At 47.7% G+C, this 280,679-nt stretch overlaps 10 protein-coding genes and 3 long non-coding RNA genes across 37 annotated transcripts in view; 6 read left to right on the forward strand and 7 right to left on the reverse strand.

Moving 5' to 3' along the window:
- The first annotated feature begins 35,739 nt into the window (after positions 1–35,739).
- LOC131497898 (uncharacterized) lies at positions 35,740–48,223 on the forward strand. Its single transcript, XR_009255209.1, has 4 exons — positions 35,740–35,907; positions 36,992–37,149; positions 46,402–46,625; positions 47,776–48,223. It is a non-coding gene; the product is annotated as an uncharacterized LOC131497898 (long non-coding RNA).
- Positions 48,224–48,768: 545 nt separating this feature from the next.
- WNT10A (Wnt family member 10A) lies at positions 48,769–60,975 on the reverse strand. The gene is made up of 4 exons (XM_058704575.1): positions 60,479–60,975; positions 59,180–59,442; positions 52,372–52,751; positions 48,769–49,946 (listed from the first exon to the last, which is right to left on the reverse strand). Exons 1-4 carry the CDS (start codon positions 60,586–60,588, stop codon positions 49,449–49,451), a joined length of 1,251 nt encoding a protein of 416 aa, XP_058560558.1. The 5' UTR covers positions 60,589–60,975; the 3' UTR covers positions 48,769–49,448.
- Positions 60,976–65,791: 4,816 nt separating this feature from the next.
- Positions 65,792–80,505, reverse strand: WNT6 (Wnt family member 6). The gene is made up of 4 exons (XM_058704594.1): positions 80,328–80,505; positions 70,369–70,589; positions 69,791–70,125; positions 65,792–68,183 (listed from the first exon to the last, which is right to left on the reverse strand). Exons 1-4 carry the CDS (start codon positions 80,405–80,407, stop codon positions 67,722–67,724), a joined length of 1,098 nt encoding a protein of 365 aa, XP_058560577.1. The 5' UTR covers positions 80,408–80,505; the 3' UTR covers positions 65,792–67,721.
- Positions 80,506–108,196: 27,691 nt separating this feature from the next.
- PRKAG3 (protein kinase AMP-activated non-catalytic subunit gamma 3) lies at positions 108,197–117,640 on the forward strand. 5 transcript variants are annotated; one of them, XM_058704641.1, is made up of 14 exons: positions 108,197–108,690; positions 109,283–109,322; positions 109,772–109,946; positions 110,296–110,699; positions 111,710–111,791; positions 112,282–112,340; positions 112,460–112,505; positions 112,720–112,774; positions 112,959–113,085; positions 113,219–113,384; positions 115,390–115,427; positions 115,601–115,747; positions 116,119–116,351; positions 116,925–117,640. In XM_058704641.1, the coding sequence occupies exons 3-13, from the start codon at positions 109,793–109,795 to the stop codon at positions 116,233–116,235; spliced, it is 1,395 nt and encodes a 464-aa protein (XP_058560624.1). In that variant the 5' UTR covers positions 108,197–108,690; positions 109,283–109,322; positions 109,772–109,792; the 3' UTR covers positions 116,236–116,351; positions 116,925–117,640. The 5 variants fall into 5 exon arrangements, with proteins under 5 accessions (XP_058560624.1, XP_058560613.1, XP_058560598.1 ...); XM_058704630.1 differs by having other exon boundaries at positions 109,791–109,946; XM_058704615.1 differs by lacking the exon at positions 108,197–108,690 and adding an exon at positions 108,837–108,905 and having other exon boundaries at positions 109,791–109,946.
- A 4,442-nt stretch (positions 117,641–122,082) lies between these two features.
- Positions 122,083–155,283, reverse strand: LOC131497926 (sterol 26-hydroxylase, mitochondrial). 2 transcript variants are annotated; one of them, XM_058704654.1, is made up of 9 exons: positions 154,683–155,283; positions 127,970–128,160; positions 124,721–124,920; positions 124,396–124,593; positions 124,057–124,229; positions 123,090–123,256; positions 122,852–122,933; positions 122,560–122,772; positions 122,083–122,404 (listed from the first exon to the last, which is right to left on the reverse strand). In XM_058704654.1, the coding sequence occupies exons 1-9, from the start codon at positions 154,944–154,946 to the stop codon at positions 122,285–122,287; spliced, it is 1,608 nt and encodes a 535-aa protein (XP_058560637.1). In that variant the 5' UTR covers positions 154,947–155,283; the 3' UTR covers positions 122,083–122,284. The 2 variants fall into 2 exon arrangements, with proteins under 2 accessions (XP_058560637.1, XP_058560646.1); XM_058704663.1 differs by lacking the exon at positions 154,683–155,283 and adding an exon at positions 148,738–148,797.
- Positions 155,284–163,317: 8,034 nt separating this feature from the next.
- Positions 163,318–170,715, forward strand: LOC131497941 (uncharacterized). The gene is made up of 2 exons (XR_009255224.1): positions 163,318–163,593; positions 168,573–170,715. It is a non-coding gene; the product is annotated as an uncharacterized LOC131497941 (long non-coding RNA).
- A 207-nt stretch (positions 170,716–170,922) lies between these two features.
- Positions 170,923–178,459, reverse strand: LOC131497932 (small ribosomal subunit protein eS6-like). The gene is given in 2 exon segments (XM_058704677.1): positions 170,923–171,478; positions 171,480–178,459. Coding segments are annotated over 2 exon segments (822 nt in total). The 5' UTR covers positions 172,179–178,459; the 3' UTR covers positions 170,923–171,355.
- A 5,144-nt stretch (positions 178,460–183,603) lies between these two features.
- LOC131497964 (uncharacterized) lies at positions 183,604–186,430 on the forward strand. Its single transcript, XR_009255236.1, has 2 exons — positions 183,604–183,793; positions 185,985–186,430. It is a non-coding gene; the product is annotated as an uncharacterized LOC131497964 (long non-coding RNA).
- Positions 183,949–221,891, reverse strand: TTLL4 (tubulin tyrosine ligase like 4). Of its 4 annotated transcripts, none has more exons than XM_058704700.1 (19): positions 221,650–221,888; positions 201,600–203,235; positions 200,404–200,513; positions 199,983–200,046; positions 194,461–194,582; positions 193,919–194,029; positions 193,484–193,560; positions 192,594–192,785; positions 192,418–192,500; positions 192,065–192,193; positions 190,286–190,408; positions 189,888–189,986; positions 189,432–189,566; positions 188,861–189,037; positions 187,324–187,417; positions 186,425–186,635; positions 186,214–186,284; positions 185,725–185,810; positions 183,949–185,247 (listed from the first exon to the last, which is right to left on the reverse strand). In XM_058704700.1, the coding sequence occupies exons 2-19, from the start codon at positions 203,135–203,137 to the stop codon at positions 184,989–184,991; spliced, it is 3,681 nt and encodes a 1,226-aa protein (XP_058560683.1). In that variant the 5' UTR covers positions 203,138–203,235; positions 221,650–221,888; the 3' UTR covers positions 183,949–184,988. The 4 variants fall into 4 exon arrangements, with proteins under 4 accessions (XP_058560683.1, XP_058560675.1, XP_058560693.1 ...); XM_058704692.1 differs by having other exon boundaries at positions 187,324–187,426; XM_058704710.1 differs by having other exon boundaries at positions 187,324–187,426; positions 188,861–189,007; positions 221,650–221,887.
- A 3,590-nt stretch (positions 221,892–225,481) lies between these two features.
- Positions 225,482–252,332, reverse strand: STK36 (serine/threonine kinase 36). Of its 6 annotated transcripts, none has more exons than XM_058704837.1 (27): positions 252,218–252,332; positions 251,453–251,627; positions 250,621–250,761; positions 250,433–250,510; positions 248,255–248,385; positions 247,775–248,024; positions 246,031–246,124; positions 245,564–245,733; positions 244,960–245,147; positions 244,087–244,186; positions 242,263–242,406; positions 237,813–237,992; positions 236,787–236,986; positions 236,293–236,398; positions 234,646–234,796; positions 234,327–234,454; positions 233,689–233,793; positions 233,243–233,341; positions 233,068–233,156; positions 232,721–232,784; positions 232,424–232,534; positions 230,726–230,800; positions 230,123–230,285; positions 229,764–229,911; positions 229,394–229,541; positions 228,084–228,830; positions 225,482–227,019 (listed from the first exon to the last, which is right to left on the reverse strand). In XM_058704837.1, the coding sequence occupies exons 2-27, from the start codon at positions 251,534–251,536 to the stop codon at positions 226,876–226,878; spliced, it is 4,038 nt and encodes a 1,345-aa protein (XP_058560820.1). In that variant the 5' UTR covers positions 251,537–251,627; positions 252,218–252,332; the 3' UTR covers positions 225,482–226,875. The 6 variants fall into 6 exon arrangements, with proteins under 6 accessions (XP_058560820.1, XP_058560802.1, XP_058560839.1 ...); XM_058704819.1 differs by lacking the exon at positions 252,218–252,332 and adding an exon at positions 252,034–252,132; XM_058704856.1 differs by lacking the exon at positions 252,218–252,332 and adding an exon at positions 252,008–252,115 and having other exon boundaries at positions 236,787–236,884.
- A 35-nt stretch (positions 252,333–252,367) lies between these two features.
- Positions 252,368–258,897, forward strand: RNF25 (ring finger protein 25). 2 transcript variants are annotated; one of them, XM_058704891.1, is made up of 10 exons: positions 252,368–252,516; positions 254,797–254,871; positions 255,115–255,217; positions 255,310–255,377; positions 255,470–255,539; positions 256,690–256,761; positions 256,859–256,996; positions 257,351–257,443; positions 257,933–258,067; positions 258,259–258,897. In XM_058704891.1, the coding sequence occupies exons 1-10, from the start codon at positions 252,476–252,478 to the stop codon at positions 258,835–258,837; spliced, it is 1,374 nt and encodes a 457-aa protein (XP_058560874.1). In that variant the 5' UTR covers positions 252,368–252,475; the 3' UTR covers positions 258,838–258,897. The 2 variants fall into 2 exon arrangements, with proteins under 2 accessions (XP_058560874.1, XP_058560880.1); XM_058704897.1 differs by having other exon boundaries at positions 257,354–257,443.
- Positions 258,898–259,361: 464 nt separating this feature from the next.
- Positions 259,362–263,216, reverse strand: LOC131498048 (mitochondrial chaperone BCS1). Of its 4 annotated transcripts, none has more exons than XM_058704905.1 (8): positions 263,117–263,216; positions 261,534–261,901; positions 261,290–261,429; positions 260,893–261,087; positions 260,567–260,630; positions 260,159–260,328; positions 259,814–259,931; positions 259,362–259,667 (listed from the first exon to the last, which is right to left on the reverse strand). In XM_058704905.1, exons 2-8 carry the CDS (start codon positions 261,851–261,853, stop codon positions 259,415–259,417), a joined length of 1,260 nt encoding a protein of 419 aa, XP_058560888.1. In that variant the 5' UTR covers positions 261,854–261,901; positions 263,117–263,216; the 3' UTR covers positions 259,362–259,414. The 4 variants fall into 4 exon arrangements, with proteins under 4 accessions (XP_058560888.1, XP_058560894.1, XP_058560897.1 ...); XM_058704911.1 differs by having other exon boundaries at positions 263,060–263,133; XM_058704914.1 differs by lacking the exon at positions 263,117–263,216 and adding an exon at positions 262,495–262,986.
- A 48-nt stretch (positions 263,217–263,264) lies between these two features.
- ZNF142 (zinc finger protein 142) overlaps positions 263,265–280,679 on the forward strand; it is a 17,584-nt gene continuing 169 nt past the window's right edge. The window contains exons 1-9 of one of the 8 annotated variants that reach the window (XM_058704757.1): positions 263,265–263,908; positions 265,464–265,776; positions 268,740–269,339; positions 270,688–270,882; positions 271,794–272,618; positions 274,524–274,701; positions 275,446–278,362; positions 278,908–279,013; positions 279,943–280,679. The exon at positions 279,943–280,679 is cut by the window's right edge and continues 169 nt beyond it. In XM_058704757.1, coding sequence (XP_058560740.1) covers positions 265,497–265,776; positions 268,740–269,339; positions 270,688–270,882; positions 271,794–272,618; positions 274,524–274,701; positions 275,446–278,362; positions 278,908–279,013; positions 279,943–280,412 — 5,571 coding nt within the window. In that variant the 5' untranslated portion in view covers positions 263,265–263,908; positions 265,464–265,496 and the 3' untranslated portion in view covers positions 280,413–280,679. Of the gene's footprint in view, positions 265,777–268,739; positions 269,340–270,687; positions 270,883–271,793; positions 272,619–274,523; positions 274,702–275,445; positions 278,363–278,907; positions 279,014–279,942 lie in introns of all 8 variants that reach the window. The other 7 variants (XM_058704767.1, XM_058704749.1, XM_058704739.1 and 4 more) reach the window with 7 other exon arrangements.

Genomic DNA, 280,679 nt, shown 5'->3' on the forward strand with positions numbered 1-280,679 from the left:
CCTCCTGTGTAGAGGGAGGCCCGAGCCCAAGAGGTTTGGCCCAACCTTCAGCCCAGCCCTGGGTCCAGGTTGAGATGGGTTTTCGTTGTTAAATTCTTCCTGCCATTCATGTCCGAGCTGTCCCCACTCTCAGCTGCAAGATATTAGGCTAGGTCCTGCCCATTGCTCTCTGGGTCTCTCTATTTCCTCCTCAGCACCCATAAAGCCTTGCCCTCTGGGCCTTACCTGCACATCCAGGCTGGTTCTGGGTCTGTTCTGTCTGCTTTATGGGACAGTGTCCACTCTTCTCCAGGCTTGCTCCCTGTGGCTTCCCAACACAGAAGTCTTCAGTGGGCCTTGGAGGTAGGTATGATGGGGAGAGAAGCCCTTGCTTAGGGATTCAGCAAAATCCTCAGAATTATCCCTGGAATCACCTCCATGTTCTTCATAGACCACCAAAATGACTTCCAGGGACTACCGCTGTCAGGGTTTGTGTGTATGAGTATGTGCGAATGTGGTTTGTTCCATATAGGCTGTTCCAGAATCACCTTGGGCTGCAGTTTCTGCCACCAGAGGCACTGGCTTTTCTCTGCTCTCCCACAGCCCCTGCTCACTCACACCTTCCTGGAGGCCTATGGTGTGGCTGTCTTATTTCCCTATCTCTTTACCACCATATGCACACAGACTTGTACCCCCTTCCTGACTCAGCACCCAGTGAGCACTTTCTCAGCAGAGTCTCTCCTGCTCCCTTACATCTGATCATTATACTTTTGCAGCCCAGATGACCTACCCAACCTCTTCTTCCCCTAGTTGCAAAAAAGCGTTCCCTCTTTTCAGCTTCTATAATTGGTCCCACTTCCTCCTATAAGGGCTTCTGAGTCAGCCTTTATTTGGCACCCAAGGAACAGTAGGCTCACCAGTAGTTAAGGACAGGTCCCACTGAGACTGAGTTGCCCTAGCAGAAACACGTGGATCTGAACGGCACGTGGATCCTCCCAGTTCTGCTCCCGGGAGTCCCTCATTGACGCAAGGCCTATTACTGGTGTCACGTAGGACAAGATCTTCTATGCAGCACCCACAGATGTTGCCATCATGGTACCTCCACTCCAGGCCCGGTTGTGACTTCCTATTGTCCTCTGGGTCAGAATCAAGAATTTTCTTCCCTGCTTCAGGGTCCCCAAAACAGATGCTTTAAAAGGTCTTACTCCCTTTCTCATTTTTCACCTTGTCCTGCCTCAGACCCTCTCTCTGGCTCACACACTTTCCACTCTCCTCCTTTGGCTATCCCTCTTGAATCTCTGAGCAACTACCCCTGGGCCAGAACCCTCCCTCAAACTACTACCTTGCCTTCTTCTGACAAACTCTTGAAAATCCACCTCTTTCAAGAAGCCTTTTTGGACTGATCGGAAGGGACCTAATGCTCTTCCTGAGGTCAATCTTTCTAAACTCTTTCCCCAACAGCAACTGCTACATAACAACTTGATTAATTAAAGGCTGAGCTCTGAGTCCTGAATCAAAGATATGCAAAATGAATATGGATGAAAAAGTTTTTAAGTTTATTTATCTTGAGAGAGAGAGAGAGAGAGAGCAGGGGAGGGGCAGAGAGAGAGGGAGAGAGAGGATCCCAAGCAGGCTCTGGGCTCCCGATGCAGAGCCTGACAGAGAGCTCAATCTCACAACTCAGAGATCAGGACCTGAGCCAAAACCAAGAGTCAGATGCTTAACTAACTGAGCCACTCAGGAGCCCCTATGGATGGAATTTTTAAAGGACAAGGAGACAAAATAATCAAAACAGATCCTAAAACAACAGCATTTCTGTTATTAAAAAAAAAAAAAACAACAACAACATTGGGATGCCTCGGTGGCTCAGTCAGTTAACCGTCTGACTCTTGATTTCAGCTCAGGTCCTGATCTTATGGTCATGAGTTTGAGCCCAGAGTCCAGCTCACTGACAGCTCAGAGCCTGGCTGGGATTCCCTCTCTTGCCCTCTCTCTCTCTGCCCCTCCCCACTCTCTTGCTCTCACTCTATCTCAAACTAAATAAATCAACTTAAAAACAAACATTTATGGAGGAGAGAAGGAGATTATGTCTCTACAGGGTGGAGGCCAAGGGGAATAGGTATAGTTAAAATAGAAAAACTTCAGGGAGAAGATGGGCTTTACAGAAGGGTGGTGACTTTCCCACCGCATCTGCAAGTGTACTTTTCTAGTTGGGTTATGTTTAGGGTCTATATTCTGTGATTGATTCAATTATCTGTATTAGTATCTGTATGTCACGTCTCCTCTGTCCATTTCTCATGGATGTGGGTGCTCCTCTGGGACAGTGCTGGCTGTATTAGACTCCCAGAGATGAGAACCCCGCCTCCCCCAGACCAGGCTCCTTGTCTGTCTCCATCACTCTGTAGATTTCCTAGAACAGTGCCCTGTCCAGATAAATGGTTATTCCTGCAGGCTCTTTAAGGCAAGAACTGCAGACCTCAAAACAAGAATTGGAGGGCTTAGACCAGGGTATTAGCCTGTGTAGGAACACAGCCTTACTGATGAGGATTACCACCAATTTCACCTGAGAGATGAGCCTTTCACTGACCCCCACCCCCGGGAAGATGAGCCCCATCTTTAAGGGAACATTTCCAGGCAATGCTGCTCAGACTCTTCTACCCTTTTATCTCCTTTTCTGAGAGGCCATAGTCCAGGAGGCAGGAGGTAGTTCTGGTCATTCAGCTCTCTGGACCTCCTTTCCTTCATATTAAAATGCAGGGATTCTATATATCTTACTTTTATTATTGGACAAAAAAATGAATATTAATGAAAGGAGATAACATCTTGGGGATTGGACTTAGAAATGATTCCTAAATCCTCTTCCAATTCTACAATTCTGACTCTAAATAAAACTCATCCTCTGAATCTGTTTCATTTTCTAGCTCCAGCACTGTCTGGTTCTCCCTAGTCTGTTTCTGCCTGACGGGCTCAGTCTTTGTGTGCACAGCATCCATGTGAGGCCTGCTTTTCTGCAGTTCAGCCCAGGAGATGAAGGGGAGATGCTCAGGCTCACAGGTCTCCCTCCTCACTCAGATCCCTCCAAACTTTAGTGGGGGCCCCTGAAAGGTTCTGAGACAAAGGGCAGGATGCCAAGGTAGTCCAGGGTCTCCCCAGTGAACATTAAGGCTGGAGGCCCCAGGACCTAAGGTCATTGCAACCTATGTCTCCAGGGGGCCCTTACAGAGAGGCTGATGGCAATAAAGTTTCTTAAAACAGCCAGGGTGGAGACTCAGCCTGGGCATCTGAATGCCTGGATCCTGCTGCCTCTGACTCCTTCACCGATCCAGTGTCCCCACCAGGGTCTCACCTCCTGAGGTGTGCAAAGGGGAAGGATATGCACCCTCCCAGCCCTCCTTCCCTCTCCTGAAGCTCTTAGTCCAGGAGAGCTCGTGTGGGGAGGAGTAAGGTCCGGGGAGGCAGCAGAGGGAGAAGACTTCCCCAGGCAACAGTGGGGAGTGGGAAAGGGGATGAGCAGAGAGGAAAGATCAACCTGACAAAGGAGGTGCCTCCAGCTGTCAGGAAGAAGACCCCACCTTCTCACCTCCTTCCCATTCCAGCAGGCCCCTTGTTAGGATCTAACTGAGGAGGCCCAAAACAGGTGTTTTAGAACAGAGAATAGGGTTGGAAAGCACAGCTGAGGAAGAAGTGCCCTGGGGCAGGGAGAGAAGGGACTGATGTCTAGATACTGGAGGCCCAAGATTGGGGTCAGGGGAGGATGTGGGTGAGCTGGGAGCTCCTTTTCCTTGCCATAAGCTCTGCTTCCTTCTTTCATAAAAGAAGGTCTCCCTTCCAGGTTACTGATGCCAGCCCGCCTCATCCTCTCACCCTCACCCCTCAATCTTCTCTCCCTAGCTCCCTGGCCCCTGCCTTCACCTCCTTTGTTGCCCCCTGAGCACAGCTCTGTGGGCCCAATCCTTCCAGCTCCCTCCAGCTTTATTTGTCAGCTCACCTTGTCCTGCCTCCACCAAGCCCTTTTCCCCCTCCTCCCTTTCATACCCACCCCAAGCATCACCCCCCACTCTATCTCCTCCCTGCCCCTGCTGGCACCCAGCATAGCACTCCAGATGTAGGAGCAGATCAAGAAGGGCGGGGGTGGTGGCTGTTGCTTTTCTGGGATATTCTTAGCCTGTCTGGGGGCTGGAGCTGGAATCAGTGTTTCCATCTCAACCAGGCAGGTGGCTGCAGGGAAGCTGCTGCTGTGGCTGGGTCTTCATCTAGCTCCATGTCCCTTTCCCTGTCCTTCTATGTCTCAAGTCCACTCTGCGAGCACAAGACCTCTGTGCCCTGGGGTAGGTGCTTCTGTCTGCCCTGGCCTAGCCCCAGTGAGGTCTGAAAACTCTGCTCTTGGAGACTCTTGGGGGGAAAGAGGGCCTTTGGGAACTCCAGATCAGATGTTCCCTTCATCTCTCTGCCCCAAGGTGTGCTTTCTTCTGCCCCAACAACCCCTGCTTGGTACTTGGTCCCTAGACTCTAGTCATGACCATGAAAGCCTTTGTTATCTCAAAACACAGGAAGCATCCAGGGGCCCTGAAGTTCTAGGAGCTGTCTCTTGAGTGAGTCAGAGCCTGGGGTCCAGGTCTCCTTTGGGATTGAATAAGGGGCTCACTGGCCAGATTCCTTTGTTAACAGACAGAGGGACCAGGGAGAGATCTGACTTGTTCATAAATAGCACAGAATATATTTGTCACCTTAAAAGAGACAGTGTAGGGATTCCTATGTGGGTTCTAGAGTCATAAAGGTCTGGATTCAAATACAGCCTCTCCACTTATGAGCTGGGAGACTTGGGACAATTTCTTAATTCTTTTGAGGTCTATAAAAGTAGACCATCACAGGGTTGTTGTAAGATTTTATTGAATCTCACAATGCTTGTATACTACACAGGCATGGTGGTTGGTGTTCATAAAATGTGAATTATTACAAATTACATTGCCACCATTATTTTTACAGAGCAGGAGAGGTTTACTTGAGTTGTACCATGACCACGTTTTGTTTTGTTTTTTCCTCATTAGAACATTCTTCATTGAGGCCAAGGCAGTATCATCATTTCTTTGGTTTGGTTTTTGACATCCAAGTTTACAGCTGTCCTTTCTTTTTGGCTATTGTGCTGGCAGCTACTGCGACTCAGACTGTCCCTGGGGGCTTGTTTGATTTGATTCCTGAGGTAATGAAGACCTGACAGCATATCAGTTCCCCTTCTCTGGTCCAATGCAGGCCTTGCTAATTTTGTGAACCTCTATACACCTGCTATGTTCCAGGCACCATACTGACCCCATAGTTTGACTGTGGCTTTGAGAAAATGTCCTGAAAAATTATAAAATCCAGGGACGTCTGGGTGGTTCAGTCAGTTGAGCATTGGTCTTTGGCTCAGGTCATGATCTCATGGTTTGTGACTTGGAACCCTGCTTCGGGCTTGCTGCTGTCAGCATGGAGCCCACTTTGGATCGATCCCCTGTCCCCCTCTTTCTGCCCCTCCCCCACTCATGCTCTTTGTCTTTATCAAAAATAAATAAATATTAAAAAAATATAAAATCCATATTAGCAAATACTACTTGAGAAACTATAACCTACGAGGTTATAGTATAACTAACTGGGCTGGGTGCTGGGAACAGGAAAAAGTGTGAGTTTGGGTTTCAGCCTTCAAAGAACATACAACAGAGATGATAGAGACGTGAGCATTAATAATAGTGGTAATTGATCAGTGTCCTATGATCAGTTACAGAGGATGGGATTGGATGATTTGGCTAATCCCGCCCATCTCCCTCCACCTTCCACGTTGCAGCTAATCCAGCTTGTCCTGAATCCTCAAGGTTAAGCAACTACTGGCAGGGAGTTAAAATCAATTTTTAAGTAAGGTCCAGCTCCTCTGCCTTGTCTTGGGTCTCTCCAATCCATGGCCTTCCCTGTCTGACTCTAAGCTGTGATGATGGTATACACCTTTTCCAAGGCAGAGCCAGGCCTCAGCAACTCCCTGGTCGCAGTGACACATTATTGCCCTCGGAGCAGGAGAGTTAATGAGTTACTGTGTGTGTGAAGAGCTCCTATGGGCCTGCTACCTGGTCCAACATCTTAGGAGCCACTTCTATTTATCTCCTATTTGTCCAGCATTAGGGGCAGGTGGGGGGTGGGCTTTGAAATAGGTTCATTAATTTATACTTTCATCTCCTTGATCTCAAAATATAAAGATAATCCTTTATTTTCACCTCCTCTGAGTAAAAAGGCAATTCTAATGTTATAAGCTTGAGCCCCATATATACTCACTTGTGATTTTTAGTGGGAAGCAGAGTAAGAAGGTTGTCCACTAGATTAATTAGTAGTTCCTAAACTACTCTACTCAGCAGAACCACCTCGGGGAACTTTGTGAAAATACTATTTCTGGACTCTGCTTCAGATCTGTGGAATCATAATTTCTTCAGGTGGGCTTAAGGTGGCATCACTATCAGAAATTATTATGACGGAAAAGAAAATGCTGGGAGACGACTAGATCCCACCTGTTCTTTCTGTTTTGCTCCCTATGGTTGCTGCTGGCCAAGCATCCTCTGATAAAAAAAAAAAACAGAAACAACAACAACAAAAGACCTTATTTGCCTTTGGGAAACCTGCTTCTTCCACACTCCTAATCCATGTGGTTTGCCTGCCTAGATCCAAGATAGACTCAAGCAGTTGGTGTCCTGGTCACAATGGATCAGGCACGGGCTGGGGACTAAAACCAGTCCAATGAGACTCAATTCTTGGAGCTTTTCTAGAACTACTGGGAATGAGGTGCTTTTATCCCCCTAAGCTGGTGGGAGGAAAGCCTTGAGGAGCCGGTGACTCTCTGGCCCCCATATGGAGAGAGGTCATCTGAACTAATACACAGGAAAATAGAGTCAACAGATGGAGGGAGACATTCCTGATGTAATTTTAGCTGCTGTATCCAGCTGGGCTTGATGCAGGTCTATGACCCATAAATGCCCCTCCTCCCCACTTTTTTCCTAATCTTAAGGTAATTTGAGTTGCAAATCTAATATCTGCCAGCTAAAAAAATCCTGCCTAACAAGCTTCCTTCTGGAAATGCGTTGGTAACATCAGAGAAATACATGTTTAGTCTTAATGGCTGAGGAGGGTAGTCTCTCACATCCAGCTGCCAGTGAAAGGCTGAATCTGGAAGAGGTACTGTTGACCCAACGTGGATTCTGACCCCAATGCCTATTTCCTACTACAGTCCTCGGACCTCCCTGTCCAAAGCAGAGCTGGTGATTGGAGCTCTTCATCATGGCCCTTCCTCAAAGTAAAAGCCCTGGGACAGGAAAGCCCTTTCCCTACAGCCCACACGACTGTCAAATCTTCTTTCTGGACTGCTGCCAGGTTGCATTCCTTAGGTATCAATTTTCTGCTGAAATAAGAAATTTGATGCTTCACCCTCCATCGTGGTTCTGAATCAAGTTTGCCTCCAACCAGTGTAAGAGGCAGCTGTGGTCACATAGAACCATTTGTTATCATCAGGGCCATTAGCACAGTGTCTCTGGAGGGCCAGGGAAGGGGTGGGCTTGAGCTTTAAGCTGCCCCAGGATTCTTGGCCAGAACTCCAGAACTTTGTCTGTCCTGCCTCTGGGGAGCTCTCTCAGGGGAGGGGCTGGGGCTCCAGTCAAACCAAAATTTTCAGTTACTATATGATTCACGTCTGTCTTTTTATTTATTTTTTCCTTTTTTTTTTCTTTTTTTTATTTTATTTTATTTTATTTTATTTTATTTATTTATTTTTTAATATATGAAATTTACTGTCAAATTGGTTTCCATACAACACCCAGTGCTCATCCCAAAAGGTGCCCTCCTCAATACCCATCACCCACCCTGCCCTCCCTCCCACCCCCCATCAACCCTCAGTTTGTTCTCAGTTTTTAACAGTCTCTTATGCTTTGGCTCTCTCCCACTCTAACCTCTTTTTTTTTTTTTTTCCCTTCCCCTCCCCCATGGGTTTCTGTTACGTTTCTCAGGATCCACATAAGAGTGAAACCATATGGTATCTGTCTTTCTCTGTATGGCTTATTTCACTTAGCATCACACTCTCCAGTTCCATCCACGTTGCTACAAAAGGCCATATTTCATTTTTTCTCATTGCCACGTAGTATTCCATTGTGTATATAAACCACAATTTCTTTATCCATTCATCAGTTGATGGACATTTAGGCTCTTTCCATAATTTGGCTATTGTTGAGAGTGCTGCTATAAACATTGGGGTACAAGTGCTCCTATGCATCAGTACTCCTGTATCCCTTGGATAAATTCCTAGCAGTGCTATTGCTGGGTCATAGGGTAGGTCTATTTTTAATTTTCTGAGGAACCTCCACACTGCTTTCCAGAGCGGCTGCACCAATTTGCATTCCCACCAACAGTGCAAGAGGGTTCCCGTCTCTCCACATCCTCTCCAGCATCTATAGTCTCCTGATTTCTTCATTTTGGCCACTCTGACTGGCGTGAGGTGGTATCTGAGTGTGGTTTTGATTTGTATTTCCCTGATGAGGAGCGACGTTGAACATCTTTTCATGTGCCTGTTGGCCATCCGGATGTCTTCTTTAGAGAAGTGTCTATTCATGTTTTCTGCCCATTTCTTCACTGGGTTATTTGTTTTTCGGGTGTGGAGTTTGATGAGCTCTTTATAGATTTTGGATACTAGCCCTTTGTCCGATGTGTTATTTGCAAATATCTTTTCCCATTCCGTTGGTTGCCTTTTAGTTTTGTTGGTTGTTTCCTTTGCTGTGCAGAAGCTTTTTATCTTCATAAGGTCCCAGTAATTCACTTTTGCTTTTAATTCCCTTGCCTTTGGGGATGTGCCGAGTAAGAGATTGCTACGGCTGAGGTCAGAGAGGTCTTTTCCTGCTTTCTCCTCTAAGGTTTTGATGGTTTCCTGTCTCACATTCAGGTCCTTTATCCATTTTGAGTTTATTTTTGTGAACACGTCTGTCTTTTTAAAAAATTTTTATTTATTTGTTTCAAGAGAGAGAGAGCGCGTGCTAGAGAAAGGGGCAGAGAAAGAGGAAGAGAGAGAATCCCAAGCAGGCTCAGTGCAGAGCCCGACTCGAGACTTGAACTCATGAACCATGAGATAGATCATCACCTGAGCCCAAGAGTCACCTGCTTAACTGACTGAGCCACCCAGGCATCCCTGTCTTTTTTTTTTTTTTTTTTAACTCCAAGGTTTTTTACTTTCAAATTGTGGATTATTCTTTAATGGGACAATATTTTCCTATCCCACTCTGTGGTCCAAAAGCACAATCTTGATGGTGATTCTATGAGACTTGGGCATTCATTCATAATTCATCTCTCCATTCATTCATTTATTCATTCGCTCAACACAAATTTGAGTACGCAAAATTTTTCTTCTTCTTCTTCTTCTTCTTCTTCTTCTTCTTCTTCTTCTTCTTCTTTTTGTTAAATTAAATCCAACTTGTAGCATGATCCTATTGGGTGGAAGGAAATTCAGTCTTAGTTGTCATGGGGACTCCATCCTACTCCCAAAGTTTATAAACCTTTCCAGAAAACAAAAGGTGTCTAGCACAGTCCTTTGGGGGAACACATTGTCCAAGCCCAAAGAGCATCTCAAAGTCTGTCATTTGTACCATTTCTAGGCTATGACTGAGGGTCAGAAATCTTTAAAATTGTTATGTGATAAGTGACACACAAAAAGTATAAAAAATAGGGAGGACTGGGTGGCTCTGTCAGTTAAGCGCTGGGCTCCCGTCATGATCTCACGGTTCATGAATTCAAGCCCCATGTGGGGCTCTGTGCTGACAGCATGGAGCCTGCTTTGGATTCTCCGTCTCCCTCTCTCTCTGCCCCTCCCCCACTCACACACACACATACACACACACTCTCTCTCTCTCTCTCTCGAAAATAAACATTTAAAAGAAATTGTAAGCAAAAAAAAATTTTTTTAGGTATAAAAGATAAAATAACATATCTACCCCCTAGTTCAAATAAAGTATTGCCTACACAGTTTAATCCCCTTATCTTCTCCTTCCCAATAGCCTCTTCCCTATCACCAACCACTCAAGAGAATAAACAACATTCTAAATTTGGTGTTTACCCTTTCCATATATTTTATTCTCTTACTACATGTGCAGGTCCTTGATTAAGCAAATGTGTGTGTGTTATTACTACATAACATTTACCACAAACTTACACATTTAGAGGCTTAAAACAACATCTATTTATTAGCTTACTTCTGTAGGATAGAAGTCCAGGCGGGCTTGGCTTGGTTTTCTACATACAATTTTATAAGGACTGAAATCAAGGGCGGTTTTCTTATCTGGAGTCTCTGGGCAAGAGTCCGCTTCAAGGCTGATTTAGGTTGTCAGCGGTACTTAGTAGTTACAGGACTGAAGTCCTCATTTCTCTGTGGGCTGTTAGCCCGAGGCTGTTCTGAGCTCCTGGAGGCTGCCCACAATCGTGCATCGAATCCTTATCACACCTGGAATGTCTCTTATTTCCACTTCCTTGACCAGCTGGAGAAAACATCCTGCTTCTGAAGGGTTCGTATGATTAGGTTAGTTCACCCAGATAATCCCCCTATTTTAAAGTCAACTGATTTAGTAACTTCAGTTGCATCTGCAAAAAATCCCCTGTGCCATATAACATAGTGTATAATGTAGTTACTCATGGGAGTAATGTGGAGAAGGAGGAACATGGAGGCATCTTCGAATCCTATATATCTATGTATCTATGTATTTTTCTATCTCTTGAAGGTCAGTTGTCGATATTTTAACATTATATAAGTGAAACCATACTATATTAATCTGAAACTTGCTTTTTTTTTTTTTTGCTTTATGTTAAGTTTGTAAGATTTATCCTTGTCGATGTTGGCCTTTGCCACTGCATAACATTTCACTGCATGAGTAAATTTTATTTATTCTCCTCGTGACTGCTTTTTAGGTTGTTTTCGATTGTTTATGATTACGAACAATGTTGTTATATTTTACATGTCTCTGGTGTACATGTACAGTCATTTCTCTAGGAATATACCCAGTAGTGAAATTGCTGGGGTATTGAGCATGCACATTTTCAACTTTGCTAACCATTATTAAATTGTTCTTTTAAGTAGTTGTAATTACTCACACCACCCCCCACCAGCAAGGTATGCAAGTTCCTGTAGTTCCACATTCTCATCAACTTGTGATATTGGCAGATTATGTGCAATAACTCATTGTGGTAATATATGAACTTTAGATATTCAACAAATACATATTTATGAAGTGGCACTACCTGCCAGGCAGTGAACAAATTAGACAAGATCTTTATCCCATAGAATTGCATCCCATGGAAATGGCAAATACACACACACACATACACACACACACACAGCTCAGTTGAGATCTCCACTTGGATGTATAGCATCTTGATGCGTCAAAAACCAGCTCCTGATACCCTCTCCCAAGCTACTCCTGCTGTCACCCGTATCTCTGTTAACAGCCTTTCTAGTCTACTAATTGCTTAGGGCAAAAGTTTTGGGATTATATTTGATTCCTCTTTTTATTTCATGCCCATATGTAATCCCCTAGCAAATCTTAATAGTTCCGTCTTCAAAATATCCAGAATTCCACTTCTCACAATCCCTCTGTCTCCACTTTGGCCCAAGCCACCATCATCTCTTGTTTGGTTTATCGCAACAGACTCCTAACTGGTCTTCCTACTTCTTCCTTCCCTACAGTTTGTTCTCAAAATGACAGCTACGGTGCTCCTGTTAAATGGAGGCCAGATCATGTTACTCCTCTGCTTAAGACCCTCTAATAACGGCTCCCTGCTTGTTCAGAGTAAAAGCCAAAGTCCTTGCTATGACCTACAAGGGCCTATGTTAAAGATGGCCACAAATTCCTTGCCACTCCTCTCGAGAGGTGTATTGGTGCCCACCACCACCCCTTGAATCTAGGTGGGCTCCATTACTACTCTATTAGAACATGGCAGAAAGTGCCACTATACCCATTTCGGGGGCCAGGCCTTAAAAGACTGGCAACTTCTATTTCCTGTCCCTCAAAACATTTGCTCTTGGCACTTTGAGCCACTATGCAGGAAATCCAACTACTCTGCTGGAGACACCACATGGGAAAACCCTGAGACTACAGAGAGAGGAAAAGGGGTCCAGCTTCCAGTCATCCCCACCAAGGCACCAGACATGACAGTGGAAACATTTTGGGACCCTATGGACTGACGCATCTGCTAGCTGAACACTGCTGAGTGACCTCAGTTGATGCCACATGGAACAGAAAAATCACTCAACTGAGTCCTGTCCAAATTCCTGACCTATAAGTTGTGAGATGTTTAAAAAATGGTTGCTGTTTTAAGCAAATTATTTGAGATAATTTCTTATGCAGAAACAGATAACCAAAGGAGCCTAACTAACCTTGCCCCTACCCATGATCTCTATGACCTCATCTGCTACCTTTCACCTCCTTTACTCCTGTCTAGTTCTAGCTGCCTCCTTGCAGTTCTTCAAATCTTCCAGAAAAGGCCTCTGCCCAGGACGTTTGCATGTGCTGTTCCCAATGTTTAATTCTTCCGTATACACTTAAATAAAGCTGGATCAAACTGTAACTACTGTTTTGTTTGTAATAGATAATACTCACCTTCTTATTAGAGTAAATATCTCACCAAAACACTTTTAATGGATGCACAGTGTTTGATTATGCAGGTATTTGTTTTACCAATGTTTCTTTTATTAAAAATTTTCTAATACAGAAAAAATGAAAGAATGCTACAGTGAAAATCCACATATTTGCCATCTACTGTCTATAATTACCCTTTTACTATATTTGCTTTATCACATATTAATCCTCTGTCCAACTTATTTTGTTAAATACACTTCAAAATAAGTAAGGCCAAGGCTTTTTGCTAGCTTTGTTCATTACAGTATTCCCAGCACCTAGAATAGTGCGTGGCAAACAGTAGGCATTCTATAAATATTTGGATCAATAAACTCAGGAAAACTACAAGAATTAACATACCTCAGTAAACCATCCAGTTATACAGACATAATGCGAGTCTCCAGTTAGATGTCACCCTCTCCAGGAAACCTTCCTTGAATGAGCCCTATCCCCTGTCAAGCTAGGCTGAGGATCCTTCCCTGTGCTCCTATAACATCTGGGACACAGAGTGCCCACCTTGTTGCATTTAAAGTATTATAATCATTTTGTACATCTATTTCCTCTACAGATGGTGAGCTTCTTGAAGGCAAGAACCACTTCTCATTTGCCTTTGTGCCCCAATGCCTAGTACAATGCCTTGCCTAGGAAATCATAAAATGGCCAGTACATATTGAATACTTACATTGGGGCATCTACTATTACATGTGTTACATGTATCATGCACTTTATATGTATCATGTTACTTAACTGGGTCAATAACCCTATGAGGTAGATAATGCTTTCATCATTCACATTTTACACAGAGAGAAATTGGGGAACAGAAAGTTTATTTGTCTGAAGTCAACAGCTAGTCATAAAATTGGGATTTGAACCCAGGCCATCTGGTTCTGGTGCTTGTCTTTATAACATTATGCTGCCTCCTACACAGAAGTAGCTCCCCTGTAAAACTTATTAAATGTAAGCCACAGGGGTTCTCACTTGGCCAGATCCTTCCAAAGTCCTGGGAGAGGCCCAATCATGTAGTCAGTTATATACCTTTTCTAACCCAAATTGGTTAAGACTGCTGTCTTGTGGCGACTGGGTGGCTCAGTTGGTTAATCGTCCAACTTCAGCTCAAGTTATGATCTAGCGGTTTGTGGGTTTGAGCCCCGCATGGGGCTCTGTGCTGACAGTTTGGAGCCTGGAGCCTGCTTCAGATTCTGTGTCTCCCCATCTCTCTACCCCTCCCCCGCTCCTGCTCTCTCTCTCAAAAATAAACATTAAAAATTAAAAAAGACTACTGTTTCTTTCCACTCCAACTTAGCTTCTATGTTCTCTTATGCAGAAGGTATTGAAACTCTCTGTTGGTTTGTGGGATCAAGCTAAATTTGGGACTCAGTGGCTCTGTTAGTTTCTTAGAACCGCTTTAAGAAATTACCACAAACTTGCTGGCTTAAAACAACAGATATTTCTCTTTTAGAGTTCAGAGTCCAGGTGTTGGCAGGTTTGATTCCTTCTGCAGACTCAGAGGGAGCATCCATTCCATGCCTCTTTCCTGGCTTCCAGTAGTTGCTGGCAATACTTGGCATTCCTTGGTTTGTAGACACTTCACTTTAATCTCTGCCTCTGTCTTCACATCAACTTCTCCTCTGGCTCTGAAGTCTCCCTCTACCATTCTCTTGTAAGGACACCTGTTACTGGATTAGGGGCCCATTCAAAATCCAGGATGATCCCATCTCAAGACCCTTAACTTAATTACAACCACAAAGACCCTTTTACTAAGTAAGGTCACATTTACAGGTCTTGGAGGTTTGGATATGGACAAATCGTTTGGTGGGGGAATACTGTTCAACCTATGCTGAACTACAGTTGTGCAATCTAAAGGCATCTCTCTGTATAGTTCATTATTAATTCATTCTGGTGTGAGACTGTCTTCCAGAACGATGATCAGTGCCCATTCACTATGCCAACAAATGCACAGGTCAGATCAGAGCTTACGTTGCAAAAAGGACATGTCCTATAGTACCTAGCACCAGAAGTGTGTAAGGAAGACAAACAAGGTTTGAAATGTGGGGACCCAGAAGTTTGCCTGTGGAAGATTCTTCCAATCAGGTGTGTAAAACTATAAATGGAGAATTCAGTTCTCAGACACCAAAATGGAACTTCCCTCTTGTCAGGAATGTATTTGACTATGTCCTGAAATCATATGGCTCATATATGAAAGAAACGTGGTAGCAGTTTTTCCAAATCAGACAACAATCTTAAAAACTGACGTGACAGTATCAGTTTTGAAGCCAGAGCCAATTCTTTAAAGCTATGAATAATAAAAAAATTATTTTAATCACCCATTCTAGAGGAAAGACTACATTCTTTCCAGTCTTTCTTAGACACTGATACTATAAAATTGTTGTCATGTAAACATGTGATCACAGAGTATCCAATCAAGAAATGTAGAACAAAAATATTATAGGATATTAAAATATTGTTAATTTTTCTAGATTTTGTGATATTTGTGTCAGCTTTTTAGAATTCATAATTTGTTATGATTTTATTCTAAATATTCACTTTCCTGCCTAATATTATACTCATAATTTTATAATCTTTTTCTTAAGAAGGACTCCAAGATTATATAACCTTTAGGCCCCACCAAAATCTATCCTTGCCCCTTTAAATAAGATAATGGCATTTTCACTCCTAGGTTTATACCCAAGAAATGCACATATGTTCATGATAAGACATATATTAAGCTTAGCAGGGATACTGAAATGGCCTTATACTGGAAACTACCCTAATGCCCATTATATTAGTTATCTCTTGCTGCATTAAAAAAATCACTCTAAAACTTAGTGGCTTAAAATGATAAACATTTATTAGCTCCCAGCCTCTTAGATCAGGAATTTGGGAGTGGCTTAGCTGGATGGTCCTGATTAAGGAAGGGTCTCTTCTGAGGTTACAATGAAGGTTGCAAAGAGGGAAATGCAGTCATTTGGAGACTTGAATAGGGCTGGAAGACCCACAGCCAAGCTCATTTAATGTGTCTGTTGGCAGGAGGCCTCAGTTCTTTGGGGGGTTGGTCTGAGGCCACACTGTAGGGGTGGGTGGGGAAAGGGGACACACGCATCTATCTGTTCTGGCCCTTACCTTGATTTTCCTCCTCAGCGATTTCTATTTACTGTGCATTGAGCCTTACTTGCTTATCTTCAATATTCGTAATTTTCCTTCTTTGAATCCTTTTTCTCTTTAAATTTCAATATTTAATGTTTTCTTCCTTTTCACCCTTCTCTTAAGGTATTATCTGCTTTGTTAATTCACTCAAGCATTTTTCCAATGCAGCCTTTCCTTCTGAAATTACTTTTTTCTTTCATTTCTAATTCTTTTCTGAGTCCTGTCACCTCATTTTAGAGTATCTCTAACTTTGATTTAGGTTGCCCTTTTATGTCTTGTATTATTTTTAACGTCTTTTATCTCCTTTCTAAATAGCTATGGTTACAGTTTTTATCTGCTCTGTGGGCATGTCTTCCTGGCATGCTTTCTTTGCCTGTAGGTAGTATTGTGGTTCTGCTTCTTATTTTCTTATAACTGTAATTGATTTGGGCCCAATACTTTTGTTGCTTATTTCTACGTGAAATTAATTTTCCTGAGCTTTTAGGAAAGTGGGGGTCAGAACAGCTCTTCTAGCTTCACAGAGTTCCCCTTCCTGTTATTTTCATGTAGTAATAAAGAATATGGGGAATGCCCAGATGGCTTGGGTGCCTAGGCGGCTCAGTCGGTTAAACGTCCCAACTTGTGATTTCGGCTCAGATCATGATCTTATGGTTCGTGGGTTCAAGTCCTGCATTGGGCTCTGTGCTGACAGCTCAGAGCCTGGAGACTGCTTCAGATTCTGTGTCTCCCTCTCTCTCTCTCTGCCCCTCCCCCATTCGCGCTCTCTCTCTGCCTTTCAAAAATGAATGTTTAAAAAAAATTTTTTTTTTAAATAAAGCATAGGAAGCATACTTTCTAAGATTTCTTGGCTCTCCTACCCTCCACATTTTTGTCTGATCCTTATCTTTTTATTTTATTTTAAGGAAAAAAAGAGAGTGCACAAGCTGGGAAGGGCAGAGAGAATCCCAAGCAGGCTCCACACTGTGAGTGCAGAGACCAACACGGGACTCAATCCCATGAGATTCCATGACTGTGACGTCATGATCTGAACCAAAATCAAGAGTTGGACGTTTAACCGACTGAGCCACCTAGGCGCCCCTTTATTTTTATTATATCTATCCTGCTCAGTGTTGCTTCTTCCCCCAGCAGTTTCTTCTTAATGTGGGATCTTATCCTGGCAGAGAGCCCTGATGACCAGTCTTGAGAGTTCACAAGGGCTAGAGTGCCCCCAATTATTTCAGACCTTGGCTCAAGCTGCTTGTACTCACCAACTAATAATTAGGCAAAAACCCTCCCAATTTCTGCTGCTTTCTCAATTTGACCCATGAACACCTAGTGCTTATTTTGGTGTCCTCCTCTTCTCAGTTCCATCAGAAGCCCACGACTTTCCTCTGCTTTCTTTTGCATATATGCCAATTCCATGAAGGTCTTATTGCCTTGTCGACACCCACTTGTATTTTGGGCTTCATGAGGATATCTTGCTACCTAATTTTGTTGTATATCCTATCATGTTTTTAGTTTTACTATCTAATTGTTCTGTTTGGGCTTTTGTTGTTGTTTTGTTTCTTTTTGTTTTGGTGGGTTTTTTGGTAGAGATTTAGAGTAAAACACTATGCCTCTGCTACAGCTATCTTCACAGAATTTCAGTTGTCAATATCTTCTTGTGAATGGTGGTTGGGCATATTATTCACGTTGTACAAATTTATTGAACTGTACCCTTCATATTTGTGTACTTACCTGTACATGTATTATATATCCATAGAAAGTCTACCCCTGTACTAGGGTTCTCCGGAGAAACAAATCTAATAGGATATGTGTGTATGCATATATACATAGTATGTGTATATAAATATGTATATATACATATGATATACATACACATACATAGAAACAGAGGGAGAGGGGAGAGATTTATCTTAAGGAACTGCTCATTTATCTTAAAGAAGAGTGATTATGAAGACTGGCAAGTCCAAAGTCTCCAGGGTAGACCAGCAGGCTGGAGACCTAGAGAAGAGCTGATATTACAGTTGCAGTCTGAAGGCTACCTTAAAATTAACCATACACCCCTTAAAAAGAATCTCAATATGAATTTATAGATGAGACTAAGAGAAGCTAAGTAACTTGCCCAAGATTGCAGCTACAGAAGAGTGGATTCAGAACTTAGCTCTCCCTGAGGCCAGAGTCCATGGTATTTTCCACTATACCAGGAAAAAGGTATTCCAATGGGGTCTAGTCCCATCTTCTCTAATACTTTGCAAATCCAAGATACTATCCTCCTCCATAAGGAGCTGCAATGGCTTCTGAATGTTCTGTTTTTGCTTTCCACACAGCAGTCAGAGTGATTATTTCAAGATGGAAATCTGATTCCATCATCTAGAACACTTCAATGGTGTGTTACTGTCTTAGTCCATTTGGGTTGCTGTAACAAAAATACTATTGACTAGTGGCTTAAACAACAAACATGTTATTTCTCACAGTTCTGGAGGGCGAAAAGTCCAAGATCAAGGTGCTGACAGATTCAGTGTCTGGTGAGAGCCCATTTCCTTATTCATAGAGGACCAAGTCTTCTCACTGTGTCTTCACATCATGGAAAGGGTGAGAGCTCACTAGAGTCTCTTTTGTAAGGGCACCAATCCTATTCCTGAGGGCTCTACCCTCATGACCTAATCACTTCCCAGAGGCCCTACCTCCTGATACCATTAGGAGTTAGGATTTCAACATATGAATTTTGGGGAAACAAAAAAATTCCAACCATAACAGTCTAAGAATATAGGTAAAACTTCTATATAAAGACCAAAAAGCTGTAAACAAGTTAGAAGTTTATCAGTTTGTCAGATATACTCTAACAGTCCAGGGCTAGTATGGCTACACCATGGTGATGGGGATACAGTTTTCCTCTATCTTGTTGCTTTGCTGTCCTCAGCATATGGTTTCCATCTCATGGTCTAGGATAGCTCCCCCAGTCCTGACCATCATGTCCATAGAGAAGAAAATAGGAGAAAATGGAGGCCTGCCCTTCTGCTCACAACCCATTGGTTAGATGTGGTCACATGGGCAAACCTATATGCAAAGAAATCTGGGAGATGATCTTCAACTGGATAGGCATGTACCAAGCCAAAATTCTGGGGTTCAAATATTAAAGAAATAGAGGGAAAATGGACATTGGGGGACAACTAGGACTTTATGTCATGTATGGTTTTCCATCAGTCTTATAATTACATGTCTCTTGGCTTTGCCTTGCCAGGCTATAGTCTCACCTCCCAGCACACCCCCGTCATTCTCCCTCCAACCACAATGACCTTCTAGTTTTTGAGTGTTCTGCCCACCCCCCCACACACACACCATCACCACCCTGGGCCTTTGCAGGAACTGCTCCTTCTGCCTGGACTGCCCTTCTCCCACATTGCCTAGTTAACCCCCACCCATTCTTCAGATGTTAGCGCAAATGTCACTTCCTCAGGCAGGCCTTCCCTGATCTCACTCTAACATAGGTACCCACTCTTACCTACCATGAACCCTTCCTCTATACTACTCAGCTGAGTTGTAATTGTGCACCTATTTGATATAAGTAGTATTCAACTAATTGCCACCCCGTTCTCTAGACTATAAATCAGTGAAGGCAAGGCCATTTCAATTTTGCTCACCATTGTATCCTCAGCACCTGGCAGGATACAGGGGAAAAAATATTTTTCTTGGAAAAAAAAAAAAGGACAAGTAAGTTACTGTGAGTCCTTAAAATTGTCTGAATGATATTGACAGGACAATTTCAGTTCTCAGACCACATGGCTTGATCTAGAGACTTATCACCTCTTCAGTCACACCAGCAAGTCTGGATTATCTGGATCCTCCTGTGGATAGAGAATGGGTTGTTCAAATTCCAGGTCATAGGTTTGATTCGAGCATCCCATGTGTTGCCATCTTGCCCCTCTGACTGCAAATAGATTCTACTAGGCTTTTAACTGTTTTGCTTTGATCAGGTTATATTAAAAAAGTAAACAGACAGGTTGAATCCTGCCAGATTGCATCCCTGTGCAGAAACCCCTACAGCTTTATCATGGGAATGACTGCCTGCTCTGAGGTCCAGAGTTCAGAATACCCAGAGGGAAGAAGCACCTGGGAGTTCCCACTGAAGTTAAAGTGAAGTAAACTGGAGAATTTCTGCGTATCACAGATTTAACTCCCTCTTCCACATTATTCCAGGTCTAAACACAAAGACCTCTGCAGACCTCAGAATTATGTGTCTGAATACTTTTGGCTACAAGTCACATTAGGTGTCTGAATGCTTGTAGCGTAAATTTGGCTGGCTTAAACTGTAAAGAGTTTCTCATCAAATATCACAAGAAGTCTGGAGGCAGGGAAGTCCAGGGTTCTTTATTCATTGGAACACTCCACAGAGGACTTGAATTGTTTCCATCCCCATTACATAAGAGTGGTTCTGCCCCTTTGCTGTTTTCATTGGACTATCATTCCAAACAGTACATAAACAGCTACCTTATTAGTTTTTAAAGAATGAATAGTATCTCATTTTAAAGAGATATCATAATTTAACCAACCCCCTCTTGATGAACATTTGTTTTCAGTCTTTTGATATTACCATGATGTGACACATATTTGTGCATAAGTTATTTCATGTGTGAGTGAATGCGTCTGAAGATAAATTCCTAGCAGTGAAATTGCTGGGTCACAAGATATATGCAGCATTTGTAATTTTGATATATGTTGCCAATCTGCCTTCCAAACAGGCTGTGCCAATTTATATCCCTTCGCCCTAATGTGCACAGCAGGGCTTTAAGTCTTTCTGACACCATAACTTAGAGTGGAAAAACCATGGTAGATGTCTGAATGGTTTCTGGGTAGAGAAACAGTAGGAGGGTTGCTTATCAACTCAGTCATTTTAACTGGTAGCAACATAAGCCTTGATCCTCCTTTCTAAAAATCGTTAATCCCTGTGGACGCCCCCACCCCACCATTGTGTGTCTAGGCCTAAGTGTCCTTGCGTAGTCCATATCTTAGAACTTAGCCCTGTAACTTGCCTGTTCTATCCACAAATGACTCCTCTCTAGTTGTCTTTTCTCCCCATCTCCACCTGGCCACGTCCTAGCCTTCTCCTCCATTAAACATTATCTGACACCTCCAGGCAGAATTAGTCACTCTACTCCACTCCTACAGAATTTTGTTCACACCTCAGGCATAGCATGAATCACCTATAACATAATTATTCACTTACCTGTCTCCCACTATGCTCCTCAAGGATAGAAACTTCACCTTCATCTTTCAACCAGCGCCCTCACACGTGGTGCCTGGCACATAAGTGGCTCACAGTAAAGGTTTGCGGAAATGAAGTGAGGCAAGGACACAGACGTGTAGTACCTGGTCACAAATGTAACACTATTTATCATTTTCCTTTGCTGATCGTGGTGATGAGAGGGTAAAAATATGGATGTTTCTGAATATTTTTATGTTTCTGGACTTCCTCCTTATTCTGGAATCTGTTCTGTTCTCTGCTCAGTGGCTAGAACAGTGCTTGGGAGAAAAGGCCCTTCATAAATAAATTGTGAAGGAACGGATATCTCTGATCAGAAAGAACGTCTACAGTGCAGCTGAGACTTTTTTTTTTGCTGTTTAATGTGGCCAGAAGTTTGCTGTTTAATGTGGAAGACTTTCTAAGTCTTTCCAAAAGCCTCAAGCTTGGCCCCTCATGTGTATTTAGGGTTGTATATCTGGGTTTTATTTCACATCGTTAATGCATGTAAAAGGGCTTAAAAACAGTGTTGGGTAATTAGTACACAATCAGTAAGAGCTGACTATGGTTCTTATTATCCTCACTACCCCAAGCATGCTCTCATCAGTTCACCCCCTGTGCTGGTCCCTTCATCTCTCTCCCAGCAGATAATCTGGACTCAATCCCTGGAAAATATTCCATTAAAAGCACAGGCTTCATGTCACCAGCTCTGTGATCTTGAACCAGTTAATGTCCCAGAGGCTCGTTTTCTTCATTTGGACAATAGGCATTATATTAATGTCTACCTCTCAGGTTGTTATGAAGATGAAATGAGACAATCATGGACCCTGCCTCACTCCATGCAGGCTTGGAGTAAGTGCTCAACTGTCTTCATCATCCTCGTCCCCGTCCTCAGTATTGTGGGCCTTTCATCTCTTCTTTCTGGAGGGACTCATTCCCACAGCTCTTCTGGTTGACTGGAAACCTTTAGCTGGTTCTGGAGTTGGGAGCATCACCAGAAGGCTTGTTTTGACCATGTGTGGATGAAGTTCCTGCTCTTCCCTCAATGCCCTCCTGTCTGAATATTTCTATTTCATTCCCATAAAAATATTTTGTTCGGACCCATTCCCAAGAGCTGGTAGTAGGCTGTGGGAACTTCAAATCAGAAGAATAAAGTTGCCCACTCTCTGTGACCATATCCCTGCCCATGGACAGTATTTGGCTGACACTACTAGGTGCCCCAATTTTGTCCTAATTTTCATAGATTCACTTGTACCTTTGCCCTGTAAACTTCTTCTGTGGACCTTTATCTAAGGCAGCAACTAGGCACTCTCCTTACTGATCCAACTTTGTGCATGTAACTCAGTTTTATGAAACAAAACAATATATGGGAGAGGAATACAGAGGTGTTACAAATTATAAGGATAATTGTAGATACTAGAAGATAACTAACATAGAAGACTGGTAAAGGTTGTCTCTATGGAAGGGGGAGGGGGAGATAATTGCAGAAGAGCCCACAGGGAGCATATGAGACCCTCATAATATTCTGTTTCTTAACTTGAGTTAGTGGGTACATGGAAGTTCATTGGGCTATTAATCTTTAAACTATACATATTCATGTAATACTCTTAAGTGTGCATGATGCATTTCCTAATTTTTTTGATAAAGAAAAACATCGTAAAGGAGAAAGGAAGAAAGAAAGAAAAAAGGAAGGAAAGAAGGAAGGATGGAGGGAGGGAGGGAGGGAGGAAACTGGATCTGTTAATAGGAAAGAACATGTCAATGTCAAATTCCCATTTTTGGCTAACATCATTCAGCATCTAAGAGGATATTCTCAACAATTACTTAATGAATCCGTTTATTTAATTTATGAACTATACATTAATTCATGCTCAAAAATCAAACATTTCTAAGCTTCTTTCCTCAGAGTATCTTCCAGACCAAAATTATCGATATCATGGTTTTAGGGGATAGAATTTCCTCTGGAATCTTCACCTTCTTGTAGTTGCTCCTACAACCACACATCACAGCAGAATAGAATCACTCTTTAGTTCTCTTGTTAAAATAAACTCTTCTCCCCCTCCCCCTGCCCCCCCCCCCCGTTAACTATCACCTTCAATACTCCCATCTCAAACAAAAGATACTCTTGCTGACAAGTAATACAAAATATCACTCTCTCAATACCAGGGTTGTTAATTTTTAATTGTTTTCAACTATATCTGTCAAACACCTTGCTGAAACAAATTATTATCCCCCCTGAACTGGCCATGGGGTAGAACGCATGGTATGTCCATAGCCCCCAGTTTCTGAAATATGCATCTCCATCCTGGGGTGCCTGGGTGGCTCAGTCGGTTAAGCATCCAACTCTTCATTTCGGCTCAGGTCATGATCTCATGGTTAGTGGGTTCGAGCCCTGCATTTGCCTCTGCCCTGGCAGCTTGAAGCCTGCCTGGGATTCTGTCTCTCTCCCTCTCCCCTGGTCATTCTCTCTCTCTCTCAAAATGAATAAACATAAAAAAATAGATTCCCATCCTCTCACCACTCTATGACCTTGTCCTCCACTCCACACAAACATAGCTATTAGATCACGATTGGGCACCTACCTTATAGACAGACAATCTAGAGGCTGGCTAGTGGCCTATGCATAGTTGTTAAATAAACAAATGAATGGATGACTATGATGTAGTCTGGCACAAGAGCTTTGCCCAAGAGAATCAACCATGTCTGAACTGAATCAATCAGATTCACTCTCCTGCGGAGCTGAAATTGAGATGCAGCAGTTGAAGCTGATGACAGGTTGAGAAACTGAACACACAAAGAGATAACCGGTCACAGAGGTTTTGAAGCCACCGGGAAGCAGAAGACATGAGTAAGCAAAACCAAGAACGAACAAACAATATTCAGAGAAGAGTTTGAAGAGTTTGGCTGCCAGCAGGAGGAGTAGGAGAATCAAAAAACCAAACCACACTAAACCAAACCAAGCTGGGTTTCCATAATGGCAAGAAACTGAAGCCCTTCTGATGTTGAAGGCATTACAATTATAACCCAGTCACAAATTTTACTTAGGGTCCTAAGTCATCTTGTAGTTCTCAAATTATGTCCTAGGCTGTACAAGGATGAGCTGTTCTTGGTTTCTTATGAAATATATGTTCATTGATCTTCCTGCCATATGTAATTTTAGAATAAAATGTCATTGGGGCTCCTAGGTGGCTCAGTTGGTTAAGCATCAGACTCGATTTTGGTTCAGGTCATCTTACAGTTCATGAGATGGAGACCCACGTTGGGCTCTGTGCTGACAGCTCAGAACCTGCTTGGGATTCTCTCTCCCCTTCTCTCTCTGCCGTGCTCCCTCTCTCTCTCTCAAAAATAAACTTTAAAAATAAATTTACATATATGTATATGTGTGTGTGTGTGTGTGTGTGTATGTATGTACATATATCACTCTATTCTCTTCTTGCTTGCATTTGCACGGTTTCCATGCTTGCATGAAAAAGTTGGATGTAATTCTTATCTTTGCTTCTCTATAAGTAAGGGGTTTGTCTGTTCTGGTTTCTTTCAGGATTTTTTCTTTATCTTTGAATTTCTGTAGTTGGAATAAAATATACTTAAATGTGGTTTTCTTTGTTATTCATCCTACTAGGTGTTCTCTGAGTTTCCTGGATCTATGGTTTAGTGTCTGACCTTACTTAATTTGGGGAAAATTCTCAGTCATTTCTTCAAATCTCTTCTGTTCCTTTCTCTTTCTTCTTCTGGTTTCCCCTTATGTGTACATTACACCTCCTGTAGTTGTCCTACAGTTTTGGAAAGTCTGTTCTGGCTTTTGTCAGTCCTTTTCTGTTTCCTTTTTAGTTTTGGAAGTTTGCAATGAAATATCCTTAAACTCAGAGATTCCTTCTTCAGCCATGAATGTCCAGTCTACCTATAAGCCCATCAAAGGCATTCATTTCTTTCTTTTTTTGAATTATTTTTTTAATTGAAGTATAACGAACATGGCATTCTTCATTCCTATTACAATGGTGTTTTGTTTTGTTTTGTTTTTTTTTTAACTCTCTAGTATTTCTTTTTGGTTCTTTCTTTGAATTTCCACTGTTTACATTGTCCCTCTGTTCTTTCATGCTGTCTGTTTTATCCATTAGATGTCTTACCATATTAATCATAGTTGTTTTTAATTCCCAATCTGATAATTCCAACATGCCATATCTGAGTCTGGTTCTGATACTTGCTCTGTGTTTTCCAACTGTGTTTTCTTCTTTCTACTATGTCTTGGGTGCCTGGGTGGCTCAGTCAGTTAAGTGTTCAACTCTTGGTTTCAGGTCAAGTCATGATCTCACTATTGTGGGATCAAGCCCTGCATTGGGCTCTATGCTGAGCATGGAGCCTGACTGGGATTCTCTCTTTCTCTCTCCCTCTCTCCCCCACTCACCTGCACATGTGCTCTCTCTCTCCCTCTCTCTCAAAATAAATTAATAAACATTAAAAAGGAGTCACGTTACTGGACTTCAAGCTATCTTACAAAGCTATGATCATCAAGACAGTATGGTACTGGCACAAAAACAGACACTCAGATCAATGGAACAGAATAGAAAACCCAGAAATGGGTCCATGAACAAATGGCCAACTAATCTTTGACAAAGCAGGAAAGAATATCCAATGGAATAAAGGGTCTCTTCAGCAAGTGGTGCTGGGAAAACTGGACCACTTTTTCACACCATACACAAAAATAAACTCAAAATAGATGAAAGACCTAAACATAAGACAGGAAGTCATCAAAATCCTCAAGGAGAAAGCAGGCAAAAACCTCTTTGACCCTCAGCCACAGCAACTTCTTACTCAACACATCTCTGGAGGCCAGGGAAACAGAAGCAAAAATGAACTATTGGGACCTCATCAAAATAAAAAGCTTCTGCACAGCGAAGGAAACAATCAGCACAACTAAAAGGCAACCGATGGAACGGGAGAAGATATTTGCAAACATATCAGATAAAGGGTTAGTATCCAAAATCTATAAAGAACTTATCAATCAACACCCAAAAAACAAATAATCTAGTGAAGAAATGGGCAAAAGATATGAATAGACACTTCTCCAAAGAAGACCTCCAGATGGCCAACCAACGCATGAAAAAATGCTCAACATCACTCATCATCAGGGAAATTCAAATCAAAACCACAATGAGGGGCGCCTGGGTGGCGCAGTCGGTTAAGTGTCCGACTTCAGCCAGGTCACGATCTCGCGGTCTGTGAGTTCGAGCCCCGCGTCAGGCTCTGGGCTGATGGCTTGGAGCCTGGAGCCTGTTTCCAATTCTGTGTGTCTCCCTCTCTCTCTGCCCCTTCCCCGTTCATGCTCTGTCTCTCTCTGTCCCAAAAATAAATTAAAAACGTTGAAAAAAAAATTTAAAAAAAAAAACAAAAAAAAAAACCACAATGAGATACCACCTTACACCTGTCAGAATGGCTAACATTAACAACTCAGGCAACAACAGATGTTGGCGAGGATGCAGAGAAAGATCTCTTTTGCACTGCTGGTGGAAATGCAAATTGGTGCAGCCACTCTGGAAAACAGTATGGAGGTTCCTCAAAAAATTAAAAATAGAACTACCCTACAACCCAACAATTGCACTACTAGGTATTTATCCAAGGGGTACATAGGTATGCTGTTTCGAAGGGGCACATGCACATCCAATGTTTATAGCAACACTATCAACAATAGCCAAAGTATGGAAAGAGCCGGCAAACGTCCATTGATGGATGAATGGATAGAGATGTAGCATATACATACAATGGAGTATTACTCAACAATCAGAATGAATGAAATCTTGCCATTCGCAACTACGTGGATGGAACTAGAGGGTATTATGCTAAGGGAAACTAGTCTGTCAGAGAAAGACAAATATCATATGACTTCATTCATTTGAGGACTTTAAGATACAAAACAGATGAACATAAGGGAAGGGAAGCAAAAATAATACAAAAGCAGGGAGGGGGACAAAAACATAAGAGACTCTTAAAAATGGAGAACAGACAGAGGGTTACTGGAGGGGCTGTGGGAGGAGGGATGGACTAAACGGGTAAGGGGCATTAAGGAATCTACTCCTGAAATCAGTGTTGCACTATATGCTAACTTGGATGTAAATTAAAACAATAAATTAAATAAAAAAATTTTAAAGAGTCACATTATTAAATATATATATGTCTTATGATTTTTTTTTTTTTTAATGGCCAGGCATGATGTACTGGGCTAAAGGAACCATTATAAACAGTTTTTAGGAATGTGGTAAATTATAGGGGGAGAGAAAGCATTCCACAGTCCTATGGTTAGGTCTCAGTCTTCTGGTGAGCTTACACCTCTGGACTGTGAACTTCACATGTGCTTCTCAGTCCCTCCTACTCCATATTAGGTGGGACAGGATGGCCAGAGGGAGCTGCGGTTAGGTATTTCCCTTCCCCCAGGTCAGTTAAGCTCTGATAAACCCTAGCAAGTTAGACTCCAGTTAAATAGTTTATCCAGAAGCCAACCTTGCTAAGACAAACAGAATGCTCTAGTGTATTTCAAAATGGTTCCTTTTCCTCCTCCCCCTGCCAGAAGCATGCAGAAATTTTTCTATTTATTCACTGTGAGATCTGGGTTGAATTACAGAAGATAAGGGGCCCTTGGGTGCCTCAGCCAGTTAGGCATGCAACTTCAGCTCAGGTCATGATCTCACGGCTCCTGAGTTTGAGGCCCGCATGGAGCTCTCTGCTGTCAGCACAGAGCTCACTTCAGATCCTCTGTTCCCCTCTCTCTCTGCCTCTCCCCCACTCTCTCCCTCTCCCAAAAATAAACATTTTTTTTAAATAATTTGAAAAAGTAAAGAATTACAGAAGGTAAAACTCACAAAAGCTTGGGGGGCCTCTGGATGACTGTGTTCCCCCTGGAGTTTCTAACTCTCAGAATTGGTCATACTCAGCTCTGAGCAAATCATAAGCTATAGCTTATTTGCCCTATGACCTCACTTCTCTTACAAATCAAAGACTTGTTAATTTTTCAGTTTGTTTAGCTCTTTATTTGTTGTTAGGACAGAGTGGTGACTTCTAAGTCCAGAAACCGGAAGTCTAATATTTTATTATTACTGATTTCCAGCTTATTTGTCAAATTTTAATCCTGCAAGATTTGCAAAGATTTCCTTTATGGTCCAATTTAACCAAGACTTGGAAGGATCAAACTGCTACCAAGTAACTTAACTGCATCCCAGAACAAAGTTCAAACATAATTAAAGTTAACAGAAAATAACCCAGCACCCAATAAAGTAAAATTCACAATGTTTGGCACCCAAAGATTACCTGGCTTACAAAGAAGCAGAAAAATGTTATCTAAAAGGAAGAAAAAAAATTAATTAAAACCAACCCAGAACTGATACAGATTTTAGGATTAGCAGACAAGGGCATTAAAACAGTTATAGTAACTATATTATATATGTTCAACAGTTAAGTGAACACATGGAAGAAAGTTTTAAAAGACCTAAATTGGGGTGCCTGCGTGGCTCAGTTGGTTAAGCGTCCAACTTCAGCTCGGGTCATGATCTCATGGCTCATGAGTTCAAGCCCCACATTGGGCTCTGTGCTGATAGCTCAGAGCCTGGAGCCTCCTTCAGATTCTGTGTCTCCCTCTCTCTGCCCCTACCCCGCTCACACTCTGTCTCTCTCTCTCCCTCAAGAATAATTTTTAAATTTTAAATAATTTAAAAATTTTTTTTAAATAAGTAAAAATAAAAGAACTAAATTAACCATCTACAAATGAAACTACAATGTGTGAGACAGAAAGATTAGGAACAGATTAGACATTGCAAAAGAAAAGATCAGTGAATTTGAAGACACAGAAAGTGATAAGTTTAAGATGTGTACTATAAACCTCACAGCAGCCACTAAATTAAGAACCACAGAGTTATAGCTAATAATCCAATGAAGCAAAGAGTGGACTAACAAAAAGTACTCAATCCAAAAGGTAGAAAAGGAGGAAAAGGGAGCAAAGAACAGATAGGACAAATAGAAAACAAATAGCAAGGTAATAATCAACCTAACCATATTTAAAAACCACATTAAATGTAACTGAATTAATTAGGGGCGCCCGGGCAGCTCAGTCAGTTAAGTGTCCGACTTCAGGTCAGGTCATGATCTCACGGTTTGTGAGTTTGAGCCCCGCGTCGGGCTCTGTGCTGACAGCTCAGAGCCTGATGCCTGCTTGGGATTCTGTGTCTCCCTCTCTCTCTGCCCCTCCCCTGCTCATGCTCTGTCTCTCTACGCCTTTCAATAATAAATAAACGTTAAAAAAAATTTTTTTTAATGTAACTGAATTTTTTTTTTTTTTCAACGTTTATTTATTTTTGGGACAGAGAGAGACAGAGCATGAACGGGGGAGGGGCAGAGAGAGGGAGACACAGAATCGGAAACAGGCTCCAGGCTCGGAGCCATCAGCCCAGAGCCTGACGCGGGGCTCGAACTCACGGACCGCGAGATCGTGACCTGGCTGAAGTCGGACGCCCAACCGACTGCGCCACCCAGGCGCCCCTAATGTAACTGAATTAATTAAACGGCAGAGATTGTCAATTTGGATTTTTAAAAAAAGATTCAACTATGTGTCTCCTAAAAAAAAAAGAAAAAGACACTTTCAACATAAAGACACAGATATTTTGATAAAAACTAAAAGGGTAGAAAAAGACATATCCATGCTACACTAAAAAAAAAAAAAAAAAAGCCAAAATTGTTACATTAATACCAAAGTAGATTCAGAGAAAAAATATAACCAGGAATATAGAAGGTCATTATATAATGACAAAGGGGTCAGTTCATCAGGAGAACACAAGAATCGTAAGTGTTTATGCACCTGAAAGCAGAGCTCCAAGATTCATGATGCAAAAACTAATAGGACTGCAAGGGGTAATCCGGAATTATATTCAGAGGTTTCAACATCCCCCTGTCAATAAGGGATAAACAAGTAGACAAAATTCATAAGGATACGGAAGGTATAAGCAACACTATCGACCACCTTGACCTAACTGACATTGATAGAACACTCAACAACTGCAGCATACATATTCTTTACAGTCAGATATGCAGGTCTGCAGCTTAGAAGAGCCTTCTATGTAGGAAAGAGACTTGAGAGTCATTAGCTTTAAGATGATAATCAGAGCCTTGAGAGTGGAGGCAAAGAGAGTGTGGAGGGTGAGAAGAGAGGATGAGTAAAGGAAGAAGAACCAGCAGGGCAACCTGAGGAGCAATCCAGACGTAGAAGCAGGAGAGTGGGTGTAATCAAGACCACTGAAGAGTGTTTCATGCAGGTACCAGCCCATACAGTCAAGCCTGTATTTACTCATTCAATAATTCTGAGCACCTGCTACATAGCAGGCACTGTGCCGGGGACACAATGGGGAGAGAAAAAGCAGACTTCGACTCTACTGTCCTGGAGTTCACAATCTAGTGGGGAAGACAATCAAACAAATCTCACCAACAAATCTGTAATAACAAAGATGGCTGTGAGAGCATACACCAAAGGAATGTGAGCTTCCTGAGGAAGTAACATTTGAGCAAGATCAAGACAGGCAGGCACTAGATAAAAAGCACAGGCAACAAAAGAAAAAATAGGTAAAGTGGACTTCATCAAAATTAAAATTGTTTGTGCTGCAAAGGACATCATCAAGAAAGTGTAAACATACCCTGAGCACAGGAGAAAATGTTTGCAAAACATGTATCTGAAAAAGGATTTCTAACTAGAATATATTAAGAACTCCTAAAACTCAATAATAAAAAGACAAATAATCCAATTTAAAAATGAGCAGAGGATTTGAATAGACATTATCCAAAGTCATACAAATGGCTAATAAGCATGTAAAAGTATGCTCCAGATCATTTCCATTAAGGAAATGCAAATCAAAACCATAACGAGATACCGCTTCACGCCCAAAGGGATAGTCATAATGATAACTTTTAAAGTGGAAAATAACCAGTGTTGGAGAATGTATTAGTTTGCTAAAGCTACCATAACAAAGTACCATAAACTGAGTCCTTAAACAATAGAGATTTACTATCGCATAGTTTTAGACGTGTTAAAATATAAACTAAAGCGCATTAAAATTTTTAAGAGCTGGGGTCCCTGGGTGGCTCAGTTGGTTGAGTGTCAGACTCTTGATTTTGGCCCAGGGTCGTGGGATCAAGCCCCACCTTGCGCTCCATGCTGAGAGTGGAACCTCCTTAAGATTCTCTGTCTCAAATTAAAAAAAAAAAAAAAAAAAAAAAGAGTTTATTTGAGCAAAAACTGATTTGAATCAGGCAGTATTCAATCTAGCAGACAGAAAGGACCTCTAAGGAGCTGTACAAAATGAAAGACTTTCATAGGCAGAAGACAGTAGAATAAGGAAGTTACAGCAGCAAAAAAGGAGCTTGGTTATTGCGAGGTTACTTTCCCTTAGGGGACAGCAGAGGTCTATCTAGTGCTGATCAGGTGATTCCTGATTGACTGGTTTAAGATTCCATTTCTGGGACAGTTGAAACTATAATTAAGTTAGCTCTCAGTTTGGCGATGTGGGACTTAGTATAAGTGACTCCACTGTGGGTCTGTTGTCTTGCTTTTAACAGAGGCTAGAAGTCCAAGATCAAGGTGTCAGCAGGGCCAGCTCCCTCCAAAGGGGCTAGAGAAGGATCTGTCCCAAGCCTCTGTCCCAGCTTCTGGTAGTTGCTTGGTTTGTGGCAGCCTACCTCCAGTCTTCACAGGGCATTCTCCTTGTGTGTAAGTCTCTGGGTCCAGATTTCTCCTTTTAATACAAGACACCAGTCATTTTGGATTAGAGGCACAACCTGCTCCAATATGACTTCATCTTAGCTAATTACATATGCAATGACCCTATTTCCAAGTAAGTTCACATTCTGAGGGACTCTGGGACATATGAATTTTGGAGGGACATAATTCAACCCATAACAGCAAGGATGTGGAGAAATTGGGACTCTCATACAGTGCTGGTGGGAATGTAAAATGGCGCAGCTACTCTGAAAAACAGTCTGGCGGTTTCTCAACATGTTAAACATAGAATTACCATATGATCTAGCAGTTCCACTCCTAGCTATATATCCAAGAAAATGAAAACATATGTCCATACAAAAAATTATATACAAATATTCACAGCAGCATAACTCATAAAAGGCAAAAAGTGGAAACAAACCAAATGTCCTTCAACTGATGAATGGATGAACAAAATGTAGGATTATCACACCACAGAACATTATTTGGCAATAAAACAAATGAAGTACTTAAACTTACACAATATTATACGTCAATTATATCTCAATAAAAACATAAATGAAGAACTGACACATGACTCAGCATGACAGCATAAATGAACCTTGAAAACGTTATGCTAAGTGAAAGAAGCCAGTCACAAGAGGTCACATAATGTACGATTCCATTTATAAGAAATGCAGGTTTGGCAATTTTGCAGATGCAGAAAGTAGACTGGTTGCCTAGGGCGGGGGAATTTGTGGAAGGTAGGGGGAGCTGGCTATTAATGGGTACAGGTTTCTTTCTAGGGTAATAAAAAGGTTCTGAAATTGATTGTGGTGATGGTTACACACTATGAATATACTAAGTTTAACTGTATACTTCCAGTGGGTGAATTTTATAGTATGTGAATTATAGCTTAACAGAGCTATTACTTAAAACTAATAATAGGGGCACCTGGGTGGCTCAGTCGGTTAAGCATCCAACTTCAGCTCAGGTCATGATCTCACTGTGAGTTCGAGCCCCACGTCAGGCTCTGTGCTAACAGCTCAGAGCCTGGAGCCTGCTTCAGATTCTGTGTCTCCCTCTCTCTCTGCCCCTCCCCTGCTCATGATCTGCCTCTCTCTGTCTCAAAAATAAATAAAAACATTAAAAATTTTTTAAAAATAGAAATAATAAATAGGAATAAATAAACTCCTTACCATGCAAGCAAAAGAGGGAGGGGGAGGAACATTCCAGTAAAAAACAATCACCAGAAGGTGAGCTCCAGAATGGCAGCAATTTTTGCCAGTTTTGTTCACTGCTGTAGTCCCAGCACCAAAACAATGTCTGGTAAATAGTAGGTCTGGTGTGTGTATACACACACACACACACACACACACACACACACACACACACATAGTATATAATATAATGTATTATATAGTAACCTGTGCAAAAGCCTTGTGGCTAGCTGTCTGTAGAGCATGTGGCTCTTGATCTTGGGTTATGAGTTGAAGCCCCAAGTTGGGGGTAGAGTTTACTTTAAAAAAAAAAAATTAGAAAAAAAAATCCTGGTATCTAGAAAAGAGCACTGGCCTCTGGAGAAAAGATTCAGTGTGTGTGACTGGACGGAAGAGGACGGGCAGACCGTGCAAGTTAGAGATTTGTATCTTAATCCTAAAAGCAACGGGGAGCCACTGAGGGATTTTTAAGTGGAGATGATCAGATTTGCATTTCAAAAGACCCCACCAATAGCAGGGGACAGTCAATTAAGGTAAGGACTGAAAAGTTGGATTTAGCAACAAAGAAGTTGTTGGTGACCTTGGACAAAATCAGTCCAGGTAGTGAGATGGAGTGACTAATTTTGGGAACTGGAAAGGAAGTAGAGCTAGCAAAATTATCCTACACTTGGTAAGACCTCTCCTTATTCTCAAGTCTCCAAGGAAACCGACCAAAAATATACTTGGCTTGGGAAATAACAAAAGACATGTTCGCATGAATATTCACACACAGCCGGTTCACCAGCTGATTCTGTTTCTGTTCAAGGATTCCACACTTCTCACCCTGACACAGACTGAGGACCTGTGGCCACAGCTCTTGGTTCTCTCTCACCAAATGCTGGCCTTTCGTTGCTGGGAGCGGCGGATGGAAGGCCACAGAGCAGGCTGCCATCATCTGAGATGTGGGGGCGCTTCGGAAACAGAACTTGTCCCCTTTTAGCTTCGCTGCACCTCTCACCTGAACTACGTACAACCCAGAACCCAAGGGCAAGCCAAGTAGATGCACTGAAGCCCTATTCACAGAAAACTAAAGGGAAAAGCTTTTGGAATAGGGCACTTGTCCATAGTGACCAGATGTCTGAACTGAGAACCAAAAAGACTGGGTTCTAATTCTCATTCTGCCAGTCACAGTAGCAACTTAACCTCTCCAGGCTTCCATCTGCTCATCTCAGAAATTACAAGAATAAACACATGCCTTGCCCTGATCAGAGTGATTAGGAGGAAATGACAACTGCACAAGGGTGTATCTAGATTTTGTGGGGCCTGAAGTTTTTATCATTTCATAGGACCCCTTTAAGAAAAAGAATATAAAATTTTAAGAACAAAATTAGGTACAGATGTGAATATTTATAATGAGAAATTACATCAAACTACAAATTTTAAAAAGGTAATGTAAAAAATTTTTCTTTTACTTTTTTTAAAATTACACATTTGTTATATTAATTGCCTGGCATGCCACTATCCATTTTTTGTCCACTACGTTTTTTGGCTACAAATTCTTTAATGGTTTCCTCAAACAAGTTTGTAATGTTTTCTATGAAGGAAGATGATTCAGTCTTTTTCTCTCACTGTTGATCAAAATTTGCTCTTTATTATTCCTAGTTCAAAAAGGTTCCTCCGTCATCCCCACTTATTATTTTAAAATCATTCTCAAGTTTGGGGAAATCTCCATCAAGTTTCTTTTCTTTATGAGCTATACGATTTCAAGGACTTCCGCATTTTCTTGTGCAGTGATTAATCTTTCATATCTCTTCATTCTTCTGGTGCTGGACACTCTAGGAACAAAGGACCTCTGGTCCCTTCAGGTCACCATGCTTGTGATTCAGCACAGTGGGGGTTAGAAGTATTCTAGAAGCCTCTACTACACTGGGAAGGTGAGCAATAACTTAACTATATACAGGAACCTAATATATGTGTCCTACTTAACTCAAATTAAGTGTATTCCCTACTCCAAAATGCCTAAAAATGCTCATGGCTACTTCAGTGCCCTCCTCCCCCGATAGGGAAGTCATAGGTGAAAAGAGACCACTAGTGGTCTTAACAGAGTTGGGTTAAAATGTCTTAGTTTGGGGACACCTGGGTGGCTCCGTCGGTTAAGCGTCTGACTCTTGATTTCGGCTTAGGTCATGATCTCACGTTTAGTGGGTTCAAGCCCCATGTGGGGCTCTGTGCTGACAGCGCGGAGCCTGCTTGGGATTCTGTCTCCCTCTCTCTCTGCTCCTCCACCACTCGCACTCTCTCTCCCCCGAAATAATAATAATAATAATAATAATAATAATAATAATGCCAGGTTTTACTACCTTTATAAAAACACGACCTCTTCCATGGCCATAGAGGGGGCCTGGGAGAGTGAGGATCCAGAAAATGAAGTTGCGTCAGCATTGCAAATCACCTAAGGCTACAAAGGGCTCTTTATACGGCTGAGTCGAGCCAAGAGGGAGGAAAGGTTACTCACGTTTGGAGGGAGGTTCAGCGGCCTGGCCAGCATGGCTCACAGCTCGTGGCCGGCCCAAAGCGTGCCCAGTGAAAAAAGCTGTGGCCACTGCCAGCCAAACCCCACGCAGAGGTCCCCGCCGACCCACTTGCCCCCTCCTGTGGCCCCCACTCGAGGTCCGGAGTGTCAGATGCTTCCAGCCCACCTTTAAGATCGGTAAATCTCCACCTCCGGTTTCAAAAGGAGCGCGCTCCCTCGGACCCGCCCCTCACTTCCGTCCTGAAAACCCTTTCATCCCACCAGGTCTCGCGATATCACGACTTCTCGCCTGTCCCGGCTAACCCCGGAGAGCAGCCCCCGCGGGACTCTTGGTGGTGACTTTCCCTGGTGGTGACTTTCTTGGGAAGTGTTTGGGATGAGAGCTCTTCACCTGGCACGTTTTCTAGCAGCATGGACCGGGCTGTTAAGGCGCACTTAGGTCCATCAGGCCCGAGGTTCGGATCAGGAGCGGAGGGGTGGGGATCCGCCTTCAACCTGACCCTGGTCCGGTTCTGTCGTATATGGGTGATAAGGACTCAAAAATATTAATGACTGCCGGACACTGGGCTCTATACACGTCATGTCTTTTAATTCCCACAATAACCCCAAGAGAAAGGCGTGGTTTTTACCCTGGTTGTACAGATGGGGAAACAGGCTCAAAAATGGAGGAGTCTGTTGAAAGTGGGAAAGGATGTGACCAGTCTGACTGTAAGGCCTCATTACGTGGTAAAGCAATTTGTCAGCAGACTCCTAGATACCTAGAGGACACTGTAGCTCAATGAAAAGTATTCCATCTTTGGGTTCACAAGACTCATGTTCATATGCAAATCCAGACACTTTCTATGCTGTGTGACCTTGAACAACTTGCTTAACCTTTCTGAGACTCAACTGATAGATAAGGATATTAATACTTTCACAGGATTATGAGGATTGGGTGTATATTCAGTGCCTACTCCAAAATAAGCATTCAATAAATGGAAGTTATAGCTATTAATAATTTTTTAACCCCTTATATGTTGTGCGGTGTTCAGTGTGTAGGAGGTACTTAATTTAATAAACCATAACTGAGTGAGTGAATGAATGGAGGGAGAAATGAAATAAGTCTGGCCAGATACCAGGTGGTCCCTGCCTCCAATCCCCTAATCTCTTACCCCACTTCCCTGATATGGCTACACCTCAGAGGGCTTGAAGTGGAAAATGACTGTTCATCCTCCTTTTCCCAAACAGTTGTGTGTATGTTAACTTGTTACCAAAGTAGCATACAGAAAAGTGCACAAATCTTAAGTGCACTTAAGTTCTTATGAAATGAACACACTGACTGTATAACCAGCTCCATGATGAAGAAGCAAAACATTACCAGCCCCCAGAATGCCCTTCATGTCTCTTTCTAATCATACTCCCACTATGGGATAACCACTATCTTGCCTTCTAATAGCTGAAATTAATTTTGCTTGCTTGCTTTTGCACAGGATGCACCTGGAATCACACAGTATGTGCTAATCTGTAACTTCCTGGATTTCCCTGTCTCCTTGATTCTAGTGGGAATCCAAGAAGAAGCCCAGTGGGGTTGCCTCCCAGGTGGTCAGGGCTACTCCCCAATGCCACCCACCTCAACATCATGGCTAGCCTGTCTACATGCTCACTGGCCCAGGGATTCCTGTGCCCATGGACTCCTGGCACACCTCTCCCTTTCTGAGGTAAGAAAGAATCTTCTGCTGCTTCTTCTCAGCTTTTCATAAGGGTTCCCATGATAGAGGTGTATGTCCCTGGTGACCCCTGCCTGTGCTCTTATACCCCAGATCTTTCCTTCTCCACCAGGAAGGCCCTGGGAGAGTAGAGGATGGGGATGTGCTGATTCACAAGGTGGTCATGCCCAGCTTCACACCATTCCAAGTAACACCTCTCCCCCTGCTTTGTTCAGTGTGCCCCTTCCCGCTCCATCGAAAACTCTTTCTCTCTCTGGGTGATGAACTCTCGGGGCCTCTGCTGTTCCTCCGAGCAGCCTAGCATCTGCCACATTCTCTCTCCCCACTAGACATGTTTGTTCATTCCTGAACCCCAATTGCGGGCATAGTTTTTGTCTTCTTCCAGAGGATTCCTGATGCCTTGCAGATTGAGGGATGTGGCTTAAGGGTCTTGGGCGTTCTGCCTCGAGGGGGCAGTGTCTCCTCACACCACAAGACAGCCTAGGCTTTAGCCCCGTCAAGAAGCCCCATTATACAGATATTATCATCAAACCCATGTTACATGTGAGGAGGGTAAGGCTCAGAGAAGTTTAAGGGATTTGTCCAAAACTATTTAGTTCATAAGTGACAACAGGTAGACCTCAGGAATGCCAGTGATGCAGGCCTAGAAGGCTTGGTATCTGCTAAAGGCTACCGTTCACTGAAACTAAAATGAGACACATGGATATTTTACAGATTTCATATCTTGTCCTCAAACAAATCCAGGAGAAAGGTTTTCTAATTTCCAGATGGCAGATACAGAAACTGAGGTCCAGAGAAATTAATTATTCTGCCTGAGGTCACAGGGATAGAGAAAGGCTAAACTAGATTCAGCCCCTCCCATCCCACACATGGACCTGAAAGCCTGGCTCTTTCCTCTGTGCTCTGGCACACTCATCAAAAGGATTCTGACAAGTGCAGATATGAGTGGCTACATGGGTAATATAGGACAGTGGGGACTAGGCATTTACCCAAAGAATACAAAAATGCTAATTCAAAGGGATACACGCACCCTGATGTTTATAACAGCATTATCGACAATAGCCCAACTATGAAAATAGCCCACGTGTTCATTGACTGATGAATGGATAAAGAAGATGGCGTGTATATACACAACAGAATATTACTGAGCTATAAAAAGGAATGAAATCTTGCCATTTGGAACAACATGGAAGGGGCTGGAGAGTTATTACGCTAAGTGAAATAAGTCAGTCAGAGAAAGACAAATACCATACGGTTTCACTCATATGTGGAATTTAAGGAAAAAAATGAGCAAAGGGGAAAAAAAGAAAGAGAGGGGCAAACCAAGAAACAGGCTCTTAACTGTAGGGAGCAAACTGATGGTTACCAAAGGGGAGGTGGGGGAGAGGGTGGGGGAAATTGGTGGGGATTAAGGAGTGCACTTGCTGTGGTGAAACTAATATTACGCTGTATGTTACCTAACTGGAATTTAAATAAAAATAAAAATAAAAAAAAGACAGTGGGGAAGCATTCCAGAGAGAGCAGAACACGGACCACCAAGGGACAAGTTTTGGTTCTCTATTAATGTGTAACAAACAGCCCGCCCCCAATTTAGTGGCTTAAAATAAAATTTTATTTTTATCTTTCACAGTCCTATGGGTTGACTCCACTCAGCTGGGCACTTCTCACTGGGGTCTGTCATGCATTTGCAGTCAGATTGAAGCTGGGGCTGGAGTCATCGGAAGGCTCATCTGGGCTGGATGTCCAAGACGGCTTTTTATTTTATTTATTTTTTTCTTTTCAAATTTGTTGCAATTCTAGTTAGTTAACATATAGTGCCATATTGGTTTCAAGAGTAGAATTCAGTGATTCATCCCTTACATACAATACCCAGGGTTCATCACAGCAAGTGCCCTCCTTAGTACCCATCACCCATCTAGCCCATCCCCCACCCACCTCCCTCCATCAACCCTCTGTTTGTTCTCTATTTTTAAGAGTCTCTTATGATTTGTTTCCCTGAAGCCCTCCATGATATGCCACAAGCCATCACCTCCAGTTTTTCTCCTTTGCACACCATGTTACACTGAAACAGCAGAGTCCCCTAATCAAGTTGATCCTAAGGCAAGACCTGACTGAGTTCTGGTTCCTTAGCCTGTCTTGGTTCCTGACTGTTTCCCGAGTCTGATTCTGGAGGCTTCATGTCAATTTTGTGTGTTTCCGGATATCATTCCAGGAAATTTATCTTCTACTTAAGTGAACCAGAGTCCATTTCTGTTGTCTGCAATTAAGAACCCTAGTCGGCACAAAGACCCATTGAAATCTTCAGCCAGAGGAAGTGACATGATCAGAGCAATTTATGGGCGAGAAAAATAGAAAAATCTGATAAAGATAGATTGAAGAGAGAAAAACAGGAATGAGAGAGGCCAGTTGGGAGGTCTTCATGACGTTTGGGGTGTATGATGAAGCACAATATTGCCAGTGCCAAAGAAGTGGGAGAAACAGCAGCTTTTGGCCACTGACTGAATATGGAAAAAAGAAGAGAAGGGAAAGTCCACGTTGACAGAGTTTTGAGTCTTAGCAACTAGGAAAACAATAATGTTACAAAGAGAAACAAGCAAGTCAGGGAAAACAGTTTGGAGGGGGAAATCTTCCATTCATTTATTCAACAACTATTAATTGCCTCCTCTATGCCAGGCACTGTTCTAGGCATTGGGAAGACAGCAGTGGGGAAAACAAAGTCTCAGTTCTAAATTAATAAATACATACATGAGATAATGAACCTGCTTTAATAAAGCTTCAGTTTGTGGTGCCACAGACCCACATCAGAACATATCTAACTGGCAGCCAGAACTTCAAGAAAAGTCCTAGGCTGGGCCTGAAGACAAATTGGTAGTCATTGTCATAGACGTTCATTCATTTATTCATTCACTTGTTAGAGTACCTACTATGTTCTCAGTACCATTCTTGCCATAGACATACAACAAAAAAAATAAAAGAGGGGCTCAGCTCTCGTGGAGTTTCCATTATAGAGTACAGAGGCAGACAGTAAACAAATACACAAATATGTCAGATATGTGATGTGTACTATGAAGAGAAATAAAGCAAGGGAAAAGGAAGAGGAAGTTTGCTGTTTTAGATAAGATAGGTTGTTCTGCAAAGTCCCCTCTTGTAAGGAGATATCTGAGTGAAGTCCTGAATGAAGAGAGGCAACATCCACATGGTTACTAGGGGAAACCTATTTCAGGCAGAGGGAATAGTAAGTGCAAAGGCCCTGAGGCAGGACAATTTGGTTTCCGCAAAGAACAGCCAGGAAAACAGTGTGGCTAAAGTAAATGGGTAAGGGCAAGAGTAGGAAAAGAGGTAAAGGTGGGAGTGGGAGTGGGAGCCAGATCCTGTAGGGCCTTGCAAGTCATTGCAAGTACTTTGGCTCTTGTTCTGAATGAGATAGAAAGACTTTGGAGAATTTTGAGCAGAGGAAGCACACGACATGACTAACACTTTAAAAGGATTGTTCTGGCTGCTATATATAGAGTAGACTGGGGGTGTGCAAGGGCAGAAGCAGGGAGACCAACTAGCAGACAACTGCAGTCATTCAAGGCAAGAGACCCGGGGTGGCTTGGACCAGGATGGTGATGAGGGAGGACATGACATGTGATCAGACTCTAGAAATAAACAGAAGGAGAACCGACAGGATTTTCTGATAGATTGCATGTGAGGTGTCAGAGAAATAAAGGAGTCCAATGTCTCCAGAGCTTTTAATAGGAGCAGCTAGGAGAGCAGTTGCCATTTACTGAATAGAGAGAATTGAGAATTATATCCAGAGCTTCAAGAAAGAGTAAAACTGTCCCCAGCTTTCCTGCCTGGAAGGAATAATTTGGCTCCCAAGCCATGATGGGGGCCCAAAGTAAAGCACTCCTGTGGGGGCAAGGGGCAGGGGTGCATTAGCCTAGCATAGGCTATCAAGGCTGAGATGGGAGAAGCTGAAGTCTGCAAGGGGAGTGGAGGGAGCAGCAGTAATGGCAGCGATTTACAAAGGGATTAAATAACCCTTCTAACAAGGGAGGAGGACATCACAGAAATAGGGAGAAAATGAAAATATTTAAATGTTTGTTTATTTTTGAGAGAGAGAGAGAGTAAGGGAGGGGCAGAGACAGAGGGAGACATAGAATTTGAAGCAGGCTCCAGGCTCTGAGCTGTCAGCACAGAGCCCGATGTGGGGCTTGAACCCATGAGACATGAGATCATGACCTGGGCCGAAGTCAGATAACCAACCGAGCCACCCAGGCACCCCAAAAAGGGAGAAAATTAGAATAAACCTTGTGGTGTTGGACTGGAATTGAAGGTATGGTGTGCACTCTTGGCTTTCTTCATAGAGAGATTGATTGATCTATCAATAAATAGAAGTGTGTGTGTGTGTGTGTGTGTGTGTGTGTGTGTGTATATATATTTCCTAGCACTGTCCACTGAGAGGCCCAAAAGCAGTGACACTCCAAGAACAATGAACACACCTAGCACCCAGATCTTGATTTCTAAATATCACTCTCCATTAAAAAGGAACAAAGGTGCCTTGGATAAATGGCTGGTTGCAGGGCTGGAGCAGAGAAAGTACAAGATGAGCCTGGAAGTAAGGAAGTGCTCAAAGAATTATGATAGAAGCCAGCTTGGCAGGTGGCCAAATCTGGGAAATTTTTGAGCATCAAAATAAATAACGATTCAACAAGTAGAACACTCACGCCTATAATAATGGGGCCAAAGATGCATACCCCTGATGTAATCATGAGGAAACAACAGATAAACCCAAATTGAGAGACATTCTGCAATATAATAGGTCTGCAGTCTTTTGAATTGTCCTGATCATGAAAGCAAAAGAAACCTTAGACACTGTCTCAGACTGAAGGAGTCTGGAAAGACATGATAACTGAACGTAATGAATAATTCTGGACCTGGATCCTTTCATCATTAGGCCAATTGATGAAAGTGCAATAAGGTCTGGGTATTAGACAATATGAATGTATCAATGTTAATTTCCTGATCATGAGCATTGCATTGTTATGTAGGAGAATGTCCTTTAAAAAAATCTATTCATTTTTTGAGAGAGAGAGCGTGGGTGGGCAAGGGACAGAGAGAGAGGGAGACACAGAATCTGAAGCAGATTCCATGCTCTGAGCTGTCAGCACAGAGCCCTACGGGAGGTGTGAATTCATGAACCTGTGAGATCATGACCTGAGCTGAAGTCAGACACTCAACCACTCAACCGACTGAGCCACCCAGGTGCCCCAAGAATGTCCTTTTTTTGTGAGACATATACACCAAGGTATATGGAGTGATGGGACATCATGTAAGCAACTTACTCCCAAGTGGTTCAAGGAAGGGGAAAGTTCTTTGTATATTGTAATTTTTCTTTTACATCAAATAAAAAGAAAAAAGACAAGGAAGGAGTGAATGAAATCCCTGAGGCAGTGGGGAGTGAGGGGGCGTGGTCAGCCAGTGCACAAAATAGAATATTTCTAAGGAGAGGGCAGTTAAAGATGTGTCATGTTGCAAAGAGATGGAAGAGGAGCAAGACTGAGAAAAAAAAAGTATTAAACTTACAAAATTGTTTCTATGTTATCAATCAGGGCAACAGCTGTTTACATATGCGGCATAATGGGAGCTAAATCAGTTATTCACGAGAATGCTGGCTGTGCCTATGGATTTCTACAACTTCTTGGCATCCTGGGCCTTGGGATTCAGAGGCTGGAAACCTGCTTTCACTACAAACCATCATGATTTTAAGAAGAAAATCCTAATGACATAATCATATTAGCTCTTGTCAGGAGAGCAGATCTCCCTAATTCCTAGTTTTAGAAGGTTCCTTTCTTAAGTTTAGTACATTCTCATTATATGCAATGCTCACATTTGGGGCCAAAAATATTCTGAATCTGGAATTATTATTGTGCCCAAGTAATACATGTTCATTATAAACAAAAATGTAGATAGAACAAATTTTAAACCACCTATAATCCCATCATCCAGAAATAGTTTCCATTAGCAATTTGCTGCTTATTTTAGACTTTTAAAATTCAAATCACATCTATAAATTTTTGTTGCACTAAAGGAAGGATCCTGCCCTGTGCTATTTTGTATCTTGCGCGCGCGCGCGCGCGCGCACACACACACACACACACACACACCATATAGAGCAAACATTGTCTCAGTCACTAAATATGCTTCAACCACCTCACTTTTAAGGACGCTGTGAAGAATTCCATTGAGCAGATGGGCGTTGATTTATGTAATCATGTTCCTATTTGAGGACTTTTGCATTGGGCGCAGAGAGACCGCGCCTCAGAACTTGCCCACGAAGCAGGGACGACTAGGGAGGATGAGAGGTTGGGGGATAGCTAAGTCACAGGGAACAAGGTTTCAAGTACACAGAGGAAAGGTCATCGAGGCCACGGCCGGCAGAATTCGAAGAGCTGAAGGAGTCAGGTTGTACCCCAGGACAAGGGTCGCCGAATGGGTGGACCTCGAGACCCGAAGAACTGAAGCGAGACCCGTGGTGGTGGCGGCGGCTGCGGGCGGCCCAGGCTCGAAAGCTAGTGCACCGCCGCTCCTCACCAACAGAGGGCGCTGGGGCCACAGCAGTACGCAGTGGGCGGGTGCCAGCTGCCGGCCAGATGTGGGGAGCTGGACCGCGGGAGACGCTAGCTCAACCCCAGCCCCTCCAGGCCTGCAGGCAGGGAGAGAGCGAAGACGAGATGCAGGGGGCGAGGGTGATGGCAGAATACGCCACCATCGCTGCTCTGCAGGGTCCTAGTTTGCCTTCCCTTGTAGGGCAGAAGTGAGGAGAGAGAAGCCTCCTGCTCAGAAGGGACTCTGATTCGCACAAAAGCAAAGTATGGGCTGGCAGCCACCCTGAGGCTGGCTCAGCAAAACAGAGCCAGGTCCACCGGGTGGGGCTCCGGGCCAGGGGAGACCCACGCGACTGTCTGCGGCGGGAAAGAGAGCCGGCCTTGAGGGCTTTGAGCTTCTGGAGTACCCAGCCCTCGAGTCCAGACGTCCAACACACACACCACACCACACCACACACAACCTCCCTGCACTCTTTCTGCCCGGGTGCGGTGTGCATTCAAGAAGAGAGAAATTGAGGCACAGCCGGACAGAGCACTAACTAGACCTGTCCCCCCCATGTTGCCTGCAGGGGAGAAGTTGGGCTAGAGGGCCACAGTTCGAAGTTCCAATTAAGGATCCTGGGCCGGGGACAACCCCAGGGACCCCGCCCCCTTGGCCTGCCAGCTGTCCCCACCCCGGCTGCTTCCCTGACTCCGGAGTAATCAGCTGCTGCGCACGGCTGTAATTGACGGTGCAGGCCCGGTCTGGCAGAGGGCCGGCGGGCGGCGCAGGGGCGGGCGAGGGGCTTAATTGCAGGGCTTCAGGTCGCAGTCTGGGCTGCAGCTTCGCTTGGGGTGGGGGGAGGAAAGGGACAAACACTAAGCTCGCAGAGCCTGGTCTCAGGGGGAAGCTAAAAGACCTTCCATTCGGTAGTAGGGGATCCCTTCCCCGGAAAGTGGGGATGGAGGGGCTTGAACCCTAGCGAGAGTTTCGGAGGAGGAGCTGGACGTCTCTGGAGAGCTAGGCAGAGGGGGGTAGATTCCAAACTCCCCACCCCAACCCCAAGGAGCCCTGGTTCATCCTGTCCGAGACTCCTCCCCTCGTTATGACCCTCCCTCCACCACCACACGCCGCTTCCCTTTCTGCCGCCCCCGTCACCCCCCCTTCTCGTATCCCCAGGGCGCTCCCACCCTGGGGAAGAATGTGCCCTCCTAGCGCACCCTTGCCATGGTAACGGCACACCCCCACCCCCGCGCACCGCAGCGGCCGGGCCTGGCCCGAAGGGCGGCGAGAAAAGGGGGAGTGGGCGCCTCCCAGCCCCGCGGACACACCTCGACTGCCCTGGTTGCCACAGTAACCGGGGAAGTTTCGAAGTGCGCAGGCGCAAAGTGGCACAGGGTTCTACTCCTGATCCTTCACCCCTCTAATCCACCAGCAGAGAACCCTGGCTCCTAGGAGAGACTGCCACTCATCCCCCTCCACCCCCGCGCAACTTCAAGGACAAAGTCTGGAGAGGGGTCATGGGGCGTCCCAGCTTCCACGCACTTCAAGCCTAGGGAGCAAACGTGGCCAGAGGGCCCAAAGAGTCTGAAACCTGAAAAGGGATCCCCCTGTCCCCAGCCCGTCCACCTCCCCAACAGAGCCTGAGGGGGGCGCTGGCAGCAGGAAGCCCGGAATGGCCCCGGAGGCGCACAGGCCCCACAGTGGAGCGGTGATTACAGGGACCTGTCCCTCCCGCCCCCGGCTCCCACTCTCATTAAGTCATTTTTTCCCCTGTTGGAAAGTCCCCGTGCCTTGAGCGCAGGGGTTGGGGCGACCGCAGGCAGCTGCCGGCAACCACATGAGAAGGGGGGGTGGTGGAGGGGAGGAAGGGGGCCGCGACTAGAGCCTGGCCAAACTCCAACGTGGAAGGCCCCCTGCCGGGGGCTAGCTGGGGGCGCATTGATCTGGGAGGAGGAGGGCTTGGAGAAGCTGACCTAGCTTCTCATCCTGGGTCTTCCTAGAGTTGTTAGGGCCTCTACCTCTGCCTCTTTCCTCTTATTTCAGCCCTGGGACCTTGGGTGACTGGAAAGCAGGATGCCTGGGTTCTGATCCCCACCCCGGTCTGGCTGCCTCTCCCTGACCCTTAGCCTGACCACTGCCTGCTGATCTGTTCACCACCCTCATTCTCTGTTAGTTCTCCCCCTCCCTCCAGCTGGGGCCATCCAGGCTCTATTAAACCATACTAGTTTTTCCTCCTGCAAGGAGGTGACCCAGGGTCCATCAAGGTGAAAGGTATTGGGGACCAGGACAGTTCCCTTCCCCTCTAATCTATGGTCCACCATCTGTTCTTATTCCAAAATTGCAACCCTGGTCCTCCCCCCCAAGCTATTTGGCAAATTCTTCCTCCCATCTACCTCCATCACCCCCGATTTCCAGTCAGCACATTGATTTCTGTCTCGCCCTTCAGCCAGGATGCCTAAGCCCCGTGCCCCTTGGGCCCTATTTTCCTGCCCTTCATCACCTCCACATCTCCCTTTAGGACCATTGCCAGATCCTACATCCCCCTTTTCAGTTGTGGGGTCCAGCTTTTGCCCTGAGACCCTAGCCAGCTTCTGGCCCAGAGGGACGATATGGAGTGGGTAACACCTTGTTTGTTCCTTCCCCAACTTTCACTCTCTTCCTTTACAGATCCTGCCAGCATATATCAGCTCACCAGGACTTGACTGAAACATGTCCTTCCCCCCACAACGTGGTGTCCAGCCCCTGCCCCACCCCACCACTCACTCCTCTCTGGAAGCAGCAGGCTCTGCAGTATTCCTGCTCCTACCTCATTACCCCAGCCCTGATCCTGTATCTCTCCAGTCTCTCCTCCCCCTGGCTCTGTGCTCCTTAAGCCTGGAAGGCACCGGAGGGTGAGGTCAAAGCTAATACGCAGTGGACACTGCTGGGGGTGGGAGTGCTCCCCACTCAGGCCTCTCTTCCTCACCCCCCTACCTCTTTTCTCCTCCTCCCTGGGATGGGAGGGAGCAAGGGGGCGGGGAACCCAGCCCCCACAGCTCCCTCCTGGGTGAACAAGAGGAAAGGAATGAGGCAGGTGTGTCGGGCTGCTCCCGCTTACCCCTCCTCTCCGGGGGACTCTAACCCGCCTGCCTGTGGGGCTGTCTTTTGGGGGTTGGGGAGAGAAACTCTGTCCTCCCCAGAAGCAGCGGAGCTGAGCATGTGTAAGGCCTGGCTGTCGTGGGCATGTCCAGGAGCTGCCGGGATGCAGGCAGTTGGAGGAGAGGAAGCTGAAGGCAAGCTAGTTGGGGCAAAACTCTCAACAGGGATACACCACCATGAGAGCGTCCTTTCCTTCTCACCCCTACCCTGAGGTAGGGAGACATGGGCTAAGGAAATATGGGGATTCGTGTAGGCTGGCAATCGGGAAAAGGAACAAGACTTCATCCTTGTCTGGTTCATCCAGAAGGGTGCCATTCTGGGTAAAATGAGGCAGGAAGCAGGATCCTCAACTTGGAGCAGCAGGAGGTCTGGATGAAGTAGGTGAAGTGTTCTTTCTCTGAGATCCCGACCACTCTGCCTCCATCTCTCCTTGAGGGTTTGGGACAAAGGAGGCCAAGGAAGGATGTCTCTTCGCCTCTGGCCTTACTTACATACCCCATCTCCCCTGCATGCACTCAGAGAGACCAGCATCCAGACAGTGAGTCTCCTGGCCCTCCCCCACCACCCTCCTCCCTGCCGCACCTTCTAGCCCCACCTGCTCCCTGGGGCGCTGGGCTGGCTGGGTTGAGCTGGGTCTTGCCCAGGATTACTCCTCGCAGAGTGCCTGTCTCTGCCGAAGGGTGCTGCTGGGCACCGCCACTCGTCCTGGCTTGTGGCAGAGGGCTCAGGCACAAGGTGGACAGCTAGAGCTCTGGAATTAAGAGCTCTGGAATTAAGAGCTCCGGATCCAGCTTCTTGTGAACATCCCCCTGGCCTCCATTCAGGCAGGTCCCATCTGGTTTGGAAGATGGCTGTAGTTTCCTAACTGGCCCCCTGTTGTTAACTCCTCCCCTCTTCATTCAGTTCCCCAGCACAGTGAGCCATGTGGGAATCAGACCATGACACTCACCTGTTCAAGACCCTCTGAAAGTTTCTCATTCCTCTGAAAATCCCAACTCCTTACGATGGCCCAGAGGGACATGTGATGTGACTCTTGCCTGCCCTCCCAACTCCTCTCCTGCTAACCTGCCCTTGATTGCTTCATCCGATCACACTGGCCTCTTGGCTGTTCCTCCTGAGGAGATCTCTCTCACCACCGACCTTTGGCATTCACATGGCCTCGGCCTGGAAAGCCCTTTCCCTCAATCTGTGCGGGGCTATCTTCGGCACACAGGTCTCAGCATGAGTAACATAACTCAGGGAGGCCTTCTCAGACCAATGACTTTATCTAAAGAGGCCACACTCCTACCTATGTGTCTTATTCATCAATACCTTGTACCTTATTCATCAATAAATGAATCAATGAAAAAGATGTGGGGTGTGAGTGTGTGTATACATGCAGCCATAACGAAGGAGGAGATCTTGCCATGTGCAACCATATGGATGGACCTTGTGGGTATTATGCTAAGTGTAATAAGTCTGACTAGAAAGACAAATACCCCATGAGTTCACTCTTATGCGGACTCTAAAACACAAAACGAATGAACGAACAAAAAGCAGGATCAGACCTATAAACACAGAGAACAAACTGATGGTTGCCTGAGGGGAGGTGGGTGAGGGGATGAACAAAACGGGTGAAGGGGAGTGGGAGATAATGGGCTTCCAGTTAATGAATGAATTACAGCACAGTCACAGCACTACAGTCACAGCACTACAAGGCACGGCATAGGGAATAGAGTCAATGGTATTGTAATAGCATTATATGGTGACAGATGTATAGAGATGTTGAATCACTAACGTTGTACACCTGAAAAGAACGTAACATTGCGTGTCAACTGTACTCAAATAGAAACAGGCTTTTAAAATGCAAACATAAAAAATAAAAACTAAAGGGACCCCACTCCCCACACATCACTCTACATCCAGCACCGTGCTTTATTTGCTTCGTGGTACAGAGCATTGTCTGAGATGACCTGGTTTGTATATTTACTTGTTTATTGTCCCTCTCTCCCAACCAGAATGTAAACTCCAAGAGGCCGGGTGCTGTGTCTCTCTTATTCACATCTGTCTCCCCCGCACCCATCATCCCCTGCAGAGTGCCAGGCCACAAAGAGTGCAAAATAAATATTTGTTAAATGAATGATGAGGGACAGAGGCCCTTGGGGGAGGGCATCCTAGGTCTCTACAGAATCACTTCAGCTCAGTTACGTCCATTTCTTCTTTTCTAATCATCTTTCCCCTGCCCTTCAGCTTCCAGGGTTAGAGGTGAAGGCACGAAAGGAGACAGGCCCAGAGGCTGCCTGGCTGACACTTGCCCTCCGGTGTGGGTGTCGGGCAATCCCCAGCCCAGCTGAGCCGTCTAAGCTTAGGGCAAGAAGGAGGGAGGCAAATCTGTCCTGGAGCCCCCAGAAGTGAGTGGTGGGGTCCAGGCAGGCCTGGACTCTCCCCTGATTGCAGACTTGACCCTCAGAGCCGGGAGGTTCCTATCGGATCAGATGGTCCAAACTCCTCTCCCAGGAGCCAGGGCGACGCTGCTGCCAGGCCAAGACAGCAAGCCACAGAGGGCCGGGCTCAGGCAGGGGAAGGAAGCCTTCCGCTCACTTGCAGACGCTGACCCACTCGGTGATGCGGCACTCCTCGCAGACCACGAAGCAGCACCAGTGGAAGCGGCAGTGGCAGCGCTCGCTGCGCGTCTGGCGCAGGATGTTGTGGCCGCGGCCGCAGCACATGCTACCGCAGCCGTCGGGGCCCGCGCTGCTCTTGTTGCACAGGCGGCCCACGGTGCCCGCCGAGTCCAGGCGCGGCTCGCGCTCGCAGAAGTCGGGCGACTTCTCGAAGTAGACCAGGTCGGCGGGGCTGGCGCGGCGCCGCGGCCCCGGGACGCCCGGGGCTGGCGAGGGGGCCCCCGCGGGGCCGGGCTCCAGCTGGCCACCGTTGCGGTTGTGCGGCCGGATGAGCGTGGCGCGGTGGAAGCGGCTGCGCAGCAGCGCCCCCACGGCGCGGAACTCCGGCGTCACCTGCCAGCACGTCTTGAGCTGGCAGCTGCCTGACGTGCCGTGGCACTTGCACTTCCGCCGCATGTTCTCCATCACCGCCTGCAGAGGGAGGCACGGCGAGGGGTGACGCCCGCGGTCGGCCCCACGGCCCTCCTCCCAGCGCAGGCACTGGCCTGCGAGAATCTCCTCGGAGACTTCTGAAACCGACTCCCATTGAACAGATGCAAAAGCTGAGGCCCCGAAGCGGGGCAGAGTGGGGAGGCGGGCGCACAGCTCCTGAGCCAGGCAGTCGGGAGAAGAACTCCGCCTGCTCTTCTCTGTTCTCCCATCCGCCTCCCACAAGGCCAGGTCCTGGGGGAATTCCCTCCTTCCTCCCCTCTTCTCCTTTCCCACCAGCTGCAGGGGGCCCTTGGGGCTGGAGGCTCTTGCTTCCTGAGGGGGGATCCCAGATCCTCAGGGAAATTCCCTCTCCTTCCATCCCTCAGGTGGGGGCCAGAAGCAGGGGGTTGCTGGCCCCACTGTATCCTATCCCCAAAGCCTCTGGCCTCGATCCAGGCTGTGAGTGGGGGCTGCGGGGAGGCTGAGAAAGCCCCTTTCCTTCTCTGGGCCCTGCAGCCCTTTGCAGGGAGCCTAAGGAGGGGACAGGAGCTGAGGAGTCTCCCCTTCATCCCATTATACCGGCTGGAGCTTATTCTGCCCACCGCTGAATGTCACAGTTCCTCCTAGGGAACAGTGAGCACCAACCGGGGCCAAAAGCTCTACCTGAATACAGAATGGGAGCAGCCCCCAGAGAGCCAGACCCTCAGCCCAATGAAAGCGAGAAGTTCCCAAGCATCCAAGGGAGGTAGTTACAGGGGTGTGGTATACCAACCCCCTGCCCAACTCTCAACCTGCCCTAGAATCTCCTCCCAAAGGACCCCTTGACATTATCCTCATTAGAGACACTGGAGACATCTTCCTTTCCCGGGACTCCATTCCAAAACACAGCTGCAGACAGGGAGACCAGTGATCTGGGGCCCTCACACCTGGGCGGTTAGGGCCAGAAGAGAGAGACCCTGCCCTCTGAGTGTTAAAGGGCTCCGCAGCTTGTAGGTGCAGCCTGTGGTGGCAGCACCATGGAGGAACGAGCCCAGGGCCTCGGCTGGCCAATGGCTCCAGAACATTCGCTTCCCACAGACAGCAGCCATTAATTAACCAGTTTAACGAGGAGTAGGAGGCACTGTTGGTATGGGCTGGGATAGCATGGGAGCTTGGGAAAAGAGCTGCACTAATAGGGCAGGGCTGGGTGGAAGCTGGATGTGACCTGAGGGTGGATATGCCTCAGTTTACTTCACCTCTAAGTCAGGATGGGAAGAGCTGAATCAGCTCCGAGTCTTTGTGGAAGGAGCTGGTGAAGCACAGGGCTGAGACGACAGGAGAAAGGGGAGTCAGGAGGCGCAGGTGCCGGGCCGGGTGAGGGGAAGCCAGAAACGAGGCCTGAGCAGGCCAGGCAGAACCGAGAGAAGGCATAGGGGCTGAACAGCCAGAAAAGGAGGGTGCTGGGCTACCACGAAGGCTAAGGAGGCATCTTAGTGGAGGCACGCACCCAGCACAGACGACCCTGCGGAGCAAAAGGCTCAGCTGCCTGGTGATGAATCCGCCTCTATCCCTTCCTTACCAGCTGCACCACCTTGGGCAAGCTTCTTCATCTCTCTGTACCTCACTTCCCATATCTGAACACAAGGCTGCTACTAGCACCCTCATAGGTAGTTGTAAAGATTAAAAAGGCTAATATGTGGTGTGGTGCTCCAGACGGTACCTAACACATAGTAAGCACTCAATAAATGCAAGCGATTGATTATTCCTTTCTTTCCTTTCTTCTTCTTCTTCTTCTTCTTCTTCTTCTTCTTCTTCTTCTTCTTCTTCTTTTTCTTTTTTTTTAATTTATGACCTTTGAGGGAGTACGAATATTCAAGGATAGGGAGAAAAAGGAGGAAGGTAACCATAACACAGGACCTCAGTGGCCCAGAGGAACCTCCCCTTGCAGGAATCCCTCATTCTGCACAGAAAGGCTGGGAGAACAGGTAGAGGGTCACAGCATAGGATAGCACAGAATCATGGAACATTAGAGCTGGGCCAGGGCAGGGGAGACTAGGGAGCTGGATGACCCAGTTCAACCTTCTTGCTTTATAGGGGAGGCCACAGAGAGGCAGAGCAAGGCCAAGGCCCCAGAGGCCCTGTCTGCAGCCCTGTCCCCCCCTCCATCCAGTGCTCACCACAAAAAAAAAAAAAAAAAAAAAAAAAAAAAAAAAAGGGAGCAGGCTGATCCAGGACAGGGTTTTTCTCATCCCTGGATCCCAGACTAGTCCAGTGCCTGGCACACAATAGGTATCCAATGCATGTTTGATGACTGGATTAGGCAGGGACAATGAGAGAGTTGCTGAGTAAGGGGGGAGCTCTGGGTCCCAGAGCAAGGCCTGGGGGGAAGGGAGGAGCCCTAGGCAGAGGGATCTGGAGCAGGCCCAGGCGGATGTGGGGCTCTCACCTGCCTCCCAACTCGGTTGTTGTGGAGCCTCATGCGCGCGTGGATGTCTCTGTGAGGCTCCCGGGAGTCCAGAAAGTCCTTGGAGAAGCGCTCCCCGAAGCCCACGTCGGGGCTACAGCCGCCCCACTCCCAGGAGTCCTGCAGGCCCGGGCTGGCAGGGGGCAGGGCTGGGTGTTCCGGGACCCCGTGGCTCAGGCCCTTACCGCGCTGCAGCGCGTCCAGCTGCAAGCGGTGCAGCTTCCGACGGAAGGCCTCCTCGTCCCCGCGCCGAGAGGCGTCGCAGCCGCAGGCCCTCAGTTTGCCCAGGGCGCAGGCATTGGACACCGCGTGCACTACGCCCGCTGCAGCGATGGCGTAGGCGAAGGCACTCTCTCGGAAACCTGAGGGTGGAGATCCAGGGAAAGGACTCTCAGGGGCCTCCACATTCATCCCTCTGCCCTCCCTGCCCAACCTTCTTACCACACAAAGGGGAAATGGAGGCGCAGTGTTGGGGGAAGGTCTGGGACAAGGACACAGATTCAAAGAGGGGCAGAAATCACATCAGAAGTTCTCCATGCAGGGTGGAGTGTGGGAGGTCTCCCCAGAGTCCTCTTTTGTACTTCACTCCCTGTTCCACTAACATCACCCTTAGCAAGCTCAGAATTCGTGTCTACCTCTCTCCTGTTGGGCATAAAGTATCTGGGAAACATTTCTTTTTCAGATCAGGGACTTCATCTGTTACCTCTCATGTGATATTTGCAATTTAAAAATAAGCCTGCGGAAAGAAGGCAAAATTTAAGCTAAAAAATAAATGACTAGAGATAGAATTCCAGGCCCCAGAAGATGTTCGTGGGCAGAAGGGTAACTAAGAGGAGGGTGTCCTCTGACAGCTCCCGGCCCCAAGATTGCCTGCCTGGTGCCACCCCCTTAGGCTGACTGCCAGATTCAAGAGGCAGAGGAAAGAGCCAGCAGAGTTTCCCCTTTTCCTGTCCACAGGACATCCCAGAAAATCTGCTCGGAGACGGGCGTTGCCCAGCCACGCTGCCTGCAGTGGGTCTAGGTCATCTGAAGAGGTTGTTTGAGGAATGCTGGAAATAAGCCCATTGCCCTGCAGGAGTGTTGAAAATTGAGAGGGAAGGGTGAGTTAAGGCAGACACCTTCTTTTTGGTGCTCTGGGGCACAAAGCCCCTGACGACCACTTGCAGGGGCCCAGGACTTGTCTACACTACTTTTCTCCTCGGTGTTCTCAGCCTGAGCCATCCTCTGGGAAGGTCTGGGCCTGTGGCAGGGGGAGGCCTACTTACAGAGGACGGTCTGCCTCCTGGCCCCACAGGCTGCTTCTTCCTTATTCTGCATCTGAGAGGGGACCAGCTAGCAGCATTTTACAAGTTTCTGACCAGCCTCTGGAACCCAGAGAATGTGGGCAGTGGGAGAAGAAGCCAAGAGCAATGAGAGCCTCCATATGAAGAGGAGAACTCACCTGTGCCATAGGCACCTGTTGTGGAAGCCCAGACCTGGCTGGAGATTGATGGCTTGCGGGAGGCCAGAGATTCAGAGGAAAAAAACTCTGGATCCTTCCACCCTAGTGCTGAAGCCTGGAAGGACATGATCTGGGAGTTCCCGTAGTCCTCAGAGAGCCAACCAGGACTGAACAGAGACCCTAGCCCAAACCTGCCCCTCACACTCACCCTCTGCATCATAGGGTCCTGTCCTCCTTGTCTAGCCAAAACAACGAAGACGACGACGACGACAACAACAACAACAACAACAAAACTTGACAAAACGTGTAGTAGTTAAAAGTATGAACTCTCAAGCAGCCAGATTGTCTGGGTTCAAATCCTGGCTCTTCCACTTACTAAACTGTTAATAGCTACCCAACTTTGACCAAGTGACTTGACCTCTGTGCTTCGGTTTTCTCATCTGCAAGACAAGATTGTTTTTATCTGCTTCATTTTTGTCCCAAGGATTAAATTAGTTAGTAAATTTAAAGTACTTAGAAGAGCACCTTATTCATAGTAAGTACTGCACAAACATTAGCCATTATTGAGAAGTTCTTCCTGTTGTCTGACTTCACTCACTACTGCCGTAATTTTAGGCCATTGCTTCTTGTTTTCCCCAGTCGGGACAGAGCCCAGAAGCTCAAGACCCATTTTAGAATAAATCACATGGGCCACTAGAAGCCCATGAAGCAGGCTGTCCCTGTCTATCTTCTCTCTCCAGCTTGTGGCATCTCCAGACCTTTTCCGTAAGGAGCCCAGCTATGAACAGACAGGAGGGGATGGGGATTGGGCTGGAGCCTTTTAAAGGGATGTTGGGAATTGGTGGGAGCCAAAGAGGAGTAGACACTGACATGGGATGTAGGGCCCAAGAGAAATGGCAGACCTAAGTCCCTGGGGAGCACACTCTGTGTTTATCCCTTGCCTTGTAGCTGTGGAACTCTGAGCGCTTCCCTTATTGCTAGGGGAGTCATTAGCCCACTCCTAGGACAAATGGCAATACTCAGACTTCCAGAAGCAGCCCAAGCCTCAGAAATCATCTCCCCCTCCAACACACACACACACACACACACACACACACACACACACACACACTGTGCAAAAGGGGGATGCCCAAGGTCACAGGAGTTACAGAGCAGAACCAGAGCAGGACCCAGGCCCAGCTCTCTCAGCTCCCAGGCCTGGGAACTGGCTGCTAAAGGACATTTGGCTCTAGGGAAGACATGTTCCTGAGTAAGAAACCCAGCCAGCCCAATTTCCAGTTTCCATGGCCCTATCTATGCACAGCACCAAGAAAGAGCAAGAAGCTGGTCTAGGGGGATGTGCTGGGCCAACCACCATCTTCCAGGCTCTTTACATTCAGAGGCAGGCCTGGAGGAATCTGGAAAAATGTAGTCTACAGTCTACATAGAACACCCCTACCTACTCAAGGCAGCTAAAGACACCATCCCATGGCCTCTGGCAGCTGTCACAGCCACGTTTAGTGGTGACCAAGCAGGGCTTGTGTGACCACCCTCTGCTCCAACATCCAAGATTCAGAGAAGTCCAGACTGTTGGGCCTCTGCCCCCAGCTCCCACTCAGGGCCCCAGTTTCGGTCCTGGCCCTGGCTGTCTGGGGCAGACGCAGGCACTGTGCCATCTGGCCAGCTGGAGGGGGAGAGGGGTGGGGCCATGGCCAGCTGGGCTGCCTGGAGCATGGAGGGAGGGGGGGGGGGTGCTTGTTAAGACGCACAATTAGCCATCCTGCCTTTGATCTGGGACAGGGACTGCCAGCATCTAAGTGGAGTCAGCTGCTCCTTCAGGCTGCAGCCAACGGCCAGGAAGGGGCTGGGGGAGGAGGTCTGGAGGGCAGGGGAGCATGGAGGAGAGAGGATTCAGGAGCCAGTGGGAACCAGGAGGGGTCAGAGAAGCTTGAGCCCCGCCTATTTGAGTCAAAGAGGGAGGGAAGGGGAGAGATCTGGTCACCATTCCCTCCATGCATATAATCTGTGCATGCTCATGTGCCTGGCCTGAGAGAGAGGAAGAGGTTGTGTGCATGTGGGAACACTTAGGGGTGACACTGAATGTGGCTACACGTTTGTACAAACAAAGGTAGGTATCTGTGTGTGTGTGTGTGTGTGTGTGTGTGTGTACATGTGAGTTTCATTTCTTGGACTACTCCATTGTGCCACTCACCTCTGGACACATGGTGGGAGCTTGGGAGGCAGTATGGTAGGGGGTTGAGTGCAATCTCTAAAGACAGCTGGCCTGCGTTTGAGTCCTGGCTCTATAGATCACTTACAAGCTGTGTGACTAATGGCAAGCTACCCAACCTCTCTTAGCTTCATTTGTAAAATGAAGATACTAATAAGACCTATCGCATGGGGATTGTTCGAGGATGTTAAAGTACAGATAAAGTGCTTTAGAACAGTGCCAGACAAACAGCAAGTACTTAATAAGTATTAGCGAATTCACTGGGTGCTATTAGAATAATGGAACTTTAGGTGATCCTGGGATATAATTGCCTGTGCCTCTTCTCCTCATCTGAGTGCCACCACGCACCCCACGCCTGGAGGCCTAGCCATAAAACCAAGACTCCTCAAGGATGAATGTAAAAGAGAGGTGGGAGAAGAAAGAACCAAAGCCTTGGAGAACAGAGGCCAGACTCTCAAACTGTGGGCTTCCATTGGGCTGAGAACCCTGCTTGCTATAGAGCCTCATGCCCCCTTTTTCCATCCATTCCAGATGGGTCTGGGCCCTGCCTTCCCAAGCTTGTCCACTCCAGGTGCTCAAGCACTCTTCTCTCCTTCACTGGAATTCCATCCCTTCAGCCCAACCCATTTTCAGGGAGATGTCAGGACAATTAGATGGCAGTAACAGTATTAAGGTGGCAGGTCCCAGGGACCACCTCCTCCCTGCAGTCTCTGAATTTTAAACATGGCAGAGTGCGCCTTGAAGAGAATCCCACTGGCAGTCTGGGTTGGAAGAGCGGTCAGCAACCAGTACTCCACTTGGGGGAAACAGGTCACCTGACCCCACATGGGACAATTCATAACTTGAAAAGAAGGGGAACTGGGGGAAGGACCCCATCCAGGGGAATGGCTGCCACCAAGAGTGGCCCCGTGGAATTCAAATTTAGGTAGTCCTCGAAATGATGGGCCAAGATGGACAGCGACATAACCCCAGAGGAGGGTGAACACAGATACCGAGAGAGGGCTGTAATGGTGGCCCCTGGAAAGAGAAAGTGGCAATTTCTTCCAGAAGCCTAGAGTCCCTTCCGAGGAGGGACAGGTAGAAAATGGGATGTCTCAATGCAGGAGCAAAAGCCACATAGGCAGGACCGTGTTCCAAGGCCAAAGGAAAGAGCCCAGCCCCCCTGCCAGAGCCGGCCGGCCGCAGCTGTCCCGCCCCTCACCACGCGCTGGGCGCTGCCCCGCCCTGGCTAGCCCCGGCAAGTCTCCCCCCCTCCACCCCTAACCTCTCCCCCTACCAGTCCCCCCAGCTCACCTCCCGCTTATTAAACTACAGGTGAACCCGGGAGCGCCTGGCACCGCGCCAACCCCGCTTGCTTCCACGGCTCTGAACTCACCCTTGAGCTTCAAAGACCCCACGTCCTCCACCAGGCCACACGGGCCTCAAGCGGGCGAAGTAATCAGGACGCGTGGGCGCGCTCTATCTAGAGGGGGCAGGAGGCCCAGAGGGGAACTGGGGACACCGTGGCCGGGAAGAGGGATGAAGAGCTTGTCTTGCCTTGCCTCATCTGGAGCGGCAGGGGTGAGAACCTCAGCGCCTATTCAAACCCCCGCGAGCAAAACCCAAAGCAAGGCCTCCGGTGTCCTCACCTCCCGGGCCAGGGTGCTGGAGGGAAAACGGGGCGTCGGGGAGCGCACGGGTGACCTAGAAACCCGGAGTGGGAGCAGGCGCGCGGCGGCGGCGAGCGCCGGCCGGGCCCAGCCCGGGCAGGAGAGAGGCACGGGCCTGTCACTTGGCGTGGGCGAGCGCGGGCCGACCGGGGAGGGGCGCCCCGCCGGGGGTCCCGGGCAGCCGCAGACTGACGGCTGGCGGGGCTCGGGTGCGGCAGGGCGGGCGGGGCGGGAGCGCGGGGCAGGGGCGGGCGGGGGTGCCCCTTGGAGAGCCGCGCGGCCCGGGCCGGGAGCCGTCTGCCGCGGCCCGCGGGGATTAGTTCGCGGCTGCATGCCGCCACACGCGTCGGGCTGGGCTCGGCCGGGTAGAAACAGCGCCCCGGGCGCGCGGGGGAGGGAGGTGGGGAGGGCGCGCGGGGGCGGGGCGGGCGGCCTGGGGCTGGGCTGGAGGAGGCGGCGGTGGCCCCTGACTTGGGGGCCCAGGGGATGCAAGTAGGGGTCCTGGTGAAAAGGGAAAGGCCCCGGCTTGCCGAGTTCTTTCCGGAATAGGGTGCTTTAGAGTCTGACTCTCCTAGAAGCCTCTGGACCCCAAGGGCACAGAATATAGGGGTACAACTCCTCCTCCACTGGGCAAGAAAATTGGGCAAGTCTCACAGTGCCAGGTCCCTACACTGTCCCACTCAAGCAGCTGAGAGGAGAGATGGATAACGCCTGTCTTCCCCCAAAAGGCCTGAGGCAAGGCCTAAGGTACCAGGGCAGGAGACGGGTGGGAACAGAAATGAGTGACAAGGCCTCCTGCCATCTCCAACCCTAAGGGTTGTCAGGGTAGGCCCTGGGTCACTCAGAAGTCACAGAGGGAGGACAGGGAGAAGCTGTGGCTTCTCTGGGCTGTGAGAGGAAGAGGGATTGGCAGGGCGGTCGGGCCTGCTGGGCAGGAGGCGGGCACACACCCAGTGCCTCTGATTCAGAGAAGGTTTTCGGGGGCGGTGAGAATGACACAGAGGCTGGTGGTGTACCTTGCCGGGAAGAGCTTCTGCAGAAGTACAGACATTTTACCTGCCCCAGCTTCCCTCACCTACCCCATTTGGCAAAAGTCCTCCGTACTGACTCTGGGTACTTTATCACGGGCTCTCCATCCCAAGTGCTGTTTACTAGAGGGTAGAGGGTAAACTGAGGAAGGTGACAGATACGGATATTTCCCAGGCTTGAGATATACAGTGTCAATGACCAGGCAGGATAACCCAGGAGTCAACTCTTGGGCACGGAACCTGCTACGGTCAGCCCACCCAGTGCAGGCTGGAGACACATCTTCCCCGTTTGGCTGGCCCCCATGGACTGTCCAAGACCAGAAAGAAGCAGAAGAGCAGCATGGTTGGTAGATGGGCACCTGGGGAGGTTGCCAGCTTGAGGCAGTGGGGATGGTTGGCAGATAGCTTTGGGGGTGGGGTGCTGAATGGGGTGGGCAGAAGGGCAAGGGCGAGGGGCAGCTACCTCTGCTGAAGATGGGACTCTCATAGGGGATCTTGTTTCGAGTCTCGAGACTAGAGCAGTTCCAGCGCTGGTCCCGGAACTGGTGCTGGCACTCGTGGATGGCGATCTGGATGCCCTGGATGGCTGAGGCGGCCACGTCGGGGTGCCGCACACACACTTCCATCTGCCGCCTACTCAGGCCCGGCAACGTTAGGCACACCGTGTTGGCATTGAGCACAGGCTCCGGGGGGAGGCGGAGGCCCAGAATGTCGTTGGGTGCAGACCTGCAGGTGTGGGGGTTGGGTGTGGGTGAGTGTTTTGGGGAGCTAGGAGGGCCCCATTCAACAAGTTACACTCAGTCCCAAAGGCCACAGTTCCTCTTCTCCAACGCCTGCTTCTGAAGGTTTGGCCCATCATGTATATTCCTAAAGCACTGTCCTGTCCTTGATCCTCTCATTTCCTCCAACGCCACCCAGCCAACCGCACACCCACACAGGTTCACGTGTAAATGGACACACATCCGAAATGCCTGCGTACACGGTATTTCATAAGTACATCCCCAGGCATAGATGCTCACATATGTAGCGATCCCCAGGAGACCACTCCCAAGACATGTTTCAGACAGTCACATTCACACAGACACACTGCTGCACACATGGAGATGGCCACCCAGACCCAGGAACACTTCCACGCATGCACGCTTCAGTCAGGCATAGTTATACACACGTACACAAAGACACTCACAAGCATACACACGTGTTCATCTTAACATACACTGATCCAGAAGCTCGCACATTCACACATATGTGGACACACAGACTGCTATTTAACAACATAGCTTGCAGGGCTCACAATATCACACACACACACACACACACACACACACACACACACACACACACTGAGAACCCTTCCAGCTGCAGTGTCACAGTGACCCCCACCTGAACTACTCCCTTCCAGCCCCCAACCCATGCCCCTGTCTGGGAGCGATCTCCAAGGAGGAGCAACGGCAGTCTGAGCTTACTCCTGGGGTAGGGGTGCATTCCCCTGGCGGCACTTGCTCCCCTCCACACACACACACCTCCTCTTCCAGTAGCCATCACTTTCCTGGGCACTGCCTTGCCTCCCTGGACTGCCCATACTCTGTCACCAGTTCAGCCCCCTCCTGTGAGGGAACTGTCTTTCATTGGGCACCAGCTTTTTCCTGAGACACTGTCCCTCCCTCCTTCCAGGGTCCCCTGCCCCAGCGGGAACGCCGGAGGCCCCCGTGGCTGGGGGTCCCAGCTCTCCAGGAGGGCGGGGCGTAAGGTGAGGGCTCACCTGGGCACGGCGGCAGCCAGCAGCAGTAAGAACAGGAGCGCGCAGAGCGCGGGCCGCGGCTGGGGCCGAGGTCGGAGCCGCAGCCAGGGGCAAGGGTGGGTGCTGCCCATGGCGCGCGGGCCGTGACGGGCCAGGAGTGGGGGGCTCACAGCCCGGCGGGACCGGCGAGCCAGGGGCGACGGCGCATGATCCGCGGGGGTCGGGGCGGCTGCGACACGGAGCTCCGACTCGGGTCACGGCTCCGAGAGCAGACGGCGCCCGCCTCCCCGCTCCATGGGGCAGCGCCCCCGGGCACCGCCCTCGGGGTGGGGGGGCGGGCGGGCGCACCGGGCACCTCCTGGCACAGGGGTCCGGGGAATTTCCCGAGGCCCCCCTGCGACAACTCCCGGTGCCTCTCGAGGGTAAGGGGGGCCCGGAGGTGCTGCGGGCTGGGGATGAGAGGCTGGGTGCCGGGGAGCCCCCCAGAGCAGCGCCACGAGCCTGTGCTTCCGAGGGCGTGCGAGAAGGGCGGGGGGGGGGGGGGGGCGGGTGGTGTTGAAGGGGGGACGGCGCTGTTTGTGCCCGGCCCCACCGCCCAGAGAGTGAGTGACTGTCCCGGCTCAGGGAACTCTACCGCCTCCCCTTTCCTCCCCCCCCCCCCCCCCCCCCCCCGCAGAGTGTCTCAGGGCTCTACCCCAGGTGACGTCACTACGGGGGGTGGAGGCGTGTATGGGTCCTGAGGCCACAGCGCCCTTCGGCTCCGGACTCGGGGTGGAAGCGGCGGGTGCAGAGGGCTGGGGAAGGAGAGGTGTTGGGGTCTGTGCGCGCGTGCATGTGGAGATGCCAGTGCCGGGCGCGCTGGTTTGTGTGAGAAGGTGTGTGTTACTGCGAAGTGTGTGTGTCTGGCTGAGACACAGCTGTCGGGGAGCGGTCCTCCCCAATATACACACCTGCAGGGACTGGAGGGGAGGGGCTGCCCCCCCCCCGCCCGCCTCTCCCACCTCAGGAGGGACTTCCCAGGCTTGGCTGGTGTAGCAGGTGGGGGGGGGGGTGTCCTGTAAAGGGGTTTGGCAGCCTCCGGATTTTGCTCTTCTTCCTTGTGTGACCTTAAACAGGTGCCTCGTGCTCACTGAGCCACCCTCTGCCCTTTCGTGAAATGAGGTTACTGAGGCTCACCTCATCTGATCAGTGAGCCAATGAAGGTCAAAGTGCTGGGACTCCAGTAAATGTCTGGGAGCAGAACTCCCTGGGGTGACACACCCTGGGAGAGGTATTAGAGAGCCTTCTAATCCCAAAAGTGTGTATTTTGTCCCCTTTTATTTCTTAAGAAAATGAGGCTCAGAGAGGGCCATGACTTACTCAAGGTCACACAGCAAATGAAGAGCTGGAATCCAACCCAGTCCTCTTGACTCTGAGCACAGCAGCAGTGGCCCCAACACTGAGCGCTGCTTGCCTGGGCCTTCCTGCAGATGCTCCAGATCTTGCCTGGCCCTTGCTACCTGTACTTGGTTCTCTGGGAGCCACCCAAAACCAGATTCCTGACTCAGGCCCACTCCTCTCTGGGATTCCTTCATGTCCTCTCGCTCCGGCTGAACACTACAGCCAGGCAAGGACCTGAGGAAACATCAGGCTGGGGACAGAGGCTCCAGCTTCTGTTTCTGGTTCTGACCTGGGCCCCGATAGTGAATCCTATTCCCACTGTGGCCTTAGCATCCTCCTCTGTACAATGGGCACAAGCCTCTCACTCTACTACACACATACCTCCCTCCCAACCTCATTGCCCTCTCCTGGTTTAAGGACAAACTACCGGGAGACTCTGGGCTCTGAGACCAAAGGGGCCCCGTTCCTGGAATTGCCCATCCCTGGGGAATTGGAGGAGAGGGGTGGGGCTTTCCCTGTCCCCAGACTGTCAGGTGGTGGGGGCAGCCAGAGCAACAGCAGGCTGACGGCATCCTCCCCCCTCCTTTCCCCCCATCTCTGCCGGCAGCCACCGCAGCTGTCAGGAATTAAGGGCTTGAGGCTGCTGGGGGTGGGGGTGGGGCAATGGGGGGAGCAGTCTGGCTGGACAGCAGGAAAACAGCCGGGGGCAGGAAGCAGTCTGCGTCAGCCAGAGCCTTGTTTGACCCCAGCCGCCCCCTGCCCTCCCCACTCTCCTTCACCATGCTGCAGGACAGGGACAGCTTGGGACTAGAGTTTGGGGAGGGTTTGGGGTATGGGGAACGATAGGGCAGGACCAGACTTGGCACTGGAAGGTAGGCAGGAGCCTGAGGTGGGAGAGGGCACCACAGGGACAAGCCAGGCTGTTGGGGAAACTGAGACCCAGAAACGATTAGGAAGAGGCCCAACCTGGGACAGGGAATGGCTTCATAATCCAGCTTGCAGACCTCCTTACTCCCCAGATACAGCTCACACTAGCCTTTCCAGGCTTGATGCCTCATCATAGGTATCCTCTGGGGTACGCCATTGTGGGGAATACTGATTCCCGGTCCAATGCAGCTGAATCAGCCTGTCGGGGGGAAGGCCTGGGGGTCTGCATTTCTAGCAGTATCCCAAGTGATTTTCATGAGGACCACATTTGGGAAATTCTGCTGACCTGCTTGAGGGGCTGATTTCTTTTTCCTTTGACCTGCCTCTGCCAAGGGGAGGTCTCTTTGCTCCCCCACCCTCTAACAGCTCAAGAAATACAGAGGTGTAAAAGAGAGGGAGAAGTCCCTTTCTTTGAAAATCCCAGGAGGCAAGTAATGATTCTCAAGCCTTGTTTGCACTGGGACGTAGTTCTGGCCTGATGTCATGAGTGTCTAAAAGTGCCCAAGCCTGGGGCACTTCTCAGTGCAGAGAGGAGAGGGCATATGTAGGCACAGGGGCCTTGGCATATGTGGAGATGAGGCCCAGAAAGAGTGTGTGACTGGAGCCCCAGTCCCAAATGACCCCTGCCATGGGCGAGCCCCTATCAGCAACCCCCAGACCCCACCCTGGCCCTGCCCTTGGCTCTGGCCCTCAGCCCAGCCCCAGCCCCCGCAGCCGCCAGCTGAGACCACAATTACAGGGGCCACTGGGGGTGGGGGGGGGCACCAGAGATGAAAGGCAGCTCAGAGAATGGTTCCAGCTGTGGCAACCCTGGAGGAGGTTACAGGGAAGGGAGGGCTAGAGGAGGCACCAGGGTGAGAACAGGTGGGACTCTCACAGCCCCAACCCGGACCAGGCCAAGCTCAGTCCTGATGTTCTGCAAGAGAACATCTTGGTGAAGAGGAGGGGAAAGCAGCCCCAGACGGAGAAGAGAGCTTTTTATCCCATCCTTCAGGCCTCAGGGACCAGTGCCCCTCAGCAAGATAAGGGGGGGATAACTGGCTGCTTTAGTCCCCCAAACTCCTAGTGTATTTGGTCATTGGAAGGAAGGGGAAATGAGCCCTTGGCCTTAGGCTGATCCTGGGCCTTCCAGCAGCTTCCCCACCCATCTGCCTGCATTCTCACTGTCCCTGATGTGGTCATGCACACATCTGGGGCGCCTCTGTGCTCTTCCCCCATGTCCCTGGTACCACATGTCCCCCACCACTCAGCCAGCAGGGAACCTTCATGGCTCAGACTGTGCCTGGGGCTGAGCAGCTGGGTAAGCAAGGGGGTTGGGGGGGGGGCGTATTTCTGAGCTCTGCTTCCAGCCTTCTTCCCAGGCAGCAGTGCAAGAGCACAGAGCCATCTCTGAGCTTAAAGATGACCAAAATAATGTTCAAAATGGTGCCTCTCAGGCCAAGGCTCTCACCCTTCACAGAAGGCGGTTCCCAGACTCCTGCTGAGCTTGGTCAGGGAAAATGGACCACCAACATGAGACCATCGGCTTGAAGATTGCAGTGCTCTCTTCCAGTGTACTAAAAAGCTATCAGGCACCCCCATTCCATGACGGGAGAACTGAGGCTTGGAGAAATTAATTGACTTGATCAAGGTCAAGCTGGCAAACTAGGCCTTTCCTCACTGTTATCATGTTACTTCCTCTGAATTCCTTTTCACCTGCTTGGGGTGGTGTCAGTTCATGCCACTGTCTTAGTTTCCTTCTCTGGCTCATGGGGGAGTCTAGCATCACCTACTCCACACCACGCACCAAGACCTGGCAATAGACACTGGGACGCAGGCGTCCGCCCCTAGGTCTGGGTCAGCCCAGAGGTCTGAGACAGTCTGGAACCCTAGAAGCTTGGCCCAAGCTGGTCTGTGGGTCTCCTTGCTTCCTTTCATCCTACCCTCTCCTGTCCAAGGCTCTCTGAGTTCCCCAGATGCTTGCAGGTCCTGTCTTTTGGTCCCTGTTAATAGGGAAGCTGGGCTCTGTGCACCCTCTTGTGGTCCCTGAGAGAAGTGCAGGAGATTTTTTTTTTTTTTTTTTTTAAGTATTGAACCCAGCTCTGGGGAAGGCAGAGCCCTGAAGATAACTGTAATTTAGGAAGCTTCATTTCTCCTCCATGCTGCCCATGATGCCAGTTTCACTCTCACCCTTGGTAAGTTGTCAAACCCCCTTGAGTAGAAGAGGTTCTGAGTCCAGATTCTCTGAAGTTCGGGCATTTGAAGGTTCCGAGTCCAACTTCCCTGAAGCTCGGGCGTTTGACCTAAAGGAGTCAGGATGAGGCAGGAAGGAAAATTCAGATGCCCTTTCCTTCCCACTGCAGCCTGATACCCCTCTCCATATATGCCTCACTCTGGGATCCCAAACGTGATTCTTGAGGGCTGAACCAGGCTAGGTCAAGAGGCAGATGCAGAGGCATTGTGGGGAGGGAGGACAGATACACTGAAAGCCATGATTAAGGTCTGTTACATCCAGGGTGAGTTCCCCTTCCTTCTGTTTCACTGAAAAACTCTCCTCTCCTCCCTGTGCCCCCAATACCTGTGGTCTTAGCTCAGGCTGCCAGTCCCAATCACGGTAGTACATCTTCCTGGACAGTTATTGCTTTGGGGGTGGGCAAGTGACCCCAGCTGACCAAATCAGGGTCTTCCTTAGGACTTTGGCTGGGAAAGCCATTCTTTTTTAGATCACCAGCTCTAAGAATGTGGGCATAGGGCTGACATATAGAGAAGGTCTATCTGCAGCAGGAGATAATGAAGGCAGTGTGAAAAGAAGGGCAGAGATAAGCTAGAAACCATAGATGTTGGGGGGCGGGTAGTGAGGGAAGAAGACAAGGGAGAAAGACCTATGACATCGTCTGGCCCTCTGGGTTCAGTTGTGCTTGAATTCAGTCTCACCCCTGCACTTCCCAGGTAATTAATTCCCTTTTAATTGTTTTTCATAGTTAATTCTCTTGACCTAAGCTAGTTTGAGTTGAGTATCTTCATTTGCAATCAAGGTCTGCCCAATACCTGCAAGGCATCAGTTCTCTATTCCCACTCTCACAGAAACTACCATTTATTAAATATAAGCCTGACATAAACTATTGTGCTACATGCTATGCTAAGTGCTTTTCATGTCTCAGAAGAATCCTCCCCATGGTTCTATGAGGATGTGAATGGTCCTGATAATGGTGCCACTCTCCCAGTGAGAGATGGTGTCCCTTTCCCCTTCCCTTGAATTTTCACTGGTTCTATGACTTGTGTCAACCAACAGGGAGTGACAGCAATGCTGTGTGACTTCCAAGGCTGGACTGTAAGGAGCTTCTGCCTTCACACTCAGCATGTCCATTTTGAAAGCCAGCCTAGGTAAGAAGTGTAACTAAACCAAGGCCCCCATGCTGTAAGGAAGCCCAAGCTAGCCACATGGAGAAGAGGAGACCCTGGAGGAGCTCTGAGGCACTACTTAGACATATGAGTCAAGCCTCTTAGACTGTTCAGCCTGGCCCAGCCACTGCAGAAGGCAGCCAGGTGACTGACCACAACCATTGGTCCCCGCCATAAGGAGCAGAGCCACCAAGCTGAACTCTGAAAAAAATCCTAACCTAAAGGATCAGGAGAAGTAATTATTTGGGGGTCCTTTGTTATGCAGCAATGGATAACTGAAACATGATGGTATTCCATTATATAGGCAAAGAAACTGAGGCTAACATGCCTATATTGCAAACTTCTTAACAGCAGCAGCAGCTTCAAACACAGAGTGCCTGAATCCAAAGCTCATGCTTTGCCTACACACCTAGGCAGTCATTCTCTCCTGCAGTATTTGGACTGTGGGAAAATTGGGGCTCTGAATCCTAGCCATTTGCCTATGCCCCCGCCCCATTCTCTCTGCGGGAAGATGGAGGCATGAGATCCAGCTCTGGAGAACCCAGAACCTCCAACCTTTCCTCCCTGTCCCTGCAGCCTCAACATCAGCTTTCTGAGAAAGAACCAGAAGGGAGGAAATGTGGTTGGGTGCCCGGAGAAACTTGGGACAACTTTGCATCCTCCCCCACTGAGTGTGATTAGAAATGCTGATCGGGGCAGTCTTTTCAATGAAGTTAGTTTTGGTGGTTAAAAAGCCTGATGTTACTAATAACATAATCTCATCACATTCTACAGTTTACAAAGTGCTTTAATCCTATGGGCTTGGGTGGCCCTAGAAGTCTACCCTCAAAGTCCCCAAGAATCACAGAAACAGAAGGGCAGATAAGGGTGTCACCCTCCCCAGAGAAGATGAGGGCTGGACTGAGAGCTGAGTACACTACCAGAGGCTTTGGTCTTCTTTTCCTAGACCTTTTCAGTCTGTCCCTTTAAAGAAGGACAGCTAGGTTTTTCTCAGCTTGCAGATCCAGGCCAGAGATGTTTGACAAGGGTGAACCAGAAGAATCGGCACTCTTCTCCACAGTTGCCAGGAGAACCTAATTCAGTAGGGGAGATAGGGACCTAAGGTGATAACCCCTGAGATGCTAGTTCTATCAAAACCATCTTCCTTTACACACTCCTTCGGAAGCCTGGCCCCATGGTGGCCCCCAGGAGGCCAGCTCCCTCCCAAACTGTGGGCCCAGTCCTATTGGTTTAAATATTTTTATTGATACTAAACTCACCCACCCACCCCATAGCCAGCAGTTCTAAGGCGTCCTGCGTCCAGAGGCCTCGAGTTTGGCTCCCCCATATGGGGGCCAAGAGCGAGAGGGACTACATAGCCTCCCCCGGGGGCCCTCCAGAGCGCTCCCCCGGGGTGGATGGCCTTCAGCGCCCCTCGCTTTCGTGGGCGGGCGTGTATCTCAAGCCCCGCCGCCTCACAGTTGGCGGAGGCCTGGGAGATGGACCTTCGCTGCGAGCAGCGGGGCAGCGCCCCCGCCGGAGTCCAGAGGTCCCGCAGATGCCGAGGGGCGCGCGGTTTGGAGAGCCGGACGGTGCGTCAGAGGCAGAGGCTGAGCTCCTTGCGCACGCGGCAGCGGTGGCACTGCACCACGCAGCACCAGTGGAAGCGACACAGGCAGTTCTCCTCGAGCTGCACGCTCTCCTGGCGGTGCCCGCGGCCGCAGCACAGCAGGTCACAGCCGCTGAGGTCCAGGGCACTGCTGTTGCAGGCGCGGCCGCGCGTGCCCGGCGAGCCGGTGCGCCGGTTGGGAGCGCAGAAGTCGGGCGAGTCCGCGGCGTAGAGCAGGTCGGCGCGGCCCGGCGGCTTAAGAGTGCGGACCGCGGGCAGCAGAGCCTTGCCGTCATTGGTTCCCATGACACGCGAGGCGCCGTGGAAGCGCTCGAGCAGCCGCGCGCCCACCTCCCGGAACGGGGGCAGCTTCTGCCAGCAGGTTCGCAGCGCGCACGAGCCCGACAGCCCATGGCACTTGCACTCGGTGCGCGTGTGGCTCCGTACGGCCTGCAGGGAGCAAAGGAGCCGGCGGATGCGGACAGATTGGGGGTACGGGGTGGGGGAAAGGCCCAGAGGACCGACAAAAAATTAGATGGGGAGGGTGAGGTGGCCGGAAGAGAGAAAAGAGCAGACCAAAACCAAAAAGGAGAGCGCAAGGTGGAGAGGAGGAAACCCAGGGAGCAACAGCTCCGAGAGAAGGAAAAATTACAAAGTTGGAAGAGTGAGAGGAGTTGGGGGGAGTGGGGCGCAGTGTGCAGCAGAGATCTCAGGACGCAAAGTCAGGGAATGGGAGAGAGAGAAAGCAGAACTGACGGCTGGGGTGAGAGTCTCCCTAGAGGCAGGGAGGGGTTGCAGCTGTCGTGCTCTATTCCTCCTGCCAACCTCCTTCTGCCAACAGGGCCCCCTCGTTGCTGCCCCTCTCGGCCCCAGACAGGGCTGAGCAGAGCCAGCCTCCTGGGCGTCTGACAGGTATGTGGGCCTGTCTGGACATTCCTCTCTGGGCCCCCTCTTACTCCCTGCCTGATGCCTCAGGGCTGAACCCTAGAGGACACAGGATGTGTGTGTGTGTGTGGGGGGGGGGTCTCTAGAGCATCTTAGAACTAAGGCATAGGTTTCAGGATGGCCGACGGTGAATGCATTACTGAGAACCAGAATCCAGAACCCCTGCCCCTTATTTGCAATTTGTGCCTGAAGCTGGGGTCTAAGAGTCACAACCCCACTAAGATTTATGGTGTCAGATGACTCAGCAATATCATCTGTGGAAGCTCAGAGTCCAGAGGCCAACCTGAAATGCAGACTTGTGCGCCCCCCTCCCCTTCCCAGGTTTCTTTCCTTCCTCACCCTCCCTCCTGGAAACATCTGGTGGAGAGCTAGGGGGCGGGGTGGGGTGGGGGGTGGGGACTCCTCGTTGAAGAGGGAAGAGGAGAGGCAGGGCCCAGTCTGGAGTTGATGGGCAGCCAGTTGGCAAATGCCCAGACTCAGTCACAGCTTTCCTGGCCTTTAGCTGACTCCCTCCTACCTTCACCAGCCTTGTCTTTCACACCTTTCCAAGTCTTCCTTGGCCACGTTCTGGCCCTTTTCCCTGGCCTCCCTCACTTCTCCCAACTCCTCCACCTCCAGACCTTTGCCCCAGCTTCTATCTTCTCTTTCATCCCCAGCTTTTGTCACCCTCCTCTGTCCCTGTGCTGGTAGCCAGATCTCTACCTATCCCAGCCTTTGCCTCACCTGTCGGGTCTCAGAGGTTTGTCTTCCCTACCTGAGGTCCTGAGTCCTCTTCTCTGGGTGTCCCCTCCCCATCCTGCCCACTAGACCACCAGCTCTAGGCCTTCCTAGGCCTCCCAAGGGACTCCCTCTTCTAGGCTGGCCACCTTGCCTCCCACATGCCCATCCACATGCCCCCAGCCAATCTTCCCAAGTGCGCCCTTTCTGCCCCACTGGCTCCCACACACATTAACATACTCCTGCACATACACGCCCTCATTCGCACCCCCATTTCCTCACACGTCTACAAACACGCTCCCGCACACCCCACCGTCACCCACGTCCACTCACACCTACCCACACCCACACATTCATACCCACACACTCTCTTACACACCCCTGCCCATACTCACCAGCCGGCCGGCCTCGTTGTTGTGCAGTTGCACCAACGCACGGATGTCTCCGCGTCCCCGCTTGTGCCGCGCGTCCATAAAGAGCCTCGACTTCTCGTCCCCGAAGTCCACGTCGTCGCCGCAGCCCCCCCACTCCCAGGCGGCGCTGCCGTCGGGGGAGCCGGCGGGGCCGGGGGGCCCAGGGGTGCCGGGCAGGCCCGGGGGACGCGGCGGGGCCCGCCCTCGGGGCGCCTGGCAGCCGCACTGCAGCAGCTCGCCCATGGAGCAGGCCTGCGTGACGGCGTGGCTGGCGCCCGCGGCCGTTATAGCGAACACGAAGGCCGTCTCCCGGATGTCTGCGGACCGGGCGCAGGGTGGGGGAAGTCAGCCGGCAGGACCGAGGCTGGGTCCCCGGGGGTGGCGGGGAGGGGGGAGGCGCTACGGTGGGCGAGGCAGCATGGCTGGGAGGCAGGGTCGGGACAGGGTACCCACAGACAGGCGGGAGAGGTGGGGCTCCCGCAGCCGCCCCCCCCAACCCCCCCTCTCCTCTGATCCCCGAAAAGAAAAAGCAGCCCCCCAGGTGCTCTTCCCACACTGACCCTGCTGCAGGATGCGCCCGAAGGCCTTGCTGTGGCTGGAGCAGTTCCAGCGGCGGAATCGGAACTGGAACTGGCACTCCCGCACCCCCAGCCGGGCGCCCCGGGCTAGCTCTGCCACCACCTCTGGCTCGGCCTGGCACAACTCAGCCTGCCGCCCTGCCAGCCGCCGCGCTTTCCTGCAGATGCTGGTAGGATCCATGACCAAGGGGCTGCCCACCGCCCTAGAAAGCAAAGAACAGCACGTCCAAGATATGACTCAAAGGGCTGGAGCGGGGGCGGGGAGGGAGGCCAGTCCCGCTCAGCCCACAGCTAGGCGCTGGGACGCGCCTCTTCTCTCCCCCAACCCCAACTGAGTGTGAGATTGTCCCATCTGGTTCTCTTACTGTCCCATGTCCCCTTTCACTAGAGTTGGGACCGAAATTGCTATAGAGCAAGGATTCAGCCTTATCCTTCTGTGCACATCTTCATTAATAAGTCCTTCTAGGAATTTGACTCAAGATGAGGGCACCCAGCACCAGGTGAGCCAAAAGAGAGACAAAGAACAGGCCTGACCCCAAAGGGTGACCCCCTCTCTAGCTCAGTTTCTCCTTCTGTAAAATGGGAAGGTTGGGCTTTGATCCCTAAGGTGGGCCCTTGCACGAGGATATCCTCTATCTCTCTGAACTGGAGAGTAGGAGGCAGTAGCTGGGGGACTGAGTCTCTGAAGCATTATGGTGAAGTAAGTGACACTACCCTTCTGTTCCAGGGTCTGTGACTTTTTCAGAGCAGGATGGCCGGGCAAGGCAGGCCAGGCCCTGACGTCACCGGTTGTGACCTAACTGGTTTGGGGAAGGGGAATGCCTGTTTGGCTTGGTGTGGGTAAAGACCGAATGGGAAGTTCCACACACTTCCAGAAATCCTTCCGTTCCCAGGCTTCATTCCACCTAAGGAGAGAGCTGTTATTTGGTTTCCATAGACCAGACCCCTGAAGGTTAAGGTTACTCGCAGATGAGTGGAACTCCTTGAATCAGATCGCTCTTATTTGATGACCGCTTAGCTGTGGTCCCTGTGCTGCAGGAATGAGTGGGCGGAGCACTTGGACCTGAGAGTAATTTGAGATCACACAAAAACCCTTCAGCAGAGGACAGAAAAAGACGCCGGGTGGGGAGAAGTAGCACCAGGAGATAGAAAATGTCGAGGAAAATGGTGGGAGATAGGTGCCAAAGGTCAAGGTGGCCTACTTTTCATTTTAGCCTTCATGCCCATCAGCCCCCCTGTCCCCATTTGCTCCACAAGAACAGGCTGCCCAAGCATGTTCTGGCCCCACAACAATGAGATGTAATGGGCTTGAACAGCAGCAAGAAGAATTTAGGTCTTAAGGTAGAACTTCTCAACTCTGGGGAGCGAGATGCTTAAAGAGGCCGTTGTAAGAAGATGTGTAAGTTCAGTTCTTTCTAAGGTAACCTACTCCCCCCCCCCCAACACACACACCCCACCCCATCAGATCATTGTCAGCCTCCCCACCCAAGTAGTCCTGGAGCCAAGATTCTTTTCTCAGTGAAGAGTTATAGTTCAGACTCCTTCCTCCATGCTTAGGACCTGACCATCACTGCATTCCAACTGCAGCCTGGAAAGGTCCAGCCCCAGCCCATTCCCAATCCTAGAAAAGTGGTGGATGGAGCAGTGGATAGTGTGTGCCATGGATAGGGCAGCACAAGGTGGTTCCCAGTGGCCCAGTGACCACCAAGAGTTTATCAGTCTCTTTCTCTCTCTCCGTGTATCATCGATCCTCCCCTCCCCCCATCCACTTATCCACCTCATTACAAAAAGGATTTGAGATGGCTTCCAGCCTGGTTATATAGGGTCAGTAGATAAGACTATGAGCACCTTGGGAGTTAGAACCGACGTTTTCTTTTGTTTCCGGTGGCAGATTTTTAGGTGCTTAATTCGTATTTCCCCCAATTTTTGTTATGAAAATGTGCAAATGATTACTATAATACTACAATATTACAAATGATTATTCTAATACTACAACGAACACCATTTAATCCATGTTTTTGAATGAATGAATGAATGAATGAATGAGGCTTCTAAGGAGAATGTCCTCATTTGAGTCCAGGCCCTTGTCCACATGAGATTCCATGACTGCTAATCAGCTTCCTCTCTCTCCACCCCTCCTCTGCCCACCCCCCACTGGATGCAGAGGCAGGGAAGCAGGCCTCCCCATGACTGTCCAGCTCCTTTCCTGCCACCTGATTGTCCAGGCCTCCACCTGGGAGTCTGGGGCTCTGCAAACTCTTCTTCCCCAAATCACCCCACCCCCCATGCCACTAAGCTCCCCAGTCTCTCTTCCCAGCCTTGCCCTCTGCTAACTCCCTAATTTCCCAAGGTTGACTGGTTTTATCCTCTCAAGGTTACTCTGACCCCATCCCTCTCCTCTCCCTCCTCCTGCCCTAGGGAAGCAAGAGAGGGTGGGGGTATGCAGGGAGAAAAGCAAAAACCTCCTGACCTTGTCTGCTTGCCAGGGGCTAGAGATAGGAGAGAAATCGGGAGGAGCAGGAAGGGTAGGGCCCTCCCCGAGGTGGGGCCAGCCCTTTGCAGGGTTGAGGGGCTGCCCCAGAGTCAGTTGCTGGTCCGGGTCTGGCTCCCCAGGCTGGCTTGCTGCCTGGGAACAAGGCTTGTTTACAAGCTGGTCAGGAGGAGGGATGGGCAGTAGTAGCAGCTAGAATCCCAAGGGACCAGCTTGCTCCCTGCCCTCCTGTCCTCGCTCCCATCCCCAAGTCACAGGAAAGGAAAGTCCAGAAGAGGAGTGGGGGGGGGGCAGGGCATCGGGCAAAACATCAAGCGTCACTTCTGCACCCTGGTCTCTGTCAACTCTGGGTGAGCTGAGCCACTGTGGGCAAGTCAGCTCTCTCTCCGCGCTTCAGAAACAGGAGAAGTTGCCCGAGAAGCTCCCTTGTCCCCTCCAAGTTAACACTGGACATAACATCAAGAAATAACTCCCCCATCTCCCCTCTTTCTTTACCCTCCTTTCTTCCCTTCTGCTTCCTTAGGGAATCAACTCTGCTTTTTTGGCCTCTGAGTCAGCATTGGCCTGGGGTCAGCCCAGAGAAGATGTACCCTTTTGGGAGCATCTGCTTGTTTGGGGGGCTAAGCACAGTGGTGTAGGAGTTATATAATACATAGCAGGTAGGATCTGAGATCCTAATCAAATAGCCATTCCTGGGCATAGAAAAAATGAGGCTAGTCCTAAAGGAAATCTTGCAGACAAGAAGGGACAGGCCTAAGGTTGGCCATTCTAACTGGCTTGGCAGATGCCAAAATCTCCCTCCCAGGGACCTTGGTTGGTAGAATCGATAGCCAAGTGGGGTGGCGTTAGGGACAGCCAGCTCCTACTGGCAACAACTGTAGCTCTAAGCCCTGGGGGCCCCAGGTTCTGGCCTAACCTACCTTTCCATCTCCAGATTCAGAGGGCCAAAGGGAATGCCAGAAACCATCTACTCCTACTCTACCCACTTCACCCCCGTTATACAGACGAAATCTGAGGAAAGAGGTGGCTGACCTTGGCCACTCAATGGAGGAATCCGTTCTTCAAGAAGTTTAGGTGAATGTTATTTTTTAAGTTTATTTGTTTATTTTGAGAAAGAGAGGGAGCATGTGGGTGTGCGGGGGAGGGGCTCTCAGCTCAGGGCCCCACAGAGGACTCGAACTCATGAACCAAACCTTGTGATCATGACCAGAGCCGAAATCGAGAATCAGACGCTCAACCAACTGAGCCACCCAGGCGCCTCTGGGTGAATCTCTTTAAAACCAAAGGGACAGGAGGGAATGACCACGTGGGGTTTCGGAAGAGCTGAGATGCCCTCGCATACCATCCTCCACACAGCCCTTCTGCCAAGCAGGGTTGGCTCACTGCATCCATCCCAGATTACACCTCCAGCTTTCTGGGCTCAGAGCTACCCCCTCCCAATTCTTAAGTCATCAAAATCACACCCGGCATCTTTCCGAGCTCACCTCAGATCCCTGTCGCCCCTGAGCCCAGCCCTCACTGACCACCCCTCCCCCCCATCACCTCAGGTGTCGCTCATCTGGGGGTGCTCATTATCCTGCCAGTGGCATAACTATTTTGTCGTGTCGCCCTGTCTTCTCTCTCCACTTAGGTGAAAGACACACTAAAGACAAAGATCTCACGCGGAAGCACGATGTCATTTGCGGCACACATGCAGAGTCTGGGGAGTCTGTGACTTGGGTTTCGATCTGGGATCCGCCATTTGCTTCTCCTAAGACATCAGCAAGTCCCTTGCATGTGAAGTGGGCACTTAATATTTGTTGAATGAATGAGACCTGACTTTCGCAACCTCAGTGTCCATGACTGTCAAATGGGAATCATGATACCTGACAACTTCCCTGGTACACATGAGAAGAGCCTGCCCAGACGGTGAGCTCTAGCAAAGTGCTTTTTGTCCTCCCATTCACACCCCCATTCATGTCTTGGGCCTGCACAGAGCAGGGCAAATGGTAGGAGTGCAGGCAGCTGTTTGTGGATTCACGAGAACACCCTTTCCTCCAGCTGTCTGCCCTGACTTCTCAGCTGGGATCTCTGTGTTCCTTCCTCCCTCACCGGCCCTGCCTGTGAACCAGAAGCACCCTCCGGGACCCTCCCCTTCCCCAGAGAGCACTCCTGAGTGGATTATCGAGGCCAAGGAGATCACAGACCCTTTTGGTGCCCAACTTCCTCTGAAGGGCCTCCTGGCCAGCCACCCTCTATTTCCTCACACTCCCCACCCCCAGGGTCCTTAGTCTGACCCCCACCTCCTAGGAGCCAGCAGAGGGAGCCCTGAGCCCTGGGGCTGTGGGTGGGGGCTGTATGGGGGTGGGGAGGTGGGTGGTGGAGAAGGGGCAGAAAAATGTTGCCTGACGGCTGCTGAGGCGGCTGGGCCCGGGCCTGTGCCCGCCCGCCTGTCCTGTCCTGCTCTGTCTAACTCGATAATTACTGCTCCCCATCCCCCAGCCACTACCCCCACCCCAAACACCACATCAAAGCCAGTGATGCCCCAGCTCCATTAACCCCTGCCTCCCCACCGCCCACCAGATACCCCATTCCACCCCTCTCCCACGCTGGCCCAATTTGGTTCCCTCTGCCCCGTCCTGGACACTGTCCTTCCCACCTCCTCACGCTGCTCTCCTTCTCATGGCTCTTGGAAGAGGCAGGAGCTTTCCCTTCCCTGATGAACGTCACCAGTCAAGAGGGCTTCCTACTGGTCAGGGCTGTGGGAGGCAAAGGAGTGGACACATTGACTGACCCCCCCCCCCCCAAACACACACTGGATTCTCTGAGGAGAATCTGTCATGTGTCTTCTGCTCTCCCATAGTGAGGTGGGGAGCACCCATGTGAAGGTGGGGGTGGGGGGCAGAAAGGGCCTGTGGAAGGCCCTGTACCCCTTTCCTGACCGCACCCCCCCACCCCTCACTGCACTCAGGGATGAGGTACTCGGCAGGAGGTAGACTCCCAGCCCTAGTGCTCACTGCCTGCATTCTGGATGGCCCGAGGCAAGTCCCCTCCAGTTCCTGGACTTTGCTGGACTTCTAACCATAAGTGAAATGATTGGCCTAGATGATCTCCAAGTCCTTTCTAGATCTAATTTCTAATTTCTGGCTTAAATGGAGGGCTTGGAGCTGGAGGAACCAGCTTTGGAGGCCAGGTGGAAAACCGGAGCTCCCTCCCAGCGACCTTTTCCCTCCCTCAGCTCCTCCTCAGGTGGATCAGGGGAAGCACCCAAGGTCTCGCCCCACCCCGCCTCCGGCAGGAAGGAGGACATAGGCTAGAGGGCGCTCTGCCCAGTCCCTAGGGACAGGCTTCTGTGTTCCCCAGCGCCTCCGGCTCCGGCTGGCCAGGCGCCCTGCTGCTGCCAGCCTGACCCCGGCCCTGGCTTCCCCACCCCGCCCTCGCCTGCCTCATCCCCTCCACAGCTGCATTTCTCCATCAAAGTACACATTCTGGAATCCCCCTCGCTGGGCCCTGGTGATCAAACTTCCCACTGACCTCCCCCCACCAACTCCTGGCTTCCGATGAGAACAGGGCAGGAGGGGGCTGCCCCCCCCCCCCAGGAAATGTCACAGTGCCAGGGCTCTGGTGGGCTTGGGGCATGCTCTGGCCCAGATAGAGCCAGCCTCCTTTTGCCCCTGCCCTTTTCTGCTCACAGCCCCATTGTCTCCCTCCAGGGGAAGCTGCCAAGGCGGGAGGCCTGGAGGGGGGTACTGGGTGGCCACCCCACCCCAGTCCCCACCCCGCCGGGAGCTTGGTGGGGGCCAGGAACAGGACTGCCCACAAAGGGTCAGATAAAGACAGGATGGAGGAGGATGGCCAAGCCCAGCCTGGGGTGGAGGGGGGATTCCAGCTGGAAAACCTGGGTGTCATGAAGAAGCCTGGGTCCTTTCCCTGACTCCCTGTGGGGCCAGAGATGAGGTTGTCCTAGGCCTCTGGTTCCTGTTTCCTTTCCATAATGGGTGAGGGGGAGCGGGGGTGGGGGTGGGGGGGGCGGAGAAAGGCAAGATGAGATGGGGGAAGGGAGTGAGACTGGGTGGTATTTTTGCTAGTGGAACAAGGGGGGAGGGTTGGTTTCTTTCATAGAAAATATAAAACAGAAAGAGGAAAGAGGAAGAGAGAAGGGAGATTGATTTGATCTATTCTGTGAGAGTGAGCTATTTTCCACATGCACTGATTGAGAGCATAAATAAAGATGGGTCAGACATTGAGGAGAACTTCCTGGGGGAGGGTGGGAGGGGCTCGGAGAGCAGGCTGGTGGGGTGGGTGCTGGTGACCAGGAAGCCACAGACTTTCTCTCTCTGCCTCGGTCTCAAAATGGGATCTGTCGGGGCCAGGGCACATGCTGGATGGCCTGCAGGCAGTGGGCTGGACAAGATGACCTCAAGAGAGCCTGGCCAATGTCCTAGAATCTGGGATTCTGTGATTTACAAAGATATGGTTACAGATGGGAGAGAGACAGACAGAGAGGCCGGAGGCAGAGTTTAGAAAGCATGCATTGCATGGAGGGGGAATGAGGGGGAGGGGGAAAGGAAGTGGAAGGGAGACTTTTCTGGAACCTGGAGCCAGGTACCTGAGCCTATTCCAGGCCCTGGATCATTCCCCTACAGGAGCCTCCTTTCCTAATCAGGACCATCCAGTCACTCAGCGTTCCTGGGGTCCTCTCTGTTCCCACCCTGGAGGCTATTAGCATGTCGGGGATGGCGTGCAGGGCTGCTGCTTCCCTGCCTACTGCTAGAGCTCCAGCCCGGCTAGCATTCTCTGAGAAGCAGGGAAAAGAGGGCCAGCAAGCAGGTCAAAGAACAACCTGGAAGCCCCTAGCCTGATAAAGTTACTAGCCTAAGTGAAGCTGGGGTAAAGGGCAGTGTGGGGGTGGGGGGTGGGCAAAGAGTGACGGGAGCCTTAGGCCACCAGGGATGCTGGGTCCAGCCCACCAGCCCAAGCCTGATCTCAGAGAGCAATGGTAGGATGGGGTGGGGACAAGAGTGTCAGCAAGTAGAGTCAAAGATCCCAAGAAAGGAATCTGGACTCAGACCAAAGGAATGAAGTGTCGGAAACAGACAGAGGAGAGTGAGGGGGCCGGTGCAGGTGGGAGAGGCAGGTTCTCTGTGGGAAGCATCTGAGCGAGGCAGTTGCTGGACACCTTATCACCCCAGCCTCTCACTCTTCACCCAGCTTGCTCTGCAGCTGCAGCCATGAAGGCCCCTGTGTTCTCCTACACCTGCCCTCCTCACCTCCTCCCCCACTCCCTGCTTCCCAGCTTCAGGGTCAGTCTCCAAGGGACCAGACTCTCTCTCCCTCTGGCTTGTCACCCACCCACCAACCCCTCTTGAACAAAAGAACCCCCACAATACAAGCCCCAGGAAGGTGAATCAACCAATTCAGCAACATTCCACAATACTTCCCCAGCACCTTTAGCCTCCAGGGCCCAAAGACAAAGGCTCTGACTTCCTGGAGCAGGGAAGAGAGACCACAGAGGGGATGGTTGTCAGTAAAACGCAGTAACTGGCATGGTTGTCCCATGCATGGGGTGCAGTAGGAACACACAGAAGGCAAGGGAGGAAAGACAAAAAGACAGTGTCATGGAAGATGTGCTGTTCTAACTGGAAGGATGAGAATGAGCTGGATAAATGGAAAAGGAGAGGAGGGAGGGTGGCTACCATCTGGGAGAGACCTCTGACCCCATACCTTGAGAAAGGGCAAAATTAGAAATGTGTGTCTGGGAAACAAGACAGAGATTCTTTTACAAAGTTTTGCTTGGGACTCTTGGAATTTTAAATTTAAATTAATCCTTTTCACCCCTACAAACTCTAGCCTGGAAAACCCGCAGCGTGGAGGAGGAGACTTACACTTATGGATGGAGCACCTCCCAGTGTCAGATCATTTTGTAGATCCTCCCATCTAATCCTCCTATCTAGCTTACCAGGTAGGGGGACTGTTTCCCAGTTTTAAAGTTGAGACGTTGAGGCGCGGGGAGAAGTGAGTTGCCCAAGGTCACAGACTTATTGTCGGCCGAGATTAGATCTCAGGTCTGTCTATTTCAAAACTGACACAGCATTATACCAAGCCAGGATCGAAGGACGCATGTTCCCTGGCCGGGACCTGGGTCATCCTCGATTTGCTCCCTCACTGACACCCCCAAGGGACATCTCTCCCGCATCACGAAAGAGGGATAGCAGCCAGCAGCTCCCTGTGTGGGCATCCAGCTCTCTATCTCCAGGGGGGAGAAGGATCTGCCTGCCCCGCCCCTCCATCCAAATGCGGGGGGGGAGGGTGGAAGAGGAGCGGAGGATAGGGAATCCAGCCAATAACATGGCCCTATGCAAATAGACCAGACCCTGCTTTCTTAGGATTGGCTGACGCATCAGCGGTATTGTCCAAGTCCCTCCTCTTTAAACTCTGATCTATTCCAGGCGGGTCTTTGCAGCTCCAGAGAGACTAGGAAGGAAAAGAAAGTCTCCGGGATCTGGATCTCTGAGAGGTCTCGACCCGGCACCCACCTTTCCAGTTGCTGTCCATCCCCAAGGCTCAAAGTTCCCGCGACCTTAGCTGCGTAGGTGTCTGCTCTAGCTAGGGCCCGGTCTGGAGGCCAGGTCTGGGAAGACGTCCCCATCTCCTGGCTGGCCAGGCCTCCCTCTCTTCCACCACGACCCTTCACGATTCTCAGTACCTCCCGAGCTGCATTTTTTTCATTTCTGACCCCCCACATCTGGAAGGGTCGGAGCCTAGGTCCCTTTCCTGTCTTTCCTCCTCTTCTTTGCTCTGGGGGAAGGATGTAGAGAAAACCGCGGTCCTGACTCAGTTTCCCTTTACGTTTTTTCCCCGCCACTACCATCCACTTTGAAGTAGCACTCAGCTTCTCAGCGAGAAGCTGGTGGGTTGTTGAGCAAAGTAAGGCGGGGAAGAGACAGCTGTTGGACCTTCCCTGCTTTGTGGCTTACCACCTTGTTCTTCTCTTTCCCACAAATCCAGTCCTCCTCCCCTAAATCCAGGGCCCTCCTCACACACTCTTTTCTTTGGATCTCTCACTGCAGATCCTCCCGCTGTCTACCCGGTAGCTCTTTCCTACTCGCGTGCCAGTTCCTTGAGGACCTGGATTGAGCGCATAACCGGAGGGGGTTGAAAGAGAGTGGGGAGGGTGTGTAGCACAAGGTAGGAGGAAATACAATAGAATGTGCGGGGTGTGGGTTTAGGAACATCTGAATGGCAGTTTAGAAGTGGCCCAGGCGGTGTCTGGCAGGAGAGCGGCACGCACCTCCCGGCACCTCCCCAGCTGCCCTAGGGCTGGGTTCCCGCTCGCTCGCAGGTACTGCCCAGAGGCAGCGGGACCGCGTTTCTGAGCCACCCGCCACCCCTCCCCGCCAGTCAGTCCCGAAGTCCCCACCCTTGAGCTTCAGGAGCCACACGGGGACAGCCAGCCCGACACAGCACTCACCACCACAGTCCGCCGACGTGCGCGGGACACAGGAGCAGCAGCAGCAGCAGCCCGAGGAGGGAGGGCGCGGGCGGCAGCATCGTGAGCGCTCTACCGCGGGCCGGTGCGGTCAGCGGGCGAGGCTGCGGGGCCAGCCGGTGCGCGCGGCGGCGCGGGCTTCAGGGCGAGCGCGGCTACGGCGGCGGCGGCGGCCGGGAGGCGATGGCTCCGGCGGCGGCGGGGGGGCCCATCGCGGGCGAGGAGGGCGCGGCGGAGGCGGAGAGCGGACGGGGCAGCCAGCGCCTGTGTCTCCCGCCGAGCTCGCTCGGGAGAAGAAATCAGAGCCGGGGGCGGGGGTGGGAGGGGAGCTGGGCCCGGGCGGGGGCGGGGGCCAGGGGGGCCGTGGGGTGGCAGTTGCGACAGTCAGGCGGCGGGACTCTCGGGAGGGAGCCGTGCGCCCCGGGGCTGGAGGCGCGGAGCTCCGCGGAGGGCGGGTGCGAGGTCCCGGGGCGGGGCCCGAGCGCGCCGGTGGCTGCGGGACCCGCCTGCCTCGCCCCTTCGCTTTGCCTCTCTCGGACTGGGAGACCCCTCCGCCTCCCAGAGTCGGGGGCAACGAGGGGCGGGGAAGTAGGGTGGAGAGGGGTAAGGGGGGGGTGAAGAGGAGCTGGGGAATGGGGGACGGGCTGGAAGGGAGACGTTTGACAGGTTTGTTGACTGTAAAGAGAGAAAACTTCCCAGGAATGAGGGAGTTGGGGGGGTGGGGGCGGTGGTTCGGAGGGAGATGCTGGTGAGGGGGCCGGGAGAGGAAGTCTGCCTGGGGCGCTGGGTGCTCCGGGAAGGGGTGTCGAACTCTACCGTCTGTCGGGCGGACTCTGGAGGGGTCACCCCTTACCGGCCCCACCTCCGCGCCGTACGCCCTTTTCTCAGCCTTTCCCCAGGAAAGGAGGAAGCCCCAGGCCTCCGCTCTCGCTCCCCCAGCCACCCCGCCTCTTCGAGCCCGCGTTCGGGGAGGGGGGTGGAGGGCTGCGAAGGGGAGATTAGACAGCAAGAGGAACCTCTTGATGGCCTGCGCTCAAGCGCTCGCACGTGTAAGCGAGCGATAGAGCTGAGGTTGCAGTCTTGCGAGAGATTCGTGGAGGCAGAACTCGGGGCAGCCGGGCCTCGCGTGTCCGCGGGTGCCTGCCTCTCGTGGCTTCCCCAACTTGGCCCGGGCCAGAAGGGGTGGAAGAGCCAGCTGCAGGTGAGATGGCGTTTATCTGATTCTCTAATGCCACAAAAATGTCTTTGATGCCCCTGCCACCCCCCAGGTGTGTGTGTGGGGGGAGATCAAAGGCTCCGTGGGGAGGAGGGACAGCTCCATTCATCAAGCCTAGGGTACTGGCTGTGGCTGCAGTCCCTGCTCCGCCCCCGCGTGCCCCAGGAGTGCCGAAGGACAGGTGGTGCAGGACATTCCTCAGCAAGGGCCAGTCTCCCTGTCACCACCAGCTAGAGTGGCATCAACCGTTGGGGGGGGGGGGTGTCTCCCTAGTGGTAGAAACTTCAGGCACTCAGAGGAAAGCTCCTGGTCTTTTAGGATGGAGATAGCACCTGAACTCTGGGAGGGAGGGAAGCCACTGCCTAAAGAGATAAACATCCTTGGTGAGCAGAGACAAGGCAAGATTGAGTCCCCAAGAGAGTGAGGACAAGTGGATAGAGACGAGCTGAGGGACTAAGGGGATGCGACAGAAGACCATAGATGCCTAACCCCGGAGAGGAGGCAGATCTGGGGAAGGCCAGAGGAGCCAGTGGAGAACCGAAATGGAGAAACATTGCCCTAGGCGCAAAGGGAAGTTTTGCTTCCTTAGGTTTGCTGTGAACCCAACTCCATGGCTGTGGTGTCCAAGCTGTGTCAATCTAATTCCCTGTACTGGGTACAGAGAATTTTGGTGGTGGTGGTGGTGGGGGTGGTGGTGGCTGGGGCACTCTAGAGAAGAGGTAGGGCCCCTAGTGGCTGAGGGAGAGTGAGGGGCACAAGGCCCAAATGTTGCCCCCTCCCATTTTAGCCTTTAATAGCATCCAGCTGCCGCCCATGGTCCCTGCACCTATTAATTTTGTACACAGTTGCTGTTTTTCCAGGGCAATGCCAACTGTGGACACTATACACTCAAAGACATACCCAGATTGGGCACACACTCAGGCCAGATGGTGCTAAACAGGCATCTGGAGAGCTTTGAGGGTTCCTAAAGGCTGCAGGTGGCCAGTGACCAGACCCCTGGGAATCACTGCCTGGGTTCTAAATCCCCTACCCACCCCTGCCCCCACCCAGCTACTGTTATTGCAGATTATGAAATGCTCTCCCTATCCTGCATTCTTCTCCGAGGCAAGAATTTTAATGTATTTGTCTTTGTCATCAGGGGACCAGGGCTCTGGGACCGCCCTGCCTCTGCCTGAGGAGGGAGCGCCCCAAATCTAGTCCCTGCTGTCTCCAGACCCCAGCCTCTTTCCATTACCACCCCCTCATGTCCTAGCCCTGCCCCTCGCCTCCCTCTCCTAAGACACAGTCTCTCTGTGGGGTGGATAAAAATGATGTTATTGAAACAACAGAATTGGGAGCAGTGGCAGGGAGCAGGGATCAGCGCAGGAAACTGGGGCGTTTGCCAAGAAGCCTTCTCCCCCGCAGGCGGCCTTTCTGCCCCCACCCCCCACCTTTCCTACAAACACACACAGACCGCCCCACCCCTCCTGCAGCACTCTCTCTGGCCAGATCGTACAGAATATTTGGCCATCCCTGGATTCCCTAAGCCCTCATCTCCCCGCAACCCCCCCACCCAGAGTCCCATTGCAGAATCTATTGGCCCAGTAGTGCCTGCAAAAGCACTGGGGCAGAGAAGGGGTCTGCTGGAGTCTGTGATGGGCAGTCCTCGGCTCCCAGGGCAACTGTGTCTCTGCTCACTCTCTTTTGCCTTCTCTGCACCCCCCTCTAGGGGTTGGCTGGGATACGGGCAGAACCAGAGCAAATGCCCTTATGGCCTCCGAACCTTTAGAGAGATGAGTTCAGGTGCTCCTGAGGCTTCAGTCCCCCACTATTAGCTTAGAAAACTTTTCATGGAGCAGGGCTGGGGATAGAGACGGAAGTACACAAAGACAGATCAAGATGCATGCACACACACGTGCACACTCGCACATACCCACAGCTGGGCACAGGCGTCCAGATAACCCACAGACACCACAGGACACCCTTGCCTCCCTTCGACAGTGTTGGGTAACTTTCACTTACAGGTACAGATGGACACACAGATGGGCTGACTCAGACTGAGACACATGCCTGCCTCTCTGGAGATTACGTGCACATGCAACCCCATCTCCCCCCCTCCCCCCTCCCCCACCTCTGCACACGCATGAATGTGGAGGAACGTTCACAGGAGACTGGAATGGGAACACAGCAGCCCAGAAGGGGGCAGCATGGTGGGGGGTGGTGCCTCTCTGATCCCCCTCTGCCTGTCCTCTGGGCACTGGGCCCCCTCCACCTCTTCCTCCGTGGCTCTGCCTTCAGTCCTGAAAACCTTTTAACTCTACATCTAGGCCCTGATGCAAAAGAGAGAGGCGGAAGGAGCACAAGGATGTCTGGCTGCGGAGTGGGAGCGGGAGGAGGGGCAGAGGTGGGGACTGGGGAGGGGGAGAGCGGCAGCTGGAGACAGATAACATCAGAGTCGCTGCAGGGAAAGCAGAGCTCTCTGTCTGTTAGATCCTCTCTCCCCATCTTTCCGTGTGTCTTTTCCGTGTGTCTCTCCCATCTCCAGAATTTGGTTTCCATTTGTGTCTGTCTCTAAATCACTTTCTCTGCCCCTTTGTTTCTCAGAATGACTGAAGCTGCAGGAGCCCAGGAATTTGGGCCTGTGACCCTTCCCCTCCCAGGGACCTCCCTCTCTCCCTCCCTCTGCATTGCCCTCCCTCTTCCCCAGCAAGGGGACCCAACTGCCATTCCTTTAGGGTGGTGACAGGACTTGAGAATTCCTAAGGGCCCTGGGTGTCTAGGTCCCTGGAGAACAGAGAGGAAAGGCTAGCCCTCCATCTCTCAAGGAGAAATAAAAAGGGTCACTTTCTTCTCCCTTCCAAACCCCCACATGGCCCTACCCCAGCTTTCCCAGCCCACCTGAAGTTAGGATGGTGCGACTTTCCAGACCAGGGTGGGAGCTTGGATCCCTGATTCCCAGCATTAGCTCTTTGAATCCCTGCCTTGCAGACCTAGTTTCCTGAGACCCCCTCTGGGCCTTTGTCCAAGGTGACCCCAGGCTCCAGTTCCCCACAGGGCCCACCTGCCCCCACATCTTCCGTATCTCTCACCCTTACCTATGCCCCAACCTTTCAATCACCCCATCAGTCAAAGGGAGAAGGAACTGGAGGGGGTTGGGAAGGGGCTCTGAGGAGGGGAAGGGGGGCAGGGGCTGAGAGGGAGGGGCTGCTTGCCCACCAGGACTGGGCTAGGAAAAGCCAGGGAACATTTGTTTCCACTTAGCTCAGCCCCAGTGGCCCCGGGTGGGAGTGGTCAGACCCAGGAGCCTCTCCGGCCATCCCAGTCCAGACCTGGCTCCTGCATTAGGGCCTGGGGGTGGGCAGAAGGACCCTGGCATGGCCTCAGGTATTCTGAGGAGAGCCTCCACCCTCCTCTCCATTCTTCTCCAGGAGACACCCCCTCTCCACACTGCTTCAGGTCCCACCTCTGAGGAAATCAGGACGTTTCAGTCTCGGTGTCTCTCCTAATCGTCCTGGTATCTGCTGGCTATCCCTGGGCAGTAGCCAGCACATTTTTAATTGAACACCTACTAGGTGCCAGGCACCCAGCTACGTAGCGGAGAAACAATGGTGAAGAAAAGCAGACCTCAAGGAACTCGTGGTGATTAATCATATCATCTTACAAACAAATGGAAAAACGCAACCTTGACCTGTGTTGTTGAGGAGTAGGGAAGGGCTGTGAGGCTCTGGTGGTGGTGATTGGCCAAGTCATAAGGAGAGAATGCTCCCACTGAGATACAAAAATAAGGTGGGGTTAACCGGGAGACACAAGAGAAGGAAGAGCATTTCAAGCTGAAGGAACAGCCTTGGTAAAGGCCCTGCAGGGGGATGGAGAAGGCGTGGGGGCACTGAATCAAGGTTGGCATGGGTTGAAAGAGACTGAAAAGCAGCCTGGTGGGAGATGAGGCTAGAGAGATTTAGGGGGATCAAACCAAGTAAAGCCTTACAAGCATGGAAGGGAATGTTTTTCTAATTTTAAACGCAATGGGAATTCTACAAGACAAATACATTGCAAGAGGGAATAAAAAGAGATTGGGGGAGGGGTAGTCTCTAGATTAAAGGAGAACTAACATATAAACAAAAAGCCAAACAGGCAAAGTTGAACTACAGTAGTTAGTGACATGTGGTCAGATGACAGAAATAAGTAAATGCTTACCATAGAAGTCAGGCTAGGTAGTTGCTCAGGGGTGGGGGGAGGTGGTCGTTCTACTTTGAGGAGCACACGGAATGGGATGTCTGGCAACGTTCTGTCTCCCTTCATGGCAGTTGGTTTCAGGGTGTTCAATTGTACATTTGTTCTATGCTCTTTTCTGTATCCACGATCTTAACAGGGTTAAGGGCTTAAGAAAAGAAAGGGCGAAGAAGAAAACCACTCCCTTGGGCCTTTGCAGGAAGCCACTGTAGAGATTTCCCCGGGACAGTGAGTGGCATGGTCAGTTCTACATTTTGAAGAGATGGTCGTGGTGTGGAGGGGGGTTGGCAGGGGAGCCCGAGCAGAAGTCAGAAGGCCAGCTCGGGGGCCCTGCAGTGGCCCGGGGAAAAAGCCAGGGTAAATGGCAGGGGTGATAAAAAAGAGTGGACAGTTCTGGTCAGTGTCAAGAAAGTAGGGTCAAGTGGGCTTGGGGAGAGGCTGGAAAAGGGGACGAGGAAGAGGGAGGCGTCAAGGGTGCCTCTGAGATGTTTCCCTGGCCTGGCCGGATGAATGGTGGTAGGTCCACTCAGCTAAGGAACACCGGAAGAAGGCCAGCATTAGGCAAGGTTGGGTGGGAGTTTGGGACCTGGGTTAAAGACGCTTCCAAAACATTCCCTATCGGGAGTAGGCAGTTGGATATATGGCTCTGGAGCTCAGAGGGGAGGCCTGGGCTGAGTCATCCTGGTGCAGGGTGTAATTAAGCCAAGCACAGGGCCAGGATCTCCCAGGAGACAATACAGAGGGAGAGGAGCCCCCGTGAGTATTTAACGGCCAGATGAAGGGGGAAGAGGCTGCAGAGGAGAATGAGGAGGGCCTCCAGAATGTAAAAGGAAAAAGCATCGTGGTTTCATGGAAGCCGAGGAAAGAGCACCACCGGATGAGGGAAGGGGACAATGGTTGCAACCATTTCTGAGCTGTCAGTGAGATGAGGAGGAAAATGTGTCCATAGAACACGGAAGGAAAACCACTGAATCAGCTCAACCTCAGGCTGATTTTGCCAAAGCACAAATACGACCTTGCCATTTTCTTGCTGTAAAAACGTGCATAACTTTACCTCCGGAATCAAGTCCGGACTCCTTAGCTTGGCATTCAGGTCCCACCACGGTTTGTCTCTTTGCGGGCTCCCCGCCTCACCTTCCTTTTCGTCTCCACCAGAGCTCCAGGCTTACTGTGGCTCTTGGTCAGGCCCCAAACCCCGGCCTCCTCCACACTCCGCTCCCCCGCCTCCCCGCCCCAGCAGGCCCAGCTGTGCCTTTCCTCCCGGATCCCACACACCTATCCACACACTGTGGAAGGTGGCCTCTCCAATTCTCATTAACTCATAGCACTTTGAACCTTTTTTATAGGAAGCACAGCACTTAGAGTTGATTTTGTCTGTATATTTTTCCTCCACTTGCTTATGAGGTGTTTTTTGTTTTGATTTGTTTTTGTTTGGTTTTGCAGGGTGTGAACTATCTGGCCTGCAGTGAGCCCTTCATAAACTTGGGTTCTTTTGAACTTTGAAAGCACGGAAGGTACACTGCAGGGCCGGGCATAGCAGCCCCAGCACGTGTGGTGTCACCGCCTCACCAAAAACCAGGTCTCTGAACTCAGGTGGGGAACTGGGGCTCCAGGGGAGACCAGGGGATTTCTTAACATCCTCTCTGCTGATGCATGCCCACGGCCCACTCCCCGGCCGACCACTAATACCACGGTGCCTAAGGACAGGGTCACAGCGCCACCTCCTGGCAAGATAACACACTGTCCCTCAGGAGCAAATGCTTTCTGGAAGGTCTGTGTAGTAGAGACATGCAGATTAAAAATGCGAACCAGAGGGGCGCCTGGGTGGCTCAGTCGGTTGGGCTTCCGACTTCGGCCCAGGTCATGATCTCGTGGTCCGTGAGTTCGAGCCCCGCGTCAGGCTATGTGCCGGCAGCTCAGAGCCTGCTTTGGATTCTGTGTCTCCCTCTCTCTCTGCCCCTCCCCTGTTCATGCTCTGTCTCTCTCTCTCTGTCTCAAAAATAAATAAAAATACTAAAAGAAAATAAAAACGCAAACCAGGATGAACACCAACCTGTTAAGTTAACAATAAAATTTTCGAAGATATAATTTCCGAGTTTTCTGGAGAGCATGCTTCAACACTGATCATATCCCTTGTGTGATGTCACTGTGGACTAATACCCAGTGTAGTTTACTTAAGAGAAAAACAAAGAAACTATGCATGCAAAAACAGCTGCCTTTTCCATGTTAGTGGAGACCCCAAGGCTTATGCAATGCCTAGCTAGCTGTGGGGTATGTTGGCCACACTATAAATATTGTTCAGGCATTAAACTGACAAAAATGTTCGTGTCATTGACACAAGAAACAGTCTCTACAAAATAATGCTGAATTACAAAAAGAGCACCCGAACTGTTATTTTCATTTACAAAGACTACAAAGTAGAAACAGTTCACGCAGCTATAAGGATCAGAAGAGAATTAAAAGTCTTATGATTAGTTGATTTTATTCAACGGCGAAGAAGCATTTTGAGTTATTTCGCTTATGTATTGGCTCTCTGGTGGAAGTTTGTTTTCAGTTTTTGTTTTTGTCGTTGTTTTAAGTTTATTTTGAGAGATTGCATGAGTGGGGGAGGGGCAGGGGGGGAGAGAGAGAGAGAGAGAGAGAGAGAGAGAGAGAGAGAGAGAGAGAATCCCAGGCAGGCTCCGCGCTGTCAGCTCAGAGCCCAACGTGGGGCTTGAACTCATGAAACCATGAGGTCATGACCTGAACCAAAACCAAGAGTTGGATACTTAACTGACTGGGCCATGCCAGGCACCACAGAAACTTTTTTTTTTCTTATAGAGACTTCAGCTATTCAATGAAAAGAAATCAAATAAGGAGGGAACTGGTTAGGAAGATGTCCAAAGCTCATGGGGCTGGGGAATGCCCCTTGGGACAATCAAGGTCAGAGACCTTCCCTGAAGCTTTCCCCCCAAATTTTCCACCTGCTAGCACAGGATCTTGTATATAATATATGTTCAGTAAATGTCTGTGAAGCCACTAAACGAAAATGATGTCATGCTTGAAATACCAGCCATTTCCTCAGTGCCATTCTTTCAAGAAGCTTCCCTCGATTGCCCTTCAGCCCTTATGTCTTTAAGTCATTTGCCCTGATTCCATAAGGGCCAGATCATGCCTTGAGGCTGGCACTGAACCCCACAGCCTGACCTTCCTACTGCCTTCCATGCCTCTACCCAAAATGGATCTAGGACTGGCCAGGAAGGATTCATATCTAGGACTGGCCTGGATTTGGATTCATATCTAGCATCATTTCATCAAGCCTAGCATCATGGCTCCTTTGTCCTGGGCATATAAAATAGGTATGTCACAAATTGGGTCCTCCAGATGCCAAGATGGCTTTTGGGATGCAAAGGGTGTTTTTGAAAAGGAAGGAGGCTGAAGCAGGATTGGGCAGAGGGAGAAGTGGGGCTGTGATGAGGCTCAGCTAAGCCTCCATCAGCACAGGCACTGCCTGCTCTGGGGGGAGTTTTGCCACTAGAGTGTCCCTCGTGGCTTGAAATGGCCAGGCCCTGATACCCCTATCTCACTCGGTCACCAGATATGCGTGCAGCCCCGGGAAAGGAAGAGTACGTTCTCTGCAGCTGACCCTGAAGGAGCTGACAGCCAGACACTGTCTGTTGACCTCACTCCTCATGGGTGGGCAGCAGCTCCTTCTGTGAAAGGAAACCTGGGTGGTGCATCTCTGTGTTTACTAGGGGGACATTCGGCAGATGGTGAAACTGAGGCCGAGATCATAGCCATCGAGTGGTAGAGGTGGGAGTCCAGATTGTGCTTCTGCTGCACCTTACCGCCGCCTGTTTCCACCCAGCCCACCGCGGCCCAGCACCGTTGCCCATTGAAAGGGGTTCCCATGGAGAAAATGTTACTGAACGACCATTGATCTGAAGGGGCCAAGTGATCAGAAGGGGCCACAGGATATCTAACAGTGTCAATGGCATTCCCTAGGACATCAGGAAGATAGAACCTGGAATGCCCCTCTTAGCTACTTGCATCTCCTCCCTCTGCCCCCACCCCCTTGGATTTACACCACACAGGTCCTCTGATGCCCCCTATGCCTATAAGCCAGGATACCATACTTTGCCCCGTCACAACATGGCCCCGCCCACTGCCCTCTCATGTCCTCTGTCTGCCTCCCCTGCATTCGGAGTCCATCCTGTCATCATCTCTTCCCTATAGCTTTGCATCATTTTACTTTTAATTTCAAAAGACAACAAGGTCACATCGGTTGGCTTTAGAAAGAGTGTGACCAAATTCAGCTCAGCCATCTGCCAGCTGTTGGGCAACTAATGATCCTGCCTGTGCCTCACCTTCCCCTGAGATAAGAATACCCACTGGAGCACATGGGTGGCTCAGTCGGTTAAGCGTCTGACCTCGGCTGAGGTTGTGATCTCACGGTCTGTGAGTTCGAGCCCTGCATGGGGTTCTGTGTTCAGAGCCTGGAGCTTGCTTTGGGTTCTGTCTCTCTCCCTCTCTCTCTCTCTCTCTGCCCCTCCCCTGCTCTCTCTCTCTCTTTCAAAAATAAAAAATAAACATCAAAAAGTTTTCTTAAAAAGAATACCCACCCCATAGAGATGTAATGAGGATTCAATAATATAGTGAAGACACAGAAGTCAGTACCTGGAATAAACCGAGCTCTCATTCACTCGCTAGTAATGGTTTTTATTTTTATTTTTAATTCTTTAAAACTAACTTGTTTATTTATTTATTTATTTATTTATTTATTTATTTATTTATTTTTGGGAAAGAGAGAGCGTGCAAGCACGGGAGGAGCAGAGAGAGACTGAGGATCCGAAGCAGGCTCCGCGCTGACGGCAGAGAGCCCGATGCAGGGCTCGAACTCACAAACAGTGAGATCGTGACCTGAGCCGAAGCCGGACACTCAACCGACTGAGCCACCCAGGTGCCCCTAATGGTTACTTTCTAAATACAGAATTCAGGTTGAAGATCAGGCCTGCTTGCAGTCAATGAAGACAGCAAAGACTCGAAGACAATTCCTAGGGAACCAGAGGTATCTATGGATCGTCATCCGCAGGAAGGGTGATGTATGTCCTTTTAAGTTTAAGATGAGGCAATTCAAAGAAAAGTATTAAGTAAAAGTATAATCTAGGTGATCTGTGGATATGGCAAAATCCACGAAAGGGCCTACAAATAATGGTGTACGGGGAAGCACAGTCTATACTTTGGGCTTTATTAAATCTACTCCGTGCTTTGAGGGGGAATAATGACATGTCCCAGAGAGGGCAGGAGGGTCACTGCCTCAGAACACAGCGGAGGGCAGGCTGAGCAGAGGGTTCCCTCCCCTGATGAGAGTTCCTTAGAGCTGCCAGGGATGTGTGGCCGGTGGACTCTCCCAGTCTTGGAGTCCAGTCTGGCATCTCCTATGTCTTCATTCCTTCCAACAACGGTGTGCTGTAAACAGTGCTGGAAGATGGGTCAGGAGGCATAAGTTCTGGTCCTAGGAGCTGGTTTGCTTTGTGTCCTTGAGCCAATCGCCTCCCCACTTGCTGCTTCGGTTTCCCCATATGACAGTGGGGGCTGGGAATGAATGAGCTCTAAGCCAAGGTGCACGTTTGACCGTCCTTTGCCAATTGTGGTGAATGCTCTATGCCAGCAGAGGGCGCCAGACCCTGAGGCGCAGATTCGAGGCTCCCTTCGCACCATCCAGTAGAGGGCCGAAAGAGCCATAGTGAGACGGGAAAAGTGCAAGCTTCGATCGGGAGTTGGGGTACCCAGGAGACTGACTAGAGGGCAAGCTCCTCAGAAGAAAGAGCTCCAGGGGCGCCTGGGTGGCGCAGTCGGTTAAGCGTCCGACTTCAGCCAGGTCACGATCTCGCGGTCCGTGAGTTCGAGCCCCGCGTCAGGCTCTGGGCTGATGGCTCGGAGCCTGGAGCCTGTTTCTGATTCTGTGTCTCCCTCTCTCTGACCCTCCCCCGTTCATGCTCTGTCTCTCTCTGTCCCAAAAATAAATAAAAAAAAAAAAAAAAAAAAAAAAAAAGAAAGAGCTCTGGGTAAGGACAGGGAGAGTGGTCTCCCAGTCTGGTTCTGGACTAACGGCAATTAGAGACCAGCCGGCATTCAAAAGCAACTTTCCTGGGCGCCTGGGTGGCTCAGCTGAGTGGGTTAAGCCTCTGACTCTTGATTTCCGTTCAAGTCCTGATCTCCAGGTTCCTGGGCTCAAGCCCCGCATCCGGCACTCTGTGCTGACAGCTGGGAGCCTGCTTGGGATTCTCTCTCTCCCTCTCTCTCTGCCCCACCCCCGCTCGCACTGGTGCTCTCTCCCTCCCTCTCTCAAAATAAATAAATAAGTAACTTAAAAAAAAAAAAAAGGCAACTTTCCATTCCAGCACAACCCTCCCTTGACGGCCTCTGTTGTTGGGTGGGGTTTGGAGATCTCTCCCCAATCCCTCTCCTGACACAAATATTGTTAAATATTTGGAGAAAAGTAATGCAGCATCATGGGAAAGTATTGTATTCTACAGAAGATTCAAAATTCATCATTCTTACTTCATCTAAGTTCAAAATGTATTTGCCATCTCAGGATTTTTGTTTTGTTTTAGAGAGAGAAAGAGCATGCAAGCAGGGGAGGGGGCAGAGGAAGAGAGAGAGAGAGAATCTTACGCAGGCTCCATGCTCTGCTCAGTGCAGAACCAGACTCGGGGATGGATCCCATAATCCTGGGATCATCACCTGAGCGGAAATCAAGGGTTTGTGCTCAACCAACTGAGCCATTGAGGCACCCTCAAGATGTTTAAACAAGACAGCTCATTAGCACATTACTGGTAATGGGGGGGGGGGGGAGGGAGGGGGGAGAAGCAACTAGAAACAACCTAAAATGTCCATCAGTAGGAAAATAATTATCTATATTACAGCAAATACCATAAAATACAAGCTCTGTGCATGTACTGACAGGGTCAAGACATACGGTTCACGAAGCAGACAAGAAACAGTATGCCAGGATAAATTCTATAAATGGGTAAACTTCTGGAAAGAAACCCAAGGAACTGTTCACAGGGGTACCTTTGGGAAAACAGAAAAAGGGAGATTTACTTTTCAATTTTATACCTCTGTATATAAAACTGGGAATTCTCAAACATCGTGGATTGTGTGTATTGTTGTTTTTGTTTTGTTTTTTAACGTCAACAGAGATTCTCTGATGGTAACATTATGGGCCAACTGTGTATCTTTTTATTTTTATGCTTTCCATTTTTTAAGACAAAAATGTTTTGCTGAAACTAATATTACACTGTATGTTAACTAACAGGAATTTAAACAAAAATTTGAAAAGAAAAAAAATTTGTTATTTTGAATGGGTGACATAAGGTTCAAAAAACCAGGACAATATAACAAAGTATGCATGGAGAAATCTTATTCCCACCCTGTTCTCATCTACCCCATCCCCCTGCCCATCTTCTGCCAAATCCCATAGGCAACCACTTTTCTTTTTTACCTTTTGACCCCCTTCACCCATTTGTCCCACCCCAGCCCCGTCTCTGGCAGGCACCGATCTGTTCTCTGTATCTATGAATTTGGTTCTGGTTTGTTTTAGTTTCCACATACAAAAGAGGTTATATGGTATTTGTTTTTTCTCTGTCTGACTTATGTCACGTAGCACAGTGCCCTCAGAGTCCATCCATATTGTTGTAAATGGCAAGAATTCATTTTTCAAAGACCGAATAATATTCCATTTACGTATATACCACATTTCTTTATCTGTTTATCCATCGACAGACACTTGTTTCCACATCTTGGCCATTGTGAGTAATGTTGCATTGAACATGGGGATACATCTATCTTTTTTGAGTGAGTGTTTTTGTTTTCTTCAGATAAATATCGAGAAGTGTGATTGCTGGATCATAGGGTAATTCCATTAAAACATTTTTTTTAATGTCTTATTGTTTATTTTTGAGAAAGAGAGACAGGGAGTGAGTGGGGGAGGGGAAGAGAGAGAGACACACACAGAATACAAAGCATAGAGCCTGATGCTGGGCTTGAACCCATGAACCATGAGATCATAACCAGAGCCGAAGTCAGATGCTTGACCGACTGAGCCACCCAGGCGGCCTGGGTAATTTCACTTTTGACTCCATAGTGTTGTCCATAGTGACAGCACCAATTTACATTCCCACCAACAGTGCACAAAGGTTCTTTTTCTCCACAACCTCACCAACACCTGTTATTTCTTGTGTTTTTGATGATAGGTATTCTAACAGGTGTGAGGTGATCTCTCAATGTGGTTTCGATTTGCATTTCTCTGATGATTAGTGATATTGAGCATCTTTTCATGTTGGGCATCTGTATATCTTCTTTGGAAAAATGTCCATTCAGATCTCCCGCCCACTTTTAAAAATTTGATTGTATTTTTGCTATTGAGTTGCGTGAATTCTTTATATATTTTAGACATCAGCACCTTATTGGATATATAGTTTGCAAATATTTTCTCCCATTTGTTAGGTTGCCTTTTATTTTGTTGATGGTTTCCTTTGCTGCACAGAAGAGTTTGAATTTACTTTAGTCCCACTTACTTATTTTTGCTTTTGCTTTTGATGTCAGGATAAAAAAATCACCAATGAAAACGAATGAAATCTTGCCATTTGCGACGATGTGGATGGAACTGGAGGGTATTATGCTAAGTGAAGTAAGTCAGAGAAAGACAGATATCATATGTTTTCACTCATCTGTGGAACTCGAGAAACTTAACAGATGACCACAGGGGAAGGGAAGGAAAAATAAGATACAAACAGAAAGGGAGGAAAACCATAAGAGACTCTTAAATACAGAGAACAAGCTGAGGATTGATGGGGTGGGGAGTTAGAGGGTGGGTTAAATGGGTGATAGGCATTGAGGAGGGCACTTTTTGGGATGAGCACTGGGTGTTGTAAGTGATGAATCACGGGAATCTACTCCTGAAGCCAAGACTATACTCTATGTTAGCTAACTTGACAGAAAAAAAAAAAAAATCATCACCAAGACCCATGTCAAAGAGCTTACCACCTGTTTTCTTCTAGGATCTTTATGATTTCAGGTCTAACATTCAAATCTGTAATCCACTTTAATTTCTATGTATGGTGTGAAACAGGGGTCCATTTTCATTCTTTTGCATGTGGCTCTCCACTTTTCCCTACACCGTTTGTTGTTGAAGACACTGTTCTTTCTCCATTGTACATTCTTGGCTCCTTTTTTGTAAATGTGTTGACCCTATATATGTGAGTTTATTTCTGGGCTTTCTGGTTTGTTCCATAGATATACATGTCTGTTTTTATACCAATACCAAACTGATTTAGTTACTGTAGTTTTGTAATATTGTTTGGAATCAGGTAGTGTGTTGCCTCCAGCTTTACTTCTCAATTGCTTTGGCTGTTTAGGATCTTTTGCGATTTCATACAAAATTTAAGGTTATTTGTTCTATTTCTGTAAGAAAGGCCATTAGGGTTTTGGTAGAGATTTCATTGAATCTGTAGACTGTTTTTGAGTGGTATAGACAATTTAGCAATATTGATTCTCCCAATCCATGAATATGGATATCTTTCTACTTATATATGTCTCTTCAATTTCTTTCATTAATATCATTAGTTTTCAGTATACAGGTCCTTCACCTTCTTGGTTTAAATTTATTTCTAAGTATTTTATTCTTTTGTATGCAATTGTAAATGAGATTGTTTTCTTAATCTCTCTTTCTGATAGCTTATTATTAGTGTATAGAAATACAACAGATTTTTGTGTATTGATTCGGTATACTGCAATGTTACTGAATCCATTTATTAGTTCTAATGGTTTTTTGATGATGTCTTTAGGGTCTTCTCTATATAGTATCATGTCATCTGCAAATAGTGGCAGTTATACTTCTTCCTTTCCAGTTTGGAAGCCTTTTATTCCTTCTTCTTGTCTAATTGCTCTGGCAAGACTTCCAATACTATGTTGAGTAAAGCAAGTGAGAGAGGCATCCTTGTCTTGTTCCTGACCTTTGAAGAAAAGGGTTTTTTTTTAGCTTTTCACTACTGAGTATGTTTGTTGTGGACTTGTCACATATGGCCTCTATTATGTTAATGTATGCTCTCTCCATACCAGCTTTGTTGAGAATTTTTATCATAAATGGATGTTGAATTTTGTCAAGTGGTTTTTCTGCATCTACTAAAATGATCATGCTATTTCTATCCTTCATTTTGTTAATGTGATTTATATCATTGCCTGATTTGTGGATGTTGAACCATCCTTGCATCCTTGGGATAAATTCCACTTGATCATGATGTGTGATCCATTTAATGTATTATTTTTGGATGATCACTTTTGTTGTTTCATGTAATCCTACTAGTGTTTCTTTGTGCAGAATCAAGCACATAAATGTATAGTCTAATCCCTCTTTCATATACAAAAGGTATACATATTATTATGTACATGATTGCATCTTGCTTTTTCCATTTAGCAATGTGTCCCGGATATCTTTCTATTACTAAAATATGTTTCCCATCTTTCTCCTTCCCCCTTTTCTGCAAAAATACTCTGCAAAATACTTTTGCAGAGTATTTAGTGCTATATATTCCCCTTTCAGCCCTGCTTTAGTCATTACAGGGATGTGGAAATCAAGCCTCAAAGAAAGCAAGTGATTTGCTGATAGTCACACGGCTAGTGTGGTAACATTTCTTGGCTGGGCAGAGCAGGAGCTCTGTTGAGACCCAGACTCTTCTCAAAGGTTCTCTGTGGCCTCTAGGTAAACCAGGGCATTTTAGGAAAGATACCCACTCAAGTGTGCATACTACTCAGGGGCTATGTAGGAGAGGACTTGAACCTGGCTTATTATTGTTATTTAAACATGTACAGTTGTTGGACTGGGATTTTATGAAGAACATAACACTGAGGGAGGAAACGAAAGAGAGAATGAGATCATTAATAGGTCCCCAAGATAAATTACTGTGTGAAAGAAATCTGGGAGAGGGCAATAGGGTCAAGATGTTGGAGGATGCTGTGAATCCAGGCGGGAAGTGAGGCTACACATGACCATCATCCATATCCCCCTCCACACTCTGAGATTCTGAAAATGGGGAAGCTGTGGTGCAAGGGAATGAAGGGTATTACTTGAGGCCAGCAGCTTGGGTTTTGAAATAGCTAATCTGAAGAAGTAGATGGAAAGTTTCTGTTGGCCAAAGAGAGGGACAGAAGCCACAGAGGTCTGTGGTCAGAGGAATAAGGAAATGGCACAGGCAGTGTGTGGACAGTAGGGTGGCCTCAGTCAACAAAGAGAAGGATGGCAAGTGCAGAGGGCAGCATGGCAGTGAGACTGCAGCCCAGCATAATGGATCTCACAATGTGCAGAACGTGTTCAACCTCCTAGAAGGAATTGGTAAGGAAGAGGGTTAGTCCCAGGGGAAAAGAGCAGAGATTTTTTTTTTTTTTTTTTTTTTTTTTTTTTTTTTTTTGCTAATCAAAAGGGGATCACTTTGAGCTGCAGAACTTTGGCACATTAGCTGCAAACGTGACACCTTTATTATGGATCAGCAGCTGGGATATAAATATACACAGCTCTCCTTGGTTTATTTTTGTCACGATTTCAATTTAAACCAGCCTTACAACCTGCATAGCAGACATTATTATTCTCATTTAATACATGAGGGCACCAGAGTCAGAGTTTTCCAAGCTCACACAACCAGAAGTGGTCACTTCATCCCCCTACCCATTTTCTTTTACATCTAGGTGCACATTACTGATGTGATGGAGGTCTGCACGTCTCCCAGAGATCCTGGATTTGCCACCGGATACATAACTAGATGAAATGTAGGTGGTACTATTTCAGAAGGGCACGAGTGCATGTCATTTAGACACAGGGATGTCTGAAGTGGTCTGTAACGTGGCATGAAGTATGTATATGCTTATTGGGCAGCTGCAGGGGAAGACTGTGGTTCTGGTGGTTCTGTAATAGCCATTCTATTCCTCCTCGTTTGGGCTAGCCATGCAACTGGGAGAATTGACTTCAGTTGAGGATGACCCCTGATTAATCTCAGTCAAATCTATTCTCTCAATGATGGAGACTGGTTCTGGAATGCGCACATGGCTCAGCTTGGGCTAATGAGAAACAAACAGGGGCACCTGGGTGGGTCCGTTGGTTAAGCGTCCTATTCTTGATTTCAGCTCAGGTCATGATCTCACAGTTTGTGAGTTCGAGCCCCACAGGGGGTTCTGTGCTGACAGAGCAGAGCCTGCTTGGGATACTCTGTCTCCCTCTCTCTCTCTGCCCCCCAACTCTCTCTCAAAGATAAATATATAAATAAACATTAAAAAAAAGAAACAAGTTTTCCAAGGGCTTTTGGAAGATGTTTCCATCTCTTAGAAGAAAGGACAGGAAAAAATGAAAAATGTTGTCTTTTCTTCTGGATGTTGTCGGCCATAGATAAGGGACCCAGAATTGCTTCCACTCTCTTAGTACCTGCAGCTGGCACCAGAGGAAGGAAGAGGTGAGAGAATCAAAAGAAAAATATTTCAGAGCCATTGGATTAAATCAACCAGAATCAATCAACTTGTTAAGTGAATCAATAAGTCTCCATCTTGTTTAAACCAACTTGAATTGAGTTTTCTATTACTTGTGTCTGAAACCATCCCGACTGATACAGCTTACCCTCTGAGACATTTAATCTCAATTAATTCAGAGTCTCCTCAGCTCCCCTGGGGTTGTGTCTAAATTCCCATGCACTTCTGTAAAGGCTGAGCTTTGGGGTGTGAGAATAGGTACTTGGTCCCCAGACATCATCTTTCCACCCAGCATCCACTGAGGCACCCATCAAAGCCATCTGGTCCTTAGTTGGTGGGGTGTACAGGTCACTGTTGTGCTGTCCCTCATTCCCAACAGCAATCTCTCTCTCTCTCTCTCTCTCTCTCTCTCTCTCTCTCTCTCAACTTCTGTCCCACTCTTGGGCACACAATAAACATTCTTGCTGTGTGGATGCTATGCTGGGTCATAGGAAACGTTATATAATTTTCAAAAGCTTGGTCCCCTCCTGCATTGCTCTTGGGTGCTAGGATCATTTTGCTGCCCCTTTACTGTGCTGGGTCTGGGGGAGCACTGTAAGGTCCTGTGTCCCCACATACACCATGCATCCCTTTCTACTCTGGATTCTGTCAGGAGGCACAGACCACATCTGCTCTCAGATCCCAAAAAACCAAATGGGGGTGAGGGTATAGAGGGCAGAGCTCTCCTTCCTTAAGAGCCCACCTCTGCTCACCCTTGTTTACCATATGATTCTTGTCTTCCTGCCAAATCAAGACATCTCTGTCTCCTCTTGGGGCCAGGAAAGTCTCACTCTTATTTATATTTATTCTCCTAAATGTTTTGTGCTTTCTGTTTGTCCTGCCTGTTCTGTTGTTTCTTTTCTCTCCCTCTCCCCCTCTCTCTCTCTCTCCCAATCTTCCAGTTTCTTCTTCTTTTACTTATTAATCCTATTTGTATTCTTTTTCTAGACATTAAAACATTCATGATTAATATATCAAAATCTAAAGCTAATAAAAACCCAAAACATTTCCTCTTCCCAGATAATACAAGGATTTTCAAATGCTTCAGGTACTCCATTTTTCACCACTTTTAATTCTAACCCCACAGGACATTATAATCCTTATCCCTCTCTCTCTCTTCTTTTTTTGCAGTTATGATTAATTTACATTTATCTACATTTTTACCACTTTCCTTAATGTTTATACCTTCTGAAGTCTCAGATCTACTCTGTAGGATCATTTTCTTTCTGACGCATGTTCCCTAAAAATTTCCTTTACTGAGGTGATGAGCCCCCTGTTTCTGTCCGTCATACAAGACATTTTTCATTTTCTTTGTAAATTTTCTTTTTGTGTAACATTGTAAGTTGGAAGTTTCTTTCAGCACACTGAAGATATTCTACCGTCCTCTGGGTTTCCATTTTCTATTGAGAAGTTAGGTATTAGACTGTTATTTCTTTGAAAGTATATTTGTGGGAATGCAAGCTGGTGCAGCCACTCTGGAAAACACTAGGGAGGTTCCTCAAAAAACTAAAAATAGGACTACCCTACGACCCAGCAATTGCACTACTAGGCATTTATCCAAGGGATACAGGTGTGCTGTTTCGAAGGGACACATGCACCCCCATGTTTATAGCAGCACTATCAACAATAGCCAAAGTATGGCAAGAGCCCAAATGTCCATCAATGGATGAATGGGTAAAGAAGATGTGGTATGTATATACAATGGAATATTACTCAGCAATCAAAAAGAATGAAATCTTGCCATTTGTAACTGCGTGGGTGGAACTGGAGGGTATTATGCTCAGTGAAATTAGTCGGAGAAAGACAAATATCATATGACTTCACTCATATGAGGACGTTAAGAGACAAAACAGATGAACATAGGGAAGGGAAACAAAAATAATATAAAAACTGGGAGGGGGACAAAACATAAGAGACTCTTAAATATGGAGAACAAACAGGATTACTGGAGGGGTTGTGGGAGGGGAATGGGCTAAATGGATAAGGGGCACTAAGGAATCTATTGCTGAAATCATTGTTGCACTATATGCTAACTAATTTGGATGTAAATTTTTAAAAAATAAAAAATAAAACAAGTTAAAAAAAAAAGAAAGTATATTTGACCCTTGAACAACATAGGTTTGAACTGTGTGGATTTGATTATTTGTGAATTTTTTTCAATAGATATATTGGAAAATTTTTTGGAGATTTATGCAATTTGAAAAAAACTCACAAACCACATACCATAGAAATATTGAAAAAATTAAGAAAATGTGGGTATTATTGTAAGGATACAGTATATATTTAGGGGCGCCCAGGTGGCTCAGTCAGTTGAGCATCCAACTTCAGCTCAGGTCATGATCTCACAGTTCATGAGTTCAAGCCCGGCGTCAGGCTCTGCACTGACAAGTCAGAGCCTGGAGCCTGCTTTGGATTCTGTGTCTCCCTCTCTCTCTGCCCCTTCCTCTCTCACACTCTGTCTCTCTCAAAAATAAATAAACATTTTAAAAAACTATATAATAAAAATAACATACAAAATATGTGTTAATTGACTGTTTGTGTTATTGGTAAGGCTTCCAGTCAACAGGAGGGTATTAGTAAACTTTTGGAGCAGTCAAAAGTTACACTCGGATTTTCAACTGCACAGGAAGTCAAAGCCCCTTGCCCCATGTGTTCAAGGCTCAATTGTAATCTTTTTTTTTTTCTTTTTGTCTTTGGTTTTCTGCGATTTTCACTATGATGTTTCTATGTGTGAGTTTCTTTCATGTATCCTCCTGGGGATGCATAGGCTTCTTGAATCTGGGGGTTGTTATTATGTATCAGTTCCAGAACACATCAAGCAATCTCTTCAAATAGCACTTGTACCCCATTCTCTCTCCTCTCTCCTTCCGAGACTCCATTTAAATGTAATTTTCTGCTTTAACCTCTATGTTTCTTACTCTCTTTCATATGCACTTTAGTTTTTTTTACTTTCTGTATTATTATACTCTAGGCAACGTCTTTTGATCTTACATTCAGTTTTCTCTTCAGCTGCACTTAATCTGTTGTTAAGTTCATTTATTTTTTACTTTCACTTATGTCTTTTTCGTTTCCAGAAGTTCTGTTTGCTTTTTCAAAAAGTCTGGGAGCACCTGGCTGGCTCAGCTGATAGAGCATGTGACTTTTGATCTCAGGGTTGTGAGTTCGAGCCCCATGTTGGGTGCAGAGATTACTTAAAAATCAAATCTTAAAAAAAATGAGGGGTGCCTGGGTGGCTCAGTGGGTTGGGTGCCTGGCTCTTGATTTCAGCTCAGGTCATAATCTCACAGTTCGTGAGTTTGAGCCCCACATGGGGCTCTGTGCTGATGGTGTTGAGCCTACTTGGGATTCTCTCTCTCCTTCTCTCTCTGACCCTCCCTCCCTCTCTCTCTCTCAAAATAAATAAGCATTTTTTGAATGAAAAAAAAACGCAAAAACAAAAGAATCCATTATGCTGTTTTTCTTAGTTTCCTATTTGCTCTGTACTTTTTCAAACTGTCTCATATTTCATTAAACGTAATAAGCATGTTGTCAAAATATGATGTGTCTGATAATTCCAGTTTCTGAAATTTTTATGGGTTTATTCCTGCTCTGTCTTTTCTGCTGGCTCTTACTCACAATTCTTACGGTATCTCGTTATTTTCAACTATGTGCTGGATATTGTTGGAATAATTTGTTGCTTTGAAGAAGCTTTGTCCACAGGGCATTTGTGTTTGCTTCCTCCAGGCAACTGGAGTCATGACTGATTTAGTACCACCTTAAACCAAGTTCAAGGTTTGACACTCTCTGAACCACTCAGATGAGGAAACCCTTGTCTGTATATTTCTGTAAGAGCTAGTTTCCTTCTGGATTACACTTACTCTGAGGGTGTGGTCCTTTGAGATCCCAGTTTTTTTATAGATCCCAATTTTTCATACTCCCAGCTTGTGTGCGTCCTGGGCCCCCATTACATGGATGGCTCTTGCTAGAATCGTCAGATGCCCTAGAGCAGAGCCACGTCTCTTTTCACTAACTCTGTTGTGTGCTCATTTTCCTTTCAGTTGAGCCTAGGAAGTTCTTTTCTATCTTGTCTTTTCAGGGCTTTTAGGAAGATGCCCTTTATATTTTATCCAGCAATTTTAGTTGCTTTTAGTGGGATATATTTTCTGAATAAGTTAGCCTGCCAAAATTCCCAAATCTTTTGTTTAAGCCAACGGTATTCCCTTTCCTCCCAGAAGACTTCACTTTTGAAACTTAAAAGCCAGAGGATGCTTTTCTTTGCACTGTATCATTTATTCCCTGAAGCAATAAATAAGGAAACTCCGTGTTTGAGGGAGAAAAGGGCTACAGAGTAGAAGAAAGTACCCCTCGACTGGGCTACTATTTCAACATATTGTTCTGCCACATATGTAAACTGCTTAGCCTGGTGTCAAACACATAGGGCTCAGTAAATAGTTGCTGTTATCATTATTATTTCTGTATCCAAACTCACCTTCTTTAGGAAACCTTCTTTCACTAATCATTAACCTGTCCCATTCCAATTCTTCCTTTACTGTATTTTCTCCAAGTACCTTTTTACCCTATTGATTTGCTCTAATAGCTTTTTCAAATGTGCAGTTTTTCTTGGGAAAGTTCAGTGACTGAAGATCATCCCCAGAAGCCTTTGAAAGTATAGAGATATTGTTTCTTTGTTAACTCTTGTATCAGAAATCTTTCAGCTACAGGTAACAGAAGGCTCAATTTAAACTGCCTTAAAAAAAAGATTCTACTGGTTAACGTAACTGAAAAACCCAGTGGTAGGTCGTCAGGTATAGCTTGATCCAGGGGTTCAGTAATTATCGGGAGGACTTGGTCTTTCTCATCATGTCACGGTTCTTTCGCCCTTCATTTTCCCTTCATTCTCAGGCAGTTATAGTCTGCGTGGTAGCAAAATCTTCACATTCACATCCTCACAGCTCCAAATCCAGTGGGAAAGTGCTCCTATTCACTCTAACAAAAGTCCCAAGATTCACCCGTATCGGAACTAGTTCGGTCAACACTTCTTTCGCTATGGCTAGGGGAATGTGATGTGCTGGTTGGCCAAGTTTGAATCAGAGGTATACCTCCTGGAGCTCACAGTTAAGCCCCTCTGCAAACCATGTGTTTTGAGATCGGAGAAATTGTGGTTCCCTGAAGGAGAACTTGGGGGGTTGCCAAAAGAGGGGTAAGTGGATACTGAGTGGACAAAAGCACCATCTGTCCACTTCAGTCTCCAACAGCTCACAGAAAAAAAGCTCAGCAATGAGGCCTTTGAGGCAGAATAAAGTGCATTAACTAGGTGCTGGTTCTCACTAGGTCTCTGGAACATTGACATAGATTTCAGCCACATACAGATAGGACGAGAGCCGGAACACTTGGATGACGGACATGAAGGGGGCTCTCACAGCCTCCCAACCACTCTGGCACAGTAGACCCCATTTGTAATTCATCAGGCTACTCCCCTTGGCCTCCTCAAGCTGTTTTTCTCCCTCTGATATAAAAATAACGCTTAAACAGGATCCCGACCCCATGTCCCAGGCAAATCAGCTATCCAGATATGGCAGCCAAATTCACCCTAGGGTCAGGGTGCAAGTCCTTATTACACCCAGTTTTGAGAGCGAACCAAGAAATAGGGTTTCAAGAAATATGATACCATGACCAGAGACTAAAAGCAAACATCCAAGGAGTATTTATTTCCCAGCCAAAGCCAGTATCTTCTGCTGATTCGTCCTGCCGATAATGTGTAGGGCTCGCCTGGCCACAGGAGCAGGTGTGGGAGCTCTGAGAGGCAAAGGGCAGGGGCAGGGCAAGGCAGGGCAGGGAGCTCTTTTTTTTTTTTCCAACTGGAAGATCGCTACGGTTGTAGTGTTGAGCAGTGCTGGGTCTGCCCCAGCTGAAGCCCTCCTCCTTGATCAAGCCATCCTTGATGACACCATCCCATGGTGATGGTCAGAGCGCCCCGTGCCTGCCTGCCTTCAGAGCCTTGTAGCTGAAGGTCTAGGGGGACAGAAAGCAGGTGGCGAGGCAATAATTATAGTAACTACTTACTGAGCATCTATTACATGACAGGCCTGTGCTTTATTTACAGTAAGCTTGGTGCTTAAGAGTGTGGGGCCAGAGCCCAGAAACGCTGGTTTTGACTTTGACTCTCAGCTCCATCTCACCTGCTTTGAGGTTTCGGTCAAGTTAACCTCCTTATGTCTCAATTCTCCCCATCTGTAAATTTTTTTGTAAAAACTTTCTTTTTTTTAGTGTTTATTTATTTTTGAGAGAGAGAGAGAGACAGAGACAGAGCATGAGCAGGGGAGGAAGAGAGAGACAGAGAGAGGGAGACAGAGGATCTGAAGCGGGCTCCGTGCCGACAGCAGAGAGCCTGACACAGGAGCTCGAACCCACGAACCATGAGATCACGACCTGAGCCAAATTTGGATGCTCAACCGGCTGAGCCACCCAGGAGCCCCTCTCATCTGTAGAATTTTAATAAGTAGTATATAACAACATTCATAGATATTAAATATTTACCACTTAAGTAAAAATACATAATAATATTTACCACACAGGGTTGCGAGCGATTACAAGAGATACTGCGCCCAACGTGGTTTGCTGCGTAATTGTGAAGGATCATTATTTATATTGGAATTTCTAACCCTACCCTGATCCTGCAGTGTAATGCATTAGTTAGGGAGAGGCTTGGTTGCTCTCCCTAGCTAAGAGAGCAAAGGTTTGACATGTCAGTGGTTTAAGCAAGACGGAAGTTAATTTCTCTTTATAACATAACAGTCCAGAGGAAGGTCTCATGGGGATGGGAGAGGTTCTACCATTTCCAACCTGCATCTTTCACCATGGGGTTCAAATAGCTGCTCCAGCTCTGACCTTCTTATCAGAATTCCAGTCAATAGGAAGAAGAAAATCTGCCCCTTCCTTCTAAGGTCATTCTGAAAGTTTGCATACAATGCTGATGCTCAGATCCCATAGCCAAGCTTTGTAGTGTGGCCATACTATCTGCAAAGGAAGCTGGGAAATATAACGTTACACTTAGCTAAAATTGTGGGGATCACTCATAGAGGAAAAAGAAGGAGAGAATAGATATTGCTCTGCCAGAGCCCACCATCTGGCCACCCTGAGCAGAGAACACATTCAGCAGCCTTCAAAAGGAGGCATCCGGGCACCACACCAGCTCTGAAAAATGAGGCGTGGATGGGATCCCATGGTCCCGTGACTTGTAAACTAAAAGGCAAATAATCTGCTCCTCCCACTCCCCACAGACAACTGCGGAGGAGGAACAGGATAAACCCAATTAAAACATCCCCTCAGAACAGGAGTCCCCGGATCTTATCAATTACCAAATCTAGTTGGGCTGGAATTGCAAAGCGGCTCCCCCACAGAGGAGTAAGTTCTTGGGCAATGCAACTGGCTGCCACTCGTTCTGCTCTCTGAGAAGACCTCCCCTTTCTCTTGTCCTGTGTGGCCTCCGGTGTTGCATCCTGGGAAGTTCTCCCTTACACAGTACCCTCCACGGCTGCACTGGAAAACATGTCTCTGCAGACCTTACAGCTTCCACAGACCTCTTCCTGCTGGCACAGGTCTGAGGGGGGCTGGGGGTCACCGGAGGGGGGTCAAACCAGCTTTTGGTGACCAGGCTTATCGTTTCTCGGCCAATGCAACACCCTCGAAATCTTAAAAGCTTTCTGACTGGTTCCATATTTGAGTAACCACAGCCAATGCTCTCATAGAGACACAATTTCTGTGGTATACTTTCTATTCTCTCTCAAACTGCTGGTGGCTATCTTGAGGTCATCTGAAAAAAAGATGTCTGGCTGTAAAGAGAGCCTCCCTTGTTCTGCCTACGAGGCCAGCTCCCCCTGTTTGCTGAACAGAGTGCTCGAGAGAGGTTTGGAACTCCCGGCACAACCTTTGTTAAGTCTGCCTCCTCCCAACCACCTCTTACAACCAGCCTGAGCTCATCCCTCTTGTAGGTCTTCACTGACAACAGCCAACAACAGCCAATACTCACCAGCAGTCTGTTTCCATCCAGTTTCTGTGACTTATAGGCTCTGTTAGCACGTGATTGACCTTCCAAAGCATTATAGATGACTGCCACACCACAGGGTTTGCTGTCACATAACAATTGTCACCACCTTACCGGCAAACAATACTTTTCTTTGCTATCTGCTCCCCAGTCTTGAAACCAACGCCACTTGCTTTAGACTGTTAGAGCAGTGCCACTTACAGACGTCAAATTCTGCATTCCTTAGGATGCCTGTTTGGTTGCTTTACCAAAGACACGATTTAAGAATGACTTAAATAGGAAATTTTATTTCTCTCTCATATCATAGTCTGTAAGATGGTCTACAGCTGGTAGGGTGACTTTGAAACCCTTAACAAGCATTTTCCATTTTGGGTGCAAGATAGCTGCTCTAGCTCCTGCCATCGCAGGAGCATTCCAGCCAGCAGAAGGGGAAAAGGAAAAGGAGAACCCACCCCTCTTTTGTTGAAGGCCTGACCTGGAAGTTGCCCACATCCCCTCTGCTCACATCCCTTTGGTCAAATTTAGTCACAAGGCCTTATTTGGCTTCGATTAGAAGATTGGGAATCTGAGTATTTATTATATGCAGCCGCTTCAGCTGAAATTCAAGTGATTCTACTACTAAAATAAGAAGAGAAAAATAGATATTGGGAGGCGACTGGCAGTTTGCCCCAGAATGTTTTCATCCTTATTTTACATCGGTAGAAATCAGCTTCGGAGAAAACAAGCAGTGCTTTTTAAGGTCATGTGGCAAACTAACAGCAGAGTGTGAATTTTAATCAGGTCCGTCTGACCATAAAACACGCCTTCCATGACACGCAGCCAACATATTTTGGTCATCAAAGTGCCCACTGTTTACTTGGAGATAAAGGATATTCACACATGAATAGTTAGGTAAATGTCCGCTCTGTGCACACTGAGATATGCACACAGATCCTGAGCTATAAGGACACCAGTGCAAGGGACAATGATGCCATCAGGGAAGACTTTTCTTTTTTTAACCATTTTTAAGCTTATTTATTTATTTTGAGGTGGGGGCAGAAAAGGGGAGGGGAGAGGGAGAATCCCAAGTAGGCTCCTCACTGTCAGCGGGGAGCCTTATGCAGAGCTTGAACTAACAAACCATGAGATCATGACCTGAGCAGAAATCAAGAGTCAGATACTTAACCAACCGAGCCCCTCAGACCCCCCAGGGAAGACTTTCTTGAAGAAGAGGCCCTCCTACTGGCCCTGTAGGTGGAACAGGCCTGAGGTAGAGGGGAGAATGGAGTATGGCAGGAGAAGGCAATGGTGTGAGCTGCACCTGTTCTGTATCTGGCCTGCTTGTGAAGGTGGCCCAGAGCTTAAGGGTGGGGGAGGTAGACACATCACATATCTCCAAAGATGGTCCACTTGACCTTTCCACCAGGTGAAGTGTCCCACTAGCTGTACCTTAGACGTTCCATCAGCTGGGACAAGACAAGAACATCCCACTGAAGAAGAGCTGTGCTCACCCCTGGTACTACGCAAGACACATGGAAAGGCAGAGTCTCTTTCCCGATCTGTTCTCTTCCACCCTCCCTGTAGGCAGTGCAGGGGCTTTGAGGGGTGATGAGAAATGTGTTCAATACATTCAGCAAAAAATCCAGTAACCTATTACTGAGTGTCCGTCCACTCCAGGGCCAGAGACTGGGATGGAAGAGGCTGGAAGGAGGGGCAGAGAGAGGGGAGCTAGAGCAGCTGGGTCAGCATTCCCGATTTGGACACTGACTCAGGCCCCAGGAATGCCAAGGAAGGGGGGTGGGCAGCCACCAGAGCCGGGCTGGGATCCTGTTGGCACCGGGAGATGTAGGGACAGCGGGCACAGAGGGATGTTGGGACGGGGGCTCCCACACACTGGGACCCACCTCCAAACCACTGGTAGAAACAGAGGTCTCTCACTCTGGGCCCTCCAGCCCACCGCACACCTTCACGGTGATTCTAGCTCCCCACCTGCCCCGCCCATCCCACTCCAGCTCCCCCAGCAGAGAGAGGGACAGGCTCCTGGGACTCAGATGAGGACATTTGGGCATACAATGCCGGCTCTCCCGCGACCGCCCACAAACCCCTTGTCCCCAGCCTCCCTGCTGGCTCCAATTTGCCCTTTCTAACTTCAGCACCTCCCACGACTGAAGTGTGTACGAGGAAGACAGTCAAGCTCTACCTGCGTCCATTTTCCCTCCTTTGGCGCCTGACAACGATGAGAAGGAACCCAGGACTCTGAGAGCCCACTTCCTCCCACCTGGCGCCCCCGCAGCGCTCCAAGCCACCTCCCTCCATCGCAAAGTCCTTGGAGCTTGTCCTTGGAGACCCAGCAGGGAGCCCGGGCCCAGGCCTCCAAATTCCAGGTGAGCCCCTTCCCTCCCCACCCTGCCCCAGGCGGCTGGGCGAGAGCAGCTGAGCCCGAGGAGCCCTCCCTCCCGCTGCCTGACACCCAGAGAGAAACCGATCCCGGGAGGGCAGGGCGCCAGGGGCCGGGCCCAGAATAGTGCTGCCCAGCCTGTGTTGCGCACTTGCTCTGGGTTGGTCCGGGGTTGGCCGCATGGAGCACGCACTGCGCCGGGTACAGGGGTCCCGGGGGACGGGAGCTGGGGCAGCCGAGGCCAGGGGATTGCGAGCACACCACACCCTGTGAACGAGTGTGAATGAGTGTGTGTGCGTGTGCGCATGAGCCTGTGGGTGCCTGTGAACTCGTGTGCGCGCGCGTGTGTGTGTTCTTTGTGTCAGCGACGTATGTGGTGCCCTGCATGTCTGGGAATGGTTGGATGTGTTTTTCCGAGTGTGTCTAAGTGTTGGTGTATGGGTGTGTTTGCGGGGGTGCACTTGTGCGTGCATGCGTGTGCGTGCTTGCACGCGCACACGTGGTGGGAAAGGAAGCTACCCGTGGGTTCGGGGATGCAGGGCGTTTCCCCACCCCTTCAGACATTCTTCTCCTCACAGAACCCATCCTGGAGCAGCCTTGGGGGACCTGAGCGTCAAGGTAGGCGGGGCTGCCTTCTCAAGGGCGTAGCCTCTCCTCCTACTTCGTTTGTCTCCCACCTCTCTGGGCCCCCCAGTCTCCACTCTGCTAGCCTGGCTTTTCTGTCTCTCCTTTTTCCTTCTTTGTTCCTCTGTTTCTTTTTTCCCCTCACACCCTCTTTCCTCTTTCAGAGGAAGTAGGGGGAATCTAGAGTCGGAAGACTCCGAACCTAGTCCTGTTAGCACTTAGGAAATAGCTGTGTGAATTGTGGTGAATTGCCCCACCTCTCTGATCTCAGGTCCCGCTTTAGTAAAATGAGGATGATGATAACATCTCCCTCATAAGATTGCTATGAGGTTTGAGTGAGAAATATATTGGAGGAGAACCCTTGGGAAGCTTGCAAATGTGAAATATTATTATTAATAACATTTTAATTGATTTTGTTGTGTTACTCCCCATTAACCAAACAGGCCCCATTCCCCCTTCCAGAGATGAGCTGTCTAGAACAAGGAGAGAACACTTCATGGCCATCGCCGGCCATGACCGCAGGCTCAGAACGAAGCCGTGAGAAACAGGGGGCCAAGTCCTCGAGGTGGACAAGGCAGGAGGCTGTGGCGGAAGGGGAGCTACCGGGTCTGGGGGAAGGTGAGGCCAAGGCCAGTTCTGGGGAGATGGGAGCGGGGGCAGTGGGACATCCCGGAGCCTGGGGCTGGGGCTCTGCTCTGGATCCTTCCAGAGCACAGAGTTGGCCCCACCCTCATCTTGTAGTCTGTCTCTCCACATGGGAAAAGTCACCTGCACAGCAGAGCCAGGGGCCTGACGCGGCCAACTCAGGACAGAGCCACTGTCTTGTGTGACTCTGAGACTCAGCTTTCTCACCTGCAAAATGGGGCCACAGCACCCAGGCTTCCCAAGGCTGCTGTGAGGATGAACAGAGCCAGCAGATGAGAAAGGTCTCTAGAAGACGGACTTACTGTCCTCTCCCCACCAACAGATCCCCAGGCCAAGCCACCTGCTGAGTACGCCGGGCTGGAGGCCACGTTCCCCAAGGCCACACACTTGTCCCAGGCTGCTCCTTTGGCCAAAGTGGGCGCCCCACCAACAGAGTGGGACATCTTCCCCCCTAACCACGAAGCCTCGGCCGCTGGCTCCAGCACAGACGAGCTGGAGCTGGACATAGGGTTCCCAGCCACAGCATCGTGGGGGTATGAGCTCGGCCTGGTGGAAGAGAGGCCTGCCCTGTGCCCATCCCCACGGGCCCTGTTACCCAGGCTGGGCTGGGACGACGAACTGCAGAAGCCGGGGGCCCAGGTCTACATGCACTTCATGCAGGAGCACACCTGCTACGACGCCATGGCAACCAGTTCCAAGCTGGTCATCTTCGACACCACGCTGGAGGTGAGGCTGTGGCTCTGCCCCACCTCCGTTCTCATGGGGCTGCAGCCTCCACTCACCCGCTCCAGGGCCCCCCGCGAGTCCCTTTCCAGAGCTCCTTCTTAGCACCACGGAGACCAGTGCTGGGGAGGACCCCTACTCCCCAGTTGTCATCCCAGCTCTGCCATTGAGTATGTGTAGGCTTTGGCATCAGTCACCGCTCTCATCTCTAAAATGGGAATGGGGGCCCCTGGCTGGTTCAGTCAGATGAGCATACAGCTCTTGATCTTGGGGTCATAAGTTTGAGCCCCGTGTTCGGTGTAGAGATTACTAAAAAAAAAAAAAAGTAAAAAATGACATAAAATGGGGACAGGAAATGCCTGCTTTGCCCTCCAAGTTTCGGAGGACTCCTGGAATAACCCGGGTCAAGTGGGAGCACTTTGTGAACCCCTAAGTATGGGGAAGACCTTGCAGGCTGGCTTAGGACAAACAGCAGGGAGCTCTCAGTAAGAGAAAAATAGGATGGGTTCTAGCCCCCGCTCTTCCCTTCGGCTAAGCTATAGAACGCCCGCTTCCATTTTTACCATCACGTATAGCGGGGCAGTGTTTCCAGAAGCACGGCGATAGTATTACTTAGGGTGAAGCCAAATGAGTCAACGTCAGATTTATTTAGAGAAATCTATTTTGCAGATGCAACGCGAATAAGCGTACCTCCAGCACGTAGATTAGCGAAAACTATAGTGTGTGTGACTGTACGCACGTAGCACCCGAGTAGAAACCCCGAGTGAGTTCGTCACACCCTGATGTGCCAGGTGAAGGCGTCACCACAGTGCCTCCGGCCACCAGCAGCCTCATCTCCGTAGCAAGTGTGCCTGGCAAAGAGCGTGCCAGTGTGTGCCATGGCCTAGGACGGGCAGTCAAGCTCATGCAGAGGAGATCTCGGGAGAAGGCCCCGGGGGAGGACCCTGGTTGGGACAGGGTGCCACTGAGGGGCAGTGAGAGACTCACCCCTCAGTGTTCTCTCTGGCCCTCAGATCAAGAAGGCCTTCTTTGCCCTAGTGGCCAACGGCATCCGGGCGGCACCGCTGTGGGACAGCAAGAAGCAGAGCTTCGTGGGTGAGGAGGGGCTGGGAGGCAGAGGGAAGAGAGAGATCTTCGAGGGGATTCTGGGGCTGAGCTCCGACACGCCACGGGTTCGGGCAGACCCTTGGTGTGAGCCAAGCCGGGGGCTGGCGTGGGGGAACATCCGATCCCGGCCTCGTGGTGGCCAGCTGGGAGACCCCATGAGTGGAGGAGGTGTGACCAGCTGACCACTCCAGCTCTACTCACCCATGGGCCCGTGTCATAGGTGCTAGATAGGAAAAGAGGAAAGGGAGAGGAAGGAATTAGGAGAATAGAAAAGGGTGCAGCGGGGGGCGGGGAGAGAAATTACAGGGGAGGCACAAAAGGCGGGGGAGGGGCTGCCCTGCTTCCCTCTGTCCACAGTTCCCACAGCTGTCTCAGACCTAGGACTCTGGCAGATCCCGGAAGGGGGTCTGACCCCTCAACCTGCCTCCCACCACGGGGCCCCAGGCTGACCTCCTGCCCTTCCCTCCTAACCCCGCAGGGATGCTGACCATCACAGACTTCATCTTGGTGCTGCATCGCTATTACAGGTCCCCGCTGGTGAGGAGTGGGCTGGGGACCCCAGGGGCTCCCATCTGGGCTGGGGCGGAGGGTGGCTCAGGGAGCCTGGTGCCCGAGGGGCCCGTGTCCGACTTCCGGAGTCCTGTCAACGTCTCTAGGTCCAGATCTATGAGATTGAAGAACATAAGATTGAGACCTGGAGAGGTGAGCTGGCGGAAGGGACCTGGAAGGGGCTGAGGGTGTGTGGGTGAGCATGGGGCCAAGGACCCGAGGCGGAGGATGGGCGGTGGGGATTTCTTGGAGGGCGCAGGGAAAGGGTGAGAGGGAGCCCAGAGGGCCTGAGGGAGGAAGACAGAGGGGCTGCCCAGTGAGGCAGGGTGGCCAGCTCCTCAGGCCTGACTCTGGCTTTTTCCTACAGAGATCTACCTTCAAGGCTGCTTCAAGCCTCTGGTCTCCATTTCTCCCAGCAGCAGGTAAGCGTCCCCAGCCACCCACCTGAGCCTCCTTGCCTGAGCAGTCCCCTTCCGGGTCAGCCCCTCAGTTCTGACCTCAGGGGCCCATCCCGTGGCAGACAAGGCAGCCTGGTCACCCTGTCCTTCTGCAGGGGCTGGGGTGGGGGTTGTGTCTCCCCCAGACCCACTGCTCCCACCTCTGCAGCCTGTTTGAAGCCGTCTACACCCTCATCAAGAACCGGATCCACCGTCTGCCGGTCCTGGACCCGGTCTCAGGCGCCGTGCTCCACATCCTCACACACAAGCGACTGCTCAAGTTCCTGCACATCTTTGTGAGCCTGGGCACAGCCTCAGGGTGACCCGAGGGGCTGAGAAGTCATTGGCCCAGCAGACCGGGGAGGGAGCCGCTGGGAGCACTCTGGGGGCTGCTCCACCTTGACTGCCACCTGTCCCCAACCCACCCAGGGCTCCCTGCTGCCCCAGCCCTCCTTCCTCTCCCGCACCATCCAAGATCTGGGCATCGGCACATTCCGAGACTTGGCCGTGGTGCTGGACACGGCGCCCATCCTGACGGCCCTGGACATCTTTGTGGACCGGCGCGTGTCTGCGCTGCCTGTGGTCAACGAAGCTGGTACCTGCACCCAGAAGTGGGGCTGGCTGGGGTGGGGCCGTGGCAGGCAGGGGTCTGTGGGCATCTGCTCGGGACCCAGGGTGGAGTTAGAAGTCTGCCTGCTTAAATCTTGGACCCTTACTTAGCCTCTCTGTGCCTCAGTTTCCTCATTTGTGAAATGGGAATCTTAATAACACCCATCCTCTGACTTCACGGGATGATTTGAAAAGATTATGTGCAGTTAAGAAGCATGGTAAGAGGAGGGGCGCCTGGGTGGCGCAGTCGGTTAAGCGTCCGACTTCAGCCAGGTCACGATCTCACGGTCCGTGAGTTCGAGCCCCGCGTCAGGCTCTGGGCTGATGGCTCAGAGCCTGGAGCCTGTTTCCAATTCTGTGTCTCCCTCTCTCTCTGTCCCTCCCCCGTTCATGCTCTGTCTCTCTCTGTCCCAAAAAATAAAATAAACGTTGAAAAAAAAAATTTTTAAAAAAGAAGCATGGTAAGAGGAAACCGAAGATGAGGTTTTTAATGGGAATTCACCCTAAAATGGGCCATGGGATCCAGCCAGACCTCACCTTCTTGCCTTGAAGAGAGGGATTAGAGGGACTACATGATCATTTCTTTGGTTGAACTGTGGCTGTAAACTGTTTCAAAGTCAAAATTGCTGTAATGAAGCTAGATATCAAAAAATGTTTTTTTATTTGTTTTTGTGTTTTGAATGTTTATTCGTTTTTTGAGAGACAGAGACAGAGCACAAGCAGGGGAGGGGCAGAGAGAGAGAGAGGGAGACACAGACTCCGAAGCAGGCTCCAGGCTCTGAGCTGTCAGCCCAGAACCCAACGCGGGGCTCGAACCCACGAACGGCGAGATCGTGCTCTGAGCCAAAGTCGGACGCTTAACTGACTGAGCCACCCAGGTGCCCCAAGAAATGTTTTGATTTATTTTTCATTATGAAGAATTGCAAATGTATGAAAATGGTAGGACAAACTGTATAATGAAAGCCACATATCCGTCACCTGGATTAACTATTGTTAACACGTTGCCATAACCAGGGTTTTTTTCCCCCCTATTTTTTGCTAAAGTGATTTAAATTACAGAGATCATGTTGTTTTATCCTTAACCCTTTAGTCTGCATCTCTTAAAATCAGTATATGTCCTATATCACCTAACAAAACCAGAATAACTTACTAATATCATCGAATATCTGAATCTAATTCTCATTTCCTCGCCTTCCTCGAGAATATCTTTTTTACAGGTGGTTTGTACAAACCAGGATCCAGTTAAGGTCCATGCTTTGCAATGCTTCTTTTGTCTTTAGTTTCTTTAATCCAGAACAGTTCCTTCCTCACTTAATTTTCATAGCACTGTAATGACATTCCTGGGTCAGTTGTCCTATAGAATGATGTCCCCCCATCCAGATTTGTCTCTTTGCTTTCTACGGACGGCCTCAGTGTTGTTCCTCTATTCCTGAGTTTCCTGTAAACTGGAAATTAGATCTGAAGGCTTGATCAGATTCAGGCTATCCATTTGAGGCTAGGATATTTCAGAGGTGACACTGTGTAGTCGAATTGCATCACATGGGGAGGCATGATTTCAGGCGTCTCCTCTCTGGCTGTGATGCTGTGTGATCTGTGGGTTTAGGTAGTGGCCCCTTGATGCCTGTTTTAAAGCCAGTAGCCTGGGGGCGCCTGGGTGCCTCCACCGGTTAAGCTGACTTCGGCTCGGGTCATGATCTCCCAGGTTCATGGGTTTGAGCCCCGTGTCAGGCCCTCTGCTGTCAGCACAGAGCTCGCATCAGATCCTCTGTCCCCCTCTCTCTCTGCCCCTCCCCTGCTTGCACTCCCTCTCTGTCTCTCTCAAAATAAATAAATAACTTAAAAAAAAAAAAAAAAGCCTGCAGCCTGGGGAGGACATGGAGATGTCCAGTAACTCTTTCTGAAAGGCTGCCTCGGGCCCTTGCACAGCATGCTGGTTCTGACGTGAACCTCTTCCTTTTCTCTCACCACCTGGCCCCCCACCACCCCTGCAGGACAAGTCGTGGGCCTCTACTCCCGCTTCGATGTGATTGTAAGTGTCTGCGGGAATAGGGAACTGGGGTGCCACCGGGAGGCTGTGGGTGTGAGAACCAATGGAAGGGTATCTGTAGCCCGGAAAGACCTTTAGAGGTGTGTAGAGGGCAAGTGGATAGGTGGAGCCTGGTTAAGGGGCTGACTGACATGGCACTTGCCTCCCCGCCCCAGCACCTGGCTGCCCAGCAAACCTACAACCACCTGGACATGAGTGTGGGCGAAGCCCTGAAGCAGAGGACACTGTGTCTGGAAGGAGTCCTTTCCTGCCAGCCCCATGAGAGCTTGGGGGAAGTCATCGACCGGATTGCCCGGGAGCAGGTACCTCGTGCCCCTTCATACATGCCCCCAGCACGTATGGCCCAGTCCCCATGAGCAGCTCCAGCTGTCCTTGGACACCGGACACCTGCCCTGTCCTCCCATTTTATGGCCATTTCAAGCTCTCAGTGTCCACACTGGTCTGCAACTGATCCTGCGACTGGAGATCTGTCCACACCGGTCTGCAACTGGTCCTGCTAAGGGCCACAGACAGCCGATCACCCCAGCGTGGTCAGAGCTACTTCTAACTGGTTTCTAGGAGATACTTTTCGGCTCCCCCACTTATGTCATTGCCCCTGAGTCTTGGTGACAATCTCGTTGGTTACCATAGCTGCATGGCTCAAACCTCTCACTGATCCTCTGTGGACCCGCAGGTACACCGGCTGGTGCTAGTGGACGAGACCCAGCATCTCCTGGGCGTGGTGTCCCTCTCCGACATCCTTCAGGCACTGGTGCTCAGCCCTGCTGGCATCGATGCCCTCGGTGCCTGAGAATATCTGAGTCCTCACTCCCAGGCCGTCTTCCACACGCAGAAGCCAACGAAGGGAGCAGGGAACACGGTCTCCATCTTTCCCCACCCCAGTTTGCTGGTTTGGCTGTGGTTCAGGTAGGCTCTGCCCTGGGCCATCGGCCTTAGCACCAGCCCATTGGTCTTCCTAGGCTCTCAGATCTCAGCCTGAGGCCCCCTGAGGATGGGGGTGCCCAGCTCACTGCTGAGCAGCCCCATGAAAACTACAAGTATCAGGACTCCCCGTGGGGCCCCCACTCTGTCCCATTCTCCACTGAGGTCATGAGGGTCATCACAAGAGGGGTGGACAGGGGCTGGGGTCAAGGCAAGGGCGGTGATGTGATTTCAGATGCTCTGGGGAGTTTGACCTGCCTTCTCGCAACTCAGCTCCCACCTGCTGGGAATCCCACCGGAAGGAAGCAAGTTAATAAACCTTTGTTGAATGGAATTTCCATGCTCAGTCAGAACTACAGCTGAAAGGAGGGGTTTCTATCTAAGTAATCATCTCAGTAAATCCGACATGATCTCAGACTCTTTCCTGGTACCGTGTTGGCTAGGAGCTGGCTCAGATTCCACCTGCTTGGCAGTGGATGGCAAGACGAGGTTCCCCTACTGGAAACGCAACCTCTCCTGCCCACGTAGTCACTGTCTTGTCTTCTCTTTTCCTCACAGGCTTCACCAGCCCTCTGTCATTGCCCTTGCCCTGCCTGTGCTCCCAGAAGCCCTCAGGAATTCCCAGTCCTCCATGGGATGATGAAATTAAGAACAGCTGAGTCGAGCCTGGAGATCTATGAACCAGAGGCACTGAGATTACCCCAGGGCTGCTTGCTCCATGCCTACCCATATCACTTTCCCCCCCACTGGCCCCAGTGGAGCAGCGAGCCTTCAGCCAGTTGGGTGTATTCAGGGGCTCTGGATTCCTCAGCTTCTGGACTACCTGGGAGGCCCTGCTATTCTTCCACACTACTAAGGGTGGCTCCCCACAACTTGGCCACTGCCCTTCTTCCCTCCCAGCATTGAAACAGCAGCCATGTGGAGAGCCTGTTGAGTGGGGTCCTCCCTCCATTCTCATCCCGAGCACCAGCAGACGGTGTTCTCAGTCCCCAGTGACAGCCTGTGTTTGGATCACTGAGGATGAACACTGAGAAAACAAAAAGAAAAAGAACAACCAACCTGTGCACTTAAATTGTATAAGCTTCACTCCGAAAACGCTAGTCATTTGGCCTGAACTTGCAGCAAGAGCCCTGTGCTTTCTGAATTCAAAGACGCGAGGGAGAATCTGTAATTGACAAACGCTACCACTGGCCTTGCTTTTGTGCATAGAGTGTTAGTTTCTTTTTTCATTTTTTATTTATAACAAAACCATAAAGAAGATGTTAATTAGTTAATGACAGAGTAAGTGCAACTCAGTCCACAAACTCTAATCTGCTAGAGACAACTTTTTTTTTTTAAACACTGAATGTAATTCCTATTATGGACCCCATTTCACCAGGTGGTAGAAATTAATCTCCATTTGGGGTTCACCCACCACCTTTTCCTGGGGTTAAATTCGGTGAGAAGGGGAGGCTTTGAGTAGTGGAAGACTTTGTTCCTCACTTATCAACCACACTTGTCAGCACCTGCTAAAATATTCCCATTCCCATCTCTCTGTCACTTGGTCGGTCACTGGTGGGCATGGCCCCTGCTAGGTGCTCCCTCAGTCCCTACCACAAAGCCTCCTTGGGCCTGCCTTCTCTTGGGGCATGAAGACATTCTAGCTCCTGGACCTGCACCCCTCTGGGCTTCAGGATGCTGTGTGGTCCCAAGCACATCTGCTCAGGCGGACAGCAAGTGATCTGTTCTGCGCTGAGTTTTGCTCTGTGTGTGTGTGTGTGTGTGTGTGTGTGTGTTTAGCCCCTACCCTGGAAACATAGGGCACAGGGCTCTTCTTATCATCTCCTTATCATTTCCAAACCTCTCTGGGGTATTTATCATATTCACCTCCTCCCTTCAGACACAGCTCCCTTCTCAGGGGCCCCAGAAATGTCTACAGTCTCTTTGCCTCCCCACCCCCTACCAACCTATGGAATCTTCACCAGCGGGGCCTTTTTCTCTAACCCGTCATCCATTCTTCCAAGTCCACTGCATGTGTCTTGAGTTCTTGCCACCTGCCTTGAGGGTCAGGCTTTGGAAATTCCAAAGCCAAGGCCAGGCTTCAGTTATGTCATCCCTCCCCTGTGGCAGTGGACGCTGTCTGCTATCCAGTGGAGAGAGGAGAGGTTAATATTTCTAAAATATGATCCCACCACATTTACCTCACAGAGCAACAGAGTGGAGACATTTGTGCTTGATGAGTCAGGCAGTAAATGAAGGCATTTTCTCACAGACACGCAGCTTCTGTTTCCGACTTTGCCATAACCCATGGGTCAGTGCTGGTTCTGCTCTGGCCCTGCCTGGGAAGGTCCTGGGCCTTGGGCTCAAGTGGGAGGATGGGGGTGCTTCTCTGGGCCTGTCTCAAGCGACAACCTTGGGGAGCCTGGGGCAGGCTGCCTCCTGCTGCAGCTGACTGTAGGGAATGTGTAGCAGGGTCAGTCCTTTGAGGTGGTGTCCCAGGTTGCTCTGCGTGAGCAGACCGTCAGGTCAGCCCAGGCGTTCAGTGGAAAGGGCAGCCCTGAGGAAATCACTCTCTCCCCCTCCTGCTCCCCCCCACCCAAGAGTAGATAGGTCTCCAGCCTCCTGGGCCCACCATCCTGAGGACCCAACAGTTACCCCTTGGGCCCTTCTCCCCAACCCTCAGTTTCTGACAGCCCTCCCACATCATGGCTGCTAGAAAAGAGGCAAAGGGTTGCCATGGGGACTACTCCCGCCCCAACTCTGAATAAAAGTATGAAGGCCAGCCACTCTGCTGGCTCCTCTGTTCATACCTATGAACCCGGGGCTGGCCAAATGGTGCAGGCATCATTGCCTCCATGCCCCCGACTCCTGCCCTGACCCCCGAGGCCCCTCCGAGTTTCTGTGACCTCCAGGCCGGACTCTCATCCACCTCTCTCATCATCTCACATCACCTCAGCAGTTATCAACCCTGGCTGTGCCACAGGATCCCCAGGGGAGCTTTATAAGATGGTAATTCCAGGGCTCCGTTCCTAGAGAGATGTTAATTTCCTGACTTGGGGGGTGCGACCAGGGCAACTGTATTTTTTTGTAGAAACTAGAGGCTTGCGATGCATAACACATGATGGGCACGATAGCTTGCTGAGAAATACAGGCGCCTCATTTCCATAATTAGGAAAATCGTCTGTCGCCCTATGGCATCTATATTATTTGTTATGACCAAGATCTACAAGAAGAGCTGGCTGAAAGCAGGGGCACAAGGTAGAAGATACACGATTTGCTGGCATTCTCACTAGCCTTACAAACATGTGCAAATACAGAAGAATTCAGCACAGGGTTACATTATGTCCATCCCCTGACGACAACTGTCAGAATTTGTATTGGACGTGCACCTTACATCTGGAATCACAAATAATGAGCTAGAACTGAACGAACATTAATGAGCCAAGATACAAGAGCTAAAACATCTGTAGAACACGAGCATGTAGACAGCCAGAAAATATTGGGTACTCGGTCTATTTTTACTCCTGGGAGTGCTGCATAAATGTTTAAGAAGACAAGCTGATGTCAAGGAGCACCTACATGGCTCAGCCAGTTAAGCACCTGACTCGATTTCAGCTCAAGTCACGATCTCATGATCCATGAGATCTGTGCTTACGGCATGGAGCCTGCTTGGGATTCATTCCCTCTCTGTCTCTCTCTCTCTGTCTCTCTCTCTCAAAAATAAATAAATAAACATTAAAAAGAAGAAGAAGAAGAAGAAGAAGAAGAAGACAAGCTGATTCCTTAAAGTCTTACCCAAAAATATGGATTCTAATTGGATCCAACAAGTTCAAATTAGCTGGAAAGGGAGTAATGAGATGTGCACATTGTTTTCGGTCAAGAGCGTATCTCCTGTGCTGAATTAATGTCCACTTATCCGTAATTATCCTAATTCCTATTGTTCTTTCCTCGCAGTCAGGTCAGGGTGGATAATCGGGGAGCCTCACTGTGACAACACTTCCCTGTGACTTATGTGGGCAGCTCAGAGTCCTCGAGACCCCAGCCCCACCGTGGTCTGAAGGAGCAGACACTGGAAAAGGCAGAAGTTGCTGAGTGACTTGGTGACAGAAATCTCGCACCCCACCCCCTGCCCCGAGCCCGGCCCCCATTCTCTGCATTTAAAGGGACCACTCACAGGTGGATCCCTGCACAGGTGGGGGACAGCTATGCCCTCAGAGTCAGGAATTCCTCCCAGTTCTCTCCAGATTGCTCCATACAGAAAGCTCTGTATCCTCCCCTCTTCTTCCTTCCCTTGCCTACCATCCCAGCCTCTTCTCATTTAACAAACATTTTTTAATCGCCTCCTAAGTGCTAGACACAGAGTTGCTCACTGGGCTCCAAACTGAAAGGAACTTGGTTTGTGCCCTCTGGTGGGTGCACAGCTGGTGGGGGAGACCGTGGGGTCTCCAACAAGGTGAACAGGTTGAGCGCTCAGTTCTCTCATGTGGGTGGGGAGGTGGGGAGAGCACAGAGGAAGTGCTTGTGCTCCCCCCCGGAGAGGTCAGGGGAGGCTTTTCAAAGGCAGTGACATTTGAGCTGAGCCCTAAGGAAGGGCAAGTTCTCTGGGATGACGTGGCAGTTGGTGAAGAGACGGTTCCAAGAAGAGGGGACACGAAGAACCAAATATTGAGGCCAGAAAGAGCATAACGTGCTCAGGCAAATACAAGGAGTTGGGGTTCAGCTGTGGAAAGGGTGTCTGGGCAGGGAGTGGGGGTGGCGGGCAGGGTGCCAGAGTCTTCTAAGCCATGATAAGGACTTTGGACTTTGCTTCATGCCTGAGGGAAGCCTCTGAAGGACTTTAATAAGGGCAATGATATGATTTTCTTTATCCTCACAAACAGAAGAAATTTGATTTTAGTTTTCTATGACCCAGCAGGAATTTACAACTGGGGCTGGGCCTCACTGCCTTCTCCGGCCCCCGGTACACCGAGTCTCCGTGCCAACCTGCTTTCCCTCTGGTTGGCTTCCTGTACGGAAGAGGCTGGAAAACTAAAAACTACCATCCCCATGTTCTCTTGCAGCTCAAGCTCCAGCCTCTCAGTTGTGTGTGAGGCACACGGAAGGTGGGAGGGAGGCGGCGGTCATGGGGGCCAGGAGTGGGGGGCGGGGAAGCTACTGCCCACCTCCCCGTCCCCCACCCACCCCCACCAGCCCTGACCTGGGAGACGCGGAGTAGCATAGGGCCCGCAGTTGTAGCGATAGCTTCCCAGCACTCGTCCTCCCGAGGGCAGGGCGGCCAGTGTGAAGCATCCCAGGCTGAGTGCCCCAGGGGCGTCCCAGGAGTCATTCCTGGAGGTCCAGCCTAGCGCGCCTTCACCCATGTTTGTAGCACCTCATTACCCCTATCAAAGCACTTCTGTTCAAAAGACGGTGCCCCTCTTGGTGCCCGGAGGATTGTTCTGCGGATCCTTCTCGGGCAGGGCCTTGGCCAACAGCGCGTGAAGCCAAGGCCTCTGTGCGAGGTCCAGGAAAACACAGGTGTTCTCATTTTCCATGGAGGGAGATGGCTCCACCTCCCACAAGATCCTTAAGTGGGGACACGGTGTTCCCCAAACACAGAAAGGGGGTCAGATGCTGGGTCATCAAAAAGAATGACAAAGGTCTCCAATTATCAATAAAAGTCCTTTATTCTATATTTTTCCCAAAGATAGCCATGTGACTGCCGGGGGGGGGTGGGGGGCGGGGGGGAGAAGTGGCCTTTTATCTGAGAAGGAAACGTTCAAAATTATAAAAGTGGCCAAAGCTCAGGGTTCTACAGAAAGTACACTGTCTTGGACCGCTGGCGTCTGGGAGCCTCTCGTCTGAGACACAGCAGTGGCCAGAAATTACTGTGCCAGAGAGAGAGAGAGAGAGAGAGAGAGAGAGAGAAGGGGGCTGCTCCAGGAAGGCCCGGGCCCAGCTCAGCACTGTCTCTGCAGGAAACGCAGGCCCACCTTCTTATTGGGAACCAGGACGATGCGGGCCACGCTCCTCACCTCCCCCGTCTCGGGGGCCAGGACCACCTCATACTTCTGGATCAGCTGGGAGGTAAAACACACATGGGCCTTAGAATCCGCGATCTCCGTCCCCTGCCCTCCGCTACACGCTCCCTCCCTGTGCTGCCCTTCCGCTCCTCCCCACGGCCTCCATCAGCCCTCCCTGGCCCACTCGGCCCTCCAGCCTCTCCCCCGCTCACCCTTGACAGCAGCAGCTGCATCTCCAGTTCCGCAATCCTGCGACCCAGGCAAGCCCGGACCCCATAGCCAAAGGGCACAGAGCCAAATGGATGCTGGACCCCAGGGGTAGCAGGCTGGCTCTTCTTCAGCCAGCGGTAGGGCCAGAAGCTCTCTGGCTCAGGGAAGATGTCAGGGTCACGGGACACCACATAGTGACAGAACACAAACTGGGTCTGCGGAGCGAGAAGGGGCAGCCCATCAGCTTAGGGCCGCAGGGCACCCCGGGAGCCCCAGCTCTTCAGCCCCACTCACGTTCTTGGGGAAGAGGAAGCCACCGACTTCGATTTCCTTTTCCGTGATGACCCGGGAGTTCGTGGGGACCACGGGGTAAAGGCTGCAGGGAAAAGAAAGCACAGGTTCGCCTCTGGTGCCCCAGGCCCTTCTTCCCATCTCACCCCTGGCCCTGGCGCCAGCCCAGCAGCCCCCACTTCCGACTCCTGTCTGAGTCCTCCTCTGCACAGACCCTGTGCTCCTGGGAACCGCAACCTACCGCAGGGTCTCCTTAAGCACAGCTTTGAGCAGGGGCATGTGTGCTAAGTCCTTGTACTTGGGCACGTGCCCGGGGGGTACCACGCCCACCACTTCCTTATGCAAGGCAGCCTGGATCTCTGGGTTCTTTGAAAGATGGTACAGGGCCCACGTCATTGTGTTGGATGTCTGGGAGGCAGAGGGAGAGATAAAGTGAGGAGGGATTTCTAGGAAAAAGGCTAGTTAGGTAGTGGGCGGAGTGTGAGTGAGCGTGCGTGGAGAAATGAATTTGCCGCGAGCATGGCAGAAACAGACACAGGGGCTCATGGGGACCCTTCATGTGACTCCACGGCAGGATGAGGACCCATACGATGGAGAATCACGTTCTAACAACAAGGAAACCGTAACAGAAGGAAACCCCATGTGACAAAAGGAATGCAGAGTCTGACCAAGAAGGCGCTTGTGGTCGAGCTCTCTGCTTAAATTGCATCTCAAATAGATGTGAGATGTGACTTCCTAGCTGGCCAAGAGAGGCTCCAGGAGGCGATGGGATCCCTCTTACAAAAGAACCATTCCCAGAGCACCTGGATCGCTCAGTCGAGTTGGGCGTCCGACTCTTGATTTCTGCTCAGGTTATGATCCCAGAGTTGCGGGATCAAGCCCCACATCAGGCTCTGTGCTGTGTGTGGAGCCTGCTTAAGATTCTCTCTCTCTCTGTCTCCCTCTCTCCCTCTCCACTGCTCACATGCAGGCTCTCTCTCTCTCAGATAAAAATAATAAATAAAAAACAAACGAAAAAGAACCATTTCCTGCCCACCTCTGCCGAGTTGAAGGACCTCCCTGTTTTCCTTCTAGCTCTACATCTGTGACACAGAAAGAGAAGCAGGTACCTGGAGGAACGAAGGTCAGGCTCAGATGAGGGTAATGGGGAATTGGTTCAGGACAGGAGCTGGGAGCCCCCGGTCTCCTTGCTGGCCCCCCTCACGCACCGTGTCTACGCCAGCCAGGAGCAGCTCGGGCAGGCTGCCCATGACCTCATGAGCACTGAGCTGTCCTCTGGTGAGCAGGAAGTGCAGGTAGCCAGATATCTGCACTTCATCTGGCCCACTTTTCTGCAGCTGGGTCTCTATCTCCTTGAGTTTCTGATCAATCAGCTTCTTCCCTAAAGAGACAATGGAGAACAGAGGAGGACAAGGTCAAAAGCCATGATCTCCCAGGACCAAGAGCCACTCTGACGGCTGGAAGCATGAGGTAGGGAGTCCTGGGACAGACTGCTGACGCACGGACCCTAGAACCCACCCCACAACCTCCCTCCCTGGTTTCCTCACCGAAAGAGAAGATGGTGTTCCAGCCATCCAGATATCGCTTCCAGAAAGGCAGCAAGGAACGGCTCCACTTGGGGAGGAAGGTGACATAGAGTGAGTTCTGGAACATGAGCCCGACAGACCTGACGAAGGCCACGGTGTCCTGGGGGATGGGTCGCTCCAGGCAGCCAATACGTTTCTCAAACAGGATGTAGCAAATAGCTGGCAATGCGCAAAGGCCATCACAAGAGGTAGTGTCATGGCACCCAGAATCCAGGGGGCTTGAGGAGGGGGAACACAACCTGCCTTTGGCCCCTGCCCGCCCCAGCCCCTGTCCCCACAAGGGTACCTTCCAAGGCAAAGTAGTAGAAATGGTGAGCCATGTCAGACACGTGGTCCCCTGAGGCACTCTCTGCCAAAAGATGGTTCAGGTGGGCCAGGAAGTCGTCAATCACCTCATTCAGAGCATCGGTGTAGAGCGCAGCCTCACTGGGCTTCAGCATCCGCTGGTTCAGAGCTTGGCGTAGCTGGTACCAGTGGTGTCCTTCCCTGTGGAGGATGGAGGAACCGCACACTTGTAAGCAGCTGATGGAGGTTAGATTAGATGGGGTCTTCCCCCTGCCCCGAGACCTCAACAGGGTCTAGGAAAATCTCAGACTCCTAGACTTAGAATTACAGAATCACCGAATTTCAAATGACAGAATCTTGGAATCACAAAACTTCAGAATCTCACTATACCATCGTGGGAGTAGTCAAGATGGGCATCTGGAACCAGACTCCCTGGGGTCAAGTCACAGGTCTGATGATTACTGGCTGAGTGACCTTAGGCAGGTGACTTAACGCCTCTGTGCCTCAGTTTCCCCTTCCATAAAAAGGGAATAATAAGCGTGCCTATCTTAGTAGGGTTGTTTGGACAACTACAGTGCTTAGATCAGAGCCTGGCACATGGCGAATGCTTAAGGAATGTCGACTCTGATTATCTTAGGATGCTACAACTCCAGAATCTTCTGTATGTGAAATGAGGAGGAACTACGATGGTTCCAGTCCTCTGTGTGGTGGATGAGGAAGAAAGGAGGAACAAATGAGGGTTCCTGGGATGCTCAGATTCTGGACCTTCATGCTCTGCTTGACTTAGTGGGTCTAAGGGACAGGGAGACCCACCAGGCGGGTGCCCCAGCCCCTCTTGCTACGGGCATCCAGTAGGGGGTTGTGTCCCCATCCTGGTTAGACAGGGATGTTCACAAGGGTGGGACCATGCTTCCCACAGCGGGGCTTCATGTTCAGGAACTGTCCCCACCCACAGCTGTCCCCCAAACCTGTTACCTCTCCTAAGCAAGCTGGGTATGGGCCAAGTTTTTAAAAGCTAGTTGCAGACTAATAAGTACAATATGGTCAATTTTACGAGGAGGAAAGGAAATCCTAAATATCCGTATGTGTATCCACATGTTTCCACATAGAGTAGAGAAGAAGGACCCACCAAACTGTCAGGATTACTTGGAAGAATGGGATGGGAGTGGGCGGTAGGCAGACAATATTTCATCATTGGAAATTTTACAGTAAGTATTACTTTTGAATTTTAAAAACCAAGATGGTATTTTAAAAAGATAGACGCTAAAAAGGCTTATGGCAAGAATTGGGGTTTATTTTTTTAATTTTAGAAAATTATTTATTTAAATGAACCTGAAACCCCAGGAGTTTTCTTTATTATGTTGGGAAACCCTGCAAAAAGATCAACGAAAAGTGTTGCTGACAAAGAAATGAAAGCCAGAATAGACTCATGTATTGGAACTTCAGGCTGTAGGGTTTCTCTGAGAGTAAAAAATTCTCCCAATAGTAGCGATCAGATTTGCGGAACTTAAATGAGAACATTTTTGCGGTTGTTAAAATATTTCTTGGGAAGACAATGTTTCATAGAATGAGATGTAAAAATACATATATTTATGTACTTATGCACATATATACGCTAAAACAAAAAAGAACTTATCGTTGGTTAGTAAAATAGCTTTAAAATACATGTATATGGTACAATATAACTAGGAAACTGGCTTTAGAGTAAAAAATTAAAAACAGGTGACAAAGGGGTGCACATAATATCCGGCTCCAATTCTAGATCCTGAGCCACCAATTCCAGTGGTGGCCTGACCTGGCAAAAACTTAAGACCCAAATCTTGCCCTTGGGGTCAGACATCAAGTTAAAGAGCTCTTGAAACACAGGCATTCTCTGTTCTCTTCCCAGAACTTCGAGCAAAGGGCTCAGTAATTGTTGAAGTTCTAAAACTGTCTACCTGTGAAGGAACCAGGAAAAAGGGGTGGAAAAAAACCACATGTGATGGGAGAATGGACGTATGGGCATCAAAGGCAGATGAAATGCACCCTCTCACCAGTTCGCTTCCTTTCCAAAAGTATCAAGGCATTAATTTCTTGAATTCCAGAATCGGAGAGATCTCGTTCGCTAGTGGCAAGTGATGTAAAACCTCTCTAGGCTTCAGTTTCTTCATCTGTAAAATGGGGATTATAATACTATCTACTTCATGGGCTTGTTGTGAGGATAAGGCGAGATAATAAATGTAAAGAGACTAGCCTGATACCTGGCATGTCACAAACACATAGTTAGCTACTATCCTTGGTGCCATTACCACAACCACCGCCAGGATCAACTCTCGTCTCTTAAGAAATGTCGAAAGCATGAGATGTCAAGCAACTAGGGAAAATAAAAGTCGTTCATTACTTTGGAGCTCTGTTAACATACCATAGCAAAAAGAAACCCGTCACAGGGTGAAAGAGGTGATGGGGATTAAAGACTACATTTATCATGGTGAGCACTGAGTAATGTATAGAATTGTAGAAGCACTATTTGTACCCCTGAAACTAATATAACACTGTATGTTAACTGTACTGGAATTAAAATAAAAAACGATTTTAAAAAACCCTGTAATATACCCAGTTACAACCTGTGACACTGGGAATGGTTCATCGCCAATGATTCTCGATTGTTTACTTCAATTGGCACATGCGTATATAACATGTTCAGCCCGTCCTCGAATTTGTCACTGCCAAAATAATCTTAACTTTTCTGGGTGTAATTTCAAGGCTGAAACCCACATCTGTTTCTACGTATGGAGAGCACCTGTGAAAGTTATATGCAACAACAAACCTATAATACATAATTTAGGAAATATTTTTAAAGTCAAATTCAGCCTTCCTAATTAATATGGTGACAATGTTTTTTCAACTACACATAGATTATGGTTCACGTTGCGATATCTTCAACCATAATGTAGAATAATGGGGCTGGAAAGGTCCTAGAGAGAGCTTGGAGGCATTCTACCCCAAACTTCCCATTTTACATATGAGAAACATATGGCCAAGGAAGGAGAAATTATTCATTTGTCCAAAGTCATAAAATACATTAGTGGAAAAGACAATGAATGGCCGCTGGGCTTCAGCCCATCCCAACCACTGCTTTCTAGACTGAGTATCAGGCTCAGAGGATGAAGGGAGAGCCTACCCTGCCCATCATCCCCTGGCTTCCCAATGCCATTGCCCTTGGGCCTGGCCCTCTGAGGCCTTGTACCAGTCCCTTTAGGCCCCAGCTCACGTGGTGAAGGGCCCATAAGCCAGGCCCTGTTGGTCCCGGTGCTCCTTCCATAGTTCCATGTCGTTCCGTACTGGGTACTTGCTCTCTTGCCGCATCACTTGCTCCAGGAGTGGGGCACTGGCCAGGTTCACATGCATCTGAGGCCCTAGGCGGGTTACCCACATTGGACCATACTTGGTCTTGTTCAGCATCTGTGGGGGTCAATGAAAGCTGAATAACCATGGCCCATCCATGTAGGCATTTACTAGAGAGGAGATGGGATGGGGGAGTATCTGATAATCACACCAGAGCAAGTGGGATGGGCGAAAGCAAATTTTAAAGGAGGTAGGCACTAGGATGGCCTGTGGTTCTGAAAGAACACTGGGGGGAAAAAATGAGCACACAGGAGTTAGAATATTCAGAGCAATGAGTATCTGGCAGAACTGGGAGAATTGAGGTCCTTGGAGAAGCGAGATTTTAGAAAAATGGGATGTGGTAAACGGGGGTATGTTTTGAGGTATAAACATATGGGGTCCAAGGTTTTAGAGAAACTGAACCCTTTAGTGAGGTATAATAGAACACCTATGGCTTCTTCAAAGAAGCATTTAAATCTACTGCAGCTTGCTTTCAATGAGATAAAGATAAATACCTCATGTATTCAGTGAGAAAAAAGAAACACAGTAGAAACTCCAGGAAAAACAAGAAGCTGAGAAAGAAAGTCAAGATTAAATATGAAGTAAGGTATGTGGTATGAATTTATTTTTAACAAAAAAGTTATTAGCTGCTCAGTAAAATAATGATCAACTATTTTATCTTAGAATTTCTAAAGCACTTGACAATCGGTACCCATTGCATCTGTGAAACTGGCATTGGTGTAATGTTTTTATAGGTGCTGGAAATGAGGGGGAAAATAAGTATACTTTGAGTTTTGGAGGTAAAACTTAAAAAGAATCCACAAACACTGAGACTAAATTTACTGGCTAAGTTAACACCCACAAACTTAAAGAATTTGAAACATAGTGGTTTCTTACTGTGTTTTACTATTGGTGTTAAAAACTAAGATTCTCCTAGGACCAATGCGACCTAATTGCCCTCAATATATTACCCAGTTGCCCAGAATCCACCCGGAACGAACAGCCGATTCTGTCAGTACCTAGGAAAACAGCCTTGACACCCCCCACCCCGACATCTATTTAGTTTTGTTTCCACTTTCACCTCCCAGTAATGCCTACCAGCATGGTATGATTTTGAACAGATGATTGTGTGTAAACTACAGGGATTCCTGGAGAGAAACAGGCATATTTGTACATTGCTGGTGGGAGTCTAAAATTACACAAACCTACATGGAGGACAATTTGCTAACATTTATAGAAATTACAAATACATTTATAAACAAAGTATGGGAAGTCTACATAATGGAATACTATGTCACCTTAAAAAAGGATGAATCAGCTCCTTGTGTAGTAATATGAAAAGTTGGATTGTAATACAGAAATATACATAACCAAAGTAGATTGTTAAATGGAAAAGAAATATACATAACCAAAGTAGATTGTTAAATGGAAAAGTATGATATCTTCTGTCTAAGAAAGGGGGGCTAAATTAGAATATACAGCATTTGCACGTGCTTTTATAAAGAAATATTGGGTCACATCAGAAGCTAATTAAAGTGACTACCGATGGGGCAGGTGGAGGGGACAGCAGTGAGAGGCAAGATTGCACAATGTATATCCTGTCATATCGTTTTGAGCTTTGAACTATGAGAATGAATTCAAATTTTTGATTTTTTTTTTTTATTTTAGAGACAGAAAGACAGAAAGCGTGAGTGGGGGAGAGAGGCAGAGGGAGAGAGAGAATCTTGAGCAGGCTCCACAGTGTGGGGCCTGACTCGGGGCTCAAACACATGACTCTGGTATCATGACCTGAGCTGAAATCAAGAGTTGGACGCTCAACCAACTGAGCCACCCAGGTACCCTATGGATTCAAGTATTTTTAATCTAAAGGGAAAAAAAGAAAGTGTCTTGCAAAACAATGAGTCATCTGCCACTGATCAGGTAATTCCAGAAAGCAGGAAAGGCTGGTCAAACCTCTCAATTCATGTATATATTCCTTAGATTTATAAGGTTCCATTTTGTAAAAGTACTTATATGTCTGTTTTTCTCTACTGAATTCTTTAGGAGAATTATCTTAAACGTAAGTTTTAATTTGTGATTCCAGTTGGTTTATTTAAGATATTAATGACAGGGGTGCCTGGGTGGCTCAGTCGGTTCAGCATCCAATTCTTGATCTTGGCTCAGGTCATGATCTCATGGTTCGTGAGATCGAGCCCCGTGACGGGGCTCCGCACTGACAGCACGGAGACTGCTTGGGATTCTCACTCTCCCTCTTTCTCTGCCCTTCCCCCACTTGTGCACACACTTTCTCTCTCTCTCTCTCACAAATAAACTTAAAAAAATATATTAATCACATAATAATAATGATAATAATAGTAAATATTTCCAAGGAGCTTAGCATAAAACAGACGCTATTCCAAACACTTAAGTTAGAAATTCAGTCCTCACTACCGCTGTATGAGGGGGATGTAAAATTACCACAATTTCATAAAAGAGGAAACTTAGGCCCAAAGAGGTTGCCCAAGGTCACTTTACTGGGAAGTAGAAGAGTCTGAATTCAAACTCAGACCACCTGGATGGTTCTCAACCACCTGCTCCATCGAACTACAAACAAACTTAGGCCCTTTAAAAATACATATTATTGGGGCACCTGGGTGGCGCAGTCAGTTAAGCATTCGATTTTGGCTCAGGTCATGATTTCATAGTTTGTGGGTTCGAGACCTGTGTGCTGACAGCTCAGAGCCTGGCACCTGCTTCGGATTCTGTGTCTCCCTCTCTCTCTGCTGCTCCACCTGTGTGCGCGCTCTCTCTCTCTCTCTCAAATAAATAAATAAATAAACAAACATTGAAAATTTTTAATAAAAAATAATAAGTAAAAATATATACTATTTAAAACCAACGTAACTATGCAATAAACCAGGGTTCCTCACGGCACTATTGACATTTGGGGCTGGATGATTCTTTGTTGTGGTGGACTGTCCTGTGCATTTTAGGATGTTTAGCAGTATCCTTGGCTTTCACCCACTAGCATCTCCCTGCCCTCAAAGCTGTACAACCAAAAACATCTCCAGACATTGCCAAAATGTCCCGAGGGAGGCAAAATCACCCCAGGTCGAGAACCTCCACAACAACCCCAACTTTTTTGTTGTTGTTGTTTTTGTTGTTGTTTTGTTTTGTTTTGTAACCCCAACCTTTTAATATGAGTCTTAATGCTTAAATTTTAGAGGACTCTTCTTAAGAAACAATACCTCATTTTGAAGAAATACTTATCTACAGTTTGGGTTTTTTCTCTTTGTGTTAAGTTCAAATGCAATTACATGTTACAGTTTTATAAAAATGCAAAAAGAGGTGGGGCGCCTGGATGGCTCAGTCAGTTAAGCATCCAACTCTTAGTTTTGGCTCAGGTCACGATCTCCCCAGTTTTTGAGTTCAAGCCCCACATCGGGCTCTGCAGTGACAGTGTGGAGCCTGTCTGGGATTTTCTCTCTCTCCCTCTTTCTTTGTCCTTCCTCTGTGCTCTTTCTCTCTCTCTCTCAAAATAAATAAATAAATAAATAAATAAATAAATAAATAAATAAACTTTTTTTAAAATGCAGATACTGGTAACCTCTGAGTTATGGTTTATAGATAGGTTACTTTCTTCTTTATACTGTGATTTTTTTTTTTTTTCAGATTTTCTACCATGATCTTAGAATCAGAAAAAAAAAAAAAAGTCATGTTTTAAAAGACTAGATCAACAACCATTTACTTGGGGACCAGCTTCTTCTCTGGAATCCAAAGCCTCTGGCACCTCTTCCTGGCTGTCAGCTTGGAAGTTTCTGAGGCATTTCCCCCTTTGCATAGGCCATGCTTTCTTTCCTCTTCCTTCATATTCCTCTTCTCAGTTTACTCGGTGGAACTGAACAAGGATCTATTTATGTAGGAACTTATTTTAGAAAGACACCATAATACTTGCTGAAAGAGTGTGCTATGTCTGTGAACCTACCATTAGGCCGTAACCTGAGCCAGTTAGAGAGCCCCAACGTTCTCAGATAGATCCTGTCCAAGTGCCACTTTGCAGAACAGAGTCCCCTAGGGATCATCTTCCAGGATGAATGGGAGGGGTAGCTTCCACCAAGTGAGACTCCAAAGGGGGAGAGTGATGAATTCACTCAACATTTATTTATTGAGCTCATATCCTGTTCCTCCTATACTTATCTAGGGCCTGGGGATACAGCTGTGTGCACAGCAGGAACAGCTACCCTTAGAGAGTTTACATCTCAGTGTATGAGCCACACAGTTGAGAATTTGATTACATATGCTTATAAGTTGCTCCCTAGTTAAGTCTTGTCTCTTCAACTAGATTGAAAATCTTCTAGGTCAGGAATGATGTCATACTTCTTATAATTGCAGTCTTTTTTTTTTTTTAACATCTATTCATTTTTGAAAACAGAGAGAGACAGAGCATAAACGGGGGAGGGCTAGAGAGAGAGGGAGACACAGAATCCGAAGCAGGCTCCAGGCTCTGAGCTGTCAGCACAGAGCCTGATGCGGGGCTCGAACTCATGGACCGTGAGATCGTGACCTGAGCTGAAGTCAGCCGCTTAACAGACTGAGCCACCCAGGTGCCCCCATACTTCTTAACTACCTCCCATGTTGCTTGACATGCCACTACACACATTTTAGACAATATTTAGCAGATGTCAATGAATCAGGTGGAGAAAAAAGTTGCAGACAACACGAAGAATATGAGAGACAAACAGTGACAGACAGAGAAGCGAGGCGGAGAAGGAGATTCACACGAAACCAGTAACAGTGGCTCCAAAGGAGTGGGAATTAGTTGTAAAAGCCTGGAAAAATAATCCAAAAAGGAAATTAAGAAAATAATCCCATTTAGAATTGGATCTGTTTTGGACTGAATGTTTGTGTTTCCCCAAAATTCATACGAAGCCCTAGTCCCCCAGTGTGGCTGTATTTAGAGATGGGGCGTCTAAGGAAGTAAGTAAGACTAAATAAGTAATTAAGATTAAATAAGAGTGAGTCCCTGATCCAATAGGATTAATGTCCTCATAAGAAGAGACATCAGAGAGCATTCTCTCTCTCTCTCTCTCTGCAAGTACACACCAAGAAAAGGCCATGCGAGGACACAGGGAAAAGATGGCTGTCTACAAGCCAGGAAGAAAGCTGTCACCAGAAATCAACCTACTGGCACCCTGATCTCAGACTTCCAGCCTCCAGAAGTTAAAGAAAATAAATTTACATTGTTTAAGACAGCCAGTCTGTCATATTTTGTTACAGTAGCCAGAGAAAACTAATACAAGCATCCAAAAGAATAGAATACTCAAAAATAAATTTAGCCAAGGAAGTGAAACACTTGTACATTGAAAACTACAAAACATTGCTGAAGGAAACCAAAGAACTAAATAAATGGAAAGATAGCCCATGTTCATGGATATGGAGACTTAATATTGTTAAGATGGCAGTAATCCCCAAAGTGGTCTACAGATGCAATCCAATCTTCACCAAAATGCCAATGACCTTTTCTGCAGAAATGGAAAAAATCAATCTTCAAATTCATACGGAACTGCAAAAGGCCCTGAATAGCCAAAAATATTGAAAAAGAAAAACAAAGTTGGAAGAGTTATACTTCCTAATTTTGAAACTTACTACAAAACTACAATAATCAAAACACTGTGGCAGTAGCATAAGGATACATATATAGGCCAACGGACAAGAATTGAGAGTCCACCATCTATGGTGAATTGATTTTTGTAAAGAGTGCCAAGACCATTCAATGTGGGGAAAGAACAGTCTCATCAACAAATGATGCTGGAACGACTAGATAACCAAGTGCAAAAGAATTATGTTGGACTCCTACCTCACTCCATATACAAAAATTAACTCAAAATGGATCAGCAACCTAAATACAAGACCTAAAGCCATAAAACTCTGAGAACAAAACATAGAGGCAAATCTTCATGACCTTGGACTTGGCAATGGATTCTTAAATTTGACACTAAAAGCATGAACAATAAAAGAAAAAAATAGATAAATAAGACTTCATAAAAAATTTAAAATCTTGTACATCATAGGATATTACCAAGAACGTGAAAAGACAATCTATAGAATGGGAGAAAATATTTGCAAATCATACATCTGATGAGAGTTTAATATTCAGAATATACAAGAGGTCTTAAAAAACTCAACAACAAGAAGGCAGCTCAGTTTTAAAATGGTCAAAGGACTTAACATTTCTCCAAAGGAGAATACAAGTGGCCAATAAGCACATGAAAAGATGTTCAACATCATTGGTCATCAAGGAAATGCAAATCAACACCACAATAAGATACCATTTCATACCCAGTAGGATGGCTTTAATCCAAAAAACAGAAAATAACAAGTTGTTGGTAAGCATGTGGAGAAACTGAAACCCTTGTACATTGCTGATGGAATTATAAAAATAGTACAGATGCTACAGAAAACCATTTGGCAGATCCCCAAAAAATTAAACACTGAATTACCATATGATTCAGCAATTCCACTACTAAGTGTATGCCCAAGAGAAATGAAAACATGCCACACAGAAATTTTTACACCAATATTTATAGCAGCATTATTCATAATAACTGAAAGGTGCAAACGACCCAAATGTCATCAATTGATGAACAGATAAACAAATTGTGGTCTACACATGAAATGGAATATTATTCATCCATACAAAGGAACAAAGTATGATACATGCTATAACTTGGATGAACCTTAAAAACATGTGCTAAGACAAAGAAGCCAGACACAAAAGGTCATATACTGTATGATCCTTTTTATATGATTTACCTGGATAGGCAAATCCATAGAGACAGAAAGCAGATTAACAATTATTGAGGGGCAGCAGGACAGAGCAAAAAGGAGAGATTAATTGGTGACAGGGTGTTTTTCTAGGGTATTGAAAAAGTTTTGAAATTAGAATTAGTGATTTCATAACATTCAAAATACACTAAATGCCACTGAATGGTACACTTTAAAATGATGAATTGTATTATGTGAATTCCCTCCCCCCACCAAAAAAAAAAGCCTAGAAGTTTCTGGCATTTAAAACCTCCAGAGCCTCAGCGAGAACCTGATGTGAACAAAAAATAGCCCCTCAGAAAAGAAAGAACGGAAAGAGGCTGAGGAATGTCCAGTTGAGTCAGTTCTTTGGTTCCAAAATTTTTCTCAACTGTAGATCAAGGAGGAAAGAGAACCAGACCAACCTTTGCTTTCCACTGTTAACTCCTAACCCAGGACTAGGGATCAAGCTTTGAGGGGTATTTGCTGGTCTGTTTAACTGTTCAGGGAAGAACACAGGGGCAGTCTCTGAGAATGCCCTCTGTTATGCAAAACTACTGTGTTTACAACTTTCTTAGAGGGCAATTTGGCAGGCAATACATGTCAAAGCCCAGAACAAAATCTTTTACCCAATAATTCCATTTTAGGGGTTTATTCTAAAGATGGGCATGATATTTAGTGATAGATATATCAAAGCTTTTACACACAAAAAAAATCTAAATATATAACAATAAAGTTCAGCAAATTCTGGTGAAGCCATACAAAAGAACACTAGTCAGCCATTTAAAACTGCTATAGGTGTACTTGTTGATATAGAAAGGTATGCGTATTTATTAATTATTTTCAAATACTTGAGTGGTTTTTTGCTTAATGTTCATTTATTTTTGAGAGAGACAGAGAGACAGAGCTCAAGCAGGGGAGGGGCAGAGGGAGAGGGAGACACAGAATCTGAAGCAGGCTCCAGGTTCTGAGCTGTCAGCACTGAGCCCGACGCGGAGCTCGAACTCACGAACCACGAGATCATGACCTGAGCAGAAGTTAGACGCTTAACTGACTGAGCCACCCGGGCACCCCCATTTGTCTTTTTTTTAAAGTTTATTTATTTATTTTATTTTTGAGAGAGAGAAAGAGAGAGAGAAGTTGGTTCTCATGAACTGTGAGATCATGACCTGAGCCAAAATCAAGAGTCGGACACTTAACTGACTGAGCCACCCAGGGACCCCAAAAGGTATGCACATTTATTTTTAATAAAGGGCAGCTACAAAAGAGTATATGGTATAGTTTCATTAAAAAGTATATATATACACACATATATATGCATATATATATACGTATACATACATACATACATACACTGATGACACATGGAGGAAAATGTAGAAACCTATTCACCAAGGATTAGCAAACAAGGATAATGCTTACTTACCACTAAGATTATGTGTGTATTTATGTACTTGTTTCACAAATGTTTATGAAGCTCCTATGTGTACAAGGCACTGTGACATGTGCAGGGTTTGGGAATTATGGGAGATTTGGATTTTCTTCTTTTTGTGTCTGTATACTTTCTGATTTCTCTACAACAAACACATATTTATATATGCAGAATAATGTTTAATATTCTGCAAATTACTTCCGCCACACTGAAATGACATTTTCTCTTACAGGTGGTACGTAGTCAAAAACTATTAGCACATAACTCATATTTATGTGATTTTTTTCAAAAAACAAGAGAAATTTTTGCAGGAAAAAAGTGCCTGTTCATTGTCATGTGTTTTTATCTCATCCACAGCTGGCAGTATCAGTTGAAGGGTCAGGGACTGCTTGGCAGGAGATTTTGTTCTAGTTCCAGCCCCAACACTAATGGGCTTTGTCACTTTGTTGGGGGATAGCTCCACCATGGCACCCTCCCGACTGAGACTCTGCCTGTACTCAGATACACGGAAGCTTGAACCCAGCCTTCCCTGAGTCTTGAGAGTTCAATGCCCTGTGACACCACCCACCCCAGGACACGAGAGAACAGAAATCCTACAAGGAGCCACCACAAAGCTGCCCAGCACTTGACTCCCTGTTTCCCCCAGGAGGCTGTCAGGAGACCAACAGATTCTCCTCTGGGTTTAGATGAGGTGTGTGCTTTCTGCCCTATCCCCCTCAGAAAAGAGCTGCAGAATATAAAACCACCTAGCTGCAGTCTAGAAGGGGCACCTCAACATATCCCACAACTCACACTGCAATCATCCGGCCCCTTTTGTTTCGGGGCTGTCCTTTTGCATGTGTGGGACAGGGATCTCGGCGAGCTGGCACCTTTGGCTGATTCTTCTTTTCACTGTCTCTCTCTCTTTTTTTTAATGTTTGTTTATTTTAGAGAGAGAGAGAGAGAGAGAGAGAGAGAGACAGAGTGTGAGGGTGGAGGACAGAGAGAGACAGAGACACAGAATCCAAAGCGGGCTCCAGGCTCTGAGCTGTTAGCACAGAGCCCAACACGGGGCTTGAACTCACGAGCCATGAGATCATGACCCGAGCTGAAGTCCAACGTTTATCCAACTGAGCCACCCAGGCACCCTGTACCTCTCTATGTAAGTAATAAACTGTCTAAATCTAAATGTGGCCCACTGTATCTTTTCCAGAAAAATCTGTTATGTCTTGGCTTTGCCTTGTCTAACATGTGAACTCGATACTTTTGGTTCCCAATTTGGTGCTGGTAAAGTTATAATGGCCTTTTAGAGAACTGGGACCACATGGTCAGGTTCAGAGATAAAGTAGAACCCATGATCTAGTAGCACGTGCTCTGACCTAAGTGTGTGTTGGGGGGCAGAGAAGGGTCCTCCCACCAGCAGATGGCATGGACCAAGCAGGGTAGGAGAGGTAAGGCAGGCAGTGCCAAGGAGCAGCGGTCTTCACACAGTCCTATATCCATTCTGTCAGTAAATGGCCACTGAAAATTGGAGGTAAATGCAAAGCTGTCTTTCCAGTGGAGCTGCCCCCCACCCCCATGCCGCCCCTTGTCCCCCATCCCCTGGAATCCCTGACCTTCCAGCCGCTACCCACCTCTGAAGTGCCTGTATTAAACCCTTTGGTCTGTGTTTCTGTAAAGTGTGGGACAGCAAAGACAAAACAAAAGGGAAAGTGATTCTTTGATTCTGAGTGAGAGACCCATGAGCCAACTCCTCCTACATACAAAATGTATGATGGGTTTCAAAATGTTTCACTGACAGGGTTCCTAGACTGTTAGGAAAATTCCTCTGAGGTCCAAACTTTTCATTGTATAACCACGTCTTGGTTGGCAAGTTGAAGGTCCCAGTAGGAGTGATGAGTAAGATTCAGAGTCAGCTTGCCAAGTAGTTTTGGAAACAACGTTGGTAGAGTGACAGGGTGTAATCCCCCTGGCAGTCAAAGAAAAAACTGCTGTCTTTTACCACCTAAAAAGCAGTATATTCCTGATATGAAAGTTGCACCTACAGAAGGAACCATACTATCAAGGGTGTCACCCCACTGCTCCTGACAGATTGACTACATGGGGTTTTTTAACTCTCTTCACCAAAGCTGATAAGGTCATGGCATCCTTTTAGGAAAAAGACCGTGAGACCCCACGGGCCAACTAGCAAAGTGTGCAATAGGATCCTGGCAGGCAGTAACAAGCCTGGTTGATGTGTTTAGTGACAAGGGGACAGGAGTCCTTGGCCATGGTCCCCGAGAGCCCTGATGAGTTGTGTTGGTTTTTTTAAAATTTAATTGAATTTTACTTTATATTTTATTTTATTATTTTTACTTTATTTTATTTTATTATTTTTTAAGTGTTTGTTTATTTTTGAGAGAGAGCATGCACAAGCAGGGGAGGGGCAGAGAGAGAGGGAGACACAGAATTTGAGATCATGACCAGAGCCAAAGTTGGATGCTTAACCGACTGAACCATCCAGGTGCCCCAAGTTGTGTTGGTTTTTAGACAAAAAAGGGAGAGGGTCCCATAAAATGTTTAAAAACATTCCATGGTTGTTCCTTACCCGTCTGTATTACTAAGGAAAGGAAAACTGTTTCCATTAGACAGGTGGCTGTGGCTACAGATAAAATACTCCCTGGTCATCAGTTCGTCAAAGATATACTGAATGTATTGTGGGAATAAATGTGTTAAATACATGTAATATTTCTCTAAACTGTAAGGGATGTTTTCGGTGGGGAAACGCCATGATTAGAGCAGTGGTAGTGGGTTGAGTGGACCACCAGGAGTCCACCTTGTTCTCTCGGGTCAGTCATCCGGTATCAGTAAAGTAGTATGGGATTCCAAGGAAAGGGAAGGGGTGGAAAGGAAGATCACTGTCTTGATCAAAGAACTAGTACAGACAAACATGCTTAAGGAAACAATCCAGGGGTGTCTGGCTGGTTCAGTTGGAAGAGGTGCAACTTTGGGCGTAGAGATTACTAAGATAGATAGATAGATCGATAGATCGATAGATAGACAATCCAACAGTACAAACTGCTCTTCCACTGTGGCCAGTCAGTCCTCATGAGACATGTGAGCTACACGTGTCAGTGACTGACATTACACAGACTGAGACCAGTGGTAAAATCATGTGGCCACTAGGCAGTGGTTCCTTAGGGTTTTGGACATGGCACTTGCCTGACCTCACCACCCAGAATACCCCAACTGAGAGACAATTACTGGCTTGATATTGAGCACTAATGCACACCGAGACGGACACGGCAAAGTGCCGTTCTACCTGATGTCCCGTGGGAAACGAGAACATCAAGTGGGTACTGCCTGACAAGCATCCCTGATTATGTGGCTGCAGTACATCCAGAAAATAGCACACCAGCCATTAAGTGGTTAGTCGCCCTCTAGATGTGTTGACTCAGATGCAGGGTCTATGCCAACACCTCAGATTTCTTGGGGGCTTACCTTCACTGAAGTTACTGACAATGCCTAGGCCTGGTTCATGGAGAGATCAGCTCAGTTGGGGGCCATGGGGTGTCCTGGGGTGATGCTGCCATGTACCCCCCCAAAGAAAATAGTCTAAAACTATGCACGGAAAGGAGAACGCTCGCTGTTGTGAGCTGTGCTACTTGCTCTGGAAAAGACCTCCCCAAATACACCCTGTTACATTTTCACTGACTCATGAGCGTGTGGGCTGATGCCTGGCAGTGGAATGCCTGGATGAACAAGTCTCAGCCTCTTTGGCAATGATCATCATGGCAGCAGATCACACAAGACCCATACCCTCTGTTCATGACCCGGAGGGACGCCCGTGGCAAAGGCTTCCTTGGATCAACATGGGTGAAATCAGCAAGCTGAGGAGACCTGTGATACAAAGGTAAGGACCGTAGCCATCCAGACAGACTGCTGCACAGGGCATGGTACTCCATCCACGGGAGCCCCCAAACAAGGCATAGTGACCGCAGTATGTGAAGCCAAAGAAGGTGGCAGATATGCCCAGACCGCCAGCTAGACATTCCAGTGGTAAAAGAAATTTGGGGGCTCATAGTGAGGGGTACTGGACCTGGCCTGTCCTACCAAACAGACTGTACAGGTCCCCTACCATCCTCTTGAGGGTACCATCGGACATCGATTGTAGCAGACACCTCTTCAAGGTATGACACTATCGTCTCCATCTGCACAGCACGAGGGGCACACTATTCAAAGACCCTTCGATGGACAGTGCTATACATTTGGTTTCCCAAGGGCATCCATTCAAACAACGGTTCCCACTTGAAGTAAAAAGGACCCAGCAGTGGCAGCTGCGTGGAACATTCACTGAACCTTCCATGCCTCGTATCATCCCCAGGAAGCCAGTGCCACTGAAACATGGAGTGGACTCTTAAAGAAACTGAAAAAGATAACTGGATAACCCAGCCTCAGCTCCCAGTGGATGACACACCTAAGAAAGTCAGTTTGGAATATCTATGTGACAATTCACCAGGAGGGTATCTGCCATTTCAACAGAATTCTTCATTGTGAGATTGGAGAGCCAGGAAGAGGCCCGAGAGAGGCTGTAAGAGACCCGAGCCACATAATTAACTCTTCTCATTCCCCCATTTTTCTTCCCACACCTACCCCCTTGGAAAACTAACAGCTACTTTGCGAGTAGCGAGAAGAGTCATGGAGTAAGCTATCCTAACCTGGTGCTTCTTTCGCCATCAGTTCTGCTTGCCGTTCTTGGGCAGTAATAGATATGGACGGTAATGGCCATGAATATGAGGTTTCAGCCCCAAGATGGCCCCGATGTGGGGATGGGAGATGTTCTAGAATGGTAGAAGTATACAAGGAAGAAATCACTGAGGCACCTCCGCAGGGCTCATGTGAGGGTTAGGACACACAGGAGGATTGGGACAAAAAAGTGAAGGGACTGCTAGGAGGTTGTCACATTGTACACATGGCTGTGGGGAGAGGAATACCTCTGGCTTGTGGGAGATAAGGGGTCATCCCCGGGAGGTTGGAGGTGCAGGGAGGGACTATTAATCTCTCTCTCTCTCTCTCTCTCTCTCTCTCTCAGCCCCTATCTACAGACAAGGTGGCATCTAACTGACATGTGGCCAAGTTAACTCAGACCACCACCGCCCTCAACTTGACCACTGGCCAAATAGAATCTCAATCTAAAAACTCTTAGAAACCTCCCAAGGGCCAGTGATTTCAGAAATGGTCAGCCTCCAATAAAGACAACAGGACAAGATTAACCTTCTGGACACTGATCTGGTCTCTTTAGCTTCATCCTGTTACTGTTGGCCTCTTGTTCATTTGTCACAGGCTGCTCCAAACCCTTCAGCACGGGTGGTAATAGGCAACCGTAGTGCCCGGCACTTCCGCGGGGTTGGCTGAGGTGGGGTGTGCGTGGTTGCAACTCCGGTTGCCCTTGGATGGGGCGCCTGGCTGCAGTATATACTCCAAACAGGCCTAATCAACGTACAGGGAGTCACGGTTGTGGTGACTCATCCAATATTGCCAAAGACAGATTTGGTAGGCGCTCCCGTCAGTAGAACTGGAATATTTATCTGATGGGGTATTTACATCCCTGCAAATTCTGGGATATGTGAAGGGTCGGGGTCGAACGGTGGAGCAGACCAGTACCTATCTATGCACACAGAGACTTGAGCCATAGCTTATGAGTTTTGGCAGAACACTTTGCCATCTTCCTGGGACATGGAAGAACGTCTGTGAGGAGTTGCAATAAGGCCCGCACCCACTCACCTCCTTATCTCACTAGGGAGGTTGTCATGAAACAGTTTCTCATCACCTCCCAGGTTCCGATGAAGTGTGGGGTTTCTGGCCACCCCCACTCAGACAAGAGCTGCAGAACATAAAACCCTTTGGCTGCAGTCTAGAAGGAATGCCTCAGCAACGGGATACCCCATAACTCACGCTGCACTCATCTGGTGGGAAAAGTTTCAGTGTCGTCTTTTTGAATGTGCGGGACAAGGTTCATGGGGAGCCGGCACCTTTGCCTTACTCTTCCTTTCACTATTTGGCAATAAAATGTCTAAATCTAACAGTGGCTTGTTGTATCTTTGCTGATGAAATCAGTCCGGCCTTGGCTTTGCCTTTTCTTGCTTGACATTTCCTCATCAGTCAAATAAGAGAATTCTATTAGTAGTTGATCTCAAAGAGGTGCCCTGTGGCTACACACGTTAAGGTGAATAACCCAAGGCAGGCCATAATGGCAATTACCAATTCACAGATACAATGCCTAAAATGTACTAACCCACCTCAAGGCAAAGGCTGGTAACCTGGGGTGTGCAGACAGGCTCAGGGGTGGGGGATGGAAAACTGAAATTCTATGCAATACGTGGTAAACAGACTCGTTTTTTGTTGTTGCAAAGTGCCATAGCTTTCAGATGTTTAAAAGGTTGTGATAGAGATTCTCTCCTTACCAGATTCTGCTCAGGCTCTTCCCAGCCCTCTTCTTAACTGGGCCTCGGCTGGGGCCTAGAAAGACTTGAACTCACGGACATAGTTTCTAACAGCTCAGAGTAGCCTCCATAGGATGACCCTCATTCGGAGGATAAAGGCCCCTTAAAGTGCCGCCCTGAGGGGTGCCTGAGTGGCTCAGTCGGTGAAGCGTCTGCTTTTGGCTCAGGTCACGATCTCACAGTTTGTGAGTTCCAGCCCTGCATCGGGCTCTGTACTGACAGCCCAGAGCTTGAAGCCTGCTCGGATTCTGTGTCTCCCTCTCTCTCTGTCCCTCCCCTGCTTGCACTCTAAAGAACTTCCTGTTTGTTCCGGCTGACACCTAAAGATAAGGCCCCTGTCCAGTCTCTGAGGAAGTATAGGAGTCCTGCTGAGAAGCACCAGTTAACTAACCATATGAGCTTCACATGGACCAGCTGCCCCCCTTCCTGCCTTTTGTAATTTTTCATTTCCCTGACTCTGCTCAAGGGCCTGCCATCCTGCTCCCCACTCTCTCCCTCTTTTAAAAGACATAGTCACCCCTGCCCACACCAGAATGGAGTTTATCTCCTTCCCCTCCTGACAGCCACTACTGAATAAAACCTGTTTTCACCACTCTAACTCATGTCCGCTATGCCTACCTTTGACAGCTGTGGGCACCTTGAAAACTCGAAAGCAACACTGAGCCGAAAAGCGGAAACTACACAAACCTCCCTCAACCGAAGAGTGGAGGAACACATTGTGGCATATCCCCACCGTGGAATATTAGTCAGCCATAAAAAGGAACAAAGTACTGATGCTCACGTGCTACAACATGGATGAACCGTGAAGACGTCACGCTAACTGGAGGAAGCTTTTCACAGTAGAGCACGTATTCAATGAGCCCATTTATACGAAGTATCCAGAACAGGCAAATCCACAGAGGCAGAGGATAGATTAATGGTTGCCAGGGGCTGATGAGGGAATGAGGCCCCGGCGGTGCTAAAGAGCACGAGGTTTCCTTCCGGGGCAACGGAAACATTTGAAAATTGATGTGGTAATGGTTGCACAAGTCTGCGAATATACTAAAAGCCGTTTAGTTGTTCATCAGGGTGGATTCTATGGCATGCGATTATATCTCAAAAAAGCTGTTACAAGAAAAAAACAAAACAAAACACTAAAATCTCCCCTGGAAAAAAGTGATACCGCATTGCAAGGTTCTATTTTCCTACTTAGTGGCCTGTTTAGTTTAGTGACTGGTAGACTCCTTAGGGAGGCTCTCAGCACGGCAAAAACTAAAAACAAAACACAAAACAAGCAAACCAAAAACACAACAAACACTCAAACAGCAAGTAAATAGCGCCAAGGACAAAAGTAAACTCACAAACCTCACGTACTGTTTTGCCAGCGTCACTAAACCTGCCCCTAAAAGTTGGCGGGCCATCAGTTGGATAAACAGAGGGAGAGAGGTAACTCTAGGCACGGGCCACTCCTTTGCCTACACTGGCAGATGGTCAGAAAGAAGGCCCACTCAGAGTCAAAGGTGAAGAGGAACCCCGCTGGGACCGTCATGTCTCAGTGCTGTCAAAGCGTCATGGAGAATTTAGCCCCAACCCCCTCACACAAGTGGAATTCACATTTCCGGGAGACAGAAGGTGCTAAATAATTAACAGCATTCCCAGGTTCTCCTAGCTCTCAACCTTGCCTTGAATGATCTCCTCCAAGATCAGACCAGCCCAGGGGCACTATTTGGACTTAGGATGAGCAGGATTACTTTATTTGTTATTATGAATATTTTAATGTGGAGAGTTAAAGAAAATAACATTATAAATGCACATGCACCCACGCACTCAAATGAAGAGAACTGTTAATATTTGTCATATTTGTTTCAAATCTTTTTCCAAAAGGAAAATATTTCCAAGTTCCTTTCTTGTCCTTCCCTTTGCCCTCCCTCCCCAGGACAACCACTATCCTGAATCAGAAGTGTATCCTTTCTGTCAATGTTTATATAATTTTATTGTATATATAGGTGTCCAATGACAGCTTATAGTATTTTTGGTGTGGTTTTTAATTTACAGAAATAGTATTCTACTGTACCTATCATTCTATACTCAACCTTGCTGTTTTGAGACTTTTGGGTTTTTGTTTGTTTTTTAAGTAGGCTTCATGCCCAGTGCAGAGCCCAAGGCGGGGCTCGAACTCACGATCCTGAGATCAAGATCTGAGCTGAGATTAAGAATCGGACGCTTAACTGACTGAGCCACCCAGGTGTCCTTCAACCTTGTTTTTGAGTTCTTTATTGATACATTAAGAGCTTGTGCATTTATTATGACTGTTGTATATTGTTCCATTGTATGACTATATCACAATTTATTTATCCTGCTTATGGGTATTTAACAGGTTTCTGAATTTTTGATTTTACAAACAAAGCCACAAAAAAAATGTTGTGCATGCGTGTAGCCCTTACTTCAATCATCATAAAAATGTCTGGTTTTATGTAAGAAGACAGAACTGTCATAAGTTACTAAAACATGTACCAGACCATAGGACAGTAAGAATTTCCCTCTGATTTTGCACTCGTAGAGAAACAATGGGCTGAGGATACAGGGTGATCCATGAAAAAGCATTGCCTGGGACACCCTCAGAGAGGCCGTCAGGGAAACAGAAACACTGCCCACCCCCCACTTACACCCCTCACACACCCAGAGGAAAACCGTAGTATGTTGAGGGCACTCTGCCCACAAAATGGACGAGTCTCAGGTGAAACAATGAGGGCATTCAAAGAACAAGGACTGCACGATCAGCAGGTGACGCAGAACTAGAAAGAAGATGTAGGCACACAGGTGGAAATCGAAAGTAAGGACCCAGAGCCAAACAAGGGTACAAGGGAAAAGGCCATCGGAAGACCTCAAAATATCATGCGAGACCAGGAAGCACTTGGTCAGCCTTGCATTTACCTCCTGCTTTCCATTCTTTGGCTCTCGTGGTTTTTTTAAAAAAAATTAATAGGTAATACATACATGCACACTGTTAAAATTCAAAACAGTGAAAAAGTAAACAAAAGGACCCAAAAGTTGGCAAACTGTGCCTGGGCAGGGTGATGCCAGAGAAAACCTGGTGGAGGTCCAGAGCAGTCCTGCAATAAAAGATAAGACTTCCTCCTAACTCTCATCTTCAGACTCCAAGAAACCATCACACAGAGGCAATCATTATTGCCGATTCCTTGTGTGTCCTCCCAGAGCTATTTCATGTACCTACTAAACATATATATGCATGTATATCTCACATTCCCCCTTCATCCACAAATGATGGCATATAATACCATTTTGGGTCTCACTTTCTTCCCATCTCTTAGCAAGCAATTATATTAATACCCATAGAGCTGCCCCTGTTCTTTTTGGTGGTTGCATAAATTCCACCAGATGAAGACACTATAATCAATTAGACCCTTAATGGGACATGTAAGTCATTCTAATCTTTCCCAATCAGAGATCCTGCTACTTTGAATATTCGGTATTCTCTTTGACCACAGAATTTTATCTGTAAGATAAAAATTCTAACAGTGCAGTTGCTAAGGTGGTATGATTCACACTTTTGACCTTAATACCCGGTTTCAGTTCCCAACCCTGAGGCTTAAAGGCAGTACATCCAATTTTGTCATAGTCTCAAGGACTACCATAATGTCTTCCAGATGAGACTGAAAGCCAAAAAAAGGTAACTAGAGGACAATCTCCGAAGGGCTGGATGGTAACATGAGTACTGGGGCAGAAAATCCATCTAATCAATGGTATTAGCCAAACTGAAGAAAGAATGTGTTAACAGAATGGGAGGGGTTGTTACAAAACCCAGAAGAGGGAAGTCAAACAGCGAGAATTTGGCAGCATTTATCTTTCAAGAGAGAGATACTTAATCTAATGGACAGGCACCAGAGAAGCACATTCAACCAGGTTTCTCCAAGGCCTAGATGAAATTTCCTTCCGTACAATTCCACTCTTTCAGTTCTGGGGTCTCTGCATACTAAGCAGTCCACTAATGCAGGTACTACTTTTTCTCCCTAGGTACCTGGATCCTAGGAAGAGCGGGCAGTGGATTAAAGACGGCCACAGATTCTTTGACATCCTTCCCATTAAGAGGTGAGGTCTACATCTTCTCCTCTAGAATCTAGGTGGGCTCTGTACCTGCTCTGATGGGTAGAATACAGTAGAAATGATGCTGTGCCAGTTTTCGGGCCGAGGCCTTAAGAAACTGGCAACTTGCACTTTCTTTCCCTTGGAACATTCACTTTGGGGAAAGCCAGGACCCCATAAGAAGTCTGATCATCCAGAGACCACCATGGTGTAAGGAAGCCCAAACTAGCCACATGGAAAGAGAGAGAGATGCTTAGCTGATCTGGTCAAACCAGGCCAGGCACCAAACATGCAACTGAAGAAGCCATCTTGGAAATTCCAGTCCCAGGAGATGTGACATGGGGAAACACTGAGGAAGCCATGGAAACAAATTTAGTTTCTGAACAGAAACATGGCCCCACTCGAGCCATCCCAGCCATATCCAGCCATTCAAACTGAAGCCCTGCTCCCTTGGGAAGCTGAGATAAGTCACTTCTGATGTGCACTGCCCAAATTCCTGACCCATAAAATCATGAGTGTACCAAAATGTTGTTTTAAGCCATTATATTTTGGGATAGCTTGTTATGCAGCAATAGATCATTAGAATAGGGGGTTTCTATGTGATGGAGTATTATGATTCCCGAGAGGGCTGACTTCTTCAGTAAATAAACCGTGGGCACTCCAGTCCACAATTTGTTTCTGTGGGTTTGGCCAATGTTGGTCAGTCCCTAATAGTCTGCCCATGTTCAATTTGCTGATAAAATATAGTTTCTGAACTCGAAAAGTTGAGACCTGAATAGTGAGGCTGACTCAGTCGGCCCACCGCCCTTACTGTCTTTTCACTCGATCTTATGTCAAACAACCCAGACCAAAGAGCTAAGGAGAGTCTCACAAAGTTTATCACCTGATGGAATCACTGCTTGGTACCACTCACAGCCCTTTGGCCGGTACATGACATTTATTTATTTATTTATTTATTTATTTATTTATTTATTTTATCAAACATTAGTAAGAACCTTCCCTGTACCGAGGACTGTATCTGGCACTGGAGGGCACAGAGGTGGGAAAGACACAGGCCCAGCCCTCAGAACTTACCAGCCCAGCCTCTAAGCCATATAAACAGGTGATGGCATGAAACATGTGCCATCTAAATATGTAAAGCAAATATTAACAGATCTAAAGGGAGAAACAGGGAGCAACACAGTAACAGTAGTGGAAATTGATACCCCACTTTCATCAGTGGACAGACCACCGAGACAGAAAATCAATAAGGAAATATTGGCCTTAAGTGACACAATAGACCGGATGGACTTAAGAGACATATACAGAACATTCCATCCAAATGCAGCAGGATACACATTCTTCTCAAGTGAACATGAAACATTCTCCAGGCTAGATCACATGATAGGCCACAAAACAAGTCTTAACAAATTTAAGAAGAGTAAAATCGTATGGAGGATCTTTTCTCACCACAGTGGTATGAAACTAGAAATCAATTACAAAAAAAGAAAAACCTGGAAAATTCATAAATATGTGGAGATTAAACAACATGCTACTGAATAATCGTGGGGTCAAAGAAGAGATCAGAAGAGAAAATCAAAAAAATATCTAAAGACAAATGAAAATGGAAAATACAGCATATCAAAATGGAAAGGGAGAAGGGGTGCCTGGGAAAAGGAGGCTGGGGCCTTGAACATCCCTGTGAGGAGTTCAATGCTGATTCCCCAGGTCCTGTGGAGATTCCTGAGCAGGGGAACCAAACATGCTTTAGGGACACTGATGCAGCAGCGGTACACGCATAAGACTGAGCTGAAAAAACACCAAGCAGGAGGGGGCGCCCAGACACCATCCCTTCCCACAGTCACCATGGGGCTGTTCATGCTGCCAGCCAAGCCACAGCCAAGCAGGGAGGCTGACCTGGTGCTGGAGCTGCCAGAGCTGGAAACGATATGTCTTCTGCATTGGGCAGAACAAAGCCTGCCACGTTCAGAAGGTCCCAGGTCATCTGGCCTTTGATGCTGATATCAGTGGAGAGCGGGATTGCAGGCTTCAGGGAAAGGGCGGGGGGGGGGGGGGTGTGGGAAGAGTGGTAAAAGCCATAATTTATGGAGTGCAGCAAAAGTAATTCTAAGAGAGAAGTTCGGAGTGATAAATGCCTACATTATGAAACAAGAAAGATCTCAGATAAGCAACCTAACTTTACACCTCAAGAAACTAGGAAAGGAATAACAAACTAACCCCAAAGTTAGTAGAAAGGAGAAAAATAACAAACATCAGGGTGGAAATAAATAGAAACTAAAAAGACAGTAGAAAATATCCATGAAAACAATCTGACTAAAAAATGGGCAGAAAATCCATATAGATATTTTTCCACAGAAAACATACAAGTGGCCAACACGTACGTGAAAAGATGCCCAACGTCAAAAATCATCAGGGAAATGCAAATCAAAACCACAATGAGATATCACCTCATACCTGTTAAGATGGACATCAAAAGAATAAGAAACAACAAGTGTTGGTGAGGATGTGGAGAAAAGGGAACCTTTGTGCACTCTCAGTGGGAATGCAAACTGGTGCAGCCACTGTGGGAAACAGTGTGGAGGTTCCTCAAAAAATTACAAATAAAACTACTCTTGGGGCAGCTGCGTGGCTCAGTCGATTGAACATCTGACTTTGGCCCACGTCATGATCTCACCGTTCACGAGTTCGAGCCCCACGTTGGGCTCTGTGCTGACAGCTCAGAGCCTGGAGCCTGCTTCCGATTCTGTGTCTTCCTCTCCCTGCCCCTCCCCTGCTTGCTCTCTATCTCTCTCTCTCTCTCAAAAATAAATAAAAATATTTTTTAAAAAACAAAAGAACAAACAAACAAAAACAAAACTACCCTATGATCCAGCAATTCTACTGTGGGTATTTATTTAAAGAAAACAAAAACACTAACTCAAAAAGATATAAGCACCCCCAAGTTCGCTGCAGCATTATTTACAATAGCCAAGACCTGGAATCAACCTAAGTGTCCACTGATGAATGAATTGATAAATTGTACTATAGGGGCGCCTGGGTGGCTCAGTGGGTTAAGTGTCGGACCTTGGCTCAGGTCATGGGTTCGTGGGTTCGAGCCCCACATTGGGCTCTGTACTGACAGCTCAGAGCCTGGAGCCTGCTTTGGATTTTGTGTCTCCCTCTCTCTCTGCCCCTCTCTCTCTCAGGCTGTCTGTCTGTCTCTCTCTCAAAAATAAACATTAAAAAAAATTTTAATTAAAAAAAAAAGAAATTGTGGTATATATACAGTGGAACATTATTCAGCCACACAAAAGAAGGAAATCTTGCCACTTAGGACAACATGGATTGACCCTGAGGGCATTATGTTAAGTGAAATAAATCAGAGAGAGACAAATTTTGACTGATCCTTCTCTTCCATGTGAAATCTAAAAACAAAACAAACCAAAACCGAACTCATAGATATAGAGAACAGATTGGTGGTTGCCAGAGGAGGCGGGTGGGAGTAAGGAAAATGGGTGAAGGGGGTCAAAAGACAAAAAAGTGCAGACAGAAAATAAGTGAGTCCCGGGGATGTAATGTTCAGCATGGTGGCTATAATTATTAGTACGGTATTGTATATTTAAAAGTTCCTAAGAGAGTAGATCTCTTTTTTATGTTTTTAAAATTTATTTTTGAGGGTGGGGGAGGGGCAGAGAGAATGGGAGAGAGAGAGGATCCGGAGTGGGTTCTGCACTGGTAGCAGCAAGATCATGACCTGAGCTGAAGTTGGATGCTTGACTGAGCCACCCAGGCACCCCTCTTCTGGTTATTATTTGCATCCCTCTAGTGGCTAATGATATAGATCATTTTTCCATGTGCTTTTAAGCCATTTATATACCTTCTTTGGAGAAATGCCTATTCCAATACTGCTTTCATTTAAAAAATTGAATTAGTTATTTTATTATTGAACTGTATAAGTTCTTATATATTCTGGACCCAAGTTCTTTATCAGATACATGATTTGCAAATATTTCCTCCCATTCTATGGACTGTCTTTTCACTTTCTTTTTTTTTTATTATTAATTTAATTTAAATTTAGTTAACATACAGTGTCGTTTTGGCTTCAGGAGTAGAATCCAGTCATTCGTCTCTTACATATGACACCCAGTGCTCATCCTGAAAAATACTCACCTTAATTCCCATCCCCCATTTAATCCACCCCCCACCCCCTCCTTCAGCAACCCTCAGTTTGTCCTCTGTATTTAAGAGTCTCTAAGAGAGATCTTAAGAGTTACCACAAGAGGGGTACCTGGGTGGCTCAGTCGGTTAAGCGTCTGACTCCTGATCTCAGCTCAGGTCATGATCTCACAGTTCATGGATTAGAGCCCCTCATTGGACTCCGAGTTGACAGTGTGGAGCCTGCTTGGGATTCTCTCTCTCCCTCTCTCTCTGCCCCTCCGCCGCTCATGCTCTCTAAATTAATTAATTAAAATAAATAAACTTTTTTAAAAAAGACATCACAAGAAAAAAATTGTAACTATAAAAAAAGAGAGGGGCACCTGAGTGGCTCAGTCAGTTAAGCATCTGACTCTTGATTTCAGCTCAGGTCATGATCCCACATTTCATGAGTTTGAACCTCACGTCAGGTTCTGGGCTGAGAGTGTGGAGCCTGCTTGCGTTTCTCTCTCTCCTTTTCTCTCTGCCCCTACTCCGCTCACTCTCTCTATCTCAAAAATAAATAAATAAACATTAAAAAGAGAGAGAGAAAGAAACATGACACATGAAATGACAATTATGGGCACATGAAGGCAGTCTGCAATAAGAGCTACAGAATAGATGACTGATCTCACCAGTCTCTGGGTCCCCATCTTTGAAAGACATCAACTTAACATAAGTTTACATATAAATTTAACATATGTTCACATTTCATTTTGCTAGCACTCTTGATATTATTTTCTTTAAGAAAGAGAAGGGAACTGCATTTATGGACTAGCACGATTTTCACATGTCCCAGTCCCTACTCCACTCCCTTAAGTCCTACAATGCTCTCCTGAGCTGACTTTATTATTTTTGTGTGTGATATGCAGTTTCGACCCGACAGTCGAGAGTGCCGAGGGGATATTATGGTCAGCTGCCTTTATATCAACTTCAACTGCTCTGCTTTGTGCAGCGCTCACCTGGTTGAGGTGGGAGGGACCCCAACCCCAGCTTTAGAGGTGAGCCTACATGTGTCTAAGCTAATTAGAGTATGTCAATGGCCACTATGATGGGTTCAGAGACAGGCAATTAACCCAGGCCAGTCAACTAACTTTTGCAAGGCAGCAGAGCCAAGAGAACTGCAGAAAAGCAAAACTATAGCTTTGATGATCTCATCAATCTCTAGACCAGGCTATATAGCTGTAGGGCATCCAACTATTAGACTTTTTGGTTATATGAACCAATAAAGCTACTTTATCGTTTAAGCCACTGTGATAGGCAACCAAACAAATCTGAACTGATACAAAATGGGTCACTGAAATGTATCCTCCTTCTCAATAGGGGTATTAACAGGGTTTTATAGATGCGCAGGCTTTCACTCTTTATTAACTCACACCAGTCACATGTAATGGGAAGGGCTAGTATAATTTCCACCAGTGCCCTGGGAAGGTTCATGTGACTCCAGATCTCTGGGATACAGGGCAGGACCCAGGGGACTCTCCAAAATCCTAGCCCTGGCTGCTCCTTTAAAAGGCTACACATTCCTGGGGCGCCTGGATGGCTTAGTCAGTTAAGCATCCTACTTCTGGCTCAGGTCATGATCTCTCAGTTTGTGAGTTAGAGCCCTGGGAGAATCCTCCCTTCAGATTCTGTGTCTCTCCCGCGCGCGCTCTCTCTCTCTCTCAAAAATAAATAAACATTAAAAAATAATAATAATAAAAGGCTACACATTCCTGGCTTTCTCCTCTTCCTCCTCCACCTCCTAGGGTGGTCTAGAATTTCTTTGGTAGTTACTGCTCTAGAGATAATCCTCAGCAAAACCTTCCAGTAAACTCTCCCTATGAAATGAGGAGGAATCCTTAGTCGCCACCCTTAGGGCATTCACTGGGCCTCTCCTATTTCTAGAGGTTAAATCAAGCAGGAAAAGTTTACAGAACTCTGGTTTCTCAGCTTACTTGGTATCTTAAGGCTGAGCCCAGAAGGAATGATTTTTTAACCAGCTCTATGAGTCTTGTGACCTGCCCACCAAATCTAAGAAACAAGAGCTAAGCACTGCAAGCACATCAAGCCCTCATAGCCATTTTCACCCTCATCCTCAACTCCCTGTCCAGCTTTGTCTGGAGGGTGCCTCAGATACCGCCACACCCGATCCTTTGTCCCCAGAGGCCCTCTCTACCAATCCTGTCTAATCCATCCTACTGCACACACCATAACCTCGACAGTGCCCCCTAGAGGCCATCTTCACCCCGTGCCTGCTCAAGAGCCCACCATGGCCCCTCCGAGGAACCAGGGCCCTTTGTCTGACCTTCATGGCCCTCCTCAAAGACCTGTCCTATCCCCAGTGCCCAGAGCTCTTCTGAGTTTCTGACTACTGCCCAGCACAGGGACATGGTAACCAGCCTGTTCACCAGCCCGGCCAAAGGCCTGCCCACTCGTCCTGCCAATCACTGATGACCACACATGTGCCTGGAGAGCAAATAAATGAATCAAAGGTGCCACCCAATCACCAACCCTGGGCAGGCTTCTCCTCTCAGGGCACTCAAGTTCTCTGCCTCAAATTAGCTGTTTATTGATCTGTTCACTTCCCTCTCTCCCTCTTCCCCCAAAGGAGCACATAAACCCTAGGGTATAAGCTTCCAGCTCAGCACTGAGGGCACTGGTCACCTCTCAATGAATCCCAGCACTTGGAAACATGCCTGGAGCAGAGTGGACATGTTTATATTTTTTCATAGTCATTAGGAAGACAGATCTGAGGTGAATCTCTTCAGTTCATTTCCTAAAACTCTTCCAACTTAGCCAACATCGGGTTTTCCCATCTCTGTCCATCCAGAGTGGGTTATCTGCCTCCACATGTGCATTTCACTGAATAAACTCTTCTTACTGGATTCCTTAATTTAAACAAATGTTCCTTTTCCTTAATGTCTATGATTTTGCTTTCACTCGAGAAGTGACATTTTTCTCTCTGTGGAAAAATCTATCCTGCGAATTGCTTGACGACCATAATCCTCCAGAATCCATTTCCTTTGGAAGAAGTCTGTGGTCGCCAACATCACCACACAAGTAAACAGTCATTGTGCCACCACATCTGGCAGCTTATACCCTTACATTACCAAGTAATGTTACCAAGACAGTTCTCTCCTCTCTCAACCCCTGTTCATTTTATTTAAAAAAAAAAAAAATTTAATGTTTATTTTTAAGAGAGAGAGAGAGGCAGAGTGAAAGCAGGGGAGGGGCAGAGAGAGAGGGAGACACTGAATCCAAAGCAGTCTCCAGGCTCCCAGCTGTCAGTACAAAGCCCAGCAAGGGATTCACACCCACGAACCCAGAGGTCATGACCTGAGCTGAAGTCAGGTGCTTAACTCTCTGAGCCACCCAGGCACCCCTACCCCTGTTCATTCCAAACCTGGCCTCCCAAGTCCCCTCCTCCCTGGTGCCCTCCTGATTCATACCACTCAGAGACTTATTCATTTCGGTTCACAGGGTTCTGTCTACCCTTCGCACATAATCCCTACAGATTTCCAGTCTATGACCATAGCTCCAGTCGGTCCTGAGCTAAATTCTCGTGTCCTTCACTTTTGGTCCAACGTGTCCCCATCTCCAGCTTCTTTATCCTTGTGCTCACCCCCACCCCCCAGTCGCGAGCCCCCACCCTCTCCCCCGCCCCGCCCCCGCCCCCGCTCGGTTACCTGGAGCTTGTGTAAGTGCAGAACGTAGCCTTGCACTAACAGCTGGAAGAAACTGCGCAGCTGCCCCGGCCCCGGAATCTCCTCCAGGGTCCGCAGCCTCCGGTCGCCAGGCCCGTTTCCAGGAGTCTCGGCGGTGGCCGAGACGGCGGCGGGGATCGCGGCCTTGGCTCTGGCCCCGTGCGGGCAAAGGCCAGGGAGAGCCACCCGCGTCCCCAGCAGCGCCCACCGCAGCCTCGCGCCCCTCAACGCAGCCACGCGATCCATGGCCCGCGCCGCCCGCGTCTTTGGACCGCGAGTGAAGAGCGCCTGGAACCCGCTCAGAGATCAATCCCAAGGGGGCGGGGTCAAGGCGCCAGCCGCCGGGTAGGCAGGACGCAGGCTGGCCAGGCCCCTTACCACTCACTTTCCCTCGCGGTCCTGAGTCTCTCCAACAGGACCTAACAGACGCACAGAAGCCACCTCCTCCAGCCGTGAGCCTGAGGCCCAGGGGAGGGGCCGGCCCACGCCGCCGCGGAGGCTGTCCCGGGGGATATACGGAGACCGCCCGAGCCCCGACCGTGGCCGCCAATGCCGCGACTCCCCACCTTGCTCTCTCGCGGACTCTCAGCGAGAACTTGAAGTTCTCTGGACCGTACTTTGGTTCGCAGTAGAACAAAGTTCTCGGAAGCCCCACCCAGTGAGTGAGACTGGCCGTCGTCTGACCTGCGGGTTGGCCACCCCAGGGCGCCATCGCCCCAGCTGTCCTCCCTTCCCCGGGAGCTGGAACAGGCTGCTGAGATTAAACCGGCCACTGGCTTTTCCTATGCGCCCGCTGGTTGTCCGAGCGCCCAGCCACTAGAGAAAAGAGAAGAAAAGAAAGAAAGAAAAGAAATCCCGTCCCAAATCCAAGGTCATCTGATTCCTGGAGGGTGAAAGCCAAACTGGCAAACAAATTTAAATATTAAGGGGTTGTTAATGCAATTCTACCCCCGCCCCCAACCCCCAACGCGCACACTCCTAAATCTGCCAAGGCAGGGTTTTTCAAAGTGCAGGTTGAGCCCAGATTTAGTGACTGCAACCAGAATTATTTTTTAATAAGGTAAAAAAGAATAAAGCAGTATAGAAAATACTGCCAATAAGAAAGATTGTTTCACATATATTCAAAGTATATTGAAAAGTTATTTCTATTTCAAAACGTTAAAAACATGGTTCGTACAAATATAAAATAAACACAGGTCAAAGATTATGCAACCCATTAGTGAGAGAACCAGCAGGATGGTAAGGCTTGTTCTAAGAACACTGGAAGAATTGGGTGTGTTTTTTTTTTTATAAAGAGCCAGAAGGAGAAAGGGCACATTAGGTTCAAAGGGGCAACAATTAGAGGGTCAGCTAAGGTGGCTACATGGGGATTTATTTTTATTTATCCCTTTAGGGGACATAGAGTTTCTTCAATCTGCGACTGAAAATCTTTCATCAGTTTGGGAGTTTTTCTGACATTATCTGTTCAAACATTTCTTCTACCCTAATCTGTTTTTCCATCTCTCTCCTAGGACTTCAGATTATACATATGTTAGACCTTCTGACTGATCCTTCCTGTCTTTCACCCACTTTTCTGCATTTTTTAAATCCTTTTTTCTCTTCTCTATTCAGCTGTGTCTAACCTACCGTTAAATCTGCCCATTGAATTCTTTTTAATGTTTATTTATTTTTGAGGGATTGAGAGAGAGAGAGAGAGACATAGCACGAGCTGGGGAGGGCAGAGAAAGGGAGACACAGAATCCAAAGCAGGCTCCAGGCTCTGATTTGTCAGCACAGAGCCCAACTCAGGCACCTCACCACTGATTCTTGATTTCGGCTTAGGTCATGATCTCAAGGTATGTGAGATTGAGCCCCATGCAGGGCTCCACGGTGAGGGTGGAGCCTGCCTGGGATTCTCTCTCTGTGTCTCTCTTTCTGTCCCTCTGCTCCTCAATAAATAAATAAACTTTTAAAAATGTTATTTATTTATTTATTTATTTATTTATTTATTTATTTATTTATTATTTTTTTAGTGTTTTATTTTGAGAGAGAGCAAGAGAACAAGTAGAAGAGATGTCAGCACAGAGCCTGACTTGGGGCTTGATCCCATGAACTGTGAGATCATGGCCTGAGCCAAAATCAAGAATCGGTGGTGGGGTATCTTAATGGACTGAGCCACCAGGCACCCCTTAAAATTTTTTTTACTTTATTTCATTTCATTTCATTTCATTTCATTTCATTTCATTTTTTATAATTTACTTATTTATTTTTAAATTTCATCCAAGTTAGCATATAGTGCAACAATGATTTCAGGAGTAGATTCCTTAATGCCCTTTACCCATTTAACCCATCTCTCCCTCCCACAACCCCTCCAGCAACCCTCTGTTTGTTCTCCATATTTAAGAGTCTCTTATGTTTTGTCCCCCTCCCTGTTTTTATATTATTTTTGCTTCCCTTCCCTTATGTTCATCTGTTTTGTATCTTAAAGTACTCATATGAGTGGAGTCATAAGATATTTGTCTTTCTCTGACTAATTTCTCTTAGCATAATACCTTCTAGTTCCATCCACATAGTTGCAAATGATAAGATTTCATTCTTTTTGATTGCCAAGTAATGCTCCATTGTATATATATATACCACATCTTTATTCATTTGTTGATGGGCATTTGGGCTCTTTCCATACTTTGGATATTGTTGATAGGGCTGCTATAAACACTGGGGTGCATGTGCCCCTTTGAAACAGCACACCTGTATCCCTTGGATAAATACCTAATAATGCAATTGCTGGATCGTAGGGTAGTTCTATTTTTGATTTTTTGAGGACCCTCCATACTGGTTTCCAGAGTGGCTGCACCAGTTTGTATTCCCACCAACAACGCAAAAGAGATCCTCTTTCTCCGCATCCTCGCCAACATCTGTTGTTGCCTGAGTTGTTCATGTTAGCCATTGTGACAAGTGTGAGGTGGTACCTCACTGTGGTTTTGATTTGTATTTCCCTGATGATGAGAGATGTTGAGCATTTTTTCATGTGTCGGCTGACCATCTTGATGTCTTCTTTGGAGAAGTGTCTATTCATGTCTTTTGTCCATTTCTTCACTAGATTATTTGTTTTTTGGGTGTTGAGTTTCCTAAGTTCTTTATAGATTTTGGATACTAACCCTTTATCTGTTATGTCGTTTGCAAATATCTTTTCCCGTTCCATCGGTTGCCTTTTAGTTTTGCTGATTGTTTCCTTCACTGCGCAGAATATTTTTATTTATTTTTATTTATTTTTTAATGTTTATTTATTTTTGAGACAGAGACAGGATGCGATGGGTTAGGAGCAGAGAGAGAGGGAGACACAGAATCCAAATCAGGCTCCAGGCTCCAAGCTGTCAGCACAGAGCCCGACATGGGGCTCGAACTCACGAGCTGTGAGATCATGACCTGAGCCGAAGTCAGACGCTCAACCGACTGAGCCACCCAAGCACCCCAGAAGCTTTTTATTTTGATGAAGTCCCAATAGTTCATTTTTGCTTTTGTGTCCCTTGCCTCTGGAGACATGTTAAGTAAGAAGTTGCTGCGGCCGAGGTAAAAGAGGTTTTTGCCCGCTTTCTACTTGAGGATTTTGATGGCTTCCTGTCTTACGTTTAAGTTTTTCATCCATTTTGAGTTTATTTTTGTGTATGGTGTAAGAAAGTGGTCCAGGTTCATTTTGCTGCATGTCGCTGTCCAGTTTTCCCAGCACCACTTGCTGAAGAGACTGTCTTTATTCCATTGGATATTCTTTCCTGCTTTGTCAAAGATTAGTTGGCCATATGTTCATGGGTCCATTTCTGGGTTTTCTATTCTGTTCCATTGATCTGAGTGTCTGTTCTTGTGCCAGTACCATACTGTCTTGATGATTACAGCTTTGTAATACAGCTTGAAGTCCGGGATTGTTTTTTTTTTTTTTTATTTTTTTTATTTTTTTTATTTTTTTTTTTATTTTTGGACAGAGAGAGACAGAGCATGAATGGGGGAGGGGCAGAGAGAGAGGGAGACACAGAATCGGAAACAGGCTCCAGGCTCCGAGCCATCAGCCCAGAGCCTGACGCGGGGCTCGAACTCACAGACCGCGAGATCGTGACCTGGCTGAAGTCGGACGCTTAACCGACTGCGCCACCCAGGCGCCCCTGAAGTCCGGGATTGTGATGCCTCCAGCTTTGGTTTTCTTTTTCAAGGTTGCATCAGCCATTTGGGGTCTTTTCTGGTTCCATACAAATTTTAAGATTGTTTGTTCTAGCTCTGTGAAGAATGCTGGTGTTATTTTGATAGGTATTGCATTGAATATATAGATTGCTTTGGGCAGTATTGACATAAAAATGCATATTCTTATGGACCCGTTCTATTTCTTCTATGAAGACTTTAATTATATCCTTTCATCTTTTTCCTGTTGTTGTTGTTTTTTCTTTCTTATTAGTTTGTTGGTCTTCTTTTCCTATTTTGGGAGATTAACCTTTCTCTGTTATATATACTACAAGTATTTTCTCCTGGTCATCTGTTCCCTATATCTTGGCTGTATTTAAGATATCTTTTGTTCATTTCTGTGTGGTCCAGTCTGGCAATTTTTCCTTTAATGACTTTTTGGTGTCAAATCTTGCTTGGGACTATCCCAAGATTGTTAGGGGGAAAAACTTTCATATACTTTACCTTATATTTAACAGCTTTGTTTTTTACATGCTGTATTTTTTTTTTTTCACAATTAGCAAGTCAATCCATCTGAAATTAATTTTTGTTTCCGGTTTGACCTGGGGTGTTAACATATCTAATTATCCCACTGTTATTAAATTAAATAACATCTAATTATTCCAACATCATTTATTAAATAATAGCTCAGGAATTTGCTGGGGGTGCCCCCATCTCCTATCTGGGGGGAGCAGCATCCTTTAAATTATAAGACTTAGCAGATTTGATCTTCCATTTCACTCCAGAACATTCCTTTGGTGCCATGTAGCTTTCAGGAGCTGTCTCTGGATCATCCTCTGATATTACAATTACCACCTGCAGCTCAGAGGTACAGTTTACCCAAGGTTACTCTCCATCCTCACTGGAGGCCAGGAGGATATGGGAAGGGACATACCCATTCATATCACGCCACTCTGCCTCTTTAGTGTTCCCAACACCATACAGCACATGTTTCCAAACTTTTTAGCAACAAGTTTGGACATTTTCAGAGGGGAATCCCTACATAGGAGAATCCAATGTTCTCCTTCAAGTTGCCCGAAGGTAGGCAGCTGGTGCCCTAGACCTTCATGACCCCGTGCTTCAGATGCTTCTTCCACAGCTTTCTAACTGGGTTCTGCAGCTCTGGGTTTGTTCATTGTCCCTCTTGCATTCTCTTCTTCAAGTGTTGAAGTGGAGAAACTCTACTTTCCCTTCCTTGGGAAAACCCCACCTCTTCCCCAAGGAGCCTGGATTCTTTTCTTCAGAAAAGGTTCTGAGTCTTAGTTTGGTACTTTCATCCAACCCTGAGTTTCAGCCAATGGTCCCAGAGGCACAGGGTGGGTGGGCACCCAGCTCTTGGCCGATGATGAAGGAAGAACCTCCAGTTCCTATTTTATTCACAATATTCCCACCAGCGAACATGGCGCCAGGGTTGCTGACATGGTTCCTCTACCAGCTGACCTGTAAAAGTAAGCATCTCACTCTAGACAAATTACTTTTGTAATTTGTGCAGCCTAAACCGTATTGAAGCAAAAATATTTCCTTTTAAATTAAATAGAATGAGTGAGCATCAATTATTCTGCTGAAGAACAAAGCAACTGGTTTCTCTCCTGCCTTTCTTGGGGTCTGGGAGAACTACTGGCATCACAGAAGGTCTACACTAGCTCTTAATGACTGCACTCTCTGACACCTGGTGAAAAGCACTTGCCTTAAACTCAAGTCAACAATTGTCCTCCAAATGGGGCGCCTGGGTGTCTCAGTCGGTTGAGCATCCAGCTTCAGCTCAGGTCATGATCTCATGGTCTGTGTGTTCAAGCCCCACATCAGGCTCTGTGCTGACAGCTCAGAGCCTGGAACTCTCTTCGGATTCTGTGTTTCCCTCTCTCTCTGTCCCTCCCCCACTCATGCTCTGTATCTCTCTCTCTCTCTCTCTCTCTCTCTCTCTCAAAATAAATAAACATTAAAAAATTGTCCTCCGATTGGGGATGGGATGGCATGGTCAATTCTTCCACACAATGTATCCCCATAGGTTTGAAATATCACATACATTTTTTCTTCATTTCTAGTATGCATTTGAATCTATTTCTGTTTCTCTGTTCTTCATCCCAGAGGCCAAAAGCCATAACAACTTTAGGTGAAACAGACCAGGCTGGGGATCAGAATAGGCAATGAGGGGGTGGGGGGTGTGCTGGGAATTGGGGCAACTACAGGATTCAGCCCCAGGGCAGCTACCACCCAGCTTCAGCCAAGTGTTGCCATGTGGGAATACAGGCCTGGTGTGGCTAGAACTCTTAGATTTTATTTTGTTTTTTATTTTTTATATTTTTTTTAATGTTTATTTTTGAGAGAGAGAGACAGAGAGACAGAGAGACAGAGTGTGAGCAGGGGAGGGGCACAGAGAGAGGAAGACACAGAATCTGAAGCAGGCTCCGGCCTCCCAGCTCTCAGCACAGAGCTCAACACGGAGCTGGAACTCATGAACCGTGAGCTCATGACCTGAGCCTAGTCAGACGCTTAACCAACTGAGCCACCCAAGTGCCCCTGGAACTCTTAGATTTTAGAAGAGAAGCCCCCAAAATCTGAATTTTTATATGAAAACCTCCTACAGCTTTAATAAACAGATTAATCAGTGCAAACAAAATCTGTGTGTGTGCTGGTTTTCACCCCCTGCTTTATGCCGCACTCTTCTCTCTGCCTGTTCCTGAGCTAATGCAGTCCCATTTGAAATACTGCTTGTGATGGACTGAATCATCGAACCCCCAAATCCACGTGCTGAAGTCTTAACCCCCAGCACCTCAGAATGTGACTATATTTGGAGATAGGGCCTTTGAAGAGGTGATCGAGGTGAGACGAGGTTGAATGGCCCCTAAACTCACAGGACCTTATGGGGAGATTTGGACACAGACACACACACAGAGGAAACCAAGTGAAGACACCTGAGGAGGATGTCTACGAGCCAAAAAGTGAGAGGTCTTAGGAAAACACCAACCCCGCAGACACCTTAATCTCAGACTTCTGGCCTCCAGAACTGTGAGAAAATAAATGTCTGCTGGTCAAGCCACCCTGTCTGTGGTACTTTATAATAGCAGCCTGAGACAACTGATATACTGCCTCTTTTTAAAAAGTATTTATTTTTGAGAGAGAGAGAGAGAGAGAGAGGGAAAGAGGTAGAATGAGCGGGGGAGAGGCAGAGAGAGAGAGGGAGACACAGAATCCGAAGCAGGCTCCAGGCTCTGAGCTGTCAGCCTAACGCTGGGCTTGAACTTGCCAACTGTGAGATCCTGACCTGAGCTGAAGTCAAACGCTTAACCGACTCAGCCACCCAGGCATCCATAGACTGCCTCTTTTTATTTTATTCTTTTTTTCTTTTTTATTTTTTTAAATTTCCATCCAAATTAGTTAGCATATAGTGCAACACTGATTTCAGGAGTAGATTCCTTAAAGCCCCTTATCTATTTAGCCCATCCCTCCTCCCACAACCCTTCCAGTAACCCTCAGTTTGTTCTCCATATTTATGAGTCTCTTATGTTTTGTCCCCCTCCCTGTTTTTATATTATGAGTGAAGTCATATGAGTGAAGTCATATGATTTTTGTCTTTCTCTGACCGACTAATTTCACTTAGCATAATACCCTCCAGTTCCATCCACGTCGTTGCAAATGGCAAGATTGCATTCTTTTTGATTGCCAAGTAATACTCCATTGTATATATATACCACATCTTCTTTATCCATTCATCCAGCGATGGGTATTTCGGCTCTTTCCATACTTTGGCTATTGTCGACAGTGCTGCTATAAACATGGGGGTGCATGTGTCCCTTCGAAACAACGTACCTGTATCCCTTGGATAAATGCCTACTAGTGCAATTGCTGGGTCGTAGGGTGGTTCTACTTTTAGTTTTTTGAGGAACCTCCCTAGTGTTTTCCAGAGTGGCTGAACCATCTTGCATTCCCACATACTGCCTCTTTTTAAAAAGACTACTGACATGGGACACCTGGGTGGCTCAGTTGGTTAAGTGTCCGACTCTTGGTTTTGACCCAGGTCAGGATCTCACCATTTGTGAGTTCAAGCCTCACATTGGGCTCTGTGCTGACACTGCGAGGCCTACTTGGGATTCATTCTCTCTCTCTCTCTCTCTCTCTCTCTCTCTCTCTCTCTCTCTCTCTCAAAATAAATAAATAAACTTAAAAAAGAAAAAAAACCTGCCTACTCACAGCTGTTTATTTGAATACCACAGTCTCCTTGAATAGTTAGAGGTCCTTATTCTCCTTCTCCAGGGAAGAAAAACTAAAGTTCAGGGGCACCTGGGTGGCTCAGTCCATTGAAAGTCAGGCTTCAGCTTAGGTCATGATCTCATGGTTTGTGAGTTCAAGCCCCATGTCTGGCTCTGTGCTGACAGCTCAGAACCTGGAGCCTGCTTCTGATCCTGTGTCTCCCTCTTTCTCTGCCCCTCCCCTGCTCGCACTCTTCCTCTCTCTCTCAAAATAAATAAGTAAACATTAAAAAAAAAAAAAAAAGGAAAACTAAAGTTCAGAGAGGTAAAGAAAGGTCAGTGGCAGAACTGGACTTTGAACCCAGGAATTGGGCACTGAGTTCAATGTTCTTTCCACTAGATGTGAGGGGAGAGAGGAAGGACGAAGTTGTATGAACATTTCTACTGCAGAAATGGGAGATGGAGAGGAGCTCACTATGATCCTGATAACCAGAGGCTGGGTGATGGCCCATAGGAAGGTAGGACCCCTTGCCTGGCCCCACATAATTATCTGCCTGGAGCAAACAGTGTCCTCCAGTCCTTGTGACTCGAGCCTTTGTGGGGGGAGCAGCTCACCATTATCCCAACCGGCGCTGCCTCCTGAGGTCTCTAGAAATTGCCCCAAGGATATGTGCTGGCCTTCTGAGGCTGACATGCTCTTATTTGGAATTCCATTTTGTATCAGAAAGTTATCTTGCGCAAATTTAGGGATGCTTGCTGCTGTGTAATACAGAATTTGTCTGGTCTTTGTCCCCGGGTCCCGAGCTGGAACCCCCAAGCTGTTGGAATTACATGAGGGATAGGAGTGTGGCAGCAGATCCCTAGATAGTTTCAGGATGGGGGGTAGTCATGCCAGAGAGCTTGCCCATATGTTAGATCCTGCCTATGTAACGAAACGCCAATAAAAACCCCAGATGCCAAAACCCAGTTGAGTTTCCTGGTTGTCAAATGCAGGAATATTCTAGAACGGTGACACCTCCTGATTCCAAGAAGAGAGGACATGGAAGCTCCATTGCTCAAGATCCTCCTATTGGTCTCTTCTTTTGTCTGGTCCTCTTTCAGATGCTTTTTAATAAAACTGTAATTTTAAGGATAGAACTTTCCCAAGTTCTGTAAGTCATCCTTGTGAATTATCAAGCCTCATAGGGGTGTGGGAATCCCTGAAACTGCAGCCAGTTGGTCAAAAGCATAGGTGGCTTGGGGACCCCCCCAATTGCAGGTGGCATCTGAAGTGAGGGCAGTCTTGTTGGGGACTGTTCCCTTAACCTGTAAAGGCAACACTAACTCCCGCTAGTTTGTGTCAGAATTGCAGGTGCAATACTGTGGTTGGGTCTAATTTTAGGGAATTACATTGTGCCCAATACCTGTGAGGGTTCCAACCTGGTCTTCAGTTGCTATTGGCTCATACTGAAATGCCCTCATTTCTGCCTGACTGCACACTCCAACCCTATTCGTGACCAAAGGGTCTCACCCTCCCCCCGCCCCCCACCCATCACCGCACACACACAACTCTCTCCTGCCTCTGCAGCCTTCATGGGCTCCTGGAAGCATCTGACTCTTCCTGAACTCAGGGCACGAACTTTGAGGTCATCTCAGGCCCATCTGCCTACATATCTCAGATGTCCTCATATTGGGCAAGAGGGAATCTCTGGGACTTCCCTTCTGGAAGCTGGTACAGGTCTTTTCTGATCTCTGATTCTCAAAATCATTGGCAGAGGAGAAGTACAGGACACAGAGACACACATTAGCCTAGAAGAAGGAGGAAGAAGAGAGGAAGAAGGGAAAGGGAGGAGGGAGAATTAACATTTGAGGGCTTATTCTGTGCCAAGCACTCTTCTGAGACTTTCCTAATATTAATTCATTTGATTCCTGCATCAACACTGAGGTTTATATTATTCTCCTAGTATTTGAGAAAGCAGAGGGGTGAGATTAAAAATAATTAGCCCAAGTCACAGAGCTAGTAAAAATCAGAGTCCGGAATTCCAAAGCTGGGAGCCACAGTGATTGTGAATGCTTGTCGTGAGCACACTGTGAAGTTGTGTCTTTCCACAGGCCCATTTCACTCAGCCATAAAGCAGGGTTAGTGTCACTATAAAGCAGATTCGGGATTCCAAACACAATGACATTTCACATGTTTAACGTGGCTTCCTAGAAGTCACACAGAGCAGGGCACCTCCTACAAGTCACACAACAAACAAGATCGAACAGGGGTAGGAAGCGAACGAACCAAAAGTGAAGGCAGTCTGATCCCCAGCTGGGATAAGGCCTCAGTCCGCTCCTGGTCAGCTCCTGGCACTAGTAAGTGCTTATGCTGTTCAAGCAGTGAAGGGTCTCTGTTCTGTTGGGGATCCACTGGCCAAAGCCTTCAGTGGCAGCTGCCTTTTTGAAGTGGTCAGACACAGAGGAGTCAGTGTCCAGATTCTGATAGTTTGCTTCAAACATCCTCCCTTTCTAAAGGGATTTCATCTGTCTCGGGCCTTTGCAGACCTCCTCTGTTCCTGCTGGTTGTCAGTTCTGAGCGTGGCATCCCCCTGGTGCTGGTCTTTGCTGTGATGCTCTTAGCTGCTTGCATCATTGCTTGACACAGGCCACTGTTTGACATGAGTGACTCCATCTTGCTCTCTGCAATGCTCTCGACTGACTTCCTTTTGCTAAATCTCCTCGTCATTGTCTCCCCATCTGCCACCTAAGGTACATCTTAGGCTCTTCAGAGCAGGAAATTCCGGCTGGCGGTCAGTAAGCAAATACGTTTTTCGTAAATATTTCATATGTCTGACCTTGAAATTTCGCAAACAAATAAATGACGATTTTCTTCTCTGCTGTGTGGGTCTTTCCCTAAAAAGAATGAGATAAAACACGCCAGCCACTGCTTCCTTGATGGGAGAGGGCTCCTCGATGAAAAGGGAGTGACCAGGAGTGCTGCTGTTCTCCGACACATGAATGCAGCTCCCTATCCTGACACAAAAGAACTTATTGAAACAAGAGGCAGCCAGATATAGTGAAAAGAGCAAGGGTGGTATTAAGATGCTCACGATGTTTCATTAAGAAACAACAAGTCACAAAACCATTTCAACAATTCATCTGTCTCTCTCTCTCTCTCTCTCTCTCTCTCACAAACACACACAATTGGAAAGATGCATACCAAAATTAATAACCGTGGTGAATTACGTGTGACTTTCATTCTTTATACTTTTTCTGTATGTTGTCTTAACTTTTTAAATCAATTTCTTGATAATTATAAACATAATTATAATATAATACATATAATATAATACAACTCCAGAAATTAATTTCTTTATAATTTCTTTACAATTATGTTACTTACTAGCTATGAGACTTTGAGCTAATTATATATAACCGCTTGAGTAAGCCTCAGTTCTCCACAATTAAATAAGAATAAAACCTACCCGGGGTGCCGGGGTGGTTCGGTTGGTTAGGTGTCCAACTCTTGAGTCCAGCTCAGGTCATGATCCCACAGTTCGCGAGTTCAACCCTGGCATCATGCTCCTCGCTGATGATGCAGAGCCTGCTTGGGATTCTCTCTCTCTCTCACTCTCTCTCTCTCTGCCCTTCCCTTGCTCACACTCTCTCTCTCTCAAAAAAATTTTTTTTCTAAAATTCTTTAATAAAAAGAATAAAACATACCTAATTTACAGGGCTGTTGTAAGAATGCAAGATAATATAAGTCAAGTTCATCACTCAATTATCATTATTATAATATAGCAGAGTGTCCTGTTTAATCTCTAACCAAAGCTTCGTTTACTTCTTTTAACAAATGGAGAGAAAGTATTGATTCAGGAGGCCTGGGATAGGGCTTGAATTCTCCATTTCTAACAAGCTCCTGGCCCACAGACCACATTTTGAGTAGCAGGTCGAGAGGGATGAAGACATTGAGGAAGAAGAATGTGTAGCTGATCACTACAGGTATTTTTGTACTGGGAGCATTTGGAAATTCTGGAAACAGGCAGGATGTTGAAAGTCCAGGCTTTCATTTCAAGAAGAACCACTCATAGGGGAGAGAAACTAGAAAAAAAATGTTGGCAGAACTCATGGGAGATTTCCAGCACACAGCATTACTCTCTCAGGACATTTGTCAAAGCCTAGGGCTGCAAAGTGAGAGACTGAAAATCTAAGAAGGAAAGCCTCCAGAAAGCCAAGTGTTGCTTTCAGGAGTCTTGCAATATATAGTAGAATTAAAATGTAACTTTAAATAAGGGGTTCTGCTCACGCAATTCCAACGTGTCTGTTGGGGTGGAGAGGCCACACTACCAAGTGATGCTTGGACACCAGCTGGGTGTCCTACAATTCAACTCAGTTCTGACACTGTTCACATCCACATCAGATTCCACAGGTTATGTGCCCAGTCCCACAAGAGTGCCCCCCACCCCTACAGATGCCAATTGCAAGCCCAGGTTGTTACCTGTGCTTCTGACCACCCAGCTACAGATTGGAGGTTCCCATGACTGGTCTTCAGATGCCAGTCACAACAAGTGCAGGCTGTTATCTGTACTTCTGACCAATTAGCTATAATGCAGACGGTCCTAGGTTTTGGGCTTTAATTTGCTAGAGCAGTTCACAAAACTCAGGAAACCCAATTACTCACTGAATTATTAGTTTATTAAAAATAATTTTAAAAAGGGGCGCCTGGGTGGCTGTCGGTTGAGCGTCCGACTTCGGCTCAGGTCATGATCTCACAGTTTGTGGGTTCAAGCCCTGCATCGGGCTCTGTGCTGACAGCTCAGAGCCTAGAGCCCGCTTCGGATTCTGTGTCTCCCCCTCTCTTTGCCCCTCCCCGCTCATGCTCTGTCTCTCTCTGTCTCAAAAATAAATAGAAACATTAAAAAAAAATTTTTTTTAAGAAAGAAAAAAGAAAAAAAAACAATTACAATAATATACCGTAATAAAAAAAGAAAAAATAATAATTTAAAAGAAGATAAATCAACAGCCAGATGAAGAGAAACATAGGGCAATACCCAGAACAAAAGCACTTCTGTCCCCAGAAGTTTGGAGTTTGGGCCCAGCACTGTGACATGTGGAAGTGTTCTGGCTCCCCAAACTGGAAGCTTTCCAAACCCTATCCTTTGGGTTTTTTATCGGAGGCTTCATTACAGAGGCATGTTGATTAGATCATTAGCTGTTGGTGATTGATCCAACCTCCAGTCCCTTTCCCCTCCCTGGAAATCAGGGGGAGGGACTGAAAGTTCCATCCCTCTGCTCACTGTTGGTTCCCCTGGCAACCAGCCCACATTCTTAGGTGCTTTCCAAAAGTCACCTTATAGGGGCACCTGGGTGGCTCAGTCAGTTAAGCATCTGACTTTGGCTCAGGTCATGATCTCACTGTTCACGAGTTTGAGCCCTGCATGGGGCTCTGTGCTGACAGCTTAGAGCCTGGAGCCTGCTTCAGATTCTGTGTCTCTCTCCCTCTCTGCTCCTCCCCCATTCATTCTGTCTCTTTCAGGAAATTCCAAGGGTCTTGAAAGCTGTGAGCCACAAACCACGGATGAAGATCAAATTTATATGAGAAATATATTTTGGCCATCTGCATGACTGGCTATACGTAATCTTCTAAATCACAACAATAATGCAAAAAGAAGGAAGGAGTGAATGGAGCTAACGTGTTCTAATTATGCATTAAAACCAATAATTTGTATTAGACTTCTGCTATGGCTGCATAACAAACTGTCCAAAGAATTAGCAACTTAAAACAACCTTCACTGCATTATGCGTACAGATTCTGTGAGCCAGGAATCTGGAGCAGGCACAGTGGGAATGACTTGTTTCTGTTCATCTATGATGTCCGAAACCTCAGTCTGAAAGATTCAAAGGCCGAGGGACTGGAAGAATCTGGAAGTGCCTGATGGCTCAGAGACAAGCGCTGTTGTCCAGAGCGTCCTCACATGGCTTTTCTGTGTGGCTTGGCTTCTGCAAAGTACAGCAGCTTCGAGGGAGTAGGATTTACTACATGACAGCTCAGCGCTGCAAGCATGAATGTTCCAAAGAAGAAGGCAGAAGCTGCGTCATCTTTTATTACCCAGCTTCAAAAGGGACACAGCATCCCTTCTGCCATACTCTTCAGCCAGAGCAGTAACATGCTCTCCTAGATCCAAGAGGCGGGAAATCAGACCCTGATTCCTAACAGAAGAATGGTGAGACCAGTTGTAGATTACACGTGTTTTCAGAGATATTGTTGCAGTAGCTTTGGAAAAAACAGCCTCCCACACTAGCCATCTGTTTGGGGTGATGAAATATTTGGAGTAGGCAGTGATAATGGTTGTGTAACAATGCGCGTGTAATTAATGCTACTGGGTTGTACATTTAAAATGACTAAAATGGCAAATTTTATGTTACATATATTTTACCACCATAAAAAATTAGAGAGGGAGGAAGAGAAGGAGAGAAAGAAGGAAAGGAAAAAGAGACAGATAGCAGGAGACCCAGACCAGCCCAGGGCTGAAATAGGTAGGAGTTAGGTGGGAAATTAGGCATGGCATTCCAGAGAGGAAAGCTGGATTCTGTGTCCATGCCCCTAACTGTGCATATAATTTGTACCCTGCCCCCTCCAAGATTCCTCAATCTAGAAGCTTGTTAGAGGGTTTGTAGAGAGTTTGAAGGATAGTAGAAGGTTTGGCTGGACCCATGACAAAGTGTACTCACTAGAGTAAATGAGAGGTTAAGAATAAAACCAAAGGGGACGACTGGGTGGCTCAGTCAGTTAAGTGTCTGACTCTTGATTTTGGCTCAGGTCATGATCTCACAGTTCATGAGTTCAAGACTCGCATCAAGCTCAGCACTGACAGTATGGAGCCTGCTTGGGATTCTCTTTCCCTCTCTCTTGCCTCTTCTCTCTTTCTCTCTCTCAGTAAACAAAGTTAAAAAAAAAAGAAGAAGAAGAAGAAGAAGAAAACCAAAGGACCAACTTCCATTTTCAAACCCACAAACCCACAATTTCAACAAAAGGCTTATGGGACCAACCTTGGAAGACTAACTTACAATTCTAACAACATTACTGAGTTTCTCGGAACCAAGCTTCAGAGAATAGTGCCATTTTGCTGGGGAGCGAATGTCTTGGGTGGCAGAATCACCAGCATAGTCCCTGGAGAGGTGCGATGCCTGAATGATATTGTGTGGATGGATAATTGTATAACAAGGATGTGTAAGGGTTAAATTGTAGTGTAGGGCTAACGCTCAGCTTGAAAAATAACAACTTTGTTCTGACACTGAAGATCAAAAGATAACAGCCTTGCTTTTACTCTTGTAAATCATACTTCATACTCTTGTGAATCAGGCTTTACCAATGAAGGAAACAAAAGCTCAAAAAAAGAGCATCAGAGACAAGGTCAAGGAGACCCACTGGTTGCAACTTAGCTGCAGAAAGTCTAAAATAATCACCTCATTTGATAACTGTTTCTGACTCATCTGGCAACTGTTTCTAACTCATCTGGGAACTGTTTCTCTGTTCTGTTCCCAGGTAATGATAAAACGATGTGATCGGCTTTAAAAACTCTGTACCCTGGCTGTTCGGAGCCACACTCTTATCAAGAGTGTTGGTCCGGATCGGTCGGCCTTGCCTCTCATTGTAATAAACTTTGTTGTGACTGTCACTGTTGCCTGTAGCATTCTGTTTCAGGAGTCGTGTGGATGCAACAAATGCAGTAATGCTACCAAACAACAGGTACATTGTCTGTTCAAAATGAGGGGCTAAACAGTTTCCAGTATTGCTAGCACGTGCTCTTTTTTTTTTTTTTTTTGAGATTTGATGTCTGATCTTATTTATTTGTTACTCTTAGAAAACCTCATTTTTTTTTTAATGTTTATTTATTTTTGAGAGAGAGAGGGAGACAGCGCATGAGCAAGGCAGGATGGGGAGGGGGAGGCAGGCAGAAAGAGAAGGAGACACAGAATCCAAAGCAGGCTTCAGGCTCTGAGCTGTCAGTACAGAGCCTGACATGGGACTTGAACTCGTGAACTGCGAGATCATGACCTGAGCCAAAGTCGGACACCCAACCAACTACACCACCCAGGCATCCCAGAAAATCTCTTTTTTTTAATTTTGTTTTTTGTATTTTGAGAGAGAGAGAGAGCTGGGGAGAGGGGGAGAGGGAGAGAAAGAATCCCAAGCAGACTCCACACTCAGCATGGAGCCCAAGTGGGCCTAGATGCCATGACTCTGGGATCATGACGTGAGCCGAAATCAAGAGTCAGATGCTCAACCGACTGAGCCACCAAGGCACCCAGAAAATCTCATTGTTGCCTGGACTCAGAGGTAGAAGCTCTCAGAAAGGGCAGCCTCTGTCTCTTGGCAACCTGTTCCTGGCACTTTCCTTTGACCTCCTTCATTCTCTTGGCCAAAAGTTTAGTGTCTTCTTGCAGCCTCTTCCTTATTTTTCTTAGAACTCTGTGTCTTCTGAGCAATACGCCGACATTTGCCTTGGAGGTTACGTGGAGTAACAAGACGCTGAATCTTGGGCGCCTTGGTTCTAGGTTTCTTACCTTCTTTGTTTAAGAGCCCCATCACAACACACTGGCGGACATCATCTTCTTTAAAGAGACTGAGAAGTTTGCGGATTCTCCTAGCTCTTTTGAGCCCCAGGCAACAAGGCACAGGAGCATCCGTGAGTCCAGGAATATCCTTCTCCCCATTTTTCACGATGACCAAGTTGAGAACACTGAGGTTGGCATCCACAGCGTAGCCCTGAACAGATCTGCACTTTCTTTCTCCAGTCCTCCTAGGTCTGTAGCAGGAATGTCCCTTACTCAGCAGCAGGCGGACGCGGCCATGGGTCAAGACACCATGCTTCATGGGGAAGTCTTGTTTGTCATTGCCACCACAGCTGCGGACTACATAACACTTCCATTCCTCACCCGGAGCATCAGCATCGACTTCTGTGGCCGTACACTTCTCGTAAGAGGTATAAAGTTTCCGGTCATCATCCACGTCAATGAGTCTCTGGCAGCTAGCAGCTTGGAAGGACGTGTTCAGTTTCATCCTAAAGCTGCTTACCACCTCCAAGGCACTATGAAAAAGAGTTTTGTCATCACATGTTCTAAGCACTGATGGGGACATTAGATTTTATAGTTTTACCCAGAGAGTTGGATTCACCTGCTGCTAAATGGGACACGAGCAAGACAGAGGAGAAAATATAGAAATGGAATGTGTAGGGGCCCAGGGCAGGCTGCCCCAAGACGGGCCACTTTGGCATGAAGATGATTTCAAGCTGAGGGCAATTAAAGCCCTGTGGGCTCAATAAAAGTTTTGCCCCTCCCTTAACTACTTAGAAGAATTTAAATTGGGGATCTCTCCCAAAACAATGGTTATTACCAGATAAATTCTATCTGAGTGACCCATCTGTATGGCAGGGAAAACAGCTACCAAACACCTGCTCTTGTTATCACCCTGTGATGTGCATTCCTTCCCTCTGAAGTCCCAGATCCCTGTCCGCTTCTCCTTAGTTCAGGATGACATATATCCCTCATTTTGCCTGACGTCAGAATTTCCATGTCTGTTTGGATTGCTTGTACATATACTCTTAAATTTTATTTTCTCTGTTAATTTGTCTCATGTCAATTTTTTTTCTTTTTTTAAAATGTTTATTTATTTTTGAGAGACAGCGAGAGACAGAGAGACAGAGCATGAGCAGGGGAGGGGCAGAGAAAGAGAGAGGGAAACACAGAATCGGAAGCAGGCTCCAGGCTCTGAGCTGTCAGCACAGAGCCCGACACAGGGCTTAAACTCACGAACCGTGAGATCATGACCTGAGCCAAAGTTGGATGCTTAACTGACTGAGCCACCCCGGCGCTCCTCAATTTTTTCTTAGTCCAGCTAGAAGGACCTTGAAGGGGACAGGATATTCTGACCCCTCGATACATTTATTGATACACCTCATTTTACTTCTGTGATGTTCTCACCCATGTCTTCCCTTTGCACTTAGTTTAACTGGGGAGTCGGATGCTGAAATCTGGACAAAGTAAAAATCTCTATTCAACTTTACAAAATATTTATTGAGGGGCCAGATGGAAAGACAACCGTCTCCAAAGATGGGAAATAAATTATTTCAACCATGTGGATTTTAAATTCTGTTAGGCCTGAGTGGCTCAGTCGGTTAAGCGTCCGACTTTCGCTCAGGTCATGATCTTACGGTTTATGGGTTCAAGCCCTGCATCAGACTCTGTGCTGAAAGCTCAGGGCCTGGAGCCTGTTTAGGATTCTGTGTTTTTCTCTCTGTCCCTCCTCCGCTCACACTCTCTGTCTCTCTCAAAATAAAGAAATAAACATTAAAAAAATATTTTTTAAAGATTTAAATTCTGTTAGGTGGGATTAGAACAGACTTTATTTAGTCTGGGACTAATTTTTCCCCATTATTGAGGCTATATACCTCTGAATGTTCAATCTGATGTCCCGTGAATTATTGGGGGAACCAATCTATTTGGGGGGGGCATAATCTATTCCTGTCCCTATATGAGTTCTGAGGACTGTTCCCTTAGGTGGGTTTCCCCTCAGGTGTGGGTGGTGTTTTCTTAAGCATGCGCTGGTCAGAATTCAGCTGAAGACAGAAAAGTTTCCTCTGTAGATCTCCTGAACACTTTCCCTGTCCCTTCTCTGGGTGTAGCTCTCTTCTTTGAGAATCTGCCTATGAATTCCTGGTCTCCCCAACTCCTAGTTCCCCTTCTTCAACTCAGGGGCTCTAAGAAGCTCCCCCTGGCCTCCAACTCCCTGAGCTTTGGCCTAGAAACTCTCTCCAGGCAGTAAGCTGGGGCAACCACAAGGTCACATGCTTTGTTTCCCATCTCTCAGGTTTGCTGCCTGTTGTCCAGGGTCCGAAACTCATTGTTTCATATTTTGTCCAATTTTTTTAGCTGTTTCCTGGGAGAAGTATAAATCCAATCCCTTTTACTTCATCTTGTCTCGAAACAATCATGTAGATTTTAAATTAGAAAATGTTATTGCTGTCTCTCTTAAAAACTGTTCATGACTCCAAACATATGTTTTCTTTCATACTGAGGAGTTGGTTTACCATCTGCAATATTAGGGGAGGGTTTTTGTCAAGAAAGGTGACAGATGGCAGTGGGGGAGGCGCCTGGGTGGCTCAGTCAGTTAAGTGTCTGACTCTTGGTTTCAGCTCAGGTCATGATCTCATGGTTCAGGAGTTCAAGTCCCACATCAGGCTCTGTGCTGATGGCTGGGGATTCTCTCTCTGCCCCTGCCCTGTTCATGCTCTCTCAGATTAAATAAATAAACTTAAAAAAAAAAAAGATAGGTGACAGGTGAGAGTTGGCAAAACTCTTTAATGACACTACAAGTGTCTCTGTAGAATTAATTAGCTGCCGGTTGTTCGCTATGATGGATATAGCACTGGTCTTGAATTTGACTTCTCATAGAAATAAAATACAATGTAATTTGCAGTTTGAACTTCTCGATTCCATTTTATGAGGTCTTTTTTTTTTTTTTTTTTTTTTTTTTTTTTACAGCTGCATCTCTGAGGTATACAGTGAGGTAACGTTTAGGGTATGTAATCACTAGGAGATCTGTGAGTGTAAATGCAGGTCATTTTATTCTAGAGTCAACACAGGCCACTTAATTTAGAGTAGTATGAGTAAAGTAAATCTTGAGACAAAAGAAAAGAAAAGGTAAAGAAGAAAACCAAACCTCCATTTCCAAACCCACAGTTTGGGAATGTGCCATAGATATTAGAATAATGGTGCTGGAAACTCCTTTTGACAACTGGCAGAAGTTTTTATATGGCCATATACTGTCTATTTCATCATTTTCAGTAGATGAAAATGTATAAGAAACACTATATGGGGCAAAAACACACTAAACATCATTTATAAATCATTTAATTATTACTTTTTGAACAGTTAGGGCACCTTTGATCGTATGATTAATTCACTGTCACATTTGTCAATCTTCTAACATTTTTTGACTCTTTTTTGGCTTCACAGGCCATCCTTCCTTCAGCCTAGATCTTCCCATTGATTTCTGAGGTTGGTAACTGCTACAAAGTACTAGGAAACTGGGTGGTACATACATTCACTAATTCATTCAATAACCTTGGCCAAGTCATCTAAACTCTCTGAACCTCATTCTTCTTATCTAAAAAAGAGATAATATCAATATTGAAAGAAGTTTTTAATGTGTGTGTGTGTATGTGTGTGTACGCACATGTGTGTCTACACCAAGAACAATGCCTGAATCATAAGGGAAACTCACTAATTTGTTTGGCTTAAGCATCCATTATAAGGAGAGAAGTACACAAATTAACAAAATGTCTAGAATACCTCCTCCAGGAACTATGATTTACTTCCCTTCTGAAATACATCATGATGAGATTTTCAATGTCAAAGACTTCATCTTTTAATATCACAACCCATAAGAAGGGCAATTTGTCTAGGCTAGAGAGGGAATGCAAAAAAAAAATTCTTTCATCTCTAGGGATTTGAGACTTTTCCTGTCTGACAGAGGCAACAGAATCAGTGATATTTGTATCAGCTATAGTCTCAGATATGATTGCTGAGATGTCTGTACTTACCAAGCCCATGGATCCTGGTTTTGAATTAGTTTCCCAACAAGAGAGATGTCTAAAATTTGTATTCTTCTGCCAAAGAACATTCAGATTTGGGATGTCTGGTTTCAATTGGACTATCTTTCAAATTTTAAATATATCATGCACTCAAGGACTATCATAATTATTCTAGAGAGCTGCATACCGAGACTGATCCTGTCATTGTCACAGCATTATCAGTAGCTGATCTGAGCCAGGAACTCCACTCCCAGGTATATACTTCTGATGCATTGAATTGTGTGCCCCCAGATTAATATATTGAAGTCCTGACCCTCAGTGCCTCATACTGTGATCTTATTTGGGGATAGGGTCATTGAAGGATGTAACTCGTTGAGGTTATACTAGAATAGGGTGAGCCCCTATTTCAATCTGGTGTCCTTATGGAAAGGAAAAATTTAGACACAGATATGCACACAGGGATAATGCCATGTGGACATGAGGGCAGAGATTGGGGTGATATGTCTACAAGCCAAGGAATGCCAAAGATTGTCAGCAAACCACCAGAAGCTAGGAGAGAGGCATGGAACACATTTTCCCTCACATCCTCAGAAAGAACAAACTCTACAGACAGCTTGATCTCAGGCTTCAATCCTCCAGAACCATGAGACAATGTATTTCTATTGTTCTAGCAACCCAAGTTGTGGTGCTTTGTCACAGCAGCCCTAGCAAACTAATACGATATCCAAAAGAATTGAAAACAGGCAAACAAATACATATACACACATGTTCACAATCGCACTATTCACAATAGCCCAGAAATAGAAACCATCCAATGCCCATCAACGGATGAATGGATAAATAAATTGTGGTATATATTGCTGGAGGACTGATTAAAAAAAAGACAGGACCACTCACTGACCTGTGAGCTGGACCCAGGCCCTTGAAAGCTCTTCCCTCCCTCCCCAGTCCCTTGCCTTCCTGCTCCCAGAGACTGTTCCAAGGACAGAACCTTGAGATGGTGATGTGATGCTGAAAACACCTGCCTGGTATATGTGGCTGAGCCCAGTTAGGGCCTCTTTATAAGCTTTTAAGATTTGGCGGGGCAGGTGTGGGGATCCATTCATCTTGCAGCCAACCAAGATAAGCCTTGTATTTAAGTTCCCTTTGCTATTATTAAAATTGCCACCTACCAACACAGAGCGGCCTGCCTCTTTCCTCAGTCTGTCCCTGCCCACTGCCTATGGGGAGTGGTTTCAGACTACACCAGGAACTCCCGAGAGGGTTGTGACCCTACATATACATGCACTGGAATATTATTAAGCCATAAAAAGGAATGATATATTGATACATGCTACAAAGTGGATGAACCTTGAACATATACAAAGTGAAAGCAGACACAAAAGGTCACAAATTGTATGATTCCATTTATATTAAATATCCACAATAGATAAACTATAAAACTAGCAAGCAGAAAGTGGGGGTTGGAGGTAGGGGTGCTGGGGTTTCCTCTTAGTTTGAGGAAAATGTTTTGGAACTAGATAGTGGTGGTCGTTACACAACATTGTGAATATATTAAATGCTACTGAATTGTTCATTTTAAAATGCTTAATTTTATGTCATTTCAGTGTCACCTCAATTTCTTAAAAGTGCTGTCTTAAAATTAACGCACAGGGTAGGGGCACCTGGGTGGCTCAGTCAGTTAAGCAACTGACTTGGGCTCAGGTCATGATCTCGCGGTTTGTGGGTTCCAGCCCCCACATCAGGCTCTGCACTGACAGTGTGGCGCCTGCTTGGGATTTTCTCTCTCTCTCTCTGCTGCTCCCAGACTCGTGCTTTCTCTTTCTCTGAAAATAAGTAAACTAAAAAAAATTAACGCACAGGTCTTAAGTGCACAACTTGACATTACCTATGTAAACAACACCCCCCTCAAGAATAGAGCATTACTATCACTCCAGAAAGTTCCCTAGTGCCCCTTACTACACCATTGACTCCCAGAAGGAAACATTGTTCAGATTTTTTTTTTCCAAAAAAAATTTTTTTTTAAGTAGGCTCCATGCTGGGCATGAAGCCCAATGTGGGGGTCAAACTCACAATCCTGAGATCAAGACCTGAGCTGAGATCAAAGTCAGATGCTTAACTGACTGAGCCACCCAGGCACCCCAACATTGTTCAGATTTTAATCCCCAGAGGTTATTTTCCTCTGTTGTTGAACTCCACCAAAGTAGAGTTATACATCATGTCCTCTTGCATCGCCTTCTTTTACTCAACATAATTTGTTTGAGATTCATCCATGTTGTTGAATAGATTAGTAGTTTTGTTTCTTTTGATTGCTGAGTAGTAGTATTTCAGACCATTTTATCTGATCTTCTATGGAGTTGGGTTGTTTCCAACTCTGTTATTATGAATGAGGCTGCAATAAACATTTTTGGTGGGCAGGGTGCCTGGGTGGCTCAGTCAGTTAAGCATCCGTCTTTGGCTCAGGTCTTGAGCTCACGGTTCATGAGTTCCAGTCCCACGTCGGGCTCTGGCAGCTCTGAGCCTGGAGACTGCTTCAGATTCTGTGTCTCCCTCTCTGCCTCTCCCCTGCTCATGCTCTGTCTCTCAAAAATAAATAAAATATTCTAAAAAGTTAAAAACAAAAACCATTTTTGTTGGGCATCTTATTTTATTGGGAGGAGGGCTATCTAGGGGTGGGATTGCAGACTCATAAATAGATAAATGTTAACTCACAAGTAACTCCTGGTGTTCCAACATGGTCGCGCCATTTTACACTCCGTATGTGAAAGCCCCAGTTGTAGCACCTCTCCAACATTTGTTCTTGATTGCCTTTTAATTTTTTTAACATTTATTTATTATTTTTTTTTTTTTTAATTTTTTTTTTTTTATTTTTTGGGACAGAGAGAGACAGAGCATGAACGGGGGAGGGGCAGAGAGAGAGGGAGACACAGAATCGGAAACAGGCTCCAGGCTCTGAGCCATCAGCCCAGAGCCTGACGCGGGGCTCGAACTCACGGACCGCGAGATCGTGACCTGGCTGAAGTCGGACGCTTAACCGACTGCGCCACCCAGGCGCCCCAACATTTATTTTTGAAAGACAGAGAGAGAACACTAGTGGAGGAGGGGCAGAGAGAGAGGGAGACACAGAACCGGAAGCAGGCTCCAGACTCTGAGTTGTCAGCACAGAGCCTGAGGCGGGGCTTGAACCCATGAACCATGAGATCATGACCTAAGCCAAAGTCAGAACCTTAACGGACTAAGCCACCCAGGTGCCCCTTGATTGCCTTTTAAATTTTAATTATTCTAGTTTTATCTCATTGTCCCTTTAATTTGCATATGCATCAGGAAATGGTATCTTTGCCTTGTTCTTTTTAAAAAGTTAGCTTTATTTACTTACATACTACACAGCTCACCCATCTGAAGTGTAGAATTTGACTACTTTCAACAAATGTACAGTCATGTAACCACTACCACAATCAAGATACAGAATATTTCCAACGTGCCCCTAAACAGTCAATCCCCTCCCTCATCTACAGCCTCTGGCAACCACTGATATGCTGTTACTGCAATTTGCCTTTTCTAGAATGTTTTCTAGAATGTTATGTAAGTGGAATCACAAAGTATGTAGTCCTTTGTTTTTGGCTTGAGTACAAGGCTCTCGTGATTCATCCACATTGGTGCATGTATCAGTTTATCCTTAAGTCGTATTGAGTAGATACATCACAGTTTGTTCTTTCAGTAGTTGTTGGATATTTGGGTTGTTTCCAAGTGTTTGCTATTACGAATAAAGCTGCTATGAACATTTGCATGCAGGAGTGAATTGCTGGGTGGTATGTTAGGGGTACGTTTCATTTTACAAGAAACTACCTAGCTGGTTTCTAATGGACCATTCTGCACTCCCACCAGCAATGCATGTTCCACCTGCTGCGCATCCTCACTGACACGTGGGATTTGCAAGCTTTTTCCTTTGAGCCATCCTGCTTTGAAAGTGGGCATCCTTGTAGTTGTCTCTTATTTTGGTTTTCTTTTGTTTTGCCCCCTCCCCCCCGCCCCAACCCCTTAGACCCCAGTGAGGGAACTGCTCTGCTATGCAGCAACCCAGACCCAGAAGCGAGTGCTCTACAAACAGCTTAACACCAGGTTCTCCATAAATGTGCCTTGCGTGCTAGGACTCGGCTCCCTTTCCAGACGCATCCGTGTCTCAGGAGGAGCGGCTCTCGCTCAGGATGCAGCCCGGTGTGCCCCTGTAGCAGGCACCTGGGAGAATGGGTGAATGGAGGCCCAGCCACACTGCCCTATCATTCGGCCTTGACAGAATTCTGACTTAGAGATTCAGTCATAATCTACAGATGGTAGCTTCGCCCTCATTCAAGCATATACACAAATCTGAATCTGCATCATTCTAGTTTTAAATGTACTTCCCTGACAACTAATGTTAGGGGGTCCAATCTTTCCAAGCTAATTATCTTGATTAAATAATCAGGTTTGGTATCCCACGGATAGAATCAAAGTATATTTTAATCAGTTTTGTAATAGACACACACTATTGTAATAGTATTGTAAAATATTGAAATAGTAACATGCTAGATTACTATTACTTTATGGAAGGAATTTTTTTGGTGGTGTTATTTTAGAATCCATTTTATTACTTTTTAATGTTTATATTTGAGAGAGAGAGTGCAAGCAGGGAAGGGACAGAGATCCAGGCTCTCCACTGAGAGCAGCAAGCCTGATGTGGGGCCCGAACTCATGAATAGCGAGATCATGACCTGAGCCAAAGTCAGACACTCAACTGAGCTACCCAGGTGCCCCTAGAATCCATTTGAAATCTGCACTATATATGTTATCACTTTGCCAAGTGTTTTACATACATTTTCCCCTCATTTAAACCTCGTAACTACTATATGAGGTATGCTTTGGTCTCCTCACTTCACTGACTGAAACTTGTATCTTTTCAAAATTAGTCCCTAGCATTGTGTCCTAGTCCATTACAATAAAGGCACAAATGGGCTTTAGAAAATAACTACTGATCCTTCTTGTATTCTTTCATTTACGTGAGAAATCTGTCAAGAGCAATGTAAGACCGCTTGCAGCCTTCATTGTTCCAAAACTGATGAAAGGTCATGTCAAAAGAGCATCTATCGGGGTGCTTGGGTGGCTCAGACGGTTGAGCGTCTGGCTTCAGCTCAGGTCATGATCTCAGTTTGTGGGTTCAAGCCCCCCATCGGGCTCTGTGCTGACAGCTTAGAGCCTGGAGCCTGCTTCGAATTCTGTGTCTCCCTCTCTCTCTGCTCCTCCCCCACTCATGCTCTCTCTCTCCTTCAAAAGTAAATAAGAACATTAAAAAAAATTTTTAAAAAGAGCATCTGTTGATCCCTGGACATTAATGAAGGTGCAAACTCTGTGGTGGAGAGGGTTGTCTAAAAGGCCAAGGCTTGAGAGGCTGGATCAGAATCACAAGTGGCATGAAATGGGGTCCTTCAGCTATATATCTCTGAAACTGCCAATGTTTCTAAGTCTCAAAACAGTTGGGGGATTCACCCAGTAAGTACACAGCTAAAACTTAAAACTCTTAAAGGACAATTCTAAAGAAAACAAGGAGGGGAGGTCCCCCAGTTGTCTGTGGTGCCCACCTTTGTTGTACAACTAATTCAGCTGAGAGGGGCATGGCAATACCATGTGCCGGATTATCCCCTGCCTCCACTGGCCCAGTGGTTGGATGGCCCCAGAGGGCAACTGAGTGTGTTGTTAGGCTATCATGACAGGGACAATCACCATCAACAAGTAAATAGCATAAAACCAGAAGAATGCACCTGTAACAACAGTCTCTTGGCACAGCTGTTGGGTTGGTGCACCTGCTCTTTGGCTCCAGTTCAAGGTCTCCTACTCTCTGTACCCTGCTCCTCCCCCTTTCCATCCACCAGGTCCCCATTGCTCCCTTGCTCTTTTTAAAAATAGGCTTCATGCCCAGGGCAAAGCCCAACGTGGGGCTTTGAACTCATGATGCTGAGATCAAGACCTGAGCTGAGATCAAGAGATGGACGCTTAACCAACTGAGCCACCCAGGCACCCTTTGCTGTCCCTTTTTAATTAGTTTCTCTTGGGATAGGACTGAATACTTCACATATTTGTAATGCTTAATGTAGGTATTATTTTCATATTATTTATTTTCTAATGTTTATTTTTGAGAGACAGAACGTGAGTGGGGAGGGGCAGAGAGAGGGAGACAGAATCTGAAGTGGGCTGAAGTGAAGCATCTGGCTTCGGCTCAGGTCATGATCTCATGGTTTGTGGGTTCGAGCCCCGCACTGGGCTCTGTGCTGACAGATCAGAACCTGAAGCCTGCTTAGGATTGTCTCCCTCTCTGCCCCTCCCCCACTTGTGCTCCCTCTCTCAAAAATAAATGTAAAAAAAATAAACATTAAAAAAATTATTAAAAAAACCCTGACTTTAAAAAGTTAGATGACATGCCCAAGGTCACACAGCAGAACTGAAATTAGAACCCAACGTCAGGGGTGCCTGGATAGCTCAGTTAGTTAAGTGTCCAACTCAATTTCAGCTCAGGTCATGATCTCACAGTTCATGAGTTTGAGCCCTGCAATGGGCTCCGTGCTGACAGTGCATAGCCTGCTTGGTATTCTCTCTCTGCCCCTCCCCTGCTCATGCTCCCTCTCAAAAATAAACTTAAGAAAAAAAAAAAAAAAAGAACCCAAGGTCGGATTACAAGGTCCATGCTCTCTTCCTATCACAACACCACTATTCTTCATTGGTATTCATTCTAAATCAGTTTCTGATCAATCCTGAGTGAATCTGAAGTAAACAGGAATAGTGACTACCTTCTATGCCCCCACCCCAAATCCCTACTCCACTGATCCAGAAATATCTTGTACTTCATTTCTTGACTCCGGAACATTCCATTCCGTCTCCAAACAGGGACTGTTATCAATTTAAAAAAAACAGCGGACATGTTCTGACATTTATCCTACTACACCTCCAGATGTAAGCTTTCAACAAATCTTACTTCTCCCAAAGTCCTTATTGAGCTGAATACCTTAACACAGGTGTTCATTGCTAAACATGATTGCTGAATGCTTAAGCAAGATTTTTTTCTCTCAAGGGTGAAGGGGGATTATAATCCCCATTCCTTTGTCCCATGTGGCAAAACACACCTTCAGAGATTGTAATAGGATGGAAACTAAAAATAATGTATGTATAAGGGTGCCTGTGTGGCTCAGTCAGTTAAGCATCTGACTTTGGTTCGGTCATGATCTTACTGTTCATGAGTTGGAGCTCTGCGTTGGGCTCCGTGCTGACAGCTTAGAGCCGGGAGCCGGCTTCAGATTCTGTGTCTCCCTCTCTCTTGGCCTCTCCCCCACTCATGCTTTCTCTCTCTCCCTCAAAAGTAAAAACATTAAAAAAAAAAATAATGTATGCATAAACACGTTTTAAACTATTACGGACACTTATTTTCATTATCTATTTAACTTAGTAAGCTCCCCTCCCACTCCTTATCCCATGATGCTGCAATGCTGGTCCCCTCTCCAGTTACAGGGATGTCAGTGCACTGGTTATGCCTTCTGGGGATTCTCAGCTGGCAGGCCACAGAACTGAAGCTAGTTTCCAAAGAATAAACCAGCTCAGCCAGGCCTCCACAGCCAAGCCCTTGCACCAGACCAGCCACCACAAAAGTACTTACGCAGGTGGCCAGTTTTCTTAGGAAGGCCGCTGACTGCCCTCATCACAAGGTTTTGACACTGCAGTGGAGTACTGCACTAAGGTGGCACAGGACAGAGCTGGCTTCAATTCTATCAGAACAGATTTAAGGACCGCCAGGGCCTCTCCTGCTGGGCCTGACTTTGAAGTCCTTGCTACTGAGCAGCAGGTAATATCTCAGGACTTTGTCACAAAGCTTCACAATTGTCAACATGGCCTTCAGACTGACCAGCACAGCCATCTATTGCATGGCCTTGAACCCAGTCAGGCCTATCAGTGACTTTTCCATGGCTCCATCCCAACTCACCACTTAGAACTCCATAAGCCACGAAGCAGGGTAATCATCCTTATGAAATTCAGAGAGAATAAAGGCAAACAGCCTGGGGCCAGGCGGATTCATGTTGGGCACAGCTGCTAGACAACTGAAGTGAAGAGACCACAGGGCCCAGGAAGGAGTGAGCAGCTACCAGTAAGTGCTGGGTTGAGTTGAGGAGAAACCATAGTTCAAGTGAAAACCACCTTTCTGATCCACTATCCCACCGCGTGCTTCCCCTGGGCATCACTGGGCCCCAGCACAGAGAGGAGAACTTCTGGTTCAGGTGTTCGTGTTCTTTGTACTCACAGTTCGCTCAGTCAACGTTTATTGAACACTCGCTGTTTACAGAGTCTTGGGGAGGGAGGTAGATTCAGTGAAGAGTACAAGAGTTTCGTCAGCGGTCTGACTAGAAGGCCATTCTACAATGGTGACTGCTCCTGCAACCCACTGGCCATGCCCCCAGACTCTGCTTGCCTGGTGGCCTGTGAGCTAGACCCCGCTAATCAGTGAAGGATGTAAGAACCCACAACTTCCTGTGTGTTGTGGGGAAATCACAGCTCCTTCCGCCCGGCCCCTGGGTTGTGTCTTTTGATGTGTAGACACAGACAACAGCAACTGGGATTACCTGGGCTCCTTCACTGGGGCCACAGGAAATTCACAAAGCTCAAGACCTCTCACCTCACAGATAGCGAAGAGCTAACATTCATGAGAAAGAAGTCTAGAAGGTTGAACAGGTACTGATGTGAGGTCAGAACAGACTTGGGGCTATTGGCTGGTGGGTATATGAAAGGAAATATGAAGCCCCTAAAGACTAGGATGACAGGAAATGGGTTCATCACGTATGGCCTCTCCCTGCCTGTCTACTGAGGAGGTCAGAAGGTTTCTCAAAGTGGCTCCTCGGGGCACAGTGTGGGGAAGAGGGTGGTGGGGAGACCTGAGGAGATAAGGACCTTCGGAGGGACCTCCTCAATTACAGGCAAAGGACTTCAGGCCCAAATATGTTCGATGTGTTTTTTCCTCCAGAGCTGTAACTCATTCACAGCACCAAGGCCTCACACAAACCACACGTGGCTCTCTGAAGTTAGAAACCAAACCCTGCTTTATAAGGCTGAGTGGCCATCAGTGGCTTCTCTGCTGGGATATGAGGTACCAGCCAGTGAACCTTCCTCACCTTCTCCCCATTCCCACCACCCCTCCAGCCCTTCAGAAACCCATCTCTGCAATTCAACCACTTCAAAAAAATACTTTGAGGAAGGGGCCGGGGCTCAGGCTGGCTGGCCAGCCAGCCAATTCCCATGAGGTAGCTAACACCGGTGCTCCTAGGCAGGGGCTAATGGAGAGAGGCCAGTCATGGGCTCACAGCAGCCAGGAGTGAGTCACCGGTTGACTGGGAGGTGGGGGAAGCAGAGAGTCTCAAAGTCTGCCCAGAGTACTTGATCAGAGGCAACATCTGGGTGGAGAGGCTGGGCTCTTTGCTGGTATCCTCACTGTCCCTGGAAGAACTGGGTTTTCTGGGAAGAGAAGAATGGCCAGCTTGGGTCTTCTTGGGCTTGGGCATGGTCCCATCTTCAGAGAGTGGTATGCTTCCCTCAGAGAAGCTGTGTTTTCTGAAGAAGCAGGTGGGAAAAGAAAGAGATGGCTATGTGGCTGAGACTTCAGCCTACGATTTGTCTTTAGAGTCTGGACCAGACATTCACAACACTATGGCGCTACAGACCCATGATTATACGAAGATACAAATAATGGTAAAATACACCTTCTTTATCTGAAGGCTAGAGAGCTTGGTGCAAACATGAATGTGTGAGAGAAGGAAGGTTCAAGGAGCCCACAGCTAGTGAGCAAGGCTAAGAGGGGCTGTGTCTGCAGGTAACCCCATGCTCCAGCTCAGCTTTGCTGGGCAGAAGGGGAGTCACCAGGCAGAGGACACTGGCTGCCTATTGTGATACGCATATCCCATATGTGGCTGCATATCCCACCAACCCCCAGTTGGAGAATGCTGATCTTCTCATAATCTGGGAAGGGAGGAAGAAGAAAACTCCTTGAACTCACATCCAACACCGTTCCCTTGCTCAGACAGCACTCACCCCAGCTTGCCAGTCTCTGATTTGTTGAAAGCACTGAGCGCCACATCACCCTTTGGGACAGTCAGAAGTGATGTTGGGAGAGACCACTAAAAGCAAAGGAAGCAGTGAGGTCAAAAGGGCTAGGCAGAAGTCAGGAGGGAGTGTTTGGGGTCTTAGGACTCTTTCCCAGCTCTATGGAGCACTGAGTGACCATGGGGCTCTCCTCTTCCCTACCCTTCAAGCATGGGCCCATCTGGGACAAAAATCTCTGTTCTTTCCAGATTCAGGCAAGAAGTTGACGCTACAAAGCACTCTTGGCCCTTGAAAGAAAGGCATCCAGGGAGTCCCGGAGGCCATTACTCCCTTGGAAGGGAAGAGTCATGAGACACAGAGACAAGGCCTAGGGGAGAAGTGAGAAGGTCTAGATCTCCATCCAACTCTCGCTGCACTCTTCAGGTGGAGTGAGGGACTGACTGAATTTGTCTCCTCCCCCACAACGGTGTCACTCACCATTGGAGCAGAATCAGAGACAACTCCTGTGTGGAACCCTTTGTAGCACCAACTCCGAAGCAGATCTACTCCTAGGACAAGATTAGCAGGGGTGGGACTTAAGAGGGTGGAATCAACTGGTCAATTCTTGCCAGGGAGGCCCATTTCTTGGTCTACTGAGATTTAATCACTCACTAAACATGGCCTCCTGTGGGTAGGGAGGACACATCACCTTTGAGCTTGTTGCCATGGTACTTCTGTTCCCACTGGGTGGTGAGAATGTTGAAATATCGTGGCTGCTCAAAAAAGCGGAGATAGCGAGAGGAGATTCGAGAAGGAAAAATTCGTTCAAATTGACCGCGGCGAGAAAACTCATCTTCCATCTCAACCAGAACCCGAACATCATCTGGTGTCAGGACATCCAGCACAGACGCATAAAAGTCCTAAGGCCCAAAGAACAGAGAGGAAGAGGGCGTGACAGAGAGTGTGAGCTGGAGGCAAAGAATCCAGAAGCTGGGGACAGTGAGCACAGTTCTGAGGTCCTAGGCTCCAGGACTCCCAAGGCAGCACCAAGACCGACTAGTGGGTCATCTCTGGAACTCGTCTATTCCCAAGCCTACTGAGCTTTGCTGTCTGGGGAAGACGCCATTGGTCCAGGTAGGGGAGCCTCTGGGACACAGAGATTTTAAGAGGTTTGCTGGCTGGAGTCAGGAGCAGAATCCAACAACTCTGATTTGGTAGCAGCCTTTTGTCTGCTACTGTCATATTTGGCTCCCTTATCTGCTCTGAGAAGATGTCAACCCTCCTAGGGGCTCAACGCACCTCAAGGAAAGAAACCCAAAGGATCTATGGCTCTGACAACAAGGGATGGCTAGTATAGCATTTTGCTAAGAGCAGTGGTTCTTGACCATGTGATAGAGGCCATCAACTCTCTCCTGGAACGACACATAAGCCAGCAGATCTCTGCACACCAAGGGATCATGGACCAGGGTTAGGAAACCCTGTCCTAGGGAAAGGGAAAACCGGTCGCCTTAGGGTCCCAAATATTTGACTGAGGAAACTTTCTGTTGGCACTCGGTGTGTGTGTGTGTGTGTGTGTGTGTGTGTGTGTGTGTGTGTGTAATCTCCTACCTGATCAGGAATTTTCTGGGTCAGATAATAGGCTTTCTTCATCTTCTGTGCAGTGAAATGTTCTGGGGTCATTCGACATTTGTCCCTGGGGGAGCTGGGCAGGCTAAGGCAATGGATGGAAAAGAAGCAAAGGGTAAGGTCAGCAGCTTCACATCCTGAAGACATGAGGAGAGAGGGTCCATCCCAGGACCCTTAGCTTAACTGGAGAAGGAAGATACTCTTGGTCAGGGTCAGGGGACTCACTAGGGCACCAAGGTTAAGTGGTTTGTTGGATGGAGTCACACCCTCCTCAAGAGAAGACAAAGAAGTTTAGAGAAATATTTGTTACTTGAATAGATCACACCACAATGCCCTGTCTGGGCGTCCAAAGATCGATTACCATGGAAAACTGAAAGAGTATATAAGGTACCTCATTAGGTTGCATTTCAGTAGTTAAACAAAAAAAAAAAAAAAAAAAAAGAGGACCCCCCCCCCCCCACCCACCACCAAATAATTGTTGGATACTTCAGTTTCATTTGGTGGACACTTCCTAAGTACCCAGCTCAGCCCTACTGGCTGTGTTATCCTGGGCAAATCACATGACCTCCCTGTACCACAGTTTCCTCATCCACATTACTATGATTACTGCTGAGAGACACAAAGATAGCCTCCAAAATACTCACAAGACGGCAGGTGTCAAATGACAACCACAGCACAGAGCCAAACAGGAGTCTGCAAGGCATGGTGGGGAAAGCAAGTTTTGTTCCTAGCAAATCAGGATTGGAATCCCAGCTCTACCACTTTGTAGCTGAATAACCATGGGTGGGCTACTTAACCCCAGTGATTTTCAGTTTCCTCATCTGTAAACTGAGGATACTTAATACCAACCTCATGGGGTTGTTGTGGAGATAAGTTACAGGATTCTCCTTACACACAGCAGGTACCAACTAAATACTAGCTCCCTTTCCTCAAGAGTGGTTCCAAGTGGTGTGGGGCTATGGTGGAGAAAGCCCATGTAGGGCTGGCTTCATGAAGATTCTGTCTTCAGCTAGGCTCTCATGGATGGCTGAGGTCACAACAGGGAGGTCTGACTGAGGGGAACTTCAGGAGGAAGAATCCCAATGAGCGGAGGAGGGGATACTATGGGAGGACAGCGAGAAGCCATATACATTGCAGGGGGGAGACTCAATTCACTGATCCTTAAGGATCCTTCCAACTTTGAGGTCCTATGAGCGACTGATTTGTCAGAGCACAGGAGCCAGGGGGAGGAGTAGAGGGAGGGGCACCTGGGAAAAGGAGGCTGTGGCCTCCAATGTGCCTGTGAGGAGTTCAAAGCTGACTCCCCACACCCTGTTGGAGATTCCTGAGCTGGGAACAAGATAACCAGACATGCTTTTGAGGGGCACTGACGTGGGAAAGGTGTGTGGATAGACTGTGGGGGCAGACTGAGTCGCAAAGGAGACCATCAGGAGGGGGCGCCCAGACATCATCCCTTCCCACAGTCACCATGGGGCTGTTCATGCTGCCAGGCAAGCCACAGCCAAGCAGGGAGGCTGACCTGGTGCTGGAGCTGCTGGAGCTGCTAGAGCTGCTGGAGCTGGAAACCATATCCTCTGTGTTGGGCAGAACAAAGCCTGCCAGGTTCAGAAGGTCACGGATCATCTGGCCTTTGATGCTGATGTCCAATGGAGAGTTGGAGTGGAGGCTTTGGGAAAGGGTACAAAGAGCAGTAAAACTGTTTCTGGTTATGCACCCAAGTTAGGGCTAGCCCCATTTACTCACTGCCTCCCCCAACTCATGTGCATCATCATGGGGGACTTCTTGCCCCACAGATAGTGAATAACCTCACTCAGGGGGGGTTCCTGGCCATGACCTTCATCCGCTAGGGCAAAAGCATGCAGTAGGGATCAAGTTGAAAAGAGTAACTTTTAACAATCTCTCTCCATCCTCAAAGACTCTTGAGATAATGGCAAAGAATGAGTGAATGAGAAAAACAGACCATGAAGGGAAAACACAAATTCTAGTGAAGGAGAGGTCTTCCCAAAGTCAGCAAGGCATGGGGGGCAAAGGGGTAGAGGATCACGGAGCTACAGAAGAGTTCTACTCAGGGCCCTGAGAATCCCACTTACCTTGGGGAAATGTTGACCTCTAGGACCCAGGGCTTGAGGTTCTCATCCAGCATGATGTCAAAACCAAAGAGCTCGTGGCAGCTATAGGGCCGCCGCACGTACATCTTCAGCAGGCTGGTCACATAGGGTTCTGACCTGGTCACAGGGAAGACCAAGTATTCAGCCCAGCTCTTCCCAGAGGGCCCTACACAGGCCGCCCTGCCAGGGGAGTTGCCCAGAGATGGGAAAACAGAAGTAACCCAGGAAAAGCAGCTCCCAAGAGACGCCTCTGATCCAGAGCCAGCTTCTGGAGAGGAAGTTCAGTAGAAGAGCAGAACTCTATCCACTCCCTCCTACTGCCCGTCCTCAGAAACTGACACACAGCGTGGTCAATGTCTAGGACACAGCAGCGTGGAGGCCCATAAGAAAAGGGGATCCAGTGGCAGGCCTCGCACCCAGGGTGGCAGTGTGACTCACGAGATGATGGTTTTGACAACAACATCCTTTATCTTCTCCCAGATGGCATCGCTATTGATTCCCTTCTGGCTCAGGTAGTTCCATAAGGCCTTCAGTGCCCTGCAAGGGTGGGACGGGGGTAGTATTTGGGGTTATATTCGATGAAAGAGTGATCAAGGAAAGAGAAAGAAAAAGGAGTAAGAGGTCCAAAGGTGTTTTCTCCACATCTCTTCTTTTGAGGTTTTCAATTAAGAAAGAAAGGAGCGTAGATGCAAACAGACCAATTCTGAACTGCCCAGTGTTTAAGTAACCTTTGGGCTTTACATCAATACTCCGCTCACCATCCCCTTGAACCTCCCCAAAGGCTAGAACCTTGTGCCCCTCTAGGCCTCCACTTCATGGGGGCCCAGCCTGGGTACCATTTGTGGCCCTGGCAGGCTGTTTCATCTGCATTGGCCTGGTACTCGGCATTCTTCTTATTGACACTGTAGTTGGTCAGGTGCATGAACTTGTTGCCAAGGCTCTTCATGGAAGGGGAATACCTGGGAGTGAGGAAAAAGGCAGAGGTAAGATAGAGAGATGGCAGGCAGACAAGGGTCCAAACATTTCCCAAATCCTGAGGAGGTAAAGGACAAGTGGACAGATCTTTTCAGATGCACGAGAGTCTGAGAAGTATATCTGTCAGTAAGGTTTCTAAAATACCACAGCTCTTTTATCATGAGCAGCTCACAAAACTCAGGAAAACTTTTACTTATGTTGACTAGTTTCTTATAAAAGGAGATGACAAGGGATACAGATGAACAGCCAAGTGGAAGAGAAGTATAGGGCAAGGGATGTGGGACTCCTCTCCTTCATCCCCACCTTGGTCCTGCAGGAAGACCCAACCCACATTCAATGAGGTAGAGAACTTTCTCATTTCCTAGTCCCCAAGTGACAACACGATTTATAAGAAACTGACCTCTGTGTCCCTGCCCCTGGTTCCTGGCACAGAGCTACCAAAACCCTTAAGAATTCCTCAGTAATAAGAGCACTAGAAGCATCTTTTGTTCTCATATATGGTCTTTGACCCCAGTTCCTGACACATACCTCCTGAAACCCTTGTAATTTCCTAGGCGACAAAAGGGTCTTTTGTTCTAATGAGGTGACTTTGGGTGGGTTCCTGGATAGGGTCTGATCACCACACAGACCAAAGCTTGAAATCTTCGACCCCGCCCCCCATTCTCTTAAGAGGGAGAAAGGCTAAAAACAGAACTGATGATCAATCGTGTATGTGATGAAGCCCCCATAAAAACTCTAAAAGTAAGGGGTTCAGGTTCTGGGTGGGTAAGCACGTGGGGCGTGCTGGGAGATTGGTATCCAGAGAGGCAGGGAAGCTCTGTGCCTTGTCTCCTCTGACACCTTGCTTTGTCTGGATATTAATCTATAATTAAACTTTACCATCTCCTTTTATGGTAAGCTTCTCTGGCAAATTAATGGAACCTGAGAAGGGGGTCCCAGGAACCTCTAATAGCACACCGGTTGTCAGATGCATAGGTGGCACATGGACTTATGACTGGTGTCTGAAGCAGGAGGAAGAGGCAACCTTGTGAGAATGAGCCCCAACCTGGAGGACTGGATGCTCTGGGGACTGGATGCTCTGGGGGCTGGACAGTGGCAAGAGTTAAATTGCAGGTACCCAGCCAGTGTCTCAGAGAACTGCCTCATGTGGTTTAGAAAAAGCCCCAGTGCATTTCGTGACCACAAGTGTCAGAAATGAAGCATTCCATGGGGCGCCTGGGTGGCTCCATCGGTAAAGCATCTGACTTCAGCTCAGATCATGATCTCACAGTTTGTGAGTTCAAGCCCCATGTTGGGCTCTGTGCTGACCGCTCGGAGCCTGGAGCCTGCTTCAGATTCTGTGTCCCCTCTCTCTGCCTGCCCCTCCCCTGCTCATGCTCTCTCTCTCTCCCTCTCTTGAAAATAAACATTAAAATTTAAAAAAAAAGAAAAAAGAAAAAAAGAAATGAAGCATTCCATGTAAAAGGAGACACAAGGAAGGAAAAGAAGACTGGGTTTTCCAAATACCCTCCTCCTTCTCTCTTGTTAACCCAAACTACCAAAGTGTGTTTTTTCTGCTCAGCATCCTCCAGTTTTTCCTCTCTTTCAGGAAAACAAACCCCCCAGAGGAGTCAGGATGCGGCCTCACCACTACCACATACTTGCAACTGGCGAAGCGGACGAGTCCATCTGAAAAGAGGTAAATCCGCAGAGGATCGTAGGAGGTGACGTAAACATAGATTCGCAGATCAAACTTGCTGCCACTGATGAGGTAGGGTTTGTGTAGATACCTACATGAAGAAAGGCCAGCTTCAGGGACATGACCAATGAGACAGGGCTCAGGATAAAATGGCAAAAGCCAGCGAATAGTCCCTCGGATAAAGACCTTAAAACATTTGGCGAAGGAGGTCTTTGGCTGGGAGGACACAGGACAGAAGAACACTATAAACAGGGAATCTCCAGGATGAGGAGATGGGAGAATGGGGAGCCAGATGTGAGCTAGAGACAGGCTCACCTCTGTACCAGGAGAGGCCTTCGCTTGGGGAGCTGACTCCACTTGTGAATGACCTGGATGCCGATGCCTCGAGCTGACGCTGGCTAGAAATCAAGTGGAAAGGAGACGAGATGTGCTCCCGGCCCAATACACCACTGTTCCCCATTTTTTCCTACCACCCACTGTGATCCACTCACCGGCTTAACAATCCACTTTTGGCGGCTGCTGCTCTCCCAAGCTTTGCGCAGGAGCTTGGCATCCTGAGGCAGGATGAAGGACTGGGGGAAGAAGCTGAATTCCTTCTTGCCAAAGCGGCTCTGCATGCGAGACAGGTTCCGCCACAGTCGGTCCTTTCGCCCAATCTGGAATGAACCTGGGAAGTGGTTTAGCTACAGAAGGGACAAAGGGTGAGAGCAGGGGGATGGCCCTGGTGAGGCCACGAGGAAGAGAGCAAGACTCATGGTACCGTTCCAATTTCCTTAAATGACAGCATGAGCCCTTGATCCATCTTACCATCACCATCTAATGGTAAGTACTCAGTTACATAAGTACCAAAAGATGACGAGAGCACACACAAAACACACCAAAATGTACTGCTCTCAAGGAGTTGATAGTTCACGAACAGCCGCACAATAGTGATTAAGTCAGATAAGTGCAAAGAAAAAGGTGTTTTAAGTCTTTTGCCATGACAGCCTGTAGGACAAAGACAGGAAAGCACATGGCCTTCATTAAGTCTGGGGGCAAGGGACTCCTTTGTTTCAACATTAGACCAGCACCCTCTTTATGCATATTCAGCTTGGGGGAGTGGAGGTGATGCGCAGCAGTTACAGGAGAAACATGATCAATGGAAACAGGTGCTGCACCTCCAGACACATTAGAGGGAAAAGTGTCTCAGGCAGTCTAAAACTGCCCGGAACACTGCCCCCGCACCGCTAGAGGTGCGCGGTCTGTGAGGGTCCCACCGCACCCTCCTCCAGCACTGCCTCTGCTCCTCTAGACACCTTCCTGGCTTCTCCACGGCCACCCCCCTTTTTCCTTGTTCCCAACACTGACCTCCTCCCGCCTGCTCCCCAGAAAGGACCCCTACCTTCTGATGCTCCCGAATGGATCGGAAACTAGGAGACTTCATGTGATGACCCCAGCAGCCCAGCCAGTCATCGTTTCCTACAGAGGGCACATCAGGGAGTCAGTTCTGTTAGCAGCTCAGTCCTTGGGATGGAGAGGCTCAGAGGCCCCAGAAATACCACTGGGCCTGGGCACAGCTCCCAGACCCAGTTTTCTGAGAGTCGCCATGGAGCTGTCCTACACGAGGCTCTGGGGTCAGGAATAGAACAACGGCTCCTTGTCTTCTAATTTTGAGGAACAGGCTCCAGCCCAGAAGGAGTTCAGAGCTAGGTCTTCCTCTGAGGTTGGAAACTTCAGGACAGGGTCCCCACATATCAGGAGGTAACTAGGGCTCTCTTCCTACCTAAGACCATCTGTTGGGGCAAAGAACAGGCTTGCATTAAGGCAGGTGACTCACTTTTGCTGATTTTGAAGTGGGACCGTCCAATGGTCTGCTTGACAATGTTGGGGGTCACTGTGCTCATCTTCCACCGGAGCAGCTTCCTCTGCTCCCAGGGAAGTTTCTCCACTGGGGAAAAGGGATGGGGGTGAAGAAGAACACGAGTCAGGATGAGAAGAGGAAAAAGGTGGCACTGTTGCTCAATTTCACCTAGGTAGACAAGCCACTAAGTATTGTTCCAGGCCAAAGTTTCAAAGGAGAAGTCCTTTGTGGAGTAAGGGGGGCTGCACAGGGTTGAGGAACACAGAAAGGAGGGAGATTGCAAGGGAGAAGAAACAAGGTAGAGGGCAAGAATGGGGCATGAGATTATGGGGCTGACAAGGGTCAGCTCAGGACAGACAAGGAAAAGTTCCCCATATCAGACTGGTGAACCAGGTGAGGTACCGAGCGCCAAAAAAAGCCACTCTGGAAAACCCTTGCTACCTTATTGCCACCTCCTAACTTTGCTAGCATCCTTCTCCTGGGGGTACTTATGGACTTAGCCACTTGGCCAGGTTTACCTCTCTCATCCCGGGTGCCAAAATAGATGGTAGGGGGCACATTGGGAAAGAGACTGTAGATGAGAGCTGGTCGGACAACTTTCTCATTGGAAAGGGGTTTGGTCAGAATCTCTGCACAGCTCCTAGGATGAAAAACAGACACATGGTAGAGAAAGGGAAGTCCACAACCGTGGAGTGCTGTTACGATGACATATACTTTCTTTCGGGGTGCTGTCTTTATTAATTTTGAGAGAGTGAGAGAGTGCACAGGCAGAGGAGGGGCAGAGAGAGAGAGAGAATCCCAAGCAGACTCTGTGCTTGAGGCATGCAGCCCAATGCAGGTCTCGTTCTCACCAACTGTGAGATCATGACCTGAGCCAAAATCAAGAGTCAGATGCTTAACCAACTGAGCCACCCAGGAGCCCTAGGGATGCTGTCTTTTAAATTGTGATTCTACAAAGACAAGTGCTCAGTAATTATTTTGCAAATAGTAATCCATAAAGTGCTAGGGCTAACCCATAAGCCATACTACTAAATGTCACCTAAAGACCAAATTTTCTAATACTTCCTTCTGTGATTCAGCTCCAAAATTTCTAGTGACAGGTCACAGGCAGGGGAAGCCCCTGAAGAGTGGCTCTGCAAGTGGGTAATGGGTCTGGGTGTGTGCAAGAGGAATATGCTACACAGAGACAAAGAAGAGAGAAAAAAATTGATAAGAATAATTAAAAAGGAGGAAGAGCAGAAAAGACCTAAGAGGAACAGAGTTTTAAAAAGAAAAAGGAGGGGCGCCTGGGTGGCGCAGTCGGTTAAGCGTCCGACTTCAGCCAGGTCACGATCTCGCGGTCCGTGAGTTCGAGCCCCGAGTCAGGCTCTGGGCTGATGGCTCGGAGCCTGGAGCCTGTTTCCGATTCTGTGTCTCCCTCTCTCTCTGCCCCTCCCCCGTTCATGCTCTGTCTCTCTCTGTCCCCAAAATAAATAAAAAACGTTGAAAAAAAAAAAATTAAAAAGAAAAAGGAAAAAAAAAGCGAAAGAAAAGAGTGATACTTCTAGCACATTTTATATGTAGGTTAAATCTGAAGATACACAGATAATTAATGCTTTTCTCCATTTTGGGAATGATTTGTGGTATCAGATTTTTATGTAACAGTATGGTAACACAGGTCTGGGAATCTGGGGCAGTGGGCTATTGAGTCCCTACTGTTGTTCCAACAGTGGCTAGCCAAGATAGCCAAGGCTATCTCAAGGGATCTCAAATAAATGAACACCTCAACTATGTATTGGGTACAAGCTGACACATGCAGACCATTTCTTTAAATAGCATTGGGGGTGGAAAAAATAGTTATTACTCTCTCTGCTGAGTTGGTATGATCCACAAACATTACTATTTAAGATTAACCTTTAGATTCTAAACAGCCATTCTATCTGTTATTTTACAGCACACCGGAAATCGGCACTATATGTAAAACACTTCAGCGTTTTAAATCAAGAATTTTTAAAGAATGTTATTGGGTCACGTTAAATACTAATTCTCAAGGAAATAATGTCACTGAACTCAACTCTTAATTCCCCATTTCCAAAACAGTCTACTTGAAAGGCTTTGAATTTACTGAGTATCAGAATTTAGGATTGTTGAAAACCCAGGTGCCCCAACAAATAAACGTTTTTAAAATAAATAAATAATTTAAAAAATAGATGTATGTGATGGTCTACAGAAGCTTTATTCCCAATAGCCCAAACTGGAAATAACCCAAGTACAAATATCCTTCAGCAGGTAAATGTACTGTGGCATATCCTCACCATGGAACACTACTCAGCAATAAAAAGGAATGAACAACCTCGATGCATGCAACAACCTGGATAAATCTGCAGAGTATGCGGAGTTAAAAAAAAAAAAAAAAAAGCCCATCCTAAAAAGTTACATATGGCAATCATCTTATTTTTATGATACTCTTGATGAAATCAAGATGAAATCAACTTGTGAAAAAGTTATAGAACAAATTCGTGGTTGCCAAGCATTAAGGAGGAAACAGGCACAGGAGGGAGGGAGGTTTGGCTATTAGGGCAACAGGAGGGATTTCTGCAGTGATGGAAATACTTGTATCTTCACTAAGGTTAATATCTTGATTGTACTCTATGGTACTAGCTTTGCCAAATATTACCACTGGGGAAAACTGAGTAAAGAGTTCAGGGGATCTCTCTGTATTATTTCTTACAACTGCATGTGCATCTATAATTGTCCCCAAATCAAAAGTTTAATTAAAAAAAAAAAAAGGTAGAAAATCTTTGTTAGCTGCCTCCTCAAGAGGCCTGGCTTCTGAGCTAGCAGTAAACTATGCCGCTGCAACAGTTACTTCTCTGTCCTCAATATTCACATCTGAAAAAAAAACCGGAGGGGTTCAGTAGGTTAAGCATCCGACTTCGGCTCAGGTTATGATCTCACACTTTGCGGGTTCGAGCCCTGTGTCGGGCTCTGTGCTGACAGCTCAGAGCCTGGAGCCTGCTTCAGATTCTGTGTCTCCCCCTTTCTGCTCCTCTCCTGCTTCCACTGTCTCTCCCTCTCTCAAAAATAAATAAACATTAAAAAGAGAGAGAGACACACACACACACTGGACTCTTAATGACCTCCAGCTCTAAAATTAAGTGATTCTTGGAGAGCCTGGGTGGCTCAATCAGTTAAGCATCCGTCTTCGGCTCAGGTCATGATCTTGCAGTTTGTGGGTTCGAGCCCCACATCAGGCTCTGTGCTGACAGCTCAGAGCCTGAAGCCTGCTTCCGATTGTGTCTTTCCCTTTCTGCTCCTCCCCCATTTGCAGTCTGCCTCTCTCTCTCAAAAATAAATACATGTTAAAAAAACAAATTAAAAAAAAATTTTTTTTTAACATGTATTCATTTTTTTGAAAGAGAGAGCGAGCTAGCAAGTGAGCTCTCAGCACAGAGCCTGACGTGGGGCTCAAACTCACTAGCTGTGGATCATGACCTGAGCTGAAGTTGGATACTTAACCGACTGAGCCACCCGGGTGCCCCCCCAATTTTTTTTTTTTTTTTTTTAATTAAGTGATTCTTGTGGCACCTGAGTGGCTCAGTCAGTTGGGTATCTGTCTCTTGATTACAGCTCAGGTCATGGTCTTGTAGTTTGTGGGATTGGGCCCCATGTTGGGCTCTACACTGAGAGTGCAAAGCCTGCTTGGGATTCTCTCTTTCTCCTCTCTCTGCTCTTCCCCCCACTCACGCTCTCTTGCTCTCAAAATAAATAAATGGACATTAAAAAAATATTAAATTAAGTGATTCTTCAAAAAAGAATATGAAACAGAAAAGGCAATAAACTAACTATTGCTAGGTAGAGAAACAGAGACAGCGTCTTCAATGACCTTTCTATGACTGTCAACTTTTCTATAAGATAAAATATATAAATCTCTCACAATTCAGAAAAAATGATTTTAGCTAGTCCCAAAGTATTTCTGATTTTAGTCATCCTTAAAATGCAAAGTGGTTTGGAATTCATCAACCTCCATGCGTTTGAAAATCTATGTTTTAAGCCTGTATAGATAAGAAGGTCTGTACATCTTGTAGAAGTTAAATTAACCAGTGAACAAATTATGAGCAAACTGTTTTTGTGAATTTTACAGTATATGATTCAGAAAGGTTAAGTAAAGGGCTGTGCAGCTGTCTCAAAGTAGGCCTGAAGACAAACCCAGGTCACCCTTAAGTATGGAAAAGGTGGGACTCCAAGTCAATTATCCTCCTCTTATGGAGAGCAGAGGTCCTCAAGTCAACATCCAGATGTGGCTTTGTTTTTCTGGAAGGAGGACCAGTTAGGCTTTGAGTAACACTAGACTCAGGGTTACCTAGGACAGGATTTCTATCCATCTTCACAGAAAGTTCTAGTTCTGTGTCTTCTCTTTCCAAACAGTTCTCTCCCCTTGCTAGTTTGGGGCTTCAAAACTGGTGCTGGCGTTGCCACCATCGCACTCACAGAGCTGCAGCCTGCCTGGTCTGCACCAACCAAGGCATGGAAGGCTCCTTGTCCTCTTTGCTTCATTTGAGGCACAGCTGACACAGACAAAAGCAAGCTGAGTGTGGGCGCTCTGTACGGTAGGTATATGTTAGCCTTGACACGTGGCTTGATTTTCATTAAAATTAGCAGAGAAATTTTACACAAAAAACAAAACACCAACTGTCAATACTTGTATTTTGTTCCTTTTACATTTTCAGTAGAAGTTATTTTTCTAAAAAAATTTTTTTAATGTTTGTTTATTTTTGGGAGAGAGAGAGAGAGAGAGTGCATGAGCAGGGGAGGGGCAGAGAGAGCGGAAGACAGAATCCGGAGCAGACTCAGGCTCTGAACTGTCAGCGCAGAGCCGGATGCGGGACTCGAACTCCTGAACTGCAAGATCACAACCCGAGGCGAAGTCAGATGCTTAACCAGCTGAGCCACCCAGGCACCCGAGAAGTTATTTTTAAAAAGAAAAACACTCTAGGGGCGCCTGGGTGGCTCGATCAGTTAAGTGTCCGACTTTGGCTAAGGTCACAATCTTCCATTTAGTGAGTTTGAGCCCTGCACTGGGCTCTGTGTTGACAGAGCCTGGAGCCTGCTTTGGATTGTGTCTCCCTCTTTCTCTGCCCCTCCCCCTCTCGCACTCTGTCTCTCTCAAAAATAAACATTAAAAAAAAAAAAAGAAATTAGTACTTTGGGGCGGGGGGGTTCTTTATAATATTTTTTTAATAATACTTAATAAAACAATGTAATAAGGCAAAGTTGTAAGTGGTGAGGGGAACAAGTAAGGTTATGTTGAAGGTGTTAACTTTCTACCCAGAAAGGCAGCATATGTGACCCTTCAGCAAGTCCTTGAAAGACCTTCAGCAGAATGACTGCCCTCATTTATAATAACTTCCTCACAGTCCTGCGTTCCTTCCTTCCCCTGGGTTCCCCATCTCAGTTACGCAGCATCCTCCAACAACCTGTTTTGTAAAAGAAGAGCCTACATGAAGAGACTGACTTTTTGGTTCCCTGGTTAGACATGGATATTTCTCAGACTCTACCAAGGGTAGTCAATAAAATAACCTAGATTTAAGCTAGATTTTTTTCCTTTTCGGGGGGTGGGGGGGGGGAAGAGAGCATGCGCATATGCAAGTGGGGGAGGGGCAGAGGGAGAAAGAGAATCTTAAGCAGGCTCCATGAGCCAAACTTGGGGCTTGATCCCACGACCATCAGATCATGACCTGAGCTGAAATCAAGAGTCAGACACTTGACTAAGACACCCAGGTAGCCCAATTTTCTAAGCACTTCTTGAAATCATTTTTTTACTTGAACAATTTCTTGGAAATTAAGACCAAACTGTAGGCTAAGAAACATGGTACTATTTTTAAGCCTAAATGATACAATATGCTTCTGGTCCTTGTTTGAAAACTAAAATCGCAAATGTAAAACTCTGGTAAAAATGAGTTACAGTTAACGGGGCCATTAATGATGTAGGTAATTAATCTCCTTATAATCTTAAAGAGACAGCAAATGAGCCTCTGCCAATGATCAACATAATACTCACCTAGAGATCACTGCTACCGACTCGCTGGTGGAGACAGCACTGAATGAGGAGCACTCTGAGTCTCCTGGGGGGGGGGGGGGCAAAGAGAGAAGTTCCACTAGGAGAGGCTGCTACACAAACTCACCAAGCCTAGGCAGCTCTTCCTTGGACATGTTGGCTCAGCCTTCCCGCAGAGCCACGAACACCACCCTGCTGCCTTGCACGGCCTTTTGTGAGCTGGGCAGCAGCACAGAGAAAGCAAGACTGGTGGGATGGGAGGGCTAGGAAACCCATTCCCCAGAAGCCACTACCACCCTTAGACCCACGAAGCAAATGATTAATGTAGGTGATAAAGGGAGTCAAGGAGCCAGCATACAGCTGTCAGCCCCCTTCCCTTGCAGGTGGTGACCACTTCCCAGTGGGAGGTAAGAGGGTCCTTTACCCTCCTCTTCTTCATTCTCATCATGGCTGCAGCAGTCTTCCAAACCATCTACCAGCTCTTCTTCTAGATCTTCAGCCTCACCCAGGTCTACCTGGAGGTGTGTAACTGAACTGTAAGAAAGAATCATGCCCCAGCCCAGTCAGTAAGACAGATCACAGTTAGATTCTCATTCCTTGATCATGTCCCAGTGTTTCTCTCCACTCACCAACCTGCTGTCTCTTGCTCATTTCTCTTGCCCTCAGAGCTTAGGTCTAGCCACAGTTCCTCAAGCCCACAGCCCCTGTGGTGTAGAGAGCTACCCTGTCTCCTATCTTCTCTGAAGTCCCTCATAGCACGTAAGTACACAATTCTGCACACAAAAACACCATCAACGAATGCCTGGTGACTGACTTCAAAGGTCGCTAGACTTCTGGGAATTCAGAACAAGGACTTGGTAGACCAAGATTCCAGAGAGGTAACAAAGCACAAGAGAAGAAGCCAAGCATGTGTATACCCTAACTCTAAAATGGCTGCATTGGGGCGCGTGGGTGGCTCAGTTGGTTGAGCGTCTGACTTCGGCTCAGGTCATGATCTCACGGTTTGTGAGTTCGAGCCCCACATCAGGCTATGTGCCAACAGCTCAGAGCCTGGAGCCTGTTTCTGATTCTGTGTCTCCCTCTCTCTCTGTCCCTCCCCCACACATGCTCTGTCTCTCTCTGTCTCAGAAATAAACAAACATTAAAAAAATTTTTTTTAATGGCTATCATACCAGGAATGGCAAAGAGCCTGATCTGGTTTGAAATTAAGTAGAAAAGTTACAGGCCCCAACACAAGATGTTTGGTATTATTCTCCCTGGTTTTAATCTAAAACAAACGCTTCCTCTAAAGGACCAGAGAGTAAATCTTTTCAGTTTTGTGGGCCATACAGTTTGTTGCAACTACTCAAACCTACCATTGTAACAGGAAAGCAGCCATACACAGCAGTTAATGAATGGGGAAGGCTGTGTTTCAATAAAGCTTTATTTATAAAAGCAGACAGTGGGCAAGATTTGGCCCACCTACTGGTCTAGTTTGCCAACCTCTGCCCTAAAGTGAAAACCAAAATTCTGGGGCAGCCAAAAAATAAAACCACCTTCAAAGACATAAGGTCAGTGTCATTAAATTATGCTGTATACATTCTCCTGCTCTAAATCAATCAAAAACGTCCCCCAACTTACCCGATATCCCTAGCAGGTGAGTCCAGCTCCCTGGCTTCCTTAGGCCCCTCCGTCCCAAGCTGGCCCAGATGGATGGAAGAGAGACGGGTGGCCACAGCAGCTACGCCAAGGGGCTGAGAGGGAGAAGGCAGAATGGGAGTTTTGTCTTCTCCCGGTGGTGGGGAGTCGATCGTAGACCCACAGGCAGGGCTGTGGCTGAGCGTATTGGCATGTGAGGCAAGGAGGTGAATGCTGATGCGTTTGGTACAGAAGACTGTGCTGTCCAACTCCAACGTGTCCCGGGCTCTAGGGAGGATCCTGCTGTTTGCTCCAGCATCCTCCTGAGGGAACTGCTGGCCTACTGAGGGAGGTTTCCACAGCCTGTTCTTGTTGAGGAGATCGCACTGCAAGCTGGAGTTCATGAAACAAGACTGTTCAAACCGGCAGCCTTGCCTTGGCTTCTTCTCAAAGCCTCTTGCAGTCAACTTCCTCACGGCCTCAGTGAACCGAACCTCCTTAGTCAGAGCCTGAGAAACAAAGTCGCCATCCAGGCCACAGGGATGTGGCTCTGCTCTTGTGGTTAAGTTACTCCGGTTATACTGGGGAGAGGCAACACTGGTGGTGGACATGTCTAAGGAGCTGGGGGCAGACAGGGTGCTAGAGGCAGGGGCATCATCTAGGACAGTGCCGGTACTCTTGGGGACCTTGTGTTCAATAGGCTGCACTGCACAGTCTCCAGTACCCCCCGAATGATGCCAGGAGACAAGATGGATCTTGGGTGAGGATACTGGCTTCAGGCCCTCTGTGGCCTGCGATAAAGGCACTTTAGTGCTATTTGGCCGCATGAAGGAGTTGTTATTCAGCGTGGGCTTGGAGGGGGAAGAGGGGGAGGAGGGGGAGGAGGGGGAGGAGGGGGAGGGGGAGGGGGAGGAGAATGGAGAGGGGATCTTCCCTGAGATGGCAGAGGCCAGGCTCTCCCCCGAAGGATTTTCCCCAGCCGCTCCCAGTGAGAGGTATGGATCTGTAGATGAGGATGCCATGGGCTGAGCCATGGGGGAGACTGTGTAAGAAGGGGCCTTGTTGGCAGTGAGTCTGACAGGGAGGCTCTTCTGAGGGAGAGAAAGAGGTGTTTTTCCGGGCAGGCTCGAGCGCAAGCAGAAAGACTCCAGTTGCTGGTACGGTTTGTGCCTGCAGCCGGAGCGGCGGTACAGGAGGGTGCCGCCGAACAGGTCTGGGAGGGTGTGCAGGTAACAGGAGGTGCTGTGGCCTGCAATGACGGCCGTGCGCCCTGAGCTACATAAAGTGCTGGGGCAAAAGAAGTATGCTGGCGGGGGTGGGACCCCCAAGAGGCCTGGGCCCAACCCTGCTGAAAGTGTCCCCACGTGCTTCCTCTCCAGTTTCCAGATTGGCTTCACCTGCTGATGGGCCTGAGCCCAGGCTTTGCCCTCGGAGGGTTTCTCCGGTGGCGGGGCGGGCACCGTGCCTGAGGGGCCACTCTGCTTGAAGCTGTTTCTCTGGCGGAGGCCAATGCTGTAGTGCTCTGTTCCTGCTGAGGCCATGAGGGGCCCACATCATGGCCACGTGGCCTCATGGCCCAACTCGGAAAAGGTGCCACACACCTCCAGGAGTAGTGGCTGCATCCTTGAAGTCCGTCAGCCTGAAGGGGAGAGAAGCCATAGGGAACGTCACAGTCCCAGAAGGACAGACCCCGGGCAACAGAGCCCCCCTTCGGTTCTTCCTGGGCACCCGGCCGTGGCTGTCATTTAGAACCCCGAGAGAAGAGCACGAGAGTCCTAGGGTGCTTCCAGTGGTCTTCCTGCTACCCTCATGCAATCAAAGCCGGCTTCATCAAGGACACGGACTTTAAGACTCCACCAGTGAGTCTGCTCACGTGTTCCCACACCCTCAGGGAGATCTTTCCTCTCTCTCCAAAGCAAAATACATCTCTCTGTGTCACCATCCACTTCACTGAGTGGCTTCCTTCCCTCGCCTAACCCCCAGTGTGGCAAGGAATAAGGCAAGTCTGGGGGTGGCAGAGAAACCAGCCAATATCTTCCTCTTCACCAACCAATTCTGAAAGATCAAAGGTCACTTGAGAAACAGATTTTACATCTAGGAGTCCCTGACCAACGTTCAGTCACCCCTGGCGTGGCCTGCATTTTATAGTTAAGTGTGACAAGTTGAGATATAAGCAGAGAATTCCCGGGCTGACCTCTGCAGTTCGCTCAGAAGCTGAGACAGTGATTTCATCTCTTCGAGCGTCTTGCCAACTATATAGACTTAAATCCCATGCCAGCTGTTGGTGGGAAAAAGTAGAAACAAAATGGAACTGGACACCAACGGTATTTTTACTTCAAGTGACCTCATTTCCAGCAGCCACAGTGGGACAGGAGAGTTCAGGGGGCAGAATATAGAGGAAGAAGTAGGAGAGCTTTCCTTACATCAAACCCCAGGTATCAGCTGGGGATTGATCTCAGGGAGGGAGGGCCTGTCTCAGACGTTCCCTCATTCAATGTTTCCTCTAAGGCAAAACCTCTGAACCAGCCAGTAATTCTCAGTTCCAAACAGTCTGTTAAGCATGGTCACTTACTTTCTAAATCAAAGTCACAAAATAATCTCCAATTTTCACAAATGACAGCATCCAAAGGGGAAAAAAATAAGACCCTTCTATAAGAAGTCATTCATCTGGGATAATTCTGAGTGGAATCCTGGCATCCTTACCAAGGAAGTGTTTTTGCAATGGCAAGAGGGAAAGAATGAGCAGAGAATTTTTTGGCTCAAGTTACTTCTAAAACACAAACTTCAACGGGGAGAGGTCCTTGTATTTTGATAAGAGACTAATGGCCAAGGAAGACCCACTATTCCTATCTACATCTATAGGAACTGTTGGTGTTGTCTAACAACAGAAAGCCTGCAGAAGCCACATGGCATCGCCCTCTTTTCCTGCAAAGGCTGACCTATGTGAATTCTTCCTCAAGGAGAGAGAGTACAAAAACCACAACTCATTACTGCCAACATTCAAAATGGCAGTGGGCTAAAAACAGCCTAAGTTCTAAAACTAGATTTTGATGCCAGTAGCCTCATATTAAGGAGACAGAAAATGGACCTCCACCAAGTCCAAACTATGGAAATACTGCCGGGGACAATCACACAGTATGCACTTATGGTAGAGAAGCAGACAGGAGGGAATATCAAAGCCTGCCGTGGACTTTACAAGACCACACACGTGTGCGTTGTGTACACTCAACAGATTCACAGTCCCAACTCATGTAGTCCTCACGTCTTGCCCTACCAATGCAACCCGACAGACACACCAAAGTGACTGGAGAAAAGGGCTAAGGAAATGAAATGTCACTGCTATGCCTGAAAAATGCCCCACTTGTGGCTCCTCGTGGGCACTGCACTATCTCAGACCTTCACGGCTTTCCAAGTGCCACTCCCTGGAGCCTTTTCCTTCTTTTCACCAGACTGAAAAGTAATCAGCTCGAATATCCCCTTCTCCTGGGAGCCTTCCTGGACTCTCCACTTTGCAAAGGATGCCTCATCTGTGTGCATGCCACCGTCACTGTTTCTATTATGCTGAACTTTAATGACGGTCTACTGGACCACTCATCTGACCAGAAGCGACAAGCATGTTTTCCTTTAGCCCATGTCCTCAGTTGTGTCTGGAACATAGTTAAGTGCTGAATATTCTGCTGAATGAATGAATACACTGAAAAAGTTCAGTAAATGAAGGGGAACACGTTAGCTGTGATGAAGACTAATTTGGGCATCTAACAAATGCCAGGTAGTGTGCTAGGCATTTTACCTCTATTATCTTATCTAATCCTCACAAAAACCTTATATTCAATTTACTGGTGATGAATCTGAAAATCAGAAAAGCTAAGTAACTCTTCTATAATTAAACAACCGATAATGAGTGGTGCCTAGATTAAAACTAGAGTTTGTCTGACTCTAAATGGCTCTTAAACAGGAATGAAACACACACTCATTCCCTGTCCCCTCAATTATCCTTAAGCTTCAGGTTCAAGAGAAAACCCAGGTTGGAAACACTCTCCCACCGTTTATATTGAGTCCGTTCGTGGACGAAGCTTGTAAAAGCATGTGCTCGTCTCAGAACCGCGGCCAATCCCACTTTCCCCCTGTAGCCATGGATGCCCACTGCCTGCTGCCTCAGGGCTGGGTGAAGAGAGCCCTTCTTCCTCCCTTCTGCACACACCACGCAATGTCTGCCTCTCTGCATCGTGTCACATGAGTCCTCAGTGCCAGGAATACTGAACCAAGTGGCCTGGCATCTGGCTGACTTGACTTCGAATCCGAATGAGGAAGAAGGAGCAAAGAATATACTTCTGCCCTCTTCAGAGGCTGCGGGTGGCCTGCTCCCAGGCACAGTGTGAAGCAGGCCAGCTGGGCATGCGCCAGAGTAAAGTGGGTTCTCCTCTAACAGGATTCCAGATCTCCTATGTTTTTGCAATGGCTGTTTCCCACTCCTTGTTTCCTCTCGTAGTCCCCATGATGTGTAGGATGGCAACTTAGAAACGAGCCACCTGTCTTTGTAAGGACACATTATCCGGACACAGGGGTCAAACAGATGAGAAGATGGTTCCGCACATCCCTTCCTGGGAAACAGCTCCAGAGCTAGTAAGAGATAACCAGGGTTGGCGAAGATGACGGTGTCAGGAACTGCCAAGCAAAACCGATCTGGCATGTCAGATAACCTACACAGAGTAGCTTCAAGAACATGAAGTGAACAGTATCACTCATAACAGTACCACGTACAAATGTTCTGACCTGGTATCATAGTTTTTGGTTCAGAAGTAGTGTCTGGTTTAGACCAGGAAATAATGGTTGCTAAAAGCAACCTTCTTCTTTCTCTTTAGAGATCATTAATGAAATCAAAACCCCATGTGATGGGGAATAGAGACCTAGCTAGAAAATTCAGGCAACCTGGGTCCCAGGGACCTTTGACTCCTGGCCATGGGTCACCTTTTCCATATGCTACCCTCAGTAGCACTGCCACTCTAGTACCAAAGAATGACTTCATCTGACTATAGGAATGAGAAGTGACAAACTTTAAAAAACCTTCCAGGGGCTTCAGGGTAGCTCAGTCAGTTAAATGGCCAACTTTAGCTCAGGTCATGATATCGCAGTTTGTGAGTTTAAGTCCCGCATTAGGCTCTGTGCTGACGGCTCCTGGAGCCTGGTTCAGATTCTGTGTCTCCCTCTCTCTCTGCCCCTTCTCCACTCTGTCTCTCAAAATAAATAAACATAAAACAAACAAAAAATAGAAAAACGCCTTTGAAGGCTTAAATATAAGTACAGGAAGTGAGGGGCTCCTGGGTGGCTCAGTCGGTTGAGCGTCCGACTTCGGCTCAAGTCACGGATCTTGTGGCTCATGAGTTCAAGCCCCGCGTCGGGCTCTGTGCTGACAGCTCAGAGCCTGGAGCCTGCTTCGGATTCTGTGTCTCCCTCTCTCTCTCTGCCCCTCCCCTGCTTGTTCTCTCTCTCCCTCTCTCTCAAAAATAAATAAAAACATTAAAAAAAAAAAAAAAGTAGAGGAAGTGAGGAAATAGTTTCAAAATCTAACACATTGCAATAGTGGTTTCTGCCATAAAGTCAAAGCCTAGATGGACAAATAATGTCTGGTACCCAGACCCCAGAGAAAGCATATACTCAGAAGGCCATTTCCCACGAGGTCATAAAACCTGTCCCTTGTAGTATCCTGGGCTCCTGACACAATGTACACCACCCACCCCGCCCCAACTCCCTCAGATTCCCAAGCACACTGTGATGATACACACTGGTGTGTCTATGTGTGTCTTTAGAATCTCAGAAACAGGCTGCCCATCTCCCAGGAAACGTTATAGGATGAGACATCGAAGGCAAGAATAAGAAGGAAAGGTATTTATATACGTAGGAAGCCTCACAAAGGCTACTGATGAAAGCCTTGTTTCAAAAATGCCCAACTGGTGGCGCCTGGGTGGCTCAGTCGGCTAAGCATCCGACTCTTGCTTTCGGCTCAGGTCATGATCTCACAGTTCCTGAGATGAAACAACCCCCCCCACCCCCCACCCGCAGCATCAGAGCCTGCTTGGGATTCTCTCTCCCTCTCTCTCTGTCCCTCGTGTGCTCTCGTGTGTGTGCTCTCTCTCAGAATAAACAAACATTAAAAGAAAAAGAGTCTGTTTCTACAACAACAACAAAACACAAGAACACCCAACCCAAGCAAGTCTAAACTTAGAGTAATTGGTGATTATATAAATTAAAAGGATTCACAAGTCCCATTATTTTCATTCAATTTACATACATTTTTTTAGCCACATATATATCCACTACTTAAAGACAAGTAAAGGCACTCATACTTACTCTCTCTCAAGGGTCCGCCATTAGTTGACCCTCCAACCAAGAGCTTGTGAGGAACTTACTTTAGGAACCAATAAACTGACCTCATCTGTTAGATTTTGAACAATCTAACACATTTCACAGACCTACTAATCTTACACCTTTCTTGCTCCTACAGATTATCCCTGGGGAATAGGAGAACTCAAGGGGTGAACAGGGGATACAAACACTATGCTATTGCCAGAAGCGTTCAAGTTTAGAAGCAAACAAGCCTGTTTCTGATTAAGTTCCTCAGTCAAGATCCAAACAGGAACACGCCCAGCTGAAAAGAAAGATTAGTTTAGGGCAGATCAGCTGAGGAGCGTGTTCTTGGGAATAAAAGCCCCTTTGAAACAGCTCTCAGGACATTTGAATGTGTTTAAGCAAAAACAAAGGGCTGGAAGAATATACACTAAACTATCATGGTAAGTATCTTGGGGAGAAGAGTGGAATGAAGGATGGGGCAAGGGAGGGGAAGGGAGGGGGATATTTTTCCAGTTTACTTCATGGGCATCTGTATTGTCTAATCCTTCAAAACAACAACAACCAACCACATGTTACTTGTGGGAAGTATTCCAAGAGTCTCCAGGGCACTATGATCCCTCACAGACATGCTGGGTCAGCAGTTACCATCCCTTCATAACTCACATCAAACAGAGCTCTGATGAATAGTGAATTCATTCAATGCTGAAACCACACAGCTGGAATGTTTGAGAAAAGACAAGAGAAGAAGTATCATAACCCCCACTGGGTAGCAGTGAGATCAAATTGGAAAATTCACATAAAGCACAGTCCACACTAAACATTCAAGGGGTGGGTGGCAGTTATCATGCTCATTACTGGCACCGTATGGTCAAACCTTCTTCCCTCAGCTCTTTTCTCAAGTATCAATGAAGGAGGGGGGGAGGGGTCGGAAGGGGGAAACACACATGGAGAAGGCAGCACAGCAAGTATTCCGCTGCAAAATTTCAGCTAGTACAAATAATGTTTGTATAAAAAGACATAGTAGTCTGGTCATTTGGGAAACTTCTGTGCAATTTATTATATTACTGGTAACTAGGTTCTTCACCAGCAGGTGTGACTTGGCACTAAAAAACAATTGAAAAGTGCTTTTGTGGGGGGGAGGGCGGTGCCTGGGTGGCTCAGCCAGTTAAGCTTCTGACTCTCGATTTTGTCTCTGGTCATGATCTCATAGTTCGTGAGTTTGACCCGTGTCGGACTCCACACTCAGTGTGGAGCCTGCTTAGGATTCTCTCTCTCCTCTCTCTCTCAAAATAAATAAATAAGCTTAAAAAAAAAAAAAATGCTTTGGGATATACCCTTACAGTTTTTATATAACTAGATGGTTGGGATTTCTGAAAACACTGGGTGAAGAGTTAAAAAGTGATTGTTAGTCACTTAGTGCCCAGACCCTGATCACTACATACCATTTGTCAATAAAAAGAACGAAGGAACTAGAGCTCCTTGGAAAATAGTTGGGACAGGAAAAGCATCAGACGAGCCCAGACTATCTCTTATGCTGCAAAAACTAAGGAAACATTCAAAATTTGACAGAGGCATCGTAAGATCACAGAAACAGCTCATATCACACTTAATAGTAAAACACTAGATGCTTTCCCTCTAAGATTGAGAATAAGACAAGGATGTCTACTTTCCTCATTTCTAGTCAACACTGCATTGGAAATTCTAACCAGTGCAATAAGGCAAGAAAAAAAAAATTAAGCGTATGTAGATTGCAAAGGAAGAAATAAAACTATACTTATGTGCAGGGGACATAATCTTGTACATTGAAAATGCTAAGAAATCTACAAAAAAAACTTCTAAATAAGCAAATTTAGTAAGATAATAGGATACAAGATCAAATACAACAATTGATTTACTTCTATATACTAACAAGTAAAAAATGAAATAAAAGAAATACATCCATTCACAATAGCATTAGAAAAAATAAAATCCTTAAGAATAAACTTAACAACAGGTGCCTGGGTGGCTCACTCAGTTAAGCATCCAGCTCTTGATTTCGGTTCAGGTCACGATCTCAGTCATGAGATCCAGCCCCACATTGTGCTCTGTGCTGAACGTGGAGCATGCTTGGTATTCACTCTCCCTCTCTCTCTGCCCCTCCCCAACTTGTGCATGCACATGTGTGTGCTCTCTCTCTCAACATAAATGAATATTAAAAAAAATAATAATAAACTTAGGACACCTGGGTGGCTCAGTCAGTTAAATGTCCGACTTCAGCTCAGGTCTTAAGCTCACAGTTCATGAGTTCTGGCCCACGTCAGACTCTGTGCTGACAGCTCAGAGCCTGAACCTGTTTCGGATTCTTTGTCTCCCTCTTTCTCTGCCCCTCCCCTGCTCATGGTGTCTCTCTCCCTCTCAAAAATAAACATTAAAAAAAAAATTTTTTTTAAATAAACTTAACAAAAGAAGTACATTGAAAACTACAAAACACTGCCAAGAGATATTTAAAATTAAATAAATGGAGACATATAACATGTTCATAAACTGGAAGACTCAGCATTGTTAAGATGGCGATTCTTCCCAAACTGATCTATGGAGTAAACGCAATTCCTATCAAAATCCCAGCAGGCTTTCCTGGAGAAACTGACAAGCTGATCCTAAAATTTATACAGAAATGAAAAAGACCCAGAACAGCCAAAAACAATTAAAAGAGGGGAAAAAAAAAAAGTTGAACTTACACTACCTGATTTAGAAACTTAGTATAAAATTACAGTAATCAAGGCAATGTAAGTATTGGCATAATAAACATACAGATGAATGGAACCAAACAGAGTCCAGACATAAACCCTTACATTTACGGTCAATTAATTTTCAATAAGGTTGCCTATGCAACTTAATGAGGAAAAGGATAATCTTTAACAAATGACTTTGGAACAGTGGGTATCCATGTACAAAACATGAACTCAGACTCTTACTTTAGACCATAATTGACTCAAAATGGATCATAGAGCTAAATGTAAGAACCAAAACTATAACACTTCCGGTAAAAAAAAAAAGGAGAAAATGTTTATGACCTTGGGCAAGGCAAAGATTTATTAGATATGATACAAAAATCGTGACTGAAAAATTTTAAAGGAAAGTATGGTTAACAGTCCAGCTGTTAGCTGGATTATATCATAATTAAGAACGTAGAAAGGGGCACCTGGGTGGCTCAGTTAAGTGTCCAACTCTTGGTTTTGACTCAGGTCATGATCTCACAATTTGTGAGATCGAGCCCCGTGTCGGGCTGTGTGCTGACAGCACAGAGCCTGCCTGGGATTCTCTCTCTCCCTTTCTCAGTCACCCACACTCTCTCTCAAAATAAACACATAAAGTCAAAAAAAAAAAAAAAAAAAGCTACACACACATATATAAAAAAAGAACTTAGACAAACACTACTGAGAGAATGAAAAATAAAAATCTATGAACAGGGAGGAAATAGCTGCAATTATAAAGGACTTGTATTCAGAATATACTAAGAATTCTCACAAGATGAAGGGCACCTGGGTGGCTCAGTTGGTTAAGCTTCCGACTCTTGATTTCAGCTCAGATCATGATCTCACAGTTTATAGGATAAAGTCCTGAGTGGGGCTCTGAGCTGACAGGATGGAACCTGTTTGGGATTCTCCCTGTCCCTCCGCCCCTGCTTTGCTCGCTCATGCGTGTGTGCATATGCACTCTTCCTTCCCCTCTCTCAAAATAAATAATAAAAAAAAGGATGAAAACGAACCCAATTAAAAATTTTTTAAATAGGCAATTTTAAAAATAGGCAAAACATCTGGGGGCACCTGGGTAGCTCAACTGGTTGAGTGTCTGGCTCTTTTTTTTTTTTTTTAATTCTTTTAATGTTTATTTTTGAGACAGAGACAGAGCACGAGTGGGGGAGGGGCGGAGACAGAGAGGGAGACACAGAATCTGAAACAGGCTCCAGGCTCTGAGCTGTCAGCACAGAGCCAAACGCGGGGCTTGGAGCCACGAACTGTGAGATCATGACCTGAGCCGAAGTCGGACGCTCAACCGACTGAGCCACCCAGGTGCCCCTAGTGTCTGACTCTTGATTTCAACTCAGGTCATGATCTCACGGCAAGTTCAAACCCCACATTACACATCAGACTCCAAGCTGAGAGCACGGAGCTTGCTTAGGATTCTCTCTCTCCCCTTCTCTCTGCCCCTGCTTGCACACACGCGCACGCGCGCGCGCGCACACACAACACACACACACACACACACACACACTCTCTCTCTCTCTCTCTGTGTCTCTCAAAATAAATAAACTTAAAAAAAAAAAAGGTTATTACTACTTAAAGGGAAGCTTGGTTGTCCTCAGACCAGGAGGTAGGCAGTGCACAATCAACTTCAATTTTTGTTTGAAATTAGACTGGCAGGAATGAATTTTACCAGTGAATGATTCCAGCCAATGAAGTAAGACTCACTCATTGCTCCATTACCTGAAGCAGGCTTGACTGGGGATCCATCACTAAGGTGCAAGAACTGAGGTCACATGCCTTAAAGAAGGGCCTCCCCAGTATATAAGTCTTTTCAGTGTAGCCACTGGTAGCCACCTTAATATAAACTAGTCATCCAGCATACTCTGCTCTAACCTGCCAGGGAATTTGCCAACCCTGGCTTAAAGGGGAGTAAGAGGAAGAAGGCAAACACAGGAGCCTGGCAGATAAAGTTCAACAGCACTTTCTCTGGGGCCCATCAACACACCATGTAGGGGGAGGTCTCTGATTTTTAGGGGAGAAATGCTGTTTAAACCTGATTCTAAGCAAAACCTCATTGTCCAACAAAACACAAGGCCTGGTCCCGACTTCAACTGAAAAGCAGCTGCTGTCAGCACCAGTTGAGAAACAAGAACCTAGAGGCTGAGATAAGGGCTGGCTAGGGTCGAAGGACCACGGGGACAATGGGAAGCTTAAGGTTTTTTGTTTTTGTTTTTTCCTATAACCACTGTTACTCAAGAAGGGAACATGTTTTCTGTTAATCTTCTTGAAACTAGATGGGAATGTCAGATTTCAGTAAAGTCGTGCTAAGGACAATGGGAGCGGGGCTGAGATAAGAATGTATCAATCAGGGGTGCCTGGGTGGCTCAGTCTGCTAAGCATCCAACATCGGCTCAGGTCAGGATCTTGCAGTTGTGAGTTCCAGCACCAGGCGGTGTCGGGCTCTATGCTGACAGCTCAGAGCCTGGAGCCTGCTTTGGATTCTTTGTCTCCCTCTCTCTCTGCCCCGCCCCTGCTCATGATGCCCTCTCTCTCTCTCTCTCTCAAAAATAAACATTCAAAAAAAAAAAAAACAAAACAAAAAACCAGAATGCCATCAATCATTTCAATCCTATTCCTCACTTAACCGACTCACCTTTAGAGACCTTGCAGAATCAGAGGCAGTAAATAAGCTTCAAATGCACAAAAAGACTTCAGTAAAAAAAACATCCAGGCAGAAGGGGCTAAGTCCCTTTGGTATTCATGCAACACCAACACTCCCAACATGCCCTGTGGCAATGATTTCACCCTGACCTCAGATCTTCACTCCCACTCACTCAATCCACCATTAAGTCTTTCCAGCTTCAAATGTATGCCCTTGGAGCCATCTATTCTCCAATTCTACCATTACCTTAGTCCACACCACTATCACTTCTCACCTGCTGGTTTTCCTGCTTCTAACTCTTATGCCTTCTTTATAATCAATTCTCCAGACTGTGGTCATGGTGCCCTTTTTAAAATGTAGTTTAGGGGCGCCTGTGTGGCTCGGTCGGTTAAGCGTCCGACCTTGGCTCAGGTCATGATCTCACGGTCCGTGAGTTCCAGCCCCGCGTCAGGCTCTGTGCTGACCGCTCAGAGCCTGGAGCCTGTTTCAGATTCTGTGTCTCCCTCTCTCTCTGCCCCTCCCCTGTTCATGCTCTGTCTCTCTCTGTCTCAAAAATAAATAAACATTAAAAAAAATTTTTTTAAATAAAAATAAAAAAATAAAATGTAGCTTAAAGCCATCTGGTGGTTCCAAGGCCTACATGATCTGACTCCTGTATCTATGACCCTATGAGAGCCATTCTTCCTCCTCACTAGGTGTGTTCCCACCTGTGTTCCCAGAGGCTCCACTGTTCTCTCTGAAACACTCAGATCTTTAGAGTTCAGCAAATATCACCACCTCAAAAAGCCTGTCTACGCTGATGCAGTACCCCCGATCCTTCCCTATCACACTACCTCGTTTTAGTCTCACTCCTCCACTAACTGAAATAATTGGATGTTAATATTTCCTTGTAACTGCCTAAAGAAATAGTGGAAAAATAAATAGGAACTGATTTCTTTTTTTTAAAGTTTACCAATGGGGTGTGAGACTTACCTATCTTTTCCATCATTTTAATTTCTGGCCATAAAAATGAATCACGTAGTCAAAAACCATATTCCTTATTTTTAAAACAAAAACTTCAATTATTTATGCATTCCTTTGTTGTCTATTTTCCCTTCCAGAATGAAAGCTCTTTGAGAACTGGGACCTTGTTTACATAGTGTTATGATGAGCCCTGGAAATGTAATCGGGGCTCATTAAATATTTGCTGAATATTCAAATGTATCTACAACAGCTAAAACCAGCACAGCCACGAGTGTACGCTCTTCAGGTCACACAGGTGCTCCTACCACCATCTCCTTGTTGCTACTTCTTTACTCAGTGCAGGAACCAGGCCACAGCCACACCTAACTCCTCCCCAGTGCCTTTTCTCCCCATGAAGCCCCCTCCAAAGTCCTCCAAGTTCCTCTTTTATCCCCTCCCTCATATCCAACCAATCTGCTCTTGCAATTTCAACTATTAGTTACAGAAGAGCCACTCTTCAGACCTGACCTCTCTCAAGCTTCATGTCCTCGTCACCAACTGTCTGTTCTACCTTTTCATCATGCGTCTCCACTTCAATCCAGCTTGTTAAGCCAGCCCTGCTCACTTGTCCTTCAATTTCTTTCAGTGGAACTTTCTTTCTCTCAGTCACCTAAGAATATGTCAGTCACCTCGGACTTCATCCTTTCCCTTATACTCCATGGCCAAACCAGTGATAAAATTTAAGAGATTCTCTTCCTTAGCAGGCTTCATTTCCCCACCCCTACCCCAGTTCTGGACCATTGCAATAACATCCAGACTGAAGTCTGTGTTTCCAGGGCCTGCCCTTCTGAATTCCATCCTCCAGGCAGCCTCCAGATTCACTTTGCTTGATTTTACTTCAATGGGTTACTCCTGATTCAAACATTTTCTAGGAGTCCTCATTAAATACCACAGTAGCCCAACAACCATCCGCATCAGAATAACATGGGGTGCAGATTCCCGAATCCCATCTTCAGAGAGGATTCGGTAGGACCAGGAATCTGTGTTTTTTTTGTTGTTTTTTTTTTAAAGTAGGCTTCACATCCAGCCCAACACAGGGCTTGAACTCACGACCCCGAGATCAAATCCTTGAGCTGAGAGCACAAGTCAGAGGCTTAACCAACTGAGCCACCCAGGAATCTGCATTTTTAATATTCCAGATGATTCTCACATGAGTCAATAAATAAAATCCAGATTTCTCAGCTTGGGTTTGAAAGGCTTATTTCCATTTCCTTCTACCTTGAACTGCCGTATGAACTGTGCCGGTCTTAACACTAAACTCCTGGAATAAACCTTCCAAACTTGTCTGCAGGCCTTTACTCCACTAAGCCTCTTCCTTCTGAATCCTTATATTTTATTTACCTTTTCCAGGCACAACTCAAGCCCCACTCTCTCCATAAATATCTCTTGCGTATTTATTCCTCTAATGTGATACTTTGCAAAGGCTACTCTCAACACTATTCTCTTTTCACCTGGATATACCTCACAAGCTCCATGATGGTCTTCATAGGGAATCCCGGTGTACCTATAACAGACAAATGCAAAGCTAATCTGGCAGAAGGGGGCAGATCACTGCCCTAGTTTGACCTCCTCCTCAGCAATGCCTCCCATGTCTCCTCCCCAAACAACCTCACCGGCACCAGGCTCCCTAGAACAAGGTTTCGAAAACCATGGACTTGGGGGTGATGGGTACATTCAATGTCACTCATACATCCACAAAGCTGTTAAAAATAGGTGAGCCTCAGGGGCGCCTGGGTGGCTCAGTCGGTTGAGCAGCCAGCTTCGGCTCAGGTCATGATCTCGCAGTCCGTATGTTCGAGCCCCGCGTCGGGGCTGGACAGCTCAGAGCCTGGAGCCTGCTTCGGATTCTGTGTCTCCCTCTCTCTCTGCCCCTCCCCCACTCATGCTCTGTCTCTCAGAAATAAATAAACATTAAAAAAATTAAAAAAAAAATAGGTGAGCCTCAGTGGCTCAGTAGGTTAAGCATCCAGCTCTTGATTTTGGCTCAGTTCATGATCTCACAGTTGATGTCCCCAGCCTGTCTGGGATTCTTTCTCTCCCTCCCTCTCTGCCCTTCCCCTGCACTCTCTCAAAATAAATAAACAAACATTAAAAAAAAAAAAAGCTGTTAAAAATAAAACAAAAAAACTTGACTAAACGGATAAGAAAGGAGGATAGGGGGCGCCTGCATGGCTCAGCCGGTTAAGCAACCGACTTCGGCTCAGATCATGATCTCATAGCTAGTGAGTTCCAGCCCCACGTCAGGCCCTGTGCTGACAGCTCAGAGCCTGGAGCCTGCTTCGGATTCTGCGTCTCCCTCTCTCTCCGCCCCTCCCCTGATCACACTCTGTCTCTCTCTCTCAAAAATAAATAAAAACATTAATTTAAAAAATAAAAAGGATAAAGAACTGCAAAACATTCTTAAACAAAATGACTTCAAACATCCCTTTCTTTCTGTTTACAGAGCTAGCTTAGCCCAATATCTACCCCCTCCACCCACCCACCCACCTCACCAAACGCAGGGCTCTTGCAGTAGATCCCCAACTGCCGTCCGGGGCTGCAGCCTCTGCTCTTCTAGAGCAAGCAGTCTCAGGAAGCACACCAATCTGCTTTGTCATCTTTATCCGGCATCCACAAACTGCCCGTTTCATTCCGCCTTCCACGCTTTGAGATGTAATTTTGCCTCAAGTTTTCTCCTTAGTTGAGAGTGAGTGATGAGCAACCTATGCTAGAAAATCTATGGCTGTTGTTTCAAACCATCAAGTCTCCAGGGGCCAGGGCCAGACCAACTTGGACAAGGTATCAATTTCTACAGAAAGCAATTATTCATTACCCACTGATCAAATCACTCTCCTATATTACAGAAGTGGGTGTGGCCCTTGGGACCTGCACTTCCCCTTTCCTCCTCCACCTAGGTTGTCTCTCACCGTCACCAGGGGGAACTCAGGACATCAGAAATGGCTCAGAGTCTACAATTCGAAAGCTCTCTAATGAGACTGCTTTAATCGCTCAGTAGATATGTTAGAAGATAGAACTGTCTTATCTGGAACCAAGCTGAATGGGGAGGAATATAGGAATCAGACTCAATTTCTCTTATGAGATAAATCCCAAGCTATGTCTCCCTCAAAAAATGTGGAGGAGCAATGAACTTCTTGAAGGCCTCCTGAGAAAGGAAGGTCAATACCGTAGCCCTATGAGAAGGGAGGGTCAATACCACAAGTTAAGAAAGCCAGCTTTTACAGAACACAGTTCAGTAATGCAAAAGGAGTTGGCCAACCTGAGAGAAAAATCTAGCTTACAGCACCTAGAGCTGAGGGAGGTAAATCTACAAATTACTGAAGAGTGAAAACTGCTGGAGGCTTAACATAATTGGGTGACTAGCTCTCCTAAAGCCTTCGCTTTTATCACCAGAAAGCAACCTCTTTCCTCCTCCTGAGGGTGGACGGTGGTCCTCTGGGAATAGTCCACAGGTTCTGCTGCTGAAACTATTTTCCTAACAAAACTAAGATGGGATTCGCCTTTTTAACTGTGCTGGCCTTCCCACCGACGGTACAAAAGCAATGGTGGGTCAACACTTGGTGCCGGAGCAAGAAGTGAGACAATGGCACGCCAAATTAGATCCTTCGCCACCACACGCTTCCTCACCACACAGTGAAAGAATGCCAGCTTTACCCAAGAATGTCCTTGATGGCAGAGTAAAAATTCTATTAAAGCTCAATTCTGGAGGGCATCTTTTTAATATTCTGTGTGACAAAACAAGAAGCACATAGAAAACACCTATGTGGCATACAGAAGGTGATGGCTACCTCTAAGGAAAGCACTGTGCGTATGAATTGCAAAATTTTTCTGTGGAACATCATGCTCACTTGGAAGAATAAATGACACGAAAGCGATGGGTTATTCAGACTTTGGCATTTGGCAAACATTTTCTAGAAAATAAAACAAAGTGAGACTGGCAACTCAAGAAAAAAACAACTGACAGTATTTGTTGCCAATGATAAAATTTGAGCTTCCGAGAGAAAATTAGAATTTTGGCAAAACTGTATCTGCCGCCATGAGCTTGACAGCTTCCCAACACTTAACCCTTTTTCTGATGAGAGTGTGGTGATATGATTTTTCTGACACTGTTAATAAAATGTGTCAACATTTGGAAGAGCCACGTAACTCAGTGAAACCAGTATTTTCCAGATACCTATCACACAATGCTACAGAATCCTCTCTGGGTAAAAGACGCAGTCAAAATGAGAGACCAATGGATTTTAATGTAACAAAGTATGAAAAGTTCACTGGTATCATTTCAGATACCACACTGTAATAACTTTCATAAAACCATCCCTAGTTAACTTGTGTGTAACACCAAAGAAGAATATCCACAATTATCTGAAAAGGCTATTAAAAATACTCTTCCTTTTCCAACTAAATGTCCGTGTGAGGCTGGATTTTCTTAATAATTCAACCAAAACAACAAATCTGACTGAACACAGAAAGAGATATGAAAATCCAGCTGTCTTCTATTAAGCCAGACATTAAAGAGATTTGAAAAAATGTCACTCTTCTAATCTTTTTGAAACAATATCATTTTTCATTTTAAAAATTCTACATTAACTTGTAATGGCTTTTTTATTTCTAAATGAATTAATATATATTTCAATTTCTAATACGGTAACTATCAAGATTATGTATCCCAATTAAAAAATATATTGAAGATCCCAAAGAGCTTTTGAAGTGTATAAAGAAGTCCTAAGAGTAGTAAGTCTGAGCACTCTGGTCTAGAATACCACTGTCTGTCCAGAATACCCCTGAGGGCTCCTAAGGACAAAGTTCTTTGTGGCACCTGGGTGGCTCAGTCGGTTAAGCATTCATTTCAGCTGAGGTCATGAACTCACGGCTGTGAGTTTAAGCCCCACATCGGGCTCAGGGCTGACAGCTCAGAACCCGGAGCCTGCTTTGGATTCTGTCTCCCTCTTCTTCCCCTCCCCTGCTCGTGCTCTGTCTCTCTCAAAAATACATAAATAGGGGTGCCTTGGGTGGCTCAGTCGGTTGAGCGGCCGACTTCAGCTCGGGTCATGATCTCGCGGTCCGTGAGTTCGAGCCCCGCGTCGGGCTCTGTGCTGACCGCTCGGAGTCTGGAGCCTGTTTCAGATTCTGTGTCTCCCTCTCTCTAACCCTCCCCTGTTCATGCTCTGTCTCTCCCTGTCTCAAAAATTAATTAAAAAAAAAAAAGGTTAAAAAAAAAAAACCATAAATAAACATTTAAAAAATAAATAAAGTTTAATTCTAAAATTTTTCATCACAAGTTTAAACAAGTTTATTCTTCTGTTAAAAGGAGACAGAGGGGCACCTGGGTGGCTCAGTAGGTTAGCCTTCCAATTCTTGGCATAGCCTCGGGTCATGACCTCGCAGTTCATGGAATAGAGCTGGGTGCATCGGGCTCTGCGCTGACAGTAAGAAGACTGCTTGGGATTCTCTCTCAAAATAAATAACTAAACTTAAAAAAAAAAAAGGAGGTAGAAACTACTAAACATTTTATAAAAAGAACTAAGTTAACCGTAATTGGAATAAGCATTTCATGATTTAATAAAATAATTTTTAGCTATCTTATTGAATAACACACACCTAAATTAAAAGAAATCTCTTTAAAAGCTTTTCATCCAAGTTTGATCCTATAGCTTGAAAAACCCGTGGTCCCAAAAAACATTCTAATCACATTTAACTGTGGGGTTCTTCTGAATTCAGCATATCACAGACTTCACCCTAACACAAATCTGTATTAGGGGGAGAGGAAGCCTTCTGGGTTTTCAAAGTAATTTAATCACCAAAGGAGGCCTTCCTGAAATCAGTATTTCCAAATGCTTTGTTTGGCAACCCGAGGTTTTTACACATGGGATAATACAGGGAAGTGTGAAGGATATAACATCCCTCCCCAGGCCCCCCTCCACCTGCCTTTTCTTGTAAAGTCAGTTTCAGAAGAGTTCATTTGAAAGCTGAGGATCTGGAAATGGAGCCTTCTAAAGCTATATACGCAGGTGTATCCCTTGGTAGTCTTGGGCCCCAATTACCCTGCTTGAAAAACCACTGCTCTTGAGGATACTGTTCTCTTTAACAAAACATCCAAGGCCCTTTGTGATCTAACCCCTATTAGTTTTCCTTTTCCTATTTGTCACTGGATAGCTACCTCCAAATGCACCTCAGGCGTGTCAAACTGCTTCCAGTTCTCTTTTTAGGCCTTGCTGTATTTTCTCTAAAGTTACTTTGTACCTGGAATGTGTTCTCACTTCTTTATTCCCAGAAAACACTTGATAACTTTTCAAGGTTCCATTCCACCAATCAATAAGCAGCTGGTTGCCTTCCGGGCACTAAGGGGGTGGGTTTTATGCAAACAGTGGCTCAATATTTACTGCAAGAAATGAAGGACGGGGGGAACACTGTCCCAAAGGGTCCCCCAGCTATTTGTTGATTAGCTAAACCAACAGATGATGAAGTTGAGGAAGATGTGATCTGCAGTATCTGGGGCAGCAAGGATTACTCAATAAAGGAGGAAGGATTCAAACATTTCCAACATCCAGAAAGAGAATGTGAAGACCAGGGAACGGGGATGGTATAATTTTCCGAGCAAGGCTGGGTTAAATATCTAACGTTCTATCGGAGCACACACCACACAGCATGGCAAATGCTAGTTTACTTGATGAAAATCTCTAGACTACAAGCTCCGCGAAGACATGCCTGCCTTGTTCACCATTCCCCCTTCCAGCGCCTTCCACAGTCCCTGGCTCATTAAATCTTTGTCGATATTTGTAAAACACCGTTGAATGAATGATTAAATAAAGGGATGGACAAATGAAGAGTTAACGTTTACAGGATCTCAAACCCTATTTGAAACTCTACAGTTTGGGAATAGTATCTCTCTACACCTACTGAAGGTGGGGAACTAAAAAAGTGGATATCCGTGTTCACTTCACCTATGAAGCCTGAGAGGTAGCTTGGGCTCACACACAGGCGAGGAGAATTTAAACCGCAGCGCGGCGGGAAAGAGGAGGCACGGAGGCCCAGGGTGAGGGGATGCTGCAGGGTCCGGGCGCCCAGAGGCGGGGCTGACTAAGTTCACGGGGCGTGGCGGAGGGGGAGAAGGGTCCCCAGGACGCGCGAAGACCCGGCCCGGTGGAAGGCCGCAGCCCCCTCGCCTACCCGGAGATGGAGAGCTGGCGGGCAGGAAGCAGGGCTGGGGCGGGAGCCGCCGGAGAGCTTGGGGACCCGCGCGAAAGAACCGGGGCAGAGGGAGGGGCAAGAGAGTCGGGCCGGCGGCGGGTCGTTCCCCCAGCTTCACCGCCACACTCACCTAGCGGACCGAGCTTCGCCCCGGCTCGGCGCCGGCTCCGCGCTGCTTCCTCCCTCGGCCTGCTGGGGCGAGCGGGCGGCCTCGGACGCCCCTAGCAACCACACACCACCACCACGCGACCCGCGCTCCCAGCCGCCGGCGCCGCGGCCGCCTGCTACGCACTGCGCGCGCCCCCAGCGGACGGACAGAGGGCCTGGAAGGGGCTATCTCGGCAGGGAAGGAGGAGGGCTGGCGCGCGGAATCTCGGGGGTTGTGGGACCTGGGAAGGCCGGCCGTCCCCAGCCTCGCGCAAGCGCAGTCGCCTCAGTGCGCGTGAGACCCGGAGAGCAGAATTCTGGGAGTTGTAGTCCCGAGATTGAGTCCCTGAAAGACTATATTCTGGGATTCCAGGATTCTCTCCTTTTCTGGGCCCTGATTCCACCTTACCTCTATGGACTCACTTGGGCCGTGCCTTAATTCGCTCCTCTAAAATCAAGGAATTAAGGCTTTATTGAAGAATTTTCTTATTTCTCAGCAAAAGCCTTTTGAGTTTGACTCCAGTAAAGGACACGCGGCCACATCCCTTGTTTCCCTCCAACCCACTTTCCCCTAACTCCAGTCCACTCGGAGTACTATTACAACCTCCTGCTTTATGAGCTTCAGGTATGAACTTTAGGAAACACTGACTCCAATTCATTATCTCCCTAGGCAAGACAGACGGTGCCCGAGATGTCCTCAGTCCCAGATGACCGTAGACTTAATGGATTTGAAAATCGAAAGAGAGCTGGAGGGTGAAAAGATCTTTTCTAAACAGTAGGCTACAGAAATAAAGGGAACAATAAAAGGTGAGACTAACCTAATGAAAACAACCTGGACCAGAGCAAGGATGCGTAGTAAATCATTGATTTCAGCAACAGTATGACAGATGCTAAAACCATTAGAGGACTGATTGGGGGATCCCCTATAGATTTTAACCAATCTTAGATCATGTATTGTGGGACAGCTATAATTATGTTTCCTAATGTGATGCAATTTAAACTACACAGTATTTAGGAAGTAGTGAATTTTTGTCAAAAAATTGTTGAATCTGGGGTGCCTGGGTGGCTCAGTCGGTTGAGCATCAGACTCTCAATTTTGGCTCAGGTCATGATCTCATGTGTCATGAGATCAAGCCCAAGTCAGCATGGAGCCCACTTGGGATTCTCTTTCTCTGCCCCTCCCCTGCTCATGCTCTCTCTCTCAAAATAAATAAACATTTTTTAAAAAGTTGAATCTGAATCTAATCAAGCTTTTGTCTCCAACTTCCAGTAAAGAGAAATAATGACACTGCAAGAAAGCAATCCGACAAATCCAGAAGGTGGGCCAATGTACAGACAAATGACCTCATTTCTTCAACGACTTCAGAGTATTAAAAAAAGGTGTTCTAGATTGTAGGAGACTTAAGAGACATTATCAAATGCAATGAGTGGACCTTGTTTGGATCCTGAGTCAAACAAACCAACTGTAAAAGATATTTTTGAGACAGTGGAGAAATCTGAATATGGGCTGAGGACATTAAGAACAAAGACAGATGTTAGGAAACCATTATTGGGGTGCCTGGGTGGCTCTGTTGGTTAAGTGTCCTGCTTCGGATTCTGTGTCTCTCTCTCTCTCTCTCTGCCCCTCCCTGGCTTGTGCTTTCTCTCACTCTCTCTCTAAATAAACGTTAAAAAAAATTTTTTTTAATGGAATGGGTAGAACCAGTGTGGCAAAATGTTTATAATAGCTGAATCTGTGAGATCAGAGTTTGGGAGCTTATTATGCTATTCTATTTTTATGTTTGAAAACGTTAACTTGCCTCTCCCACCAAAAGAGTTAAAGCAGACATGCACTCATACATACGCAAAATGAAACATGGGCACAAGCGCTCAAACCTTCCAGACGTTCTGTGAATTCCAGACACTTCTCACAGCACTCACTTCTAATCCTCTCAGCACTTTGTGCAATGATATAAAATGGTGTAAGATTGTTTATAGATTTTTAATCCCCTAGATTGTATGCTCACAAGGATGGAAATATGTTTTCTTATTATGCTTCCTCATAAAATGATTAACTATTGCTTTATGTGATAACCTAAAAAGTCTGTGTATTTAATTTCTCTACATCAAGTGTTTTATATGCCAGACAGGCATGATATCTCTAGCTAGTATTTAATGAATTATTTGGGGGGGGGGAAGGAATAATTGTTTCCTAAAGAATACTTCTTTCCTGGGCGCCTGGGTGGCTCAGTCGGTTAAGCGTCCGACTTCAGTTTAGGTCATGATCTTACGGTTTATGAGTTTGAGCTCTGTGTTGGGCTCTGTGCTAACAACTCAGAGCCTGGAACCTGCTTTTGATTCTGTGTCTCCCTCTTTCTCTGACCCTTCTCTGCTAGCACTCTGTGTGTGTCTCTCTCTCAAAAATAAATAAACATTAAAAAAATAAAAAGAATAATTCTTTCCCAAGGTAATTCTTCCTAGTTTATCTTTTAGGGGGGAAAATCTAGATTTTAAAACACAATACTTATTTGTCTAAATCCAGACAAGTCTTAGTGAAGTACTGTGGCTTTGTGGGTTTCTGTTTTTGTTTTTTAATTTTTTTTTCTTTTTTTTTTTTTTGGAGAGAGCTCAAGTTGGGGAGAGAGGCAGAAGGAGAGAGAATCTCTCCCGCTCAGCACGGAGCCTGACAAGGGGCTCCATCCCATGACCCTGGGATCATGACCTAAGCCGAAATCAGGTGCCCCAGCTGTGGCTTTGTTAAAAACAGAAACAGAAGTTCTGATCTGTTAAAGATAAACACCAAGGTAATATGGGTTACATTATATATTTCCCAAGATGTGTTTTAAAATACTTGAATAGAAAAAGAATAGATATGGTAGCTATTGGAACAGTAATGGAATTCACTGAACTAACCACTCCACTAATAGCCTCCCCCATTTGAGTTAATGGCAATTCCATTCTTCCAATTGCTTAGGCCAAAAACCTTGGAGTAATATCTTTGTCTGCTTTCCTTCGTTCACACCCTCACATCCAATCAGGTAAGAAATGTTATTTGCTTCATGTGCAAAATATATTCAGAATCTGACTACTTTTCACCATTCCATTGGTACCACCACAGCCTCCTAAGCCCTCACCCTGCTTCCCAGCCTCCCCCACTCCTCACAGTCCATGCACAACACCAGAATGGAGAGTAATCTTTCAGAACATAAGTAGATTACATCACTTCTCTGTCAAAACTCTCCAATATATCCCTACTTTACTCGAAGTACAAGGTCTACTACAGGCTTACATCTGGTCCTCACTACCTTCCTGTCCTCATTTCCTACTATTCTCCCCCTTCTTCACTTCTGCCATCCAAACTGGCCTCATCATAGCTCCTCAAGCTCACCAGGCAAGTTTCCATCTCCGGACCTTTGAAGTGATTATTCTCTCTGCCTCACTTTGCCCTCAGATAGCTACACTGCTCATTTCCCTCATCTCCATCAAGTCTTTGCTTGAAGGTCATCCCAGTGAGGCCTACCTTAACCATCCAACTCAGCACTCTTCGTCCTCTTTCTCCGCTTCATTGTTCTCCAGAGCTTTATCACCTCTCTACATCTTGTACAGAATTCACTTATTTTGGTAAGTTCATTTAATCCACAGCTAGAATGGAAACTCTACGACAAACAAGCACTGCTTTATCTCCAGTGCCTAAAAGTACCTCGCACAGAGAAACAACTCAATGTTGAACTGAACTGCCATAATCTGGACAGGAGGAAATTCCAGTGGTCTCTAGAAAAAAATGTTATTTTTGCTAAAATATAAACACAGACAATGAAGATGAATGCTAAATAAAATTCCTTATAAAACTAAGGCATTTTATTCATCTTTCATTTCAAAAAACAATTGGAATTTAAGGAAGGACAAAAAGTAATACCCCCATTTTATGGATAGAGAAACCAAGGAAGGCTCCGGGAAGCTTGTCGCAAGCCATCCGGTGAGTCAGGGTTGAAACTTTGTAGTATGTTTCCAGCTGGATCTCAACTCTAATGGGTCTGCCAAACATCTCTTTCTGGTGAAATGCACGATGTCCTAAACAGCTGCCCTTCTCAAGCAATTGGGCTTCCCTATACATTGAAACTCCATCAAACATCAAAACTCATCACTAAGCCTGAGATCACAAAGCAATCCAATGTACGGCTCTGTTTAATCCTATCTCTCCCTATTTCAGCTCCACTGGTCTTGGCTTGGAAGTAGGTGACCACATGTAGCTCAGCTGAGATGCAGGAAGCTGGAAGGCAGGAACAGATATAAATAAATAAGGTCCCAAACCATGGTCTTGTGTGAACGGGACACAAGAGCTGCAGCACCAACCAGCAGCCAAGAGAGGAGCTGACTCCCCACCCAAGCTCTTACCCTGGCATCTCCAAGTAAGGTGAGGTATACCTTTTACTACAGGAGTTTACATAGAAAAGATGGGTGGATGGGAGGAAGGAAGGAAGGAAGGAAGGAAGGAAGGAAGGAAGGAAGGAAGGAAAGAAAAGAAAGAAAGGAAAAACAAGAAAGAAAGAAAGAAAGAAAGAAAGAAAGAAAGAAAGAAAGAAAGAGAAAGAAAGAAAGAAAGAAAGAAAGAAAGAAAGAAAAAGAAAAAAGAAAGGAGAAAGTTAAAGAAATAAAGGAAAGGAGAGGAAAGGGGAGGGGAGAAAGGGGAAAGGAAAAAGAAAAAAGAAAAGACTCTCTACCATAACCCATGGATGGGAACGTGGGCTATGGGTCAGGAAACCATCCACAGCAGCATTTATCCCCATAGCCTAGAGCTGAGATGGTCTCAGTCTTCATCACTGTCCTAGGGCCAGTGCACAAAAGCAAGAACCTGTTGGGAGGATTATACAAACTCTGGAAAGGAAGTGGCCTCTCAGGTAGAAGGTACCTCCCTAAGGTCTGGGAGGCATGCTCCTGGGGTTAAAGGCACATTATTGGAGAAAGACCCCTGCATGTAGAAAAGGAAGGAATCTTCTCTGGCACCAACAGCAATGAAGTTTACTGATTGAAATCATCCTGAATCTGGGGAAAGGAGGGAGCTTTATACATAAATCTCTTCTAGTTTCTTGTTCTTAAATCATTTAACTTGTAGCTTATCTCTTTTTTAGTCTCTTTTTAGTTCTTGGTTGAGCTGGTGGCTTGAATAGTAGAAAAAGGTTGGCAATAGAGGGGTAACGAAAGTGGGTGGATGGACCGTAGGAATCTGAGATCACGTGCTGTGGGTTGGCCTCAGGAGGTGAATGAGTTTCCTGCAGTGTTTGGCAGAGGCAGGCCTGGGGCTGCTGTGCGGCAGGAGCTGATTCCCCAGAGATAGCATGGCTAATCGCTCACTGGCCCCCAGGGACACCAGCACCTGTGAGACAGAGAGCAGATGACAGAATAGGACATGCAGAGGACTCTCATTTGGCCCGGCAATTCCCACTCTAGTAAAGAAAGAAAAAGACAATGGGCCCCTGGGGAATCAATATACATTCTACGGGGAAAGAGAAACTTTGGAGAGAGGGCTCATCGAGACCGGAGGTCTACTGCCATTCTCTTCGGTTACACACCATGAAACTGAGGCACCGAGGGATCCATGCATTTGTCCCAGGAAGGGGTCATAAATGCAGCAGTGACAGTAAGTCAAAAAGTGTGATTCCTAGTCATGAATCTTGACCAATGGGTCTTAACCTCAGTACCACCAAGAGTCTCTTATATTATTTCCCCATATGGATTGCCAGAAAATCCCATAATTTACATCATCACCATCCCGTCAAAATTTCTGTTCTGCATGAACCAGCCAATGTTCCCACACTGCTTTATTATAATTTGGAGGTTTAGCCTTATCATAGGTAGATGTGTGATTCCCATTAGGCTACTTATGTCACAAGCAGAAAAAACAGAATAAAGCAGTGGTTAAGGTATGGGCTCAGGACTCAGACCCTTGAACTCAGAAGTCCAGGCCCCCAAACTAGCTTTGTAACTTGGGCACGTTATTAAATCCTTAGTGCCTCAGTTTCCTCACCTGCAAAATGAGGAATATAATAGCTTAAACCAGGTAATAAAGGTAAAATGCTTAGCATGGTGCTTTTCACGCGGTAAGTGCTAAAAAAAAAAGAAAGAAAAAAGATAGCCCCTTCCCAGCCCCCAGAATGAAATCCCTCTAGACCTCAACATCACCTCATCTGGCCTCACCTCCTTCCCACATAGCCTCAAGAAGAGAGAACCCCTGGGCTTGGAGATCCTGGGAATTTGCCACTCATCAGAGCCCTCTCCCACATTCCTTCCCTTTTCCAGGGTGGGAGATGGTAGATGGCACACCCATCTCCAAGACACCGCCCATGGGTTTCGCAGCATCCCAATTCCTTAAAGCTATCTCAGAAAAATGTCATGAAATACAACCCCATCGTCATGGTCCGGAAGTCCCCAGGGGTGTACCTGATGGATGCAGGGCTCCTGTCGAAGGCTCCGGAGGGCAATGAGGGCGGCCTCCTTCACGTTTAGCTGGGGGTCTCCACAGGCCATCTCTAGGAGCCGCTGGGGTACTTGGCACTGTAACAGCTCCTCCCCCAACCCCTCAGGGCCCAAGTTGCCCAGAGCTGACGCGGCATTGCGCCGGACACCAGCCTGAGGATCTCCAAGTAGCTGGGTCACACTGGGTATCGCGGCTGCCAAGGCAGGTCCCAGGGGACCAGCTTGGTAGGCTGCGTTGCCCACAGCAAAGCTGGCACCGCGCCGCACGGCAGGGTCCTTGTCTCTAAGCCCCAGCAGCAGAAGGTTGAGCAGCCCAGCCTGGCTCTGCAGTGCCCCACGCACAGCCATGCTGTATTGCAGCAGGTGGCCCAGGAGCCCGTAAGTGCGGGCCCGCACAGAATTCTCTGGGTGGCCCAGGAGGCTGCGCAGGGGCCGATAGGATTCATCAGAGCCAGCCAGGAGTTCTTGGATGAAGGACAAGTGGCTGGGGGACAGTACTCGGGCTGTGTGGGCCAGCAAGGAGAGAATGTCAGAGGTCAGCAGCGGCTGGTCACCCAAGAGGGCAACTGAGAGGAAGGAGATGATGGTTCTAGGAGAGGCAGCCACTGTGTTCACAAACTGGTTGAGAGAGGTGGAATCCGTGAGGGCCAGGTGTGTGAGCAGGCTGACAGGCAACTCAACTTGCGTCAACGGAAGATGGTGGCAGCAGACCTGGGAGAAGGGATAGAGGAGCAGGCAAAGTGGTTCAGGGAGAGGAAGAATTCACCGCAGCGAGGTAGCTAAAAGGGGCCCAAGCTCTGGCCAAGAGAAAAGCCAAGCTATGCTGAGAAATAACCACAGAGAGCTGGAAGACCCGACCCGAGCCCTCCACGTGAGACTGTGGAGCCCAAGAGAACAGGTGCAGGATCATTCCTTGCTCTGCAAGGACTCAGGCTCTCTGCCTTCAAAAACCCACTGCTGAATGCCAAGGATTGCACAGAAGTGACTCCTGGCTGAGGAGCTGAGTCTCCCTGCCCAGACTGGGATGTCCTCCCCGCAGAGCTTCAACAGATCCAGATGAGGGACAGATGGAGACGGGAGGCGCCAGCCCCAGCTCCAACCAGTGCTTCTGCCCAGGCCTGAATGCTTTCTCCACTCCAACGCTTACATCAAGCCAGATGCTCCACTCTTCCAGGGGCTCAGGGGAGCCCTGGAGCTGTTGGGAAGTGAATTACAATACACGAGGTCGGCCATCTTCCTCCTCCACCTTCACGCCTGGTGGCTTTCCCAAATACCTGCAGCAGGCGGGCTGTGACTTCTGAGTCCACGAAGTCAGCTAACACACCTCCAAGGAGGTCGGCATCCACATCCAGGGCGAAGGGGAAGCAGAGGAGCTGGCAGACAGAGAGCACCACGACGGGCAGAAACCCAGACCCGTGAGGCCTAAGGAGGGCAGCGTGGAAGGATTTACTCGGTTTTACTCACCCACCCTTTATTATTCTCTGCCCCCTTCTCAAATCCTCGAGTCCAGCGCCCCTTCTCCAACCTCACCAGTCCTATTTCTGGCCTCATAGCTCAAGCTGTCAGCTACGGCTCTCCTGCCCACCCCTCCCCACCGCCACACTGTCTGGACAGTCTGGTCTCCCTCCTCTAGCTCGAACTCACGCCCGGCCCAGCTGACGCAGGAAGCTGGGGGAAAGCAGGTGCTTCAGGGTGGTCATGAGGATACTTCCACGCTGAGACAGGTGGCTCAGGCATAACTGGGGCTCCTGGGTGAAGGTGGCCACGGCCAGGCTCAGCAGGGCTGCCATGCCTGGAAACACCGAGAATGGAGACCCAGTGGTGCAGGAAGGGCCCCGGATGCTCCAGCTTCTCCAGGGCCCCCACCTATTTAGTCCCCTTCCCATCCAGTCTGTGCCATCCTCTCCCCAGGGGGCAGCGGCTGCAATCTCTGTGGGCTAACCCAGTTCTAGGCTGCCTCCTCTTGAAAAGGATCAAAGGAGGCCATGCTTATGGAAAGATACCTTGGGGTGAGATCAGCGTCCAGTCTGGCTCTGGGCTTTGTGATGGCTGTGATTCCTGTGGAGACACCTCCTCGGGGAGCCTTAGAGCCATGGAGAAGCGGTGCCATAGAATGGTCCACATTTCTGAGCTAGCCATGTCCCTTATCAGGCTACCCTTCCCTGGCTGGAGATGAAATTGAAGGAGGGTGGGTAGGGAGTCAAAGTCAGGTATCAAAATGCCTTTTTCTTTTCTTTTCTTTTTTTTCACTCTTATCCCTGACCTCTAAGGAAAGGGAGTCCCAGAAATAATTCCTCCATTTTCCCAACAATGTGGGATTTCCCTGTTGTCCTAGTTGCCTTTCTTATCACATCTTAACCCAAGTGTCTGCTAGAAACCAGGGAATTACAGCTCTCCTCCCCACTGAATCCTGGGATGCAGCTGGGATTCCCCAGAAAGGGTCCACGATGAGGGCAGGGGGGGGCCCTTTTGAAGGTAATCACGGCCACCATATTTGACAGAAGAGGCAAGTGTGGGTTGCTTCTTCATTCCTATCATCTAGCGGTTCATCAAAATGCCTAGTTTGTCTCTCCTGCCTTCCCATCCAACCTAGGATGCACCTGTACCTGGGTGAGAAGCTGCAGCAGCAGGATGAGGAGGCCGTCATAGAATCCACAGCCACCTGGTGGAGTCAGCCGGACCTGACAGAGAGAGGCAGGAAGAATGCAGATCCCCAAGAGAGATGAAGGGGCCTCACAAACCCATGCCTGCAACTCCTGGTCAGGCAGAAAGAGCTTGTCCTCTGCCTGGTGTAGTGGGGAAAGCTCTCCTGGACTTACACAAGTCCTGGCTCCTGACTATTCATTCAATGACTACCTCTGCTCTAAAGACACATCATCTGGTAGGGTCGGAAGACACTTGCCACACAAGAGGCTGGGGTTGGGGTGGGGGTGGAGACACAGTTGAGAGTGCCTAACTCTGCCTTCTGGAGGTAGAACACCGATGAATTAAAAGTTCAAAAAGCAGTCAAGAGAAGGAGGTGGTAGGAAGGGACAGCATTCCTTGTAGCATAAATGAAGGCAGGTCATGAAAAATGATAGTGAATTTTGGAAGTGGTAACTCCTGGTATAGCAGGATTATAGAGCCCAGAGGTAACAGATGAGCTTTGAGGAGAAGGTAAAGGAGTCTGGACTTTATCCCGGAAGCAATGGGAAGCCACTGAGCTCCACAAGCTCCACGTGGGCAAGATTTTCGTCTCTGTTATTCACTGCTATAGTCTCAGAACCCAGAATAGTGTTCGGTACTCAATAGATACTTCTGTGCTAAATACTTGAACAAATGACTAGACTTTTAAGAAAGCTCACCCTGGTGGCAGTGAAGAGAATAGACTGGAGAGGAGAGAGCCTAGAATAGAGATCCTTCAGCAGGCAAGCGCCACAGTGCAAGATAGATGGTGTGCATACAAACTAAGGCGGGGCAGTGATGGTGCCAGGTAAAAAAAGATCTGAGACAACAGGAAGGCGGAACACATGGGACCTGGGGGAACCATCTAGATGGGGGAATAATGGAGCAGAGAACACAGTCTATGATGACTCCCAGATTTCTGACTGGGGCTCCTGGATGAATGTGAGTGTCATCACTACTGGTACCACCTCTCTGAAGTTCAACTTTATCTAGAAAAAGCAGGTGAGTCTCATTACATTTCATGCGTCTCTCTTTCAAGTGTGTTGTAAGATAAGATGTGAGGTGCTTTCCAAATTATAAAGAATTCTGCATCTATAAGGATGATGATCATTTGAATATGAAGTCTATCCTTATTACAAAATGAAAGAAATAGGGGTTCCAAAGTACCTAAAAAGGAGAGGGGGGGCGGTGGGGGGAAGGCCCGGAAAAGGAGAAAGCAGAAAGGAGGCTACCCAATGGACTGGATTCCTCAAGAGTTCTCAGGATGCCAGCCACCTTTTCCATTTCAGTTAAGGAGAAGGAGGGGGGACAGGGAAGCCAAACTGTAGTCAGAGGGGAAGAGATTAAGCTTTTGAAATGACCCTAACAACAGGAGCAGGAGCTTCTGCGGGAGGAGACTAAAATAGGCAGGAAGATCTCATCCTCCAGTAGGTAACTCGGGTCCCCCCTCCCTCTGTCCCTCTTTGGAAGTGCCAGCCCAGTCTGGGCTCAGAGAAGCTGTCATCTGGGGGCAGACAGGGAGGAAAGGAACGACTGCTTAGTTTGCCCCAGCCATGCTGGCGCTTCAGTCTTGCCCCCAAGTGGAGTCCTGGGTCTGACTCAGTGAAAATGTTGTCTGTGCCCTCTCCGGTATACCTCACCTCTGCAGGGGCAGACAGAGCGTGTGAGGCTGCGGCAATCCACTCCACAGGCTGGAGGTCAAAGGTCACCCCTTGCTGACCAAGTTGACCCAACAGGCAGGCTGCCGCACTCTGGGGAATTAGAGGAAGAGAAGGAATGTCTGAATCTGCACAGTAGTCACGACAGGCAGAGAAGATTTATGTCTCTGGCCCAGAAGAATGCCTCATAACTACCTCTTGATGAGAGTGATGCCCGTGCACCCCGCAGGCCTGGGTGGCAGGGTGAAAAGGGGAAGAAGGGGAAAACTGAAAACTCACCACGAGAGAGACAACGTGTGAATGGGTAAAGAGAGTAGCAATCTCATTGCCTAGCTTCTCCATTCTGGAAAAAGAAGATTCATCAAAGGATGCACCAAATGAAAGGAGGCTAGGGAGTGGCCTCCCTCCCCGCTGGATGGCACTCTCTACGCGGCTGCATGACCTTGCCCCAAGGCACAAAGTTGGTAGGAATCTAGGTCTGTTCTGTTCTGTGTAGAGAACATCCCCATCCCTTCTATCCCCATCCCTTCTTAGGATAGGCTGTAAGGTGCCATTCCCCATATTCTACGTCAGGGTGAGCTATCGGGAGGGAAGATTCCAGTGGAGAGACCCTACTTCAGGCTTACCCAGAAGGCAGATCTTGCAGCCGAAGGACAAGAAGGGAGAGGAGGTAGAGTGCCACCTCAGTAGACTCTTCCCAATCTACTACCTTTACCTACAAAGGAAACCAAAGATATCAGAGCAACTTCTGATTGAGACAGTAGGGCCACCACGATATACCTGCCTGTGTTCCTGGCCTACCTTGCCCTGGACCAGCATCAACAGTGACTCCAAGGCCAGGGACTCTTGCCCTAGCAGATGGCACAGGCGCTCACTGACATGGCAGCATGAGTAGAGAACCTAAAGGAGTGGGAAGCAGTCTGTCAGTGAAGCCGAGCAGCCCCTGGGTTCCTGGATCAGAAGGCTCAGCTGAGAAGCAGGCTAGCCTCTCCGCAGATCTAGTGTCCACACCAGGGCAATTCGAGAAGTTCAGGCCAACTTCCACCTCTTCTTGCTATAAGACGGTGAGATAGGGCTACTGCTCTATTCTAGTGAGGACTGGCTAACAGTGGGGCCATCTCAGGTTGAACAGACTGAAAAGCGGAAAGGGACCCTCTGGGGTCTCTTGTCTCTCTCAGTGTCTTTCTCTCTTGGTCTTGGGGGTTAAAAAGAAATCTGAAGTCCCAAGAGTTCTGGACAGGCAGTACCTTGAGAAGGTGTAGGCACAGGATGGGATGCCGCAAGCCAGAGATAAGGGACGGTCTCAGTTGGTTGTTGTCCTCGGTGAGCTGATTCGCCAAATGCTGAGAGATCTGTAGGGACATACTTGAAGCCTCAACCCCATTCCCTCTCATATCCTGTTCCTCTCATATCTCCAACTACTCAGGGTTCTCAACCCCTTGCTAGCCACTCTTCCTCAGGTTCACCAGGAACCTCAGATCCCATTCTATTCCCAGTCTTCATGGCCAAAGAAGAACCAAAAGTCATGGCCTAGTTTAGCCCTAGTAGAGACAGGTATAGAGGAAAGTGTTGCTGGCCAAAAGGGAGCAGGAAATCTAAATCCTGAGCCCTTGAGGCAGCATCACAGGTGGCTTCGGGTCAGCTACCCTACCACATGGGCAGTTTGTCAATGAGCTCTCTAGCCAGCTGGCCAAGGGTTTTGGGATTTTGGTGACATTGTATTCAACAAGTGGCCAGATTATCAGACCCAGGTGGAAGCATCTGTTTCTGGAAGTACAGAGTAAGGGGAAGCAAAAATGCTTGTTTTTCTGCCTTTCTGAGAAGCTGAGGCCAGCCTCATCTCCAGCAACATGGATGAGAGGAAATCAGAAACTGCAGCTCAGACCTGCTCCTTGGCTTCCCAGCAGCTGGGCAGCCCCACAGGAGCAGTGCATATGGCTGCCAGTGCAGAGGACATGGCTCCAGGCAGGTCCTCACTCTGCTCCCGTAGTGGCTGGCTCACTTGGGGGGCTCCTATGGAGAAAAGCAAAGAACGCAGGGTGGGGTCTGATTGTTTGTCTCGAATCCCCATTCATTCTTTCAGTGAACAGTTAGTTGCTGAGCCCTCACTAAATGCCAGGCACTCTTCGAGGCAATGGCAGTCGGGAGGGCACAGCCGGAGTTACTCAGAAGGCAAGAGAACCTCCACTCCCTACTCTGGTTACCTGGGGGTGTGTGGAAGGGGAGCTGGGGAACTGTCAGGCCATGAAGGAGCCCATCCAGCACAGCCCGCTGGGTAGTCAGCAGGCTGGAGTAAAAGGCTTTGGAGATGGTCCAGCTGTTCCCATCCATGGCTTCACACAGAACAGTAAAGCACTAAGGGAGACAAGGGCAGCATTAACATTAGGGCAGCAGAAAACTGACTGGGTTTAGGGTAAGGAGCAAGAATCCCCCCAGAAAACCTGAGAATAAAGGAGAAAACCCAGGGGGACCAGCTGTGGCATTCTAAGTATTCCTCACACAGAAAATGCATTATAATTAATTGCCTTCACATTTCAAGGATGGCAATTTTAGGTTATCAATCCTATTCTCTGATCAGCTGCTTCCTAGATGATGTTTCTCAAAGTGTTATCTGTAGTCCATGAGTATGAGAATTCCTGGGGATTCCTGGGTCCCTTCCAACCCAGTCTTACTGATTCAGAATTTCAGGAGGTGGGGTGTTTATTCCAAACTTCCTATGCACTCACTGTGCAGTGACATATGACAAATGCTGGTCAATAATGTGAGTCACTGATGGCCAAAGTTTAGGTTAGACGCTGAAAGCTTCCTGACTTGAAAGGATGAGGGAGGTTAAAATAGGCTCTCAGACTAGAAGAGTTCGAATGGACTGCTCACTGGAGGCAGAAATGCAGCCCAGATCTGTGTTCCCAATTGCCAGTCTGAACAATGGCTAGGCAACTGTTTATTTCCTTGCTCATGTTCCTCCCTAAGTGTCTCCTTGGAGATCAGTCAGAACTCCGCTATCTTCTCATTCAATCTTCTATTCTCCTGTCCCTCATTTCCAGAGTCCAGGGGTGAGAACACACTAGCTTGCTAGTCGTAGGGCAAATACATTTGGGAAATACTAGTCCATCTGCAAGTCTCTTCAAAAAGAAATACTTCTAGGGGCGCCTGGGTGGCTCAGTCACTTAAGCATCCAACTTTGACTCAGGTCATGATCTCACAGTCGGTGGGTTCAAGCCCCTCATTGGGCTCTGCGCTGACAGCTCAGAGCTTGGAGCCTGCTTGAGATTCTGTGTCTCCCTCTCTCTCTCTGTGCCTCCCCCACTCATGCTCTGTCTCTCTCTGTCTCTCAAAAATGAATTTAAAAAGCATTAAAAAAATTTAAAAAAAAAAAGAAGAAATACTTCTATTTGTGGTTCCCTGAAACAGGCCACAGTCCTTAATGCCTCTGGGCCTTTGTAAATGCTGCTCTTTCTGCTTAGAATGTCCTCCCTACTTTCTGCCTCACCCACCCGGCAAACTTCTATGCATTCTTCGAATCCTAGCAAAGATGATTTCCTTTGAGATTTCTTCTATGACTCCCCAAGTAATATTAATCATATCTTCTTCAGTGGTGCTTCTGTACTTTATACAAGTTCTAATGTACTTTTCATGCTGTTGTCCTTGATCATTTTTCATCTCTCCTACTAGACTACTAGTCCCTTGACAATGGGGACCTTCTCGTACTCAAGTGGCATAAGGCACACAGTCGGTATTCAATAAATGTTTGTTCTATTACTTTGATCTAACCCTCTATAGTTATAAGAAAGGGAAAGGGAGAAACATGGAAAGATATCAGAGACAGAAATCTGGACAAGGGAGCAGATTACCATAAGGCTATCCCTCCTTAGAGTCTGCTCAGAGTCATCTGGTTGGGCCAGCAGTTTCCCCAACAGGTCCAAAAAGAGGTTGGCGGCCTCCTGAAACACCTGTAGGCTGGGAAAAAATAGCCCATCTCTCTAAAAGCCCACGTGTGGTAAACGTCAGTTCTGCAGGTAGGAGAATCTGTGCAAAGGAATATATCAGAATGCTCCTTCCCCTCCCCCCACTAAACACACACAGAGTCTTACATACCCTCCAAGACCTTTCTTTGCCATTTTCTCTACGTTATTTAAATTGTGACCCTTCCATTTAGTGTATGGTGACCCTTAGAACCTCAAAGTCTTGGGGTGAACTTAGAGTGGTCTCGGTCCTTAAGAGAATCAGGGGATCCCTAACCTGTTGCTTTCTCCTTACTTAGCCTCTTCCTAATAGAGGAAGGAAGAATTGGGGGTAGAAATTGAAGCCAAAGTGGCCAACAGAGCAAAGCTGGCTCTCATCCCACCTGTCACCTGTCTGGCTCCTCTCCAGATTGAAGGTGCAGGCAAAATAGGCCTGAATCACAGCCATCAGGTGCCGTAAGAAGGTCCCATACCAACATTGCTGCCAGGGAAGAGGACGGAGAATAAGGGCAATGTAGATGAAGAGAAAAGGCAGTGAAAAAGGTGTCAGATATCCAGTCAGGCTGACCAAACAGGGAGGCTTCTGGACAGAAAGAAGAAATCTAGAGGTAACAAAGGGGCAGCCAGGGGGCTGTAAACAGCCTGTATCTTGCTTGGCCAGAATAGCATTTAGGAGTTCAGGAGGCTCTATTTTTCAAATAGCTCAAATTCCTTTCTAAATTCCTTAGAAACATTCAAGGTTAACACTCACCAGCAGGATGCAGCTTCCCGTTAAACATTTCAGTGTTCTGTCCTCTCAGCTCAGCCACAGCAGAATGCAGCATGGGATAGCACAGATCTGGCCTCAGACACCCTGAGCCTCATGCCTACCTCCTCTGTTTATCCTACCTCCTCCATTTATTGTCCCTGTGGCCATTTACAAGCTAATGCTGGTGTATAAATTGATTAATCCCTGAATTTCAGTACTCTGTTCTATAAAAGCAGGTCAATTAAAACCTAGGATTTAATATTCCAAACCACAGTGCTCTAAATATTGGGAAATTGAGCATAAAAATCTGGATTTCTAGCTTCTCTTAGAAAACTGGAAGATCTGGCAACACGGGGCCCGTGTTCTCATGTGGCAACAGTGAGCTGAAGCTGAGGGCATGTCCCATTCAGACTGGGCACGAGATCTCCGGTCTGTCGTCTTCCCCACTACTCTCATACAGTCACACAGAGTCTACCTCCCTGGCTGACGGGATCTGCCTGGCATCAGAAGGCAGTGGGGTATGCAACTCGTGGTCTACTAACCAGAGAGGAGGAAAGAAAAGAAAAGGCAGTGGGCCGAATAGATATGGCACTTTGAAGAAGAGAAATCCAAGGAGCAGAAAGTCCTGGAAGTCTTTCAAGGCTCCTGGCCTACTGCTTACCTGCTGGATACTGTTGCTGTCCTGGCTGTGTCTGAGCAGGCTGAGCAGCAGCCCGGGGAGCCCTGCCTCACGACAGAAGGAGTACAAGAGAACAGAGTCGCTGCAGCTGGACAGAAGACTGCTCAAGACCCGGAGTGCAGGAAGGATGTGGGAAGCACCCTCCAGCATGCCTTTCAGGATCTGGGCGACACGAGGGAAAGAGACAGTAATCGATCTTATCAGAGGGAAAAGGAGTCACAAATACTAATTGTCCCCAAGGAGTTGGCAAAGCAGACCAATGTTCTCATTCCTTTCTTTGGGACTCTAAAACCCAAAGAAGGAGAAGAGAAAAAAAGGGAAGCAGTAACAAGGAAGAAGAATATAGATATAGATGGTCAGGTCACTTGACTTACAACAGTGGTGACTAAGGGACAGGGGACCTCCCTCAGAATCTCCGTCAGGCCCAGTGCCATTCCTACCTCCTCCCTCCCTTCTCCAGCCTTTAACTTTAAAAAACATATGTACGTGCCCACACGCACTTCCAAAGATTAAAAACAATGGACGCAAAACAGTGTCATTCAACTCCAGACAGATAAAGCAATATCATCCAACTCTAGATCAGGACTTGACTAACTACGTATGACCTACAGGCCAAATCTAGCCTGCCACTTATTTTCATATAGCCTACAAAGTAGGGTCAGTATGATACTTTGAAATGGCTATTCTTTAAAAGGTTACTCTTTAGGGGCACCTGGGTGGCTCGTCAGTTAAGCATCCGATTCTTGATTTCGGCTCAGGGCATGCATGATCTCAGTTTCGTGAGATTGAGCCCCATGTCGGGTTCTGTGCTGACAGCACGGAGCTTGCTTGGGATTCTCTCTCTCTCTCGTCTCTCTGTCCCCCCACCTCAAAAATAAATTAAAAATTTCTAAAAAATAAAAGGATACTCTTCAAAAGAGAGTATTGTTTACATCAAGTGCTTTATCATATGCCATTCGGTGTTTCTAAATCTTTTCACTTATTTGCTCACTTACTCTTTACAATAACCCTGTGCAGGAAATGCAATTAACCATTTTGCACTAAAGCTTCTAGATAGGTTAAGTAAGGAGTCAATAATCACACAGCTAAAGAGTAGTTCAGATGGGGGCGCCTGGCGCAGTCGGTTAAGCGTCCGACTTCGGCCAGGTCATGATCTCGCAGTCCGTGGGTTCGAGCCCCGCGTCAGGCTCTGGGCTGATGGCTCGGAGCCTGGAGCCTGCTTCCGATTCTGTGTCTCCCTCTCTCTCTGCCCCTCCCCCGTTCATGCTCTGTCTCTCTCTGTCCCAAAAATAAATTAAAAAAAAAAAAAAAAAAAAAAAAAAAAAAACGTTGAAAAAAAAATTAAAAAAAACAAAAAAAACAAAACAAAAAAAAAAAAAAAAAAAAAAAAAAGAGTAGTTCAGATGGGGGCGCCTGGGTGGCTCAGCCGGTTGAGTGTCTGACTCTCAATTTTGGCTCAGGTCATGATCTCACAGTTTGTGGGATGGAGCCCCGTATCTGCCTCCGTGCTGACAGCACAGCGCAGAGGCTGCTTGGGATTCTCTCTCTCTCCATCTCTCTGCCCCTCCCCCCACTAGTGCTTTCCCTCTCTCTCTCTCTTTCAAAATAAATAAATAAGCATTAAAAAAAAACTTTTAGAAAAAACATAGGAGGAAATCTTTCTGACTCTGGGTTTGGAAAAGATGTCTTCCACATAACACCAAAAGCATAATACACAAAAAGAAAAAATGGTAATTGAATGTCATCAAAATTCAAAACCTTTGTGCTTCAAAAGACACTCTTATGAAAATAAAAAGACAAATCATAGACTGGAAAAAATTTTTGCAAATCACATATCTGATAAGGGTCTCTTATCCAGAATATACAAAGAATTCTTATAACTCAAGAAGACAGAACCCAATTTAAAAATGAGCGAAAGTACTGAAGAGCTATTTCACCAAAGAAGATACACAAATGGCTAATAAGCACATGAAAAGACACTCCACATTAGTCATTAGCAAAGTGCAAATTAAAATGACAATAAGCCATTATTTCACACTCACTAGAGTGGCAGTGATAAAAAGACAATAATACAAGCTGGCAAGAATGTGGAGAAATGGGGCCCCTCATACATTTGCTGGCAGGAATGTTAAATGATGCAGCCACTTTGGAAAATAGTTTAGTAGTTTCTTAAAATGTTGAATATAAACTACCATCCAACCCGGCAATCCTAGGTATCCACAGAAGAAAAATGAAAACATATATCCACAAAAATACTTCCATATGAATGTTCATTGCATTATTATTCATAAAAGCCAAAAAGTGGAGACAATTCAAATGCCCATCAACTGATGAATGAAGAAACGAAATGTGATATAGCCATATGACAGAATTCTAATGAGAATGAGCAATAAAAAGGAATGAAGTATTGATACGTCACAAGAAGGAACCTCAAAAATGTTCCGCTAAGTGGAAGGAACCAGATGTAAAAATTGGGTATTGGGGTGCCTGAGTGGCTCAGTCAGTTGAGTGTGCAACTTTGGCCCAGGTTGTGATCTTGTGGTTCCGTGAGTTTGGGCCCCACATTGGGCTCTCTGCAGTCAGTGTGGAGCCCACTTTGGATTCTCTGTCTCCCTCTCCCTGCCCTTCCCCCGCTGGTGCGTGCATGTGCTCTCTCACTCTCTCTCTCTCAGAAATAAACATTAAAAAAACAACAAAGAAAAAACCAAACTGTGTACTGTATGATTACATTTATGTGAACTACCTGGAACAGGCAAATCTATGAGACAGAAAGTAGATTAGGGGTTGCCTGGGACCAGGGCTTTGGGAATGATAATGACTTGTAAATGGGTATGAGGGATCTTACTGGGGAGATAAAAATGTTCTAAAACTAGATTATAGTGATGGTTTCACAACTTGGTAAATTTCCTAAAAATCATTAAAAAAAAAAAAAAAAAAAAACGGCGCCTGGGTGGCTCAGTCAGTTGAGCGTCCGACTTCAGCTCAGGTCATGATCTCACAGTTTGTGAGTTCGAGCCCCACGTCGGGCTCTGTGCTGATGGCTCAGAGCCTGGAACCTGCTTCAGATTCTGTGTCTCCCTCTATCTCTGCCCCTCCCCCACTCATGCTCTGTCTTAAAAATAAATTAAAAAAAAAACAACATTAAAAAAAAACTTTAAAGAAAATAAAAGGAAAGAAATGCAGGCAACATTCTGGCGAGTTCCCAGGAAGGAAGATCATGGTGTTTCAGAAAACGAGAGGCTTAAATTATGGAAAAAGCCTAAATGTCCATCAACTGATGAATGGATAAAGAAATTGTGGTTTATATACACAATGGAATACTACGTGGCAATGAGAAAGAATGAAATATGGCCTTTTGTAGCCACGTGGATGGAACTGGAGAGTGTTATGCTAAGTGAAATAGGTCATACAGAGAAAGACAGATACCATATGTTTTCACTCCTATGTGGATCCTGAGAAACTTAACAGAAGACCATGGAGGAGGGGAAGGAAAAAAAAAAGGTTAGAGAGGGAGGGAGCCAAAACATAAGAGACTCTTAAAAAACTGAGAACAAACTGAGGGTTGATGGGGGGGTGGGAGGGAAGGGAAAGCGGGGGATGGGCATTGAGGAGGGCACCTGTTGGGATGAGCACTGGGTGTTGTATGGAAACCAATGTGACAATAAATTTCATATTAAAAAAATTAAAATTAAAATTAAAAAAAAGGAAAGGCTTTGTAAGAGAGAACACTATGAATACCAATTAAGCAAAATATTATTCCTTAAAAAAGAATCTCATTCTTCTCATTAGTATACCTATATTAGAAAATATTGTATACTTATTTTTGACTTATTTAAAATTTTTAAAAATTTCTGATTTAATTAAGATTTTAAATTTAATCAAGAAAGATTTCATGGAAAAGCGCTTTCTCTCACTATGGAAGTACTAAATAATACCCTCCATTTTTGCCTCTTGCTCTTCAATGCCTAAAACGTTTACCATCAGTCTGCCGACCCCTGCTCTAGGTGAATGCTCTTCCCTTCCAAAAGAGAACCCAATGGGGCACCTGGGTGGCTCAGCTGGTTAAGCATCTGACTTCGGCTCAGGTCATGACCTCACAGTTCGTGAGTTTGAGCCCCACGTCAGGCTCTGTGTTGATAGCTCAGAGCCTAGAGCCTGCTTCGAGTTCTATATCTCCCTTTCTCTGCCCCTCCCCCACTTGCACTCTCTCTCTCAAAAATAAATAAACATTAAAAAAAAAAGAAAGAAAGAGAAACCTAAGGCCAGTTCTTTCTGTGTCACTAAAGGAGGTTAGCAAATCTTGAATTAAATAGATGGATGATTGCAAGAGAATTGGAAAGGGACAAGCTTTCTTTTTCTCCTTATGTTTTTTAATACCTCATCTGTGATTAAAACAGTCTAATCCCATCCACAGTATCCTTCTGCCCGTTACCTGCCCTCCTGCCTCGCGCAGCTGACCCTGAATGCGCTGGCAGAAGTCAGGATTGCACAGCAGAGTGAGGGGGGCCTTCAGCTGGACAGGCACAGGGTCAGCGGTCTCTAGCAGGTGCTGCCACTCATCATCGCTGTCGGGCTCCTGAGGCATAGGGGAACGAACAAGGTCAGAAGTGTGTAAGGTTCAAGGGTAGTAGCCTTCAACCTGCAGAATCATGGAGTAAATGCAAGAACCAGGGAATCCTTCAACACAGATGTATTTGCTTCAACCACCAGTTTAAAAAGGTATAGTTTGGCAGTATGTGAGGGGTCTTGAAAAGTCTCTTGGAGAACACTGGCATGTGTTCATAAAGAGGTACCTACAATACGTCCATTTATAATTTTAAAAAATTGGCAATATCATAAAGACAATCAGTAAGGGAATAATAAATCATGGCACATCCATATTAAGAAATATGATGAAGTTATTAAAAAGATTATAGTACTGGGGCGCCTGGGTGGCTCAGTCGGTTAACTATCCAAGCGTCCGACTTCGGCTCAGGTCATGACCTTATGGTTTGTGGGTTCAAGCCCCATGTCAGGCTCTGTGCTGACAGCTCAGAGCCTGGAGCCTGCTTCGGATTCTGTCTCTGTCTCTCTGCCTCTCCCCTCCTCATGCTCTGTCTGTCTCTCTCTCTCAAATACAAAATTAAAAAAAAAAAAAAAAGAAAAAAAAGAAAAAAAAAGATTATAGTACTGAGGACACATCACTAATGTAGTATTCTGACCAAAACTGCATAAATGAATTTAATCATGAGAAAGTATCAATTTGAGGAACATTCTCCAAAATTACTGGCCTGTGTACCCCAAAACTGTCAGTCATGAAAGACAAAGAAAGACTAGGAACTATTCCAGATTAAAGGAAACTAATGAGATATAACAATGAAAGCAATGCATAACCCTGGATTGGATCATGGACCAGGAAAAATTTTTTTTTGCTATAAGGAATAGTACTGGACCAATTGGCAAACTTTGAATATGGATTATAGATCAAGTAGCAGAATTATATCAATGTTAAATTTCTGGCTTCTGTAATTGTACTGTAGTAGTGTAGGTCAAGGATCTTGTTCTTAACAAATGTGCACTAAAGTGCTTAGGGGTAAAGGGACATGATTGCATCTTACCCTAAAAGGACTCAAGAAAGAGGATACACCCTTATATAAGCAGACATATACAGAGAGAAAATCATAAAGCCACTGTGGCAGAATTTGAAGAGTTGGTGAATCTGGATGAAGGGCATACAGGAATTCTTTGTGGTAGCCTCACAATTATTCTTGAAGCTTGAAACTATTTCAAAATAAAAAGTTAACTACCCCCCCCCAAAAAAAAGCCAGAAAAGATTAAGGTAGAATTATATGTTCAGATGTAGAAAGATCTCCAAAATGGATCATCTGGTAAGAGAGGCATGATGCAAAACGGTACATGTAGTGTGAACTCAGTAACATTAAAATAGTCAAACTACAGATTTCTACGTATGCGTATACATACATGTAGAAGAGCAAACGTTTGGAAAAAGAAAGACTAAACTAATAATGGCAGACACCTCTGGAACTGGGGTAAGACGCAAGAAGGACTTTCATTTCTACCCATGTGTTCCAATTTTTGATAATTACATGTTTATACCGTGCAATTAAAAATCTACAAATTAATAGTAAGAAAGCTATTTTTAACACCAGGGGAGCTTGTTCTTGGATGGTTGGGAATCACTGTTCTAGAAAAACATGTACCCAGACCCAACATCTGATGGCAAGGTCAAGGCCAAGAGGGGCCCCCCACAGCTCACCTCATTTTCTAGGTCCACTGCATCAATGCTCCGCTGGCTCACCACCTCTGGCCTCAGCTCTAGGAGAGCTGGTTCAGAATCTTGGCTAATCTGGTTTTCCCTGCCAGAGGAACAGGGAACAGGAAGAGTTCCAGACCTGTGAGGCTTAGGGTTCATCTACATATTCCTCTCTCTAGGCCCAAGATACGAATGAAAAACGAGCCACATAGGACTGGATAGAAGAGAGCTTTCTTCTAGGATATGGCAGGACAGGATGTTGACCACTACACATATCCTTGACTGACTGCCCTTCCACTTTGAACCTTACTCTCAAGCCTACCTTGGCAGTTTTCACCTGTAGTTCTCAACTCAAATATCTTCCCTTTTACATGGAGACAATTCTTTCCTTCTCAGTTAATGTACAACTGAGGCATAAAGAAAGGAAAATTCCCGGGGAGCCTGGGTGGCTCAGTCGGTTAAGCGTCCGACTTCGGCTCAGGTCATGATCTCGCGGTTCGTGAGTTCAAGCCCCACGTCGGGCTCTGTGCTGACAGCTCAGACCCTGGAGCCTGTTTCAGATTCTGTGTCTCCCTCTCTCTCTCTGACCCTCCCCCATTCATGCTCTGTCTCTCTCTGTCTCAAAAATAAATAAACGTTAAAAAAAAAAAAAAATTAAAAGAAAAAAAAAAAAAAAGAAAGGAAAATTCCCATTACCACTGATGAATCAGGAAAGTATCCAGAATCGGAATTCAAGAACACAGGACCTGGATTCCGAGGGCCTTGTCCATACTTAGGTGGTGGCTAGTGATAGGCACCATTTTGTATTTGTTTTGACTAAAACCAAAGATCTTCAAGGGACCTCCATCTATAAACCCCTGGCTAGCCCCTCCTCACCGAGGTACAGGGGGGGCCTCTCCAGGCCCCCACTCAGCCCAGCTGTTCTTCATTTCTGAGGCCAAGATCCCAGCCAAGAGGCCTGGTTCCTGAGGAGTGGCTCTTGGTCTGGGCAGAGGGGCTGTGCCAGAAGCCATCTTGCTGGTCCTGTCCTCCTGCTCAAGGGCAGGTCCTGTGTTCTGGTGTTTCTGTGGGAAATGGGCAGGAGACACACTGAATCAAAACTATTTGGTTGTGGGGTGGGCTGCCTGGGTGGCTCAGTGGGTTAAGCATCTGACTCTTGCTTTTGGCTCAGGTCATGATCTTGTGGTTCCTGAGTTCGAGCCCTGCATCAGGCTCTGAGCTGACAGTGTGGAGCCGGCTTGGGATTCTCTCTCTCTCTCTCTCTCTCTCTCTCTCTCTCTCTTTCTCTCTGCCCCTCCCCTGCGCATGCCCTTTCTCAAAATGAATAAATTTAAAAACAAAACAAAATCATTCATAGGTATGAATGGTACCTACTCAGAGGGCAGAATGAAACCTATTCATGGCCCTTTCTCAACCTTCCTTCTCCAATTCTCTCAGTCACTAGGCTGGTCATGTCACATATTCCCTTCTGTCCACATACCTTCTGCTTGGCCTCCTCAGCCATGCGTTTACAGGCTTGTTGCAAGATTCGAGAACGATTGCCCTTGGGGGCCAGCTGGTGTGCCTGTTGGTCCTTTAGGACCTGAAGTTCTGGGGGTAGGCGACTGGTGAATGGGGTACCCAAATCTGGGCCTGCTGGTTCAGTTATTACTGTAGGGAAGAAGAGGGAGAATATGTGATCTCACTGGGGCTGCACCACCATCTCTCTCCACTTGGCCAGAGACAACTTCAGTGTCCTCAGGCTTCTGTGGAAGGAGGCCATTTTGACAATGTGACAAAGAGGGAGTGGGGTTGCAAGAGAAGTGCCAAAGGTTAGGCAAAAGGTGAGGAGGAAAGTTCCAGCTGGTAGGGTAAATCAGACATGTTACATCCAGACACTGGGGGAAGGGGGTAGATTGGAAAGAGCACCAGGGAAGTATAAAAGCCCTGGGAATCCCAATGACTCACTGGTGACGCGACCAGCTATAAAGGGGTGATGTAAGAGATCTGGCCAGGACAGACGCTGCCTAGGGTCCTTAGTGAGCAGTCCCTGCAGGAAGTTCTGTGGAGAGAAAAATACCCCATGGGTCATCGCTTTCCTACAGACTCCCTCTAACTCACCAGCAGAACTAGGAAACCAAGACTCCTGAGTCCGTTCCATGAGCAAACTAGCTGGTCTTGATCATGCCCTCTCTAATCCTATCCTTAGGCCTCATTTAGCTGGCTTCAGAGACAGACTTCTCTGCCTCACCTCCTGCAGAGCCCCAATTCCTGTCCAGAGACTTACTGTCACCTTCACAATCATCTTCAGAAAGCAAACATTCAAAAGAGTCCGAATTGCTCACTTTGCCCTCCCTTTGATTGTGGGTTTGTTTGCAGCTGGGTAGGACCGGAAGCATTGGTGGTTAAAAGCACACTCACACACAAGTCATTGTGTAAAGATGTGTTTGGGAACACAGAAAAACAGAAATCTTTCAGCAAGTCTTGAGATGGTAGAAGGGAAGGGAGACTGCCTCTGAAAAGGGTGTATCTGTTATGGTGTATCCTTGGGAAAATCCCCAGTTGGGCCTAAAATAGGGATAGAAGGTACTGGTCGATTATGACCACGGTTCTAAAACAAGGTGGTTAGTATATTGTGGCTCTTGCTGAAGATGCCTGTCTGTCTGCTCTAAGGGAGAATGAATATCCTATGTAGATCACCCACTTAAATTTCTTTTGCTTAGATTCTTTTTGATAATTATTTGAGACTCCCCAACTAAATAGGTTAGGGAGAAACTTGTCCCTTTTCATCTTAGGCCAAGGGAAAGTTATAATGAGACTGCACTCTGGGAAAAGGTTGCACTTAAATTCCATTGAGGGCCCAAATTTTGCCCTAGATAAGAAATAAAAAGGGTCAACTTTTTATTCTCCCTCCCTCCCTCACCTCCTGAGACTTAGCTGCAATCAACAGATATCACTTCTATCATCTGCCCCTAATCGCTGATCTAGCCCCACTAGCTCTGGCCATTTGGATTTCTGAAGATTCCTTCTTTCAGGAAGAAGACTAAGAAGTCTGTGGGCAAATCTAGATATCATGAGGACTTTGCATCTGATAGGAAGTAAGTGGAAGAGAGGATGTGTAAAAGGACAGTTTCTGTCTCTGGTGGCTTGAAACTACCTTACCATTGTGATAAAGAATAGCCTGCCCCGGGGGCACCTGGGTGGCTCGGTCGGGTAAGCATCTAACTCTTGATTTCAGCTCAGGTCATGATCTCACAGGTTCGTGAGTTCAAGCCCCACATTGGGCTCTGCACTAGAGCAGAGCCTGCTTGGGATTCTCTCTCTCCCCTCTCTCTCTGTCCCTCCCCACCGCGCATACGTGCTTTCTCTTAAAACAAATAAATAGACTTAAAAAAACACACACATATATACACACATACATACATATGAATACATATACACATATATACACACATACACATACATATGAATAGCCCACTATGTATATGAATAGCCCGCCCCAAGGAGGGGCTGGCTGGTATTTCCAAATTCTGCAGAGTTTAGAACAGCCTCCCAGAATAAGCCCCTGCAGCAGAAAAGTAACGCAGCTTGGCCCAGCTCCCACATTAGTTCAGTAACTGCAGAGTCTTGCCCCAGATTTTGGAAAAGGGAACCAGGGCAGAGGAAGACAGGTTTCTAATGCAAAAGTAATCTCCCTTTCGACGTTCATTACCTTGAAGCAAGGACTAATGGTGGTCGGCCAGCGCACAGGGTCCTTGAGAATGAGGCTGACCAACTGAAAGATGCTGGTAGTGTAGAAGGGAGGGGTGCCCACAGCCAGCTCATACAGTATGCAGCCCACAGACCAGAGGTCTGCAGTGTGGTCGTACGGTCGCTCTTCCACCAGCTCTGGAGACATATAAAGTGGTGTGCCTTTGATGGATGTCAGCACCATTGTGTTGGTGCTCATTGCCCGGGCAAATCTGCAGGAGATGAGGGGACAGAGTTGGGAAGAGAAAAAACATATTCAATAAAAACAAGGCCTATCATGGTGTGAGATATCCCAAACTCAAACAGAGAACACCTTCCAAAGACCCAACAGGAACCCCCAGTCTTTTAGCTCGTGTTGTAAAATGAGGTCCAGGTAAGTTAGGCATATGGTCGAAGACTCCTTGCAGAACTGGAAGCTGAGACAGAAGGTCAGGGTCCTCACCCAAAGTCACAGAGCTTGATGCCACCACCCTTGGCAAGGAGGATGTTCTGAGGTTTCATGTCACGGTGGAGAATGCGGTGGGAATGCAGATAGTACAGAGCGGACACCAACTGGGCAGCAATGGCCTGAACCTAGGGGTCAAACAGGCAGGGGAAGGAAAGGAGAGGCCAGAGGAAGGAGCCTACTGACGAGCCCAAAGACATTTCCCTAAATTACTGATGAGATCTTCTCTTCTTGCTCTTTCTTCCAGAGCTTCCCACATCTTCCTTAGCTCTTGACTCCCATTCACTCATTCTTTCATTTGTTCATTCACTCGTTCAAGGAAAATGTATCGAGTCTCACTAGCTGTGACCTGGGATGAGCAAATTATCTCGTGCCTCTCATATGCATCATCTGTAAGCTCATGATAATAATACCACCTCCTTTATAGGATTATTGTGAGGATTAAACAAGTCAAAGCATGCCATGCTCAGAATGGTGCCTGGCATTCAGTAAGCCTTCAATATACATTAGCTGTTACTAAAAAAAAAAAAATTTTTTTGTTGTTTATTTGGTTTTTGAGAGAGACAGACGGAGCACAAGTGGTGGAGGGGCAGAGAGAGGGGGAGACACAGAATCATAAACAGACTCCAGGCTGTGAGCCATCAGCACAGATCCTGACGTAGGGCTCGAACTCACAGACCGGGAGATCATGACCTGAGCCGAAGTCGGATGCTCAACTGACTGAGCCACCCAGGTGCCTCTACATTAGCTGTTATTAAACAAGACAAAGTCTTTTTTCTCAAGACAAGTAATCAGACAACAAATAAGACAGACAAAATAAGTACGATGATGACTTACAAATGACAATGCTTAGAAAGAAATGGATTGCTACAACAGGAAGTCCTGGGGAGGGGGGCTACTTGTTAGAGTACAGAGAAATCCCTAGAATGAGTGTGGCTGGAGAATGTGTTCCACCAAATCCCACTGCCAACCAGCAGATCTTGGTGGTGAATCCTGCCTTAACAACAACTCTTATTCCCTTCCTGCCCTCTCTGGTACCACCACACATGCTATCTGGTGACAGCAAAAGCATTGATAACAGCAATGTTGAATACTGTGCATCAGGCACTCTTTTAAACGCTTTATATGAGGGGTGCCTGGGTGTTTCAGTCAGTTAAGCATCCAAGTTTGGCTCAGGGCATGATCTCACAGTTCATGGGTTTGAGCCCCACATCGGGGTCCATGCTGATGGTGCAGAGCCTACTTGGGATTCTCTCTCTCTCCTTCTCTCTCTGCCTCTCCCATGCTCAAGCTTTCTCTCTCTCTCAAAAAAAAAAAAAAATTTTTAAAGATTTAAATGCTTTACATGAGTTCATTAATCTTCACAATAGTCTCATGAGACAGACATTAAAATGACATCCATTTTTATTTTATTTTTTTTTAATTTTTTTTATTTTTTAAATTTTTTTTAACGTTTATTTATTTTTAAAAAAAATTTTTTTTTTCAACGTTTTTTATTTATTTTTGGGACAGAGAGAGACAGAGCATGAACGGGGGAGGGGCAGAGAGGGAGACACAGAATCGGAAACAGGCTCCAGGCTCCGAGCCATCAGCCCAGAGCCTGACGCGGGGCTCGAACTCACAGACCGCGAGATCGTGACCTGGCTGAAGTCGGACGCTCAACCGACTGCGCCACCCAGGCGCCCCATAACGTTTATTTATTTTTGAGACAGAGAGAGACAGAGCATGAACGGGGGAGGGGCAGAGAGAGAGGGAGACACAGAATGGGAAGCAGGCTCCAGGCTCTGAGCCGTCAGCCCAGAGCCCGACGCGGGGCTCGAACTCACGGACCACGAGATCGTGAGCTGAGCTGAAGTCGGACGCTTAACCGACTGAGCCACCCAGGTGCCCCGATGACATCCATTTTTAAATGAGGAAACTGAGTGCTAAGAAGTTAAGGTAACTCGCCCAAAAGGATCCAGCTAGAAAGTGGCAGAGACAACTTTGTACTCAGAGATTTTGGCTCCAGTGTTCACCTACTTTACTGACATGACACACTGTCTCTATATATACCTAGACTCATAGTTTCCTCAGGAGTTTTCAAAATGGAGAATCTCAGTGCCCTCAGCTTTTGCTACCAGTCCTTAATCTAAAAAGAGGTCAGGGTAGGGGACAAGTTTGAGCCAGGAAACATACCTGGTCTTCTGGAAGTTTTCCATCATCTTCCAAGATCTGAAAGAGCTCTCCCTCAGCATAGTCTGTCACCACCACCACCTGCAGGGAGAAGGCAATGGTACTGATGGCTCCAGATTTATGCATTCTGAGGCTGGGAAATTTGGGGGACCTTTCTTCCTGGGGAGAAGTGACCCAAAACTGAAGTGCACCTCTTTGTCAGTTTCAAAGCTGTCAAGCATATGCACAATGTTGGGATGCCGCAGACCCCGCATGATTTCAATCTCTCGTTGCAGATTCCTCAGCTCCTTCTCTGAACGTCCCAGTTTTGGAATGAACTTCAGGGCCACCACCTGTCAGTGGTAAGAAGAAGAGTCAAGGCCTAACCATGCTATTGAAACATTCACCTCAGAGCTCCAGAACTCAGGCTTCAGATTGTTTGGGCAAATTCTCATTACCTGCTAGTCTCCTACTCCTCTTCCTTACAGTACCCTGGCCTTATCCAGACTCCCCCCACCTCTTGCCCTAGGAGAAAACAGCCTCTGCCAGACAGATCCCTTTGGTGGAATCTGGGAGAGGTATTCTGATCTGGGTAAAGAACTCTGGGTAAAAATTTAAGAGATTTAGGGGAAAGAGAAGGAAGAAAAAATGAGGAAGGAAGATTAAAGTTAAGGTGGTTTATCCCTTCCTGCGTGGTATGATAGACAATAACAATAATAAAAATAAAATTTATTGTTTACTAGGTGCCAGACACTATACTAATGTAGTGATTCAGCATGAATCATATTTAATCCTCAAGCCCCATCAATCAGATACTGTTCTTATCTTCATTCTACAGATGAGGAAACTGAGACATTGAGAGTTTAAGTAACTTATCCACAGTTCTAAGGCTAGAAATGGTGGATCTAGGGTCTGAACCTAGTAATCCAATATTAGAGCACACACTCCACAAGAGGAATGACCGAGTCAGTGCCTTTGGAATACAGGTCCGTATTCCGGTCCCTGTAGAATCCCACCCAAGAGATATCCTTCCTTGTTCACCACCTGAGCACTGTATTTTCTTCGACCCTTGTACACCCTCCCAAAAGAGCCTTCTCCGATCATCTCCAACACGTGGTACTTCTCCATGACAGAGGTTTCAGGATCCTTCAGATGGAAGGAGGTAGAGATGGTGGTGAAGGGCTACAGCTCCAGGGACAGCTCCACACATCTAGGAGGCCTAGGTTGGGCATAAAAGAAAGGTTTATGTTAGCCACCTTGCCTTTTCCTTTTTCATAATAATCCAGGCCTCAAAAACATGGTAGGGTGGAGTGGATGGAAAGATGAGATCTTGGGAGCAAACAGAGCGCCTCTTGTTCTCCCTCCTTTTCAACCTCCTCCTGGCCCCCAACCCAACCTCGTTCCCACCGAAACCCGTGCCCCACGCCCCTCTCCACGCAGCTCCGCCCACTCGACCGCTCCCCCTCTTCTTCAATCCAGCTTCTCCCCTCGGCCCCGCCCCCTCCGTCCCGCCTCGCCCACCCGACCCCGCCCCTTCCATCCAGCCTCGCCTACCGACCCCGCCCGTTCCAGTCTCCCCAGGTTCCTGCCACCGCCAACCTCCTCAATACCCCCGCCAGTGCCACCTGCCCGCGCGCTTCGCAGACCGGAGCCCCACTCTCACCCCCAGCCTAGGAGCTTCAAGCTCCTCAGGCCGAGGGATGCAGGCCCTGGCCTTCAGCCCCGCCCCTTCCGGCTGCCTGTGGATTTTGCCTGACTTATAATTCTTCTCCACCCCCGCTGCCTTTCTCTTTAGACTCCCATTGTTACCACATGTGCTCGCTGGAACTGGTCAGAGAGGTTCAGAGGACAAAGGCGTTCAGAAGTATTGGAGAGTCGTCGGACCACCCATAGGCACTTTCTAGGGCACTTCCGATCCCTCTCTTGGCCATCAGGACCCACTAAGGACCTGGAGTCTATGGTTGCCTAGAAACGGCCCGTAGCCACCCTCCCTCGTTCCCTCCCTTAACTTGCCGCCTCCGACTTCCCAGAGAGTATTTCCGGTTCCGGCTGTGGGCCGGAGAAGACATGGCGGCGTCTGCGTCGGCAGCTGCCGGGGAGGAGGACTGGTAACTTTGGGGGCATGGGCTTTGGCTGGCCGCCTGGATCCGGTCCGGGGGACTGGCAGTGGCCGCGGACGGTCCGTATGGCGGGCGCGTGGGGCGGAGCGAGGGATAAGGGATGGCAGAGACGCTGACATGTCTCAGAGAGCTTCTGCACTGGGGAGCGGGAGGGTGGAGGGGCGCTGATCTGATGGAGAGGAGACAGGATCTGCGCCGCCCAGGCCAGCTCGGGCTGCGCCTTGTCTGGCTCGATCCCCTCTTCTCCCCTGAAGTGGATTTGCCCAGGGTCCCGGAGGATGCCTGTTTATCAGCGCACACACACACACACACACACACACCCCGCCGCTTTTTACTTCCCAGAATGATGTCCTCCAGCTCACGTCCCTCTTTCCCCTTGGATCAGCCTAGTTCCGCCGAGGCTTTCCTCGACCTTCTCCCTCCCCGCCAGCTCTAATGAGGACTATTGTCTGAATAAAGCTTTACACCTCACAAAATGCTCTCCTAGTCCTTCTCTCTCTCAAACGTTCTCAACAAGAGACCAAAACCTGGAAGGACTCTGGGATTTGGAAATAAGATAAATGTGAGTTCACTCCACATTTTATTAGCTGGGTGATGCTAACCAGGCCACCTAGCTTCTGTGAGTCAGTGTCCTCAGATGTAAAAAAGTGGGTGTGGCATCTACCTCATAGAATAGTTGAGAGGATCACGATGGATTTGTAACCTATATAAAAGCCTTCTTTTCATTAATAACTGAGGTGTGGGCACTAGATGGGGCATCTAGTGGGACTAGATGAGGCCTGAAGAGGCAAATCGATTTGCTAAAAAGGTACATAGTTATGACTAGGAATTCAAGTTATCTGACTCCAAATCTTATGTTTTTAGGACTAGCACTCTTATAATCTCCCTGCCCTTTTTTTGGCCACCACCTTACCACCATCCCATCCCATCCCTCACATCCAGGGCAAGTCACAGCTATGGTGGGGTGAAGTATTATTGAAGGGCCTCTTAATGGAGGTTACACATCAGTGTTTCATTGGTTCAGGGAGCCCAGCCTGTGTTGGCCTTTATTGAGACCATTTAGGCTCATGGTTTTTCAACCCTCTTCAGGAGAACTTTAAGATTTGGAGGAGACACTTTGAGCCATGGAAAGGGTAGCAGTGGTTGCACAGCTGGCTTGTGATGCTCTGAGACTCCCACACTCATGTCAACCAAAGTACTCCACTGTTACCTATTTTGTATTTTGAGGCCTCTAAGACTTAAAAAGAAAGTTTGAGAGCCAGTAATATATAGGTCATGCTAGGGCAGACCTGCTCTTGATGAAGAGGGAACAATAACTATAGAAAGGAAACCAAGAATGCGTTTTTACATGCATTGCCTGGGTAGAGCTACGGACTCAACCCAGCCACTCATCTTCAATGGCATTTCAACTGCTGTTTCTAGGATTAAATATGTATGTCCTCTCATTTACATTTGACCACCAGATCCTGACCTAAACAGGTTGATCTAGATCAGCCAAACAACAGGGTCATGAATACATTGAATATTAACTACATCCTTCCTTCTTTCCTTTTAAGGGAGAAAGTTATATACCAATAGGAGAAAAGAGGACATAGACTAGCTACTGTGGCCAAGATATTATTACATACTTTATATAAATAACCTTTTATTCTCTAACCCTAGAGAGTAGGTGGTATTATATACGGTAGGTTGACTCAAGCTTACAGAGATAATTACTCAGATCATGTAACTGGTAAGTGACTGGTACCTGTTACTCCAAAGTTGGTGGCTCTTTTGTATCATGGCCTTTATCTCTTTTTCTTGGTATCTCTTTTTGAATAGGCTTAGGGTGACTGATACTGGCAGTATGTGTAGACACTGGGACCCATGTGAACAGTGGTGTAGGGAAATCCAGGAGCGGTATTGGTAATCAATGGATGTGATATTTCTGGGTCAGATAGATGGCCAATCAACAGTGCGATGGAACTTAAAAAGGAGGTCAGGGAACCTGGCTCTGGTTCTAGTTCTGCCCCTGTTAAACTTTGATATTTGAGCTAGTTATTTCACCTTCCTGGGAATCCATTTCCTCAACTGTTGACAGGATAACTTCCATGCTTCCTTTCTGGCCACTTGACAGCTTAAAACATATTTCCCCCATTTTTATGGAGGTTAGCAAGAGAATGCACTCAGGTAGAGTGCCAGTTTTCTACAAAGCCAGCCTTCATTGGCTTTAGCAGGCTTTAACAGGGAGAGCTGTAATGGTGAGTCAATCTCCCCCTGTCTCTCTAGGGTACTTCCCTCTGAAGTCGAGGTGTTAGAGTCTATCTATCTGGATGAACTACAGGTGGTTAAAGGAAATGGAAGGTACGTATTCAACTAGAGGTGGGCAGGAGTCCCCTTAGTAGTGAGAGGATTCCATGGAGAATCCGTGAGCCTTGATCCAGAGAAAATGTTGCTCTCCTGGAGACAAAGACTATTCCTTTAATCTCCAAAAGAAAGAGCCCAGTGCTCACTTCCTCCACCCACTTTACTGTCTCACCTCCATTTTCCCCAGTCCTCAAACTCCTGCCTAGTCACATCCCAGGTCCCCACTTTATCCATTTGCAGATCTTCACCATGGGAAATCTACATTACCCTGCACCCTGCCACGGCAGAAGATCAGGATTCACAGTATGTCTGCTTCACTCTGGTGCTTCAGGTCCCAGCACAGGTGAGGCCCCTACTTTATGGTAGCAAAGAGAGGAAGGGGAGAGACCCTGAGGTGGAGTGCTTTAGCAGTAACTTGTTATTCTCTCCCACTAGTACCCCAATGAGGTGCCACAGATCTCTATCCGTAACCCCCGAGGACTCTCAGATGAACAGATCCACAAGTAAGTTGGACAGTTCAGAGGAGGGAAAAGGAGATACAGCTCAGTCTGGTGAGGGGAAGGGGCAGGCCTAATGTTTGCTTTGCCCTTTTTAGGATTTCGCAGGCACTGAGCCATGTGGCCAATGCTGGGCTGGGTACTGCTATGCTGTATGAACTCATCGAGGTAAGAGGTGTGCTGGCTTGGGAAACTGCTAGAGCAGTTTCTCACAAGGGAGGTAATGGGCCTAGAATCTTAAATATGTCTGGAGTCATTAATTTAGTCCTTGTTTAGGTAAGGCCTAAATCCAGAAAAATAAGGTTTTCTTCTGTTTCTGAGAATACCCCCCCCCAAAAAAAAAGACAGTTCTGTAGCTTCCCCAAGTTGCCTATGCCAGTATCTTGAAAATTACTTTTTCTCTTTAACTTGGATTTTTTTATTCCATTTCAGTGCATTCGCTTGGCATTGGTGGCTGAAAGTAGCAAGAGATAGGGGCCTTGCTTAGAGGATCTAGCCACAAATGAACATTTGAAGGCTCACCTACCCTTGGAACTGACTGAGTAAATCATGGTTCAGAGTTTCTACCCCGATGAAATTAACAACACACAGGGAACACATAGAGCTACACGTTCACATACACAGATAATTTCTGTTGCTTGAGATTAAAAACACACAATAAGTACAGTCTTGTTTTCCTTAACTTCGAGTTTTGAGAAAAAATGTTTAGAAGAGAATGAAGGTGGGCGGCCCAGAGTCAGAGAGTGGGCTTAGACCATTGTAGCGCTCCTGAGCCCGGCCTCCACAATGCCACTTTGAACTTTGCAGAATTCCAGAGTATTAGCTATTCAGACAGCAGTGCAGATGTGTTAGTTCATTGCCTAACTTGATGCCTGAGTTCTCTGTCTGTTTGGGTTGTCCATGCTTTGACTTTCTTTCCGAAGGCTGACTCCAGAACAGACTTTTGGGTGGGAGTGATACTCAGAGGGGTTTAACCTAGGAACACCTCCCAGAAGATACGTTTTAGTTGAACATTTTGTTCTCTGAAGGTGTATTACTTTCATCCCCGAGACATATTAAAAGTGATTTAACGAGTGGAAAAATGATGAAATTGGATTTTGCAGCTGGGTAGATTCTGGGGGATGGGCGGGGCCACGGAGGATTGATTCCTCCCTTGGTGAATCCTCCCTTCCTCACCAAGACAGAAACGCATGAACACAAAGTAACATTGACTTGGTAGGAGACAGTCCCTCCAGTCACTCCTGGGAATAATAGACAGGCTTTGTTCACAGTTCTTGCCCCTGCCTCCCTGTTTGAACAGTGTCTTCTCTCCTTTCAGAAAGGGAAGGAAATTCTCACAGATAACAACATCCCCCATGGCCAGTGTGTCATCTGCCTGTACGGTTTCCAGGTGGGTTTCTCTCTTGGGACCTGGGGTCTGCTTGGGACGGGCAGTGGAGGGCTCATGAGAGCTCTGATGTCATGCTGGATGTCTGTCCTGCCTTCAGGAGAAGGAGGCCTTTACCAAAACCCCCTGTTACCACTACTTCCACTGCCACTGCCTTGCTCGGTATATCCAGCACATGGAGCATGAGCTCCAGGCACAAGGACAAGAGCAGGAACGACAGCATGCCGCAACCAAGCAGGTCAGCTCCCCAGCCCCTGCTCCCGCCTAACCCCCCACATCACACCCTTTCTGTCTCTCCACTCCAGGGGCTCTTCACCTTTTTAGGGTCACAGATACCTTTGAGATTAATGAAAGCTCACCTCTGTCCAGAAAAAAAGGGCATTCTTTTAAACATATCTATGTACTGCTATAGTTTCAGAGAGTTCCCACATCTCCATCTGGGGAGACGACTCCTGTCCTATCCTTCTCTACTGAACGGTGTACCTCTGCCCTTGGTCCCAGCCCCGTGTGGATTAGGCTGGCTGACTGGGTTAGGCAGCTGGCGAGCACCATGGGCTGTGAAGCAGGGCTCTGATTGCTCCTCTGTTTTCAGAAGGCAGTCGGTGTGCAGTGTCCAGTGTGCAGAGAGCCCCTCGTGTATGATCTTGCCTCACTGAAAGCAGCCCCTGAACCTCAACAGCCCATGGTAAGGGAACCCCCTTCTTATCTGAGCCAGAAATAATGGCATTCTCCAAGGAGGGAGGGATGGCATCTTGTCTGCTTCGAATGGGATCTTGGGAATTGGGCTTGACCAGCCTGGGACCTCTCTGCAGAGCCGTAGCCCCCACTAGGCTAAGACTTTGGGAGCCCCATCTGAGCGACAAGCCCAAGAACCTTCTACAGGGGGTGCAACAGGCTCGGCAACAGGCTCAGCCGGTTGAGCACCTGGCTCCTGATTTCAGCTCAGGTCATGGTCCCAGGGTCATGGGATTGAGCCCTTAATCAGGGCACTGCATTGAGTGTGGAGCCTGCTTGGGATCCTCTCTGCCTCTCTCTAGCTCGCATCCCCTCTATCTCTCAGAGAAAAAAGGAACCTTGTGCAGATTTCCTAAGGCAATCCTGAAAGAGCAGGGGTTCAAGTCTGCCTTCTACTGTTTATTTTTTCCTCCTTGTCATTCTGCTCGCTTCCATCTAGGAGCTGTACCAGCCTAACGCAGAGAGCTTGCGCCAGCAAGAAGAGCGCAAGCGGCTCTACCAAAGGCAGCAGGAGCGGGGGGGTATCATTGACCTTGAGGCTGAGCGTAATCGGTACTTCATCAGCCTCCAGCAGGTGAGGAAAGGCTTTCTCATTCCTCACTTAATGCCACCTACCTTCCCACCAGCACGCGTCTGCCACAGTGGCCCTGAGGGTGAGCTCTCTTCTACCTGATGGTGGTCAGCTCCAGTAGTGAGCAAGGGGCCTGCAGTTCCCTTCTTTGGGGAACTGCATCTCCCTCACTGTATCTGCTCACTTCTTTCTAGCCTCCTGCCCCTTTGGAACCAGAGTCAGCTGTAGATGCCTCCAGAGGATCCCACCCACCCAGTGCCCTTGACACAGAACTGTCCACCTCATCAACTGCCCAACCCAACCTATCAGCTCCTCTGCCTGTGGCCTCCCAGCACACGTGTGAGAAGATTCCAGGGGCTGGGCCAAATCAGCAAAGGTTGGGCGAGACCCCGAAAACTATGCTAGATCCTCCCCGGGCCGGTCGAGGCCCCTGGAGACAGCCTGAACGGAGGCACCTAAAGGGAGGGGAGTGCAATGCCCACAAAGGTACCAATGACACCCAGGAACTGCCACCTCCCGAGGGGCCCCTCAAGGAGCCCATGGACCTAAAGCCAGAACCCTGTAGCCAAGGGGTTGAAGGTCCTCCCCAAGAGAAGGGGCCTGGCACTTGGCAGGGTCCCCCACCCCGCAGGACTCGGGACTGTGCTCGCTGGGAGCGCTCCAAGGGTCGGACTCCGGGCTCTTCCTACCCCCGCCTGCCTCGGGGTCGGGGAGCCTATCGTCCTGGTACTCGAAGGGAGCCCCTGAGCCTGGAGTCTGAGGATGGTTCCTAGCAGTACTGTGGGGGGACAGGGATTTGGGGCGGCAGGGGGCAATAAAGAGATCTGGCCTTGTTTGGCTTCTTTGTTTAGTAGCGCCTAGCTTGTGCAGTATGGCTTTTTCTGACTTCCTGGCAAGACTGGAGTGTGGCAGAATAGCCCTAACTTTGCTCTAAAGTCTGTTTTCCCAAGAGATCAGGGTCTGAGTAAAGGCAGGTCTGACGTCTCCGCTAGTGTGAGCTTCAGGAAAACTAGTAGAGGCCAGCCAGCATTTAAGCAGAATATATGGGAACATAACATATGTATACTACGTACACACACACACACACACACACACACACACATTTTTATGCATATGCATTCTTTTTAATTGAATGCCTTTTAAATGGAAGACTCTACTTCCCTGATTGCCATAGTATCTTTTCTTTCTGCTTTGCTCTAGCTTATGCCCCAACACTTGTGTATGCTGGATGCCTGAAGGTCCTTGCTTTTTATTCAAGTACCAATACAGGGAGGTAGGAAGGGGGTCAGAGACCAGAGCAGTGTGGCAGGTGTTTATTGAGCTAGAGAAGAGCTGAGCATGGCCAGCCTGTCACGTCCTCAGAGACTCGGCATTATGAACTGCCCCTGCAGGGTCATTTTTATACAGCATGAAGTAGCCCTGGACCTGGGCAGGACTGATGTGAGTTGTAACTTGAAGGACGCGTTCTGCAAACGCCTCGGCCAGGGAAGGTGCTTGCCCTGGATAGAACCTCTGGAACATCTGAGTCAGCTGCCAGTGTGAGCAGTAGCCCACGTACTCCTTCATGTCTACTCGTCCAGGGCGGATCAGTGCAGGGTCCAGCCTAAGAGCAGCAAAAGCAGGATCACAGGCACAAGTACCACTGCTACCCCCTAAAATGATGGTTTCTCCGAACCTCCTGATCTCCCAAGGCACCGAGGGGGCAGGGAGTCCTGCCTCACAGTCTCAGATTGCCTCATCCCTTCTTACCTGTCAACATGGTTGGTGGTCATGAACACAATGCGTGCCTCAGTGGAAGCCACACCATCCAAGGCATTGAGTAGTCCACTGAAGGTGAGACGACCTAGACCTTGGTACTTGACTGGGTCTAGAGGAAGGCAGAGATAAAGAGGCGTGGATGATCATAACCCTACTTAAACCTTCTACTCCCCACCACGTTCTCCTACTTATCAGTGACTCTGGTGAACTCATTGCCAACTCAGGCGTCCTCCATCAGCCCTCTGGATTTCCACTTTCTTCCACTGCTCCTCACTCCTGTACCTCATTTACCGTCCCTTAGAAATGCTCCCCATTTCCTCAGCTCCCCTCACTTACTCTCTGCAGCTAGGTCCCGGCTAAGAAAGGCTGCATCCACATCTTCCAGGAGCACCAGGCTCTGCTGCGGGGCCACGCTCAGCAGGTGGTTGAGCCGGTCATCAGAGAGGCTGGAGTCCGTGAGACTCAGCAGGCAGATGCTGTGCTCCAGTTCCCCGGCCAGGGCTGTGCTATGGAGGACAGGATGACAGCAGGCAGGCAACCTGGAATCAGTCCTTGGGCCCAAATACTTGTCCTCCCCATAACGGGTGGGGTCTCAGAGACCTAACCCTTCTATCACCCCATCTTAAGGCATCTCATGTCCCACGTGTATCATATTCCCGGGTCTCCACATTTAATTCCCTTTCCAACCCCACAGCTCAGTTTTTCTCCAGTTTAAGGATTAAGAGAAAATGTGACCCTACTCACATAAAACTGCTTTTTCCACAACCAGGGGGCCCATAAAGCAGGTAGCCACGTCTGTAGGGAATGCCTAGGAATACAGCCAAGATGATCAGGACCTAAAATGAATTCAAGTACTCTACTTCAAATGTCCACATTCATTACCAACCCTGCCCCCTAGTGGCCTGATGACCTCAGTACTGGAAGAAATTAACCCTAGGGGCCAACTTTCATCTCTGGGAATTAAGCTAGAGCTTCATAGTCACCCCATATGACCACAGAGACCAGCCTGTTTTCCCTTACTATAGCACCACATCAAAAACAGCCTGGCCAAGACCCCAGCGGCTTCTCACCTCTGTCAGTGTACCACTTGGGGTTATCGATGAATTCCCGGATGTCTCGGACAATTCGGTTAGCCAGACCCTGTTCTAGAACCACAGAACTCAGTGGCCGCCGTCGGCGTGGATAGCCAAAAGGGCGCCATTCGGAGCCCATGGCTGTGTACATCACCGTCTTCCCTTCCTCCTGCTGCAAGGCTAGCTCTCGAGCTAAGAGGGGGAAATAAGACGAAGCCAGTAATTCGTCTTTGCCATGCTATTAGGCAGACCTGTGCCAAAACAGCTTCCCTCTGGTCCCGTGGGCTAAGATCCTCCTCTCCAAGCTTCTCTTCCTCTGACGTCATATGCCCCTATTCTTGCAACTTGCCCCCCCACCCCCCTCACCATAAAGGCAGCCCGTGCTATCCCACACCTTCCTCCAGGATGTTGAAGAAAACCTTTCGGTCAGTGCCCAGAGCCGTGAAGGTGACAGATTCCCAAGGAGTCCCTGTCTGCAGGTCTATCATCTGCATCTCTCGGCTTCGTTCCACTCGGATCCATTTCCCTTGGTACCTGAATAAAAATGGTCACAATGAGGTGAATGAATGGGGGGTCAAATCCAGCTCCCCTCATTCTCCTTTTCTACTCTTAGAGCCCTCCCTGGCTCCCAACCTTACCAGATAAAGTGGTTTCCAGGGCTGGGGACAAATTCAAACTTAGTGGAGATGCGCCCACTCTCATGCTGAAGGTATGAAGTCTCAACACTGAGATGCTGAGTACGGGTACTGTGGCGGGTGAGCCAGCTAAGCAACCAGGCATAGCTTCGGTCTCGAGCAGGGACTTCCAGTGTGATCATGTAATGGCGCCGGAATGCCACCAAGCCCAGCTGGGCACCCTTCCGGGCCAGGGCCAGGGCTGTGCCCACACCCACAAGCCCAAATCCAGCCCCAAAGTAGGGATTGTCCTTCAGGGCCAGAATAAAGTCTGAAAGGGGCATCTTGAGAGGGAAACACTGAACCTTACAGGCTCTGACGCATTTTCAAACCTGGGGGTGGAGAGCAGTGGAGATGGGACAAAGCAGATTAGTTTAGAAAGGACTCTGCAATTCCTCGTCACCCTCATCCCTTCTTCCCACAGAGGCCAGGTGCAGGAAGGACAGGTCAGTTCTACTGTGTGTTTCCATATCCTCCCTTTGTGGGATGGAGGTCCTGCTGGAATGCAAGGGCTGAGACTTCAGGCCCCTCTTCCCATTTTGCCCTTCATTATCCTGTTCATAGTTCAATTTCCTGCCAGAGGACGAGGTCTAAAGATTCCTTAAACATGAGAGAACAATGTAACCATCTTCTCATCAGGATAATGGGCAGAATTTTTGTGGTCCCTGGGACTAGCTGAGATAGAAAGGGGCCCACTGCCCAGAGTTAACAGAGGATGAAGCTACTCTCTTCCACTGACCTGTCAGTAACCCCATGCCTTACCACCATGAGTAATACCCTTCAAATATCCTCTCCTTTACACGCTCAGTTCCTAATGTCCTGTTTAGTTAGCCTTTATTACCTCACGACTAAACTGTCTCTTTAAAATTAATTTTAGTTCTTAAAACGTCATCTTAATGGGCCTCCACCTCTGGCTTTGGCGTACCAAATTGCTACACAGGGATCCAGATCTTTCTTCATACAGTCTGCTTCAATCCAATGGCTTGTTCTGAACAGATCTCTGAATTAGGTAAAAACTCCTCTGCCTGGTACTCAAAACCCTTCACAACACAGGGCCTACCTATCTTTCATTGCTTAGCGCCTAATAATCTCTGTTGTATAATTCTGCTCAGGCAGGTCTTCTCTACTCGGAATGCCCATTCTAATTGACTCTTCCTTCTCCCCCAATTTAACACCTGTCCATTTGCTGCTTCCTCCACGGACATTTTCCCCGAATTCTCCCCCAATAAAACGTGACCCAGTCTAATTTTAGATTGTAAGGTCCCGAGGGATTGGAAGTCACATCGTTTCTAGCACACCTTCCCGACCCCTGCCACTTTGCTGTGCGCGAGGCACGCGGGACGGTGAACTGACAGCCGAGACCACGGCTGAGGCTCAGAGTAGAATCCAGAATGCCAAAATACTTATGCGTGGAAGGCCACAGACAAAGCCCTTCCCCCTCCCGGCCCTTGTCTGATGCCCAGAAGCCCCTTCCCGAACCCTTTCCACACCCCAGCTCGCGCCTCCAGCAGCGTGGCTCGGAGTAACCCCTCCCTCCGCCCCCTTACCGCCATGACTCTCTGGCCCTCCCTCTCGATGGTTTCAGCCCCCGGCACTCCAGGGACGAGCCGCTCGGCCCCGCCCCGGCGTTCCTTCACCTACTTCCCGCCACACCCACCTAGCAGGCCGTGCCACTCTGCCCCACAACTCTCGATGGTACTCCTTGGGCCGCTCGGCTGGGAAAAGGGGCAAAGGGAAAACGCCGGAGAAAACCATAGAGTACACCGCCAGCCGACGAGAGGAAGAGAGAGCGGCCTCCATCGGCCCGAAGTCCTAGAGGCGGCTGGGCCGGAGGCGGTCGCACAAAAGGAGTCCCGGGAGGCCGCTCCAGCAGCTGGTGGACCATAGAGAGACACAGCTCCTGCCGGCCTTGGCCCGGGAGGTGAGTTAGTGGCTGCAGGGCGGAAACTAGTAGGGAGTGTTTGTGGAGCGGGCCGGAGGCAAAAGTTTCTCGAACCCCAGGATGAGGGTGGGCCTGGGCGGTGGGAATCCCCTGGAGGAGGTGCTGAAAGAAGCACGCCGACGGTCGGGGCCCCGGCGCATCACAGCAGCCGTCCCGGTGCCTCAGCCGCGTCACTGCTTTGGATCCCACCCGGTTGCCCGCTGCCTCTCCTCAGGACCATAATCATGACGATGCTCCATCCCAAGCTTTGCAGGTCACAAAACGGCTTTCCCATTTGCTGGCTCTTGTGATTGCCGCTCCCGCCCAACGATGTGGACGCTGTCATCACCTCCACTTTACAGATAGGAAAGCTGAGGCCCTGGGAAGCGAGGTGACTGTATCTGTCAGAGGCCACGCGGTGAGTCAGAGCCCAAAGACACATGGAAACCCGGGTGCCTTTGTCCCCACGCCGGGTCACATTCTTTCCCCAGCCCTTCTCTCTGCATTAATTTGTCCCTTTTCTTGCTCAGTGCCTCTGCCCCAAAGATGTGCTCATTTCTCCTCTTGTGCCCGCCTCTCTCCCACCTCACCCGCTTTCCAGCCGCTGAAGGTTCAGGTTTTCAGGTTCTTGATCTAGAAGGCACTGTGTCCTCCTTGGCTCCCCGCAGAGCAGCGATAAAATTGTGTGAGCGGAGGCTGTGGTTTCCAGAGAATCCTCTGACCGTGGAAATGCACTTCCCAGCTACCTTCCGAATCCCCCGATCTGAGGTTTTGAGTTGCAGGATTCACACCTGCAACCTGATTTCCTATCCCTAAGGCCCTTACTTGACCTCCATGACTCAATTTCATGGAGTAATTACTGTCATACATTACTTATTCTTCAGCTTATGCTAATTTTAGCCATGTGTAACAGGATATGCAATTTAGTTGGTATTCATTTCTCAGTTGTGTTCTAGTGTTTTCAATATGAGGCCATAGTCAATGAGTTTGAAATTTCTCCAGGTGTGTTCCTTCATATGTAAGGAACCACTGGTTTATCTTTGTAGGAGACCTAGCTTCCCTCTGATGCATCTCCATGTCTGCGGTTCTCCACTAGAATCTCATTTGTCTTACTTGCATAGATTGTTGTGGTTTGTGTTCAGTGAAGTGATAAGTCAGTCAGTTGCACTCAGAAAGCTCTAAGTCTACGGAGGGAGACTGATAGCTAAACAACAGTGCAGTGTGACAGTTTCTGATAAAGTTAGGTACAAGGTACAAGGCCCTGAGGACCCCAGAGAGAGTAACTTACATAAACAGTGTCAAGAAGTCTTCACAGCAGAAGTGACATTTGTGCAGATTCTTAAGGACAGTGAAGAGTTGGTTAGCCAGACAAGAGATGGAGAAGGGGAAATGGCCCGTCAAGCCCAGAGAGAGAGAGAGAGGCATGTGTGAAGGTATGGAAGCAAAAGAGAAGTTGGTGAGCCTGGAGAATGGCAACTCATTGGTATGACTGGATCAGAGATCTGTTGAGGGGGGAGGTGGTAGATGAGTCTGGAGAGGTCAGCACGGGCCAGGTCATGAAGGAAGGGCCTTATACCCATACAGAGGAGTAGTGAGATCATAACATGTTAAGCGGGGAAGGGACATCTGAGATCCCTTGGCCCAAGTTTTGTTGCAGATAAGAAAACTGGGACTCAGACTGCTTTATGATTTCACCAGGGTTACTTAGATCCAAGAAACTTAACCTTCAGTCTTTAGAATATTGGCCAAAACTTGTTGGCTCTCTTCTAATATTGATCCCTATTAACATTTGTATACTTCTCGTTCTGAGCATTGTTGTAAAAACTTCTAGGTTAACTAGGTGTGACATGCTGCCATGCAAGGAAATGCCTAAGTGGGCAGGCACTGGGCTGTGCACCCACATCAGCTGGGAAGAAAGTGAGTGAGATCTCTAACTATATTTTGTTTGGGTTCTCTTCTGATTGGCTTATCAGCACATAAAAACCACAGAACACCGGTCAGTGGTGATGACAGACCCCGTGTTGGACCCACAGCCAACCGACAGCACTGGGGAGATGGATGGACTGTGCCCTGAGCTATTGCTGATCCCCCCATCTCTGTCTAACCGTGGAATCCTGGAGCCTGTCCAGAGCCCCTGTCCTGCTGGGAATCCCGCACCTTTGCCTGCTGACCCAGGCTGCCTGCTGGTAGAGTCCACGGCAACTGAAGAGGACACAGGGAACATGGAGATCATTGTGGAAGCAGTAGCTGGAAACCTGTCCCCAGGTGCTCCTGGAGAGCCCCCAGGTACAAACATAGTTGCTACCAGGCCAGTGGGACAGTCAGCCCTGAGGTTTTGTCTGTGCTATTTTTGACCCTTCTATATAAATGTGATGAGAACACAAGGTAACATTTTTATTCTTAGAGATGTTGTAATTTGATTTGCAGTTGGTGAATGTTGATTGAAGGCTGGCAAGGTGGTTCACAACCTGGTACCGAGCTCTTGGCAGAGTCTATCCCTGTGAGGGCTTCAAGTCTGCTAGGCAGCAATCCAGAAGGGAAGACCTTTCTGACACCTCTGCCCAATCCTTACTCCTATAGCCCTCGGGGAGTTTTTCCCCCATATTGACCCTCCCACTCGGGAACTGCAGCCAGGGATTAGGCAACAGGCCCAGCGCCTCCACCACCCTGGGCTTGGCAGGGCTTCCCAGAGGTAATCTGGTATTTCCTTGCCCTAGTTTCTTGTGTATAACATACTTAACTCATCCGAGGCATGTTGTCAAGAGTGGGAGTTGAACATTTATATTTATTCTAGAAAAAAGACTCTCCCCTCTATTCTTCCCATATCTACAACTTCTTATTTTTAGGTAACTTCCCTGCTGTTAACTGCCATCCTCCAGCTATGGCTGTCACAACTTCCCTTGGCAGTGTAGTATAGTGACAGCAACCACTGGGAAAGATTAGCTAATTTGATCGTAGAGTATTTCTAACCTTCTGTGTAATGAAACAAGTAATAGGCAAAGAACAAACCTGGGAAAACATTTGCAATACATGAGGAAGAGTTAATATCTTTAAAATTCAAAGAGCTGGGGCGCCTGGGTGGCGCAGTCGGTTAAGCGTCCGACTTCAGCCAGGTCACGATCTCGCGGTCCGTGAGTTCGAGCCCCGCGTCAGGCTCTGGGCTGATGGCTCGGAGCCTGGAGCCTGTTTCCGATTCTGTGTCTCCCTCTCTCTCTGCCCCTCCCCCGTTCATGCTCTGTCTCTCTCTGTCCCAAAAATAAATAAAAAACGTTGAAAAAAAAAAAAAATAAATAAATAAATAAATAAAATTCAAAGAGCTATGAAATAAGAAAAAGAAACGGTGTTTTTTGGGGGTTTTGTTTTTTTTTTTAGAAAGGGAAAAAGAAACCTACAGGCACTTCAATAAGGAAGAGTAAAAATAGTCAATAACCATAAGGATGCATAATCTCACTAACACACAAATAAGTTCCGGTTAAAAATAATTATGAGGGGTGCCTGGCTGGCTCAGTCAGAAGAGCAGATGACTTTTTTTTTTTCTTTTTAAGTGTATTTATTTATTGAGAGGGAGAGAGCGATCCTATGGGGGGAAGGGCAGACAGGGAGGGAAAGAATCCCAAGCAGGCTCTGTGCAGAGCCTGATGTGGGGTTTGAACCCACAAACAGTGAGATCATGACCTGAGCCTAAATCAAGAATCAGACGTTCAACTGATTGAGCCACCCGGTGCCCCCAGAGCATGTGACTCTTGATATCGGGGTCATGAGTTTGAGCCCCACGTCGGGAATAGAAATTACTAAAAAAAAATAATAATAAACTTAAAAAAAAATAATAAGTTATGAAATGCCCATATTGCTTCTCAACTATGGCAAAAATTAAACGTTTTTTATAATACTTAGTGTTGGTAGAAAAACAGGTAACTGCCTTATAGCTTATGGAGTGTATAAATTAGCATAATCTTTTGAAGGTCATTTTATGTAATGAACTTTAATTTTTTTTAATGTGTATTTACTTTAAATAAATGTTATTTAAAGATGCTTAACCGACTGAGCCACCCAGGCACCCCTATATAACAAACTTTAAACTGACCCAGTCATTCCATTTCTAGGCCTCTGTCCTATAGAAAACTCACACACATGCACAAGGAGACAGGGGTAAAAGGATGTCCTGAGCAGCTTTATTTATAATGATTGCAAATAACCCAAATGTGCATCAGTAAGGGCAAGACTTCATTTTGACTTGTTCACGCCAGGAAGTACTCTGGACTGGACAAAAAAAAAAATACAAGGTAGAGCTAAAGGTACTCAGGAAAAAAAGTATCTGATATATATAGCAAGCGGGGGGAGGGGGGGGCGGGGGCGGGGAGGGAAGCAAATTGCAGAGAAATGACTGAAAAAGGCCTGAAAGAATAAGAATATACACCAAATTTTGTGTGAGAGTGTGGGGGGGGTTATTTTTTCTTTATATACATCTATGTTATTTGAGTTGTCATACTGAACTTTTATTTAAACAAAGAAATGATAAAAAAAAAAAAAAAAAAAAAAGGATTCCCAGGGTAGACGTGGCACAGACCTGGGCTTGAGTCCTGGTTCCACCATTAACAGGCACCATGGCCTTAACCTTAGAACTCCAGGCCCCTCTTCTCGTAGGGCAACTGGAGCACCAAGTGAGTGTTTCCTACACCTTTGTCAAGGTCCTGCCCGTTGCTTAAGAAATGGCAGTGATTACTGTGAACGTGATTTGGGTCTTTTGGAAACGGATATTTTCCATTTTGTAAATTACTGTGCCTTTGAAAAATCTCTTTACAGAATGTGAAAGTAATACTTTGTCATTTATACTGTAGATGTTTTCCGCAGATTGTCGTTTACTTCTCTTGGAAGTTCGTAATTTTTCATTTGGGCAAAATGTATTGCCTTTTCCTATGCTTTCCTGATTGGTTAATGCTTGTTGTATTTATTTAGCAAATATTAAATACCTATTTTGTGCCAAATATTGGGCCAGATACTCGGAATCCAACTTTAGTATATGTGCTGCCGAAGCGAGCACTTGATAGTGGGAATCCAAATGTATGTGCAAATAAATAGACTGTCCCTGACCTTATGGAGCTTACTGTCCAGGGATAGAACCAGACTTAAGGTCCATCTCCACTCTACTAATATTAAAAGATTCACCTACATTTTCTACTAGTAGCTAACTCCTGTGAGTCTCATTCCATCTGATTCTGTGCCTTTCTCTGTCGGTCCTCTGCCTGCAGGTGTCCTGGTAAAGGTGGTGGAGGTGTACTTCTGTGAGCGCTGTGAGCAGAGCTTCGCAGAGCCCACTCTGCTGGCCCTGCACCAGTGTACTGAGACCCTTATACAGCCTATGCAGGGCCTCTCTAGCCTTCCATGCTCTGTAGAGCTGACCCCCAGCAACCTCATTCTCTCTGGCCCTCTGCAGGGCCAGGGCCCACCAGATAGCCCCCTGCCATGCCCTGTGTGTAGACAGGAGTTTGTCCAACCCCAGGCCCTGAAGAGCCACTTCAAGATTCACCGGGCCACTCCCGACATCTTCTCCTGCCCAGAGTCTGGCTGTGTGTTCTCCGCTGAAGATCGCAAGGGTCTGCAGCACCACCTGAGGCAGGCCCACGCCACGGTTCCCGTGCCCTGTTCTTTCCGGGGCTGCCCCCTGCTCTTTGGGAGCCAGCAGGGCATGGAGCTGCACCGGCAGGCCCACTACCCTTTCCACTGCAACCATTGCAGCTTCGTGGGCTCCAACGTCAAACTCTTCCGGCAGCATCAGCGGAGCCATGGGGCCGGGACACAGGGAGAACTGTCTGCCCTTCAGGCTCTTCCATCCCAGGAGCTGCTGCCAGGTATGAGGCCAAAGGCCCAGCAGTGCCTTGCCTGGAATGCAGCCACGGTCAGTCTTACAGGACAGGCCGTTGATTCCAGTGCCATGAATGTATATGTGAATGCAAGGGAACGTGGAGCAGTGGCTCAGGAGGCCAGTATTACTGACTGACAGTGGAAGGCATCTAGAAACCCTGGACCAGTCAGAATATATAAGACAAGGAGCAAGTCTTTGTCCATGACAGTGAGTGATATTTGGCTTTAGCTGTGCTGTGGCCTTGAAGTTACTTAACCAGTATCCTTTTTTTGATCCATTTCAGAGCTTTCTGAGGGCAGAAGCTAAAATGTTCATCCGTGGCCGTAGCCACTGGTAGAATACCTGTAGACTTCTTTTTAGAGCACGTGGGATTGGGCCAGAGAAGCCGGGATTCTTTTAAAAAGAAACCTTCTAGGGGCGCCTGGGTGGCGCAGTCGGTTAAGCGTCCGACTTCAGCCAGGTCACGATCTCGCGGTCCGTGAGTTCGAGCCCCGCGTCAGGCTCTGGGCTGATGGCTCGGAGCCTGGAGCCTGTTTCCGATTCTGTGTCTCCCTCTCTCTCTGCCCCTCCCCCGTTCATGCTCTGTCTCTCTCTGTCCCAAAAATAAATAAAAAAAAAAAAAAAAAAAAAAAAAAAAAAAAAAGAAACCTTCTAGGAGGGTGGAACCTCACTGATCCTTACTCCTCTCAGTCTCAACAAAAACAAACAAACAAAAAACCAACAACAACAAAAAAAACAGGCATGGGGTGGATAGAAGAGCAGGAGAAAATAGAGAAACCAGGCCTGGAAGGTCAGGATTCTGCTGAGAGACTTAGGCTTGCTAAGACTTGTTGGTGCTTTGTTCCCAAAGAGAAGACCCCTTTTTCCTGGGAAATAGTCTTGTATCTTTGCCTTCCTGAGGCATCTCCCTTTGTTGAGGGATAGAAGGGCTGGATTGGTGTGACCCTGTCTTGCTGATTAGGCTTCTCAGTAGAGCAGTTAAGAGGACAGACTATGTTACCCTGCGTTGAGCCACCAGCCGTTAGCCCTGGGAACCCAAGCCAGGGAAGGGCTCTGTACCCATTCTGTCCCTCTCAATCCCCTACCCCCACTGCAGTGATCTCAAAGCTCTTACCTTTCAGGGGTCTGAGGATGGTGTTATCTGAGGTTTGATTTACTCTAGGTTGGAGCATTAATGACAGCTTAGCTCTTGGTCTTCCTATCCTTGTCTTGAGTGATAATAAATGTATAGACTTAGAATCCGAGATTCTCTTACACTAAATGGGGAGGGGGTGATTCTGCCAGCCAGTAAGAGGAGCAGTCCAAGCCTTCACTGCTGGCATTGGCTTCAATAGACATCATCGAATGTTATGTGTCTCCAGCTCCGAAACTGCCCAGTAGAGAGGGAGAGCCTTCAGAACAAGCAGATACACCCTTGCCCAGGCGAGAGTCAGCTGACGAGGAGGACGTAGAGGAAGAAGAGGGGAATGGCACCTTAAAGGACTCCCAGAAAGCCCCAGAGAAAGCCCAGGGGGCTCAGCAGTTAGAAGGTAATGACATGGTTAGGCTTGAACCTCCTGGTGGTGGGGCGGAATGGATTGAGGGGAGCCTGGCATTGAGGCTCTGGGGTTTGGTTTCCTGGGCTTTGACTCATATCCCTTTGTTCCTACCCTTCCACTTTGACATGTCTAGTGGGAAAATGATAAATGAGTAAAGACTGTAGAAACAGAGCTTGGGGTAAATAGAGTTTGCTCTCCTGGGCTGGTTTTCCTTGGGCAGAAAGCTTTTTTGCAGGGAAGGAGAGGGTGATATTCATCATACAAAGATGCTAGAGGTTATTGATCAGCAGCCTGACATGTCTGGCATTGGGCCCACTGAGATTTTGTTTCCGAAACCCTGCTTCCCAGTTTTCTAACTCACTAGAACATTTGAAACCCATCCAGCCCACAGGGAGCACATTTATTGTCAAGGGAATAGAAAAGATCTGGTTGTATTTATGACCAGTTCTCTATGATCTAGAACTCAGTGAACCAGTGTTAGGAAGTGGGAGTACTTTACCTTCTTCACTTCCCTTCTCCACACTCCATGGGGTTTTTTTCCTTCCAACCAACCCTGCTGATCCCACTGCCTACCTCCATGAACGAGAACAAGGAAGAACAAGAATGGTCCATCCGGATTGTTTTCTCGAGCAGCTCTAGACAAAGGCTTAGGAACAGTAGGTGGCTGGGTGAAGCACTTCAAATAGGTTTGCCACGAGGCTTGAGAAATCCTTGTGATATTGCTTCTTTCAATACTTGAATTTCTCGTCTCTTCTTTGAGACTACAGTGTTTGAAGTGCTACTGTTTCGGTTTCCTGGAGAGAAATGGGAAAGGCCACACGATGTTTGTGTCTGGGCAGATTGTGGTTCTCCCATTATCTGGCCAGCCGCTGAGCTACCTTCTGTGCCTTTCCCTCTCCCAGGGGATGTGGCTTCTGGCACCGAGTCCCTCTTCAAGACCCACATGTGTCCAGAATGCAAGCGCTGCTTTAAGAAGCGGACCCATCTGGTGGAGCACCTGCATCTCCACTTCCCGGACCCCAGCCTCCAGTGCCCCAACTGCCAGAAGTTCTTCACCAGCAAGAGCAAGCTCAAGACCCATCTGCTGCGGGAGCTGGGCCAGAAGGCCCACCGCTGCCCGCTGTGCCACTACAGTGCGGTGGAGAGGAACGCGCTCAACCGCCACATGGCCAGCATGCACGAGGACATCTCCAACTTCTACTCAGACACCTACACCTGTCCCGTGTGCCGCGAGGAGTTCCGCCTCAGCCAGGCCCTCAAGGAGCACCTCAAGAGCCACACGGCGGCGGCGGCGGCAGAGCCGCTGCCCCTCCGCTGCTTTCAGGAAGGCTGCGGCTACACGGCCCCCGACCGCAAGGCCTTCATAAAGCACCTGAAGGAGACCCATGGTGTGCGGGCCGTGGAGTGCCGCCATCACTCTTGTCCCATGCTCTTCGCCACGGCCGAAGCCATGGAGGCCCATCACAAAAGCCACTACGCCTTCCACTGCCCACACTGCGACTTTGCCTGCTCCAATAAGCACCTGTTCCGCAAACACAAGAAGCAGGGCCACCCCGGCAGTGAAGAGCTGCGCTGCACCTTCTGCCCCTTTGCCACCTTCAACCCGGTGGCCTACCAGGACCACGTGGGCAAGATGCACGCCCACGAGAAGATCCACCAGTGCCCTGAGTGCAGCTTTGCCACCGCCCACAAGAGGGTGCTCATCCGCCACATGCTGCTGCACACCGGTGAGCTGGCTTCCCTGCTTCCCATAACGTAAGGGTGGCGATGAGGAGGGGGCAGCAGGAGTGAGTTTTTACTGTGTACCAGACACAGGAAGGGCCTTGCGTGTATTGTCTTGTTGGACCCAGTCTTCCTAGATATAAATCAAGCCTTAAGCCGAGTGTCACTCAGCTAGTACGGTGGTTAAGCCACTGAGCCAAAGACTGTGCTCTCACTGCTGTGCTGCTGTGTCTCACCGTTAAGGCCCCGTCCAGTTCTGCTTGCCCTTCGTCAGGCTTGCCTGGGTCAGTACCCAGCCTATTAGAGCGAAGAAACCCAGACGGGGGGAGATACCTTCCTTTGCAATTTGAGTTTTGAGGTGTGCTATGAGAGATGGGGCGAGGGGACTGAACCATCTACATATGTTGTAGCCTTGGCAGCCGACTCAGAGTCTAAATTGGTTACCAGCATTGCTGATGCTTTGAGTGACACAGCCACATCAGGCTTCCTCCTACAGCATCACCCCATTTGTGCTCTCTAGGCAAGCATCAGTGGGTTGACAAGATATTAAAAAAATCTCATCAAAGATTTTTGGGAGGCCAGGTTTTAGGTAGCTTGGGGTAAAGCCATTGTTTCCCTGGAACAGGTCATTTCTACCCATGCTTTGGTCACCAAGCCTCGTTTTTCTGCGGCCTTTCCTAAAATCTTCATCTCTACGGTGCTTTATAGTTTAGAGTTCTTTTAGATAGATTACTTCATTTAACTCATAATAACAATCTTGTAAGGAAGACAGGTGAAAAAGAGAAACTGAACACTTAAATGGCCTGTTTCAGGATCACACAGCTAGTATCAGAACCAGAGCCAGACCACCACGTTGCTTGCTTTTGACCACGGGGAAATGGGCTGAGCGGGTAGGCAGGGATCGCAGGGAAGGGTCCTGAAGGACCTGGTCTTGACCAACTACACAGACAGCTCTTCCTTGAGTCCTTGCTGGGCACTGCTGAGGACTTTGGGACATCTCATTTAATCTTCTGTCAACCATGAGCAGTCAGTATTTTTTTTTTTTTTTTAATTTTTTTTTCAACGTTTTTTATTTATTTTTGGGACAGAGAGAGACAGAGCATGAACGGGGAAGGGGCAGAGAGAGAGGGAGACACACAGAATTGGAAACAGGCTCCAGGCTCCGAGCCATCAGCCCAGAGCCTGACGCGGGGCTCGAACTCACAGACCGCGAGATCGTGACCTGGCTGAAGTTGGACGCTTAACCGACTGCGCCACCCAGGCGCCCCTAGCAGTCAGTATTTTTGTTGCTCCCTCTTTGGAGCCAAGGAAACTGAGACTTGGAGGGGTTAAATGACCTCTCCAAAGCCATACAGTAGTAAGCTGGGATCTGAACCACCACTTGATAGCTCTGTGGTTTCTCTCTGCCTTGGCTTCTTTTTCTCTAAAATGGGGCAGTCCTCCTCCGGGGGCTGTTGGGAGGAGTCAGTACGAGGGGACCTGGTACATAATGAGCATTCTATACATGTTGGCTATTGACGTCTTTGTTACCGTGTCGGATTTCAGAGTTCAAATTCTTCACTACTTCTTGTATTGCCTGAGTTTTTTCTCCTCTTCCACAAAACTGGAAGGAACTAGGGTAAGTGGAGCCAGTGCCAACAAGCTCCACAACAAATCAAGGGTAGACTTCCAAGCTGGTTTTGGAAAGCATGGTCTTCACTTTCCTCCGGGGCTTGCTCCGTGTCAGAGTGGAGAAATCGTCTGCGAGGGCTGGGGAGCAGCACTGACTTGTGAGCCTCGCCGCGGGCCGCGCGTGAAGTTTTCGTTCTGCTTGGCATCAGGGCAAGCTTGCTGGGGAAGATGGTCTGTGCTCGCTCGGTCCATGTCTGACCTGTGTCCTCTCTCCTCTCCCACCCCCACTCCCCCATAAGGCGAGAAACCTCACAAGTGTGAGCTGTGTGACTTCACGTGCCGAGACGTGAGCTACCTGTCCAAGCACATGCTGACCCACTCCAACACCAAGGATTATATGTGCACCGAGTGTGGCTATGTCACCAAGTGGAAGCACTACCTCAGTGTGCACATGCGGAAACATGCAGGGGACCTCAGGTATGAGCACACGCATGCCTCCGTCCCTGTTCCCAAGGACCTTATGCCAGGCTAGCCTCCTCTTGAACTCACCTTGCTCTCCTGGCCCCAGAGCGACTCCTCCTATTGTCCCTCTCTGCTCCTCTCGCCTCAGCTCCATTGCCTGTAGCTGGCCTCTGTGCCTGTGGCCCAGTGTGCATGGTGAGAGCTGTCTGGGCTCAGGGGAGGGAGCGCAGGCCTACACATGAAGGTGTCCCTTGGGTTCTGAGTCCGGTCCTGGGAAAGTAGGGAGGCTGCACCTGTGACCCCAACCCAGGCATGTTTCCCGCTGAGCTGTGGCACAGATGGCCAGGGGGTTTCTCCTAGCTTCCATGCCTCCACGGGAGAATGGGACCTAGGCACAGAAACCTGCCCCATGAGGCTGTAGCCCTGTCAGCTCCTTCGGAGTCCACGGCGGGTTGCTGATTTATGCTCTCTTCCCTTTGGGAAGCGATACAGAGGAGGGGTCGGAACACAGGCCCTGAAGCTAGGCTGTCCCTGCCCTTCACTTCCTTTTTAACCTTAGGCAAGTTATTAATTTCCGTGCTTTAGTGACCTCACTTGCAAATAGATACCTACATCACAGGGCAGTGGAAAAAAAGAATAGATGATGCGTGTACAGTACCGAGTGTAGAGCCTTGTCCATAGTAAGTGCTCGTTTACCTGTCAAGGGAGATCGATAATTGTGGTTTTGCCCCCCACCCCCACCCCTGTCCTCCTCGCCAGATACCAGTGCAACCAGTGCTCGTACCGCTGCCACCGGGCTGACCAGCTGAGCAGCCACAAGCTGCGCCACCAGGGCAAGTCCCTGATGTGTGAGGTGTGTGCTTTCGCTTGCAAGCGGAAGTATGAGCTGCAGAAGCACATGGCCTCCCAGCACCACCCGGGCGCGCCGGCCCCGCTCTATCCCTGCCGCTACTGCAGCTACCAGAGCCGCCACAAGCAGGCCCTGCTGAGCCACGAGAACTGCAAGCACACCCGCCTCCGGGAGTTCCGCTGTGCCCTCTGCGACTACCGCACCTTCAGCAACACCACCCTCTTCTTCCACAAGCGCAAGGCCCACGGCTACGTGCCCGGGGACCAGGTGTGGCAGCTCCGCTCTGCCAGCCAGGAGCCGGAGGGGGCCAGGCAGTGCCCGACACCCCCGCCAGACTCAGAGCCCTCGAGCCAGCTGTCTGCCCAGCCTGAGGCGCCAGACCGTGATCCCGGGACTGTGGTGGACCCCAACGTGGACCGGGCCCCGCCGGAGCCCGGTGAGGAGGACCGCGCCGGGAGACCGGCTGGCGGCGAGGTTCCGCGGGGGGACGGCCTGGGTAGCAGCCCCAGTCCGGCCGAGGCAGATGAAGGTGGCTGCACGCTGCACCTCGAGGCCCTGGGGGTAGAGCTGGAGCCCGTGGCTGAGCCGCCCCTTGAGGAGATCACTGAACCCGCCCCTGCGGAGTTCAGGCCCCTGGACCCCTCGGGGCCCCTGAGACTGGAAGGGCCAGGTGCAACTTTGACAGAGCTGTCTACCTTTGAAGGTGCTGGGACGTCTGGTTTGGATGCTGAAGAAGAGCCCGTTCTGGAAAAGCCAGCCCCTGAAAGCCCCAGAAACCCCCCTTCCTCAGAGGAGCCCCCTGACAGCTGGGTGGGAACCTTCAAGGCAGCTCTGCCTGCTGAGACCGCTCCCCTCCCCCAGTTCCCGGAGTCAGAGTCCTTACTCAAGGCCCTGCGGAGACAGGACAAAGAGCAAGCAGAAGCTCTGGTGCTGGAGGGGCGGGTTCAGATGGTTGTGATACAGGGAGAGGGGCGGGCCTTCCGCTGCCCGCACTGCCCTTTTATCACCCGCCGGGAGAAGGCCCTGAGTGTGCACTCCAGGACTGGGTGCCAGGGCCGCCGAGAGCCCCTGCTGTGCCCTGAGTGTGGGGCTAGCTTCAAGCAACAGCGTGGCCTCAGCACCCACCTGCTGAAGAAGTGCCCTGTTCTGCTCAGAAAGAACAAGGGCTTACCCAGACCAAGTTCACCCGTCCCTCTGCGTCCTCCGCCCCCGGGCACCCAGGACTCAGGGGATGCGGAAGGTGGGAAGCCCCCACCTGCGCCATTAGAAGTAGAGCTGGTGCTCCCAAAAGATGCTCCCTCTGTGCCTCCCAGGGAGCCGGAAGTAGAGGAGCCTCCTGGCACACTGTGTGTCCCTGCAGTCCCTCCTGCAGGAAACCCCTCACCCGCAGAGACGCCTGAGAAGTTCCACTTCGAGCAGGGCAAGTTTCACTGCAACTCCTGCACGTTCCTCTGTTCTCGGCTCTCCTCCATTACCTCTCACGTGGCCGAAGGCTGCCGGGGGGGACGTGGCGGGGGAGGAAAGCGGGGGGCCGCCCAGACCCAGCCCGTTGCATCCCTCCTGAGCGATGGAGGCTCCGCTCCCCTAAACAGCGGCAGCACAGAGCGCAGCCCTGGGAATGGGGACACGACTGCGGTGCCAAAGCAGAAGGGGGCGCGCTTCTCCTGCCCCACGTGTCCCTTCAGCTGCCAGCAGGAGCGGGCTCTGAGGACTCACCAGACCCGGGGCTGCCCCCTCGAGGGGTCCGGCGAGCTGCACTGCGGCCTCTGCACGTTCACCACTGCCGCCGCTGCCGCCCTGAGGCTACACCAGAAGCGGAGGCACCCTAGCACGGCTCCCGCCCGCGGGCCCCGGCCCCCTCTGCAGTGCGGGGACTGTGGCTTCACCTGTAAGCAGGGCCGGTGCCTACAGCAGCACCGGCGGCTCAAGCACGAGGGAGTGAAGCCGCACCAGTGCCCCTTCTGTGACTTTTCCACCACCAGACGGTACCGGTTGGAGGCGCACCAGTCGCGACACACAGGTGTTGGCCGCATCCCCTGCAGCTCCTGTCCCCAGACATTTGGTACCAACTCAAAACTGCGCTTGCACCGGCTAAGGGTACATGACAAAACACCCACCCACTTCTGTCCCCTCTGTGACTACAGTGGCTACCTTCGCCATGATATCACTCGCCACGTCAACAGTTGCCACCGGGGCACTCCTGCCTTTGCCTGCCCCCGGTGTGAGGCCCAGTTCAGTTCCGAGACGGCACTCAAGCAGCATGCCCTGCGCCGACATCCTGAACCTGCGCCCCCCGCCCCTGGCTCTCCTGCGGAGGCCACCGAGGGCCCCCTGCACTGCTCCCGCTGTGGGTTGCTGTGCCCCAGCCCCGCCAGCCTGCGAGGACACACCCGGAAACAGCATCCGCGGCTGGAGTGCGGGGCCTGCCAGGAGGCCTTCCCCAGCCGGCCGGCACTGGATGAGCACCGGAGACAGCAGCATTTCAGCCACCGCTGCCAGCTCTGTGACTTCGCTGCCCGGGAGCGGGCGGGCCTGGTGAAGCACTACTTGGAACAGCATGAGGCGGCAGCGGCCTCGGAGGGCGGTGCAGGTGCCAGCCAGCCCCCGCTGCGCTGCCCCTTTTGTGACTTTACGTGCCGCCATCAGCTCGTGCTAGACCACCACGTGAAAGGCCACGGGGGTACCCGGCTCTACAAGTGCACCGACTGTGCTTACAGCACCAAGAACCGGCAGAAGATCACCTGGCACAGCCGCATCCATACCGGGGAAAAGCCCTACCGCTGTCACCTCTGTCCCTATGCCTGTGCTGACCCTTCTCGACTCAAGGTAAGGTTGGGGCCCTGGGGACTTCCCTGATCCCAGCTCGCAGCTATGAGCTCTGGGACTTTCGTGAAGCCCCCTAACTTCTCCAAGCCTGAGATTCCTCGGGTGTAAAAGGAAGAGAATACTTCACAGAGTTGTTACAGAGATAAAATTCCGTCACACGTGCTTGGTATGTGATGAAGGCAGGTAATAGTTGGGTGGTAATCTCCGTGATAATGGCTAACATTTATTGAGCACTTATTGTATGCTGGATACTAATTTTAGTCCTTCCAAAACACAAGATAGAGTTGCTTTTGCTATTTCTTCTGCAGTTTATCTCACAGGTTAATAAACTGTGAGGTAGAGGTTAAGCCCCCAAAGACACAGGTAGCAAGTGGCAGAGCTGAGATAGGGCAGACCAAGAGGTAGGCCCAGTGGGTTAGGTTGGTGTCCACGTGGCCAGACTGGGGAGCCTGCTTGGTAACAGAAGTATGGCCGGGATGGGAGCACATCCTTTGAGTGTCAAGGGTACACATTTTCTGGGCATACTCTGCTCTTCCCTCCTCCAGTACCATATGCGGATCCACAAGGAAGAACGCAAGTATCTGTGCCCTGACTGTGGCTACAAGTGCAAGTGGGTCAACCAGCTCAAGTACCACATGACCAAGCACACAGGTGAGTCTGTGCGGTTTCCACAGGCCCAAGGGGTTCCCCCATTCTCTGGCACACCCAGCCTCCTTGAGGTTGTGGGTGTCCTTAGTCAGGTTCAGGGCGCACATCAGTTTTTCACATTGGTGGTAGGAGGGAGGGAGGCTGAATGGCCGGAATAGCTTCCCTGCCCACTGAAGACCTATCAGAATCAGAAGAGAGGTGAACCTGGGAGCCTATGCGTCTGCACTGTGTAAAAGCTTCATGGCCCTAGGTTACCCACCTCCCATTGAGAACTCAAACATGTGACTGAAGGAGGTCTCCTTGGTTCCTGCATACACGATGGGCTGTCCTGGGTAACAAAGAGAATGTGAAGGGTTCACTTGTTTTAACTTCTTTTTTTTCTTCTGGGTACGGAGTCCATGAACTGTGGCTTCTCAGGAAAGACTTAATGATGCCGTGCTTGTGATTACTGTGTATGATCCCCTCATGTAAAGGAAGTAACCAGATGCATTTCAAGGCACTCTGCATCTATGAATGACACTTCTTTTGCCTCTAGCTCTTCCTTCTTAAACATTTTATTTTCCTGTTTGGGTTGGACAAGGAGTTGTATTTAAATGGATTTCCAAGTTGCATGAGGACCCATGATCAAAAGGGGGTTAGAATCTCCCATTTGGAAACCCTGTCATATTTGAGTGAATATTCGTTGCTGTCAGGTGGCTACTTGGGAATCAGTTATCAGCATCCATTGAGCACCCGCTGTATACAAGGGGCTGTTTTGGGAGAAGGGCATAGAAATGTCAGAGGAGACTGGAACATTCCAAAGATGCAGTCGTTAGTCACCATGCTGCTTGTGTTCTTTGTGTCCCGGGATCACGGCGACTCTTCCGGTGCACTGAGCATTGTTCGACTCCCTTCAGCAGTAATTTGTTCCTTGTCCTCACCCTGTCCCCCAGGACTGAAGCCATACCAGTGTCCCGAGTGTGAATACTGTACCAACCGGGCTGATGCGCTGCGTGTGCACCAGGAGACGCGACACCGGGAAGCCCGGGCCTTCATGTGTGAGCAGTGTGGCAAGGCCTTCAAGACCCGCTTCCTACTGCGCACCCACCTCCGCAAGCACAGCGAGGCCAAACCCTATGTGTGCAACGTGTGCCACCGTGCTTTCCGCTGGGCTGCCGGCCTGCGCCATCACGCCCTCACCCACACCGACCGCCACCCCTTCTTCTGCCGCCTCTGCAGCTACAAGGCCAAGCAGAAGTTCCAGGTGGTTAAGCATGTGCGCAGGCACCACCCCGACCAGGCCGACCCAAACCAAGGAGTGGGCAAAGACCCCACCACCCCCACAGTGCACCTGCATGACGTACAGTTGGAGGACCCCAGCCCCCCTGCTCCTGCTGCTCCTCCAACTGGACCAGAGGGCTGAGAGCCTACCTCACCTCTTGGAGGGTGTGGTCCAAGACGTGCAGTGCAGACTGACTGGAGGCAGAGCGAGCCTGGAGCTCAGGGCCAGAGGAGGGCCTAGCTTCGAGGTGCCCGGGGAGGGGGCTGCAGGCCTCCTGGGACTCAGGCTCTAATACTTTGAAGTTGATGGCCATATATATAAAAGAGCAACATGGACCACAGATTGATTTCCTGTTGCGGCACACTGTGTTTTTAACCCATGAGTTCCTGCTTTCTTCACCATCCCTCC

This window comes from Neofelis nebulosa, chromosome 2, assembly GCF_028018385.1.
Source record: "Neofelis nebulosa isolate mNeoNeb1 chromosome 2, mNeoNeb1.pri, whole genome shotgun sequence".
Taxonomy (NCBI): domain Eukaryota; kingdom Metazoa; phylum Chordata; class Mammalia; order Carnivora; family Felidae; genus Neofelis; species Neofelis nebulosa.

Bases quoted from the DNA above. Each gene is read 5' to 3' on its own strand.
- WNT10A (XM_058704575.1), bottom strand. From the start codon at position 60,588: ATGGGCAGCACCCACCCTTGCCCCTGGCTGCGGCTCCGACCTCGGCCC. The intron at 59,443-60,478 runs GTGAGCCCTCAC...CCACACCTGCAG, and splicing joins CTGGCTGCCGCCGTGCCCAG to GTCTGCACCCAACGACATTC. The intron at 52,752-59,179 runs GTAGCTGCCCCT...CTCCACCCTCAG, and splicing joins GAGTCCCATCTTCAGCAGAG to GTTTCCGAGAGAGTGCCTTC.
- WNT6 (XM_058704594.1), bottom strand. From the start codon at position 80,407: ATGCTGCCGCCCGCGCCCTCCCTCCTCGGGCTGCTGCTGCTGCTGCTC. The intron at 70,126-70,368 runs GTCAGTGTGGGA...CCCGGTCCGCAG, and splicing joins CGGGCGCATCCTGCAGCAGG to ACATCCGGGAGACGGCCTTC. The intron at 68,184-69,790 runs GTGAGTATGGGC...TGCTCCCTGCAG, and splicing joins ACAACGAGGCCGGCCGGCTG to GCCGTACGGAGCCACACGCG.
- PRKAG3 (XM_058704609.1), top strand. From the start codon at position 109,010: ATGAGCCTGTGGGTGCCTGTGAACTCGTGTGCGCGCGCGTGTGTGTGT. The intron at 112,775-112,958 runs GTAAGCGTCCCC...CCACCTCTGCAG, and splicing joins TCCATTTCTCCCAGCAGCAG to CCTGTTTGAAGCCGTCTACA. The intron at 115,428-115,600 runs GTAAGTGTCTGC...TCCCCGCCCCAG, and splicing joins ACTCCCGCTTCGATGTGATT to CACCTGGCTGCCCAGCAAAC.
- LOC131497926 (XM_058704654.1), bottom strand. From the start codon at position 154,946: ATGGATCGCGTGGCTGCGTTGAGGGGCGCGAGGCTGCGGTGGGCGCTG. The intron at 124,921-127,969 runs GTGAGCTGGGGC...CATCCTCCACAG, and splicing joins GCTTATGGGCCCTTCACCAC to GGAAGGACACCACTGGTACC. The intron at 124,594-124,720 runs GTACCCTTGTGG...GCGCATTGCCAG, and splicing joins CTACTACTTTGCCTTGGAAG to CTATTTGCTACATCCTGTTT.
- TTLL4 (XM_058704692.1), bottom strand. From the start codon at position 203,137: ATGGCCTCAGCAGGAACAGAGCACTACAGCATTGGCCTCCGCCAGAGA. The intron at 194,030-194,460 runs GTAAACCTGGCC...CCTTTTCCCCAG, and splicing joins TGGCACCCGGGATGAGAGAG to TGGAGAAACTTCCCTGGGAG. The intron at 192,501-192,593 runs GTGAGTGGATCA...CTTGATTTCTAG, and splicing joins AAAAGTGGATTGTTAAGCCG to CCAGCGTCAGCTCGAGGCAT.
- STK36 (XM_058704837.1), bottom strand. From the start codon at position 251,536: ATGGAGAAGTACCACGTGTTGGAGATGATCGGAGAAGGCTCTTTTGGG. The intron at 236,399-236,786 runs GTGGGATGAGAG...ATTTTTTCCCAG, and splicing joins AGGAGCCAGACAGGTGACAG to CCTACAGGTGTTTCAGGAGG. The intron at 232,535-232,720 runs GTGAGTTTTCAG...CTAATTCCCCAG, and splicing joins CACACGTTGTCTCTCTCGTG to AGTGCGGCAGCCTGCCTGTT.
- RNF25 (XM_058704891.1), top strand. From the start codon at position 252,476: ATGGCGGCGTCTGCGTCGGCAGCTGCCGGGGAGGAGGACTG. The intron at 255,378-255,469 runs GTAAGTTGGACA...TGCCCTTTTTAG, and splicing joins TCAGATGAACAGATCCACAA to GATTTCGCAGGCACTGAGCC. The intron at 256,997-257,350 runs GTCAGCTCCCCA...CTCTGTTTTCAG, and splicing joins AGCATGCCGCAACCAAGCAG to AAGGCAGTCGGTGTGCAGTG.
- LOC131498048 (XM_058704905.1), bottom strand. From the start codon at position 261,853: ATGCCCCTTTCAGACTTTATTCTGGCCCTGAAGGACAATCCCTACTTT. The intron at 261,430-261,533 runs GTAAGGTTGGGA...ATTTTTATTCAG, and splicing joins CCTGGAAACCACTTTATCTG to GTACCAAGGGAAATGGATCC. The intron at 260,329-260,566 runs GTGAGTAGGGTC...TGTCCTCCATAG, and splicing joins TGTGGAAAAAGCAGTTTTAT to CACAGCCCTGGCCGGGGAAC.